This window comes from Falco biarmicus, chromosome 11 (assembly GCF_023638135.1).
Source record: "Falco biarmicus isolate bFalBia1 chromosome 11, bFalBia1.pri, whole genome shotgun sequence".
Lineage (NCBI taxonomy): Eukaryota > Metazoa > Chordata > Aves > Falconiformes > Falconidae > Falco > Falco biarmicus.
Window position 1 is genome coordinate 31701806 of NC_079298.1, and position 288358 is coordinate 31990163.

General features: G+C 45.4%; 2 protein-coding genes across 14 annotated transcripts; one reads left to right on the forward strand and one right to left on the reverse strand.

The window, feature by feature from the left end:
• Positions 1-32687: 32687 nt before the first annotated feature.
• Positions 32688-220604, reverse strand: RASAL2 (RAS protein activator like 2). 9 transcript variants are annotated; one of them, XM_056355864.1, is made up of 19 exons: positions 220370-220604; positions 136766-136893; positions 127596-127722; positions 88585-88691; positions 75210-75319; positions 65066-65219; positions 63397-63495; positions 62003-62557; positions 59472-59616; positions 56065-56209; positions 54929-55165; positions 54029-54230; positions 51092-51291; positions 49266-50127; positions 44861-44995; positions 43308-43510; positions 42722-42809; positions 40031-40061; positions 32688-37978 (listed from the first exon to the last, which is right to left on the reverse strand). In XM_056355864.1, exons 1-19 carry the CDS (start codon positions 220530-220532, stop codon positions 37836-37838), a joined length of 3834 nt encoding a protein of 1277 aa, XP_056211839.1. In that variant the 5' UTR covers positions 220533-220604; the 3' UTR covers positions 32688-37835. The 9 variants fall into 9 exon arrangements, with proteins under 9 accessions (XP_056211839.1, XP_056211843.1, XP_056211838.1 ...); XM_056355868.1 differs by lacking the exon at positions 220370-220604 and adding an exon at positions 182134-182306; XM_056355863.1 differs by lacking the exon at positions 220370-220604 and adding an exon at positions 160757-161671 and having other exon boundaries at positions 49299-50127.
• A 27223-nt stretch (positions 220605-247827) lies between these two features.
• SEC16B (SEC16 homolog B, endoplasmic reticulum export factor) lies at positions 247828-268558 on the forward strand. Of its 5 annotated transcripts, none has more exons than XM_056356515.1 (27): positions 247828-247885; positions 248580-248776; positions 248864-249194; positions 250256-250362; positions 250911-251016; positions 251136-251250; positions 251977-252121; positions 252440-252597; positions 253207-253268; positions 254541-254676; positions 255231-255461; positions 256060-256157; positions 256847-256928; positions 257044-257161; positions 257769-257880; positions 258143-258248; positions 258829-258969; positions 261964-262077; positions 262796-262868; positions 265087-265320; positions 266002-266072; positions 266422-266568; positions 266719-266826; positions 267693-267774; positions 267881-267963; positions 268077-268145; positions 268432-268558. In XM_056356515.1, exons 3-27 carry the CDS (start codon positions 248938-248940, stop codon positions 268495-268497), a joined length of 3021 nt encoding a protein of 1006 aa, XP_056212490.1. In that variant the 5' UTR covers positions 247828-247885; positions 248580-248776; positions 248864-248937; the 3' UTR covers positions 268498-268558. The 5 variants fall into 5 exon arrangements, with proteins under 5 accessions (XP_056212490.1, XP_056212494.1, XP_056212495.1 ...); XM_056356519.1 differs by having other exon boundaries at positions 251980-252121; XM_056356517.1 differs by having other exon boundaries at positions 247840-247885; positions 248678-248776.
• Positions 268559-288358: the final 19800 nt, after the last annotated feature.

The window sequence follows — 288358 nt, forward strand, 5'->3', positions numbered from 1 at the left end:
TTTTTAGTCTCCGCTCTTTTGGCTGCTTTACTACGCTTCTGCTTTCCCCTGCAATTATAATTCCTACTGCTTGCAAATATCAGAAAAAAATTTTTGCACTGTTTGTAAAACACTGTGAAGTATTTTCAGAAATAATGCAGAACAAAGCAAATCTATCATGTCTTTTTTATTCACAGTTAACAATCCTTGTCCGAAAATCTAAGCATGTAATGTTACTAGTATAAATAGGCGCAGCTCCACTGAAGGCCTTGCTATCCATTACTGAAGAGCTTTGCCATGAAGTAGGTTGATAGAGAGTTCAGCTTTAGATTTAATAAATACCATTGCTTAAATTGCTAAAATAGATAAAATACACTGTTTTATAGCCAGTATTTTCAGAATTATTTATATAAATCTCTTGGGAATACTTTTGGGATAAGCAGAGCAGCAAGCCATCATCTGTTGTAGTCTATGTGTCTTGCTAAGTCTTTATCTGCTGGTAATCTCTTTGGTATCATGCTCCTGCATGTAAAGTGGCTTGTCAGGAGCTGGAGTTAGACTGAGTAAGTACTCTGATGTTATGCTCTACACCTGCTCAAAGGAAAATTAAGAAGCCAAATTATAATACAGTTGTTGTAACTCATTTTCAAATAAACAAATGTCTCAGGTACTCCACGTTTTCCAGGTACTACATTTTTTCCTGTTTATCTCAAACATTATCAGTATGATCAAGTTCAGTTACAGAGACAGGACACGTAGAAAATGCTGATGTTAGGACTTAGCAAACACTCTTCAAGATCATTTACATTGAAAGAAAAAAGACAAAACAACATTTAGAACAACATCTACATCAGGTTTCAGTATCCTTTACTAGAACTGAAAAACCCATGTGTGAAATTAATTCAGCTTTCTAGATCCAAATTATCTTTTGAGCTGTGAAACACTTTTCATACCAATATAAATATTATGGGGAATGTAGAGACTTCCAAAAATTTCATTTTAAACAGAAAAGGTAATAATGACATTTTCACAGCCTCATAATATCCATGCTGGAAAATCACTTTAGCTTTCATCAGAATAGTTTCTTGAAAAAAGAAAAAAACACAACCAGTAACTATATTTTTTAAAGTAAATAAGAAGTCATTCTGTATGGAGGCAAGGCTTGTTTCTTGAGAAAAATCATCTGACGTGGAGCACTTGGACTGGAAGGTCTAGTGTTTACAAATGTGTCTCAGCTGGAGACGGCTGCTGAACTTCTGAAATTTTGAAGAGATTTTTCCTGTATACTCTGGAAGGGCCTCAAAGTACCCTCAGCAAGCAAATTCCAAAAATACAATGGGTGTATTCTAGCTAGTGTTCACCTAAACTTTTACTGCACCCTGATTGATTCTGTGGCTAAAACTGACATCTGTAAGCTAATTTTCATTTGCGTATCATCCTTTCCCACTGATATTCTTGGGAATTTGTCATTTGAAGATTGAAACCTGAGTCTTACAAATCTAAACCAGATGCATGCTAAATACATGAAAGGATGAATTCTCCGTTTCCACAGTTTTCTTTTAATTTTAAAAAGGGGACCATATATCATGAGGACAAGGAACTCAATCCATGGAATTATTTTATAAAGAGAGCTTCTGACTGTTAGGTTTAATTTTGTGGTTAATACTTTCTATAAATACACAGTGGTAAATTCTAAAGAGGTAAAAACATTAGAAGTAGTCATTCAACACTGCTAAAATGTATGTTGCTTTACAGTGTCCTCTCCACCTATTGCTATATACCACGATACCTGAAAAAAACACACCTGTGACTCAGAGGAGTATTACAACCTGAATAATTACTTATCCATTATAAGTTATCCTTTGAGAGCTGCATGAAAAAACACTTTGCCACCTATAATTCTAACAATGTAGAATTGGAGTATTTTAGTCTATGCTACAGCTCATGATATCATTTTTGCCAACACACTGTAACAGCAACAAAAATTGGACAGATTTGTTGTCTTGTTCTCTCCCTGGAAGAGAAGTGTAAATAAGCTACGTTGTTTTGCTACACTTTGTGTCTTAGATATACCTACACTTCACTTTTACTTTTCACTAGAGAAGATAAAATTGAAGAGGTACATACTGAGCTTGAGTCAGAAATTACAGAATTTCCCAATGGTCCTTAATTCTTACAGGGGTCCTTTCTAAGGTCTCACCCTGGCCGTCTCTGTCTCCTGCATAAATAAAATGTACCTATATAGCAGAAAGTTCCTTTGTGTCTAATAAGCATGGTACATTTTGCTTCCAGGACTCAGGTTTTCCTATAGAAATACTGATCTTGGATCGCAGAGTGACCTCACCTAAGGACTAACACTTTGAACATGATGTAATACTCTGCAGAAAGGCAATGCAGAGAAAGTTTGATGTGCTCCTTATTGCTTACTTTGTCCATGACACGTTTTCTTTTTTTTTAATAGTTGGCATTTAAGAGCCACTAGCTTACAACATTACCTGTCATAATTAACAGTCCCCGTTCTCTCAGCCTGATAATTTCTTCCTTTCATGAAGGCTGCCAGAACTGAATGCATGTTATACTTGGGATTCCCAAAAAGTTACACATGTATGATAATTTGTGAACCCTGGATAGCATTCGGATACCAATTAGCCAATGGGGCTAGATACAGTAAAGGGATGAGGTTTGGGACTGTCCATGCAGGTCAAGGCACGATGCTGAGAACAAAAAGAGGTGTCAGAAAACAGCGCAAAAGCCAAGACAGGGATAGTGCTTCAGTAAGTGTGTTTGTATAACAATGGGGGGATAAAGATGAAGGAACAGGAGGTGCCTTTGCCCACATGGAAACTAGTACAGCTGCTCAGAGCAGCCCAATCGTGACTTCTGCATACAATCCAAGCAAACTGAATTTGGGAACCCCTGTCAAGCAATCTTCTCAATTATGGGCATACTCCAATAAAAATGGAATAGGATACTAGCACTGTACAACTAAACAAAACATATGGAAAACACAGAAAAGATGATAGCATTTTCAGCAATAGATGCTTTGCTTAAAATACTAATCTTAAAATCTAAAATATTTTTTATTTTTTAAATATTTATTTAAAAGTAAAATTTTAAATATTTATTAATAAATTTAAAAATTGCATTTTCGCTTCTAGCTTAAAGAAAATATAAAAAATTAATGAGGATTAGGAAGAACCACAGAATGGTTAGGGTTGGAAAGGACCTCTGAAGATGATCTAGTCCAAAACCCTGCTAAAGCAGGTTTATTTAGAGCAGGTTGCCTAAAAGAACCACAAGAGAAAACTGTAAACCAAGAGAAACTAAAAATAGTGTGTTTAAGTGCTTTGATCTACAGACTAGAATTACAGACAAACTTCTTATCTGCATTATCATCATCATCCAGTGAAACCAGCAGGCCAATGCACTTGTAGGTACATAGATTCATAGAGCATGACAGTTTCTACACCAAAGATGAAAAGAGCACACAGGACTACTGATCTCCTGTAGCAGCGTGGTGGGCTTGCTGAGGGAAGAGGGGGCACCAAGGCCTTCAGGCAGCACTTGCTCCCCAGCCTGGCACACCATCACAATTCCCTCAGTCAGGGCCGTGTTCTCCCAGCTCTGCTCTCCACAGGTGAGCGAAATACAGCTCCCAGCACAACTGCTGCTGCTGTGGCAGCTTCCCAGCTTGACTGAGGCTGAAGTGAAGATCTGTCCCACCTCTTGGGAAGGGAGGGCTGGCAGCAGAGCCCTGGAGGAAACTTCTTGACATCTTTACACAGCAGGGAGGCTTAGGTGAAGCTGGGAAGCAAATGAAACACATCTAACACCCTGTCACATGCTATGAGAAAGAGAAAACACCTTGTCAAATGAAGAGACAACAGGAGCTGGCATTAACTCTCTTTAGATGCATATTAATGCAGTGTACTGCTTCAGCTCTGGAACTCTATGCTAGAGAACAGGTAGTTTAGCAAATGAAACAAAAGATTTTTTTAAGGAGCAGACACATACATGTACAATAGCAACATGCTGACAGGGAGAACAACTGCAAGCATTAGTGTCAGTGATGCTTCACAGGATAAATTGATCACTGACTGGAGAAATTTCTTTCTCTTACCTATTTTGCATACAGTTCAGGTACATTATGCCTTCTGCTGTAGCATTTAATATAGGCTACTGTTGGACACAGAGAAGATCCTCAAGACTGACAGTCCTTGGTTCTAGTCTTTGGGGGGCTTATTACCAGTTATTTATAATATTATGAATAAGTCAGACTGTATCAATTTTGTTTTGAAGCAGAGGGTGTAAGCATGTGCATATATGAAATTTATGTTACTGTGTATTTGGTAAAAGAACATTAAGAAAGGATCTTAAGAAAAACTTCTTCTGTTTCTCCCTTGTAACCTCTAATCCCATTTGAGTTAAGTGCTTATGGTTTAGATTCATACAGGTAGCAGACAACTTTCAAGACTTTTCCATCTCAATTTTATTAATCAATTTTATTTCTGTTGGTTTATTTCTATTAAGGAACTGGAGACAGGTATTTAAACCTATTGCTGCACAATGAGCCATGAGAAAAGGGAGCAGGTTGGATGGATACTTATAAAGCAGGAGGTTTGAAGCGTACTGACAAGATATTACCCCATTTACAGCTCTTATCTGTCAAAAGCAGCCAGAACAGAATGAGGGCAATTAGTCTTACTAGCTGGTCTACTGACCTGTAAGAATAAAAGGAATAAAAATGCCAGTGTGTGATAAAGCAGGCAACACTTGCAAACCAGTAACAGAATATGCATAATAGCTCAAGAAACATCCTTAGGGGAAAAAAATAAAATTAACTTTATACTTCTGTTTTCATTATGAAAAACGTAAAGGGAGAGAACCACCAGCAGCTGTGTGGAATAGAGCTTGGCTTTTCAGGAAAATACACAGGGCCAGATCTTGCCTCCTAGTTCTTCACATGTTTTCTGCTCTTCAGGCCCATGGAAACAGGCCAGGAAAAATTAATCGGCGGAGAACCGTATTATCTCTTCTGCATAGTTCCCATGTAGTGTCTCAGAGAAAGACCATGCAGCTAGGGAGCTGGCTGGAAGAGCTGTCTGCCTGGGGAAAACTGTCCTTGACTCCCACAGATCCCAGAGGACATGCTAGATTTCAGTAGGACATCTCTTTTTTGTTGATCTGAGACGATCTGAGGAATTCCGTTGCTGAGATTTCCTTCCGTAGATGCAAAGCAGGGGCTGATTTGGGTGTCAGGGTTTTTACATACCGTCGAAGTTCTGGGCAGAAAGATGAACACCAATATAATGACAGCTTTCCTAAACCGAGAAGTACTGGCGGGTCACTGATCGAATGCTAGGTCATTGAGTCTGCAGCTGCCTCAGAAATATTGTAGAAGAGGATTTGATCTTGGAAACGGGGACAGTATAAAGTCCTGGCTTGCTCCCACACAACCCACTCCCTCCCCTATCTTTCACTGTAGGAGTTTCCAGGTGCCCAGGGAGGAGGAATAATGTCTTTAAAAGTAGGTGATCCCCTGCTTTAATATATTATGAATATAAAGCTATGATCCAGCCTGCTGATTTACATAAGACATATCAACCGACCAAACTTCATTTCAGTTTCCCATTAAGCCATACACGTCCTTCTGCTTCCTTTCCAGTGGAAAAATCCCATGAAGTAGGAGAAAAACATTCTGGAATTCGCATTGATAAATTACTTAAAGTGTCTCTCCAGTTGGGGTCTGGGAGGCATGTGAAAGGGTCATCGCCTTCCTGTCCTCAGCCCCTTGGGGAACTCTGCATGGCTTCCATGAAGTATCACTGGGGCCTCTCCCCTCCTGCATCATTTCCTGCTCCCTCTGCCAGGGCTCACCGAGACACTGCGCTGCCCTTAGCTCCCCCCCATTTGGCTACACACGAATCCCCCCTCCCACAACATTCATGCAAAGCGGAGAGGAACTATGGATGCGGTAGAAATGCTTCACTGAGCAGCACTGTCTGCTATCAAGATTACGTCTGGCAATTAAAGGGTGCAAAAGAATCATGCTAAACAGTGTGGCTGTTTTCCTCTCCACTCTGCAACATCTGCAGAGCTCCCAAGTGCATGAATTTGCAAAGAAAGATATTTTTTCTGGGGGGGGGGGGGGGGTAGTCTTAGTATTGGGAGACAGCTTGCAAATTACCCCTTTCCTCTCCACTTACAATAAGAAGGTGTTTTCCACAGGATTTTTAATTATTCTTTTTGCTTCCTTGTTTATTCTGTTTGGTCAAAAGAAAAATCCACCCTGGAACTTACAGAAGAGCAGGGGAGTTAGGGGAAAAAATATAATTGAAATTGAATGAGATTTAGGAGACTTAACTTTTTGAAAAAGCTCTGCTTCTATTTGTATTGAAGTTTTTGTTGTTGTTGTTGTTTGCATCCTAAGAAAGAACGTCAGGAATCTGTCAGGTGCTTGCCATAGCGAGCTGCCAGCTCACTGCCTAGCAACTCACACTGCGCAGGGATATCCTGGCATTACATACGCTGTCACCTCTCATCGTCTAATACTTGCCTTGATGCCGTCTCACTGGCTGACAGCATGTTGTTACATCAGGTTCCTCACTTGGGAAATACTGAGCTGCCCTTCTGTGTCATCTGGCCCAGTGAGGGCACCTAATGACACCAATATGAAAAGCAATATAATGGTTTATCTAGGTAGCAGATTTGCTATACTACAGAAGTCACAACGTATTTACACAGAATTTTATGTTAAGTAGAAAAGTCACCATCAGCGTAAAACAAACATCAGGCTCCCTGAAATGTCAATAGGTATTTTAAAACTTATTTCTCAAAACTAGTTAGTGATTACCTGTGAAAGAAAGCTATAAAGTAGAAAAAGACCCCAAGCGTATAAATAAAACCCTTTTGCTTTACTCACACAACAGCAGCTTGGTAGTGTGATTTGGTGATTAAATGGGGTAGGAAATCTGAGGTTCCAGCCTCATCAGTGACAGCAAGTCACATAGGGGATCTGGGGCCTCAAACGGCTGTCAGATGCTATTGATTGTCATCTTGCAGGTCATGGCTTCCCCCTCCCAGGGCATTCTGTTTCTCTGTTGTGATACAGTGGAACAGGAGGAACAAAACCGAGGCTCAGAATCCTATATTATTTAAATCCTTTAAGAGCACATAAAAACCCCCTTGACTTGAACTCAGTAAATAACAACCAGATCTCAGAGGGCACAAGAAAGTCAGTTTTGAGGTGAAGGTCTTTGAAAAACCCACTGTGGTGTTTTCAACACAGCTGTGTTAGGGCCTTTTACTCCCAGAATACAAGCATCTCAGTAAGACTTGTAACTGTGACAAACAGCTAATGCTTTTTTACTTAGGTCAAGAGTTTCGAAACACAGCCTTTAATGTAACACTGAAGAGATGACTTAAGTAAAAAGCATGCTAAATGAAACAGAGGCCTTCTTCCAGCTGCCTCTTTTACCAAACAAAAATCAAGAAATATACTCTAAGCTTGTGAATTTTATGTACATATACAGCTTGGAATTGTTTCGGTGCACGTACATTTTTAATTGTCTACACATTTCTAGACAACTGTATGGGAAACGGGCAAGAATACAGAACCTTTCAAAAATGCAAGTCTTAACGCAGACTGTACCCAGGGGTGGTACTGTGTGCAAAAAATGGAGAACAAAATCTCCAGTTAACTAAGTTTGACGAAAAAAAAGCATCACAGAGTTAAAAATGATAAATGATTACAGAGATTGAGCAGCCCTGACACAGAGGAGGTGAGTTCGTTCAGAGTCAAAGAGCCTAGCAGTCCCTGAAACCTCTCTGCTGTTCAGCTCAGTCACAGGCACAGTGGTTTTGCTGTTACGGCACAACTGGCTCCACACACACGCCAGACAAAAGAGGCAAACTGATTTAGTTAATGCCTGCGGAGTTCTATACAGGACCGTCAGACCTGATCAATAACTTTTAATCGATGAAAACCCTAAAACTCCTCCCAAAGAACACATGAAATCACTCTCAATGATTTTTTTGCTAGTTTGTGCATTGGGAACGGTATCAGTAGTGGTGAGGACCAAGAAACAAGTCTTGCACATCAGAGCAGAAGACCGTCTGAAATAAGTTCCTCCATTCTTGCTAACATACTGTATGCTCCAATGGGGCATGGAAAGCTAGGTAATTTTTAGGAAGCCAAAATCTATAGAATCCTAATTAGAAGGAATCGTCCTCCCCACTAATTATTTTGGAATTACTCATATATGTGCATAAATTATTTCTCAATAAGATGTCTTTAATACTGTTATTCTGATGAATGTCATGTGCACAAATAGATTTTCCATGGAAAAATTACATTAAAGTCATAACTTCTGTATTAATTAATACAGTAACACAAATTTGTCAGTGATTGTGGTTTAATCTGATCCATTTTATTTAAGTTTGTAACCAGGCAAGTGCATGCACTTGGCTAGTTATCATGTCTTAGCTGAGGCTATGGTAAAAGTTTAAAGAAAATACTAACAGGACCCTTGTGAGTATAACTCTGGAAATCAATACCCTAGTTCTGTTAGAAAATGTACCTAAATACCCTCTAATCAAAAAATAAAGCCAGATAATAAAAGAATTTTCATTTTTAAACAAAGCAGAAACATGCTGTGATGCTATTTTTATCAGCATGTTCCTTCATTTGCTTCAGGAAGGTTTCAATGAGAACCCAAACCCTGTCAGAAATGCATACTGTACAGCATTTGATGTGCTTGGCACATCAGCAGCTCTGTAAACTCTGCATCACTTTCCTGAAGCCTACTTACCCCAGAGTACGCTAAAAGCATTTGAAGGGGTGCAGGAAATCATTATAGGAAGCGCAATTCTTATGCTTAACTACATACAAATGTGGTAGTTCATGTTTCATAGTCTTTGGAGTGTGCTGCATTTAATACCTCAGGTACTTACCTGTTTTTTTATTGCAGTACTTCTAGTTCTAGACAGAAACTGATGTTAATCAGTGCGTCTTTCAGTATGTTGTAAGTACATTCATAGAGATGGCCGTTGTATGGTATATATTGTGGCATTTCTGGGAGACACATGTGGACATACACATCACCATTTGCAGTTCAGTTTGTAACCCATCACCAACATATTATTTTTTTATCAGCCTTGTTTTCAACCAGGGACTTGGTGGTACAAATAAGGGAGGCAGACATACTTGAAACACATAAAGGCTGTAAGAATTATCCATGTAAATGTATAACATTTGCCAGAAAATAAATGCAGACGGTACTTGGACTCCAAATGACAAATGTGTCTCAGGGATTGTTCATCATTGTGCTGACTCAATTAACCTTCCAGTTCCATAGAAGTTGGTTGGTTTTGAGGTTGTTAGTTAGAGAGGCCATCAGAGTTGGTACATCTCAAACCTGACCCAGCCACTGCATTTCAGCAGGCAGCCCACCATACCACCTTTCAGTCTCCCTCTCCTCTCCGCTCACAGGAGCGGGCTGGGCATTGAAGAAGAATTTTCCGCCTCAGAACCCTTTGGCATCACAGTGCCTTGCTGATGAGCTAAATCAGAGCACAGTGAAGTCCAGCGGCGGCTTGGCACTTGTCTAGACCCCCCAGGCTCCTCACCCAGACCCTGCCACGCCGCCCGGTCTATCCCCACAGAGAACAGATAGGCCTCTCCACGATTACTTGATTCCTTGTGTCCCAGACAGCAGATGGGACCCAAGGAACAAATTAAAGTTGTTTTAGCTGCAGCGGCCCCAGGGGATCTGCAGAATGCAGCAGCGCTCCAGCCATGCCCTTTTCACTGCCTGCCCTTTCCTGGGTCAGAGAGACGAGGGTAATTCCCAGCTGTCTGCTCAGGCTGTACGCTTTCCAGGGCTCTCCTGACACCTGGGAAACCTGCCTACAGCCAAACGGCTTTAGAACCGCTTGGCTTTGTCCCGTAATACAGAGGGTCTCGGGGCAGGATTACCCCTGCCGAGCTCTGCTTCCCACATGGCGTCTTCGCCTGTGGCTAGCTGCTAGCCTGGCTGAAGGGGGAAAACGTCTACACACGCCGACAAAGAATCGAGGCTGGGATGTCTGCTGTGCTCTGGACAGCAGGGTGACTCTGCTTATGACTGGCAGAGGAGTGACAGCCCAGGCCGGCACTAAAATGCTGTGCTAGTGCATTAATAGATCAGCCACAGCCGAGCGCAGGCTGAGGTGTAAGTGCCAAGCTTCGGAGGCGAGTCAGCGCCTAAACGCAGGCTCAGACCTGCGCTTGGCAGAGCCTAAACCCGGCTACGTGGCTTCAGCAGGGACAGAACGTGGCCATTAAGTCTACCAAAAAATCCTGTAAAAATACCTGGCAACCTCTTGCTTCTTAGTTTAGTGTTAACCAGAAGAGAAAGAGGTAGTACATGTCTCTGTTGGCTTTTGCAGCTTTTGTTTTGTGCAGCTATAAAATTTTCCAACACTTCCACAAAATGGTATGAGGAGAGAGGAATACAAATATTCTTAAGCCATGCAACAGTAAGGACGCTCGTATGTTTATGTAGCTTTATGTATGACTCCTTGCAGTTTTACCGAGTAAGCTCAGTTGAAGTCCAGTGCCCTTGGCTACTCCAATTGCTAACAGAGCTAACAGTTCGAATTCGGAAGCAATTTCCTACTGATTTTATCTTCCAAACTCTAAGTCCTCACATAGGTTACTGTGCTTCACCTAGCTCAGGTTTCAGAGATAAGATTTCCCAGGGTCCTTTCAGTTCTTGAAGAATCCACACAATTGGGACTACACCATGTTTAACTTGGAACAGTACAGAGCAGATTTTATACTATGTGGGTCACTCCTGTGATTTTTCCAGTTTGGGTTAACCCAGTTTTCAATGATTGCTTGCTTATTATAGAGAAAAATGCCGTATCATGAATAACAGTAACAAAAAGTTCCTTTATGTAATTTCTACTGCACTTTTAAATACAACTAAAAGCTTCACAAAGTTCAGGTTCAAATAGCTAGTATCTGTAAAAACAGAAAAACGGGTTTTTTTTCTGTTGATCTTTTTTTCAAGCTGATCCAGAAGTGGTCATCCCTGGCATTTCGTCCATGACTGCTTGGCTCAGAATCATGACAGGTGGTGGATCTGATGGCTTCTGACAGTGGATAATCTCTAACTCTTAGAAGCACAAGGATTTCTTAATTGCATAAATCCTTTTTTGAAAAATAAACTATAAATATTTTAAACAAAAGTTAAATGAAACAAAGCAACAAATAAGGAAATACAGAATAATAACACAGTAAGATTAGGCCTTCAGATGATCTTAAAGCTGTATGGTAATACAAGGGCTTTAACTGAGCTGTATCATATTAGCCCCCTTTTAACTCTGCTATGCAATTGCAATTACAAATAGTCTTAGAAGATGCGCAGATGCTCCAGGAACAAACTGGATTTTTGACTTGCAAAAAAGGATATTTCTTTGGCTAGTTCTGTATTTGCCATGCACTCTAATCTGGACCCGTAGCTGACAGCAGATAAAAATAATTTCAAATGAAAACTGCATAGCTCAAAAAAGTCTTTTTCTGTATAGAGGAATCATCAGTTCGCTAACGTGAAGTGAAATTAACAATTTGTCTTAATTATTTGATAGGGTTTTTACACTGTAAAACACATGACCAGAGCATGCTTGTTTATCCAACCTGAGGTAATGCCAGCAGGCATCTCCTCAATAGAAGAGGTCTACACCGCTGGCTGCACGCCCTTTATGTGACAGGGAGAAGGCTGACATCTGAAAAATATCACTGGAGAGATCAAAGAGGAATTTGGTAAGATACGTTATCTAGAACTAATGAGACTCCAAGACAGATAATACCTCAGTCCAGTATTCTCGCTTGTAGAAGTTATTGAGCAATTTTAAAAGCATACATTCATGTTCCTTATACATCACAGCCATTCACTTTTTCACCTTTCTTAATAAAAAGGGTTAAAGTTGCCAGGGATGTTTAAAGTACCACGTACAATGCCACATTTCCTGTTGATTCAGATCCTGCCTCAGACAGGCATAAGGACAAACTGGACACAGCTAAGAACAGAGCACATTAGGTGGCTGCAGCAATTCCATAAAAAGTATTTAACAAGAACCAAGAGAACAACAGTGTTTCTCGTTAAAAACACATAAGTGTGTGAAGGCAGAACCCAAGTGTAGCTAAACAGAGGGGAGAAGTTTTATTTTGCAATGCAAGTGAAAAAAAAACCAAACCAACAAAAAACCACCACACATGGAAAGGGATGATTACAAGAGGTTCAGTGCCACGCCTGCAAAAAGCAAGCAATTTGCAGTGATGCATTGCACTCACTACAAATTAGAAAAGAATTTAAAACCAAAACAAATGCATGAACATAGCATTTTCATAGTCAGAAAATGCTCTGTTTACGGTAGGTAGTATTTCTTCTTGGGTATCCTAAAATGTTTACAAAGTAGAAGAGGGGAAAAAAAAGCTTTAGAACCATGTAAGTAAATGAATGGGAATGAACTGAAATACAGCTACTCTCATGAAATGCAGAGTAATTATATTAAGGGTATAAAAATATTACCAGGGGCCCTACTTTAAAACTAAAGAAGCTCTAATACCCTTTCAAATGTGAGCATGTGGCGAGCCACACTCCCAAGAGCAGATGTACCTCCACAGGATTTGTAACGGCAGAACAAAAAGTCCCACATGTGCTGAGGTTAAAAAGCACTCCCCAGATAAAAATGATCAAATTGGTATACAAACCTGCCTACAGAAGAGGATGCAGAAGATAATCCTAAGGAATTTGATTATGTGCTTAAGAGCCTGTAATGCATTCAGGAAGTAATACACTACATTATTACAGGTACCAGTGTATTTATGTATTACGCAAACCCTCTTGGCACTGAAAGTTAACTTAAGGAGTGAGGTTGACCAAATGCTAAAATGAGGCTTTATTGAAACAGTATTGATATTGACCAGATAAATTAACTGTTTGGTTCCTGTAATAAAACGTATAAAAAAAATGTTCATAGTTCCACTACAATAAAACCAGCTGGCACCGAGTATTTCTTCACAGGGCCAACTGAGAATACTGGTATTTTAAAGAGTCATTCTGGTGTAGCCTTTTTGACAGAGAAGCTATGAAAGTTGCGCTCACAACTCACTTTCTCAGAACCTAGAAAAAAAGCATCTCAATTATATATTGCATACAGTGGTACTAAAATAACAGTATGGTTTAAAAAATAAAAACATCCCTAAGATCTCTATCAATCAACACACATATGTTTGGGGAACCATCCAGCAGGATTCCTGCCCACCAGCATCTGTATAAAACTGAGGTTTCTATAAAGTAGAGGAATACTTCCTGCTGTTGAGAAGAACCAAGGCTGTAAAAGCACATATCAGCTGTGAAATACAGGAGCTTCTAATGGCTTACACTTCCCCATAGCAAAATCCAAAAGCTGCAGGAAAAGATTTTTTTTTTTTTAGAAATATGACTCAATACTATTATATCTTTCCTGAACACAAAGTGGTATGATAAACTCAAACACGAAATATAAAATGACTCAAGCTTATCAAAGCCTGGGAAAATAACTCCTGATGCAGTTACAGATTGCACTGGTTTAGGTGATGGGGTAGAGGGAAAAACTCTCCGTGATGTGCTCTTTTACCGCAGGAAAAATGCCCCCTCCCCTATAAGGGAAAGATGATAGGAGTTGGCCTACCTACTTAACTTGGTCTGTCTCCACACACCATTTGCATTTTAGATCTCTAGTTACAGTCATTGTGCCATCCTCTTTTTATTTAAAGAATCAAAACCTCACTACACTAGTACCGCTCCCAGCACCAGCCTTTGTCTGGCTGAATACCCACCCTGCACGCACTTGAATACATACAAACTTCACATTGCTGGGATGCTTTGGGATTAAAAAAATATGTGACTCGTCAACACCTAATGTCCACAGAAACAAATCCAACTGATCAGAAGATGAGTCTATTGTGTCCTGTAAGGTGCTTCCAACTCCTTTTCCAGAGATGGACATGCTGCTTTTGTTGTAGAGGTGAACGCAGAGTGAGGAAGGCATGTGGCTTCTATTTCGGTAATAAGTGGTTTGATAATATGAGGTTTGACAGCTTATTTTTCAGACTACAACAGCCCCACCGACCATGAAGCTCGAAGGGAGCAGTTGCAAAGGTCCTCGAGCTATCCAAGAAAAAATGTATCACATAAGGCAGGGCAATTAATTGGCTGCTATATACGTGTTTTACTGCTATATACTAAAAGTTATCAAGCATTTTTATTTAAGAGCATAGGTGTTTACTTTTAAAAGCAGTCTTTCCTTGGCTAGAATTGTAATGATATTTTTGCAAATGCCAAACATACACACCCTATGTCACAACTGTTCTTTCCAACTTGGCTTCCGATTCTAAAGAGTATTTTTAAATATAAACAATAATAGTGCTCTCTTGAAAGTGATTTTAAAGACCCATGAACCACACTGTCAGCCTGAAGGGAGATGAGGGAAGTAAAACTGAAAGAAATATTCCAGTAATAAAAGTTACAGTAGAATAGACAGCACAGAGTGCAGCACCCCAACTCCTTTTAGAGCTTTATCTGTCACAGCCTATTCAACTGTGTATCAGCACAAACCTCCTGTAGTGCTAACATACCCTTGTTGTCTCACAGGGTATGAGTATGTGCGTGTGTGTATCAAATACTTTCTTTTTCTTCAATACTAAAAGCAGAGAGAAATAAACTTTGAGAAACAGTGTTTTAGGATGCTGGCTCTCGAAAATTACTACCAGAAACTAAACAAATTGATGCCAGAACACAGCCCTGTGGAATTATAATCTCTCTCAGCCAAAAGGGTAAGATAAAGATGACCCTTCAAATCACCACAGAGAGACTGCTAGCACAGGTGCTCACCCACCAACTGACCCTCCTGCCGAGTGTTTGTGGGAAGCATCAGTGATTTGTCAAGCCTAGAATGATCACGTGTCATAAAGCTCATCTGTTATGGGTACCTACTCGTGTTGCACTGCTAGGCAGAGAAAGCATTTTCTTCTTGCTAAAAATACTTCCTTATCCTCTATAAAATGACAAAAGTATAACTTTGCCTGACCTATTTTTCATCCTTACTCATTCTGTGGAAAACTTGCAAAATTGACACCTAATTTCCAGGTGCTGTTGCTTAGCTTCCTAAATTATTAACAAGTCTAATTATTATCCCTTTTCATCATCACGTGGGACAGGGAATAGATGCAAAGGTTACAATCGCATCACCCCTCTCATATCTGAGCGTGTTTGATATCAGATGATCCCTCTACCAGTTTCAATCAATAAGCAGTATTAAACATGCTTTTTTTGTCACAGTCTAATGGCAGAGTATGCTGGTCTACTCTAATTGTATCAGCAGTGGCCCAGGGCAGAGCATAAAAAGTACAGAGGAAACATGGACCAAAATCAGGGATGTCTGACCTGTTTACTGTGTTCCGGGGTGGTGTCAGGTGGTGCCAGAAGTGGTTGGGGTGCTCTGTGTGTGCTGATGCTGACACAGTTTTACAAAAAAAGAGAAGAAATGAGAGGAGCAGAGACGAGTTGAGACTGGTAGCAAGGTGTGTCAGGGAACCACTGATTAACAGGAAGAACTCTGACATCTTGAAAATACTCAGAATTACTTCAAAAGTGAAAACAAGGGATATTTGCATGCCACGATATCTTCACAGCTGGACCTGGACCTGCAGAGCTGTGTCAGCAGGGCTTCCTATTAGCAACGTGGCCAACAGGAAGAGCTTTTCTGCCAAATTAGCCGCCCCATCTCCCAAGGCACGACAGACATCCTCATCTAGCCCTTCTGGCTGAGTTGACTGAAGATGTTCTGCTTCACAGCTGCTCATCAGCACCTGCCAGCTGGGAGTTACCACCCCACAGACGGGCCCACAAAAGAAATTCTGTGAGTGTTCTCTCACCCTTTGGACAAGGCTGGAGGAGTTAGCGCTAACCACTTTCATCAGTGCTTTAAATCACTCGATGGACCTTGCCTCAAGTGGGCTGGGGCACAATCTCTTCTGCATGCACATAAAGGGGGCTACATCCTCCAGGAGAAGAGCAAGCCAGAAGAGGAGAATAAGGCCTTCCGTGGTCACAGCTGTTGGCAATGTGGATGTCTTTTCATGGCCTGAACGACGTAAACCCAGGTAACAAAAGCACATGCTGGTCAACAGTTGTACATCTACACCTATTCCTGGCACAGCTATCTTAGCAGACCTTCATGGTGCTAGAGCCTGAAGCCGCAGCCCCTGGTGGATCCAGCTGTACCCGCTGAAGATGTTTTTGCTCTCAGAGCTGTGGGACATACAGACGTTCAGTCATCATAGCTAAATCCAGCAGGGATCATTCAACAGAGCTCTTCACCACCAGGATTCCCATCTCAGGAAGCTCGGCTCACGAGTGTTACGAGCTGCTGGATTAGGGGGTGATCTGTGGCGTGTACAGAACAGAGGAGACAGCCCACTGTTCTGCCTTCTCTCTGCATCGGCCACTCTCCAGCACAGGGGCGACGAGGACAGGCGGGGGCAGAAGGCTCTTAAGTTGCCATCACAGAAATGGCTGGACTTCAAGAGACTAGGCTCTGGTCTGAGCCAGCTGCAGGAAACCAGGGCAGTTCGCAAAACACCAGAAAAAGAAAACAGAATGAGATAAGGGGAGTCTGGTTGCAGGTGGAAAACAGGGAACTGGAGCCCAACTAAACGAGACGGGACAAAGGACAAGTTCGGAGCACCGAGTGAGCTGGATAACCACGTTTGCCCTCCTGCTGCCGTGCCCATCTGCTTAGAATTAGCTGTCAAAACAAGCCCTATTTTCCTTACGTCTGTCCCGATCCAAGCTCCCCTCTCGTCCTATATTGATCCGGTGCTGTCACTCAAAATCATTTAGAGCAGAAAAGCCGAAGTGAGAAACAAAGCAAACTTACTCTTCAACGTACACATTCATCACCCTGATAAGTTTCTTTCTGCTGTATTTTGCCTTCACTTTTATAGGTCAGAGCCTTCTGGCTGGTTTATTACAGGCATCTAATGGCTAAAAAATGATTTTATATGACTGTCTGACTGCGTTACAAATTCATCACAAGTCCTGGCTGTGTCTGACATTTAGGTCCAAACAGCTGCATACCGTTGGAGAACCCCCATCCCCCATGAAATACATTCACTGACCTCCCCTTCCAGCAGAATGAGGCCATCAGCATAATGAGCTCTCCGAATCGATCCGTAAACAGCCCGATTCACAATTTTTCTCGATGAAAGGGAAGCTACGAAAGGAGCGGTTTGAACAGAAAGGCCTTCAGCTCCACCCAGTGGTACGGAGAAATTCCCAAACCATTCCTCTGCCATCCTGCCAGGGCCGAGTACACGATTTTTTTAAGCTGAGGGACTGGAGAACCTCTGCTTGGACACTGACGTGTTAGGGCTTGAGCTGTTACAGATCTGAACAGGATTGTTTCCTTAAGAGCCCTCAAGAGCTGGGGATTAAAAGTTACTTGAGATTATATGCATCAGCCATCACCATCCTCTTTGGTATTGGCAAATTTTGAACTTTTCTCTTCACTGCACTAAACATCTTCCAACGAACCAGCTGGCTGGGCGTAGCACCATGGCCACTCTCCCTGCGGTGATTTTAGGAGTGATTAAGATTTAAAACTCATCTTTTCTAACTCCTATGCCTGCCTTTAACCATTTTTTTTTTAATTATTTCTCTGATAAGACACCACTTTCCGATGTTAAGTCTTGAAACTACTTTTAGAATTGGGGATGCTTTTAAGGAATGTTTTTCTTGTCTAAGTTTTCTAGAGCAGAATGGCTCTCTAAATGAACTTTACAGTTTGAATGAAAAGGACCTTGAGAAATTCAAAGCCAGCTCCAGCTCTGTTGTTTGGCCAATAATTAAATAGTTCACATCTGACCTAATTAATGCTCAGTTACACATCAGCAACTCTTAGGCTCTTACAGCATAAATTTGTGACAAATGAGGCTCAGGCAGATACCATCACCTCGCCCACCCCCAAATCCGCCTCATCCCCACCACCAGCTGGATGTGCTATGCTTTTTGGGAGGCACCGACTCTCTGGGAAACAGGTTCTGGGTTAGATGGACTCAGGTCCTGTAACTGTAAAACATTAGAAACCTTTATTCTATTTCTCATCACTGTTCCTGTCCTTCCTAACTGCCCTGGGTCTGTTTCCTAATTTTTTGGAATTATTTTGCCTGTCTCATTTTTACCTCTTTATTACCCCCATGTCGGTATCATTATTGGGTTTATATTTACATTTCAAAGTGTTGAGCCTGTAGCATTTGTCCATGAGTTTTGAGATTATAATTAGATGCAGTGCCTCATTTTCAGCTAAATGATCCAAAACATATACAAAATCTGAAATATGTTTTAAACCAATGTGGGCTGCATGTAAGCAAAACTGTTTTGGTTTTTTTTTTCCTGTCTGAAAAAATTCCAAACCTGTTCACTTCAAGCATTCCCTTGTGTGCTTTCTCTCTCACCTACGTATAGAAGCCCATATTTATTTTCATTTTAATAACATTTTCACGGCAAAACTGGTATGATATGTTTAGCTATCAAACGATATCACATTCATCAATTAAGGCTTGAAAATTAAACAAGAACAACACGAAAAAAAATTAGCCAGCCTTTCTTGTCCCACGCAAAATCTAACTTGTAGAACCAGTATTTCACATTTTATGGCAGCTATTTAATTGTTCAGCTCATCAGTGACAAAACCAGATAAAGCTAGTTTTACGTGCAGTAACAATTTGTACAACACATTGAGTAAAGCACCATTATGGTTTTACTTACAGGAGGAAGGGAAGTGGCGCATCCGTGCAGGCTGGAGCACACGTGCGTGAATTAACGTCAGTCTGCGAAGTGGCAGGAAGGTGGAGAAAAGGTGGCTTGTGCAGGACGGGCGAAATGAGGCTTCCCGAGGGAACCTGGAAGAGAAGGCTGCGCCCTGGCTGCAGCCATGTCCCCCATCCCCGTGCAGCTTCTGCTGCCAGCATCACCACCGGGAAGAGGCAGAACTGCCTCAGCTTGAATTCAGTGGGCATTTTATCATCAAAATAACTCCATTGCTAGCACAAATCTGTAATGCCAAGGGAGTCTGGACACCCTGCGCTTTGAAATAACACTCAGCTATCAAAGAAATCCATTTTCCTTGCACAGGCAGCCTGACTGCTCCAGCTCGACGCTGGGGCTCCGAGGCCTTGCTGTGGGACACCGCGCGGTGCCTGCCACCCTGGCACAGAGAGGGCACATTGCTAGACAAGCTGCCTTCATTTCTAACAGCTGCATTCACACGTGCAGTACCGCCAGGTGAGTTAGCTTAGGGGTACCCGTCCCGGGCTATTCCCTATGTCTTCTTTTGAACCTCTGCCCTGGCTGGATCTGGTAACCAGCTGCGTGGGTGAGACTCCCAGCACCAAACCGGCAGCGAGGCAAGCAGCTGCTGGAGTATTGCCTGGGGGAACCGAATGTGTGCCTTCCCGCTGATCTCTCCCTTCTTCTGCATCTTTTAGAGAGGCAGGATCCCTACCCCTAACCTTTCTCTGCAGATACAACCAGCTGCCCATCAATTCGGGGACAAAGAAAAACCAGGATCACTTTCTGCATGTTAACCAGATGCCTTGGGGGTATGGTGAGCAAAGCCAGCAGCTTCGCTGATGAAACGTAACCCTTTCTCCCTCAATCCGTACCCATCTCCCTACCCTCTGATTAGTGCCGTTGGTGGTTTAGGAGATTCTTGTCAATTTAGAGTATTTTTATAATGCAGGAATTTTATTTTTATGGAAGGGTGTGTCCCCTCCTGTTGTATAGGGAAAACAAAACATGTAAGATACGGCAGGCAAATTTCTAAGAAAAAGGATTCTCTTTGCAGCCAAAACAGTTATTATTTCAGTCTTACCTTTTCTATGTCATATAGCAAAGCCAGAAGATAAATATTTTGGTTTTTACCCTTCTGTCACTAGAACAAACACCTTGTTTCTGATCTTTGATGAAATCTTTGGCAAAATACAGCCTGATGACAGCTCCAAATATTCCTTTAACACCCAGGAGAATTTTCAGGAAGAAAAAGACATTCAAAGCCCCCGACCTTCCAAAGACGACCAAAACCATAGTTCATATTCCACTTAAGTTCTACCAGGTAGATAAAACCCTGCATAGAAACAAGCATCAAGCTGCCAAGCAGATTACTATTAGACCACAACTAACAAGAAAAAAAAAAACTCCAGCTTTTTTACCAAGTAGAAGTGAAGTAAAGCTGAGGGGCAGAAATGCTTTCATATTTCCATGAAACATTAACCTTCAAACATAATTACTACAGGCACTGAGATTGCACCTGAAGGCTGCACTGTTGGGGAGAATTGCTGTATAACTGGCCTGCAGGGCAAGAACGTGGCAGGTAAACAAAAGTAATGTCTGTGCAGAAATAATGGGATACAGGGCAGTGCATAAAAAGCGCAGCTCTAGGGGATGGAAGTGCTGTTAATGACAGGAGATTTTTGCCACCTTCCACACCGCAGCAAAGGTGATGGTGACTTGTTTGACATTGCACGGTCATCTTTGAAAACAGACACTGCTGAAGCATAATAAGCTGGATGGGGGAGCACGAAACCAATGCTGTCCCTGCTTTTAACTTGTAATGTTGCAACTATTTTAATATCTGAAAAAATAATTAAGCTAGATTTACTCTGAACACTTAACATCTACGTTCCACCTTGAGATCTGAGATTGAAGGAGCAGATGCCTCAGTCTCTGCAAGATTTGCAGCCCTATTGTGCAGATCCACGGGTTGAGAAACAGACAAAAAGATAAGCATCCAAAAATCTTGTGTGGTTACATGGTCCCTACCTCCTTCCTGTATTATCTGATATCTGCAAAACACAGTGACTGAGATTGTGTGCAGTTTCTTCTGATAATATGGCATGGGGAGGACAAGGCAGAACAATGGAAGCTAAAAAATCAGCTTTGGGTGGCTCTGATTTCTGGACATTGCATTATTCAGTGTGATGCCCTTCACAAGGCTGGTACACTTATATGCGTATCAGGTCAGTATCTAGCCCAAAATAATTTCTCCTTCTTCAAGTGTCCAGGGTAGAGACACCTATCTAAATTCCCTGCACTTCACTACTCAGCCTGACCTTTAATATTACTCTATCAGCTCAAAAATGTCCAGAAGGTGTATGCAAATACAAAAGATGTGATTGTTAAAGCTCACATTTCAGGGAATGCAAATAAGAGAGAGAGGTGGAAGGGGGCCAGGTCTGTTTGGGGTGTGATTTGCAGAAGCAACTGAACTGGAAGATCCCTGTGCTGGCAGGCACAGGAGGAACGGTACAACACAAGTTGTGAACTGCAGCAATTTCCACCAGAGCTCTTCTTGGCCTTCCAACCTTTCCCCTCCTGGGATAAGTTTTGGGGTATGTGTCAGGGATTAAGGGCTCTGGCCCATACCACGTCAAAGCACAATCTATTTGAAAACTCAGTTCCTAAATCTTCTTAGTGAAAAATTACAACTTACAGTGCGTCATCTCTTCCCCAGCTTCTCCTATTATTTGAATCGGTTTTTAAATACAGGAAGAGAAGCAGTAATTTAACCAGTGCTGATGATTTCTAATCTGCTACAAGGAAAGACACAGCACGGGCTGAGCCTTCCCTCCCAGCCAGCAGCAGTCCCACTATCCCAGCTGGAATTTGCTGCTCTCCACATCATTTTTACTGTTCCGAAAGGGAAACGCTTGTGGAGGGCCAGGCTGTAAGGTTGGGGCGCTCTGTACTGAGCGAGGATAGCTGGAAGACACCAGAGCACTACCTCTGAAAATAAACCTTGGGCCAGGTCACTGGGTCTGACACAGAGGGACGTGAGCCTGTAGCCGGGATGTCCAAGGACACGGGTGCAGCACTGGACAAATAAAAGCATCAGGAAATACTGACTTGCTGTGCAATCCTGAGCAGGTCACACTGCCTCCTTGACTCCCTTTTCTGCCACTGTGAAACAGAAGCACTGTGGCTGCCAAAGCTCCTTCCCAGAATACCTGGTGAATACATTGCTCTGGAAACAGGAAGATTATATGAGCGCATGGAAGTGCTTTTAGTGTTTTAGAGGTAACATTACAAAAACAAGCTTTCTCTAATACTCCATTGAACAGAAAGGATTTCTGCTCATGACAGACCGAAGCTGCGTGTTCAAGGCTGCAGGGATAGTGCAGTATCGCTTTGGATTTGCTTACGTCATCTCAGAAATCTGCATGCTCTGATGACTAGGATAAATTTGTGCTCTAAAACTGCTAATGCATCAGTCAGAGCTGAGCTCAGGGGGTTTATAGTGCTATTCTTGTCTGCCATTAACTCTGCAGGGGACTGTTCTGGCTCCAGAGACCCATGCTTGATGAGAGAGAGAGGTGCCGGCAGGAAAGGCTGTGACTCAGGAAGGTGTGTGTCGTACCTAATTTCTTACCTCCACAATCTGCAGCGTACAATCACGAACAAGAGTTTTGCTTCCGTGTTGATGTTCTGTTCCTGGCAAACTGGGTGCCTCGGGAGGGAGTGAATATACCAAATTCCCAAGAGGATGTCATTGTATTGTAGCTTAACAGAAGGTAAAGGTAAACCCCACAAAGCCTCTGCTGAGAACATACCACTAAAATCCTCAGATGCAGCTAAACTTCCTTCAGTCACGTTTGGATTTGTCCTGCTTGCCTGGCACGCATTTTAGGCTGAGCTGCGAAGGCCAGTCTTCAGAGGATCCTGCCCTCTTCGAATAACACACTGAAACGTGCGGTTGAAGTTCCCAACACAACTGGCACCCTCCAAAATGTTGCCCGAGGTGGCACAGAAGCTAGAAAGTGTCTTTTTAGCCCTGTCTCCAGTGAACAAATAATCCAGCCTATGTGACTGCGTAGTTCATTCTCCTCAGCATTTCTGTTGACTTAGAGCACATGGGAGGAATTAAAATACCCAATATGGGTAACAAATCTCCATCCCTGCAAAGAAGATGCAAATTGCATAGTGTTCCCATGGCTCCAGTACGGTTTGCATGGCTGCATGCAGAGCAGCCTTGCTATGCCTACTGTTTGGCTGGCTGATAGGCCAGGTGGGATTCCATCACCCATTGCTACACACTGGATCATTAATTATTGCATCCAAACCCAATCACAGTATTCTTACTGTATGTACTTTGCAACAGTTTTCTTCCTCCCCTCCCCCCCGCCCCAACTGAACCCCTGTTCTTTTTATCCCAGCCTATTCAGTTAATTTTGCAAGATATTCTGCTCCTCCCGTGTTTGAAGGCTCCCAAATTTGCAACCTAAGCAGTCTTGGTAGCACATCTGTGCTCTTCATCCCGAGGTCAAAATAAACTCTAAACAAGATGTCAGAACTGCAGGTTGTGACAATTTACTACCCTCCTTGTCAGACAGATTGTTACTCGCCTTCCAGTCTGGTAGGAATCTTCTCATCTCCGTTTTAAGCAACAGCTTTCCGTGTCTTATCCAGGATTTGTCCAAAGCTCGATCTGCTGCACAACCCTTATGAGAAAACCCCTGGCTTCCAAGCGAGAGATATTACTGCCCCTCGTGCACAGAAACACAGAGTTCTTTACTCACAGTCTCAACGCTTGATCTTAACTTGTTTGTTGGGTTGAAAATTTGTCACGGGAATGTAGGTTACGTGGTGAAGAACCTTCAGAAACATGGTGTGTGAAGGCTACAGACACAAACATTATCACTTCTTCCACCTCTCAATTCTTGAAAATTTTTCCTGAGTTCCAGGGTGATGGCCTTAAGGGCCCAGTAGATGAGGCAGGTTTTCACAAAGCAAGCGGGGACGAATTTGGATTCATCACTGGTCTATCAGTGTGGATCCTTCACGTTGTTATCTTGGTTGCTGAGATCTGCAGTCTTGGTTTAGTCAAAGCAAGAGAAGTCAAAGTAGGCCAAGACTTAATTTAAAAAAACCCACCCAAACCCAGAAACAAATGTATAGCCCAGTATCTAGAAGGCACGGTAGAAACGCAATGCTACTCGTGTGCATGGAAGAGCAAAGCCTAATGGTTTTCGCTACATCTGTGTGAGGGTGTGAGGGGTGAAGCGGAGAGGGTCAGGTGAAACAGCCACCTCCACGGCACTAAACAGGCCTCTCTGTGGAAGCAGCAGCAGCCGATTTACCAAACCTGCGGGATTACAGCGGGATCTAGGCATACACCTCGCCAGGACAGCACGACTTCTGCGGAATCAGCAAGAAAGGAAGTATACAAAGCAGCCAAGCCAAAGATAGAGCAAAACCAAAAAAGAGCAAAACAAAGGTGAACGTGCTGTGTCCCTGGGACAAATGCTGTTACGCTTGCAGGTCAGCTCTCCAGCTCAGCAAGCGTGCCTGGCAGGTGCTGTGTCATCCAGGAGAACATTGAAGCAGAAATTATCAAGCCCACTTAAAAGCCCTGCCCAGTGATATGAAACAGAGATTAAAGATTGCTGCTGCTTTCCCTGTGGCCTGCAGCAGTACGGCGTGCTATTGCACCTGGATCCTGGACTTTGGGATTGGGAAGATCTTCTGCAAGCATCACCTTCCCTCATCTCCCAGCAGCAAGAAAATCTTTCTTCCTAATGTACCCACTCCGTGCAGTTTTTCTAGGAGATCTGGTAAAAAGATTTGTTCTCTGCACAGATGTGCCACTGGGAAGCTCCATTTCTTTGGATCTTTTTCCCTAACAGTTTCATACAGCTCCTCTTCAGGTTTTTCCATTTCTCCTTCCTAGGATATCTCCTCAAACACCCCTAAATAGCTGGGGGTAGGAGTCAAGCGTGAGGAAAGGAGCGGGAAAAGGGAGGTCAGTTGGAATACTGGATGCCTATTGACTCCTGGAGAGCCCAAGTTCAGAGTGACTGGAACCCACAGTATTATGTGGTCGCTGTCAGACAGCCCAGGCGCAATCCTTCACCACAGATCCCACTAGATGGTCTTCCCCTACGCAAAGGCTGCTGCTGCTAGGGGCTGTTTTGCTCTTTGTAGGAACAAGGATTACAATGTCCTTTAATCCTCAGCATGGTTTGTCCCACTCCTCCACGCTGATACGAGGCCAGCCTATTATTATTGCTGTGCGTGCACTCCTCATCTTGAGCTATTTATGTACAACATCAGTGCATTACTGCACGGCTATTAATCATTAGCTAATTTTTCCTAATATATATCACTTCTGTAACAGAGAAATATTTCAGGCCAGTCTGTGGGTGGGAAGGAAAGATCTGTTATTTAGCTAGTCAGCGGCTGCTCTGTCCTCCTTTTTACCTTCCCGGTCCTTCAGTAGGGCATAAATTAGAGGGCAGCACGGGTGGGAAGTCTACATGGACTTTGTCACAGTGACAGATCTGGATGTGGTCTCAGAGAAGACAGGCAGTTAGCAGGGATGGCCTAAGGCTTTTGGGAAAGATGAGCATTTTACTGACTGCAATTCAAAGTGTATTGAATTGCAAATGCTGTCCCTGAGCCAGTTTGCTGATAATGCTTGTAGCTCTGGTAGCATCTGCACAGGTGGTTTTGCCCGAGATACTCGGCATACTTGTTTTTCATGCTGATAAGGGAGCAGTGGTTAAAGAAACACTTGTAGCAATGAGTGTGTTCGTTCCTGTCATGCGTGCGTAGGACTCATTTATCAGTTTCATTCCAGCCTCATGCTAGTAGAGGCCTGTCCGATAGCTGTGGCACTTACAAGCCAAAAAAATGCAGTGGAAACCTAGAGGAATGAGAAACGAGTGGCCACACAGCCTGGTACCAGCGTGGTACGTACTCAGCCAGCCACTTACACATCTATTAAAGAGACTACAATGAAATTTTGAAACTTACAAGTTACATATGGAGTCTTGACAATGAAAGTGCCACTCCTCACATGGAGTAACCACAGTCAGGTTGAAATAGTAACTCCGAAACTCCTGACTCACCAGATTTTCTCCCTTCAGCTGCTGGGGTGACCTTTCCCATGGGGAAGGCAGCCAGCTTGCCACAAACTGGGCTGGGGCCAGCTGTAAGTTAAGCAGATTCCACATTGTTGGACTTCTCCGTGTTCATCAGCAGCTGATGCAAGGCCTCTGGGCTGGCATTCTGACAAGTCCACCGGAATGGGTTCTTTAGGATGGTGCACATCCCGTCGTTGACCAGAGTCAACTGCAAATGTTGTACCGAAAGGTACAAAACCTTAGTTGTCAAGATACATTTTCAAACTACTTAATTGCATCCTGCTTTGCGCTTGTGGGGTCGGCACCCAAAGATCTGCTGATGCCCCTGGGACTGTGGGGCGATAAAAGCCCTTTTACCTTACACCAGATAGCACAATGAACAGATCCGGAGCAAAAGCTGCTTTGTTGTTTAGGATCAGGAAGAGGCTAAGTTAGCGTTTTACTCCCCTAACCTGGAAGGGAAGGTTGTTGAGAAGCATGAGCATGAGCTGTATCACAGAATCATAGAATGGTTTGGGTCGGAAGGGACCTTAAAGATCCCCTAGTTCCAGCCCCCTGCCGTGGGCAGGGACACCTCCCACCAGACCGGGTTGCTCCAAGCCCCGTCCAGCCTGGCCTTGAGCACTTCTCACCACCCTCAAAGTAAAGAATTTCTTCCTAACATCTAAATCTATCCTCTTTTAATTTTAAACCATTACCCCTTGTCCTACTGTTACAGGCCCTATTAGAAAGTATATATACCACAGACCAATCCCCGTTAGAGAGAATAAATCTACACCATCATAGTCCCACACCTGGGAAAACTGCAGAGAAATGTGTGAATACAGGAAAGCTGCACAGAGCAAAATCACCAAGGAAACACCCGCCCAAGCCTTAGTCTCCAGAACAGCAAGACTGAAACCAGCCAAATACTCACACCCTAAAGATACTTAAATACATCCGAAACCAGATGCCTGAGTATTTTTGAAGCAAGGCCTAGCCAAGCTCCTTACCGAGGGGACAAACCTCAGGGCACAGTCTCATTTCTGATCTTTTGTCTTTGAACACAGGAGCTGCAACCTGGGACAGACAGACACCCTCGGTGCAAGGGGGCTGCCCATCCGCTGGTGCAGGTGGCCTGAGGGTCTCCAAATGATGGGGCACACACGTTCCTGTCAGCTCATTCCTGTTCTGGGCAGCCACAAACAGCTCTTCCTTCTGCACCCAGCTCCTTTACCCCTCCTCTCAGCATCTCTGTGACTGACGGTGGCTTCTTGCTGAAGAGCATGGCATCTGGGCAGGAGGCAGCTGACTTCCACCCAGCTCTGCCAGTGCAGCCCATTCCTGACCCACAGCACTGCAGCCACTCCGGCCCGGGGCTGAGCCGGCAGGGACCAGCCCCTGCAGCTGGCTGACATGGCACAAACATCTGTGTAAGGTCTGGGACTGCCGCCCAGCTTCTTTTAGGAACTGCTGTAATCAGCACGCAGCTCCCAGAGGTTAGTGGCTAACAAGATAATTTTAGTAGTTTTGAATGGCACTTGAAAAGCCACTACCAGCAGTAAACCCGTAAATGGCTCTTTTTACCCAGGATTTCTGATCTCTGAGATAACTGATGCCTGCTCTTCACAGAATCCTCTGCTGCCCATAGATTTTAGCAGCTGACACAGGCTTCTGTCCCCAACCAGAACAGGAAATGCTTTGCATACAGGTGGGAGCATTAACGCCTGCACTAACTCTCGGGAGGACAGTCATTACAGTAAAAAACCCAATCTAGCCCTTCAGGAACATTTCCTAGCAGCTGTGAGACCACCAACGCGTTGGCAGAAGTCTCATAAAACCACGTCAGCCGTGACTGAACAGAGCATGGCTGCGCACGCGGGACGGAGCAGGCTGCCTCCGAGGTCTCCCCGCCTTTCCTTTTCAGGCACTCGGCTTCCTCCAGCATCCCAGTTGTCAAGTCAGCAGTCAGGGCAGATGGACCTTCCGTTTTAAGCTCCCTATTTTGCCAAAGCCACAATCTGGAATCTGCCCGCAGGAAATTTATTTCTTTCAAGACAAAAACCAGCAACCAACCAACCAACAAGCCACCACAAAAAAAAAAAAAAAAAAAAGTTACTGCAGGAGAAGCAACCTCTCTGCCCTTCAGTCACCGCCCGAGGAGATGTATGTATTTTATCAGCTTTTCTAGCCTTACGGGTTGCTGTAGCAATAACTTTCCAACTGCATCCCAGCAGAGCACAGATCCTGGCATAGCAGGGAGCGACCTTGCACAGTTTCCTAGTGACGGAGAAAAATCTGAAAGGTAGTGCTCCACGCAGTCCCAGTTATTAAAGTCTTAATCGGGCCTAACTTCTTCAGCGACTCCTGATCCTAAAAAACATCCTGCAACACAAAAGAACAATTTGCGGTGGTTTCTGGTACTGACAGAGAGAGGGAAGTTGGTCCTCCTCTTTCATTGCCTTCCCACCAGGGGCGTCCCGAGTCCTGAAAAGTCCTTTAAAAGTGCTGGAGGAAGAACTGGTGCACACAGAGGTACTACTGGAGAGCAAAGCTTTGAGTGGTGAAACACAGCCTATGTAGCCACACCTGAGGTTAAGGGGAAAAGGGACACACATCCCGGGTACGAGCTGGAGGGCAAAGCCCTGTGTCCAAGGGGATGTACACTCCCCTGTATTTCAGCTAATTTGGAGGCTGAAATAAATTCTCTGGCTGTGATGAGAACCGAAATGCACCCAGCACCTTTTCAAGGCTTTTAGAAAGTAGGATTTTACCGGACAGTCCTAGTTAGTGTCCCCGGTAAGGACAACTCCTCCTTCCAGAGACAATGCTGGCTCTGCAAATCCGTTTTCTGCACAGAGTCAGCTGCTGAATGCGCACAGGGTGCCACGGTCAGGCTACCTGCCAGAGCAGCTCCCTCGGAGAAGGCTTGCCCTCTAGGGAAGAAAGGGAAAACCAGCAGCCAGCACCTTGCTCTGCCCTCCCTCCCAGCTGCCAGGTCCCGGATCAGGAGAGGCTGACCCAAATGCCCAGACCTTTCCATGGAGACAGAACCAGCCCCTCCGGACGGGAACTGTGGCTGCTGCTCCTCGGGGCGAGCTGCCGGTTGTTCTCCCTTATCCTGCCAAGGGCTCAGAGCAGCGTCTTAACTTTGAACGAGCTCGTGCCACCCTGTTACCCACACCGTGCTTTTGTGTAGCGGGTCTTGTTCAACCTCCTCTCTTCTACATCTCCGGAAGAGAGGAACCTTTCCTTCTGCCTCGACCAGCACAAACAAGGGCTGTAACATCAGAAGCAGCGCCGGTGCTGAGCCTCCAGCCAGCAGTCTGCAGCCGTGGTAGGCTGTTCCAAGGCAACTGTCTCCCAGGCAGGTACCTACTGCAGCTTTGCTGTGTTCAGCTCCCTTCCCCGACAGGTTTCGCTTGCACCTCTGAATGCAAAGCCATTTTGCATGACGGCTGCCTCTGGGAGCCTTCTAACAAGTTACACACTGGCATTGCACATACTCCCAGGAAGGACGGTCCCTGCAAGATACCACATGCTGTGTGTGGTACTTTGCATTTGTTTGATTACATTCATTAGTATTCAGATTTGCTTGTAAATATACTGGGCCCATAGTTCTGAAAATGGGTCTTCTCTCATGTGACTCTGAAGATCAGGAGATATAAAACAATAGGTAGTGATGTATAGAATCATAGAATCATTTAGGTTGGAAAAGACCTTTAAGATTATCATCAAGTCCAGCTGCTAACCCAGGACTGACAAGTCCACTGCTAAACCACGTCCCTAAGCACCACATCTACGTGTGTTTTAAGTGCTTCCAGCGACGGTGATTCCACCACCTCCCTGGGCAGCCTGTTCCAGTGCCTGACCACCCTTTCAGTGCAGACATTTTTCCTAATACCCCATCTAAACCTGCTCTGGCACAGCTTGAGGCTGTTTTCTGTTGTCCTGGTACTCGTTAAATGGGAGAAGAGACCGACCCCCACCTGGCTACACCCTCCTGTCAGGCAGCTGTAGGGAGCGATAGGGTCCCCCCTGGGCGGGGGATATACGCCATCGATACAGCTCCCATCAACAGAACAGCCGCTCCTACAGTAATAATCCATAAATCGGCAGTTTCAGGCAGGGTCCGTCACAGCACCTGCATGTTGTCCGACTTACGTGAGCTAAGTGAAGGGAGAGAAGCAACAAAGGGTAGGGGTGGATAAACACGGCCTGCAACTTGGCTGACACTCTTCCTCCTTCGCTGCATGCAGGACTTCCTCCTTGCCAAGGAAAATAGGAACTGCTTCCAGCATCTGTATCCTGCTGCAAAGAGAAGCCTGGAGAGTGGAGAAAAGGGGGTGAGGAGCATCATTCGCCTCTGCGCAGATCACATTTCATCCCGTCACCACTGTATCATCCTTCACTCCTGGTGTCAACCCTAGGTATCCGTCCCTCATGATCCCCCTCTCCCCAACAGTAACACAACAGCCCTTAGGGTCGTATTTTAGCATAAAAGCTGGAAGAACCCAGAGGATGCAGGGAACACCTACCCCAGGTGCCCTGCTCCCAGCAGCTACCTCAGGTCTGCAATATCGGCAATAATTTCCTCTCTTTCAGCCAAGGCTGCTCTGCTGCCGGGCTGGGCTAAGCAAGGTGCTGGAAAGGGGGTTCGGGTCCACGGAACTCGTGTTTCCAGTCGCATCAGCAGGACCGCACGTTCCCATGGAGCTAAGGACAAGGTACCCATACTCGCTGCAGGAAGAACTGATGGGTAGCCAGGTTTCGTGGCTACAACCAAGACATTTGATCTACCTCTCACAGCAAAAAGCAGGAATTTAATACATCTTCTGGAGACACGAGGATATTTAATCTGTGGGACCAGAACAAAGGTGAAGGACAGCAATGTGAGATGGGTTCCAGTCCGAGCAGAGACTCTCTTCTCATGAGACTTGTATCTCAGCGTAAGCAAATTGGTATTCCATCTGCTAATGGATTTAAGCATCAGCTGCTGCTTACTTAAAGCAGCAACACATGTTCTTGTGCATAGGAAATGATTAAAGGTTTTACACTTCCATCCTTTGGGCAGGAGGACTCTTGGAGGGGAGACTCCCCAGAGGAATTTCCCAGCTGGAGCAGGTGAACTGCAAGAGCAACAAGGACAGGCGCCAGAGCCCTGTGCGTTTTGTCCAAAACGGCCAGAAATGGGGAAAGAATTTGCAGAAACGGAGAAAGAATTCGCATATTCACGTACAGGAGTTTTACTCGGTGGCACGAAGGAGCACACTCAAGGTAAAGGGGAATTCAGCATCCCCAGCAGGACAGAACACTTGACCATCAGTTGCTTTGGGACAGTCACCAAAAAGCCCAGAATTTCCACAGCTTTAATTGTATTATCTCAGTGTCGCCCTAACTGGCATTTGTGCAATGCTCTGGCTCTGCCTCGCGTCACTCAGCACGCCCTCCGGCCGTCTCCTTCCCCCAGCCCTGCCTTCCCTCGCCCGTCCCTCTGCCCCTTAGACCCCCCCACCCCATCCCTCCCCAAAACCACGACAGCAAACACAACACTGATGTCACTCTGCCTGCTAGGGTCTGCATCCCACCCTACCCCTCCCCTCCCCGGCTCCTGCCTCGCCTGTTCACACCCAGGCAGCTCCCTGGGCAGCGCTTGGCATCGCCCCGAGGAGCGGGCGACTGCTGGGCGAGGAGCGGGCGACTGCTGGGCGAGTGCCGAGAGAGGACGAGCCATGGGTGTGGGAATTTGCAGACCCACCTCCTTCAGGGACGCTGCCAGCGCTGCCCTCGTGCCCAGAAGCATCAGGCACCCGCTGTTTCGGGTTCCGTACGGACATGCAGGGAGGCAGCTCTCGGCATGGAAAACTCACAGCCTAAGCAAGAACAAGGCAGAACATGCAGGGGGACTTGAACACAACAAAGCGTGGGGCCAGGGTGGAGGCACACGGTAACAACTCGAGGTTCGCTGTGTGTATTTTGCAGGCTTCAAAGCGATGGGAAAAAAAAGCATCATGTGAAATGAAAATACAAAGACTTTTAGCAAAACATCCCCTCGAGTACAGGTTTCACGCTATGACAGAGGTCTTCTCACTCGTTAAGATACAAGATTTCATACACGTATGAAGAATAAATATGTATGGCTTAGAATCCAGCATTTTCTGTGAACTCCTCCTGTGTGCCCACGCCTCAAGCACCGCAGCGCTGGGCTGGTGCATGAGAACTGCAAACCAGGAGCTCCCCGAACACGGAATTTGCTGGTTTGGCATGAGAGGCATAAACACATCACTTAATACGAGGTAATTCTCTCTCTGCCTTCTTAGGATGTTATTATCCGAGGAATCCCATGCCTAGAAGCGGCAGAGAGCAATTCTCCGCGTCTCCACAGCTTGTCGCTCTCTCACTCCACAACGCCAGCGATTTTCCAGGACAGCTTCGGAAAAGGCAGGCGGTGACCGGGGAGGCAGAGCTGCACACAGCTGGACACCCCAGCAAACCCACCCAGCTGCAGGAACACCAGAACGGCATTAATCCTGCTGCTCGGCTCAGCCCTGCACCCCCGGGGGTCACTCTGGGAGCTCCAGGCGCCGAACGGGAGCTACTCCATCCCAAACGTAAGTTACACTGAATCTCCCACCACCCTCTGGAGTTACACAAAACCCAAGCACAACCCGAGGGCAGAAAGAGCAGAATTCTCAATCAGCATAGGTTTACTGAGTCCAAATTGTTTAAAGTTAAAGTTTATTTGTATTCTTTGTAGGAATATCAATAAAAGACCTCAAATGTATCTATATCTGTACATATTACAAGAACCTTCAAAAATTATTCACAGAACAAAAATAAATCTTCTTTAGAACAAACCCAGGCAATGAAATGCAGAAATGGATCTCAGAGACCAAACAGTCCAGTGCTACTAGCATAAAAATACGGCTTGAAAAACAAGTTTATTACTTTTTAAGATGTACTTTGTTGAAATAAAAAATAAATTATTTAGAGCTATCATTGTAAAACAGTTCTGTGTAGTAACACTCTTATTAAGGCCCTTGAGACAGAAAATCTATTTTTACAGGTAGGATTCCTGGCAGGCATGATCTGTAACGACATGCTTGCTCTCACGGGAGTTAACTTACTGTGCAGAAGGAAATACCTAAAAGCATCAGCCTAAATGTAACTCTTTTTGCTTTGTCAGACTCAGCCGGATACCTGTGCCTGACCAGGCTCCTCACGGACGGCAATACAGCTAACGGTTCAACCCGGACAGGGATTATTTGCCAGGAACGACACAGACATTTTTGCAGAACAGACAGAACTCATACAGACACGGTGACCTTCGCAGATAATTACTGCTGACACATTGCACGGGCACTGCTGTAAAACCGATGGACTTCAATCATCGAGTGTTCAGATGAAGTTAAAAGCTGGTGGGTTTAAGCAAGCATTAAATCATTAAATCAATATATCATATTAGAAAAAAAAAAAAAAAAAAAAAGCCTAAGCCAACCCAAAGCAATTTCAAGAACATAAAATAAGACCCATTTTTTGGATGACTTATTAAATGGATACAGAATTTATTACTGGATACACCTCAGATTCTCTAACTAGAAAATACCCACATCCCTTCCCGCGCGCCTCGGGATCGCCTGCCTGCGTTACGCCACCGGAGAGGAATGTCGCAAACCGTGCAGCCGTACAAATCTGTGCTTTTACGTGTAGCTGCCCACTTTTAGTGCACCAGAGGAGTAACTGTTGGTACTTCCTGGATGTGAAATCTATTTCCCTTAAAAAAAAGGTCCGAATTCCCGGAGCTGCAAAGAATGGGCAGTGACGGGATGCTGCTGCTCCCTCGCCGTGCTCCCTCACTTCTCCGCCAGTGCCCAGCCCACGCCGTCCGGGCCACCCCTGCTGCACACATGCTGCAGATGCCACACGCAACGTGGCAGGTGGCCACGGCGCCACAGAAGGCCCCTCCATCTCCCACCCTGCCATGCTGGCTCTGAGCTTCTAGCGACAACTCGGGAGCCCAGCTGGCTTTGGGGGCTGGGAAAAACCATCCCAGTAATAGACTAACGTGGCCAGCAAGGACCGAGACGCCAAGATGGGCAACTTTTCTGTTTCAGCCTTAGGAATACACGAGAATTACTGCTACAGGCTATGAATTTTTTCCTGCACTACTTCAGCTGTTTCCAAATGAGAGCAGCAGCTCCTTACAACAGCATCAGACACAGCCCAATGCACGTGCTGGAAGTATGAACCAAACCCTAACGTCTCTGATGCGCATCGTCAGACGTCCTGCTAGTTGCTACTGCTCTCACTGCTGCAGGGACCACGGGCTACTAGTCTGAAACCAAATGCTCTCAGGCCCCGTAGGGCCCTTGCTCCTAAACAGACAGGCCTTTTGGCTGCCACGTGGTTTAGTGCCACTTGGATTTTGTCAGACTGGATGAAACAGGAACTGGCATTTTCACATATTGTCGGCTTGAGGCAGCTTAAAATTTCTCTAGAAAACTGCTTGGTAACAAACCAGGAAAGACAGCTGCCAGCAGAACTCAGGAGCACAACATCTTGTGCTGCAGCTAATCAGTTTTGGTCTTGCAGCACTGCGAGCCTGCAACCTTCACCCCCTCTCGGGTTGACAGGCAGCTTCTCCTCTACAGCGGGAGTTGAGAGGAGCACACGTTGTACTTTAGAGTAGGAACTGAAATAGGAAAGAAATAACCAGCCTAGCAACAAGCTATGAGGACAACACCGATGGTTCAGGCTGTTTTAGACTAGCAGCTTTTCCCTACAAGCATTCTACAAGCTTAAGAAATACAGAGGAGAAGGTGTATTTTAGAAAGACACGTTACTGAAGACCTCGCCAAAACATACCGATCTTGGAGCAGGTATTATTTCCCCTCTAAAATTCAGGGCTGAAATGTTGCCCCTGCTGCGTTTCTCTGCAGAAACCAAAATGGATGCTTTGGAGTCTTCAGCATCAAACCGCACAGCTCAGGCAGTGACCTCTGATGGATTACCAGACAGCTGGGGAGCGCCGGTGAAATGCACTTCCCCGATTAATGTTAGACCAACGCCACCAGAATGATGTATCTGCTTCTGCTGCGTCCTAGTCGACGCACTCCTACAGCCGCTTGCTCTTAGGTCCCCGTCACAGAACACCCGTCCTCTTTGCACCGCGTATGAAGTGAGCAATGCACCTACCCATCTGAAAAGGCTACTGCTGGGGAACAGATTTCGCACAATGAAGCTGTCTAATTAATGTACACAGCGATGGGGAGATGCAGATCACACCAAAGTAGTCAACAAAAAGGGTTTGCAAAGGTTTCTTGTAAAAGAGAGCTACTCACAAGACAGATCAATACAAACTCGATAGACTGCCGACAGCTGTGATGCGTGAAGGGAGAAGGAAAGGAGGAGGAACTCAAAGACACAGTTTGAGGAAGAACGTATCGGATGCCAGCAATGACCCAGAGCTGGAAGACGGTTTGGGGAGTATGGAAAAGTGATCACTACTCGGGACATGCAGAGCACAGCCCCAGGTGCGCCAGGCAGCGCTGCCGCGGCTGCGACACACCGGGAACAAGCCAGGGATGCTCCTGGCCCGCGGTACCAAGGCGCATTCGAGCGGCCGGAGCAGCTCTCACCTGACAGGCTAAGCAAAAACCGCAAACCCCAGCTTGCTGCAGCCAAGTCTTCTCCAGAAAGCCTTCCTGGGAGAGACGCATCCACGTTTCTCTTGTACATCCTACAGTGCAGGAGACGCAGTTTCTGTACTGACGCACCGTTAGTGACGTAACACACCCCTGTGATGGTGTTTAACTGGAGTATCGTGACACAAGAGTCGGGCTGAACAGTGACATACCGCGACAGTTTCATGGAGGCGAGAGAAATGCATCGCCGCAGACCAAACCAACCTGACCACAGATGCTGAGCTGGGTCCTGGGCACTGCCGATCCTTCCTGGTCAAGGCAACACGGGTCACTTTCAGGAGGTCAAGAAATTGGTTTAGGAACGGTCACCTTTGTAATGTAGGGCAATTTTAGAGATTCAGAAGCCAAGGCCAGCACGGCTGACCAGCTCCCCCACTGACCTTCCCGTACCGCAGGCTGTAGGGGTTCAGCCAGGTGCCCCCCAGCCACCTCATTAACTCGCGGCCTGACTGTGCCAAACACCCCCCGTGCCCAGGCACCTGCGCAAGGTCTTGTCTCGCTCTGCAGCCAACTCTTCCAAGCTCTCATTTCCATAACATGTTTGAATGGCTCATCACGCTCGCTATTATATTTCTATAACTCTGAAGTTCAAGTGCTGTCGCAGTAATTTCATTCACTTTGTGAGTTTGGGGGCTAGAAACGTACACCAAAAGGTGAAAGTGAAGATTCACACACTACTACTTGCTTCCAGAATCTAGGGCTTTAAAAAAACCAAACAAACTAAATATTGTAGCATTTGATGAAATCATGAGAATGGACGATACTGTGCCATTTACTGTTAATCTTTTACAGTTTGAGAACGTCATTATCTTCCACAAGAAGGTCACTTTGTCATTATATATGCATTCACATACAGCCTGTAAGTATGCTTCTATGAAATGCAACTGGAAGTAATTGGAGATGAAAGCTTAGTCAAAACTCCTTAAGAAAAAACTGGTGTGTACAGAACTTCAAAATAACTCCTTTAAAGTATCCAGAAAAAGGAAAAAAAAATCAGTGGAAATGAAAGATCTTTTAACACAAACGTGCAAAAAGCATCTTTCATTGGAAGTAGACTGGCTAAGCTAGCAGCTGAAACAATGAAATTAAACAAGAGTTAAAAGATAGAAATCTGCTCGGAAAAAAAGGAGATTTTGCATACTTTGCTGGGCGTGGGCGCCTTGGGCCAGCCCCTTCCTCAGAGCATTAACCTGGCTGTTCCCGACGGAGCACAGGGAACGAATTCAAGGCGCCACCGAAGAGGGGCATAGAGTGGGGGCTGGATAGAAATTTTTTAAAAAAAGTATTTACAGGTCTGTAAATTCTCAAAACAGAAAATATAAAACTGCATTAGAACTGGGGTAAAAAAGAAAGAATCCTACCTCGAAAAACTGCAGATTCCCTCTGTCTGTTTGATGGGAAGCCTGACTGTGTGCAAATGCAAGGAAACACGCTTGCTGCTCCAAGTTTTCACCTTGTTCAAAGAGACTGGCAATTTTTTGCCAGAGCCCTACTGAAAGTAGGTACAGGATCCAGCAAGAGCCCATTTTCTTGCTAAAAATGTTTGCTATCGAGTTTGCATTCAGGTAAAGAACAGCTAGAGAAGAGTGGAATAAAACCAGCAGATGAGTTTTGTTACAGAATTCATTTCACCGCTATTTCACTCCACTCGTGTACGTGTATCAGCCAGCCTGACACATACAGCCGCTGCCTAATGTAACCCACTGCTGCTCGCTCGCTCTCGCACCCACAACACACATGCACTCACACCCCCCTCTTCCTCCTCCAAGGACTGCAGTGCTTTCAACAAGAGAAAAAAAAATAATAATAATAAAAATAGCAATAATTAAAAAAATCTACAGTATTCACTTCCTTTTGGTATATTACATCGGCATTTTCTGTACATGACCCAAGAGCTCCCTCTATTTACACAGTGATATGGAAGGACTTGCGGTCGGGAGCCCAGTTCTCCTGGCCTGGAGTGGGGAATCAAAGCCCACCTTTCAGAGTTCTTCTTGCTCTTTTTTTTTTTTTTTTTTTTTTTTTTTTAATTTTGTTAGCAGCATTATGTAAACCTGTAAGGGGAAGGGGGGGCTACGTTGAAGGTTTCTTGAGTCTGCGCCCTCTTGCCCTTCTGGGGAGATGGCCGGCAGCATCTGCCCAGTTAGCAGCTGCTGTTTTTGAATTCACCATTCTCCGTGATGGAAAGCTTGGTGGGATTGGTGGGGGAGATGCCATTGCGGACTTGCATGCTGTAGCGCTCCTTCACCTGCGTCAGGGCACTCATCAGCCGCGTGTTGGCAGAGTCCAGGGACACGATCCGCTTCTCCTGCAACAAACACCCCACAAAGTCAGAGCTCCCTCGCCAGCGAAACGCCTTTGCCCCACCAGCCTGCTCCACGGGGAACTTCCAGGGCCCGGGGCTGTGACAGTGTCTTCAGGTGATTTCTAGGCAGAGGCAGCTTGGCTAACATTCTCCACTAAGATGGGATGTCTGCCTCTTTCTGTTTTCTTGGGGTAACGCGGCCCCCGCATGCCACGGGCTTTCCCCAGGCTGGCCTGGCCCTCCTGGCCTTTTGGCGTGACGGGAGGTGACGGCGAGTCACAGTTACATCGCTGAATCGATCCGGTCACAGTGGCTTTGTCCAGGCAGCCTCCAGCCGAGGCAGATGGACATGCGCTATTCAGCCAGCAGAGGGGAGGGGAAGGGCGTTGGTGTTAATAACAACGATAGCCAATTTAATTGGTTTTTAATCTATGTTAGAAAAACAGAAACAGGCAGCAGAAAACAAAAGTGGTGGAGGTTTCATCTGGCAGAGAAAAGTGCAAGTGGTATCTAACGGCCATTGTCTCTGTACTTTGGATGGAGTGTGCTCAGAATAAACTCATGGTATGCTTGAAATAAATAAATAATAATAAAAAAAAGCAGATAATGGCAGCCTGCAGTCACCAGCAGGAGTGAGGGTGCAACAGCAACATAGAGAAGAAGCAGCCAAAAGCTAAAACTAAGGGGTTATTTGAGGTGAAGGGGAAGAGGGCGGTGTGGGTGGAGGGGAGATGCCATCGACAGAACACAAGAACAAACACTGAACACACTGCTCCTAGACCCATTCCAGCTCAGAGGGCTCCCGGGCTCCGCCGAATCCAGGGCTCCCACACGCCCGTTTTGATTCTTCTCGCTCACGAAGTGCTAGCCTCTACTTTTAGCTGAAAGCTCAAGGAGGTGTACTAAATTTATAAAAAATAAAAAAAGCCATCAACAAAACCCAGCCTGCTAACAGCTGGATTATCTGCAGTGGGGTAAAGCACTAGGGGGTGGGTCAAGCCCAAGAGTTGGTGACACGATCAGAAATGACAATTTTCATCTTCCCTCAAAAAAAAAAAAAAAGAATAGATGCAGCCAAACAAAGAAGCAATAGAGATGGCAAAGGGTAAATATGCTCTCCATGCTACCGGCTGATTGGCTTTTTTTCTTTCAGAAGGAAAAATGTCTAATTTCTTTGAATGAAAAAAAGCTGCGTGCAGGAATTTTATTCCCAGTCCAGCCCACTGAGAAACAAAATGGAAGGAAAAACGATGCACAGGAGGCACAGACATTAAGGGATAGTTCGGACATACTGCTCAGGAGACCTAAGTGCTGCAACAGCCCCTTGAGATTTTGATCCCAGCGTATCAGCTGCCTGGTAGATCAGTAATCGAGTCATGTTTGCTTTTCTCAGCGGGCTTCCCCCCGGGGGTAAGCGTCAGGGTGCAAAAACAAAGCAGAATTTAAGTACTGCTTGTATTACAGCCCTGAAGAGACCCAGCTCTGTAGAGCAGAGCAAATGGGGGAGGAGGCACTAGAAACCAACAGCCAGGCAGGCTACAGCCTGCCCCAGCACGTGCCCTGATCCAGCCGATGCGAGCAAAGAGAACAGACCACGGAGCAGGAAAAGGCCGTAGCATTCCCTCCCACGCAGAGATAAATCCTGCAAAACACAGCTCCCTGAGCAGAACCGTGCTCTTCAGCAACTTAAAGCTCCTCCTCGTCGGACTACATTTCAGTGGAATATAAAATTTCAAATTCAAATTTATTTCCAAAGAATATAGCTTTCCAAAGAGTTAAAAATTAAAGGCTGGTTATTTTCTGGCACTGATACGTGCTCACTGTGCCAGTGTACAAAACAGCTGGAAACCTACACTTGGAAAAATCAATCTTAAAAGCGTGAGCTTGGTGAGTAGAGGCACCGTCTGGCTCAAAGGAAAATACAACCTAGCGGAGATGTCTGTAACGCACAGGAATTGGGCACACGGAGCGGGAGGAGCTGGAATGGGTAGGAGGTCAGTGCGCTGGGCCAGGACTGGGTACTGCTCAGCTAGAGAACTGATTGGGTTTACTTGCCTGTTGGAATTATCTCATCCCCATTTATGACCTGTAATTTAACACAGCGGAGATGTCACTTGCAATAGCAACTGGGCTAGTAACTCTTTGCAGCTCCGCTGCTCCAAGGAGAGCGTAGGCAGACCTAGCCCCTGCCCCCAGCGCCAGCCTAGGGGTGCCCAGCACGCACCAGGCGCTGCACGCAGACGGAGAACAAGGCTGGCCTCCTGTGTCGGCGCGGTAGCGGGTGCTGCACCCGACCACGACACGAGAGCAAATCCCGAAAAGCATCTTGTGTCCATCGATGTGACTGAGCACAAGAAGCCTGGGCTACCGCTGCTTCCTAGCAGCCACTGAACTCTTCGGGCAGGTGTGATAAGCCAGGTTCCAACTCCACTCCTGAAGCCTGACGTACAAACGGCCCTCTCTTTTCTAGCTGCTGCCATATCCCCCTGCCAAACAAATCACAGACTAAGGAAAACCTTCCGAGCAAACATAGGTTGCTACAGACCCCAGCAGACGCTTGGGCTCCTCTGGTGTGTCTGCTCTGAATCCTTCAGCATTTTCCCCTTCCGCTCAGGTGCCCATGGAAGGGCAATGGCAGCTAAGCTTCCCCCATGAACTGCTTGACCTTGAAGCAGTTGAGGTTTGCCGATAACCTTACCTGCCCTAGCGGCTAACAGCACGTTGGAAGAAAAAATGTCAGATTAAAGGAGGAATTGTTAAACGCCACTGTTTTTTCAACAGTTTCCACTGCAGGGGATAAAGGATGCACCATTTGATCAAGTGTGATCAAGGAGCACACCCTCCTGGCCCTGAGGGTCTGACAAGCCAGCAGCAGTCTCCTCTGCCAGCTGGTGACACGGGGGGATCAAGCTGGTCCCTAACCTCACACCGAGCCTGAGCGCCTGCTGGCACAGCCAGCTAAAGGAAGGGCAAGGTGCTTACTGACACTCTCTCAAATCCTTCCTTCCAAAACTCACCTTTTGTGAGTTTGCTCAGTGCCCCTTTCACCTTCTTGAGGCAGCTGCAAAAGGCATCACCCACCTTCAAACACCAGGCTGCTGTCTGGATGAGCTGCCATTCCATCAGCAAGGTGCCCTGACTCTGCCCACCTCCAAAAAAACCAGCCCAGCACGTCCAAGTTCTACTTCTACAGCTTACACTTGCCATGCTCCTTGATCACCTTGGAGGCTGCTGTACTGTTCCCCTCCACCAAGAAAAGTAAAAAAATATAGTACCTGGCTACGTTCCTGTTGACCCCCCAGCACTGGGCTCTCCCACTCGGCATTCCGAGCGCAAGCCCTCACAGCCAGGATTTCACCTTGAGCTGCACCTCAGAAGGTTGGCTACACTGGAGCCTCCATGCAGAGCATCTCGCACAAGAACTAGGAACTACACGTGGTGTAATTCCAGTAGGCTTTCCTTTTTATCCTGCGAGGCTAGGTAACAGAAGTGCCACGTAATTGTACACAAGTGATTTATTCAGATTAGATGGCACGGATCCAAAAATCCAGCTTTCATGAACAGTCTTTCTAAAGAACTGTGGGAAAATGGGCAGAGGCAGCAGGAAAACCAGAACTTTTCAAATTATCAAAAAAGGAATCTGCTATAAATATCCTCCTGGTGTTACCAGGCTTTTTAAAACACAGCTTTTTTCTGTATTTTTTATTTTTCCCTACAGTTCCGTGTGAGCTCAAATGTTTCTATTATTGCTGGCCATTCAACAGGAAAAAATAAGAGTGGCTGAAGGATGCCCTTTTGTGCCCACTGACACCTCTACTCCAATCCACCATCCTTAACAGTGTTCAGCTGAGGCTCCCCATCCTGCCACGCTGTGGAGGGAGACAACTTTCTGAAATAACTTGGGTTATTCCTGAAACAGGTCACCTTCTTAAGATGATCCTTCAAGGAAAGTTTACAGTTGGAACTACTGAAAAGCCCAGAAGCAGGGAAGACGTCCTCCAAACGCAAATATCACAAACATAACATGGCAGGCAGATATCAAACCAGCCTCGGGTTCTCTCGAACAAGCTTTGCTCTCTGGGATCAGCACAGACACAGAAGAAAAGCTGGAATGATCCCACACAATACACCCGCATGCATTGCCCGCTGGGTCCCGCTTTCCACAGCTAACTGGTGTCGGCTGCGGCAAGCACTGCAGGGTTGTGGCAGCGCAGGCATTTCTCCGGGCCTGAGGGGGACGGTCAGATGGGGTGAAATGCCACACAGGACATTATACAGGGCAATGCTCCATTGCAAGCATTCTCTTTTCTTGACTCGAACGTTCAAAGCCATGCTCTTAGCTTGCACAGCTGAGATGCATGCACATGGCAATTTATGCTGGGACGAGGCAGAGCTTTTCCAGAGTTCCCAGCCCCACGCTTGGAACAATGGCTACACAATGCACCGCTCTTCCTTCACCCCCTCGGGATCTCACAAAACAGAAAAGGTTTTAGAGAAGCCATCAGTCCTGTGATTTGTTGTCAGGCTGTCTCAAAACCCAGTGTCAGACAGTGCAGCCTTTATGAATTCAAAAACCCAATTCTCTCCTCGGAGGCAGTAAGTCACATGTGCAACACCATGGGCCAACACCGGCTTGGGAGTTAGATACGACGTTGGGGGCGGGGGGGGGGGTGGGGGGGAGGACAGGGGAGAAGAATGGGGTCCACGCACAGAACACTTGGTTCTTGGAGATCCTGAGCTCCTTACCTGCGCATCAATAATTTTCTGCTTTGCATCGATGACAGCTTGCATCTCTGCATGATCCTTCTTCAGCTCCTCTTCAACTGCCATGAGTCTGGTAAGCAAAGAGGTACAAATTAGGACGGCTGAACACCGTTCCAGAGTGTTTCAGGTACTCTGGCCTGTTGGTTTGACCTCTCTGCTTGTCCTGGCTCTGCAAGAGAAGAATTCTGCCGCACTCAGAAAAGCTTCTCTATCCATCCGACACTCCCAATTGCCTAACTTTGTCATTCTCAAAACAGACACTGCCAAAAATGCAACCGCTCTGAAAAACTATTGCCCCGAGTACAGATCGCAAACAAAGTAAGTAAAAAGACCCGTTATAAGTCCAACAGAGACCAGGGTTAAAAATTCCTAAATCTTTTTCTTTGCTCTCCTGGCAATCTAAGGCAAGTTTCCACACCTGCATCCCCATGTCTTCACCTCTAAGGCAGGACGGTATCAGTCCAGAGAGGTCAGGAAGGTCACGCAACTACCTTCCTCAGCATCAAGGCAAACGCGCGACAAGGGGAGCTGCTCATGCTGCGCAGTCCCGAACTTCCCAAAGCCTCACCTGCTGATGATGCTTTTCATCTGGCTGTCCTTCTCCTCCTGTTGCCTGCGCAGTCTCTCCTCGCTGTCTTCCAACCGAGACTTGTACTCCATCAGCAGCTTCTGCATTTGCTGCTCTTGCACCAGGAGCCGCCGCTCGTACTCCTCCAGCCGGCGGCTCGACACCTTCAGGCGCTCCTTCAGCTTCGCGATCTCTTGTTCATACTGCAGGTGGAAGGGGAAGAATCAGATGCAAAGGAAAGAGTCCGGATCCTTATCATCTGCTGCTGCTGTTCAGAGGAGGACACTGGTTTTTTTAATGAAAAATAAATTGATGGAAGTAAAGGGAATGCCAAGCAAACAACCATGGGCAGCCATGGACACGGAGCACGCAGCTCCCACGGACGTTGCGGTTTTCCCACCGTGCAGGGGGCCGCTCTGTAGCACAGGTAAAGCAGCCAGAGGGCTCCCACACTGCTCCTCAGCCCTGACCAGTAACATCCCCAGTTAGTCCAGACTCAAGCAGCTCCCAGACAGAAGCTGCCAATGCTGCTCAACTGTAAATATGTCCTGGGCAACCAGACTTCCAAAATGGACCAGTATGGCACCCAAACAACTCACTCTTCAGTACCCAATGAAGGTGAAACCACGTGTGAAACCAGAGCAAATCATTCGCTGCAGAACAGAGCCTGGAAGTTTACTTGGCTGAGGCTTTGTTCTACTTATGGTCTCTGTGGACAGTCACTTCTGCAGCAGTGCAATGAATCTCAACATATTCCACTTTGGTTTGGGTTCATTTGCTTTTCCTAACAATGCTGCGTTCCTGCTGCTTGTCCGCCAGATGTGCTCCTCACTCTCTGCCTTCTCAAAATACCAAACCTCTTACTAAACTTCGTCACCATAGTGGCATATAGATGTAACCGTGTTCGGAAAAATGGTATCTACTCCTGAAAGAAAATACGCTTTAAAAAGAGGGATCATGGACGTTTCTGTGTAGCCCAGAAATACCGTCCTACCTCGATGACAGGGCTTTGCTGCAGGGGAAGCCCAAGACAAAACCTGAATGCAGCTACTGACAAAGACTGGATTGCATTTACAAAGCCTTGTACAATCACTGAGCGTATCCTAAGCTAGACTCAGTTAGGTTAACAATTGTGTGTGTTGGGTTGTTTTTTTTTTAAATGGACTTTAATGATCATAAAATGTTTTGCAAACATAGGAGAAAGGCAGTATGCTGTAGCTATAGTATTGTCATAAAAAAATAATGATCTGAGCAGGATCTAATACACTTAGGCAGTGTGACTCACGATGCACCTAAGTGCCAAATACCAGCCTGTCATGTACAAACTCTCAGCTGTGTCACTCTGCACCCATTTGACAGGTTACAGCCTGTACGTGGGTTAATCTACAGTATGGGATGCTGTACTACAGGTATGTGTGTCAGCAGGTACAGCAGGAAGTTACGCCAGTACAACCCGTGTTGGAAAGCACGGCTGTTGCAGCAGCTGTTCTGAACTCAGCTGTAGCGTGGACAGGACCAGCCCTCGAGATGGCTGCATACAGAATAAAATCTACCTTCTCAGCATGCTTGACTTCATCTGGATTCTGCTCTGCGTCCTCCTCTACTTCTTCGTACTGTCCATTATTGAGAACCCACGCAGCTGTCCTTTCCACCGGTGACATGGTGGCAGAGTCCACAGGTGACTGAACCTGCAGCAGAGATACCCGTAAGCTTTTTTCACAGAAACTACACATAAATCAGCTCTAAGATCCAGTATATTTGGAAGAGAAAAACGACTGTTAATCCGTCCATCTCAAAGGATCCCCCAACCCTCTCCTGCAGAGGTGCTTCATCCCTCCTTCGACTTGGGACCTGCAGCCCCTCTAAAACCCACACACTGGAGAAATGTTTCTTCCTTTCTAAATGAACTTCTCTTTGGATAACTCCTTGTTTCCAAACCCTGTTCACATCCACCTTTCCCCTTTGCCAGACTTTACGTAAGGCTTTCTCAACCTGTGATTTCTCTCCCAAAGCAATCAGAGCGGCCGAGCTTTGCTCGGCGCCCGTTCAGGTACAACAGATGGGCTTCTCCGGAGCGCTGCGGAGCTCAGCGTGGGAGCAGCCGCCCCAGCCAGGCTGCAGGCAGGCTTTGCAACGCAGTGGGGGGCTGCAAGGCTTGCACGTGAGGCAGCACGGCAGTGCTTAAAAGAGGCAAAGAGGTGTAACATCAGCATCGGAGCACCGGTGAGTTTTTTACGTTTTTATATTTAGCTGGTCTATTGTAGCACACACCCCCAGGCAAGGCTGTGAAAGGCAGCCAGGGCCAGCAGTGCTTCCTAGGAGATCCATAAAGCATCACCGGAGGCTATCTATCCTCTAAGGGAATCCAAAAGGCCAAGGACGGAGACAAGAAACCCTCCGCCTGGCTGGGGAAAATATGGCTTGCTACAAATTCCAAGCGATTTTCATGGACAAAGACAAGTTTATAAGCACAGGAATTAGCATAATTACCGCTGAAAGAGCGACACTGTCTGAACTTTTTGAGAAACGCGAAAGATCAGCTTCCCCCTCAGTCCCAGCTGTGGCTTTTTTTTGTGCTGGAGCAGCTCTCCAGCTCCCTGCCTCGCTCCAGTACTGTACCAAGTGACACGGGCTCCCTGGGCAGGGCAGTTCTGAAGTCTCAGTTTCGGCGAGGAGCTCCTTATGGGGCAGTACCAGCTTCGTTTACACCAGTCAGGCGAGGGATGGCATCGGCCTCCGCACCTGCCCGCAACGGCTCGGCTGCCCCGCGCAGGGGTGCGGACTCCAGCACGGGAATAGGCCTCAGCAAGGACGGGTGTAAAGGCAAAGGTGTAGGAATTAGGCAAAAATCCCTGGATTTCGGCAGATGCCTTTTTACTAGAAGGAAGTCTTCACAGCAGAAAGGCTAACAGCCCCTCTCCAGTGCAGCGTGACAGCCCGACAAAGTTCCTTCCTTAGGTTGTTTGGGGTTTTTTTGATGTTGTTTGCTGTCAGGCAGCCACAGCAAGGGAAACTACGGAGGGTGCGTGGCTCTGCCACCAGCAGGCTCTTCTCGGAGGTAACTGCTTTGGCTCTAGGAAATGCCAACAGCTATGGATGAACGGTGTCACCGCTCATTGGAGTTACGGAGGGCTAAGCAGAAGGGTGACTAGAAATTCCATGGCCGGCCTTGTAATAGACTGCTGATCAGCAGCAAACCTTGCCAAGCCATCTTGCAGGCTGTAGGACGGGATACTTTCAGCAGCCAAGCTCGGAAAGCCCACAAAGACCAAGCGGACGGCAAGCACTTCACATGCTAATGGGTTATGAGTTATACTCTAATAAAGGGGGGAAAAAAGAAAAAGCCTGCTAGGAACATGTATTAATTCCTCTCTTTGCCTCTCTTCCAAAGGAACACACTGACATTTCTGTTCCCACCTACCTACTAAATGGAAATGGAAGGCAGAAAGTGACCTCTCCCAGCAAACAAAGGGCCTAGCTCTATATTCAGAAACAAATGGGACTTGTAGAGAACAGAGTCCAATAATTATAACGCCCACAAAGCACGCCTAGAAAGAACATGCCCAGAAAGAACATGCCCAACTTCTCTTTTCTCCTTTTCTTTTTAAAATCAGAACAGAATTCCACAACATAATTTGCAATTAAAAGGACGCAATGGAATTTGCCTCCAAAAAATTCTGGCCATTCGATTTGGCACACTTCAAGACATTTCTCAAGGGTGTGGGGAAGGAAAGAACAAATTGATTTCTCTGAATAAAGTAGGAGCAAGTACTCTAATGAATCCAGTGGAAACAATTAGTATGGAAAGTAGAGTGGAAAAATAAGTGGAAGCACATTGCCTACAAGGGGCGGGGGGGGGGGGGCGCGGATGGAGACTGCCCTGAAGCCAGTCACAGTCGCAGGCATCTATGAAGCTGAATGTAAAGAGCAACTGGAGAAGAGGGAAGTCTGAGGCAGCCACTTTGATGCTAAACGAGCAAAGGTAACCGATTTTCTTGGGGGCAGTTGGATAATCAGCAATTTCAGACAAGAAGAGCCGGGGGTTTGCAAAGAGCAACCCAACGTTTCTTGTAAACACACGCAGGGCAGCAGCCACCCGCAGAAGGTGCACACACAGAGACTGGAAACACACCACCTGGGCTTTCTCTTCCTTATCCTCACGCCTTCAAAGCGAAGCCTTCTTTGCCTGTTTGTGTAGACACTTCCCCTAACAAGCCCTGAGGAAAGACACCAGCTGCCCAGGGATGCTGCACAGAACCACAGAAGAAGACTCAGCAGATCATACAACACAAGTTCACACTGGACGCCTGAGAACTGCAAAGGGAGTTTATCCTTCAAATTTATCTTTGTTACTGGCCTAAAAATTTCCTAGCACCTCCACACTAGGCTTAGTTGTATTCAATACACTTCATTTATCAACCCTTCTACACCCAGGTGTAAAACACACACTCCAAAGGAGGACACAAACATATACACTTCAAATAAGATGCAACTACTTTTTTTTTTGGTATTACTAAGTTGGCATATTAAGCTTTGCTTTGCGATTCAGTGTTTCTGGTCTCCTTGTACTTTAATGAACCTGAGGTATCAAAGTAGTTTTGAAGCCCCAATTGCTCCTGGGTTCCCAGGCATCATCCAGATTTTCCTCCTTTCGACTGTAACGTTCAGGAGTTTGCCAAGAAGGCTACACCAGCAGGGGTACGGGCAAAACCTTTGGCACAGCAGGAGCTCATGCTGGCAGCCAGGTTCTGCCAGCTTCACCTTCCAAGCCAAAAGCTTTTCCCCTTGCACAACCATGTCTTCACCGGCGCTTTTGCCAACAGGGCTACGTCAGCAAGGAGCATCACAACCTCCTGCTCCTTGCGGAGGAGTCTCAACCTCAGGGGCTACAGCCTTCTGGAGCGAAAGCCTGCGTGCAGAGCGGCATCCTTCCTAGAAGATCTTGTGGAAAGCCAGAGCTTAAAAAATTTCCTTCTATACTAGGTAAGGTAAATCAAACGTGACCACCTTTACCCTCACAGTAACCACAGAAGAACACACTTAAGCAGCAAGAAACAGCATCTGTGTCGCCTTCAAGAGCCTCACCCTGCCCAGCCGATACGTCTGTACGCACTTATATGACACTTCTAAAAACAACCCTCCGACCTGCAGATCGAGACATTTTCTATGTCTGCTGTAGTGCCAAGCGTTTAAATACTAATTTTCTCTTTAACATCAAACTGATATAGAAAAATGTTTAGAAAAATATTTTCACACGCAGCAAATCACGGCAGGATTTAGTTTTAAGGTAAAGGGATGTTGGCTTTTTGACAAGAAAATCTTGATTTACAGTCACCTATGAACAACTGCTAAAGTGCATTAGGAGTTGGTACATATAAGCATTCCTTTCCAGAAAGTGTTTGCATTATTCATAGTTTGGGATGAGTAATGAAAAAGCAGTACTTACCTGGGGACCAGCAACGGACTGTTGCTTCATGGTGAAATATAGATTTCTCCACACTTAAGATGACTGTACCACTTCATTATTTCTGCAGCAGTTTATTCTATGATATTTTATCTTTATTTCTGGTTTTAGGTAGCTGTACTTATAAATTAGCACCACAGGGCAAACGCAGTCTCACTTGGCAATCTTAACTATGATTTGGAACAAAGCTGCTTCTGGTTGGTTTTTTTTTATTCAGGGAATTTGTAAACTTTTGTTTCTTTCAGCAGGCTTGCTGCTGTGTTAGTAAAGAGGAAAAAAAAATTGTTTTGGACGTAATACAGAAGCATCCAAAGAATAGGTAAGCTAGGTTTGCCAAGCTTGTAAGGATAATGGACATGACTATCTCTTACACTTGCTACTGGCCACTTAGTGCCAGTACTCGATTCAAGTCCAAGGTCAAAAAGCTTTGCAGGTCACTGCAGCTATCAGCTAAACACCAAAGCAGAACGCGCCTGGAAAAAGGCTTCCCTTACCTGCTGCGTCTGCTGCCTCTGAATTGCCCTCACCTTCGGGACAGGGCTTTCCCTGGAGGACGAGGACTGCTGCCGGGACCGGCTCCCGTTCTGCATGGGTTCGGTCACCACGGCCCCCGACACGGCCGACACGCTGCCCGTGCTGCGCAAAGAAGCGCTGTGCGGCAAGGACTGCGGCGCTTTGGCCCTGGCGCCCAGCCCGGCCTGGTCCATTTTGCGGATCTGCGCCTGGCTGCTGCTGTTCTGGCGGGGCAGCGCGATGGGGACGTGCTTGTCCGGCACCGCGTGGCGCCGGGAGAAGTCCTCGCTCTGCGTGCTGCGTTTGGTGAAGTCCTCCATGCTGCTGTTGCTCGGCCCGCTAAGTTTGAAGTCTTCGCTGTTGCTTCGGCTCCGGGAGCTGGCAGTGCTCAGGTTCTCCAGGCTGGAGTCCACAGAGGCCTTGGGCAGCGGTGGGGTCGGGTTGTTGAGATGATAAACCGGGTTCTGGAAGGACAGAGGTTGGAGGCTGCCCTGTTGGTTCAAAGCGGGGTGCAGGGGTCTTCTCACCTGGGGAGCGCTCTGGGGTGTGCTCTGAGTTTCCCACAGCTGTTTGATGTTTGCCACCTGTGTGACAGAGAGCTGGCTGCCAGCCAGGCGCAAAGGCACGTCGTGCATGATAGAAGCGTGGTCACTGTGAGCCGTGTGAGGGTCCTGGAGGTCCATGAGCGAGATGCTACGTCCATTGGGCAAGATGCTTTCCCTTTCATCCTTATCTGAGTAGGTCATGCTCTGGGTGGATGCCTGCTGAACCAACAGTAAGGTCTTGCCCCTAAAATATCCATCTACGTTTTCCTGGGTTGGAGACTTCAGCTTATGCAAGTCACTGTGGAGTGGAAAGGAATCTGGTTAATTTTTAAGCAGCCAAGATCCTGAGAGATCTGTCCCAGAGAAGTCTTCCTCCCTCATTTAACCTCCCCCCCAGCTGAAAGCTTCAAGGAACCAGATTTCCTTTTATGAGCTCTTTGTGTTCGAGTCAAAACACACTCTTCCTTAATTACCGCTTCTCTTTGAGAACTGCATTTCGTTCAAGGAGCGCTTCATCTTTATTTTTTTCACAGCTGAAATGCAAACCATTCCCACCGAATCCTCCCCCCTCCCTTCTGTCTCCCAGCAAGACTTCAGAGCGGTTTGGATCCCATTTAACCCTTCACCAGCACTACGTATTGTGGGGGCCTAAACCTTCAACAGGAGTTGTGTGAAGGCTCCTGCAGATCTAGATGTGAGCTCAGAGGGCGGACACTTCCACATGTCCTGGCCCTCACGCCTGACGGCACAGGAACAACCGGGAGAGCCCAGTATCCAAGCTCTTTGCCAGTTCTGCCATGTCACAGCTTTTTGCTTCTGATTAACAGCTGTTACAGGCTGAGAAATGCTGCGCTGAACCGAGGAGGGACTGGTTTTGCTGGTCTGTTAGTAACAAGTTCCTCCTGAAGTCCAGTTTTTTCATGAGCAGTAATTAAGCAGCCCGATCACCAGGAGGAAGCACGAGGGCTGACTGCGCATCCAGGCGCTCAGACTGGCAGTAAATCGCAAAACTGTTTTTTCACAGCTGAAGACCCCGGCTCCCAGGGACATCTCTGAGTCCTGGGTAAGCCACAAGCTTCAGGTCTCCAGTGCCACCTTGTGCATGTCTTACTGGGACCCGTGACAACAGTCCAAGCTTCCCGCTCCTACTGGGAGCTCCTACTGGTCTGGGCAGGCAGCTCAGGTGATGGAGCACTCCACTCCTCACAGGCTTAACCACCCCCTGATCCCACATCACCCCTCGAGCTCTGGCTGTTACATACCCATCAGTGGGGTCCTCAAATATCTTCTGAAGCCCTGAGGAGAGACTGCCACTGACGTTTGGACTAGAGCTGTGCTCAGTGAAACGCCTCAGCTGCTGCTGTATCGGCGTAGGGTTGGTCATTGATTTGGTGATATCGGCAAGAATACGAGGAAGAGGTCCCAGTTTTGCCACGGTCGCCTGTAGGAAGGAATTTTCACCCTAATTGGACAACAAGCACCGCGACATCCGCCAGTTTTTTGATAACGATGCACAGAGGCGGAGGGGTGGAGGTGGAAGGAAGGAGGGTGGGTGGTTGTGTGCGGGTGTGCCAGGACCGTAATGCAGTGTTACGGAGCAGCGTAACCACGGCGACGAGATGGATGGAGGAGACGAAACGGGGTGCAGCAGACATTGAGGAAAGAAAAGGAAATAGAAAAGAAATTAGGATTGACCCCCAAAATTAAAAATCATGCTCAATAAAACAAAACTATTGCCATTCCAATGCAAAACTATCATGCAAAGCAAACTAAGTCCAGGGTGGGTGAGGTCAAAGTGAAAACTACAGTATCTACTCATTAAAGGGCATTCAAAGACTACAGGTTCAGCTAGTGGGGGAACTTTCCAGGCAAAGGGTGTCATGTGGTGAAGGAAATGCATGCCAACAGACAAGGGGATGCGGCATTCAGGGGGATCATGAGAGAAATCGCAAGGGTTGAGGGTGATGGGGAAAGGGAAGGTTTTCATTTCATAAGCCTTTTGCTTTTGGCATCCTACACTGATGCCGCCTTCCGCAGCACCCTGTAATCAACAATTACAGCTTTCTTCCCTACCTAAAAGTGAAAAATAACTGCATGAAAACATCAATGAGCCTCATCCCAACATTATCACATCAGCATGGGATTAAATGGGTAGCTTCTTCTTGGATTACATGTTAGCTCAGTGCTGGCCAGGCCTAGGATATGAGCAGCTGACCTTCCAGCAAGGAAGGCTGCTCATTCAGGCTCTTTATCTTTCTCCCCCCCGTGGCTCACTGCTGGTTATATCACCTACAGGGCACCTTTTCAGGCTCTTGGGACAGCAGGAAGAAGGTGAAAGCGCTGGAGGTTTAAAAAAAAAAAAGTGAAAACTCTGCTACAAAGACAACGTTCTTTTTAAAGATACCCTCCTTTTTCCTGCAAGCAGGTATTCAGTCAGCTTGGCTCCCGAGCAAGGTCTTTTTACAGACATTTTCATACAGCTCTTCCGCTGTGGCTATCAAAATCTCCGAGGTGACTTCTCCTAACGTTTTCCCGTCGTTACCCACAGTAAAGCAGTCTGGCACCTAACTTTACCCCTTGATTTTCATTTTTGGAAACCACTACACCAGCTCCCAAGGGCCTGTTAGGACAGGGCCACGCGTCTAACCTACAGAAAGGGCAAGGCAGATCTGCTCGGATGGTTCATCCAGGTCCGGCTCCTTCCTTTCCTCGCTGTCCCAAGACCTTTACAACCTTTGGAGAGCATTTGGAGAGCAGCTCACGGTAACTAACACCAAATCCAAAGATCCATTTGCAGTTCTAAAGACCGGAGCTGGGCTTCTCTTGACCTGCGCCTGACCGGCCTGGAGGGAGACTGCCACGTTCCCTGCCCTGCTGGGTTTACCCCAATTTGCAGAAATGGAGGATCCGGGTTTTTTGAGTGCTCGCTTTGCCTGTTCTGAGGCTGCTGACCCACCTCTGTAGCTGACTTTGTTGCTGCCTGTGACATTTTGAGTGTACACATATGAGGGAAACGGAAAAAACAGGATCGTAAATTGTTATCAAACTAAGATTAACTAACATGAATATATATTGCCTTTCTGAGTCAAGGACATGTCACTTTGATGCAACTGGCTCCGTTTTTCTTTTTTTATTTCAAATAATGTACTGTGAGAAAACAGATACACAACAAATAACTATTTTGGCAAACCGTAATGCAATAAAAATATTAGGAGCGCGTTGCAATTCACCTCACTTCTCCAGTTTCAAAAGAAAGAATAATATAAATGGAATGTGGACAACATAATGCACCTCTAAAAGTTGAAATATGGAAGAGTTCCAAGCACTTACAATAAAAAAAAATAAAAAAAAAAAAAAAAAAAAAAAAAAAAAAGACAGACTTGCAGCTCTGCTTTTCTGGGTCTTACCAACTATCTTTGCTATCAAGGTTCTAATGATTTTGGATCCTGCGAAGGCACATAGCTAAGGAAATGCAAACTAGGGCCTTTTCTCATTCTGTAGCCAAATGGAAGCCATACTTGTTGTTGGCAATGTCTATCGCTGCAGAACAGAACCTGGACAACGCGTGTGACCCCAGCACAACGCACGGCAGCAAGCACTTGGCTTGTGTTACAGGATAAAATGGAGTGGATCCAAGTTTTTACATGGCATCCTCTATGTATACTAAAAACTAACGCAAAGATTGCGGACAGGAGAACACCTCAGCAGGCTTTGGATCAGGTCTTTAGTGAGAACAGTTCTGCTGGGCCAAGACATGACCCCCCCGAGCCGGACAGGGCAGGGCCTGGTGGCACCTCCATCAGCGCCCAAGAGGGCACCGCAACGCTTGCGCATTTTCTGCACAAACACCCTCCCTTTTTTCCAGCTCACTTACAAGCAAGGAACGGCTGCTCAGGGCATTCCAGGTCTACTCCTAAGCGCTGCCCTCTCCACCATTGAACACCCAGCCTTACTTAAGGCTCCGCCAAGTGTTTGCACGGCTGCTGAAGCTCAACCACTTCACATGCCCTGCTTCGGGCCTCGGTCCGAAATCAGGGGAAAAGCAATTGTGCAATACCATGATCAAACATTCCTCTCCAAAGCTGTTGAATAAGCTCTCCCCAAAGCAGGCTTCAGCTGCTCCCTTGATGTTTCCCAGTGTTTACTGTTGCTACGGGACAATCGCCGGATTCGCCCCCCGGGCCTCCAGACTGCTTTACCTTATCGAGTTGGGACACAACCTCCCACAGGAGGGAATGCAACACCGAGAGCTCTCTGCCCAGGTCGATGTAGCCCTCAAATCCAGGCATGTTTGAGATGGTATCTGGATTAGAGATCTCCAGGAGAAAACGCTTCATTCCTCCCCACTCGTGTTCCAAGAAGTCATTCATGAAGGCCATATATTCCTCCTTATTACCAAACCTGCAAGAAACAGGGGGGGGGGACGACGGACGGTGCCAGGACCCCGTCAATAACCTCCATCCAAAATACAGAGCCCAAGTGCTTACAGACAATTACTTAAGTGCTTAACTTTAGAACTGCCTTTCTGAGGTCTGGGAGAAAAAAACCTGGATAATTTAAGAGGTTCAGTGCTTTCTTGGAATTATTTAAATACTAGTAATTTACTGTTCATACTATGATCAAGGGAACAACACATCTTCCCCCACCCGCCCCCGCCAGACACCCTTTTCTCTCCTTCTCTGCATCTCCTCCCCTGTAAAGGACATGCTGTGCCGTCTGTATCATTCAGCTGGAAATTTTGGGGGAAGAAAGGAGGAAAATCATGATCCTTGGTGGGAACGGGCTTCTTTTCTTTTGAAATCGCATACACACTGACATGCTAATGCACGACTCCTTGATTTTATACTGTGTTCCCTCTACCGGATTCAACACAGCTCAAATCTGCATGTGAAAAGGAGAAGGTACCTAGTTCAGCACTGAGGTGTCTCAAGGGGAACAGAGTTCACATATAAGTGAGAAGCTTCCTACTTTCCCAGAGCTGACTTCAGCTTGCCAGAGGATCAGCTGCCTCCCAAAGCAGGGCTCGCCTTGCTCTATAGCAGCCCGCAGCGACCTGCACCCCTAAAAGCACAGACTTCAATTTGATTGCCACCACCTACTTAGCAAAATTGGCGAGATTCTGAATGACTTTCGCGATAAGCGTGAGCGTGCGAGATGTCTGGTCGTCAGGATACTCCTGCATGAGGCTGAAGAGGCTGGGGGACATGATAGCGGGGCAGAGGAAGCGGAGGAAGAGGGAGGCACTGATCAGGCGCTCGCTGATGTCCTGTTTGCCCCTGCTCAGGCACTGCTGCTTCCAAGATGCAAACACTTCCTTCAGCTCACGAGGGAACACGCTGAAAAATAATAAAGCAGGAAATAAAATTTGTACGGGCAATGAGATGCAACAAGTTGAACTGGTGATCGATCACTCAGAAATAATTACTGGAGGGGAACATCAGCTTCTTCTCCCATCCCACCCCCCCTTCTCCCCCTTTTCCCTCTCTAGGCTAGGAAATGTCATTAGGTGTCTATTCTTAGATCCCCATTTAATCTGGTGATACTTAAGCAGTCTTTGAAGCATCCCTTGTTCATATATGTTAAGTGAAGCCGTTTTCAGACACACTGATTTGCAAGCTAAGAACTGCTTATCCATTGCTACCCTGGAGCAAACAGCGGGTTAGAATATTAAAAACAAACTGAACCAAACCCATCTCCATAATTGAAATTTTTATTTCGCTTGTTAAGCTCTCTCAGTGCTTCATTCTGAAGCAGAAAGGCCCTCCTTTAGTACTGCTCTGAAACAAAGATGAATAGAAATCTCTCTGCCAACGTTTCCTCCCTGTGATCTCCTGCTCAATTCTACAGATGTAAAGGGTCTGAAAGTTTTCTATACACATCAAAACTTCCAGCTTTTCATCCCAAGTTCAAGCTAAGCTGTTATCTTCTCACTTTATTCCCTCCTTATTTAGTCACAGCTCAGTCTGTGTTCCCTTGGCAGAGTATTTCAGCAGAAGCTCCTGGCAGGTACGGTGTGTGGGACTGGAACCCCTCAATTCGCGCACAAGTGCCACCTGCAATATGCTGTCACACGTAGGAAGAAGGTAGCGAGGAAAGGAAATCAAGGCAGTCTCACAAGATAGATGGGTCTATGCTATTTCCCTAGACAACTGCTGTGTTCTCATCCTCTGAGAAGAAATGGGCACCCTCTAAGCCTATGACTTAATGGAGGAGGAGGGGAGGGAAGACGCCTCACCAGTAAGAATTGATAATCTTGCAGAAGGCCAGCTCACAACACATTTTCAGGTTGCTCTGATGATCTGCTAATTCACTGGATGAACATTTGCTGGGATCCACTTCACAGTTTTCATCTGACTCATACAAAGCCTTGATAAACTCCCCTGGACAAAGGGAAGAGGGTGACAAAACCAGGGTAGTTAGATGAAAAGCCTCCTTGATACACCTTTAAATCCTGCTTATATCTTTCCTTATGCCCTTTCCTCAGCAACAGCGTCTTCTGTTCCCTGTGTCTGCCATACAGCCTCCAGACACCAGATGTTGGGGACACGGCTTCCCAGGTCTTTCAGAACAGAGCACTCGCCGTACCAGATCAGACAGCCGGTGTTCTGACGCTTCAGCCTCCCGTGCCCTCGCTGCCCCCACACACAGGTGCAGTAACAGGATGGCTTTGCTTACAAACCCTGCAGACACCTCACTTACAGCCTAAAGAATAGGATTTGACTTTTTATTCAAATTGCATTATCCACTATAAAATTATCCACAGTCTTAGAAATGAAGCTGTGCTCTTTTGTCTTCATAATTTCCCCAGGAAATGCACTTGATGATGCTATTTGCTTTTATTATTTCTAAATTTACCTTTTTTTAAAATTTTAAAAAGCGTCACCTTGCTCTTGAATACGAGTAATACCTGAGTGCTAGCTAGATACTGCTGATTTTCTCAACCTCTTTTTATCAACCTCTTACAACACTTTTAGAGCTTGCGTGTCTCAAAATCCTTTGCATTTCTTTCATCCTCCTCTTGCAGCATCCCAACAGCAATGGGACACATACAAAACCAGACAAAGTTTCCTTTGCTTGACACACTGGAATGAACTACTTACTAGGTTTCCTTCTACATATGCTAGCACACCAAGTGATTTCTCAACTGCCCTTCACTAGGAAAAACTCTTTATTCATTCATTTAATGATGCGAAGTCTTTTAAGTTCATCTCCTCAAATGATCTTGCTGGCTTCGAGCTAACGCCACAAGGTTTGTTTGCAAAAAAGGGTTTTGGTTTTTTGTCTGCCTTTTCATAAAAACCCTTAAACACCTCCCACCCCCTCTCCCCAAACCTTAAGTCAGCAGTGTTCTTGCAAGCAAAGCAGGCAGCACATTTTCTTAAGCTTTGTTTTTTATTGGGGTCCAAGAAATTTCTGCTGAGGGCATCTAGATCGCTTATTTGCAAAACTCTCAGCATCAGTTCTGTTGATCCAATTCTGTTTTAACTGTTGTTTACCGGATAATTTTTTTCCCCTTAAATACATTTGAACCTTACTCTTTGTGGTCCACAAGACCCTGCCTTAATCATATATTAAGATGCTCTGGCAGATGTATTAAATAGCTAACACCAAGCGGAATGTCGTTAATCCTTTCAAAGAACAGGGCATCAGAGGAAAATGACATTTAAAACTTGACAAAGAATTAGGCGGGTGTATTGTCACGAGCAACCTTGCCCTGAGCTACAGACAAGCTGGATGACCTTAGCGGGATCTTCCATCTCTCACACCTGTGATTTACAATCTTATCACTCAGCTTTAAATGATGTATTAGAAGTCATTATTTTTATGTAATTACTGCACATTAAGAGACTTGCAGTCAAATGTAATATACTGGTCCCACAGCTGATCGTTCAGTCTGCTGAAAAGCACAGCTCCGAGTAACACGCTGCTCATTTCTCCACACCAAGCAAGAGCCTAGGACTGTGACTTCTGCTCCGTGGTTCCACCCATGAGGATAAAACTACCAGAACAGGCTCATGACACTTAAGAAGTGGACAAAATGCACATAATCACAGACCTGACTGTACTGACCCTTGGAGCACTAATTTAGCCAACTACCTCCTTGATGGCTTGCCAGCATCTGGGATTGCTGAGGACAAGCGAGACTGCTGGGAAAGCAAGCTGCTTGCATTTGTGTGTGTGTGTGTGTGTGTGTGAAAGGATGTGGTGTGGGACGTGGCTTTGGCCTGGTCTTGTTTCTCTTGTATCAATTTCCAAAGCTTTCTTCATCCAAGAAACAGGGGGGTGGGTGGCTCATTGTGCAATCGTGGGTGACAAGGATTGTGTGGAGCTGGTAAAAGCTAACTGTAGCCAGGCTGCGAGTTTCTTCGCAGTGTGCCTGTTTTTGGTCCTCTTCATTGCACTATTAGTTGCACGGACAGTAATTTCCAAAGCAGTGGCTTATGACTAGAGCAGAACCTTTTGGTGGAGAGGGGACAACAATATGATTATCAGAATCCACCCTGGCACGTAACCGCGAACATGAACACCCTGCGGGGGGAACGGAGGAGGACAGCACAGGCTGGCCAGACAGTTTTAATGAGGTGGTGAATAAAGAGCACTTTGGATAAACACAGGCAGGAGGCTCCCCAGACAGTCTGCATCTTGATCTCCTGCCCTGTACTGCTCAGGAGCCCTGCAGCCTCGCTCCCTCTGGCTGTGTGCGTCCAAGCACTTTTATTGGGGCAAGGTGTCAGTTTGAAAGGTTAACACAAATGTTAATGAATTAATTGCTCCGTGGCAAAGGTAAGGGCTGAGCAAGTCCAAGGGTCACTCTGGAATGTGCCAGCATTACCAACAGTTGTAGCTGAAGCATCTGGAAATTGGTTTTCTTGTACTACCTGTGTTCAACCCAAGCGCTAGGGTGGGCATCTCACACTTGACACGTGTCAACACCACAGCTAACATTTGCTGTTAGCTACGACAAGTGAAAGAGCCTGACCAGAGATGCTTTAGTTGTCAACCAGATACCCCTGAGTATATCTAACCCCCTAGGTGGTGGCACTTCAGCCTAAAGTGAGCGCAGGAGCGTCTCTAGCAGAGATGATCAGTGAAATACACGCTTCACATTCATAACCCTTTCTGAAATCTCTACCTAATTGTATTGCGCATCACACCAGATTCACTTCTGACACCACGACACAAAGCACTGGTCTCTATCCCCACTGGTGAACCGTATGTCAAAATCCCTTTGTTTTTTAAGCCTGTTCATATACCAGATGGAACAGTCACCGTTGCCCACACATCAATTGCAGTATTATACCTCTTTATCGCAACTAGACACACAAAAGAAAGTTACCCGGAAAAACATAACGTGGTGATAGAAACTTTAAGAGGGACTCAGCTGTATCAAATTAAGTTTGCCCTGCCTCCTTGGGCGCTACTCCTGCAGGCACCCAAGGGCATCTCCCTCTGCGTGGAGGAAGGGCTTCAAGAGTAAGCCAGCATGTATTTTGCTATCTGGATACCAGGCACCTGGGCTGAGTGCTGAGGCAGCTCCTTCCCATCCCACATACCTAGACACACGAAGCACCAGTCATGTGGCAGACAGTTCGGGATTAGCCCCTGCAATGCAAACAGGTGACAAGACAGGCACTTTCTTACCTAGCGCATCGTGAAGATACTTCTGCCCTACCAACTTCAGGTATTCCTCTATAGCTTTGGTAGCAAGCGTGTTCTCCCTGAAGATCAAGACATCATGTTCCCCACAACGATCTACCTCGGACATCACCAAATCCGTCAAGAAGTCCTGAAGAAAAAAGGTCAAATGGCAAGAAGTTATTTTAACCAGACTCAGTCATGCCAGGCTAACAGCATGAAGCCAAGAAGAAAGGATAAACACGGGAGCGAAAGGATTACTGAAATAGTTGCTCAGCTTGGGACAATGGGTGTTGATGCTGCATATAGTATGGGCCAAGCAAACAGCCAGGGCTCCTCTTGGATTTATTATACTTGTAAAATGATACAGATCACAAATTATAAAGGGAGAAGCAAAAGTCTCTAAAACCTTTACAGCCAAGCTTGTGTTTCAGTTTAGATCCTGAACAGAACCCCTCCCCAGTTTGTCAGTGGCTTTGTATGCTTAAAGAAGCTGTGATATTATATTTATCTTTTAATGCTGAATATTCCATACAAACTTGGATTTCAACACCCAAAATGGAAGTTACGCAGAAGTTCTTATAGCTTGGTGAAGTTTAAATAAGAAGAATGGCCTATATAAATTAAATTCACAAGCCAAAAGTGGTTCAAGATTTGGGAAAAAAGTTAACATACTTGCTGTGGATCTACATGGCTTCACTTGAACTACATTCAAATGCCTGGGCAGCAGCTATCAGCAAGTCTTGGCTACAGCGAATAACCTCTTGATACAGGGTCTAATTCTACAGTAATACTTATTTCCTGAGTGATAACTTCATGTGAATCAAGGACACTCAGCATTTCACAAGAAATACTTGGTTGTCTGCAAGATCCAATTTCAGCCACTATAAAGTTCTCCAAGACAGGAAGCATATTTCTCCTTTTTTTTTTTTTTTTTTTTTTTAACTGCTACAAAACAATAAAAAGGAACCTCCAAAAGCCAAAACCAAACCACCACCCTGAATTAGGGCTGAGTGATAAATGTGACTTGCTGGTATGCTGCAAACAGCAGCACCCTCCAAACAGCTCGAAGAGTGCTGTAGCAGGGTTTCATAACCCCATTAACTGCAGAAGCCATAATGCACTGCCTGCACACGACTGTAAAATACGTGGAACAAATTATATATGATAAATATAGATCAAAAATGCATCTAGTACTCTTGGTTTTTTCAATCCACTATTGCTGTTTCTTTTCAGCAAAATCTGAGAGAGTAATTTTTCACCTGGTAGAAACTGGGGACATCCAGCTGCATCTCCACCGATACAGGGAGAACTGGAAACATACTGTCTTTGCAGCTCTGGGTTATGTCAGCCTAGACTGCTCAACACCTCCAGTAAACAGAGGTCCAAATGTTCAGGCAACAGAAAAACGAAGCTGTAACGCTAAGTTATCTACCTGTTGCAGCTAGCACTGCGGGAGTCCAGAACCTGTTTTCCAGCAGGATTTCAACACAGCCCTACAGAAGCTGTCTCAGCTACCAGCTTCTCTCAATCGACAAGTGACTTGGTAAGGAACGAGGTCCTATCACACACACTGTCACAGAGCACGAGCCCTCCCGAGACGTACGGCAAGGGGAGAACAGCAGAGAGTGGATACGACTATGCAAACATGAAAGGATCTTTTTGGAACAGTTAAATTAGGCTGACCCTTGGATGTTGCTTATGGCCATCCTTCTGCATCTCTTACTCTCTAACTTGTGCTTGGTTGTGCTTAACTTGCTCTAGCTGGCCTTACTGGAAGAAGCTGACTCCAGCTCGGTACTACTCACACACCCACTTGACAGGCAGCATCCTGATAAATCAATGCTTATTAATGCTTCTCAGAATTTCCCAAGACCTACAGGATTATTCTCCCACGATCTATTATAAGAAACTGAGGATCGCTCCAACTGCTGCCTCACAGAGACCCATCGGTGTGCACCAATTCCTACTAACATCCTTGGGGCAGGTGGGACCATCATTAACCGAGTATAGATTCTCCAAATGGCTGTTCAAATGCTGACCGAATCAATGTCAGCATTGACTAGCTGACTTAGCACCCTGCTACTCATTGTAGCAGAGATTTGTTTATAGAAGTAATTCTCCAGTTTACCAATCTCTTGCTTACTTATCTCTTATCCTGTATCATGATTTTAGAAATACAGCAAAGGTTCCTGAGTGAACCTCTCTGAAGTACCACACTGCAGTGCAGGTCTCATTTTTAGAATAACACGAAGACAGGATAATAATATATAGTCCTCCTACTTGCACTATGTACACAGCACCTTTAATCTTTGTCTTCTCTCTCATTCATTGTTGGTGCTGTGCCTGTCTACATGCCTTCCCAGTAGATGCAATTGCCCAAGTCTCTTCAAAGACTTCTGAGACCTTTTTCTTAGCCTTACCCCATCAGGCACCTTCTGCTGCTGCTTACGGTCGTGGGCTTCCTAGTTTCTAGCTGAAAAGGTATCACCTGCCAGCAGTGAGAGGGAGTCGTTTTGACAGGAGGTTTTTCTTACCTTAGCTCTCCCAGTGCTCTGCAGGATGTGCACCAAAGCACAAGCCATCTCCTCCTTGTTCCTGACGCTGATCACAGGTTCCAGCACAGAGCACAACATGGTGTAGTTGCTAGTAACAAACTCTGCAAATTCTTTGTACTGCTCCATGGGCAAGATGGTGATGGTCTGGTAACGGGATTTTATTCGAATGGAAGGTCCCCCCGATTTCCCTTTGTTGGGTGTAGGTGTGCTGACTGGGTACCATTTTTCCACGAACTGGCGCCCGGTTACACTAGCCATGGGAATGTTGACCAGGCCTACGTAATTGTTCTTGTCCTTTTTCTTCTTCTTCTCCACGTCCTTGTAGATGTGAACTGTGATGCTGTGAAGAGGAGGAAGCCCGCAGAACTCAAAGTGCTCTCCCCAGAAAATGTTATCTGCTTTTGTTTTGCTGGTGGTGCGGGCAAAGAGAGTGTCATCAAGGCACAGCTCACAGAAGTATTTCTTCTTGGGGGCCAGGTCCTTTGCCTCAATGATCCAGAGGCGGAGCACATTTTCAGCTCGACGGCAGTTGTCCTGTGCAGAAGAAAGAGCTCAGCTTTCATTCAAAAATCCCTAAAAATTGACTGATTTGTCCTCTAAAGGAGCAACAAAGGGCTGCCTTTTGTGCCCAAGGCAGGGACAGAGTCAGAATTCAGAATCAGATTCTTTGATTTTCAGAGATTCAGAATCTCTAGAAAACCAGACATTTTCTAAAATAGAGGCAAAGGGCTGTATTCTGTATGTCAAAGGTGGGGACGAGAACATTTTGCTTCTCAAAACACTGTATTTGAAACGCATTAGAAAACAAACACTCTGCACAGGAGCCCCTCCAAAGCTGCCAGCCTGGTGTGACACACGAAATTGTTGACTCTTGTGAATTAGCTCCCAGAGCACTCGCTGTTGGCCTCTCCCTCGAAGGTTACTAGTATGCCAGCTACGGAGGTGACCTATCAAATATTTCTAGCTGATCAATAGCTTGACCTCCCTTCTCACTCCGCCTCAAACTCCTTTTGGTTCCACTCCCACCCCCCACCCCCCCCCGCCCAAAACTGTGCCCCCACAGTAAACCATGAAACCTAGGAAGCCACGTCCCATCCTTCTGAGACACACGGTATCAGAAACCCAGCCTGAAACACCAGTAGGCACCGGGGCAGGAATCAGGAAGCACGCCGACAAGTAGTTATTCATTAAAGGTTTGACCTACTGCACTCACTAAAATAGTACACAGCAGCTTTTGAGACACTGACGAGTGGACATCTCCCCAGACTACATTAATTGAGGATGCATCTGTGGGAAGCCCTGGTAGGCTGGACTTAAATCCAATCATGCCACCTCCATCCCCCCAGTAATCTGATTGCTGCAGTTTCTATTACCTTATTCGGCTGCACCGTCCTGCGTAGGTTTTCCATCCACTTGTCCCTCTCTGCTGCGGAGGAACAACTGAAGCATTTACTGCCGCTAGAGTAGGTCACCTGGAACATATAAACAACAGGCTGAGTTCAGGCAAGCCTAGGAGACACTTAAGAGGCTGCAAAAGACAGGAAGGCAGATACACACAGCTTGAGCAGCAAAGTAAATATGAAAGAGGCAAGAAAAACAATATGGGAGCCTAGAAGGCAGAGAGGTTAAAAGGCCCACAAAATGCAGAGAGAAAAAAAGTCAGTTCAAATTAATATAAAAACATATGAGAAGCACCAGAGGCTCCTCTTAAAGACTTTTAAACCAGGCTTTAATCAACCAGTTAGTTTATTTTTTTTAAAACACTTGTTAATTGATCCATAGCTATTAAATGCTTGCAGTTTTCCCTGTTAAGTCCCAGAGGCAGATGGTTTGGTTACTAACAGTGTAAAGAGAGACAGAACTAACAATGTATTAATATAAGGCAAAACACACTGGCAATGGTGTCTAATGGTGTCTTCAGTAAATACAAAATATTTCCAAGGGTCCATACATACAGCAACAGTCTAAAACAAACCGAAGGAGTTGTGCTCTGCTCTGGCCCTGACACTCGATGCCATACACAACGCTGCTTTCAGGCAGGGGGGAACCACCTGGGTTTCTTTCACTTCTATGTGGCCTGACAAGCTTGGTTTACTCTTTCCATTCATTTGTGCACACAATTAAAAAGCAGTTTGAAGCAACAGCCTCAGAGCTAAGTCACTGCCAGTTTTCTCACTCAACTCTCCAGACCTAGGCAAGCTGGAAAGCGCTTCCAACCAGAAGAACGAGACTGAAGCGAACAGGAACAGCTCCTGGATACATCCCGGGGGAGAAGAGCCTGATACGGTGGTTTTCTGCCAGAGCAGTTTTCCAGGTTGTAAAACAGATCTTTGTTCCAGAAGTTTAGATGCATCTGACTAATCCTGCTGAAGACAGACTGGCACCCACCCCTGCCACGATAGATTACGACGGCCTTAGATGCATCCAAATAGCACACACGAACACGCTGCTGGTCCTGCAAGGTCAGGACTGTGCTCAGCCAGCCTGTTTCTGAAACAAAACCAGGAGCCGTGTAGTGCTGAGCCGCAGTCTGGGCTGAAACAAGAGGATCTTTGCATCCACAGTGCAACGGATGCATCTGCAGTTACTGGAGCTTTTCCTTTCGCAACTGGAAAGCAGGCTGAGCTAATGGAAGGGGGCTCTGACTGGAAATCCCATTTCTCAGTTACGGTATATTTTCTAAATTTGATTTTAGGTGAATTTGGAGAGGATGAATACACACACAGCTTATCAGCAATAGTATGTTTCAACCATATATTTGCATGCAAACTACAAATGCTTAGATATTTATCAAATTAAAGAGATTTTTTACAATTAGAAGATGCGGTAATTGAGAAAGATTTCTCTCCATGGAGAGGCTGATGCCATTAGCCTCAAGGACTTGGAAATGGCACGCTGGTTAGACAGCCCCCACCCAAACCTCGGGATAGCAGCGGCTGCCGATCTGTTCTCCAATTACAAAGTCCCAGAACAGCGAACCCGCAAGGACTGAGACCGACTGACAGCATCTAATCGGCAGCGTGTTTGGAGAGCCTTCTTTACCTCAAAGCAGAAGTCTTGTCCAAGGATACTGCTGTGAAGTGGTTTGACAAAGACTTTTTCTTCTGACCCAAGATCCAGGGCCTCCACGGCGCTGCCTGGGCTCAGTAAAGACTCGTGGGAACGGGACTCTTTCAGCTTCGGCAATCCTCGTGACCTGCAGGAGCGCGAGGGGGAAAGGAAACATCATTTTTTTTCCTCAAAATTACCACAAGAGCTGGCAAGATCCCAGAGAAAGCTGCAACTTGGTGGTGTTGCTTCGGAGCAACTTCTACAATTAGTCCGTCAGCCTTATGAAAATAACATCAGGCTGGTAATCCCAGACTCCTAAGGAAATATCCAGCTACACCAGCCTAGGAAGTCCATTCCCACCGACCTAGAAATTGGAGCTGCCGAGCCATCAGTGAAAGAACAGCAGCACACCAAAAAGTGCAGAACTTAACTGCTGAAATTTAAAGAAAAGCCATAGATACGTTTGGATATGTTACTGAAAAGATTTACTGCTGTCTAGATTACCAAATAAACGTTGCGTATTAACAGCAAAAATCACACCAATCTCTAAGCCAATGCAAAATGATAGCTACTCTCATTAGAGATGACACTCCGTCCCACAATACACTTGATTTTTCTTAAAATTCAAAGCCTTTACACTAAAGTCAAATACTCGAATAATTTCCCACTTCACAATGCTCAAGTCGGTTACCTTATACACAAAATTTAAATTTTGCATTTTCTTCTTCAGTTGCTTCTTCCAGTTTTAAGTTTCCAATTTTTTTTTTTTGTTGACACCTCCATTCTCTCTTAACGTCCCCTCACTAACACGTACCGCTTCTTCTCAGCCCTCTGCCCTGTAAATCCCTGAGCTTCACCTGAGCTGGCACCTCCCAAGTTCACAGCACCTTTTCACCAAGGCAGTCTTCTCTTTGCCCCCACCGGTTTTCGAGTACTTCTCCAAGACATTCCCCTGCCTCCGCTATGCCGTCGCTTTTTTCGACCAACAGCCACGGCATAAAACGCACTCCAACACGTTCTGTACGCTCCCAATTCGATTCAATCCAGCATTTGTGCATGGCAGGGAGCTCTGCTGTCAGACAGCATTCTAAAACGTGCTCCGTGCATAGGTGACAGTGGTTTCACCTGTGCTCCTTTACCTCCAAAGTGACACCTCGACTACACGCTTCTGCAATCAAGTCCTGTGACACTCTAGGCACAACCAGCACTTCTATACTTCCGAAAGTAAACACGACGCGCACACGCATCTTGTTCTTCCTCCAGCTGGAACTTGGTCAAGGCCTTCACAGATGACCAACAAGGAGGAAGAGCACAGAGTCCCGGCTTAGCAGAGAAGGAGCTGTTTCTTTAGGTTTTGTTAAGATACCGAGGCTCGTGCTGGTCCCTACGCCTGTTCTGTGTTCCATGAAAGCGTGTCCATAAATACGGCTGTACACCCAGCAAGGAAGGCTGAGCACGAGGAACAGATGTGAAAGTAGAAAGGCATCAGTTGTCTACACATTACGCAGAGAGAAGTGAAGCTCTGAAACGATGCTCTCTCTCCTGTGTTTGTTTTCACAGTGTATCTTCTACTATTCAACTCCCAGTATCAAACAGAAAATGTTTAAAAATAATATATTTATGGAGGAGTAAAAACCACAGCTACCTCCAAGAGCTTCCTTAATTTTGAAAAATAAGTATTTTTGTATACTTCCTTCACATATCTTATACAAAAAAAAATCCTCGCGTTTTCTATTCTTGGCAAAATCAAATCCCTCCTATCCTTGCGCAATTCTGTGGGGTAACAGAGAGGAAAAAAAAAATAACCCCAACAAATATTTGGAAAAGGCATCTTCAGTACTACTAAGGCTGCTTAACAAAAACCTGGGTATCACGAAGGATACATGTAAAGCAACAAGCAGAGCTCATTTGACTGCTCTTTTGTACAAAACAAAACGCCGAAGGTATCCTAGTAGATTCACATACGATAAGATTTATTAAACAGTAAGGGAGAACTTTGTTCCCATTTAATATATTGGATGACCTAAGTGCAGGCAGCAGAAACCTTTCATAAAAGGAATATTACAAAGACATTGATTTCAAATGCAAAACAGCAGCCCCGGTACAAACGCGTTGGCTGCACTGTGCATGCTTTGTTATAACAGGTTACAGCAGCAGCTGCTCCAACGCAAACCTAAAACCTCAGCCCTGTATAATTGAACACTCGCTGCAGTGAAGGTAGGGCAAGTCTAAAATAAACACACCACAATACACCGCTTTAATATCATCTCTGCAAATCCTCTCTAATTTCTCCTCTCAAGAAAGCACTGCTGAGGTCACTTGGCTTCTGTCCCTTGCCCAAACTCTCAGCAATTCCAGTCCTAACAAAGTACTTTGGTGCACAGCGGAGGGGAGCTGGCTGGGAGCCTGCAGCCAACTCCCGCCTTAGCTCCTTGTCAGGGAAGGAAAGCATGGAGTGGTCACAAAGAGGGGGAAAATAAGGGGAAGAAAAATAATTACCAGGTAAAGGAGAAAGAAAAAAAGAGATTTTACAAATCCCAGTTAAGCGGCGGCTGCGCTCGGAGTAAGGCAAATCAAGCAGACCTACATGAAACAATCGTACAGCCACTTAGCAGCGCAGCCCCAAATCATAGCGGTGCCACATGTCACAGCCCTCCCTTGCCAGCTCCGTTCTCTGGGCTACATCTCAGACAGTAAATCCTGCCGGGAGAGGAAGAAAGGCACAGATATCCAGGAGGAGTTCTTCCTCAAGCCTTAGGTTACACATTTCAGGTGAGCATCATGCCAGGCAGATACGCTGGGACAAGAAGAAGAGTCACAGCTGCGCGGCGATGGAAATCTCTCTCCTCATCGGCTGTGCTCCCACCCGGCCCCACGGGTGACACCACCAGGCTCCCGGCTGCGTGTCACCATGGTGCAGCCTCCCGTAAGGAGATTAGGGGGGCCAGCAGACGCGGCAAAGGTGACCTTTCCAGAAAGAAAGAAGTCCCTCCTCTTCTTTCCCTATCAAGACCCAGACAGTTAAAGAGAGCGAGAGCAAGGGAGGCATCTCCCCAGCATGCCTGCGCACAGCTCTGGGGACAGGGTGTGGGCACAGGCAGGCAGGCACAGCCATCGTACCCCGTGCCTCTGCAACCCGTCTCGCAGGCTACATCTTTCAGTAGCATCTAGTCTGCTTCACTGCTCTTCTAACGAGTTAGCTTTGCACGTCTTGTTGGGCTGCAGATCAGCTGGAGCACGGCTAGTTTCCTTGACTCACAGTCCTGGGGCAGAGGAAGGTCTATCTGTTTGAGCGATCCCTCGAAGTTACCGTATTTAAAACAGCACAATGAAACCATTAAGTGGCTTAGAATTGGCACTTTATCTTCCATAAACACCACGGCAGTGTCATAAAGTTGTTGGTTAGATGCAACCGCATGCATTTCCAAACGCAAGTACATGCACTTGTAAGCACCGTGGTATATATTTGATCTATTGATAGATCTGCAAAGCAAATCATTGACTTGTGCCTAAATCAGCAGCGTCCCAATCAATACAGGCAATAATTATCCAGAAATAATAGTCTTCTGCTGCTTTAAAACCTCATCTGATATTCTGAAGCTTTAAGTAACAAAGAAAGAAAATTGCTTGCTGGCTTTCCTTCTGCATAGATGCCACTAACTTTCCAACGTCCAGCAAAGGGGCTAGATTAACAGAATCTTTCCTGTATTAGGTACGAAGCTACTGATAAAACGCATATTGCTTGGAGTCTCTGTTAAGAGAGAGGTAATCCCAGAGAAGCAGATTACTGTAAACAGGAAGATCACACATGCAAAAGGTGGGGGAAGGGTTGTTTGTACAAATCTGTTTCTGTTAAACAGCTCCATTAACAACACCAATCCTGTTTTAAATTACAATTAACCACCGATGATCAATTTTTTTTCCTGCTGCTTTTTCTTTCTACTACTGCAGGCAAGAAAAAAGATTGTAAAGGAACAACATACAATACAAGCTCTGAGCAAATAGCTACCAGCAGCACCAAACAATTCTTAGACAGGTATTCTCCATAATTTCTTTCCCATAGGAAAAGCAGGTGGAGGAACTTCTCACCTCTTTTCACATGTTTTGGAGCACTGATCTTCAGAGCTGCATAATTTCCTTCTAAATCAGAGCCCAGGCAAAGCCCCAAACCACTGGCCTGGCAGCATCACACCACTGCTACTGAAAAAGATCTCATCCACACCACCATCTTGCTGGCCCAGCCACAAGCTGAGCCTCTCTCCTTGCCCACCATAATTCAGTAATTTTCCACTACGGGAAGATTTCGGTTGTAAGCCGGGAACTAGCAACCTCTGTCTTTCAGTGGCTGCAGCTGCCTATTAGCCGACTTCTGTTATGTTCTACTATCTATAAGGCATGTAGGATAAAGGGTTAAAATCCTAATTGCTCTGGTTATGAAGCTCTCCTGCAGATTTTGACCTATTTAAAAGCCAACCTACAAAGCACAAAAGACTTTCAATTACTGTGCTTACCAGGGAGAGCACTATATTGCTTGGAAAACAAGCCTGTGGACATCAACAATCAAAAACATTAAAAAAAAAAAGTCTAGAAATGAACAACCAAGGAACAGAATCCCATAATCTGTTTCTTTTAGCGAACTGGTATGAAGGCAAAGAACTCTGAAAAGCATTTTTTGTTCAGCCCAAGCACCCGGCTAAAGCCATGCCTTCACTGGTCTTACGCGAAACTGTACATCTGCATGCTTCAAATAATTCCAGCACAATACGCGTGTGTTGAGAGACACACCCCGAGATCAGAAAGCTGAATTCAATACTTAGCCACTCGCAAAGTCACAGGAGAGAGCTTGGACTGTAACGCAGTGAACTTTCTGCTCAGCGCTGGCCGACCTGGACCCTAACGTCGGCAACATCATCTGCAATACAGGTGCGCTCGAACCAGTGCTGCAGCATCAGGTTTCCCCATGCAAGTGTTCATTTTGCAGGCACCACACCCCACTTCATTTTCCAACTGCCAATTAGCAGAACATCCTATTACTTGGTCAACAATTCTACAAGTTTAACCAGTTTCATTATTAATTTTTCTTTCAAATCATAAACTTAGGGTAGCTTATTTAGATGCAAGTTCTACTCCGCTGCAATTAAACGCTGGCTTTTTCCGAGCATATTGCTTTAGCCTTCCGTTGAGATTCTGGTCCTTTCTTGCCAGGCCCTACCCAAAGCCTCATTGTCTGAATCCCGGTTTTGCAAAGCCCTTCCCTGCCTGCCTCCTCTCCCTACAGATCACAGCTTGTCTAACAGGCACCTCATACGGCGCAGCCAAACAGGCTGCTGAATTTCACAGTGGTAGCATTCCCCTCACCCTACTGTAACCATGGTCTCTGCTATTAATGTTTCAAATTCTTTTGTTTTGCTGGACCAGAGATGCTTAACTGATTCTGTTTCATTTCACTGCTAAGCAATGTATAGGTGAACACAATGTGGAAGAGCCCGGGATTTGCAGAAAAGCATCAGCCATGAAGAAGCGTGTTCTTATAAAGGGGTCAAGTGAGCGTGCAGGTGGGACAGAGGCATCTAACACCAAAGGTGAAAGTTTGTGACAACAGGCTTAACACTGAGAATCAGTTTTCAGTGAAAAACAAGCAACTGAATGAGGGTTGAAAAAAACCAGCTGAAAGAAATATGTTCACCAAAATAGGAGTGAGACGTCTCTCCGGAAACAAACCACTCCTCCCCTCTCCCCACACTCCAGTATGCAGATAGAAACAGATACGCTGAATGAATACAAGCTCCGAGTGAGTCAAGCCTTAATAACGCGTTGTGTAACAAAGATTTTTATCCTTACGTCTAAATCAAGATGAAAATCACCACCCTTTTTTTGAAAACCGGCGTTAAGTTAAAATGAATGAATATGAAACACACAGCGAGATTTGCTTCTATTATTTATACGGTCTGTGCTATTTTCATACTACAAAGAAATCAGAAGGAAGGAGCGAGAACTTACCGAAAGTAGAAAAAGCTGTCGTTGGAACAGCGATAGCGTTTCACCATGAACCCCAGAGCCATGGCTACCCGCTTCCCTGCAACCTGCCGGAACCCATTCTGAGCGAGCACACAGCGGATCCTGTGCTCGTCTACGACTATCTGATAATGCCATAAAATGACTTTTAGTAAAGCAGGAGGATTCCCACGTGGCACTAAATCCCAACAGGGCAAAACCCTCCCAGCTGTCTGCAGAGCTTTATTGCAGTCGCTGAGACCATATGCAGCCCGTCTCGACCATCTTCGCTCCCTCACCGTAAACAAAACTGAGGCGAGAACTGTTGGTCCACTTGGAAATACTCTCAAATTCCTGGCTGCAAACTGAAAAATATTGATTTGGTCCCTCCTTTCAAACGCAATTTTCCTTAAGTCTTTTCTCACGCTTTTTTCACATGTTTTATATATTACTGACACCGAGAAGATGTGAGAGACAAATATGTGGGTTGAAGAGCTCAAAGAATGCAGTGGGAAACAGGCTGGAAAAGCTGTAAAAGATGATGCGCTAACACGGTGCCAGATAGCCTCATGGTGAGAGCCGGGGATAACCTGGTGCGGTGCCGGACTGGCCACGTGTCTGAAAAGCTTCATTCACATCTGGCACCGGCCACAACGGAGCAGAGTCTAAATCTTCTCACGTTAGTGCCTTGTAAAGACAAACGTGGGTTTTCCAGTACAACAGACTACCCAGCAAACAAGCTGAGCCTGGAGTGACAGAAGCGACGGGAATTACGGATGAGAGGGTTTGGATTTCTACAGGATGCCTGGCTGCTGACCCACAGCAGGCTCATTTCTGGAGGGGCACCGCAGGTGTCTCCTCTCCCCATCCACTAACCTAGTCACACTGAAACAAAGCGAAGAGCCAAAAAAAGTAGGTTGGCCAACTTCTTTCTGCTGAAACAGAAAATCTGATTATGAAAAAAACCTGCAACTTATCTCCATCACTCCTTCCTACAACATTCCTGAATCCTTTCTATTTTAAACCAACTCCAAACAGACAGCTCCCACCCTCTGTCACCATCCAGCATGGCACGCAGTGTTACAGTATCCCAAATCTTGATGTGCACCGGGGTAACTAATCTTCCTTATTCCAGAATTTTTTAGGTATTTATCTATAAACATCTCCTGTTTCTTAACAGGATCCAAACACCTCAGAAGCATGAGAAAGCAACATGACAGCAGCCTCTATTTCCTTCTAATCCTTACAGGGTTTTGGTTTATAAAGCTGTATAATACTTTCTTTGAAGGCAGGGCTCTTGTATTTGTCAGAGCAAGAAAAAGTAGATGCTATCAGTTAACCTGGCCCTGAAAACCTGTATAACACCATGACATCACCTAGCATCACCTGCTTAAAATGGGAAAGGGCTGACTCACCAGCACAGGACAGGAAAGTTTCTACTGCAACCAATTAAGACTCATGCAGAAAGCAGGGAGAGCAGAAGGTGAGAGAACGGCAATTCCCTCTCATGAATTAAGAGTCAGCTGCTACGTGTTATCTTCTTTCAGGCAGAAACAGTTGTCACTGATTTGTCCCATTGGAAAAAATTCCAAACAACAGCAGAATTCTGAACACTAATCAATCTTTTTAGCCTCCTATTTCTTCCAGCCCATCTCCTCCCAGTACACTAATCTGTTCCTCATCTTCAGCGCTTCATTCCCACATGGTTTCCGAGTTGTTTTTCCTGCTGTTCTACCCACCAATTGCAATTTCAGGCACCCTTAGATACAGAGTGAAACATATGGGAGGAAAGGGAGAAATTATTGGCAAGTTTCCCTTTACAGTGGAACTGAACTTCCTTTATGGTTTTATTTATAAAATACCATTAGAAAAGTAGTAGCTTTAACCCTCAACTTTCAAAGTTGGTATATTCAATTGGTGTGCTGTCTGATTAGACCACAAATGCAAAGAGAACTCCATTAAACCGTCAATCTTGCCAACAAAAGTTAACTACAAGCTGGAGTGGTGCTGTTCTGCTTTCTTTCCAAAAATAACTTTGCAGCAATTTGTGATGCTCACCCGCAGCACAAGGCTGCAAACAGAGCTTGAGGTGAGGCTCATGTTTTTGAGCATCAACACTCATTTGTACAAAGATTTATCTCCAAATAAACTTAATCTCCGCTTGCTTTCCACATAGCTTGGCTACTCCCAAATGGTCCCCCCTGCCTCAAAACTGTGCCCTCTGTTTACTTCAGCAAATGTACCTCTGAAAGGAGGAAGATCACATGGGCTGGTATCAAAGATGCTTTGTTCCATTAGTAGCAAGTGATGGCATCAGGCCAAAAAAAAACCCGCAACAGTGTCCCATCTCATGCCCTGATGATGCAAGATGCACTGCTATAAGGCTGGCAGTGTAGAAGGCCTAAGGAGGAGGGTGACCAGATGGAAAGTAAAGAGCAACCGCAGGTTTGTCCCTGTCTAACATCCTGCACGTCGCTGCCTTCCCAGGGCTCTGTCCCCCAACCCTCTGCATGAACTCTGCCACCGGGACTTCTCAGCTCATTTGCATCTGGATCCTCCTTTTTAAATCCATGCCAAGCAGACTTAAGAGGACTGACAGAACAGACCAGCTACGCCTAATGCCATCACCACATGCAATGGATTTCATGCTTTGCAAGTCATCAGAGAAAATCCACGTTTCATTCAAGTCTAGTTGACAGTTTGTGCCCACACTGGCAGGGAGCAGAGGGGGACCTGGTTTTAAAGAGAAGGTGGCTTTGCTGTGTATAATATCATGTCTTAAACCAAAGCTGCAGGGCTTAATTGTAGCTAAATTTACTGGCTTTCCCAGAATGACAGCATTTCCCTTGCACTGCAAAGGATGTATCATCAGTCCACATCCAGCATGAGTACCAAGGTAGGGAAAGACAAATACATTATTTACAGCAAAGAGATTTTTTGCATGACAAAACTTCAGGCAAAGCTGGTTACAAACAAGGGTAAAAACAACAGGTACTTTATCACATGCTGGCATTATTTAACACGCCTAGGCTCACTGAGTTGCTTTCCATAGCCACGTTGCAACTCCCCGAATATAGGGTTTTATAACAAAACTTAACTCAAAATAGACCGGGTGGACATTACTATGACTACAGGAGCAACATTATCCACATGGTTAGTCACGTTTGGTAGGCAGCAGTCTTTTCTGTAACTCGTGAGCTTAACAAGACCTCTAACATCCGAAGCCTTGCTATCTCCATGATTTCATGGTGCTGCCTTTCAGATGGGGAAGATAGTACAACTGATTGAAATAGCACAGCATGACAGATACAAATAATGAATTCAACTCAGCCAAAGGAGAAGGGAAAATGCACTAAACAATGCAAAAATCACAGAAGCCTGCCGTGGCCTTAAGTACGGGCAACCTATTTTTCACTCAGTCTAGTTCTCCTGCTGAGCTAGGTACATGCTCTGTGGCATGTAACAGAGTAATGTTTAATAAAAACAATTAAGAGACTTCACAAATAGTTAGGAAAAACTGCGTGTGAGAGCTTTTGCTTGCCTCATATACAATCCATTCCCAGCCTGAATCGCCAGCCAAAAACTAAACAAGCAAGAATATACCAAATGGAGCACTAAGATGGTCTGAAGTTACCGTGATTTCCAGTTTCCTGAAGAACAGACCATCTGTTCATTGTAGTAACACTGCAGTAACTACACAATTGACTGACAACAGCAAGGATTCTTAACGAGTCTGAACTGCACTGCAGATCTCTGGGCTTCGCCAGTGCTAGCTGAACTGATCTGCTCACACCAGCACAATTCCTCCTATTCGGCCACTGCACTGATCTGCAGATTAAGTACTGCATATATCAAGGCAAGTTTCTCTAAAGCTGATCAATCCAACGGTTTTGTATCATGAAATTTAAAGTCTGCGGCTTATTTGAAACAGATGCAGAAAAAGGTATTGGATTCCATACGCTTAACCTGAACTTTTCATCAGGTGTTAAGAGCAGTAAAAGTTTCCAGTCCTGTGTCAGCAGTAGACTCTAAATAACTTCTAGTATAATAAAGTCGGCCCAGAAAACTACCCATGTGCTTGTAGATTTGCCAAGTAGCTCTGGATGAAGAGAGATTGTTTGGGAGATGCATTGAACCTTACCTGTCATCCGCACTGCGGAGAGATGGGAGACGAAAACTTGTGTTCCTGTCCAACTTTGACTGACTCTTTGTCCTCTTGATGGACCCTTTCAGACGTTTACTGAAGAAGCCCTAAAATGAGAAGTTGCAGAAGTGAAACAGGGAAACTGATGCCAGTAATAAATCAATCAATGCACTGTCATCAAGCCCAAACTCAGCAGCGATTCCTGCCGACAACAATTACAGAACGTGCTGTACTGGGATTCCCCTGAGCAGGAAGAAAGGCAGGGCTAGATTGTCAATGACAGTTCCAGTATGTGATAAATTCAGATCGCAATAATTAGCACTACTGACATTACAAGTGCACTTCAATGAATTCCAGCTATTATACAAGACACCCAAACCCCCGCAATTATCATTTAAGAATTAGATGTCAGCATTTGTTCCCACTTCCCCTTTACAGGCCATGTTTTTAATTCTTGGTCATATTAAGGGTACAAGATGTCTTTTATTATGAGCATCTATTGCAACCACAGTTGCACCCAGATTTCCCTTTTTGATTTAGATATAGCTTGCTAAGTCTTACAATAATTGTAATTTCAATAGCCTCACTACCCAAAACTGAAAATTTTAAAAGATTTCACATGCTAGTGACTTCACATACCTGTTCTGGTCTTGCTTTGAAGCAAAGCTTAACTCAAAAAGCTACTTATGATCTAAAAATACTGAATCTTCAAGTCATCTGCCCTCTGAACTACAATTGTTCATCAAACAATCGCAGACCAAAGCCACGTTAGTCGGAGGGGGCCTCTGGGGATTACCTAGCCAGCCTCCTGCTTGATGTGGGCATCTGCCAACAGCTGGTCAGCCTAACTCTGACTTCGTCTAGTTCAGTCTCAAAAAACCTCTGGTGCCGGAGATTTTGCCACCTCTCTGGGTAACTCAGTCCAGTGCTGCACAACCTTTCCAGTGAGGTGGGGGAAAAAAAAATAAAAAAAAAAAAAGAAGTCCTTGTGTTCAATAAAAACTTCCCAAGCAGCAATCTTCAGCTGCTGCCTCATTACAGCATCTGCCACTGTGGGAAAAAGTTTGGCTCTGTCACCTTCGTAATTCCCCTCTCCGTTGCAGCAGGCTGCCTTATATCATCCCTTAGCAGCTTCTTTCCCCGATAAACAAGTCCTCAACCTCTCCTGATAGTTCTCTCTTTGTCGATAGCAAGAGCTACTGCTGCGTTACCAGTAGTGAAACACAAATACACCTGACCACTGAGATACAAGGGCTGTGTGCATCTGTACATGTGGGGGAACACGGAAATATTTCAGCACCTGCACATTTTGATTTCCTTCTATAGCCCTTTAAGTTACTTTGAGCATAATACACATTTTAAACAAACCAGACATACATGCACATACATTCTTTAGCATAATCAAACACAGAGGTTCTTAATCCAACAGGGATTAAGCAACATTTTACTGGCTGAATGAGTTCTGCTCCTTCACGCAGAAGAGCTGCACCGGAGCCACCGCACACTGTGGGCTGCTGCCGGGAGACTCAGCAAACGCACCTGAGTGAAACCATGTTTGTTAAGAATATTACACACTGGTTATAGATTGGTAGAATCTGCTTAAAACGAATGCTCTTTTGGTGTGGGTTGAACCAGCAGGTTGCTTTAGTAAGGGTCTAGTAACAGCTATATCCAGCTGGGGCCAGCCCTCTCCCCCATCACCCGTGTTTTGCTAGGATAGCAGTCAAGTACAGCTGATTTCCAACACATCTGCAAGGCAAACCTCCACAAACTGCATTTGGGACAGGTGACAGATGCTGCCCACAGCTGCCTCCTGTAATACAGACATCAGCAAATTGGAGACATACAAGGTCTCCTGTTCTTTCCTGTGCAGGACACTGACAAAACAAGAGTGTTTTATTGGCTCCAGGTGACTCAGCCAGGCTGAAGTGTGTGACACTGTTCATCTCAGACTCCTAAGAATTAGGCCACCACAACAAAAGATGACTTCATCTGTAATCTTTTAGTCTGAAAAATCTCACATCTCTTTCACCTCTTCAGGAAGAAAATGTGGTTGATGGACGATTGGACAGGGTGCTACGTGATTCCTCTAGGCTTCATTTCCCCCAGAAGGCTGGACCAGGCGACCTTTTGAGGTCCCTTCCAACCCCGGCTGCTCTATGATTCTCCAGTACTCAAAGGAAAGGGCTATCACCCTCTTCTCATCAGTGCATGATGCCAGGTTAATTGCTGGAAAAGAAGTTGTTTCCAAACAGCAAAGCCTGCATTTGGTCAGGTTCAAGACACATACAGTGCAAGCATCCCTAACCAATTTTCCAGTCCCATATGTGCCTTTATCTCCCCATACTTTCAGTGTTCCTTTTGCAACAAAATGTATTCTCTTCCCTTTAAACAAGCACACCCTTCAACCCCCCCCTCTGCCTTTACTCATTCTGTTATTCTTCATCCCTTTACATTCAGTTTGTCCCTCCTTTCCTATACAATTCAATCCTGTATCCTAATCCTTCTTGAAACTGCACAGTTCCCCTCTCTGTACACACTGGTAGGTGGGTTCTCTCCCTCCTCACGCTTGTTCTCACTCTGGTTCTTTCCACAAATGACCAAGCGAGTCCTGCTCAGCTGTCACTTGTTAAAATCCCACCAAACCCACAGTTCCTCAGCCCCCCGCCACGTGACACCTTCAGCAAATGCAGCATGATGGCCCGGCTCCTCTCTTGCACGGAGATCTGGATGGTGATGCACTACTGAAAGCCTACCCATATCCAATACTGACTGTAGGATCCTTCCAGCACATGCAGATCATCCTCTCCCAAGTACCTATGTAGGAAACAACGTGCTCACACACACCAGAGCCTGCCACGTGCCTGTCCGGGCAGCACAGAAATTGGGATGCCCTGCGGGATGGTGCTGCAGGGGACAAAGGAAGAGGGAATCTGTTTGCTGCATCTGAAGGCAGTGCTGCATTTAAGGCTGCCCTTCAATTCCTGAGGCTTGCAGCCAGCTGGCTCCTCAGGGGTGAAAGCTGCTATGTTCTTCTGAAATAGGAAACAGAAGCGGAAAAGGTATCTTTTTCTAGATATCTAGATACTGCAAAAAAAGCCCACAAATCTACATAGCGTGCTGGGTGAAAAGGTACTGTCAAAAGGGAAGACGTGTTTTTAGCTGTGTGCGCCACTCAAACTGTACTGGTATTCCTGCACTTTTCTTGGTCTTGGTATTGAAAAAGTGCCTTTGAAAGAACCCTGTAATCAATAGATGCTCTTGGGCTTCTCTTGGGGCCATTGCTGGAATTCAAGCAGAGAATGTATAGCACTTTCAAAGGCACTTTCATATATTCTGACCTCTCAGCATAAAAAGTAACAAACCCAACTACAGGGATTCAGATCTGGTGGACCCTGGCTTCGTTCCAGTACCTCTCAGGCTACTCAAATTGCAAACACGAAATAACATGGTTTTCTCCCCTTAAGGGCAAATAAGACAAAGGTGACCCAATTCAGCAAGGGTCCAAAAGTATTTATATTGAGTCATTCCAAATCCCACTCAGAGAGGGACCGTGAATATTCATTTCTGTGTGCATGCACAATTTTAAATTGGCATTGCTTTAACATTAGTGAAACACGTTCTTGGTTTAAATGAATATAATCTACTCCCTTATGAAATAAATATACTATCTGGGGTTGAATACGGCTATCCAGAGTCAACTATACCAAAAAAACCTGAAAAATTAAGGAAAAAAATATACCTAAGGATAAAAATTATTCCAAGAGAGTACTTATTGGTCATCCTCAGAAGACTTGAAAATGTTTGCAATATTTGCTCTCTCCACCTTGCTGGCAGTTCATGCGGGGCCAGTGCTTACAGATGGACAACCTGGGAGCAGCATGAAAAATTCATGTGTGCCAGAACTGAGCAGTTTTTCGACTTCCATTTGCCAAAGGAAATGCTTTTAAATACTGAATGCAGATATAAAAAAGATGTAGTGATGAAAAATGGGCAACAAAACCATGTAACTGGAAGTTTTATTTCCTTTTCTTCTACAGAGAAGAAATCCCTGCCAATGCCGTTCAAAGGACAAAAGCACCCTTACTTCTTTTCCTGTTGTCTAGGTATTTCTCTTAAGGACCTATTTCAACACAAAATACACTGCTGTTTGATTCCAACACCTAAATGAAATGAAGTGCCTGAGCTTTACGAATCATCACGGAATATTTTCAAGAACAGTGTGCTTTTTACTGCTTAAGCAAACACCCTCAGACAGAAAGATATAAACTTATTACCCAAACTGGCAGAAGACGACTAAGTTCTTAATAAAAAAGTACAACATATTTGGGTAGGATAAATTATTTAGCTAGGATGAAACCTGAAAAGATCAGTACAGTGTAAAAGCAGTATTTTAAGAGGAGTCCAGCGAGAGAATAACTGTAAAAAAAATGTGCCTTAATCCTTCAAGAGACAGACTCGATGGTCCACACCTAATGGGTTAAAGCTCAGTATAAATTCCCCTCAGAACCACAGGTTGAGGTGAACAGGGATGGAGAGAAAGCCAGGGAAGAGAGCAAGCGAGAGCGCAGAAGCGTGTACTCAGCCGGGCGTGTGGAGTAGGTTCAGAGCAGGTTCATCATCTCAGCCAAAAGCATCAAACACTGGGGTAAGAAATCCCAAGGATACAACATCTAAAAATAATTCGATCCCACTGAGAATTCTACTCATCTCATTTGTAAGTTAAGCAACTCAAACTCTCTCCCTCTGCCAAGAAGAAATCGCCACAGGAGACGCGATAAATTCGGCAGGCGTCTGTAACCCCCCTCCACAGCTGCGCGGGGAAGGTACAGAAACGCCAACCCCCAGGTATTTTAAACTCAGGGATGGCCCTTGTTCAGGGCAGCCTCGGCTTTAGGGAATGCTGACTCCTTGCCAAAGATTACAACTGTGTGACTGTCCTCAACCTCAGCAAAGCGGCACATGAACCTCCCGACAAATGCAAAGACAGCCCAAACATCAACTGCTCGACTCTTCAGCTATCGCTCCCCTACAGATGCACCGATTCTTCACTCTGGAGAGAACAGCCCATGCATAATAAATAATGATTGTCTTTGCTGTTTTGAAAGCGAAAGGTTAATTCAGCCATGAACTAATAAAACTATATATAACCGTAACACAAATTATCCATCGACAGAATGCAACGATATTAGTGGCAGTTTCAAACCAGGGGAAAAGGGGTGACAGTGAAAGGTCCATCTTACATACAGGGCTGTGGTTTGCAGCACTGCTACCTACATTATGTATTTCTGGGGAAAAACACATTGCCTTTTGGAGGCTTGCAACGCATCTTGAACAGCTATAATTCCAGATGAGGAGCACTAATGTATTATTAATAACAGCAGGTGGGTAACTTCATTTACAGAGTGGTGAGACTTGTTCTCTCCGAGGGGAAGGACTGGGTGGGTACAAAGATAATGCTCAAGTGGCCACGGACGACCGCAGAACTGCCTCCCAACTACTGCGCGTTGTTGGTACACGAAGCATTTTATTTCTTAAGTTGCTCACAGGCAGCTATCAAGAAAAAAAAATAAAATAATATCATAGCCAAGTGGAAATGCTCTTCTGTGCCAGTAACGTTGTAAAGCTACGGGAAGCAAAGAAGCAGGGGAAGATAGCCAGGTCATAAAATTGAAAGATAGAACTAGCAGGATATTCCACGGATTAGGAGCAAACATGGTGAAGTTTACTATCCCCTGCAGAACAACAACAAAATTCCAGTGTAACTAGCAAAGAGGTGGAGAAGTTTGCTGATGAGCCCAGTAACGGTCATTATTAAAGTATTAGCAGTGACTACCTTTGAAAAGGCTCTCAGCCACTCACGCAGTAGAAAAGCAGATGAAAACAACCTTACGTACACCTTGGTGGCAATGTAAAGAACAAGGCAGTGACTTACAACAGTCAAATTCCACCATCAACTCATCCAAATAGCGTGGCACTATGTCACTGAAGAGGTGGTTTATGCACCGGCAGAGCACAATAAAAAACATGTTTGAAAGTATAAACAAAGGATAAAGCACAATAAAAGTCAAGTGGTATTATGTAAGTCTGCCACAGCTTTCACACTAATGCACCACACTCTACTGATCTTTTCATCTCAGCAAGAAAACTAGAACAAAACTAAAACTCCAGAAGTATAAACTGATTAAAAGCAGACAAGAGGGGGGATTTACAAATGATATGCTTTAAAGACCGACTATTTATTTTAGAAACAAAAGCAAGAAGGGATTATAGATGAATAAAACAAATAGCATGGAAATTAACTAAGCTCCTCATGCACCCTGTTACATAAGAAACCCAAGGGGCAATTTAACATGAGAGGCAGCACATTTCCCTGATTGTCAGGAGACCTTTTCTAACGCTATCTATAAATCAGTCCCTAGAATTCTCCACCGCAAGATATTATACAGACAAATTTTTTCAGCAAGATTAAAAAAGGATTATGTGTTTATATAAGGAAGAATAACATATGTAGCTGCATTAGTCAGGTTTAAAAATAACAAGCGTGAGCAATAATCATGCTTCAGGATACAAGCTGATCAACAGCAAGGATCAGGAAGATATTTTTCTCCTGATGGGACAGCACTGCAGATTTGGCCAGATAACAATTTCAACTTTCCAATGAAAAATTGTCTACAGCCACAGGAGGGAAGCAGGAGAGGATGAACAAGTTGAAGAACAGTAATAAGAAAACCAAGGAAATGGAAAGGACACCAGAACAGGAATACACTGATGATACATCTATTAATAAAATGGATCATAAGATTGCACGTACTCTGCATGATATGTAGTCAAAAGCACTAAAGGAATCAAATTTCCAAGTCACTGGGAATCATACTAAAATATTCATGAAGAAACAAGAGCTACCCGATAGCTGGGGAGAGCTACCTCAGCTTTTCAGTTCACAATCCAGCAAGGTGTCCAGCACGGATGCGACTGGGAGCACTGAGGCCACCCGCCTCCACAGGGGCTGTCCAGGCACCAGCACAGGAAAAGAGCATCCTGAAAAGCCCCTATCCAGGAATTAAGGAAGAAAGGTCAGAAGCCTGTCTAGAGAAGAACAAAACAAGGGTGGCAAACAATATTCTGAGACATGGGCCACCTGAGTCTATCAGAGTGTTCAAGCAAGCCACAGTTACCGGCTGAAGTCCGTGGAGAAGCGATGGCCTCCAGCCTACCTCACCCCAACTCCAGCGGCTGCATTTTTGCCTTTCCCTCACGTCAGGAAAGAGGCAGTTAATTTTCATGACCCTGGCTCTTTAGTGCCCTGGCACGCAGCCAGTAAGCAGCTCAACACTTCAGAGTACCTTTTGATAATACACCACATGCACTAATTAGAAAAATTAATGGAAACAAGCTTTGCCAAAGCTAGTAACACAAACCTGAGAACCAGCTGCAGGAATATCTAAAAAGAGTAATTACAACAAGTGATAAGGTATCAAGGCAGAAGAAAAGGTCCAATGGGATGCGGTAGGGATAGTGGCATGACTGCTTCTGTTTAACATCTTTGTTAATGATCTGGAAGAAAAGTTAAACAGCACATTAATTACACTGAGCTATATTAAATTAGGAGGTGAAGTGAGGGCCAGGGAGGACAGAGAAATAACACAAAGGGTTGTGAGCAATTAGAAACTGATATCACACATTCCTGTGAACTTTAGTACCAGAACTCGGCGAATCAATTGAAGGGAATTAAAAACAGAAGAGCAAGAGAAGTGATAAAGGGGCCAGAAGGACTGATTTGCAGAGGATGCATTAATTAAACCCCTGCATAACTTGAGTAAGCCATGATTTGGAGGTGAAGAGTAGAGTGAGTTGGTACAAATTTAAATACTATTAAACCAAGGACAACTGGAATGTGACCACTTATTTTTGTTCAAAGCTATATGCATTCATAGTTCCCCTACATTAATCGCAGGGGAATTACATACTAAGTCAAGTTCACAGCAAACACGAGAAAAACGTTCCTGCTGTTGAGGTCCACCGGACGGTGTCACAGACTGGATATACCCATTGTCTGACTCAGTGCTGTAGTTTGATGTCATGACCAAATCCTCTTTGGCAGAAAGGTAGTGTGAAGTTTATAGAGCCTATGAGCTGTATTACTCCAGGAGAAAGATGCGGATGGGAACTTGGTGAGCATCCCGGAGATAGCCAAGCACCCATTTATGCCTTTGACACAAAACCTGCAGCATAAGAGCCAGCATACCTAAGTGAACACATCACAGGCAAATAATAAAAAAAAAATAAAGCAGATTCAAACAAACACGTTATGGTAAGAAAAGAGTGGAAAGCGGAAGGAAAAACATTAGTCTTACAATAGGGAGGCGAGATCTGAGCACAGCCAGTTTTTCATGAAGGATGCCGCGCTGCCTCACGCTAACGTAAATCAACAATTCCATCTCTGCATTGGCGCTGAAGCAGAATTAAAAATATGTACTTGTGTGCCGTCAGGTCACATGGCCAGGAAAGATCAGACTTGTCCTAACCTGGCAGCGCGATGGTAGCGGAGCAGTGCTCTGGAGAAGCAACAATCTTGCTGACTGCATAAAAGATGAGGCTGGGCAGCCGCGAGATCTCATCAAGCTTTGACCTTCACTTAGGCTGGCTGCATTGTCTTCTGTTCCATTTAGCAGTACTCTCAAAGAGCAAAGAGGCAGACAGTATTTCTATAGATCCAATTATACTCTTGACTAGAAACAAACCATGGAAGGCAATCTGTAAGTATCAGCCTTCCCATCAGGTGCACACAGGGCTCCTATAAAAATCATTTTATTTACTGCAAAGATTGTGTTCTGGCTTTCCTATCTCATTTGCACTTGTTTCTTTGCCACTTTCTCATCCTTTTTTTTTTTTTTTTTTTTTTTTCCCCCCTAATAGCCAGCAGACATAGATGAATCATTTATTATTTGTAATAACAACTCAGTAACTACCCTACCCCAAAGATGCAAAAATCAGAGAGCACAATCCAAGTCTGAAGACTGGTTTAGCAATTCCTCTCTACCCTGCCACTGCAGGAGGTTTGAAGATTTTGATCTTCTCATATTTACCCTCATCCCTCAATTCCAATGGTGGAGCAACAACAGAATACGGCAGGGTGCAACAGTGCAACCGTAGGGAACGGGATGCGCTGAGACTGAGATGCTCTGCCAGGACAGAGTGTGTGTGGGAAGGGAAAAGCTGGTTCCTCGCCCACCTATGCGTCATGATGCCTACTTCTAGCCAGTTCCGTCTGCCTTCCTATTTGTTCAGTCAAATGCTCATTATTAAAAATATGACTTTTCCTATCTATGCGTATCTATAAACATCACACATCTGTCTGTATGTGAGAAGACACACTTAGACACTTCCTCATTTCAGTTTTCCTAATTTTCATGCCCTTCCACGCTCTCCCTCTATATTCCAGATACACCTGGAAATTGTCAAACGGCAATTAATGCAACTAAACCTAGGTGGAGGCTAACGTTTAACTGCAGACAAGAATATTTGGGGAAATGGGGAAGAAAAAGAAAGGACAAGCACCAAGAGCTCTTTGTACGCATGCCTTCTGCTATGCCATGTCAGCATTAGCAGAATCCACTTTATTCCCCTTGGTGGGAGATAACCAGAACACACACATTGTACATGCTGGTCCATGCGGTGGTTAGTCCTGAGAAAAGAGTATGTTTATAACCACTGAGATACTACTTTTCACACAATAGTAAGTTTAAACATTTGTCTTTTCCTCCAGTGCACATGCAGGAGGTAGGAAGGCAAATTTCCTGAATTTTACGCCTCAGCCCCTCAAAATAAATCCTTCACTGACCACTGCCACTGAAGAGGCTACTTAAAAATGTCTCGTCAAGGAAATGTTCGCTTAAGGGCCATTAGGCTGTTATGAATCAAAATTCCAGATGCTAAACAAATGCCAATTAGCAGTATTAAAAAAGCAGATGCCTTGTTCTGAGTAAGTACCACTGCCTGGTGTTTGAAAGGAAAAAAACCTGCACGGAACATGCTGGAAGCCACCGTCCTATTGAGAAGACAGCTTTTAAATAGCATTTCTGAGAGGCAAACTTAAAAAGCTGTAAAAGCAACTTATTATGAAAGTCTCAGCATAATTTTCCATCGGTATGGAAGAAGGTTAAGCCGTCCCCTGCCTTAAGCTGCTTTCTGTTAGAAATCCAAGCAGTGAGGAGGAGAGGTATGGCACAGAGTCAGGGCCACGGCAAGAATAACTGCGACAGCACGACACTGCAGCTGCCTAGAGCCCTCCAGCCTGCACCGTACGTGTCAGTGTCAGGAAAAATAAAAACACAGGTTGTCTTATTATTAGTCTCTTTTCTGTGTATGGATATGTGTGATACATATATATGTGTATGTATCATACATCCCTGTCAAATAAAGATGACCAAACACACATGTGTAAACCATTATAGGCACCTCTTACAACCTTCACCCAAAGCCCTTCTCAGACCACTGATCCCAGACCTCCTCCATGAGGTGCCCAAGTCACCCCACCTGCTTCTCAGAGCTGGGAAATTCTCAATTTAAATCAAAGGAAGAAACACCATTCCTCCCCACCTTATCACCCACCTCTTAGATGTACGCCCATCCACAAAGTTAACAGCGTATTTTATTTCGGTAGTTTTGGCTTGAGCTCATCTGTATTCTTAAGCGATCCGATTGCAGTTTGCTCTTTTAAACAGAGCAGAAGTTGGGACGTTTGAAAACGGGGTGATCTCAAACCCCCACCTGCACTGCAACCTGCTAAGGAGTAACAGCATACAAATGGCTTCTTCAGAGCAAAACCCCCAAAGCCTGGTGCCTGCGAGGAAGGCAGGAGGGTGCATTATGCTCCTGGGTATACAGGTGGCCAGGCGGACAAAGAAGTGCAATACCAGCCACGCGTGGCACAGATAGCTTCTAGGTTTTTTTGCTGGTTTATGCCCAAGAAGGGCAGCCGTATACTGCTTCCTCAGCCTATTTGCCAGAGTCCTCAAAGTCCTGAAATACACTGCCAGGGGAAACGAGAAACATTTTGCGAGGTTCTTGCTTTGAAAGGGAGCAGGAGCTAAGAAGTATTAAGAGGACTGTTAGAGAAGAACTAGAGAAACATCAAAACGTTACTTAAAAGATAGGATCAACATTAAAAAAAACTGTACAAAAATGAGGAACAGAGAAAAAAGGAGGCATATGAAATAAACAATACAGACAGTAATCAAACACTTCTGATCTGTCGCTTGCAGTTGTTAGACAAAGACTATGACAATGTATAAGAGGCTAGGGCAATTACTTACAGATGAAGACAAAGAAGACAGAGAATTTCTTACAAAGGAAGAGTCCTTAGCTAGGACTTTTGAAGGCTCTCAGAGTTCAGAAAGCTTCCTGGAACTGTGTGGACCATGGGCTCAGCATAAAAAGCTCAGAACTTGACATAACAGAATATTCTTGTGACAACTTCATGTGCAACTAGACCAAGACCCTTTCCCCCCACCAATTACCACCCAGAAAACAGGTCACTGAAGCAGCAGAGGATAGATAGTTCACAGAATCGCGAAATAGCAGAGGTGGGAAGGCACCTCTGGAGATTGTCTAGTCAGACCCCCTGCTCAAAGCAGGGTAAGGGTAAACGAGAGCATGACGCTTAGGACACTGTGTCCAGTCTGCTTTGGAATGTATCTCCAAGGATGGAGACTCCACAACCTCTCCAGGCAACCCATCCTGTGTTTGATCACCCTCACAGTGAAAAAAGGGTTTTCTTCTGTTTGAACAGAATTTCAGGTATTTCAGATTGTGCTCACTGCCTCTCGTCCAGAGAGCCTGGCTCCGTCATCTTTATTCTCTTCCATCAGGTATTTATACACATTGCTAAGATTTCCCTTGGAGCTTTCTCTTCTCAAGGCTAAGCAATATATTCTGCTTTAACTGCTACTTCAGGTATTTTTTTGAACTAGAGGAAAATGTGATTCGTGGTATTTCAATAGACATTAGAAGTTCAAGTTTTATTCTGACAAGGAAGTCTTTACAGAAGAAAAATTCTTCACAATGAGGATAGTCAAACGTCAGAACAGGTTGTCTAGCAAAGCTGTGCAATCTGCATCCTTGGAGGTTTTCAACACCTGACTGGAGAACACCCTGAGCAATCTGATATAAATCGGTCCAGCTTTGAAGACAGGGTTACATCAGAGACTTTCAGAGCTCCCTTCCAATCTATATTATTCTATGACTTTGAAAAGTGACCAAGTGTGGAGACCCTGCACATCTAATTGCTTCCTCAGTCCCTTTTTCAATTCCAATAAATCACAAGTTTACTGGTTGCTTTAAACACCATATATTCTATACACTCTGACCAACCTCAATCCTTGTGTAATTTAAGTGGCTGTCATTAAACTCTTGGCGTTTTTTTATTTTATTTCTAAAATGACGCAATGTAGTATTTAATCAAATCCAAGTTTCACACACATTTGGATCTCAAGTGAGCTAGGAAGTGTACTTAACAGGGACAAGTGCTATCTAAAGCAAAGCAAGAACTTACACACTAAAGTACAGAAATGTACTCATGTCCATAGAAAATATACAAAAAACTCCAACGTTCACTAGACAATTCTTCTCCCGTTTTTCCTCAGGTTTTAAACTAGGCAGATGACTTGCCAAAAATAAAGAGGGGTATGAAAATACTTGTAATATTCAAGTTAGATATTTTAAACCACAAATATTGTTAAAAAATTACCGAGCACCTCATTTTAACTTGAAGCATTTGCCCTCAGTCTAATAATAGAAAGGCCTTTGTGCTCCTGGATACACTGACCGAAGAGTGACACAAGCAAGAAAATCCAGACCCCAGCTGAAATTGCCTCATGCAGACCCAAAGCCAACCAAATTAATGACAAAAGCTGAAGAGCTAAAGAGCAATTACACACCTGCACAAATTTCATCAGCTTCTGAATAAACTATAAAGCCATTTCAGTTTTCTATGTATTTCAATGGCACGAGGGAAAAAACCCCAACCAAGCTAAAGGAACTTTTTTCCCTAGTCAAAATTGAGTATGTAATGCAATCCTTGGCAGCAACTTCAAAAGTATTTATATAGGTCGCTGCCCACATTAACACTGGTGTTTCACTATTTGCAACTTTAAATCACGGCAATGAAAATAAGCAAGTTACGGATTTACCAGAAATCTCATTGATAATACATGACAGTTGATAACAATACCTCTTGGTCAACTGGAAATATTAACTAAATACCCTTCCAACCCCCCCAACCCCGCCGAGCTTAGTTGTACACTGTGATATTTTAATCTCCTCCTATTCAATTCAAAAAATTCCTCTTTTGCAGGAAAGGCACACTTACTGGCACTTTGAAAGGAGAAGTATTCGAAGCATCCATGGAGTTGGTTTTCTCAGAAGTGCTGGTCCCAGAGATGCTCCGTCTGCGAGGAGATCTCTCGGCTGGGACCTCTAAGGAAGAGAAGAAAAAGAAGGTGAATGGGTGCCGGGGGGTGGGGAATAATCAGGTTTTATGCTCTATAGGACAGACGCTGCAAAGTTTCAAGTGCATTACTAAACTGCTGAATGACACACACCTATTTTTCTGTCTTATTTACTTCCTAAATCACAATGGCATTTCCACTGACATTCAAGGTTGTGAATCTGACTTGACTCTAGGCAACAGGCAATTAAAATCAAAAAATGCTGGTAAAGATCAATACCCAAACATATTCAGTATTCTATTGCTGTTTATGAAAGAGCATTTAGAGAACTTTTTTTTTTTCTTTTTTTTTTACATAAGCAATGCAGTAATTAACAGGTAACTAAAATCAAGACCCAGGGAAGCTAATTTTAGTCACAGCTGAATACAATTTGACAAAGGTCAAAGTTCAGTCTTATATGATCACACTGCTTGCTCAAACCACACTACCAGCAGAAGACATAACTGCCCGGGTAATATGACATATATCTCTCTGCAGATCAAAAAAAAAAAAAAAAATAGGTCAACTTCTCATTCTGGCAATATGACCTTACTAAGATACGACTTTGGCATCTTAAATCCATGCAGGCTGATGTGACTAGCACAAATATTCATCAAAGATGCACTTACATCTTTTTCTAGTGCAAACACTAGCATAATAGCATAATAAAGTATACACACTATTAAAAACCTCTACACATACACACATATGCTGCACATCCATGCATTTTTGTATCTAGCTAGAAACACATAGATATACATACAGATACCTTTATCGCAACTGCTGCCCATCTCCAGCTCAATAGCCAGACTTAAAGGAATCCAGCTTCACAAAACATCCCCCAACGCGGGGAGGGATAAAAAAAATCACTTCCTAGCAGAAAGTCCATTGTTATCTTTGGAATCTTAGAGAAAAGGAGTAAGCCGTGACTCCAGACAGTGACATTTTGACTCCTGCCGTTTTCCTTTCAAAAGACAGATGCAGCTTAAACTTCCATTTCTGGCCGCCTGGCCCTGGGGATCCGTGCTACTTCCACTTAAGAGAAAGCTGGGTCTCTGCGTTCCCCCTCCCTTCCCACAGCTTGCAGAGAGCGAGCGAGCGAGCGAGCAAAAAAGAAACACACAGGACTGCAGCTATTCAATCAATCGCTCCGACTGCACATCCTCATTAGTTACTTTCAGGCTATTAACAGACGCCCAACTGCCGGCTTCCCTCTGCTACAGAAAAATTTCACCGTATATCCTGATTCACAGCAGCAAAAAAGGTTTCCAGAGAAAGACAGCCAGCTGGTGCCACGAGAGTAGTGTTTTCCTCAAAATAACCGAAGAAAAAACGAGAAAAGCCTTCTTCGGGGATAACATTACTTGTGATGTCTTTGCATACCGGCTTTTGATTTCACCAGAGTTATAGTACGTGTCTCCCACGGATGCGTGAGGCACGACAAAATGGAGCATACTGAGCGAGAGGCTAAGAAATCTGGACCCTGCAGTATTAGTGTCTCACTCTGGAGATATTTATCTTTTAACAAACCAAGCCGCTAACGTTCAGCCTCTTCATCTGCTTGTAACCAGCCATAGCGAAAGAACCGCTAAGAGGGAAACAGCCTCCCAAACTGGGCAAACCAAGTCTAACGCACAATGTAGTTGCCACTGGGAAATGGGCAGGGCAGAGCGGCTCGCTGCCGACCCTGAGGGCGATGCACCAGTAAATCCCGGGCTGTCAGAGCTCGCCCTAACTGCCAGAGAGCAATACCACTTTGGGGGAGACTTCTCCTTCGGGCTGACGAGCAGCATCAGGCACTTTTACAGCTAAGGAGGCAGCGCCTGTTCCGGTGCCGGAGGGTAAGTCCCCGTCAGGGCACCTTTAGAGAACAAAGCGCTGGAGCGGGGCCAGTGCTAGACCAAGGTTTTTGAGTAACGGTCAGTCCCGCCATCTCAGGAGCCTTTGCAGAGGCCGCTGGTCTTATCTGAGGATGCTTTCTTTTATACCACCAGCCTCCTCCCCCTGCCTCTACAAAGGGAAACTTACTTTCTGCAGCACCTGTAAGTACTGCTCTCCCAGAGAGCTGTATTATGTTGGATTTAAGTGATCGCTTCTGCTGTTCTCACTGTAAATGCCATGAAAGCAAACAGCAGTGATATATTCACTTGGAACTGGGGATAAAAGCGAGCATCTTTTATTTTACATCGAATAGTAATGCGTAACGTAATAGGTTTGGCTTTCTCCACTCCTCGCACACAGGAAATCACATCAAAGCTGCTTCAGTCATTTAACACAGTCCGTTAACTTTGCTGAGTCATAAATGAAAACAGGAGCCTGAATTCCCCACTATTTCCAACAATAGGTTCTGCAGAAGGGGCAGTTTCGGAAAAAGTTTATGTTTAAACCACATGGAGTTGAAAAGCTACAACAAGGAACACGCCTGGCTCTCCTTGCCTTCCCTCTTCCCCCCACATCCACCCAGCAGCAATTCAGGTTCTCTGCAAACAAAACACTGCCATTCCGTCGATAAAAGGGATTTCTTCCATTCCCACACCATCACAGACATGTACCAAATGGGGACGGGAAAATGAAATATTCACAAGGTGCCTCCGATAAACTAAAAATAAAACCACCTTTCCCTCTCTTCTCCTTCCAAAAAGCATGAGAAAATAAACAACATGCTCAGTCCCCAGGAAAACAAAAAAGACCTAGATAGAGCAAAATTGTCGAGACATGTTAACTGGAAATGAAAAACTAAAGCAGCCTGCTTATGATGCCTGTAGAACAGCATTTTTGCTGAGTCGTGCAAAAAAATCTATACTGTCACCACCAGGCAAAAAAATTAGACAGTTCCCTCCCCTGCTCCACAAGTAATGCTAGAGGCTACTCTTGCATAATCTTCACCTGCTCTAAAAATCGATGCACCTCTCATCGGCTTAGTATTAAATTACAACTGCTTCCTCCATTGCTCACTCTCAGGGACCAAGACTACAGATAAATCACATTGTTTCGATGGATAAACAATCTGAAAACCTTTTCACCCACTCTCAGTTTTGGGGAAGAAAAGGAAAAAAACCCAAAGCACAAACCCAGAAGGCAGGCAGACCTTCCCCTCTTCAACCCTAAACAAATAATCCATCAAACAAATTCCTAAACATCCCCATGGGACGCTTTCTATTCATCACCTCATATATTGGTGATAGGCAGTAATACTTAAGTAAGTAAATATTTATGCAAATAAATATTTACACACTACATAGTAATAGTTACAAATTAGCTGAGCCAATTACTCAGCAATGGCAGGTGCCTCTGACGAGGGAACTGCCCAAGGATATAATGAAGGTAGGTCTCTCTTCACATCATATTGCATCACTCTACCCTCTGCAACACCAAAGCCTGTTTTGCTGGCCAGAAGGCAGGTTTATGTGAGACAGGTGCCACTTACTACTCTGAGTAGTGGTGATCTGCCACAGCGGCATAGCCTCAACAACCTCCAGTCAGTATGTGGTTCTTGGACTTGATCTGAATTTCCTACTGCTGGGTGCTCTGCCCATTGGAAGTCCAAAACTTTGCTGTTGTCAGAATTTGCACGCTGCTGTGAAGAGCTTTTCCTCAGGGTGGGAGAAGCAGAGATGAACCACACCTCTCAGCTTTGCAGTGGACAGTGCTTGCTACTCTATCTCCTTTTCTCTGAATTAGAAATGGATTGGAAAAGCGCAGGAAAAACAATCAGGAGCAAAGAAACGTCCTCAGGGGTTAGTGTGAAAAGAATTAAGTTACTGAACTTGCAAATAAGGTCACAGAAACAAAGACTGCAAAATCACGGACATCCCTGTAAAGGGCAATGCAATGAAACTACTGCACAGTCTCAGCGGGACTCGCACGAAGGCTGTGGCATCTTCCAGAGCAGGCTCGTGCCCTCCCAGGACCGGCAAGAACATCTCCAGATCCAAGTTTCTGGACTTCATTAAGCAGGATTCTAAAGCAGTCCCAAAGACCTACCTGGAGATGCAAAGAAGGGGTAAGCACACGGGCACACAGAATTTGTCTGTCCTTACTCATAAGGGGCTGGGGCTGGTCTCCGTCACAGTGACCAACAGGATCAGACCACCTACTCCAGGCTGGCAGGTCCTATGTTTCTGTGATCAAGTTCTCGGCCCGGTCATGTTCTGCACGCCACCCTTTTTATCAACTGTAACTTTCAGTACTTTATAGCAATCAATGAAAAGTCACAATCAATAATCAAAGTCATCATTTTATCAGTTGTGACTTTTAACAGTTTATAATAATGCACAGCTTCGCGCTGCCCCATTACCTGCTACAACATCCTTTGCTCTGATGCGCAAGAAAGATTCAGATTTCTGAAAGGCTACATTTACCATCCACTGGGGAAAAAAAAAAAAAAAAATCATACTACTGACAAAAAAATTAGTATTTTTTGCCAAGACATAGCTTCTGTTGAGAAAAAAAATAAAAATAATCCATCCTCAAAATAATTCTCCAAATACCTTCCTTTGGTATCTTTGTGTTATCTTTACTAGGAAGGGGACAGACCGCTGCTGTGTATTATCTGCTGGTTAGGAAAATAAAAGAAAGATATAATCACATCTCAGGGATTAGGAGTTCCTTGTGTTTTGTCTCCACGCATCCCAATATGATGGGCCTGTGACTAGAGGGGATAAAGAATATGAATCATAAAAAGAATTAACTCACTCTGCCTCTCAAGTCTACCTTAATTACAGACATTGGCAAAATACGGAACCAGTTCAACACTACCAGCTACCCAGCCAGAGCCAAGCATCCCCCAGGACTGCCTCTCAGGTGTACTTGCATTGAAATTTCGCCAGCTGAAACCGAACAACCCCCACCCAAATATTTTCACCCCCTGTATAGAGCTAACTGGGTACTCCCCAGGAGAAAATGGTAATTGCTGCTGGTCAGAGCACTGGCCAAACCATCAAGCAACGCCGCCACTAACCTCTTGCCCGAAGGAAGGCTCAATAAAATACACATACTATACGCCTTTTTTTTTTTTTTTTTAAATACTGTTTTAAATGTGGTAGCACTTAGGCAGCAATAGTTAGCACAGCAGACAAAAGATCTAAATATTTACCTTTTAGCTCTGCCATTTTAGAACGTCATCTGCCTAGCTGGGTAATTATACATTTCAGATAGGGTGATGCCACCAGGATGCAGCATGCCAGACTAAGCAGTGAGAGCAGTGAGTGGGTACCACGTCTGCCCAAAGGGTTCCCAGTCTGAACTTGGAACAACCAGGCACAGCCAGTGCGACAAAGCCTGCGCGGGCTGCAGGAGGGCTGGAGGATGTTAAGAATAAGACCTGCAAATTAAGTGAAGTTACCCTTTACAGGTCTCTGGGGTATTATTTTTTAAATACTTAACCCCAGATTAATAACTGAATCCTAGGGGGTGAAAGTAAGAGAGTATCTTGAAGGAGTATTTGGAAAAAAATAAAATAATCTTAGATATTGAAGATTCGTAAGAACAGGAAAGATGAGTGTTTCTCCCGACGGTGACAGAGGAGACACACTGCTGGGAACGTGACAACGGACTGGAGAGGACTGAAGGATTTCCAGGCCTCCTTCAGCATTATTTACTACTCTGTCAAAAGGCCAATTAGTCTCACAGATTAACTACAAAAGAAACACAACAGAAACCTGCAGCACTTGACTTTTTGTGACTTAGTATTTCCTTTACAAACAGGCTTACAGAGTTAATGGGCTCGAATCTAAGCTTGGAAGAAGAGCTGGGAGCGCTGATGGGTTTGCCGGTACAGTTTTTGAAGTTTTTGAAGAAGATATTCATAGATGTAACCACCAGTCGAGTGGTTTACTAGAGAGACAAACAGAGATTCAATAGTTGTTTCAAGGGACAACAGAACTACAGAGCTTGTTTCTTATTTTACAAAGACAGTACATGGAAACTTTTATAGCTTGTAGGGCAAGAAAACAAGCCACAACAAAGATACTGCCTTTCTGCTCTGCTCCATTTTTATTAACTGTTTTTATTAACTGCATTGTGAGTTGCTGATCACCTACCACAGCACATAGTGAAAGTTGTGTACGTGACCCTGATGGTTTGGTCTCATCCTATATGCAAATATTAAAAAACCCCTAACGTACATACATAAGTAATTAAAAAATATAGTTTTATATGCATGAATGAATGTTCATCAAGTGAGAATATTCAGTGGGCTGCAAATTCAAGTACTTTCATTCCAAATAAAGCTACTGCATTGAGCCTGTTAGAAAGGGAGTATCTAATTCCCTTTTAAGCCTTTTAAAAATAAGTGGAAAAATAAATAAGCATTTCAACAAGTACAAAAATTCAACATTCTCCAAGGCGGTTTATGATACGTCAATACAGCATATACATGCAGTAACATTATGGTAGTCACAGCTTCCTTACACAGAAGAGACTATTTTTGTCTCATTGTCTCTTTAGGGTTGTTTCAGAGCGCTCATGTGACAGCACTAACGAGAAAGAGACCTCGTTGGGTGCCGTCAGTATTTACTGTTTACTTCTACCCTGGTAAAAATACATACCAGCTGACAAAATTAGAGACGGTAATGAAAAGCAGACAGATAGAAAGCATTAGGAATAATTATTATTATTATTATTATTATATTAAGAAATGTCTGAACAGCATCTTTCAGATGAGTACCACTCAATGAAATAGGAAGCCTCATATAAAAATAAACAAAACCATTAATATTTTATCTGGAGTAAGCATTTTGCTCACTTAGGGAGAATTCAGACTTGGGCCCAATTTACAGACTGTCATAAAAATGTAATTAAATGCCGGTGTAAGACGATTAGGGCAAAAGCAAACTCCCCGCCCCCCCCCCCCCCCCACCCCGAGTCTATTTTAAGTCCTGAAGTCCACGTTGATGTTCTGACTAGAATACATTATGCAAATTCTGCAAGGTATAACTTAAAGGAGAAAACTGAAATTTGAAGTGACAGGTCTTTCCCATTTATTAAGACAACTAAGATGGGGAAAAAAAGCCACAAGAAGATACATCAGAAAGAACGCAACCAAGTCACAGTATACTGAAGTCCACAAAAGCTACCAAGCCCAGAAAGGGAAATACAAAGGAAACTCTGCAAAGCTCGCTGGCTATAGAACTCCATCATCAAACAACTGTCAGATACCAATTACGATCAAAACCTCTCCCAGTCCATTAGCAGGGATTTTAAAAGAAGATACAGTGCTTTACTAGGGCTTGAGTTGATCAGACAAGTCTTGCGAGATGATCCAAGTAAATATCAAAGATTTTTAATTTACAGACAAGTAATTCTGTTGGTGTTAGACACTTGCATTGTGCTGGCATATAAAAAAAAAGTGTAATCGAATTAGTGGCCAGCTCAGAAGATGCATAGCAAGCAACCTAAATGACGGTTTAAGTCACTTAAAAGACATTTAAGTCATTGATTCCTAAAGGACTTCACAGTCTGAAAGACAAGACAACATGCAAAACAAATGAATACACAGAGAAGGCTGGAAGAAAGGGCATGAATGCCATAGGAGATGATAATTTTTGGCCTTCAAGTATTGACTCTCACAATTTCTTTTTGCAGAATGTTCTGAGGAAACTGTACGTGGCATTTAGTGAGTACAGCATCAGCTGTTATTACACTGATGCATTCGCTTTGAGGTGGGGGAACGAATCCTCCAGCTCTGCAAACGTGAGTCAGAAACAAAACAGATGCACGTCCCTAAAGTATCTTCTGCACGATGAGTGTGGCCATACAAAATTTGGAATAGTTGCCCCTTTTTAACCTCATCAACCTCTGAAGCCTCCTTTAATGTTTGACTCTACCCACAGCAATACGAATTGCCTGGACAACTGCACCAACACAAAAGCAGACACCAGGAGCTACTGCACGTGACCTGGAGACACTGATGTCCTCGTTAGTTCCTAATGATCTTGGACTGCCTCTGCTAATTCAAATTACCTTGTGTTTGCTGCAGAGAGATTGCACACAGACAATTAACACAGATCAGCTGATGCATGGTAACTTGTTCCTGCAACATAATTTGTTTAGAGGCTTACGACTTAGACACACATGAGTATGATATCAATATTTATTGTTCTCATTATTAAACAACAGCCTTGAGCCATGGCTTTTAAACCAATCTTTTTACCCTCTGCTTAAGGGCTGTGAGTCAAGGCATTCTCTAAAAAGCGATCCTTTGCTCTGGTTATCGGGATATTTTCACAAGTGACTGGCTCCTGGATGCGTCAAAGCTCAACAGCTCTTCCCCATTCCTCTAAGGCTGCTCTAAGCTTCAGCACCTCTTGTTCACTGTGGCAGGATTTTGCCCTTCAGCAATAGGAATTTTTGTTACAAACACACAAGAAGAAAGTCCCAAGGTACTGTAGGCATCTGAGGGATGTCACTGAACAGGAAATATGGCCCCAGAGTTACACCACCATTGGGGAATAGATTTCTCTTTAAGATAAAAGAAAGAAAGAAAAAAAAAGATAACTTAAGTACTTGGAGGCAAAAACTGCTACCTTAAATAGCTCAGCTTTATGACACCCGTCATACTCCGGTCTGAATAAATACTTCCTCCTGGTGTTGCTGGGATGAGATTTAGGACACATCTTGAGGATCTCTTGGTTTGGAACAAAATGTGAATGCAGGCATAAGCGTAACGAGAATAAAGTCAGTCTCTTGCAGAGCAGCACCAGTGCCCAGCCCATGCATACTCTCGTCCCAGTTCACATCTGGTACGGTATTCCCAAAGACAGCCACAGCACATCGCGATGTGGTGTTAGCAAATCCAAACAGACTCCGAGGGAGTCCCTCACCTTCCGCATCCTGTACTGTTCTGGACCTGTTAAGTAAGAGAACTACTTACTGTAGAGAGACTAGCGTAACCTCCGCCTACTGAGAAGAGCACAGCCACACCAGGTACCTGCCTGTGGTCTGGATGGAGGAGAACACGGGGGAAAAAATGGCATCTGGATTGGCCGTCACCTACTTGACTTACATAGCCCATAATGCTGACTACTGTATCGGGGGGGAGGGGGGACAAAGACGACACATGAGATGAACATATTACAGCAGGTATTATACCAAACATCATTTTAAATAGCCCATAGAAAGGAAAAGGGGCATACACATCAAGCAGCCCAGCGGAGCAACTCAGTACCTAAAAATTATCAAAACAGAACGAAAACAGGCTGCATCCTGAGAACAACAGAGACCGTTAATGAGAGAGACGGAATGATTTGTGAAGATGGGAGTAAAAGAACAAAAACAAACAACAACAGCTTGACATAGCGACAGCTCGAAGGAAAAGATGAAACAATAATCAGCTTCTATGTGTGAATTCTGCTTAAAACATTTTCAACCTCTTAGTGGTATTTAGGCTGGACTATAAGTAAAAGAATAGTTTTATTTTCTACCTGAATGCCATTAAACTAGTGTGTCAATATGCAGAAACAGAGCACGAGATTGTCTGATAGTGCTTCCTAGATTTAATTTCTAGGCTACAGAAGTACTTGATCCCTTGGCTGAAACTTTTATTCTAAACGCATCTAAATATTTCTCTTCAGAGGAAAAACTTCCAGCAGTCTCCTCTGCTTTATCTTAGTACCATCACACAGTTGAGAAGTTGTAGGCAAGCCGACAGAAATGAGTGGAAGTAGCCTGAACACAGGGATTGGCTCATCAAATGGCACAGAGAAGAAAAACAGACCGGTAAGTAACATAGTTCAGTCCAGAAACGATTTTTCTGCATGGCACATGCTCATTTATAACTCGACCTTTAGCCCCGTATGTTTGAAACTATTTCAGACAGGTTGTACCCAAGTTTAATTAACAATTGCATACCACTCAAAAAGCTTTTAAAAAGAGTAAGGTCAGGTAACTGAAGGACTGAAGAAATCAAGCACCAGTGAAAGCAGTAAAGGCTTCCCAGTAAAGTGTTAAAAAATAATAAGAATAATACAGTTAGTACCCTACCGTACCAAGAAACGAGAGAAGGCTTTTCTCATCTTCTGTGCTGCTATCCAGCCATTCGGCCACATCACCAGGAGAAAGAAGACTCATTCTCCAGCCAGAAAACTTTTCCATACAGAAAACAGTAAGTGAGCGAAGCAGGGTAGGAAGGGTGGGGAGGAGCTGATGGTCTTGGGATTCCAGTACTCCAGTTATTGTCTACACTGACAATGTGGGAGCGTGATCCTGCCCAGTTCCCTCAACCCAACACCTGACAGCCCATACTGACCAAGCAGGCATGGGTGGGAGCAGTAAGTGGGATCTGCACTTGTTGTCCCTTTGTGTCAGGTTTCAGTCCAAGCAGGAACAGAAAGAAGGCAAAAAAGGGGAGCAGGGGAAACAGAGGCTTTAAAATCCAAACGAGGTAGCAGGTTATGATAGAATCAGGTTAAGTAAAAAGAAGAAATAGGTGTCAGTGCTGAAGAAGCTCAAATAAGTCAGCACAATAGCTCATCAGCTAAGTGTAATATATCCCTATCGTTCCTTGTAGTGTTGGCTTTGTTTGAAGGCTCAGGTATTATGCTTTATGCCAAAAGAAAAAACAGCCAGCTTAGAGACAATTTAAATACCCTCCCATGACTGAAGAGCCTGCATTCCCCTGTTTACAAGCCCTTTCCTGCTCCAGCTATTACAACAGTATCCCAGCCTTTCTTACAATGAATTTGTTCATGCAATGGCAGGTTGATCAATCTGCGACTAGGAAGCTCCCACCCCTCCCTCTCCCCTCCCTCCTGCATGGCGGCGGCATTGATCGGCAATAATGGAATCTGCCGCTGCCTGCCAACAGCAGCATTAGAGCGGAGGGAACTGCTCCTCTTCATCAGCGCCAAGCAGCCTCCGCTGCGACAGGGCAAACCAGAGAGGCAAGGGCAGAGCAGCGCTCTTGGGGGCTCCGAGAAGTCACCAGCGCTAACAGCCGGTTATTTATTTAACAAATACAAAACGCAAAAAGATAAATGGGAAAGAATTCTGCTCTGTCTAGACAGCGAGCTTGCTCCGCACAGCTTTGCAACGAAGACTTGTCATTGTGACTAGGAAGGGTCACATTTAATTGTACAGGATTTATAGCATATGATTTATTCTACACAAAAGAGCGTTTTACAGGTTTACACATGCACGAACAGAGACGAATCCCGGTAAGTGAGGGACTCCTGGGCCCCACAAATCAAAATTGCCTTTGTCCTCAGGGGATGGAGCTGATGCTTTGATCAAACTGCCCTCTTTAAAGAGACAGCTGCCTTTTGTTCACCATTTTCTGAACCTGTCTTTATTGTAAATAATTTATACAGTTGCCAATCCCTATTACAAACAAGGACACTTGCTGACCGCTGGCTAAAACCCAAGCCAAAATGGCAAAACCAAAAAGCCATTAGATCTGCAAAGCAAAGAATTAGATAACAACCAAAAAATGAAGAAAAAAAAAAAAAAAAAGAGCCATCAAGTCCCAGCAGGGAAGAAAATTCCAATTACTAAGACAAACTGTAGCAAGTATTGTTTGTGCAGGACAGATATTTTCATAAAACACCTGCCAAGAAGGGCAGATGCTCTACAGAATTCACAATTAACGAGGAACAGGAGAGAGAGTTCAGGAGAGAGGTACCACAGCAGCATGGAAGACTTCACTGAGCAGTCCTCCTGTTCACACTGAAAAGGTACACGCCTCCACCCTCAACATGAACAGAGGGATGAAAAACCAGAAACATTTCCTACATCATATAAAACGCCACGACAGAAAGACATCACTGATATTTCCCATCTCTGCAAAAAATAGCTGGTTTTTTTTGACAAAATGAGCTTTTCCAACAAATTTTACTGTGCGTGTGTGGGAGGATCACATTTTATCCAACTTCTACAAGTAGAATCTTTTTCTTTGAGTTAATACTGTGCAAATCAATGACATAAATCTACTTGCAATAAGAACGGAATTAAAGAACTTTTAGAGAAAGGATTAGACAGCTATTTTATTCTGCCTGGATGGTAGAAGAAACAAAAATTTCACCTCCTTCTAGTTTTCCTTGAAACAAATACTGTGCCCACAACCACCTGACTATCCTTCCTTTAAAAACCAGTGTAATTTGCAATGTTAACTATCAACTCCATAAATAATAGGTTCTAGAGAAAACAAAGTTATGAGTATTGATTTCCCATGAATGCTTACCAATTTTGCATCATTTGTAAGAGTACAGATTGTGTACAGATCCTGTTTTCCTTCCTAGCTGCCTCATCTTATATCGTAATTTAGCTTTATTCATCCTTTTCAATGTTTTCTAATGTACATGATAAACAGGGGGAAGTATATTAAATATCTAGTATGAAAATGGCTTACGTGAGTATTTTAAAATAGGGGGAACATTAAAAACTTTGTGAAAATATGGAGGTAGAACTGGCAAAGACTTTAGTCAGGAGGACATAATGAGGAACGGAAAGGGCACTGAAGGTCTTCATCTGAAGACTCCTCCTGTGCATTAGAATTCCTGGGGCAACACACAGAGGGGAAAAAAGCTGCATAAATACTTCCCTACTATTTATCTCCTTTTTGTGTGGTTTAACAGGTCAAAGTATCATGTAGGAAGCCTGTCTGCAGTGGACTGTCAGAAGGTGGAGACGGGCATCAGAACCAAAGCATGAACTGAAAAGTCCTTGTAAGAAAGTCGGTCATGAACACACCCCCGTCACAAATCCAGGAAATTTAAAGCAAAAGATAGATGCAGAAGAACCAGCAACATTTAGAAACAACAAATCCATCACCTTTAAAAGCCGAAATAATGATTACAATAATCTAACTTGACTTGAAACACCTTTAGAACATCACCCAGTGACTCATCCATTCACTGCATTATTTCTAGTTGAACACAGACACATCTTCCAGGAAAAAAAAAAAAGAAAAAAGAAAAAAAAGAAAGAGCGACACATCCGATTGTAAACAGACACAGCAAAGACATAAAGAGCCAGTCTGTCCTCTTGGTAAGCTGTTCCAATGGTTAACTCCACTCATCCTTAGCAATTTGCCCTTAGTTCCAAGGATTAATTTATCAAGCCTCATCTCCCAACCACTGGGCACTAGCTGACATTTGTACGCGTTGATATTCTCTGTTATCAAACTCTGGTATCCAAAATGTCCTCCCCATTTACATCCTTCGAATACCTAGTTTCAAACAATCACTTCAAAAATATCTTGAAACTCCTCTGTAGTGTTGATTTTATTTTTTAAACCTTTTGCTGTGCAAGAAAAGCAGAGACTGGACTTGCTCCACAACTGCAGGAGGGATGCAGGGCTGGTCTCCCACTGAAGCTTGCCACAGGCAGAAGAAACACTGGAAATAGTTCTTAAATTTGTCTTTCTCCATCCTAAAGCAGGTCTTCTCCTCTAGAGCTTACCAAAAGCTTTCAGTCTTGTCTGAATTTTGGAGGGCAGCCAGGTTTTGAGATAAGCTGTAAGTAAGTATGAAAGGAATATTCAAAACCTAACTTACTTCCATGCCGTGAGACCCACCTACACGGAAAAAAAAAAGTTTGTTGAACCAATGCAAATACAGATTCAAATTGCTCAGCCAGAGTGGAAGCATGCAAAACGTGAAAATATAGAAAGGTGGGGAGATCAGTAAAGCAGTAATAACAAACAAAACAAAACAAAAGCGAGGAGTAAGCAGCAGTTAATCTCTGCCCTGAGAGACTGCTGCTTTCCAAAATTAGCACCAGTAGCCATACAGGACATCAGGCGAAAACATGAGAAAACTCCTTCAAAGTGTTTGAGTTCACCTCCCTCATCCCCGAGTTCCAAACACAGATGAGTCCACAAAGCTGAAAATTAATCCAAGCCCTTATGTTTTCGAACCTCTTACATAAATGAATTATTTAAAACTTGTATACGTCCCCAACTGGTAATTCTTTGCAATACCATCAGTGAATGAGCTTCTGCTCCTTTCTGCAGTTGCCAGAAATGTCACCCTCCTACAGTTATGATTTTGAAACCTATGAAGCTAAGCAGCTTTGCCATCCTGTGGATTTAAAAATTAGCATTCTTGATAAGTGAAACTACACAGAAGCATGAGCGCTCAGAGTCTTCTACAGAAATTTTAGTAAATGGTAATTCATAATATATGCAAATAATAAAGCACAGATGCCTTCTGATGCAGATGCTTTGTAAGCACAAAGTCGCAGCAGTATTATAAATCATAATGTATTAATGTTCTCTGCATGAGGCACTTAGAAGAAGAGGAAAAATGGATCTTCCTTGCACTAGGGACAGACTGACGGACTGATTGATGGATATTGCTATAGTCAGTAGATGATGTCTTCGCAGCAATATACATTAGACATTGTACACCCAAGTCATTCTTATTAAAATGTTTTACACTTAATTGAGGAGTGGATAAAGACAGGATATTTGTGCACTTGAAAAAGGAAATGCTTTCTTCAGAACAGGGGCAGAGGAGGTAGGGAGAGGGCAAATGTTTTTCATAGGAAACAGGCAGGCACAGTACATATCAAATAGCGTGCTGAGGCTGCAGCGCTAGTTAATCCACAAGAAACAATGAACATCCACTTCTCCAACTCCTGGATCAACGTCATATGCACCAAAGCTGTTCTCCTCTATACCTGTCCGTTCGGAAAAGTTATCCGAGTCACTTTGCCCCAGAAAAACGCAAAGCAGTAGTAATGCTCCAATCCTATTCAACGGCACAGCACGGAACAAGCAAGCTAGCCTGAAAATAAGTTTCCCAGACATCTAAAAATGTCAATTCTATATGCAAAAGGCTCTGTTTCCTGCATTAAATGATTTTAAATGCCTTTCTGTAATGAAAATCATTTTGCTCTGAGAAGTGGTATTACAATATAAGAGCCTTCCAACCACACTATAATCTAGTTCCAGTGCATCCAGATGGACAACGCCAAGTAACTCATCTTGTGTTATAGAATCATGGTGGAAGGATTCGCAATTATTCTGTGACATAGATAACTTTTTGGCTTAAGCTATGTAAGCAAATCCAGTGTGTAATACTGTGACACAAACCTATGAACAAGCGATGAATAGCAGAACAGAATCATTCTGTTGCAATGTAAATCAATCGCAGATTTACGTCAGACACAAGAAGATGTGGATAGTCCTGTTGCAGCATGGCAAAGTACACGCACAGCTCTTTTCATCAGAAAAAAAAAATAATATTGATGGACACTCAGGCGTCTCTAAGTAGTCCATTGTGTTGTGGAAAGTGAAACCGTGCTGATGAAGTACCAGCCCACACATACACATTATCGTCTAGTACTTTATCCTTTCAGATTGCTTAATGAAGTGAGTTTAGCACAGTCAGTGATCTTTAGCACTCCCTCTCAACAGCTCTCATCTAGCTGAAGATGACAACCTCTACATGCCACAGCACTGATGCAATGTTATCTTTTACCAGGGTGATAGCTCTCCTTACTTTCCAGCGTGAACACCACTAGCCTTCCCAACCCAACTGAGATCAGAGATGTTAATCTAGTGGTTACTCAGGAGGGAGGCAGAGCAAAGAATGTCCTAAATAACAACTGCTGGAGCAGCGAGGAACCCGGGGCAGGGGAAGCTGGGCCTGCTGACAGCCTGTAAAGATAAAACAGGGACAGAAAGGTTTAAAATGAAGGTGAGAAAAACAAACCTTGATGTTTTCTAGCATGTAACAATACAGGCAAGAGCTCCCATAGACAAGTGACATCAAATAATGTCAGGAAGCTATTTCCACATTTAGTTTTGACAGGACATTGGAGACAAACAGGTTAGCAATCGAAATGAAAATTTAAACTAAACCCAAAGAGGCTAGCCTTTATAAAGCTCTTCCAAGTCCATGGTGCCTCCCTAGCAAAATCACCTGGCCTCTTGGCTGGCTAGTCATCTTTCATCTTTACGGAAAGCAAGCACCAATTCCCTACCACCAACTCTTCAAAAAAGGCTAAATACATAAGTCTAGTCACGGGCCTCTCAGACAAAATTCACTTACACTCACACAGCACAAAAGCTGGCTTATACTTCCCTTGCAATACAAAGATACACCTAGCTGCCTACATCAATGCTTCAAAATCTTTTCCATAATAGCAACCTATGTCTTAAGGGGTCTCTCATTACATTGTGTGTCCTTGGTGCATATAAACTATTTTGAGCGTACCTTAGAATTACAGACACGCTTTTCAGGTTAAAGAAAAAAAGCTGTCAGAAACCTATGAAGCTACTCGCTAAGGAGGTGAATTTTAAACTACTTTGAAAACAGGTCTTCAGTTTTTACGTAACATTTTCCTCCTGAACATTCTAACACAACATAAACAAGGTGGCTTTTTTTAGAAGGATGCGTGCCCCTGTTCCCTCTCTAGATCCCAGTACCGTGTTTTCCTGGTGAAACTGATGCAAGGCTGTAATGCTGTAGGGGCTGGAGATGAATCCCTCATGCTGCTGACTGTACCTGCCCACAAAATCAAGTTTTGCTGAGTCTTAAGAATATACACCCCTATACTTTCTTCCTTCAGGTTGTATTAATAAGGAGATACTTGAGGAGAGCAGGAAGACAGGGAATCAAACCACTAGCTGAAGATCAGAGTGAGCGAGACATGTACCTGCACCCACATCCCAGAGAATGTCCAGCACATTACAAGGGAAGAAACTTGGCTTTATCTAGTGGCCGAGGAGGCAAGCACAGAAGAACCCAAGCACACAAAGAACCATCATGCCGCTCATGTACAGCAAGAAAAATGCAGTCCTAAAAGATTTTAAAAATACTACTGTAATTGAAGAATAAGCAAATTACTGTGATTTTGGTTCTTGGGCATGGTCACCCTAAGCAAGCCAGTTCCAAGAATCAGAAGAACCATCAACAGGGAAGTTTTACTACTGTAGGTCAAACCATCCTGTTACTGTTGTCCACTTTCACATGGAAAAACACTTTGCCAGCGTTACAGAGCAGTGACCCAACCAGGGGTGCTAAGAGCTCTGACACAAGTGTTTCTGCTGGGGAAGACTGTTGCATTTTCAAAACTTCACTGATGAAGCAACCATGCTTAAAAACATATTTTTGTAGTCAATCCAGCTTCAGGTATCCTCAGCATCGCCAAGAGATTCGGCCAAGTTATGCTGCTAGCAGGATGGTAGTTTGTAAGTACCTATTAATGACTACTCTAAAAACATTAAGCTAGTTTAATTCCTAATTAGGGACAAGACATTATTTACAGTCATCCAGCCTGAAGTGCCTTTCCAAACTGTGAACCCTATGCCTCATACGAGCAGAAATCCTGTATTAAAGTATGAATACATCCAGCTATATATTTAACGAGTAGTATGTAAAGACTACTTAATTTCTGATGCTGGTATTCACACGATGACTTTTTCCCCCCAAGAATGTGTTCATGAAGAATACCTTCTACATTTTTTCCCTCCAACCAAAACCATTGGGTGTTCAGAACAAAGAGCAGACTGAAAATGTCCTGAAAACACAGAGCTGTGGGAACAAAACAAACCCCACACTTTCCCAGGTTTTCCAAGCACAACGACTGATATGGAAGCCCTTGCTCAGTAACTGTAGAACTGACAGCTTGAAATGAATTGAGTCTCAAGCACTTCAATTTAAAAAAGGATTTCTGAGCTAGCATCTTTGCTAGAAGTGTTATGTTAGTTCTAAAGCTATTTAGCATTAGAAATGTTACTTTAATGCTAAGACTGAAAGAAAAATAAAGAAGCCCCGAGGGGTGCCAAACCTTCAAGAATGGATGAAGAACATTAAAACGTTAACATTCAGGATCTGATCCCCTGCCCGCTGAGCCCAGTTATATCATCTGCTCCACACGTCTGAAGATCCAACCCAGAAATTCAAGAGCTCTTCTGTCTGTTATCTTAGCATGAAAGAGGAATGGGGAATGATTTTTAATTATTTTTTTCAAGTTTGATACTGTGAGGACTAAAACGGCCAGGGTCTCAAGGGATGTTGTCATCACTCTGGTTTTCTGAATAAGAATTTCCAGGAAATGCAAACTTCAACTATAAGTACAGCTTAAACATGACCAAAACAACAGTCAACAAGAAGGAACACTATTTTTTTAGAGCTGCTGGAAGGAAAATAGCAAAACATCAAATACAAACATTTGCTGACAAAAAAAGCTTCCTTCTATTTCCCAGACCTGCATCACTTAGCAGTAAGCCTAGAAAAATCAACCTTTCAAGGAAGGAAGCTTTGCTGGCTGTACTTCCAAGTCTCCCAGGTATTAAGAAGAAGAAAAAAAATTAACAAACTGCCCAGAAACCACACAGTAGGCAGGCAGCAAGCTGATGTACCCGCTCCCCCTGCCCTGTCTCTAAAGGCACAAGTCTTGATTTAGCAGTTCAGGTACAGCACCACTGCTATTTCACTGACAATCTTAAGGAGCCTTCAGATTTTATCTGTTATAAATCATTGTAAAGGGGCTTTATTAGAAAGACAGACAAGGAGAAGCACTTAACATATGATGGGTTTATTGGAAATTATATTGGAACACCATGGAACAAGTATCTTATATTACAAGCACTGGCAAGAATTATTTAACTGACAGGGAGAGGCACAATACAAAGGGTCAGGAACGTGACAGGTTGTTACTATCCTTGAGGACTCAACTGCTTGATCCTCTGCACTTCAAGACGCTGACGTGCTATGAATTGTCAGAAAGAGAAAACAAGCAGGCAGGTTTTTGTGGCAAGGGGACACCTTGCACTAAGCTACCCTTCAAGTTCCTACTAGGACAGCAAAGCACTTCCCCATGAATGCTGCGGTCAGGCATGGAAAAGGAAAACAACTTTCCTTGCTCACCCTGCAGTCCCCATAGTTTGCACAAATCACATCTGCCGATTTTTGCCCGAATTCAGAAAAAGGTGCCAGTGAAAATTGATTAAAGGCAGTTTTGTTGGAACACTACCACCACTCATGGCGGTCTCTATTATTACTTTCTGACCTACTGTTTCTCCTTGGGCATATACTCTTAAGCAAAGCAGGGGAACAGCCAGGAATGATTTTTCTTATTTAGACTGAGTTATTTGGATGACACCTCCAACAAGCAAACAAACAAAAGAACCAATTTAGTGAGGGCTGGGGTTTGGGTGGCGGTTGGCCTGGGTTTTTTTGCCTTCTACGACTGGACACGATCACAGAGATAACAGAGAACTTGAATTTTGAGAAAAACAGTTTCAGATGAGAGAGAGAACTAAATGTCTTATCATCCAGTCAGCAACATTCTGGTGCCATCAGAACGTGTAAGACCCACACAGATGGCTTCAAAGGATTTTGGGAAGTGATTCAACATGATCAGTATATGATGTTCTACTGACCATACGACTTCTTAAGCTTCTGGTCAGATCACGTAGGAATTGCCACACCACTCCATCAACTTAAGCATTAGTTACCCTCTTCCTACAAGGTTTAGTACAAGGTAACAACTTTATTAGCACTCCCACAACGAGTTCAGCTTGCTTGTTTTCAGCACAAACTAAACACCAGCGAGTCTTGCAGAGCAGGGTTGAGGGTGCTGTGCCAACAGGGAGCTTTACTCCACCCTGAGGTCACTGCTTGCTCCCTTTAGATGTCAAGAAACCGCAGCTTTGCCGACATCATCAGGTGGGAGTTAACTCTCCTCGATTGGCACAGACACAAAAAAAAAAAAAAAAAAAAAAAAAAGGAAAGTAAAAAAGACTAATTCACAATAACCTGCGCTTCTAACACCAGATAATGAGACAGAAAACTAGTCTAGTAGCCCACAAGCATGCAGCTTGCACTTACCAGGTACGCAGCAGCAAAGCAGGAGCATTCTGGAGAAGGAGTGATTACAACCAGCAATATGATTTCCTACCCCTGCCTATGGATCATGTGGTCTCCCTCCCTCTTACTACTCACTTCCACCTGTGTTTATAGGAATACGACGTTAATCTCTATGTAAGCATCAAAATAAGGCAACTGCCAAAGCCCAAGGCCTTTGCAAACACTAGAGATCAGTACAAGAAGGGCAGTACATGAGGGTTTGGTTTTTTTTTTAAACTGTTCCCAAATTAGGGACCAAATTGAATGGTGCAACAAGGAAACACAGCAATGTAAGACACTGTATAGTCTGGGGAATTTTTACAAGGACATACCAAGTCCTCCATCTTGTGGACATGGGCTTAATTTCTGACTGACACAATATCTTAAAGATTCTTCTTGGACACTCTGGTGAGAGTTGCCCTGCAGAATATAGCTGACATTTCAGAGTGACCTTAGGACATACCAGGACAAGGCTTTCACATGCTGTGAAAGCTGGCATTAGAACCACGCTGCATTTTGTACCTTTGGCATTTTTTCTGTAGCCATTATGCTGGATTCAAACAGATGTGGAGACCATTACAGCCTCTATTCCAAAAAAATGACCTGGCCTTCACAGTTTGAGCGTGACTGAACTTGCAAATCGGACTGAAGTCTACTCTGAAAAGGATAAAACCAAGGAGGAAAAAAAGTTAATATTTCCACCTCCTCTTTTCTAAGCCAGACTTGCATTTTTGAATGCTGGTGGTTGATGGCACTTTTGAAGGTTGCCCGAAGCCTACTGTAAGCAAAGGCAGCAGTGGAGCTGCTTCACTTCGCTTGGCAGGCATCCCAGCACAGCAGTGCCCTCCCAAAGTCCCTGCTGAGCATGCTGCAGGTGCAGGAGAGGAAAAACGCAAGACTGTGTGTCATCCCAGCAGACCCACTGCCTGACTAAGGATTCAGCTATGGAAGGAAACCCTGCACAGACTCACCATAGCTATTTGTGGCTGCCATCACCTGCTCAGACAACCAGCTACTGCACAACTCTGCAACCCAAGTTTTGCAGTTACGTACCACAATTTCGGCACCGTTTCCATTAAATCCGTAACATATACAGTCAAAGTCTGACGACCATTTAACAGTGGGGACGATACTGTCAAAACCGTAAAGCGCTGACTGCAGTTGCATCATTTGCTTGCTGACTTCTTATGCAGATTTCCCTCTCCCTTACTAGAAGCAGTCACCCGTATATGCAGAATATTAAATGGAAAGGGATCATTAGGTCTCCCTTCTGCCATTGGCCCAGTTTCAAATCCCACCATTATTAGCTCTCCTAAAAAACATTTGTGCTGTCTGATGCCAATTAGCCAAGAAATCTAGATAAAAGGAAGTATTCCCTTTGTGGAGAACTAACGCTTTGAAAAGGTACATACCTCTACAGGCTGGAAAATTAATCTGTCTCTTGATGCCCACAAGCCATTTACAAATGCTGTCCATAGCCTGGCTGCATCACAGAATTCTCTGACTTCCAGTATTTCATAGCTGGTGCAATGCTTACTCCCAGAAAACGGCAAGGAGCAGGTCAAGCCTCAGTATACCAGAACGCCCCTTCCTCCTGCTAATGTATAAATGAAGCTGATTTGTTCCCATGAGTTTTAAGGGCCTGTGACAGATCTTTCTGACAGAAGTCACCTCAAGTATCCATTACAATTACACCGTTTTCCCCTCCCCACAGATTTTAGAGAGAGAAGGAACAAGAGCACCCATGGAGCATTGGATAAAGCTAGGCACAACATGAAGAATTTGCAGAAATGTAAGTTGCTACTCACGTTTGCCATCGAGAAGTCCCCAGCATTGTACTTTTAATTCACTACCCCATTAACATGTTAATTGTATGCAAGAGCCCCCCAAAGAGACGGGAAATTCTAAAGGGTACCTCCTGGTAACCACCCCAAAATCACCTCAATGAAACTTGGAAGGGACCGGGATTGTGTGGCCTTGAGCTTTTCTGATCAGTTTGCCAAAAGTTTTCTTGTTTTTGAAAGAAACACGTTTGTCCAAAAAAAGCTAAGGCAGAAGGTTTTCATTTTCTGATCATGTAATTCAAAAGCAGCTGCGGAACAGCCTCATTGGTTCAGGCTAACAAAAACACTCTCTCCAAGTTAGCAAATTAGTATTCTCCCTGGTCTACAGATGAGGAGGAAAATGACAAAGAAGGACTTCATAATTGGTACCTATTAAAGAATGTTTCCAAGGTAGAAAACAAATTTCAGTCGGGAGATTCCATTCCCGGTTTTCTTAGACAAAATTTATTGATTTTGTAGCTACTAAAAGTGTTTCTATCAAAAGGCATGAAATTTAAACGCTTCCCAGCTTTCTATCACTTAACAATGCATTTTAAGACAAAGGCTGCTAGAAAAGCAAGCAGCATTACTAAGGCAGTGCCCTTTAGATTGAAAAAGAAAAGAAAAGAAATCCTCTTGGTTTTGTGAGCAACCTGTAGGATTCCCTGAGCTGCTACGATTTATCATCACTTGCTGGAGGACAGGAAGCAAGGTTGGCAATATCATATGCTGAAAACACCACGCAATGCCAGCCACAAGTAAACACTGAAAAATATTCCCGCAGTGTGCCCTTGAAGAATGATGTCTGGCCTTATCCAGAAATCCAATGTCATACAAAAATGTACTAACTTATGTTAGGTAAGTGAAGGCTTTTAGGGAGAGGAAGAAAAATAAACTTAATGATTTAAGCAGCAATAAACTAAATCTTTAACTTCGACAGCCATTACAAAAATTTGTTTCTCATCTTTGCATCTACATGAGGTTTGAATACTAGTATCTGATTGCTGTACCAGTGAGCAGAAAAGCACAATAATCCACTTTTCCACTGATAAGATTAAATTCATGTAAGTATCTCTTTAAAAACCTGGGTATAAAACTGAAATAACGAAGAGTTGATAAACACATGCAACACAGAAAAAAAACCCTTAAAATGTCGAAGTTGCTTTAAGTCTCGTCACTTTACATTGCCAGCAAAATACCTACGTGCCTCCTACCCAGTCCTGCCTCACTGGAAATCCTGCAGCAATACAGTCCCCTATTTGCATGGACAGTGCCAGGAGGGATCTCTCTCACCTGGGAACTGCATTCTGCGGTAATCCTAATACCTCTACCATGGTCCTGCCACCATGCCAACCAGAAAGCCTCTTGCACGCTTCACTCCCGCGCTCCGTGTTCTCTGCCTCAGCCGGTTTGGAATGCAGAAAAGCCAGAGCCGAAGCCCGTCAAAGGCAAGACTCTGTTCAGCTCCTTGGCTCAAGTTGAACAATAGCCGCCCTTCGGTCGCTCGCCTTCCCTCGCAGCGCCTGGGACGCACGTCCTCCCCGCGACCAGCGACATGATCGAGCCGGGATGGGCAGCCACTTCATTTTTTCCTGTCCCAAGGGAGGCGGGGGGGGGGGGGGGGGGGAGCCGAGAGGCAGCGCAAGCACTCAGGGTGGGGTGGAAGGGGGTGTGGGCAGGAGGAGACTCCTGTTAAGCAAAAATATGTCCGATGCCGAGAAAATCCAGCGATTTCAAGCAGCTGACTTCAAGTCTAAAAATCAGTTACAGGGAAACTTAGGAGGCTGGTAAAACTGCATACACTGTCCGGACTACATACAGCCAAGTCAAGATGAAAACACAGTTTTGCCAGCTGAACAAGGAACTACGTCTGAACGTGCCTGATAAAACTGCACTTTATTTGAAGACCTTTTCCCACTGCAAATGTTTCTACAGTTTAGGAAATATGCAGTACCAAAACAAGCCCTGGAGAGTCACTTCAACAATGAACTTCCCCCCCCCCCCCCCCCCCCCCCCCCCCCGCTTTGTTTCCTGCACTGCCTTCCTCCCCCCCCCCTTAAATTCAATTTAAGATCCATGGCTTTGAAAGTGAAATGGTGAAGTCTGATACCACGAGTCTTTTCCTGAGCTCTGTTCATTTTTATTTTAGCAGTGCTGAGAGCTGAACTTCCAGGTATAGCTCTGGTCTAAAATAAAAAGACAAAAGCTGCTCTGTAAGGCTCCAAAGCAAAAACATACAGAGTTTGGTTACTGCTGCCGTTGTAACGTCCCTTATCCATTGTAATGCTCCTGCTGAGAATAGCGTGTCAAGTTGGATCAGTTTAAAAGTCCACGGCTTTGATTCCCAGCAGATCCCACCTGCCAGTCGGGGACCAGAGCAGACAGGCACGCACACAGGAGGAATGCAAAGTTGTTCAGCCTGTTGCTGAACAGGCTAAAATTGCTCGCGAAGAGCCGAGGCTGCACGCTCCCTCCCACCTCCTGCAGTTCGTGAGCGTGCATGCGCCTGTGGGGCTGAACACACCTATCTTACTCTAATTTTGCCACTTGTTTGCAATAAGGTATTCTCCTCTGATTTAGTCCTTTTGTTCCGCTAATGCTACCCATCTCCTTTTTTTCTTGCTGGATTACTTACGATGAGCTTCTGCACATTCTCTTAGGGAACAACCTCCCACTCCCTCACAGCGTTTCCCCGGAAGAAACAGCAGCTTCGGTCACCCTAGCCCCTACCAAGGCTCACGTGAGAAATCTGCCTGAAAAGCACAGCGTAACCCTTGGGAAAGAAACTTGTTGAATGCATGCTCAAACAATACCGACTGCAAAATAAATAATAGAAAATTATACTTGCTCCCTTGCCCTCTAAAGCTGATCACTGAACTATACGGAGGGATCTTGCACCAAGATTAGCGCTAGAACAGAACAGCAGCTCAAAAATACCACCACCACCACCCCCCTGCAAAAAACCCAACCCTGTCTAACAGCAGTGTAAAAAAATAAACAGACAGACAAATTGGTTTGACCTGCTGCTTAGAAATGGCCAATTACCGGAAACGGTAGGGCAAAACGGTCTCATGATCTCAGTTGAGCCAGATTCTGCAAAAAAGCAGTTACAGCTTATAAGAGATTGCAATCTCCTCTCTCTTACCACCCTTGCTCCGCAAAAAAACCAAATACTATGGTAATTATATAGAACACCTCATTCCAGAGCGCTGTACCACCTACATTCGCAGCACCACAGAAAAGCATCTTTCTGGAGGGTGGAGCAACATCAGACAGTTTATGTATACCACAGAGCATGATAGAAAAGATGGAAAAATTAAGGACTGGGCCATTCAAATTAGTCTGTACATCTCTTCAAAGAGTTCTGATTCTTTTATAGGCAAACCCTGGCTTTTTTCTTTTTTTTTTTTTTTTTTTTTCCTTTGTCTCATTACATTTCTGGGTTTTGTTTCCATGTTTTGCTTTTTCATTTCACATCATTTATAATCCTTCATTTTTTAATCAGGTTCAAACAGAAGGGTTAAAACTTTGGATCCATCTCTGAAATAAGGCCATAATGTGCCTATTTCTTCCAAAGAAGCCATTTTTAGTGATGTGGGAAGATTAAGTCCTGGTATCTATTTTTGTAAACGCTAAAGCTTGCTGTATTGACCTCAAAAAAAGATTTCTGAAATGCCAAAGGAGCCATCCGGCTCAAGCAAATACACCTGCTGAAGACTTAGGAATAGACTGCGAATTTGGAAGATACTAAAAAAAAATAAATAAATAAATCAGGGTGTGGGGTGTATGGCGTGGGGAACACAAACCATACAAGTACTCTAGAAACCTACCCAGCCTCAGGAATTTGAAATGCAATTTGCGAAGCCTAGGAATAAAAGTTATTTCCAAAAGACCATGACACTGAACAAGGATTATAAAATGAAACCCCTGATATTACCATGTGACTTTTGTTCAAATAACCAATCTTCTGACAAATGTTAAGATTCCACTTCTCATAAAAAAAAGGCCTGTTAAATTGGAAGAACAGGAGGTTGCCTCGAGTATCTCAAGAAAAATGTCAGTGCAATGAATTAACTAGTTCCCGGCCAGCTCCACCGCCTCTGTTCAAACCAGGCATGGTCACAGCTTGTGACTCCGGAGGCGGCTGCAGAAGAAACCTATTAGCAGAGCAGAAGCACTAGTGCAGAACAGATAAAAAGAAAACAACTGAGGTGTGGACCTTTTTTTTTTTAAAATAAAATCTAAATTTTACATGTAAATCCATTTCTTTTAGTATAAATCATTTACAATTAAAGGCAAGATGTTGACTTAAGGTCTGTCTTCCTATGATCTAGCTGAACTGCTTAAAATTAGAAATACGTATGGGAACACTCAGCTTGCAGAAAATTTTAGAAACAGCAAATTAGGCCGGGAGAGAAGCTACTAGAAAAATGTTTTAATAAACATTCCCTTCATATATCCAGCATATTCCAGATTATCTAAAAAACAGCTGTCTGTATTCAGCAAAGTTTACATTACTTTGATGCAAAGGACTCAGAAATTAATTTAAAAACTAAAACACATCATTAGGCTTTCTAACATCTTAGAGGACTATATTTAAATTTTATATTTAAATTTATAAATAAATTTATATTGTTGTAATACATGCCGAGTATAGTGTCTTTATCAGGAAAAAGCACTGAATTCAGCTTGTATGCCTGTATTGATCACATTACCACCAAGAGCATGAGGGAGAAGTGATGCGGCATGAGGATGGTATTTCAGTGTGGATCCTCTTTTTTCCACAAATATTGGGACTGCTGGCAGCACAGAGAAAAGCGGTGCTTTCTCTACATGCCCACGTATCCAGAAATGCCACACTGAGCCCCAGCTGCCTCCAAGGTACCCATGCAGGGTGCTGGCAGCAACTGGACGCTCTCTGGGAGGAGAGACTGGGGCTGCCCCAGCTCGGTAATGAAGGTGTGAAGGTGTAAAAAGGGGCAGGGGAAGGTGGTGGTTCAGGTTTTGCTCCTCCAAACTTGTTGTAATTGGCAATAAATGAAATTAATTTTCCCCAAGTCAAGCCTGGTTTGCCTGTGACCATGACTGGTAAGTGGTTTCCGTGTTGTTCTCTTGACCCGTGAGCTTATCGATCTTATCTTCTCCCTGTCCTGTTGAGGAGGGGGGTGAGAGCGGACAGCCAGCAGCCGGCCCAGGTCAACCCACCACCAGATGCTTTGCCAGGAGCAGGAATAAAACATCTCTTCCAAAATTCACGTTCTCAGAAATCCACCAAAAAAACCATTCCTTAAATCCTTCCTGTTTGCTCGTGGGTGGAACGGTTAACACCTCACCCTCACTGTCAAAGCAAGACCAGAGCACTAATCCAACACCGACCAAAAGTGACCGCCTGCTAGAGGCTCTGTGAGTTTCCCAGCCTTTAGACCAGCAATCCCCACCACCACCTGCAGCCAAGGGGTGAAGTAGTCGACTGTAAGAGCAAGCCCTAGTTATCTGCACCACATCGGCATCTTTGGGTCAGCAAGGTTGGTGACCGCTGCTCTAGACCTTCCTGCTATCGTTTCAGCCCATACATGCTACAGAGCAGTGGGAAAAGACCATCGGTGAGGAATAAGTGAGATGACCGGCGTTTTCAACGGTCAGATTCTCACCTAAATGACATCTAACTTGCTGGGAAAAAAAAGGTTGCTAGGTCAAGAAAATATTTGCAGTTCCATCTGAGATTTTTTCAGAAAAAAAAAGGGGACGAAAATTCAATTCTTCACTGGGTAATGCACAAGATAAAGCAGTCTCAAATATGCATCAAGAATTATTAGCTTGTAGCCAAAAGCACTTTACTGGACACCGAGTTGAATCTTAATGGACACTAATCACTGCTAGAACGTACGGTCCTCTCCATCTCCAAGGCAGCTTTTGGGAATTGGGGATTTGCTTGCGACACAGAGGTGCCTGTTAGAAGAGTTTCTGATGAACTCCAGCAGAGTTCAATAGCCCACTTTTCCTCTGTGGCTTTATTATTTTTCTTTTAAGTAAATTATCTCTCTGCTGTGCTGCCAAAACATTTTTGTCTGTTTTGCAGATAAAAATCACGGTTATAATTCTTTCCTCCCCTTGCGCTACGGAAGAGTGATCACTTACTAAAGGGGGAGCAGGTTAGCAAAATATACAGTTCATGCTTGGGTAAGTCGAATTTAATACCTAAGCCACCTCATATATTATGAGCCTTTCTATTTATGCATCAATAAAATGTAGTTCACCCACAGGTGTGTCACCGCCCAATAACGTGTAAATATCAAAAGATGGTACAGGAAATACTGAAAACTCTGCTTCTTTTATTTATTATTTCTTTAAAAAACTCTGCTTCCCAGAGGTGTCATGGAGATTAATTAGCTCACGTTCATAGACTATTTTGAAGATGTAAAAATATTACTGCCTGATGGAAAACAAATCTCCTGAGGTCTTGCATGGAAAAACCCAATATATAATTGACAATGGATTTCTTACCCCACTACAGCAAGTTCTACCATCCTCAACCAGAATTCATTAAGAAAGAAAATCCCCCCAAATTTCTGGTCTTAAGGCAGCAACGACAGAAAGTTCTGCAGTACTTCTAATGCAGATGCACAAACCCCTTTCACTGCATACCTTCAGAGACATTTCAGCACGGGCAGCTCAGATGGAAACCTGCCAAAGGCCACAACAATCCATAATGCCAAAACAAAAATACACGGATTCACAGCGTTTCAGCACTCCAGAGATAAGATACAGGGCAGCTCACTGGTTATTATAAGTTCAGTACCTGCCAGCCCTGCTTGTCATAAGAATATCCAACATATCGTGACATGGAGAAAAGGGAGAGATATGAGAGGAGAAAAGACCTGTTCAAACCTCCTAGGAACAACACAAAACCAAGGGGTGGGGGGAAATACGAAAAAGCAGAAGTGACAGTCCCAAACTTCATTAAAATAAAAACATGTTGTGGTTTTACTACTCAGCATAGTGCGCTTATTTAAAACAAATCTATTTCTTTACAGTTCCTGGAAGTGTGACTTGAATGGTCCTCCAGACGGTCTCTGTGTTTTCCCCACTGTTTGTACAGGCTTGTCCATCAAATATTGTGCATGTATTTTTCTTGAAGTTTGGACTATAAAAAGATTACAGAAACACATGAATGCTACAGAAGTGGATGAACTCGTAACACAAAGTATGCATTGCCAGCATGAGATACGGAACTTTAGGCTGTGCCTAGGACAGAAGAATGTGCAACCCTAATGAAATAGTATTCAAAAGCGAGGCACGAGCCCTAACTGCAGTGCACAAAGACATACCAGAAGTAGTTCAAGTAACAGGAGCTTTAAGAATGTGAGAGCACAAACTTCAGCTGTGGCAGAAGTGGGTAGTAACCCAAGCTCTTCTGAAAACCTCACACAGCCCTTGTTCAAACCTCTGCTGCCCTGGCTCCACTCTTACCGTAAGTGCACTGGCTAGATCAAAGCTAACAGAGCAGCTTCAGATTACACCCAAGTTACACTCCGGGCTGCTACTAGGGGTGAGCCCAGAAGGGGAAACCATTTGGCTCTCCTACTGTCCCCTTAAGCAACACGCTCCCACCACCTCCTTTGCGTTGGAGCCACCACACAGCTGCAGGGTTATTTGGAACACCTACCAGGTCAGATTCAAAACTAACCCTTCAACACTTACTGGGACGTGAACATGATTTTGCTGCGCTAAGTCGAACCGATTCACCTGGCAAGCACACAATGGAACCGGCACCAAGAAGGGTGGCAAAGCAGGGACACAACAGCGTGTACACCCCGGCGCGGTGGAGACAACTTAGTATATTTAATTTCATAGAAACTTCAAACTAGATGCACTTAATCCAATTTCACAAATATTTACATTGTCAAGCATCAGATTATGCTAAAACAATAAACTGATCAGCAACTAATTCCATAACCAATACCGAAGTCTGAACCAGATTTATTTACATCAACATTTTAAAATTTAATTCAACAGTTCAAATTAACTCCAGACAACCCTTAAGATAAGGAAAATCGGGCTGTAGGAAGGAAGGTTAATTCTCCATTAAGTGTTAAGTCGGTTGTTACTGAAGGAAGAAAGGCAAGTATACATGGTTGGGTGAAGTGTAATTACTTTTTACCACAAGATCAAACAATTATAAAAGAGAAGCTACACAATTTAACAACCCGCAGTAAAGTTCATGCATGATTTGAGGTAGATTTCTCTAAAGAATTTCATAAATAAATTTTTATTATTGTTTTGAGAAACCAAGGAAAAGGATAGCTTCCTTCATAATAAACCAAAGTTTGGTTAGAACACAGTCAACAAATCTGCCCTAGATGGTCCAAAAGCTTCCCGTTCTCAGCAATTAAGCCATTGCGCAGCATACTCTACTTATAAAGTGTTTCTATGCTCACATAACAACATTTTAAAACCTCTAAAGCGATTTTTTTGTGTGCTGGAAGTAGTAGGCAGGGATGTAATAATACATTTCCAAGAGGAAAAAAAAGAAAACCCTAACGGATTACATGTCAATACTAGAAAGTTACGATTATGTGTTCATACCCCTGTTAATCCCTGCTCTAAAAAGGTTTAAGATCTAAACAGATAAAATTTGCTTCATGATGAAACTTGGCTTTCAGTACAGATGATCTCTGTGCAAGGGAATAAAGTTTCAGCAGTGTTCAGAACAAAACAAAATTCTTTGGCTTCACTTGTGTTATAGAAGAAGAAAAAGATAGCAGCTTGGCAATTTTCTGTAGACAAATAACTTCAATTGCCCAGGGGGAATGTCACTGAGATCCAGGCATCCTGTTTTGTTACATCTAGCCTCCCTGGAGTCAGTTTTAATTTCAAGCAGAGTTGTCTAAATTCTTCATCCTTCCAAGGCAGGCAAATTGCACTGTACATTGTCCAAATTTCAGATTACTTCAGGGCTTTCCCCAAAGTTTCTAACCTCTTTTTTGGATGAAAAAGATAGCAGGACACTTTTCACACAGTAAATTTTTCCCTGTGTAGACTTTTGTTCTTTAACAATGCCCAAAAGCAGCTGTATTTCACAAGAGATTTTTAAAAATGCAATTCACAGTTTGCATTTATTTGCATTTTGGGATAGAACACGATGGGTAAATAATGTCAGCTAAAGACAGTTAAAGTTTTGGAATTTCAATTGATCTTGGCATAGCTACAATCCCTACTAATCATACCCAACAGTCGCAGCACTAAGAGATGGTAACCCAACGCACTAGCACAGAGGAGCAGGCAAAGGATAAAGTCTTTAGCAAACCCTGGTCTGCGCTGTGATGTGAGCCAAAGGCTTCAGACCTCAGCTCACAAAAGGCTCCCACGCATGGGTTCTGGCAAGTGTCAGGGCAGGGCTGAAGAGCCGCAGGGCTAAATGCATGCAGTGCCCACCTCAGCCTACAGAAACACAGCCAGCGCTTCGGCCACCGCCAAGCAGGGTCAAACCACACAAGTGCAGAACGGTGCTTTCCGTACTGATCTCATTAGAGCATGGTACAAAGCACTTACAGGTCAAAAAAAAAAAAAATAATCCTTAAACCGCTCATCAGGGGTTGCTAAATTAAACAATAAAGGCAACGGACAGTAACGCGCCTGATCCTTCAGACGCCCGGCTCTGCAGAGAGGAGGACGTGAGGCTCTCACACGTGTGTATTGTGTACGTATATACAAACATGCTCGTGCAAGCCCGAATCGGGCAAACCCAAAGACTTGCAAACAAGTCAGCACATCTAAATCCATCTTCCTGCCAGAGATACTGCTATACAACACACCCCTCAATTAGAGGGCTAAACCCAGAGCTCTATTTTGCATCCCTGCCATGCGTAACAGTTGACAGGAGACGGCTATTTTGCACATAGTGACACAGTGAAAAAGCAGACAGTGCTATTGGGAAAATTATTTCATCAAGACACATCATAAATCCCTACGGCTGAGATACAGGGAGCTGTAAACTGCATTTGTCATCCTCACTTTCTAACAAATATTCTTTGTAGGGAAAGTTCAGTGGTGGAAGGTGAAAGGACAGCCCTGTTTTGAGCCCACAGTTTTGTTAGGAGTTACAGGAAGACCATTATTTCAAATTCCTGCACTTCCCTCAATAGATCTTTACCAAATATGTAAAGATTGGTGCATTGCAGATTCTTTCATCAACCAGGTCACAAACAACCTCTCTTCTTCCAGAACAGACTATCCATCCCCACCCCTATCCTCCTCCCCTCCAAAAAAGTAGTTGCCCTTTTCAGGTATTCATCCTAAAACGTTAGTAGCACAGGGATTGTAATTATGTGGTGAGCACACAGTAAATCTATTTGTTCTTTCATCACTAAGTGCTCATTCCAAATGGAATGCACAGAAAGCAAGGCTCAGCTTCCATTGTTTTAGTTGCAAACAACCTTGTCTCAGAAGCAGCAGTTACTGAAGTAACTTAGAAATCTTTTTAGCTAATGTTTGTTCTCTCCTGCCAAGTTTTTACCTGAAGGAAGAGCAAGGGCTGTGTATCTTCTTGGTGCAATCCCCACGTAGGAGGGCTCGGCAGCAGCTTGCAGGAACTCTTAAGAGGTACATGCCAGACAGCAATGAAACCAGATGTCACTTCACTAATCTTCTGTCGCTCACTCCATTTTCAAGCCTCTGGAGGCAACCTTTTAAAACAGTACAGAGGCAGGACTCCTGCACAGCTAACGGGTCACCTGATAGCAATGCAGTATGGATCTGGCACCAAAACAGACTGATGCTTCATTTTTATCACTTCTTCCCTTGTTTGTGTGATCAGAGCATCTTCTCTATTCAGTGGAATACTTACTGAAAAAATGAGCTTGAGGGAATGCAAAGGGGGTGATCACTAAAATGAAAATCTATCAAGTGTGCAATGAAGCCAGAGGATCAGGAAGTTAAAAAGTCATGTCTGAAGATCAAAATTCCATCTTCACCAAAGTTCAAAACTGTACATGTAGTTCACCACAGTACGGAAGGTATATTTTGTTTATTGGCTCTAAAGTATACTCCTGAAGATGCTTAGAGATCTAAAATTAATTTTAGCAGCCTCGGTCTTTCTGAAAAAGGTAGTGATAGCTGAATTTTCACAATAGACTGAAACTCAGTACTCTCACTTAGGTGCTTAACTTGAAGAAATTCAGGTTTGAAAAAAAATCCGACTTGGGTGATTTACCACCGAGCTAGAATTCCCAATTAAGTGCCCCCTCTAACAGTTGTGTGATCAGGAAAGTCAGGGTGGCCAGTTTCCTATCTATTTGCATTTTAGTGCTGATCTCCCAAGCAGAGGACATGTTGCAATACTGTTTTCACCAGAAGTTGTGCAGTCTCCTTCCCGTACAACCACTAGACCATGCGTTTTTATGAAAGTTGTAGCAACTCAGTACCTCAGAGATCTTTATCTCTCTGAAATTCAGTATTTCTTGGCTGGGAGAGACTAACTATTGGAGAAAGGGGGACACACAGATACAGCATCAGTTTTATTTCATTCAAATAACAGGCTGTAAGCAATCAGAGAAGCTTCTGCACAAGACAAGCTACAGTTGCTTTATGACGATCGGCAGGTAACACACATGCTGGGAAGAGAAAGTCAAAAAGTGATAGAAAGCAAAACTGAGAACCAGTGAAACGCTGGCTGTAAGGAACTCCCGGTGGTTATCTCATCCTGTTTTCCACCCAGAGTGGGGCAGCACCTGATGAGGTCAGCTGTGGCTTCGTCCAGCTGAGCCATGAAAGCCTTGAAGGATGGTTTCTACAACCTTGCTTTAGTGCTAAATTATCCTCCTGGTGCCAAACTTTCCCTGAATCTCCCAAACTTGTGGCCATTCCCCCCTTGTTTTATCATCTACCACTACTGGGAAGGGTTTGGCTGCATTATCGCTACCTCTTTCAAGTAGCCATAGACTATCACATCACTCCCTTAGCCTCTTTTTTTGCCAGCCTGAACAAGTTGAGCTCTGTCAGCCTCTTTTCATGGGTCCCCTACTCCTGAACAGAATGACCCTGGCAGATCTCTGCTGGACCGTCTCCAACCTTCTTCAAGTGGTGGGCCCAACACTGGACCCAGTATTCTCGGTACGAGGCAGCAGCATGACCACTCTGCCATCGCCACGTTGCTGGTTGCAAAGGCGATCTCCACAGAGACATCCTGAGAATGACAGCTCACCAGGGCACGCGAGATCCGTTCCAAGGAGGAGAACAGATGATAACAGCAGGTTGCATGGATCAAACTGTACCAAAGGATGGCGAGAAGAGCTGCAATGTGAGTCAGCAGCTGAGTAACAGCTATTAATGCCCTGCAGAAAGGCCAGTTGGTTCTCTGATGTGAAATATGAAGATGACTCCAGCACAAAAGTTTGGAAGACGAGCTAGAGATCTGTGCAAGGGTGAATAGACATTGACATGCAGTAGACGCTGTATACGCAGAGCTGACTGCGTAGAAGCTCCTGACAGGTGTAAGACTTGCTTAGCCAGATTGTCCTCAATCTTGGTGGCTGTTCTCTCTCCAGCCAAGAAAGGGGAGTATATTTTCAGGGGGGCAGGGAAGGAAAGAAAAAAAAAAAAAAAAAAAAAGAGGAAAAGAAAAAGAAGTGGCTGCTTTAATTATGTGCTTCCCGACACTTTTGTCAGCAACGAAGTAGTTTAAGGAGTCCCTACCTTCTCTCCTCTCACCTTCGGCTGCTTGTTTCTATTGCAGAACCATTCCAGCAGAGCTCCTCATCTTCATGCCCCATTAATACTGTTTAGGACAATTAGACCAGCGAGGGCAATAGTCAGCAAGCACACTAGTATTGAGTGTGGGTAGAGGGTACAAATAATGTTTTCCCATTGATTAGACCAAGTAACCGGACACAACCCAAAATTTCTCAATGTTAAGTGACTCAAGGTGAGGACAAAACGAATATTTGCAAAGAGCATCCTCACCTCTGACCTGCTTTCAGCAATCTTTTCTCAAGAGCCTTCATAAGCAACAGTCACAGATGCGACTGAGAAAAAACAGGGTTAACTAGTTTCAACAAGTGAAATGGTCTTTATTTTCTTCTCAGGTGACTTCATCTCCAGATGTAAAAAGAAAAATCCATTTGCATCAACACTAGCCTTTCTAAGCGTCAGAGAATCTCAAAGAAGTCTCTCCCTGATGACGCTCTTTCCTAATCATTTAACAATAAATTAAAAAAACAAAAAACAAACCCCAAACTATTTCCCCACTTTCAAACTCTCCTGATAATTTCACATGTGCAGGTGAAAAATCCCTTATTGATGCCACAAAGATGCACTCAGATACCAGAATCAAAAATTTCACTACACATTCTCCTTAACAGGTCTTATTTAGTGTGAGCAGGTGGCGAGAAGGAAGCAGAGTAAGAGAGAAGAGGATTATTTTGGGAAAGGAAGCAGTAACTGTTACTAGTCTGTCAACTAGTATGAATGGTGGAAATCTGAATCATGCTTTTACTGCATGAATGGTTAATTCTGATATGCTCTTAAAAATGTGATCCTTTACAAAGGATGTAATCTTCCTGACACAAAAAAAAACCAGAAGAGCAGCAGGATCCGAAGCAGAAATGACAGCAATAGAGTGATGGACAAGCTTCAGTTTTCTTTATCTTAACCCCTCCCTACAACATTTTAGGTGCTGGTCTCCAGGGCCTGGATCACACTTGGTAACAGAATTAGCCCATTGAAGGAAATGCCTGAAAGAAGGAAGGAGGCTGTCAGCCTGGAGTTAGGGAGAAATTACAGCTGCGTTTCTAGCTTCCCTGAATGGAAGCACCTCTGAATAAGCACTGCCAAGATGAAATCCTAGCAAGTAAATGACATATCTAGAGCGTGCCTATTCACTCACAGAGAGGTATTAATACAATGGTACAGATTACACACCATGGAAATTTCATGGCATATCTTCAACGTACAGCTTGCTGACACAACTTGTGCCTTCCAGACAGGAATTAAGAATTTCAACGTCAGAAACAACCTCTCCACTGTGCAAGCCGAGGGCAAGTTCCTAAGCTAGCAGTAAATGGTGAGTATCCTCTGGAGTTACAGTTTTTAAATGATCTTTTCACTGTTTAAACAAGTCACTTTCTATCTTGTGTTGTATCTCTGTGTCCACCCCTCCGGCTCTCATTCAGGGGTGACCACAGTGGTTTCTGCCTGCATGGAAGGGATGGCTCAGCTGCTCTTGCAGCAGCTGCTGAACCATTGCAAATTACAGTTTACTGTACTGAAGTATATGGAAATTGGTGTCTATCTTAGTACGTGGACTGTAAACCATGGTGGTTCAGCAGCTGCCTCACGAACAGCTGAGCCAACCCGGCAGCAAGGGTAAAAATGAAAGAGACAGCAAGAATGACTACAACAGCCCTTGGGTAAAGCACACTTGACTTAATGTTGACCTTTGGTGAGTTACACATTTCTTGCTTCGACTTCTCAGCTGTAGCGTGGGTAGTTTCTCTCCCACACACTTCCTAGGAATGGTGCTGCAAAGATGTGTGCACAATGCTATTAAAAATGCCACAAAAAAGAACGCAAAATGGATGCTACTGCTGATTATACAAAGCCCCTGAAGAACACACACCATTCCAGTTCCTCCATTAACAAAAAGACTGACCTTGTACAATACTCTATATGTTTTGTACAAGGTATAACTATAGCACTACAGATGCAAACGAGTTCCATCACCTGATTTCCCCCCCCCCCTTTTTTTTTTTTTAAAAAAAATCAATATATCACAGTAAGGTTGCCATACCTCCCTTTAAGGAAAAAAGCAAATGCCATTGCTACGCCTTAACCTCTGCACTACAGCCAGCCCTAAGAAGTTCTTCTGCAAGTAGTAATTTCAGATATCATCATAAGATGCAAGGCCTGCTGTTGCCATGTTATGCACATGCTTCCCTAGGACAAGCTAGATATTCTTATCAGCTCTGCATAGCAATTTCTCAACTAGATATTTCAGCTGCCTCTGCTGCACTTTTCAGCTTTTGGTGTCCATTCCAAAGCTATTTTAGTCCAGTTGTTATCTGTACTGCTGGTGATATGTCCCGGCTGCCACCATCTGTTTCTTTCTTTATAAAAAGATGTTCAATGGCTTCCTTCACTGGTTTGTCCCCTGGCTCAGCATCTTGACACAAAGCTATTCCCCCTGCAACCTACTTTTTTCCATTAGCAGAAATTCTGTAATCATGCAAGAAACATTTCTAACCAGGATGTGAAAACAAGGGAACTACCTAGGGTGCTGCAATCAGAGATTATATATAACCTTCCCTCCTGTTTACCCTCATCCTTCCTCACAGTACAGGCATTGCTCAGTTTTAATCCAGCTCTTGTCTGTCTTCCCCTCCCGCTGCATGCCCACTTCCTTTAGCTACACACTTTGTGACATCTATATTCATTGAAGTTGCAGCTCTCATATGGAGAGGCCCACGCGGATACAAGTTTTCCTTGTACTTTTAATATATTCTTGTCAGGCATACATGAAGTAGCACACTAAAAGATGCCACATGCCCCTTAAACTCTACCAAATACACACAGCAAGGCATATACCCAAATAGCACAGTCATCCATTCTGTATGGAAATTCAAGAAAAATGAAGAAGGTTACATTTAAAAACGTAACAATGGGATTTCCAGCTATTCAGATGCTCAGGAAAATCTAGTAATTCTTGTACAAATTTTTTTTCACATGGTACAGAAAAAGAAGGCATTTAAAACCTGGATTTTGCAGGTCTTTCTACCTTGCAAATAATATTAATTGCCTAGTACAGACTGGTTACAATATGATTCTTTATTCATCTCACTAGCTACATACCTGAGTAAGTACTTTGCCTGTAATTCCATGTAAACATGTTTAATACTGGTTTTAGTTCCAAACGAGAATAAGTATTTGTTATATGGCAAAAGAAGATGATAATTTAGATAATTTAGAGCTGTATTTGAAACGCCACACACAAATCCAATAGGAGTTCTGTTCACAGCACTCATCCGCAAATATTTAGCGGTTTTCCCTCCTAAATCCCCAACCTGCCCTGTTTCTTTTCAGACTTCTAACCCAGGAATCAAATAAATCCAAAAAACCCCCAAAACCAACCAAGAATGCTGCCTGCCTTCCTCAAATAAGGAAGAGTTAAGTAGTGTTATTGGCAAGTATAAATAAGCAAGTACTACAGTTTCAATGTGTTAATTAGTTATCTAGAAGAGCAGGACTTTAATTACTTGTGTGCAATATACTCACAGAATAAAATTCTTTGGCATAAAAAACAGCTGAGCCTGTGAAATGAAAAATACTATACCTGCTCTTCACCTTTGTTGATAATGTTATCAAGGCTGCTTTACTATCTAGAGACATGCTGCTTTTTTCCTTATAGCTCACTCTCTCCCAGGACTGGTATTCTTTTACAGCTGAACTGAGAAAGAATTGCTCCTACATTCAATCAGGCTACGTCAAGAAAACCTTCTTGCATAGATTGGGAATAGAAAGAGGAATTCGCTTGTGTGTGGTTGCTGCCTCCATTCACTTTTTGCTTCTTCTGGAAAGAGCTGGAATAATGCTCTTCACGCACCCACAGGTGGGGTGGAATAAAGAGGGGGAACTGGGCCAAATCTGGACTTAGGAAACTACTGTAACAGAACTTTTCTTTGTCATTTTTAATACCTGCCCTTTCTTTTGCTTTCCCTAGATTTCAACATGTATAATTACAGCCAACAGCAGCAGGCAGTTGGTCGGTTCTTTTAGGAACTGTGCCCTGAACACACATGAGGTAAGTTACAGAAAAACCTGTTACCCAGTACTTGTTAGGAAAATGTGAAGCAAAGGACATTCCAGAGAGACTCAAAAGCGAGGCAAAACATAACCAACCTAATAGTTCTAAAAAACCCCAGCGGGAACCACCGATGTCTGTCTGCAAAGCTGCATTCCTATTGACCTGCGTTCAGGAGCTCTCCGTTGTAAACCCCAGGGCTGCCAGGTATACCAACACAGCTACAAACCTTCCCGCCTGCAGGTACCTGCAGAACAACCTCACTGATGGCTGGATAAATCCTGGTGTTTGGAAATTAATTTTGCCGGAGGCATTTACAAACAGCACCACCGTCACAGGACCTCCATCACCACCACCTAGCTGCCACGCCACCCACCTCTGCAGGCTCCTTTGCAAGGAGGCTGCCTGGCAAGCAGTGTCTGCTGATAGAGCCGGCGGCTATCAATTAAAATTAATTTATTGCTGCCGAGGTTTGGACTTACCGAGTTTGGCGGCCCCCTCTGGTGGGTACTCGGGGAACTGGCCCTCGGAGGGGACACTCACTGTCCGGCGCAGGCAACGGCCTTTCGTGGCATCTGCCTGCGGTTCCTGGACCCCATCCACAGGCACCTGCACAAAAAGGTTGACGACAGCTGTTAATTTGCTTATTTTTCATCATACTGATAAAAAACGGCTGGTTTTCGACTCATCCAGTAATAACTTCCAGATGCAGTTCGGCCTTCCCACAGCATCGCTGAGGCTCACCAGGAAAGCACCGGAGCGGTGGGAAGCGGTGGGCTGGTGCAGGTGTGCAGCAACCCGCGCCCCAGCAGCACCAAGTCAACGCAGCCGACCCATCTGACTAACAAGGCAATCCCTGCCTTTCCAAACTGCTTCTCCAACGCCAGACCCACTGCTATCCAGCCTTGCCCACTTCCACGCTGGGAAGTCAGGCGAGAGGCTGCTGGTCAGATAGCTACATGTGAAACTTGGAGATTACAAAATCGTTTTTACAGTCTTGGCACACATTCAGCAATCAGCTACAGCATGTCAGAGGAAAACGGGCATTCTGCTGGTCATACTGGACACATGGAGAAGGGGGCTATCTTCTATGATTAAGTCAAACTCATCCTGAAAGTGGGACCTCGGAAAGCTCTAACAAGGGCTTGGGGTCCTCGCTATTCCACAGTAACAAAATTCTGTACGCTAATTCTCTTTAAAAGCACTGAATGTATAAAGATCTTGTTTCTCTTCCGAAATTCTGGCAGAACTTAAGCCCGCAGGGTTTGCTCCCTGCCTGACTTTGCCTTTAAACACCTGCCTGGACAACTGCGTTTTGCTAGAGAGGTGCTTATGCTGCAAAAAAAAAAAAAAAAAAAAAAAAAAAAAAGTGGTAAATTACGCTACCTATCACTAAGGCTGCAGGGCATTCAGACAACAGCTAAGAGCAATAAAAGAGCCTAAGCGATACAGTCTCTTTGTCCAACAGCACATATGTCTGGGAACAAGAAACGAGCCTGCTGCACTCCTAATCCAATCCCAAAAAACTTACAAAGGGACGTGTAGGATAAGGAAGAGAATCCAATTATTTTTATGAATTTATATGGCCACCTTTGTGTATCCTGATTTTGTTTCTATGATCAGCATGAGCTAAATCAAGCATCGATTAACTTGCATACAGAAAAACAGACAACTTCAGAGAGCTACCTGCTCGCCAGAGGTGCGACTCCGATTGCCCCAGCATGCAGACCACTGCCTTCCCCTGGTGGGCAATATTGCTGCCCAGCAGGAGGAACACTTCTGCTTTACCATTCTGAAGAAGTTTCCAAGTCAAGACAGCGAAGGTCTTTCAAACTGGTGAAAGGCTGGTAACCAAAGACTGGAGACTGCATCTCTGGAACTGTCTGGAACACCAGGTTCTCAGTCCCTGGCAACAACTGTTTCTGCAGCTGGGTGGCTCACAACGGGCAGGCAGCTGGGGGCAGTACTGTCTTATACAGTGTTTCTGGGCCCCACGCAGCCCAAACTGGCATGGGGAGGGGGGCAGCAGTGGGATATGATGGTTGATTAACAAGTCCAGATGGCATTTCCATCTCTCAACACGAGGACACCCCAACCGGGGAACTGGGAATTCCCCGAGCCTGCTGGCTGGTCTGCGTGGCGAGGAAGCCATACCCTGCTTCTTGCTGGCCTGCCTGATAACCATGGCTGTGACCATGGCTTTGCAGGTCTTTACATGTTTAGGTATTAAGTTTAGCTCAGTAGTAGTGAATTACTCCGCTGTCATTTTGACCGGGATAATTGTGCTACTGAGTTAACTGCATTTCTTGTTTTAACAACCCAAATAATCATACACCTGATGTGTATTTGTTACCCCAACATTATTTCGAGCTAAATTGTTTATCCCTGAAGCTGTTAGTCTGGTCTCTGTTACTGTATCTGGAACCTGTAACTTGGCGGGGCTGCCTTAAGCCTTCATATTCAACAGCTGGAAAAACCCCAAGGATGAAGGAGAGATGGAGCATCCAGGGGCTGGAAGCAAGCACAACCCCTCAGCGCCCAAATCATTGCAGCGCACTTTCGACGAGGACACTGGCTTCAACAGTACAACTGCAATGCATGCAATTCGGCTATTTATTTTCATATAGGTACGTAAAAGACAGCTTGCAGCTAAAGCAATAGAAGCCCCTGTCATATTTCCTGTGCTGCTTATCCTTTCATATCTTCAATCAGCTCGGAAGACCAAGTATTAATAGCAAACAAAAAGTTATTATTCATTTTTACTGAAGGTTGAAAAAGATGTACAAGATACCGTACTATTTTAGAAACAGGCCACACTACAATGGCTCTCACAAACTAGTTTCGGCATTTCCTGACTTTTAAGCACTTAACATTCTCTTAAGGTCATTTTTTAATGCTATTTATTACCAGGCTGGTCTATTTGTCTCCTTCAAGCAGTGCTCATTTTTCAAAACAAGTTTCCCAAATCCCTAGTGGTTATTCTGTTAGGGCTATTTTCTTTGCTGGTAGATTTTTACAGCAGCTCCTTTGCCGAATGATCTCTGTGCAAAAGCACATTAGGAAGTTAAGCAGAGACTGATTTTGTTAGTTTGTGCCACATTCATTCCATCAGGTTCACATAGTAGATTTTCAGTTATCATCTGGAGGCTCCATTTAGTCTTACTCCCTTTTAAATGCTCTTCCACTCCATCACGTCTTCTGCCTCTGCTGATTTCCTTCAGAGCAGTTTTTTGGTGGGATGCTGCGAGCTGTGTTTCCAGAACAGCTATTACCAGTCACACCACATGCTTCAGCATACCTTAAAAGCATCGAGCTACCACCCTGCGATCCTCCTTTCGCAGTGAACTTGTTGTATCTACACCCAGCTGCTAGCTCTACACCAATACAGCTCCTGCAGGGTAAATTTCTCCACTGTTAGATATTTTTTTTTTTTAGCTGAGAAATTAATAATAGTCCCTTTTCTTTCAAGTATACCTCTTCAGTATCTGTGTGTGCTGTCAGGCAGGTGATGACACATTCTTTTAATCCATCAACATAAAAAAAGCACTACTACCACCCTGATAACAGAGTATGTAAGAACAGCGACAACAGCCAAGGGGATGCTATGGATGTACCGACTTGCTGCTGAGGGCGAGGAAGAGAACGGTGAGTGAGGCCACGCTGTCCTTTGTGCCCTTGGGGAAAGCAAACAGGCTGCAGCACACCAGCGTTGGTGTCAAAAACAAATCTACTTCTGCATACCAGAGATAGGATTTATCTTCGAAGAGGAACTGAGCCATTAACAGGAAGACTGACTGAGAGCTCAGGTCCTAATTCTGGGTCACTTGGCCTTTTGTACTTAACATTTTGCCCAGACTAGGAAAACACCGTTAGGTGTTTACACACCAAAAAAGGTTCACGGGTGTAGCTATGTTCACCTAGCACACGACACTCCACTCCAGCAAAAGATCTGCTTTTGTTTGTGTATTTACAGTGGCTTGAGAAAAACCTGATACTGTTTTATTTCACTCAATAATTCTATAAAATGTACAAGGAGCAACATTTTAATGCTACACAGCTTGACCTACACCAGAGAATATGCAAACATCCCACAAGTTTATTGACAAGGTTAAAGTAGCCAAATAGCTAAAAAAGATCTCCCTGAAGCCTGCCTTAAGAGTGCCGTGTTATTTTAAGTAACACTCCTCCAAAACCATAGTCTCAGTCTATATTGATAAAAAAGAACTAACTCCAAGACTGCAGGACCGGTATTTATTATGTAGCATAAGATAAGCCTGCTCTTAGAAATACCGCTTCATGAAGATGGAAGATGAGCTGGGCCAGCAGCTCTGCACTCTGTGGGGCTGGACCCAGTTTTAAACAGGTGTATAAAGTGCTCCAGGAGAGGCCAAACTGATTCACAGCTGGGGTGGCACCAGAACACACGGAAGTGCACAACTAAATACTGTGTAAACACCAAGTCAGACATCCGCAATCTTTCCGACCCTCCTCCAGCCCCTGCCATTCCAGCAAGCACTTCAGCAAAGGATCAAAGAGAATACGAAGTCTTGCAGAGTCAGGACTCTAACAGCAATTCAGGCTTTCAGCTCTTTTTTTATCCCCTCCATCCACGTTTGTTACCTTGTTCTTTGCCCTGCTGAGGCTTCACCACTTGGGATTCATCTGACCCTGAGCCAATGCGCCAAAGATGCTGATTCAGGGCTGGACTCCAAGCAGCGTCACTCTGGGACAAGAAGGTACGCAGGGACAGTCCAGCTGCCGATAATTTTGGCAATCCTGACAATTTTATCACAGGCCACATTTCACTGGCCATTTTCACAATTTAATGAGCACAGGTTCAGAGCTCAAACTCTAAATTCTTGAACACCATCACAGCTCACCTGCCACTTTGAACACGCTTTGTAAGTATAAAATGCCTTTTTTATAATATCATTATTTATTTTATATATATATATAAAAAACAAAATAAACATATAATAATAAAATTCTGGTAGATGATGAAGAGATTTCAGAAGAAATAGGAATAATAGCTTTACAAGCATGTAGTGCTTCTTAAAGGCAAACAGAGCTAGGCTTTTTTAAAAAAAGAAAAAAAAATTCTTCATTGCAGATAGATTTTTCAAGATGGGAAAGACTATTCAAGACAAAAACTTGAGAACTGGCAACCTCTTCTGATCTAATAGTCAGGAACTTTGGAATCTTGTCAACAAAACAGTTAAATAATTCATTTAATTTTTACCTTCCTCCAGAAAGTTGTAAGCTGGCTAAAATTTTGACATAGAAATCCCCTTTAAAAACATTGCCAATGAGCATTTAATTTGGCCTTTTGGAAAATAAATAATTAAATTCATTTGGGAATTGAAGCAAATATTTTCTTACAACTGGGTTAAGCTTTGACAAACTCCTAGTTACAGGTAAAACATACCTGCTCTAAGACACCAATGTGACGAGCCTTTTGAGAACGGTAGTGGGCATTTCTGAAGACGCTCCCCTGGGGCCCCATGCATCAGTGTTTGCTCTTGCTGTTTTCTCTTGGGATCACCGCTGCCACTCCACTTCTGGTGTCAGTCACGGGAGATGGAAGAGCAGGAAACTGCATCAGAGATTACCTGCTGCTAGCCACTGTCACAGCACCAGTAGATCTTGTCACAGCAAACGTAGGTCTTGACTATCCTTTGCCCTCGATAAAAACCACCTCTAAATCCCAAGAAAGATGAGGGTTTGGGTACAGGGAGAAAAAAGGAGTCTAACACTGTGAGAAGTGTTGCTCATCTTCATTTCCAACTGAACATAAAATTAAATGATTCTGCAAGATGTGAGCCAAGCTAAAGACAACTAAAAAGCAGCCCAAAACCAGATGCAGCTATTTGTCACATCCCTCGTGAAAGTGCTGTGCAATGGATTATCCAAAACTATTCTTCATAAACACTGACTCATTCCCTCTCCCTGTTTACATGGCACTGATATTACAGACACTTCTACTGTGCCCTCACAGCTCTTACCCTATGGAACAGATTTCACAAATGATGAAAACATCTAAGTCTTCCTGACAGCAGGAAACTGTCTTCCTCGTAAAAAAAAAAAACAACACACCTGATTTGCAAATGAATCAATCTAGACCTGTTCTCCTAGTCTTGGAAGATGGTGCTAGGTATTACCACACGATGATGTGTTGTAGTAATTGCACATCTCCTGTCGCTCATGATACCATATTTGTAAAATCGTCTCTCATGTCCTTACAGAGATTCATTTTCTTTCTACTTACTTTTTGGGCATCACTCCCTTCCCTTCATTCATTATCTCCATTATTCAGTCTCACCTATTTTCATCTTATAAAGTTGACAAAGTGTCAAGTAATTAATATTTTTCTACACTGCACAAAGTGCCACTGTCAGACTACTGTTGTCTAAGTAATTACAGATATTTCTGAATCAAGTTGTACGCCAGAATTTCCCTGATTTCCAGCCTACTCTTGTGCTTGCACAGCACAAAAATCTCTCTTGTGCATACTCCATCTGAACTGCCTTGACAATAAATCCATAGTGGTGGGATGTTATAAGAAAAGAGTTTTCTTACTGCTCCATTTATTTCCTTCCGTATTGTTCCCTCAGTCTTAAAATCCATGCAATTCATAACGCTGTATTTTAACAGCATGAACTGAAAAAAACCAAACTTGGCATTATACCTGAAACAATCAAGAAATCCTTCATGTACCTGTTTGCATTTTGTAAATGTTTTCCTACTTTTTGGCTTTGACATACATACTTGCATAATGATTTTTAAAAGTATTATTAACATTAAACATTTCTGTTCCCTTGCAATTTCACACAGGCTAAGCTTCTTGGATTTTTAGTCCATGAAGTAACAAAGCAGATGCACAGAGAATAAAATGAGATGCTTCAGACTTGAAGTTTTCAAGTTACACCAGCCTTGTGATGATGCAAGTGCTCTCCTTCAGCTGCAAGAGCATTCTGCTGTTAACATCTCTTCCTTCTTCCCCCACACCCACCACCCTATTGATGGGTATCATTCTGTCCCTCACATCGTTTCTCAGATTTCTCAGATCCTCTTCAGCCGTCCAAAGATATTCTGAACTATCCACTCTATCAGCAATTTCCACGTTCAGAGCAGGAACCTCTCCATCTTCAACTTCTGCTGCCTACCACCTTGCTTTGGGTTAACAAAAAACCTCCTCCGGCATTACCTTTCCAATAATTTTACTCTAAACATCATCTCCAGTTTTCTCCTTTAAGGAACCTTCCCCTTCCTCATTCACCTGGTCTTTTGCTTAGGCTCCCTGTACCTGTGGTCCCACCCACGTACTTTTTGTGATCCCCTTCCTACATACTTTTCAATCATTATGTTCTTCCCAAGCGTCTCTCCCCATTGCTGCCTTAGGCCTTTGTTGATTCTTACTTCTAGATCACATTTCACAGAGCCTCTTCCAACTCTGAATGACTCGCCAAGTAAAATTTAACCAGGTTGCCTCCTCTTCCCTTTCTCAGGAAAGCTACCAGGGAAACTTCTGTTTCAGAAAAATTAGAAGGAGGTGCAAATCCAAAGGATCAGCTCTGTGCCTCTCTCAGCTTGCAGTTCTACTCCTATAGGGTTTGTGTTTCTAGAAGGGATTGTATGTACACTGCCATGTGCACAGGCTCAAGGTAGGACGGCCTTTTATTTTCCTACAAAGTACTCATGACTCTGCAAGGAGTTACTGTTAACTGAAAGGAAAAAAGTAGTGACAAATTACTTGGAAAATCAGAATGGCAAGTCTGACTCCAGCTACTAGCTTCTGAAACAGATCACACTGTCAGCAAGCGGAGTCACACCTGCACCAAAGGCATGTCTGCTTGGCCCATCTGCATGCAGCATTTCCCCAAACAAGTGGTTCCTCATTGTGATAGTGCGGGCAGGCTCCTTTGAAAGCACGCTGCAAAGGTTTACTCTACTGCTTGATTTTTTGGGGCTACTCTGTACTTAAAACCCAGGCGCTGTATAGCCTGATACTGAATTTCTCCAGCTTCTGACAAAAAACCAGAAGTGTATTTAAAAATAGTATATAATGACTTAATACACCAGTGATATATCAGACTTCCCATATTTTCTCCTCAGGGTCTAAGCAAAAGACTCATCTTACTCCCAGCAAAATGCTTTCAGCTGTACGTAGCAGGAAAAATTAAAAACCCCGAAGAGCCTGATTATCACCTTCAGTTAATTATTTGTGATATAAGCCAGTGTTGTTTTCAATTGCATTTCTTTAATGAGATGCATTCTTTTAGCCCAGCTGCGCTGGTACAGTACAGTTTTAGGAATAATTCTCACATGTCCTTAAGTTTCTTGAGTATATATTTTAATTCATTAGGTGACAGGCCTGTCAGACTAGGAGAAGAATTACATAGTAAACAAACATCATGATCCGGGCCTTCCATTTTCCCTGTGTTTGATCACCATATCTCCTACATATTAGCATTGATGTTGTTCCCTTCTAATAACTCAAGTCCTTCTCTAAAATCATTTCCTCCTACTCTCCCTGTACCAGGAAATATTTCAGCCTTTGTAAATAAATCTGATCACTGATGAAGATGAATATTTAGTGTTACACCAGAAACAGGTCTCATATTCTCAAGCCTGCACAACGCCACAAACAGAGGCTTCAAAAGAATCAAGAAAAAACAGAAACCCTCAGGTTATCTCCAAGTGTAGGGAGCCATGGTATTAGACCCAAATTCACGGGCATTTACATGTAATAAAATCTACTTCAGTAATCTGAAAAGAATCCTATTTTATAGCACCTCCTGAAATATTTAAACAGGGTAAATCTACAGCAGAATAATTAAACAAACAAACAAATCTAGGAGCATTATCAAATGTTTCTAAAGCTCATGTATTCGTGGCAGTCTGTAGACATCAAATATCACAAGAAAAAACATGACAGCGTAGTCCAAGAGAAGGGGATTATCAGCATTTGTTTGTTCAGCATTGCAATTAACTAAAACATTCCTATTCTTTAACCACATTGACACTACCTTCATGGCTAGGCACAATGCCAAGTACTACATGCTACAAACACACATTAATTTTATAATTAAAGCAAAGATGGTTGCAATAGCTTTGAGTATCCACGTCAGGAGGCACCCAATCTTCCTTGCTGCATTTAGCAAGGGAGGGCAAAGCTCTGCCTCAAACAATTTACCCTGTGACAGCAGCAAGGTGAAGGTAGGACACACCTTCTCTGCCCAGCAGTCCAACAGAAACACAGACAGACCCCTTTTTCCCTACCTTTATGTCTGCACCGCTGCAAGGAGGTAGGTTTACATAGTTGTGGTAACTTTAACTACTGTTAAAAGCAGCAATAACACAGGAAGATGTAGCGACAGACTTAAACACGGGCTGTAAAACTCCAGGAGGGAGTTCTGGATGCACACAGTTTGCCGTCACCTCTTCCATGCAACCAGCATCTGGACCAGCTGGATTATAACCGTGCACGCCCTGCCATCCATACACGGAACAGGTTAGCTCCCCTTTCCCCTCCTTTCACATCATCCGCTAGACTCACAAGCAAAATAAAAGGGAGATGAAAAAAGCTGCCTTTTCATTTTACTGATAAAGGCCGAAAAGTAAATTCTGAGTAGCCAACGTGAACTTCTCTCACCTCTTTCTCCCTGTTGAGCAGTACCAGCTGGCTGTCCGTCAGGATGCAGTATTTCCTCTCCCATGTTGTCGTTTCAGTGTAGGGGGACTGGCCGCAGGACAGTCGGTGTGTAGGTGGTCCTTTCACATCTGTGAACAGAAAACCGTGATGCCAGAAGCGTTAGCATATGTCATGAACCTCCTCCTTTGCTTTTGCTGTTCTGCAGCTAGATGCGAAGCAAAACTGCAATCCGTACTTCACAGCGCCTGTTTCAGCACATTAAAAGACAAAATGCTAATCCTGGGAGGCACCCATGTGGAATGCTATGTGAGGTACACTATGAATACTTATCTATAGCATGGCTTACAAAAATGGCAGTACTCAAGATGAATATAAATGTCTTTGTCAAAGACTGAAATACAACCAAAAGACAGGACGAAGAGCTCTCGTGAAAACTTAATCTTCCCTCCGCTCCCTTCTCAAAACCTAAAAGGGGTAAGGGCTTTCAATGTGCTTTAAATCTTAACAAACTAGGTTATTTGAGACTAAGTATAGAGAGACATAGGAAAGCAGATGGGGGTCAAGGAAGGCAGACTTGAAAGGGGGGGGGGGGGGGCAGAAATTAAAGGGATGAAAGTTTAATTGAGAAGTGCTTACTAGCATCTTTTGGTAGGGAATCTCTTTGACTGAATTGTGACAGATAGGAGCCTTCCAGCATTTTCATTTAGCCACAGCCACTATAGTGAAAAAACCTCGAAGAAACCAACCAACTAACCTAAAACAAACAAAAAAACCCACCACCCCCAAAAAAACCAAAAAAAGCCCCCAAAAAACCACAAAAACCCCCCACCATAACCCAAACCAAAATCCAACTTGTTTGGCTCTCAGCGCTGATCTTTTAAAAATTATTTTTAAAATCAATTTCCCTTAAGTCTCTCAGTCTTGAGCTACCTATCACATCGCACCTCTCGCTACCAAGAAGTTTCCTCCAAGACTGGGAGGGAGAAGCACATGAACAAGCGCAGCAGACAGACCGCACTGCCCAGCAGCCAAACCCAAAAGCAGAGAACGCCATGGAGCAGCGAGGTACTGTCACTGCGATGAGAGGACTGGGTGCAAAGGCGGCCACCCTGGGAATTCAGGGTGCCAACTTATAAAAATCTCTTTACAGCAGATAGCAATGCTATATGAATAATAGACAAAAGGTGGTATGCAACAGAGCCATGGGTGGCACCATTTATATACATTTAGAGAACAGCTGCAAGTCATCTCTTTCTGTTTGAGATTAAGTTCTGGTTGCTTTCTAACATTAAGTTTCGGTTTTATCTTGCATTTTAGTTTTATACAACTTTACTTGCATCAATCTAAAAAGCAACCGTTCTCAATGTACATGCTGTAGACTCCGCAAGTCCCCGGACTACCTCTAAGGGGTCTAAAACAGACGCTACAAAAATCCCGGGAATTGCTGCAGAGGCACCTGGGCCCTTCTTCACGTATTTCAGGAGCCCGTTAGGCAAAATGGATGTTGAAAACCATTTTAAAACCACGTTAGCTTCCGTTTAGTACGCAGACTAACCCAGTGCTCGCACAGAGCCAAGCACAGCTGCTTCTCGTACCTTCTACCCAGCTTCACCGCTAGAGGCCAGCGAATCCTCAAACACCCAGCACCTCCCCGGCTGCAGGGAAGAAGCGGTACGTCCTAAGTCCAAACGCAAGCATTAAGCTTTGAGTAACCAGCCCCTCCAACCGACCGCCCTCCTTGCAGACCTGGTGTATGCCAAATCCCACTTCACTGCTAAAAAAGCTGCAACATCTTCATGCTCTTTTGGCCACAGCAGCTTTTCCTCTGCATGTAAAGGAACACATCGACTTCTAACGCTGGAGAATTAACTCAAAATATGGCTTTCAGTACCTGTTTCAGCCTGGTATTGCATTAGGATTTTTGTGATCATTCAGAAGAACGCTTGAAGCAAGCAATCTAGTACTTTTAAGCAAGAAAAAGAAGAGGACTGCATGGCTAACACTGCTCTGAATAACAAATGCACCTTTGCTCCCTTCATTTCACGTGAGATCGTTCAGGGAAAAAGCTGCAAATCAGAATCAGGCTCCACACTGCTACCCCTCCTAACAAAGCTTGTGTTCCGATAGTGACAAGCAACACCATGTGCCCTGAAATTGCCCGAAACTCTGTTTAGGTGTAACCACGATTAAGGGAAACCACCACAATCTCTGTGAAGCAAAAGTGGATTTGTGTAAAATGCTGGAACACAACTTTCTCACAAGTTACGTTATTTGTCCATCTTACGGACATTAACCCTCCAGGTAGATTTCTGGCACAACTGCCACTCCTATTTATCATGGCATCCAACCAAAACCCTGACAAGACACAAAACAAAACCACTATTGTTCCTGCATAGACCTTGGTTTCCCAAACAGCAGCTCACAAACCCTACCCATGCCTAAGCAAGACAAACCTACGAGCAACGGGGCTGACAGAGGGAAGACGAGCGAGCAGGATGAAGCCACGAGCTCCCAGCACAAGTGCGCAACAGAAATGGGAATGCCAGAGCTCTAGGGATTCAGTCTTTTGGGTAATGAAAGCACATGATAAATCACCAAGGGAATAAAAGGATGAAGGCATGCCCTGTCCTGCTTATGTGGGTGGGCTAGCAGCAAGAGAGTGCCTCCAGCTGCTATACTGAGCGACAACCACGTAAACTATATTTTGAACTGCTGGTAGACTTTCTCATGGCAAAAACCCAAACCTTCTGGACCATTAGCTCCAACGCAGAATCTACAGTCACGACTCACCCAGCCCCAAAAGACTTTAACATTATAATTTCTACTAACTACAGGCCTTGGCAGGATACCATCCAACTGATCTACGGGCTGCACAAAGGAATTAAAGAACAGAACGACTTCTTCCACTGCAATAACAACTCCAGGACTTAAACTGAGTCATCAGGCGCTGCAGGCCAGCCACGACTCTGCTGCCAAGTGGGTTGGCTACGTTGGAACAGCTTTCCACAGGCTGCTGGCAGAGTAACATGCCATCTCTGTCTGGAGCTGTCTATCACCACCAGAGAACACACAGCGTTAATATTTTGTGTTTGTATTGGTATCCTTTTGAACACATGTTGGGACACAGCCCCACCACCCCTGCAGGCTGACCAAGTACTCTCTTCAAGAAAGAGAAGCAATTGCAAGCTGGTTTTCTGATGTAGCAGATCCCAGGACTTCAGTCCTCTCCCCAAGGCTGACGGTGCAAGCCCATCTTGAAAACTAGATGGATGTTGAATACACATTACAAGAAAACTCACTGCAACAAAAATTGCAGGATAACTTGGGTGCATTTGTCCCACCTATTTAAACTATTTCTCGCCTAGCCCTCCTGCGTGGTTGACCTCTTCAGAGCCTCTCGCAACAGCTGTAACTTCAAAACTTACTCTGAAGTATGTTACCAGTTTAGACTGAAGACTCTTTGGGACTTTACACAGTATCACATATACACTTGGTCACTTCACAAACCCTGTTCTGCTTTCCGGTACTCTTCATCTTCAGTTTTCATTTTACATTCTTGGCTCCAACTTTTCACATGAATGCAATAAAACCCACCAACTTCTTCCACTAATGCCCCATAAAACTAATTTACCACCACTGTTTGAATTGCTGCGGAAGCGAATGGCAAAAGTCCATGTTTAACTGGGACCCCTTACGCTTTTGGGAAAGGCCAAAAGTCAGGGCTGTCCTTTCCCACCTGGGGGCTCATACAGGAAGGCTTGTGCTTTGGAGGGTAACTCACTGATGAATGCAATTTTGGGCAGGAGCTGGAGGAGAGATCAGGGAGGTGCATCTGAAAGCTCCGAGTGTGCAGATGTTACACGTGGGACAGGCTCATGCAGCCACACACCTAAATATGCAAGTTCTGGTGACAGAAGATTTCTTTCTCTGGTCTGATGCAATCTTTTCCATTCTGCATCACTACAATGAGGCATTCAAGCAAGCAGATCAGTTAGTCTACACACAGGATTAAAGGTCATGCCTTATGTGCCTTCAAATGCTAATATCAGTTAAGTAACAGCTTGGAAAAAATCCCCTTTTCAGTACATCCTCCCCTGCTTGAACTGAGAAGCGCATCGCTGCCCGCCTGCCACATAGCTAGTTTGGAAACTGCATTGTTTTTCCTCAGGGGTCTGAAATACTATTAAGCATGTTATAAATATTCACAAAGCTCCATTTCTCTCAGCCAAATGACAACTCGTACCTTATTATTCTTTAACTACAGAGCTTATTTTTAAAAAAAAAAAGGGGGGGGGGGGGGAACAGTTATGCCATAACCACCTAACAACAATAAAAAAGTGTTGACTGGTGCAGGGCAAGGGAACAAGGGAAGAAGCAGCCAGCCAGTTCCAAGCTGATCCCAACAGAAAGACTAAAACATTTTACAAAAACTGACAGCAGTTCAGCAGCGTTTAGGGAGTAGTACTACTGCTATCAGATGGGAACATCTCTGAATCTTCCATTGCAAGTATGCAACAATTATTTTTATAAAAATTCCAAATCCATTTGCCAGTGGAGAGTATTTTCCAAAAAGCAGGCAATGGGCAGAAGCGGAAAATTTCCAAAAGATGATGGGCATTTCAGTATCTTTTAGTCCCCATTTAGCTGTCGCTCTTCTACAACCAGAAGAGCAGCATCTCCTCTCCTCTTCAGAGCTAGTGAGAAGTACAGAATTAGCCGAAATCAGGCCAACAAAACTACATTAAAGGTAAATTCATGCCTTCGGTCTCTTTGCCAAAAAGCGCTCTCTACCTACCCATCAATAAAAACACAAATAAACCTCTATCCCAGTGATGACAAGCTCAACCCCTGGCACATGTCAAAGCTCCTTTTTTGAACCACACTCCTCCTACGGTGAAATCAAGGGCTGACTGAAGTACTTGCCAAATTTTCATCAACTTTATTAGGGTCCGTATTATGTTCCTAGTATTTCCAAAGAGGAGCTGCCAAGCAGCTGAGTAACCAATGCAGCGGCCAAGTCTGTATGCAGGGAGGTTTTTTCCCCCCCGAAGAGAGATTAGTAGGAGCCCTAACACCTTTTGACAACAGGTCTACTTGCCCAATGTCTGTGTTTCCATGGTGTTTTATGTACTTACCATAGAGACAGGACTCAGAGAACTTTAGGTAAGTGCTGTTGTCTGAGAGCTTGTCAGTACCCCAACCTACCCAGCTGTGTGTGACCATGCAGTCCAGCTCAAATAATCAGTCTGAACCTTCATCAAGCACTTGAACAGAAGCTGAAACAAGCCTTACTATTGACACGAAGCTTCAAAGACTAACAGCAATTAGAAGTCTTCCCCTAAACTTAGGTCTCTAAAAGCTGACTAAACTCATGACTCAAAGGAAAGATAGGGCAGAAAGGGAAATATACCACATCTCAACATGGTTCATTCCCTTAAATCTGCATCTTGTAATAAGGCAGGATTTCCGCAGAAGGAGTCACTAATGTGTGTGAAAATAAACAGCAAGAGCACAGTTACATGACATACAGCTGTGTGTGTATATGCAGCTATTTCAGACAGCTGCATGACACTCGGATGATCTGCAGGATCTGGATTTAGAACAGAATACAAGCGCCACTGCCCTCAGAGCAGAGGCAGGCGGTGGAGCCACCCTGGCTCAGCTAAGAGAGGGACAATCTCTCCACATTTACACAGAGCAGATGACGACAGAGGTCAGTTACTGAGGGTCTGCTAGGAAAACCACAATCAAGACAACTTCCACTTTTCTCTCATGCTGATATATATAGCTTTTGTTTACATTTCTTACTACTCAAACAACTCCCAGCGATATGCAATGGTTTCTGATCCAAGCAGGACTACAGACGAGACGCTATCAGAAACAACTGTTTAAAGAAAACCTATCATGATGCACAAATTCACTTGGGAGAAGGAGGGGACACTCACTCATCCTCCAAGTTTGTACAGACAAGCATCACAATTTCCCAACACAGAACATAGAACAGTCATGAATAATTGTACAATACGATAAGGAAATTTCAGCACATACTCTGTGTGGTAACGCAGAGACTCACATGCTACAGAGAAAACAGGCCGCTCTTAGGGTTGATTAATTCTCCTCCGAAGCAAAACACACTTAAGAGACTTGACTAGTACACATTATAGAAATAAAACCAGGAATCCTGCCATTTTATTTCAAATCACAACATGGGCACAACAAAACACAACAACTGTAGGTGTTCTAGGAAGCTTCTTGTGGCTACTGTGAGATACAGCATTGCTCACTTGCCCCTCTAAATCACTGTGTGGCACGGCTCCATTTCATTTAAGAGGTACCTACATTTTCGTGGTCAGCAACAGATCTCTCGGCTGAAGTAGGTGTTATTTTAAGTGTAGAAAGCATGAGCAGATCCTTTGGGATGAGAGGCACGCTATTTATGTAGGATGTTATTACAGCGGTAAGTATCTAGTGTGAATTCTTTCTGTTATATTTAATAGCTGCACTCAACAAACTTCATTACACATGCAACGACTAGCCCTCAATCCAGCTGAACCCAGTTGCTCTCCTCTGGCAGCTGCATCCAGCGATAACCATATTCTTGCGTGGAAACCTAATCTTGCATGCGGGTAGGAGGTAACGAAAGCTTAGTCAAACCATCAGATTTCAGAGATCTCAAAAGCTCTCACGCCGACTGGCTACAGCCAAAACGCTACCTGGAAAATCTGTTTTGCACAGATTAAAGCCATAAAAGGCTTAAGTAGGTGAAAATGGTATTTTAGAAGCTGGCAGAAGCCATGACCGGCACCATGACTTTCTCAGATCCCAACGTATTTGGCACCACAACACGAATTCTTCACAAGATCTTTACTTCTTCTAGTATAGGCCAATGTTGCCAATCTAACCTATTAACTTTCCGCTGCTCTCTTTATTGACTGGCAGTGATCAGGCACAGCCTAAAAACTGGTTTTCCATTATCCCAGTAGAGAACCTCATAAGGCACAGACAGATTCACACAAAAAACCTGCTCAGTCAGGTGCAGTTGTCCGGCCCTGTACCCTCACGGAAATACCACTGTGACAATTGTTCTGCTTCTTCTGTGTGTTTCCATTTCCTACATGCCAACCCTGGGTGAAGGAACCTCTTTTAAATTCAGAAGTGAGAAGTCTGAAGCTTTCTGCTGCTCACTGCTGGGTAAGGTTTTGAGGGTTTTTTCCCCTCCTCTGAATGAGGACTGTATGTCTCTTCTCCAAACAGGTAAGGGCACAGCTTTTTTCCACCAGCTGCTGGAAAGCTTTGATGAAATCTGTGGTGGGATGGGAGAAGGGTCGCATTTCTGCTCTTAATTTCTCAACACAGAGAAAACAAGATTAACCTTTAAAGCTCAAGGAGTGAGCATCAATGTTTTGCCTACTATCAAAGATACCAGCCAGATTCTTAAATTTCCTACAGATTTTCAGCATTAAAAATAAAAAAAAAACCACTGTCAGGAGCAATTTTTATGTGGGAAGGGCTAAGCCATCAGAGTAGTGAATATCTAATAGCCAGCCGAGGGCTGTCTACTTTGCAACTTGCAGGCGGCAAAATACAGAATGCTACTGTACAACGAGGCTGGCATCTCCCAGAAGGATGAGCTCTTGCTGCCTCTCCTCTCTGTTGCTGACATCATTCCCACTCCTTCGTTCCTTCACTAGGAGAGATCCGACTTGTTTGTACAAGAGACGGCCAGCAGTGAGCAAGGTACAGCAGGCTTACTCCCCCAGCTGAGCTCCCAGACAGCTCTGCCAATTTAACTTGGTCCCGACTCAGTACATCTGCCCCATACTTGCAACGTCACCACTCTGCTCAGTAGTTTTCACACCACGGCTGAGACTATGGTAAAGATCAGCCAAGATCTCCCCTCTCATTTCCCTCTAACACATGCAATTCAAAAACTAAACCTTTCCCAAGACCTGTGCTAACACATTTACCACCCTCAGCCCCTAATATTTGCTAAAAGGGCTCAGTGTTCCCCGGTACCCAAGCGCTCTGCAGAAGCTCAAGAGCACAAATTCAGTTAGGCCACAACCATGCAAGCAGTTTCACCACGACTTGCTTTTCAAAAGGGAAAATCATGGAGTTGTTCCAAAAAAGAAACCACAAGTCTTAAAATCTTACGAGTAGTTTAGCGAGCAGATGCTGAGTGTGCCAACAGTCTCGAGCTTTCTTGCAAAGGTCCTAAAAAATGAAAGCTAAGGAGCTAGCAACAGCAGCAAAAATTAGGCATAAAGCTAAAATTGGCCTGACAGGGTAATTCTGATTAGAAAGCAGAAAGCCGCACCAGTGCACTGTCACCGTGCAGCTTCTTTGAGCAAAAGGTGTGGGAGCTCTTAATAGCAGTTTAACGCTGCCAATTAGCTTGAACACTGCTGAGCTCCTCTAAGCTTCTTACATGCCACATAGCCGATTGCTAAACTTACAAAGGGTAATTGATCCTCACTTCCCTCAGCTGCACCTCTGTCCCTGTTCTCATGGTCTGTACCCAGCCAGGTTTGTGAGAGACGGCGTGAAAAGATGTGTCTATCAGAAGACATCAGCACCTTCTTGAATGGATCAGTGCCAGCGGCCTCAAATCATGCAGTCACCCACGCACTTCGTAGTTCGACAAGTGGAACCAGAAAACACGAGCCAGTCAAGGTGGGGACCTTACAAAACATGCAGGTGTGCTTCATGCTCAGCCCAGCCCTCCCATGCGCGCCTGCAAACAAGCAGCTCATTGTGCAGCCTTGTAAATTGCATGACATCACCAGAACAGAAGCTGCTATCTGTGTAAAAACACAATTTGGTTCCCAGGATACCTAAGATTTCAAATAATCCACAGTTGCTCAAAGCCATCACTGTGACCCTTCCTACCATACTAAGCAGGTTTTCCTTCCTTCTTATTCAGTTCTCGTTCCCTGCCCTGCTCAGGACCACTCATCTTTGCTCCTGAATATTAAGTACATTTTTCTCTCACAGTTAAATTCCCACTTGGCCTACAAAACACTTTGGAATCTCCAAACAGAAATGGTTATTACAAACCTGCAGAGAGGATTATAAAAGATTACATGTCCCTATTACATAGCTGCCAAGTTCTGAGAAGATTCTCAAGTGACTCTTCTCCCCAAAGCAAGGAGAGGCTTTCGTGAGAGGTTCAGGAAGCAGAAAATAGAGAATAGCAAAAAAGTTAATTATTCGTGGGAGAAAATAAATCTGCAGTCTTTCCTCTTAATTTATGCATGGTCCTTTTCTTACCCAGCACTATACCCTTTCCCCTATTCTTTTCTCCATAGTGCTCGCTCTCACCATCCCCTAATCTCCATCTTACAGCCTCTTCAGCACCAGGCACCCAGACTAGGCTGTTCCCTCTTCATCCTTTGCAGCAGTGCAGGAAGAAGACAAGAGGGAAAGCATCCTGAACTTAAAAAGGACCTTGGCCCAAGGCAGCTGTGACAAAACCAAAACAATTTAAGACCAAACACTGCTTAGTCCCTGCACATTTTTTGGGTGCGCAAAAAAAATGTACTAGTGTACTTGCAGTCAAAGCTAAACACGTGTACCACAAGCAGCACACAGAGCTGCTTGGCAAAAGCACCACTACCGAAAGTTCACAGACAGCTTTACCCCCCTCCCTTGCCAACAAGGCATCAACCAGCTGACATTCATCTGTCACAGACCAGTTTCAAGTGAGCAAGACCCTTTTGCCTTCGTCTGCCAAGGAGGGAGGTATGGGAAGAGCAAAGGCAGAGAAGCATTTCTGCTGAGACAAGAAGCCGCCACAGGAACAGCCAAGGTGATGAGATAGTGACCACAACAAGTTCAAGATGAACAACTGAAAAACAAAACCACCATCTTTCAGGCTTTCACGTGCAGTTTGGATTACATCATGCAGGCTATTTCTTTCAGACATTGTTATCTTTGGTTTTCCTTCAAGAAAACCAATATATTCATTGTTACCGATCTGAACAATCTCAGCCCATAAACTTGAATTTCTCAGAGCAAGGGCAGGATTGCTGAATCCCTCCTCCCTACTTCTACAGAAACACCGTCTCTGTGGTTTCAAAAAACGAACCCTCTCGGTGTGTGGTGGTTTTCATGACGAGAGAGAAGAATAAAGGAAAAATAAAGAACAAAAAAATAACAAAGCTCTCGGGTGATACTCTCCCCTACCTAGGGGTTTTAAATGCTTGGTCACCCTGCCATCGCTGCACAGCCTGTTGCTGCCGTACTCTGTCAGCTCTTTTCAGCTTGAACATTTCTCGAAGCCTGAGTGTGCACACAAGCTATTAAGTGCTTCTTTTGGCTTTTCTTTTGTTTTGCTTCAACAAACTTTTGGGGAAAGAGAATACAGGACTTGTGACCACTGCTGTTGTCTTAGACAAGTTTATTTCCCTTGTTGAAGAGTTCACAGGCCACTAAAATCTACTAAATCTACTGCAACGATGTGCTTTTTGGTTTTTGCATATTATCCAGGCCATCCAGGCATATAGACTAAACTTAGCTTTCTTATTTTAACCACTTAAAACAAATGACTTAGTAAGCGACCACCTCAAGGGATTCAAATATAATGTAAAAGAAGCCCTCCAGTACTCCCCATGCTATTGAAAAAGACCCACGCTCCTTCCTTCTGGCATTTTTAAAACGTTTTCAGAAGAACCTGGAACCAGCTATTACACACCATTTCGTTGATTAGACCTACTTAAAAACAAAACCCCATACAAAAGCACCAGAACACTCCTCATTCCATTTTTCTCCCTAATGTCTGAAAAGTCTTCATACATCTCAGTAATGCAATGCTAATATACAAGGGACTGGATATTTTTTCATCCTTTAAAGGTAGTTCAGACACAAAACTTTAGAGGAAGGAGACCAGAGCTTACATAATTGCAGTGGGGATTCTTAGCCATATTTAGATTTATGCAAAGAGGTGTCTTATTGCAAATAATCTGAATTCTACATTTAATCCAGTACAGCAAGGTAATGACCTGTAATACCTCTTATATCAGCTCTACTCTTTAACCTTTAGCTAAAGGTTATATGAGGTTAGCTTCCCTTTGTAATTTAACCCAGCTATTGTACCTGGTCTTAGGGAGGGAAAGCTGGCTTTAGGAGAAAAATCCACTTTGGGTAAGTGTAAGGAGGTCACCACCAATGTGGTCAAGGCAGGACACCGAGTCGCTGGCTCACAGCAAGGTTCAGGAGCCTTCCAGCTCACAGCTCTTTGCTCTCCTTATTGCTACATGATGTCAGTATTTGCAAATTGAAGTTCAATTTTGTTCTGAAATCTCTGAATACAGCAGGTGATTTCTTTCTTCTTGCTTACTCTCTATATGGTGTTGAGGGAAACTGTGAAAGAAAGAGGCAACGTGGGAAGAAATAACAGTGCCAGAGCAGAGAAATTGCAAGTGCTAAGCTAACACTGTGTCAGGGGAAATACATTCTCGTAGGCCAGCTCGGTTTGGACACCTTAGCCATGCCGCGATCAAGGCTCCCGAGATACCACCAAAACAGGCGGAACAGGTTTACTATGCTTTTGGCAAACCCAGGTAAGCATGATTAATGTATCCTTTGATGATGGGCTAGCTAATTAAAAGGATCGGTAGCTAGGGTGCAATATTTCAAGTATTCTTCAACTGGGTTTTCCCTCTACTTAATATGTTTCCTTCTCTCTGCAGTCGGCTCAGCTATGAAGAATAAAGGCAACCTCACATCCTCAGCCCAAACACCCAAAAGCCCCCACCTACTTAGTACTCCCTCCTTACTCCTGCTGTGTTAACCGAGACCTGCAAAATACAAAGCTTGTGAGGACAAACCCTTTTGTTATACACTATGCTGTTTTTTATCTGACTTATCTGATGCTCAGTGGTAATGCCACAAATCCCCGAAGCGCAAACATACACTTGTTCCCAATGTCTTCCCTGCCATGTGTTTTGCAAACTCACACCATGAAGCCCCCCCAGCAAATCCAAACCCCCTTCTATCAATCAGAAGGGTAAAGCCACAAGTGCTCATCTCCAAAATCCTAGAAGGAGAACAAACGAACCCAATAAGGATAAATAACCAGTGGGGAGAAAACGTCTTTCCTACAGCAATGCTAAACAGAAATGTATAGGTCACAACCTTGCACAAACAGGACTGATAACATCTAATTAGCAGTCCTGCTGCGCAACTGCATTTTGTAACAATAAATCCAACCAGGTCTGGAGGAGAGGGAGAAAGGAATCTTTATATAAATATAGTAATTTTCATCCAGTTTGAAGAGATTTGCTTTATGTTACTGTTCCATGGGGTTCCCCCCCAGTAGGAATAATCAACCCACACAAGTGATTCTATGAGTTATTACTGAAATTAATTTCGCTCCCATTGGGAAACAATTTACAAGGGGAGCACAGATTTTTATTAATTAATTTACTTTTAAATCGAAATACTAAGAATTCTGTTTGCTGCCAGAAGATGGGTGGAGAAGGTAAGGAAAGTTCACATACCCAAGAGACTTATTAACTAGAACCAACTTGGACAATACATTTGAGAAGCATTTCCTTCCAGCTACTGTAGATAGCTGTCCTTAACATGCCTTTACTTAAGCAGCCAATTTTCCACCACTGAGTACAATGAGATTTCAAAACACACACGAAACCAGAGTATAAACAGACACAAACAACCACTTGGTGATATAACAAAAGAAAATACAGGGCGAAAAAATCGAGCTTCTCTATTTTCTGCCCATTACAAAGTATCTTGGCATTGGAAACATATTCCACTCCACACACATGCACCTTTTTTTTTTTTTTTTTTTTTAAGTGACAGCATTGTCACAAAATACCCTGCTTAGCTGTCTTTGCAATGGTGTTCTTGAACAAAAATTAATTCTGGGGGTTGAGGGATAAATTCCACCCAATATTATCGTACAGGGAATCGCATTTCAGATAAAACAAGCAGCAGTTGATAAAGCATGAATGAGGCTCAGCAGCAAAGACAGCAGGAGGGAGTGGTGAATCAGGCAGAGCTAGTCCACACTAGCAGTACAAAGCAAGAACATCTAAAATTCGTATGAAGACCTTGTCACAGACAGCAGGAATGACAAACAGATGAGAGGCAGCACCAAAGAGTGAAAGATTAAGGAACAACACCCTTTCTCCAGAGTTTTAGCTTGGTAAAAGACAGGCGGTGCTGCTTCCACATCGTTAAGAGCTGGATGGTACCCTACCCCCAAACCCCTGACGGATGTCAAACTTATTTTGGTACATCTCTGGCAATAAAAGCCACGCATGGCATCTTGTTCATTTCCTCCTTACCACTTAGTCTGCCAAAACTTTAAGCTCTGCCTTCCTTGCCACTTCTACAAGCCAGTACTATTTATTCTGCTCTCAGTGACTAATGATGATCATGCACATCCCTTGCCTTTGTAAAAGCCTCTTTTAACAATGGTACAAGAACTGAAAATGGTTATCTTGGTACCTGGAACTAGTTTTGCTAGCCCTGAAGCAATCAGACACGATGATGAAAAGAAAAGGAGGGGGGGGGGGGGTGTTATAAATTTTTCTTTTCCAAACTGTCATGTGATTAAAATCCATTAAAATGCAAACAGGCTTGAATTTTATTTTATCCATCAGTGGCCACACTTCACTGTCCCTGGGCTACGACTGTCTCTTTGTGAATTCTCTGCACATAGAGGAGTCAAGCTCTAGGTTTCGGAGCGATCAATCTAGTAAACCTTGCTAAATATATATGTGTGTGTAAATTTTATAATGACCTCCATTTTTCATGTTGATTTACATTGATCATTGAAAAGTACATTCAGGTTCATGTTTGCTCATCTCCGAATAAACAAAGTGAAGGCTGTTGGGTATCCAAAGACAAATTTGAGACATTACAGATGTAGACAAAACCCATCATCACCCTGAAAGCATTTCTCTTTGAAATTATGTAGCCATGCAAAGTTATTCAGAGCAGAGATTGCTATAAGTGTTTTCAATTCAGCCTGGGCCTGCTGGGGGCAGGGAAGGAGTCTGATGAGGCTCTATGCTGTCACTTTTTTCCCTTCCATGTACTCAACAATTCAGAAATATATGACTCAGTACGGATGTTTTTCTTCCCCTTGCATTCTACGGTTTCCATTTCTCAGGACACTTCTCCTTAAGTCCATATGTCTAAGTTCATATATAGCACATCTACCCAGAGTTTTCCCATTAAAATAAATACATCTACATCCATTTGAACATGCGATTCCCCATCAAGCACAACCACGTAAATGAAATACAGTCAGTGCACCAGCTGGGTTCATCCTGCACAGGAATATTTCTTTTCTCATCTGCAGACTCTGTCCCCTTTTTCCTCAGCAGAAAAACAAGCCCGTTTCAGGGACATACAAGTCTGGAGTTATAAATTATAGTTTCCACAGTAACAGTAGGAAGGTGTCAGAAGTCTGGGCACATATGCTGCACAGCACGGCTAGGCTGTTGTAGAGCTAGCATCCACCAAATTGAAGATGCTACATACGCACACAATAAATTGTTTTGGTTGCTGCACAAACACAAATTTCTCAATTAGTACGTTTGGGCCATTCATGTCTTATGTTAAAGCAACTCAAAACTCCAGCTCTACACATATGACTCCCCTCAGACAAACCCAGTGGCATTTTATAATTACATTTAAGGGCCCACGCTTCTTTTTATAGACATGTAGCATTCACAGAAAGCTCAGAAGAAACTCCACAATGAAGAAGGAAAAACATATTTCCTGGAAAGAAGTTCTCCCCTTTTGCAGCTATTAGAGTATATCTAAGCAGGAGCTAACGATCCATCATTGGGCAGGTTTTGTGGCAAAGTGCATTGAGCTCGCTGCCGCTGGGGATAAGCCATCTAAGAACTACCTTGTTAGCACAGCTAAAACAGTGGCTGCTGCACCCACATCTCTGTATGTGGAAGGGAAGGGAAAAAAGAAGGAAAAAAAAAATCACCAGCAGTGCAGTGTCAGATATGGGTGAGCCTAAGAGCTAGGCCAGCCTGGGAACAGCACAGGGAGCGCCTGGTTATCATCAGTGCGGGGCTGCCCAACCCTGCCGTGTGCTCACCAGCATCCAACGCACGTGCCCGAGGGCACCAGCCTGATTTTGGACACATAGAGGATTTGCGTCTGCAGGACCAAGACAAGGAAAACTTTGTACCATCCCTTACTGACATACGTCAGCTTGCTCTTTCCCTATTGTTCATTACGTACACTGCTACTCCACTGACTTTTCTGAAGTACCAGCGTGACTAGCTGAGCTGTTTCCTTGAGATTATGTATTAACAGCAAAAGATATATAAACCTCTTAATGCCTAACCCCACAAAGTCACAAGGGCCTCACCTCCCACCTGATAAAGTATTCAACTTTCCTAGGTGCCCCGTGCTTTCTACAAGTCTGGATTAAAAGGCTTTTACCGACATAGGTCATCACCAACATTGAGACATCATAAATAAGAGTCAGATCTTCATGACAGTTACACATGCGAGTGGGGGTGGAAGTCACAGTCAGGAATCATGAAATCCAACCTCAAGACATGATTCAGCTCTGCTGCAGCAGACTCTGAATGATTATCCCTTCCTCTCCCATTCCTTTTCAAAACATCATCCTATTTTCAGTAAGAAGTCTCGGTATCATTTAGTACCACCTCATTAAAGGAAAGGACTTTCATTTCAAGGCATCGGTAGCTTGAACTATACTCGTTTTATCAAGCTACAGGAGGGCTGACAGGAAACCTACCGCCAACCACACTGCAGCCAGACGCCTGCCCTTGCTCAGCACCACACACTCAGCAGCCCCAGCCTGAAAATGCTAGCGTCTTAGCATACTAAGCATGCAAGCCTTCATTGCTTTATAAAGCTCGCAGAGGAACTGGTTACTAAGGCAGGCTATTTATACAGGACACAGCCTATATACTTGATCAGTAACATAAAAAAAAAAAAGCGTTGCTTGAGTGAAGATGACTGTAGGCAACTGGGACCTATTCAGACCTGGGTATTCACCTTCTTCCCCTCACATGCAGCTCATGCAGTGGCACTACCTGGAGCAGTGTTGTTGACAAAGCCTCTTCTCATGTACAAGTGTAGCCAGAGCTAACAGCAGTGCTGAGGTAGATGGAGACACACCGCAAGAATTTGAAGTTTGGCAGATTTTTTGGTAGCAATTTATCAAAACTGCTTGCCAAGGCATCTGTGTTACTAAATGACTGTTGGAGCAAAATTGCTCTTCAGAGTGACATTAAAAGGGCTTTTATTTTTCTATGAAAACGCATTGTAAACTCGTAAGACATAAGTAGAAGAAGATCTACAGTGACACATCTTAGGATGAGTGAGATGCAGCTAGAAGTCTGACCATCCCATCATCACAGAAGTACACAATAATCTCAGAAGATTTAAAGGTTTTACTCGGGAGTAGTCAAGAGTATGGGATGCAAGAAACTACTTCAGCTCCTACAAAACATGCAAAAGCAGCTAAAGTCAGACATAAAATGAACAAGCAGGTCTGCTTACAACTTGCCATTGGACTTGGCAGTGTACTTTTTTGTATTTCGCTTTTTAGAAGCAGAGATTTGTCTGTGGCGAAGGGAGAGGGAGGTTGGGGAGAATCAAAGAGCTTTGCAACATAAACAAATCCCAAAAACTAGAATTCGAAAACCATATAAAGACAAGAAACTATTAAACCAACACATGACTGATCCCCTAGGTCTCAAACCTATAGACAGCTTCAATAGCGATGTGTGGTGATAGCTGACAGAAATGCACGCATTTGAGCTGGAGAAGTGTGTTTGCTCACTCCCTGTTCTCACATACCACCGTCAATAACCTGGCTCCTCTCTGCATCAGTTTTTCAGCAATCTGTTTTTGAGAAGGACGCTCCTATACCAAATGCATACATCAAAATGATAAGCACGTTCCCTGCAAGGAATAAGGACAGTGAATGCATGCTCTATAAAACATGAGCTTCTTTGAGAAACTAGCTATTTCAGTAATTTTTTTCTCTACCTTCTCTGTACAAAATATTTTCTAACTTCGCTTGAAAAAGCGGTCCCGTAACTCATAAAAAACGCTTTCGCCCACAGAAGACCAGATGTCTAGCTTCAGTTTTCCTCATAGTAAGAGCAAAACCACTCAGAGGACAGTTGGTTTCAATGCTAACATGTCAAGAGTTTTGTGCTTTAGCCTGTTGTTTACATAAACAGCTTCCTTTAAACAAGTGATGTTTTAAAGGATTATGAAGTATTTATTTCAGAAAAGTCTAAAGAGTCTCTTGAATAACTACCACAGAGAAAGTATCACCACAGAAAGCACAAGGCTAAACAATAATACAAATTAATTAGTTAAAGCAAGCCATCAAGTGACTCTGTAGTAGAGCAATGGTATAAATAAGGACACAGACATAACCTTGTGTGTTTGTTTACTTCTAAAATGCCATTGCTTTGAGTCCTAGATCGCATACTGTTAGCATTACAAATCTATACCATTCATTATTGGGTGAGTGGGGGGTGGGGGGGAAGACCTAAAACCCAAATAATTTGGGCTTGTTATTTCAAGGAAAAAAGCGTCATCGTGCCTAGGAAGTGCTCGATGCATGCAGGCAATTTTCATCTCGGGCCAAGTTCCATTACGGGCAGCATTTGTGGAAATGCAAAACCAGGAAGCTTTGCCTGAAGAAAATTTTACCACGGCAGAACTTACCCTCTCACTGCAGTCTACAAATCCATGAATCTCAAGAATTCAGGTGCCCATTTCCAGTATCGAATAAGCTTAGCAGGGACTGAGCCTTCCAGCACAGCTGAAGCCCTGGGTACAGTTTCCCTTTCTGCACACTGACAGCTGTGTTTTAGGCCTATCTTTAAGAAGAACACAGAATTTTGGGAAAAGTCTAACACAGTTTCTTTCATACTTTCTAAGCCTGGGCTCGCTTACCCCTCAAGGGAAGCAGCAGCGAGCAGCTGCCCTCCGGGGCTGGGGGCTGGGTGCCGACGTGCCACAGCCAGCCCCTAGCCCAGCGATATCTCCCACTGCCCCCCCAGGATCCTGCCCTGCTGGGTCTCACAGTGAAGTTTCTCTTCCCAGAGATCCAACAGTCGAAACGTGAAGCTTTGCCAAAGACTCCAGATCCAACTGCTCCAGACATAGCTCCTCCTCTGAAAAGCAACAACTGTTTTTTCCTCCTCCAGCCATTTCCTTCTGACCCTGTCTGGCCTGTTATCAAAGGAAAAGCTTCTCCCACCAAAACCCCAGATCTTTACTTCACCAGGAGCCCTTTCTCCTAATCTCCACACTTTCATTCTTTGGCTGCCTCTAAGAAAACTGCATCTCTTCAAACCCCTATCACCCTGCAAAGAAAATACAGGAGACAAGTCATCTCTAGGACACAATTAAACCCTTTTCAGATTCATTCCCACGCAATAATTTCTCATGATCAAGGTAAATCGCAGGTCATATTCTCGCATGTACCAGCTGTCAGCCTCCTCTGCACAAGCAGCATGAAGTCCAACATCCCAACCGTCCCACGGATACGGACCACAAAAACAACACAAAGCAACCTGGAATGCAAGACACTGCCATTCACTTGTATGATTTCACGAGTCAGAAAATAGCTCTTACAAATATAAATGTCCTCATTCATCCCATTGAATGTTAATTTTTGGATTCAGAATGGTCTGTGGATTAAAGACACGAAAATCAACAGGCAAGACTAAAATGAGCACAACTACCTGCTTAGACACACCATTCATTACGTGTAATTAAAACCAGATAAGCATAATTTTATTAGCTTCAGATATTACGGCTAATTATTTTAAGTTGTGTTCAGAAACATTCAGCTGAGCAGTATTAACCTATTGCTCACATTAAATGTTACAGTGCTTGGGATGAACCAGGCATGGCTCCCCAGCAAGGGAAATCCTCTGGGGTGCAGGGTGGTGGTGGGGCGTTCAAGTGCTACTCAAAGCTGCCAAATGCCAGAAACGCTCCCCTGGCCATTCCCACCCCCCTGTAACTGTCAATATACCACCTAACACAGTATTTACTCCCACAAAGCCACACTACAGATTAAAAAAAACAAACCAAAAACAACAGACCGATACTGGACCGCAACATGTTATTTTCATAGTTATGACTCTGTAACAACAACAGTCATTTTAATGCATTGTAGGGATTAGGTATAAGCAGCTATCTTGTATCTGTTCTCACAATTAAAAGTGAATGAGTTTTAACATTAAGACTACATCTTGCAACAAAACACAGGGGATTGTAGCAGGAGGCAAATAAATTGACATTTGCACAGCACTTCAGCAAACACATGAATTACAGAGTAATGTAATTACTCGACTGTGTAAAAGTCCCCTAATAAAAACCCCACCAAAAATCAACGACTGAAGAGCAAAAGAGATTTGGGAGTGTAGGAACATGAGTCAGTAGAAGGGCTTCTAAAATGAGAAATTGGTTTTTAAAATATGAAAAGAGAAAAGCTGCTCCAATGAGTAATAAATACTAAATTCCCAACTCAGACAGGAAGAAACAGTTTTGTATTTTGGGAATCACTGAAAGAAACTGAATGTGGTACTGCCTTGGCTTTAGTTAGAGTTATAGATGTGAAAAAACAAACCTCTAAGTAAGTTTATATGGAAAGACATAAGAAATAGAATGTAATTAATCTATACTGTAAAGATAATAAAAAGAGTATATAGTTTAAATACTTCAGTCAATTATTAAAAAAACAAAATTAATTCCAGAAAAGCAAGGATATAAAATATTCTCTCTGACTCTAGGCACAAAAATAAAATGAATTAAAGCATTAAATCAAACTTAAAAGACTGAAGAGACATATCTTTACCCAGGTGAAGAAAGAAAAGGAAAGAATTCTAAAGAAATGTCTTTTATGATAAAAGTTGTAAAAGAGAAAGACCGTGAAAGCTAAAAGTACACTCAAGTGAAAGAGGTGAGTGTTTACCCTCTCCCCACCCCAAACCAAAAGAGAGATACCCAGGGAAGATATAGGTAATTGATTCTACTGAATTATTTTGTCATCAATCTACAATTAAACACTGCCCTGAGACCCAGATAAGAAGGAACAGTGAAATAAACGTTACCTGAGAACTCTCTCACAAATCCATTCTCAACAGTGGTTAAAGGGTCACTGGAAATAGTCAGAAATAATCCAAAAGGCGCAGCAGCTCACCTGCAACCTTGGATCCAAGGCTTTGTCTGTACAGCCCCTTCCTTACCTTGTTTCTACCAAAATCATAGTATGTTCACAATCAACATGTTTATCAGAATAACACTTCTCCTTCCTCCAGCCAATACATTTACTAGAAATTGAAATGTTCTCAGATTTCTTAACTTACAAATAATAACTTCATACTGAGTATATATCTTTTTACTTTCAGGCTTTGCATGTGCTAATGCAAATTCTGGTTCAAAATGCCAGGCTCTAGAAGCTGTCAGAAGTCAGCACATAAGCCCCAAAAGCTCTTCATTCCCACCCGGACCAGCCCAGGCTTCTCCGGTGGAGACCCATGGAAAGAGCTCTGCTCTTCCCACTGACTGCCCACTCCATGTCCTCTTTCTCCTAAAACCTGGGCTGTAGCATGTCGCAGAAAGCATGCCACATGCTCCAGGGAGCCTCTGCATCTTGCCAAAGCTCTGGGCAGAGCCAAAGGAGGCAGCTCGCCCAAGGTTCAGCATCCTTTCATCGCCAAAGAGGATGCCTGAGTCCATGCAGCAGGGCTTTCTACAGCCAAGAGCCGATGAAGCAGTGTCTGAACATGCTTCCTAGACTGTGAGACCAAGTGGAAAATATTTATCCTGATATTTTTCCCCCCCCCTTTTCTTTTTAAATCCCACTTCCCTTTTCTCAGGTTGCCAAAAAAACCCCAACTGATCCTCTTCGGGGAGGGTACAGCTCCTTGAAGACAGGAACTGCCCTTTCGCTAGGCTTACAAAGATCAGTAGCAACCTCCACCGATCGCGACACAAACCCCTGCAGACAACTCAGCCTCTGTAATTCTGATGCAGAGATGAAGCCAGAGGCCAGGCAAGTGTTGGAAGGAAGATAATCTTTTAAAAAGCTGATAATATGCAAGTATTTCAGAGGAAAATGGAAATACTTTCAATGAAGTGAGCTTGTGGAAGTAAAGGGCTTGGCCCCTTGCACAGAAGGGAGACAGAGAGCATGCCTCTAGGTTCTCCTGGATAAACTCCAAAGCACGCCTCTCCCACTGGGTATTTAACAACATGGAAAAGGTCCTCTGGGGTTTGGGTTGTAGTGACAAGAACTTCTGTCCAAATAAATGTTTCCTGAGAGACCTCTGATCAAGCTCTTCCAAGCCAAACAGTTTGCATGCTTTGGAGAAACCCCATGCCTCACACCATCTCCTGGCTAGTAAAGTGCCTGAGCACTTCTACCACAGACTTCAGTTGCCTGAGGATTCCCAAACTCTGCCTCTCTTGGAGAGGAAAACAGAATCCATTTTCCTGGGTTTTTCCCTGAACAGTGGACAGGACTGTAGGCACGGGAAGATACCTTCTGCCTGCCCAAGCACCAAAACTGGTGGTGGAGAGTTAGTGACCCCCCTCCCTAGAACTAAACTTGTGTGGTTGTGGAAGGAGAAAAGATCTGATCGCTTCTGAGCATCTAGACTGTGGTTGAAGAACATGATAGACTAAGCATAGTTCTCTCACTCCTTTTGCCTCCAAGCTATCTCCCTCAGACCTGAGATCTTACCCCTAGGAGCTCACAGGCGGTGCCACTGTTTTATCAGGTCTCAGCCTATAGCACTGTGTGGGGCAGGAGATGCTACACAGCAGCTCCAGCTAATTCTGGCAACAGCAGCTCTTCTTTAAGGAAAAATAAAACCAGCGGTAAGCAATTAGTTGTCCTATGGCTACATACCCCACATAGCAACACGTCTTACAAGGTGAACTAGTTCTCTTAAACCTAAGCTGTTGTCTGCTTGAAGATCAGAGGCTCAGCCATTGAGAAGGCAAAGGCTGAAAAGAAATTCCACAGAGGTGTCCAACCCACCAAAAGCTCTGTGGTCCTTGACAGCAGCCCAAGCAGGACCTGGCCGTTTCAGGTGATTTTGTGGGTGACTGCATCAACCTTGTTTCCCCAAACACCTTCCCAGCTACGACTTCCTCCCTTGGGAGAGTTCTGACTTTTAATCTAGTCTTTCTGTTCTTCTCTCAGTTCCTGAACTGCGACTCTCTCTGCAAAACCAGTTTTGGCAGGCTCAGGCAGAGGTTCGTCTGACCCCAAAGAGCCAAAAAGCTCTGACACTGTCCCAGAACCAACATGAAGTATTTACCAAGTGGTAATAATACAATACAAATACAAATAAAACAATACAAATAACCCTTTTCCTCTGCTTTACTTTTCACGCTACTAAAAGCAAAGCATCCCAGTAATCTAGTCGACTGACAATACTTTGGAATTATGAGAGAATCTTTTGGTATCAAAGCATATCAGAACTGGGGGAGAAGGGAAGCACAGCATGCTCTGCCCTTCACATGATGTGACATTTTGATCCAAAACGCTTATGTCACATAGAATACCCTCCCAATACTGCTTGCTGACGTATATTGGCGGGCAGAAGAGAGCAAACAGAACGTCCCAGTCTGCCATAGCAATTCGGCCTCCCAGGAAGTCTCAACACCAGTGGAAGCCTGCAGCAGAAATTCTTGTCTCCCCTCTAGTCATTCATGTTAGAAATAAAAACCCAAACCAAACAACCCCTTAACAAGAAGCCACCAACAGAAAAAGAAAAGGAAAAAAAAAAAAAAAAAGTAGTTCTATGAGCTCTTTTTCCCCCTATGTATTCCACGCAATTTAACAAGCATCATCAAGCCGAATTCCAACTGCGAAAGCTCTCGGAGAAAACACGAATCAGTGACTGTAGGTACTTAGATTTGAACAGATACCTGAAGCAACGTGACTGCTTCCAGCACCAAACATAAGCTTGTCAGGGACATTCCACTGTGACTGAAAGACTGAAACCCCTGCAGACAGACCATATTATTCTTTCACTACTACTACTAAACTGAGGGTTTTTGAATAGTGATGACTTGTCCAGCAGTTTCAACTGGATCCAGATGTTACTGAGTTTTTAATACAATTATCTGGAGGACTCTGGAAACTTCTGAGGTTGTGGGAAAAATAAAGGTTTATTTTTTGGTTTTATTACAAATTTAAACTTTGTGGGGTTTTTCAGAGCATCATCAGTTACCCTGTTCAGGCTGGATAGCCCATTAGAAAGTTCCAGGAAAGACCAAGAGAACAGAATGCAAATTTCTCTCCTTTTCCCCCTATTTTTTTTCTGCTTTATGAGTGTTGTTATCAACAAGGTACATTTATGAAATCTCAGACTAGCATCTTGCTGACCTCAGTCCCAGCTGGCTAAACCTTTGCAACACCGCTGTCCTTGGCATCTACAGAGACCAGCCTCTGGTAGTTGGTTTTTATTTTTCCTTAAAGAAAAGCTGCTCTTGCCAGAATTTAACTGGTTGATTACAAAATGGTGAATCTAAATATGAGGAACTAGATCCATTTCGCTGTCTTGAACACTGTTTAACAGTCAGCTTGATTTCTCTCTCTTCCTGGTACTTCATTTACAGTAGCAGGCTGCATATCCCAGTCAGGGCACTGTAATCCCACGGAGGCTACCATGCCTGCAGGACTGCACCCCCCACACAGGGTGCATCGGAGAGAGAAATGCCACTGCTTCCACCAGACCATGCTTGCTTTAAAGGCAAGTCCGAGTTTTTAATCACACACCCCAAAACATCTCACACCACTTCCTTATCAGGAAAGGCCCTTTTTCAGTCGCTTTTTAAAAAGTCAGATACAATATCAGAGCACTGCCAACGCCATGTTAATAAAACCAAGTTAAAAACCAGTTTAAATAACTATCATATGTCTCCTGTTACACAAACAGAAGTAGAACGAAACAAAAATGAGTTCATTACCTGTACTCAAATCAGTGTCATTATCGTCTGTCTTCCCTTCATTGACTGACTCATTGCCAGGCTCCCCTTTTCGACTCATTATCTTTGAGAAGCCACTTGAGAGAGAGGAGAAAATGCCACGGATGAAGTAGCCCTGCTGTTCAGAGTCCACTGAGCGCACGGCTTGCAGAAATGGCTTTGCATGCCTGTTTCCAACATGTGGCATGGGTTCAGACAGAGAGCGGTTGAAGGGAACACGAAATGGTCTAGTCCTTGCCTGGAAAAGCATCTCTGTTGGGTCTTTGTGGAGATCATCAGTGCTGGTAGCATCCACGCTTGCAGAACTTTTGGCAAGACTTGGATCACTGCATTCCCCTTTCAGCCTGCAGGAGCTCTCTCTTTTGCTTATCTTCCAGGGAAGCCGAGGATGCATCTGCCACCTGTATGCTCCGAGAGGTTTCTCTGGGTCAGAACTCAGTTGTTTATTCATCTTCTTGCTTTTCATTTGGTGGTACCAATGATAGCCCTTCAAGGCAGCAGTGCCAGCATCTTGTTCCGACAATGATCTTCTGAAGGTCCTGGGAGAGAGGCTGTGGTGCTTTTTGAAAGAATTCATTTTCCACCCCTTGAATTTCAGCTCTTAACTTACATTCCTTGTTGCTTAATAATCATATAGCCGTAGTCCCTCACCATTTTAAAGCCCCAGTCACTCTGCTCACCACTGTGAACCACAAGCAGAGGTTCTTCCTGAAGATCTTGACCATCAGTCCCAAAACCAGGTCTTTCTACATCTCAGCAAGAAGAATGTGCCCTCACCTACAGCAAGCTGACTTCTAACAGTACATGAAGCCTTGCTAAGCTTGCTGATGCTTCCTGCACTGCCACATTTCTGCACCAAGCTTTCAGGAAATGACTAAAAGAGCCCAGCCATGAAAACCCACAGTGGTGTTCTGCACCAATCACACTTCGCTTTTTTCAGTCTACATTAAAGATTTGGTTAAAAAAAAAAAAAGAATACGAAAGTACTTCTCTCTAGAGTCACAGCAAAGTCAAAAAAGCGTTAAAAAAATTACAGTACTCAACTGAGAGTCATGCATGTTATGTTTTTCAGTTAAATAGTAAAGTACATAACAACACATATAGTTAAGTATAAAGTAACAAACAACATAAAGATGATTCCTAGAGTTTATATTTACCACAGGTACGTCGTATCACTTAAGAATACCTCAGAGTTGCCTTTTAGAGAGAGGTAAAATGGGCAGAATCATCAGAAACGAATGCTGGAAGCCCCAGAGAGAAAGGCAAACGGGAGGAATGGAGTAAGGAGAAGAAACACTGCAACTTATGTAGGAAGAGTGTAAATACACTGAAGGGAAATAAGTAAAGGGGAGGAGAAAAGGGACAGAGAGGGGTGGGTGGGACATCACCAAACACAGACCAAAGCAAAGGGAGGGTTTTGAGGCACGATCCTCTGGTAAACACAACAGGACAGCACGCAGATTTTCATTTTTCTCCTCCCCCCCCCCCCTTTTTTTTTTTCCTTAAGAACAACATAATGGGGCTTTATTTTTATGAACCTAGTTGGAATAAATGAGATGGAAAAAATAGTCCTATCTGTTTAACCAAGAGGGGAAAAAATAATTCTTGCCTTCTCCACAATTTAAGAAACAGCTGACTATTTTAAAATCTCATAAAGAAAATATCCGCTGGTGAACTCTGATCATGTTTGCCAAGTTTTAGACCAGAACACTTAAATCTCAAGTCTACTCAAATCCCTGAAAATAGGGGGTTTATAATGGAAATGCTGACAGACCTTTGGCAATCAAGTGACAATGAAAGCTACTTCTCTGCTTAAGGAAAACAATAATCTGGCCTGGCAGACCAATAAAGCTTAACTGACCTACTGTGGGATCTGCCTTTAAGCTAGGCTGCATTTGTCAGCCAGAGTACATTCCTGACAAATGCAGATGCAAAAACTTCCTTACCTACGTGTATGCATGGAATAGGGTGTCACTGCTCCCCAGAACAGGCATGAAGTTACCCAAAGACTTCCATCACATCAAGAAGTAATTTCTCTATTCAGCAGCAAGTTACATTTTACAATTAGAAGCAAAAGAAGTGACTATCTAAAATCACCATGTTCAAGAAGTCACAAAAAATAACCTCAGAAGCAAAAACAGCTCAGACATCGCAATACAAATTCTGTATCAAAAATAATGATGCTGACTTTTGTGCTTTGTAGAAAGTCATGCTGCTCAGAGCACGAGTCTTAAATGACAAAATACACTTAAACAAGAACACTGCTACAATTCCCATCCAGAGCAACGATCTCAAGGAAGCACAAGGAGCAGTGAATACATACAGAGATACAAGTACTCCCATCGCAAAAATGAGACAGAGAATTCACCAGGAAAAAGTTAGCTGGCTCTTCTGTTTCTTGATCCCAGGGGACTTGCATGGGTTGAGTTCTTGTAAGTAATTACTGACTTGCCTCTCATACGCTGCTGGCAGCTTTTCTCCTTCTCGATCCTTTTCACAAAGCAGAGGCCTGGGAGTCCTAGTTTCTGAAGGCTGAAGCAAACACAGCATCGAGGACACCAACTTTAACTGGGTCTACCGCTACTAGGTCACCCACCCCTTTCAGCAGTGGGTCCTCGTTTTCCATGTTAAGCCTTTTACTACTAATGTGGCAGCAGTGCTTTGAACAAATGCTTTGAATTAGCCAGTCTGGTGAAGCAGGCTTTGTGGAACTTCAGAAGTAAGTATGAGTAAATACAACAGATGACAATGTGGTTCACTCTAATGGCACAAGCCATAATCAAGCAGAGAAAACTGAGAATGTGAGGCAGGTTTCTGGTCAGCTCTCTAAGCCTTGCTTGTACAAATTTCCACTAGCACATCTACATCTACTTTTGATTTAGGAGCACAGAAGGGCAGGAGAGGACAGAAAATGGACAGACAGCCTGTTCAGCTCAGCAAAAGTCCTCCTGGGATTTGCTTGTTATAGGCTTCTAGCACACTTTCGAACTCCTGTTGAAATGTAACAACCAAGCTGAGCACCCATACAAACCATGTTCTGAAACAGCGTTTTGAAAGCACTTATCTGCTGTATCAGCAGACTCAGTATGATCAACAGGAATAGCTCAACTCTGATAATATGACACCAGCTGCGTCAACATTATTCTGAATCCGGGATTTATTTAGCACAACCGCACTTTGGACAGAACAAAACTTCAGGTGAGACGCTGTCTTTGCATGAGCACAGAGGTGAGCACCAGGCCTGCTACTATCCTTGTTCTTTTTCACTGCCATCCTGTGGACACCTGGCTGTATGGAAAGATCATTTCATCTCCTTCCCAATACAGCCTGCATGACACCAATTACTGACTTACACAGACCACCCATTTCAGCAAGGGAACGCACAGAAAGATTAACCATGTCTCAAGTTACAGCATGAAGCGAGGTGCAAAACCAGTTACGGGTTAACTTCTACTCAAAAATATTTTTATTGGTGTGGCCAGGGATTGGACCACAGTTCTGTGCAGACCTAACAGCACTGAACATGAAGCCCAGGAACATCAAAGTCACAGTTTAGTTTAAGTTTGAATAATGTTAAGAAGGGTCTTACTTTTGACTTCTGATTTCACTTTTGATTTCACGTTACCGCTGCTCAGGCGCAAGATTTTTGTGATCAAAGAAAACTGTTATCCAGCTGCCTCCACTTAGCTGAGGTTTCACAGTGCACTCTCTACAGAGGGCAAAACGGTCTTTCTCAAAGTGCTTCCAAAAAGGCATATAAGGCTTACATGTTTGTTGACATCAAATCACTGATACACAAGTTTGCTTAGTCTACCAGAAAGACAATTTTTTTAATTTCTACCTCAAAAATTTTAGACTGGGCTTTGAGTCAAACTGGACTGACTCTTCCTTATATACACAGCAGCAGCAGCAAAGATACTGCCCAAACAAAACCCCTTGCTCTATAGTAATTCTGTGCTGCTGAGTTAAATTGGTCTCACTTGGCTCCAGCATTTCTTGTACAGATAACACGCAAGAGACTAATTCACATAGCAGAACTTTCTCCTTGACCCACAGTTCAGCTACTTACGCAAAAGCTCAAGCCCTTTCAGAGCAGCAGTTTAGCTTGGGAAGCATTTATACAGTCTCACTTTCACAAAGAAATCAGCTTACAGCAGTGACTAACATATTGGTTATGCGAGATCTCTAACCATACAGAGCCACCCATTCAACTGTCAGCAGGTAGAATAATTTCAATGGAAGAAAAGAGCTTGTCAATTAACTTGAGAAAGTCTGGAGTATCTTCCACTTACACCTCCTGTTTTTAATACCTACTGCATAAAAATGTGATCCTCTGCTAGGAAATTTCCTTCAGAAGAAGTTATTTTTTTGGTAATGTTTGCAGTTATTTGTGCCAAATCATTCATTTAGCTTTTTCAGAAAATTACTATTTTCTTCCTAACAATCTAGTCATTCAGTTACCCACTTTGACATGTTTAATAGCATATATTTCACTACTCCTAGATATTTAAGTAATTTATGCACAAAATGCAGATTTGCTATGTTGGAATATAATTGTATTTCAGCTTTAAGATAATATTGGAAAACAATCTTTCTTAACTTTATAACAATATTTCACAGAAAACGTACACAAGCAGCATTACATTTTCACCGAGCATATGAAGATAATTCTTTGGCAACAGCCCCCTGCGTGGGCAGTCTGCTTTCCACCATTCGGCTTTCAAAAAAACCTACCCATCTCTGCTGCATGAAGCTTCAGAAATTCCTCACAGTATCTCTTGTTTAATAAATACTATCAGCCAATTAACAAAAAAAAAAAAAAAAGCAGCAGCACAACCACAAAACCCCCAAATGCTTCATTGCCAACCAGCTGGAGGGAGAACTTGTCTCTGATGATAAAAATTAATGTTTAATGTTCTCTCTCTCTCTCTCTGAAAGCTGTCTAGTGCTTGAGTAAAGGCACTACAACATGTAAAATTTTAGTGCATCTTTAGCACAGCTTATATTGAGAAAAAGAGTAATTGAAACCTCCCGTGACTAAACTACTCCATTTCAAATTAGTTTTGGACCAAACACAAATGTAGCAGCTTCTCATTTTTTAAAACATTTGCCAAGACATGAATGGGGAAGGGGCAAAGAGAAACATGTTTAAAAAAAAAAAGGAGCAAAAACCCAACCCAACCCCCACACAACCACCAAGACCCACAACCCTGAACATTTGTGCAGCACACTTGGGTTTTCAACTGTCTTCTCCTCTAAATCATAAAGATAGCAGGTTAAGAAACACTGCTTCTGCGAAGATCCCAGACTAAGTCACCAATTACCAGCCATCAAGTAAGTTCTTTAACATGCAGAGAAGTAAAACAAATTGCACCCTGCACCCTCCCCAGAGAAATCAGAAGGGATGCAGTCATGCAGGGATCCTCAGTTTTGCAGTCTAGCTACCCTTGGCTCTTTTCCCCTTCAAAACTAGCCCAATGCTCGCTGCACTGGAACAGGTCACGAAGGAGTAATCAATATATAAAGCAGAAACCATCACAAAAGTCTTCCAATTGACCCAACTTGACATGGAGCTAAAGGGCACAGAAGATGAAAGATTTTTCCTTCCCTTTACAATAGGGACTTTTCAAAATATTAAGTTTTGTTTATGCAAGGCTAAGTAATTAATGACCTAACATCCCCTTCCCATCTCCTATCACTGAGATTCATCTGTTTCCCCCTGCAACATTTCCTGCAGGTGGATATCACTTTTCCTCAGCTCGGTACAGACCAGTGCACCTGACTTACTCGACCGCTTAGCATGTAGTGCACAAAGTTATGCCGAGGACAAATGAAATAGCACCTTATCAACTGTTGCATTTGGGATTAGAGTGGCTGGAAAAGCAAGGAGTTTGCTGGAGTTTGGAATTGGCATGGCTGGAACACAGATAATTTAACTGAGCCAAATTAGAGTTTCTCTGAGCAAAGCTGCCCCGTTTATCTCACAAGCTTTGAGCTGGCAATGCGTATCAATGACCACACAGAAAGCTCACCTGCCCCAGATAAATCAAGGAGGTATGCCGTCCTCACTATCACTATGCTGAGAGCGAAATGCATCTATGAACAAGCTAAATAGCGAGACCAAAGCACTTAAATACCAGAGAGTACCGCAATTTCCTGATCCGAAATTGCTGTGCCAAGACACGTTGTGCTGTCATTGCCCTGTGTTTCCAAGCCTTTTACCTTTCCCTATAGCCAAAGCCGCAGTGATGCCAACTGACTCGGCTCTGCATTTGTGGTGCTCTAGTTTCTGAAGGCAGGTACTGAAAAACTCTTCAAGATTTCTGCCCCCTCATTCCATAGCAAAACTTCTACAATTTCTCTGCTGATAAAAATTCCCCGCTTGAAAATCTTCTGGCTTCATTTTTCCATGCCATTCCCATGATCTGCATGAGAAGCTGCTACAGCCCTGACAACTGAGCAAAGCAGTGAAAGATAATATAAATTTATGAGATGCTGGGTTTTGGAAGGATGCCAGGAAAAGTTAGCAAGAAAATCCCATTTCAATACATTGCCAATAAACCTGTAGAACAGCGATGCCAGATTTTAATTTCACTAGCAATCTTTTGTCGTTGTTGTTGACGACAAAACGCAGCTCATGCCAAGTTTGAAGGGCCATAAAAACATACATTTAAGAGCTAGCCAAGCGCATACAGCGGCTGAGCGAGCCCACACACAGCTGCGAGCAACGCCACCCTGAGCCAGCCAAGTATTTAGCAACATGCACTGGTGCAAATAAACAAACTTCTAACCTGAAGGTAAACACTCTGGCAACTACTTCATAGCACAGAAAATCGTAACAGTAAAAAGACCCGTCTGCAGCGAGTGGCGACACTTGCCTCAGAAATTTGTAGACACTTGCAGGTTTTCCGTCAGGCAGGCAAGCTGTTGGCCCCGACCTGCGACACTGCTGCTCGCACAGGTCTGGCTCCTCCGTGGGCTTACCACCATGCCCAGCTGTGAAGCCACCGACACATACAGGAAGCTCAAGCTGAAAGAAACCCTCTGGAGCCACGGCTGTAGCTCCTAAAGACAGACAAGTGCACTGACCTACTTCGCTGCCAACTTTTGCAAGACTGTCCTTCAACTATATAAGTAAAAAAGTGCTTATCCCCACTCCAACATCCATTTCTTGATGATCAGATGTTGATCTTGGCACCATGTGAAATACACGCAAGCTACTGATTTAAGTTTTTAATGCTGTTTTTCAGCCGGTAAAATTACTTTTCCATCACCTCATTCCTTTTCCAATTGAAGTTTTCTGGACTTTTTTTTTTTTTTTTTTTTTGGGGGGGGGGGGGGGAGGCAGCCAGGGGGGAAGCATTATTCCCAACATCTTAAAGCAGGGGGTTACCAACAGAACACAGTTTTATTGCTAGATGTGATCCCTGCAGGCATCAAACCAACTGCAGCTTAAGTATTACCAAGAGGAAAAATAATCATAGTATATACGCATGTTAATGGATAAACACCTCAAAAATGGTCTTGGTAATTATGCCCAAGTAGCAGGTGCATATATTCAAACTTTCCAGGCATTATTTTTATGTAACTGTAAAAGAAGCACATCCTCAGTGCAGACTGTTGCAATAATAACACCTACCAACTCTACTCTCCACCAAGGATATTAGGCGTTGGGTTTATAATTTCATTCTGTACGTTTTTTAAAAAAATTAATTGTTCTAACTCTGTTGGCCTTGTTTTGTCGTGCTCTTCCCTACAAGAGTGAATCAACTACTTTTATTTTAGCAATTCCTTCATGCGACACTCGCTTTGTAAGTGTATTTTAAAATGTAGTTTCTCAAACACTAGAAATCCCACTGCAAAGCCAACTAGCTGCAAAAGATAACCCCCAATTAATTGACAATACTTTCCAAAAATCATTGTGTATCAATGTACTCCTATGGTATAAATAAGGAACAAACTTCAGCAAAATCCATAATTATAATTCTGGCATTTACCATATAAACACCACAAGTAGTAGAAATAGCCTTGTCCTCTGCCATGACTCTTACCCTTACCCTGCACTGGTGTTAAGCAGCAAGACTTTGTGATAGCTGGGGTGGAAAGATGGGTAGCAACAGGACAACAGGACAGAGGTTTTTCCAATGCCCTGTGCCAAGCACTTACTGTTCTGGAGTCTGGTTTACTGTTAGAAAATGCCAACAGGCAGACCCGGGGGTTTCCATGGCCAAACTAGCAAGACTTAAGTCTAGCCTGTGACAAGAAAGTGAACTGTTAGTTCACACACACAGAAATACAGTACATTTCTGAAGTATCTAAAACCCAAGGTGTTTGACACGTATGGAATCCGTGTGTGAACGGAAGGAACATGACTAAACAAACTTTAATTTTTGAAATCACCAACACATACTTGAGTTGCCGAGTTGGTTTTACATCCAGTCTGCACAGGGGTTCACAACAGCGCTGATATCCAGTGGGGTTTCTGCCTGCGAGACCAGACAGTGTTAAAAGCATGAGCCATGGAGATGGGCATGGGGAGCTGGGCATACAACCAACCAAGAGCAAGAATTCACAAATCGATAATTATTTTAGGCTCTGAATTTAGGCTGAGGAATACCTTAAGCTGTATGAGAACTAGCCTAACACCCACCCCACAGCCCGTCCAGAAGACTGTATTAATATTAGCAAACTGAAGCGCAACAATTGACAAGAAACCAGCGGTGTGCAGGAGTTTAAATCAAACCTTCATCTAAAAGGAGAAATGGATCACAGGGAAAAAAAAATAAAACATGCCAGTATCTCAAAATGCCAAAAGTTTGCAATGAAAACATTTAGTACCAGCTTGGAAAGACAGTCTGTGTAAAATTCCAGTTGCTGTAGCACTAACTACTACACACCGCATGGAGAAAGTTGTAAAAAACCCAACCAAAACAGAAGGAAGAAATAAAAGGGTGGGGGCGCGATTATTACATGTACGTCACCTTCTAACCAGAAGAGTTCTTTCTCCACAGGTTGTCTGTCAGGAACAGTCTTGAATCAGTGCAAAAGCCAGAAGTCTGGGACAGTGATGAAGCACTAAGATGAAGATGTACCTTCTGCCAGCCCCAGCCAACCGTGAGACCAGCGCGCCAGGGCTGGAAGAGGTTTCACAACAGGCAAAAGCGTGCAGAGCCAAAAGATGAAGCAAGGTGACCTGCAGGCACCAAAACCAGCACGAGACTGGGAAAAAGGAGCACACCCTCTTTGACTAAATCTATACCTGTGTTTGTAGTTTAAAGAATGATTAAGGATGTCCAGTATAGGACATTCCTTGTGATAGCACCACATGATCTCCGAGTGATTGATCTGTCTGTCCTACTACTGAGCCCGAACTAAGAACTGAAATGAAATCCCTCAAAAGTTAATAATAAAATGTGTCTGATGGCAACATGTACAAAAGAGGCTTTCCCCAAAAAAGAAAGATACCAAATAATTTCGAGCTTTGAAGGGAGAGGAAGGGAGGGAGAGAGGGAAGGAAGACAATTTCTCTCTCAGAGACTATGTAGGGAACAAATCTATGACACATGCACACACCTCCTCACTGCAGGACAAAACAAAAACCAACCAACCAACCCAAAAAACCCAAAACAAACCAGAAAACAACCTGAACATTGTGAAAAACGCATTTGCACAAAGCAAGAGTTATTGCATCTCAGGCAGAGTTCCCACCGTTAAAGGAAGGAGGGCTGCTCTCTGTGTCAGCTGGGCAGGGAGGCGGAAGCTCAATCTTCCAACTGCACACAACAGCGAGCCATGCCCACAACACAAGCACTTCATTTATTTTGTGTCTTCTCTTTTGTTATTACTGTACCAGAGACTACTTCTCTTTCAAGTTCCAAAATTACTTTGGTTTTGTTTCATGAGGTGTGAATGCTGGCTTACCGGATGACAGAAGTGCCTATTTCTGAGGTCAATCCTTTATAAACTGAGCATGCAAAGTCCCATTTGTAAATTTGCACAAACAGCACTTGCAGTAGACAACTACTGTTCAGCAATCTCTTAAAAAATAAATAGTCTCAGTTATTTCCAGCGCAAAAAATGGAAACTTTAAGCAAAAGGTTTAAGTGGACCAGGGAAAAACCAAAACCAAACCAACAAAAGACTCCCAAACTGCATGCTCTTGCTTAGAGCAAAACCCTCTCCAGTGGGCATCTCTTAAATGCTTTTTATTTAAACCCACAGACAGTTCTGTACAAGCCACTTTAGGGTGCTACTATCACAGCCATCACACCTACAAAGCAACCAGCTTTCAGAAAGAAGCCACTAAATGTCCACAAAAAAATTACTGCCAGTCCTACGAAATGACCTGCCAACAGCCAGCTGCACCAAGGTCATGGGAAGCAGCAGCTTCAGTTAAGTTTTCTCCCACCCTCTCAATGCACAACTACTATCAAAAAAGTTACTTGATCAAAACATTCCTCCTCAAACTACTGCTTGAGTGTATTTCAAGACCTTCAGGTTTACTCACTTCATCAGCAAAAGGGAAAATGAGCTGCTATTTGTAGTTTTACCTTGACCACGCTAGCATTGCTAGTAAACCACGCTCCATCCTCATTGAGCGGTGCACAAGTGCTGCGGACAAAGTCCGATCCTGAAACTGCATCGTAAAGTTTCAAAGCAACCGGCCAACAAGTCCAGAAGTATTTGCTCTAAATATAAAACACAAAGCCACTTTGGGATTTATAAATATGTAAGCAACGACCAAGGCTAGACTAAACTAATGAACATGTGTATTCCAATTCCAACAGACAGGACAGCGCTCGTATGGCTTCACTTAGTTATTTCTTACAATCTATGCCTTATAAAAAGGTTTTTACACATATGAAACACTCATATACCAGTGAGACATAAAATCAGGATGTAATCAAATCTCTACAGTTTTATGTACAAATCCTTCAGGACTTCAAGCTGCAAAACTTGAATGTGAATAATTGCATCTATTTTCTAATAAAGACCATGTGCCTCAGGAGTCAAGTACGCAAGTTTAAGAGCGCTGCATAGTATTTTTGGAGGTATTTCTATTTCAAATAAGCAATCCAGTTAAGCAGAGATAAACAGGCACACACATCAGGGACCTTGTTTAAACAATGCACCAGTTATTGTGATAAATCTAGCTGCCAAATCTAAATATAGACTTTTAGGAAAAAACAATGGAGTTTGAGTAGGAGACAGACTTCTCATATTTACTGTTTACCTAATTATCGAAATGAATGTGCAATTTGGCCTCTCTCCCCTTTTCAGACTGCATGACCACTCTCCCACTCAGAGCCAAGAGAGCTCTGGCTGTTACTGGAAACGCAGCGTGATCCGGCACATTTGATGCTACGAGTGCACTTGGTGCAATTTCAAAGCTTGCATCACGGTTTGGGTATGTGCGTACTCCGCTTCCCCCAGACAGCCCCATGCCTGACACAAGGCAGATAGGCACCGCAGGACTGAGTCACAGCTACAGAAACAGGCATTTTTAATTTTTTTAATATATCTTTTATTTTATTTTTATTAAATGAAGGCATGGGGGGAAAGAAAAACCCCATTCCAAACCCACTCGAATTTTCCAACTTTGGGTGTCCAAACAGGAAATGAGAGGAGGAGGGGGAACAAGGAGGAGAAAGTTCTTTTATTCAGGGTTGTATTTTTAAACTATTACTAGGTTTGTTTTGTCATTCTGCTACAGAAACTAGACCTGTGTGAATTAATGTAGCCTTATTCTTTCTAATTTTTGCTAAGTCCATGCTGCAGTATTAACCTAATCTCCTTACATGGGACATGGCTGAGCATTTGCTCCCCCAGCCCTGCTGGAGCTGGTGTTTTTCCACCACAGATATTTCTAACTGCAGCATACATCCACCCATACATTCCCTCTTCCCTCAAACCATGTAGGAACAAGTAGAATTCACTCCTTCTGTGTTAGGAAACAAAATCTACATACCGTGGACACTGAACCCAAAATCTTGAGTTGTTCTGAAGCATACTACTGTAATGTGATTTATAACCATAACGTATAGAAAGGAGCACTGCTGAAATGCTTTTTCTCCTTGCTAAAAATACTCCTGACTTACACTGCCTTTGCCCTTCTTGATCTATTGATATTTATGAAAGCAAAGCTCAGTTTTGCTGGGCAGGCTGAGGCTAGAGGAGAAAAATCTGTGCCTGCTATTGCCCGCTCTTATTTTAGTTCGTAACAGTTATGTAGCACATTTATTCTCATTGTTTCTAAACAAGTTAAAACTAACTTGTATTTTTTTTAACAAGTTTCTCTCCCCAGCTGTCATTGCTAGGGTTATTGTCAAACTATTTTTTTATTTCCTTTCTCCATGCTTGCACAGCACAGGCCAAACCCATTCGCAACTTCCCTCCCTAGATGCAAGTTGCCATGCTTAGATCAATTATACAGAAATACAATGACTTACAGTAATCATTGGGGAAAAAACAAACATATGGAGCTCAACTTATTTATAAATATCTTCAAAAAGGAGCCTGGAAACATTCCACCCTGGGCTGGTGATGCGTGAGGCAGAAGTGGTGGGGAGTGGCAAGGGAAGAGGCAGAAGAACAAGGATTTTTTTTTTGTGTGTGTGTGTGTGTCTTAGTTTTGTTTTCTTCTTTCCAAAAAAACAAGAAAGGCCAGGAAATCCTCCCAATTCGGTATTCCCTACACCCCCATGTTAGATGAACACAAGACCTTTGCTTCCTGTTCCTTCCTTACTTCACAGCAAGCCGATGTCAGATCTCCCTGGAATGCTACAAACAGAGAAAAAGCCCCGTAGGTCAAACCCTGCGTAAGGGTTATACTATTTGTTTGGGTAACGTGCAACTTCTTTTCCCATACTAGTGCATCCATTGTTTTAACTATGAAAACCCAGGTCAGGTCTTAAGGTCTGTAAAGCTCCTCCTACACGTTTCATCTTTAAAACAAAGATTAACCGGCCAAATCACCTGCAAAAGCCACAAGGCTCTCCTCTTACCACCGCCAGCCGGAAGAATTTTGGGGTAGAAATGGTTAAAAGGGAAGGAATGATGGAAGGAAAAGACTCCAGAGCTCAGCACAACTTTCTCCCTACTTGCAAGCCCACTGTACGGGAGGTCAGACGGACAGGGGACCCAGTTAGATCTGCTCTTGCTCACACCCGATATGGAAAAGTAAGAAAGGTGGCAGAACACGCTTCGAAGCCTCCTTGCCAACCCACACCCTGGGGTCCCGCTTCAAAGCGGCTGTGCCCTCTGGTACCCAAAGGCACAGTGACGCACAAACAGCTTCAGGCTAAAAGGTGCTGGTGGCACAGGATTAACACACCGTTTTGAGACTTGGGGAGAAGTTGTGTGGTTTTACCATCATGTAGTTGGCATGATTTCCAGCAACAGAGGCCAAAAATCACCTCCCTGTATAAATACACGTGTAGGGACGCGAGGACAACTACAACCAAAACAAAATCAAGTTTTTCCCCTCTGAAAAGCTGTCAAGCATATCAGGTCCTTCTTTTATCTTCTTGGCCGTCTAAAAAAATTGACAGAAGAAAACTGATCCTTACTCTGGAATAAACTGGAATAGAGGGGGGGAAAAAAGGTGTACGTCAGAGCTTATCTTCTTAAAATACAAACCCCTCAAGGAATATAATTTGCTGCAATTAAATATAAAAAGACAACCCTCAAGATAAGCCTTAACAAATCACCTTAAGAGTTTAATAAGTTGGGTTTGGTTTGGGGGATTTTTCAACTGACCTGTCAAACCCACTTTTGAACTTCTCCCGACTGATGAACACAGGAGCCTGAATAGAAAGTGTGCAAGACAGTTCCAGGTGCACTGAGATAACTTCTTCAATAAATAGGTTTAGAATATTTAATTCTTAAACTAGCACAGGTCTCAGCTTGTATCATGCATAACTACTCTAAACTTCTGCAGAGCGTGATATACTCATCTACCAGACACACTGACATCCACGGCAAGTTGAGTATCCTGCCATCCAACTTACTGACTCAGGCTCTCACAGATGAAATTCTTAATGCCAAACGGCTTGAAAAGAGCTGATAATACTATAGATATTTACTGTCCTACAGTAAATACACCATTGCTTTAAGACTGGTTTAATCACTGAGATTTAAAATAACCCTTACGCACTTTCATAAAAAAAAAAATAAGAAGCTCTCTTGAGTTTCTCTTTCTTTTTTGAGTGACTAAAAATTTAGATACAGGATCTCCTTCCCATGCACAGAAGAGAAGCTCTTTTTTCCTGTATTTTCTTACTGGCTTTGTTCCATACACAGAAAGATGTTCTCTCCAATGACCTGAGAAGTGGTATGTTCTGTTGCCAGAGTAGATACCAGGATTCATTGTGTACCCAGAAGACAGGTTGTAAACTCTCCCATGCTTTCCCCCCAAATCCCATTTTGCATTTCAGTGTGCCTAAATTAAAGCGGAGGGTTCTTGTCAAGTGAACAAACACTCGCATTTCCTGCCAAACCACTAAACCGTGTTCAAATCTTAGAACGTACACCCAATTTAGCATGTCTTAGTGGTTTGGGGGGAAATTCAGGTACGCAGAGGCTGTTTGCAAAGCTGAAAGGGTCTGCTTGACAGAAGGAGGATCATTAAGACTGTCAAGTGCATGAGAGAATCAACGTGATATTTACTACTGCATCCTGGATTGCAGAAGTACAAGCAAACACAAGCAAATCCAAAGCTCATCGCTCACGCCAGGCTGCTGTTGTACCCTGCAGAAGCTCTGGCTATGAGGTGACCTTGTGAAGCATTTTGCTGTTCTGAGCTGTTTAAAGCCTTTCTCTTTGGCGATTGTGGGTTTGTAACTCCACAGTTTAAGGTGCCACATCCAAGGAACCTGTAAGCAAAGATGGGAGAACACAGGCAAATACCGCTTAAGCTGAATTTGTTACTGAAATCAGTCTACAGTAGAATTTCAAGTCCACAAAAAGTTTTCCAGAAATAGTGCAACAGAGATGATTGCACATCAATTCCTTATTCAGAATCTTTCTGCCACATTCACTGGAAAAACAAGTTAGTTTTATTCCTATTTTCCTACTCTACTAAGTCTTTTCAGTTAATTTTTCCACTCATTCTCCTCTTTGCTCTTTCCATGTGACAACCAAACACAACCAAGAGATGGATTAAATCACACAAGCTTTCTTGTTATACTCCCTGGTTTTTTCATAGCTGAATAATCCATAATCGATTCCATTCCCATTTAAAGGGATTTTAGGAGTTAACTTCAGTGATAAGTAATCAGGAGAGTTCCCCCACCTGCAACTCTTCTTTCAGTCCATTTTCAAAAGTCCTTCTTATAATCACAACTCTATAGACTATCAAATTAATTAGTTCAGATTTAACAATGCAAAAAGTATCTATTCCAACACTAATATAAATTTTCTCTTTTTAACACTTCTAAAAGCTGGCAATGAGAGGAATATTGAACTGAGACCTTCAGCTCCTTTACCATTAAGATCTCTAAATTTTGTATGAGACAGTTAAGGGAATTTCTGAATGAACAAGAAAGTGGCAATTTCTGGGTAATCCTAACTAAAGCCAGGGTGGGGAAACCACTGCTCTCACATTCTTTTTCTATTATTAAATGCAATATAATTAAATGCAAGGTTTCCTAGTAAAATAACTGAAGCCAATCACCACAAACTACACTACTGGGAAAATTAAGCAGAATGAAAAACCAATGCAGCAATACAAAAGAGGTTAGAGACACACAGTTTCTCACTAAAGAAAAAGGACTAATAAATGTGTCTTTAAAACTCAGAAATTTAGAGCCTGGAATAATGGGGGGGGGGGGGGGGCCCATAACATAGAGAGGAAGGGGAAGGGAAGGAAGAAACACGAATTATCTCAAGATCTTCACTTCAGAGATATCAGAAGTAGTGAAGAAGCACCAAATAAATTCCACTGCAGGTTCTTCTGACACAAACAGGTCTAACGCTGCCCTTACCTGGCCATATGAATTTGACGACTGATGTAAAGCTCTTGAAATCTGACAGCTAGAAAGCTGTAATTCAGCAAGGGAAGTTATTTTTGAGCACTTACTCAGGAAAAAGCTGAATTTAGCTCAGAGAAGAACTAGCCGTTGCCTGTGATTGCCCCAGAAAGTAACTGGCAATGTCAAAAGATGCCGTTGCCTGTGATTGCCCCAGAAAGTAACTGGCGATGTCAAAAGATGCATACAGGGATTTTTAACATTTTAAAATTTACAGACACAAGCAGGTAATTAATGTTTGCACTTTTTCTGACTAGCCTAATTATTACTTTCAGCCCCAAAGCAACTTTCAGTATTAACAGTACTCCAAGTTTAAATTCACTCTTCCTTCTACTTAAACTATCATCTAATTTGTTCTCTCTTCTCAGGCCCAACTAAGGCTGGCAATCTAATTTTAAAAACTAATTCTCCCCTTCACTGCTATCTGATAACAACCCTTAGGATTGCAAATTTAATCATGATAATAGCAGAATATACTGACAAGAGAACCCAAATGCTTCCAGTGTTTACACCAGCAGCAATAATTGGTGTTTATTCACACAGTGGTAGTAGTGGAGAGCTGGTTAGGGGAAGGCAAAATAGCTTCATGCCACAGCTGATACTACAAACTTTAGGTGGATTAACATGGCAATATTAAAAATAAAACCACCTGATTATATTTGGCAATTAAGTTAATTTAACATGGATAATGAAACATTTAAAAAAACTTCCCTGTTCAGAATTACAGTGGCTTTCCTCTGGTACAGCTTAATTCAGTTCAGAATTAATTCTTTGGAAAACATCAATCAATCATTAAAAAAGCCTGTCCCAAAACAGCTGGGATATCTACAACCTGTGATGGAGGGGAATGCACCAACCTCCCAAACTCAAAAATACCCTTGGCAGAGTGCTCTGTCTACTGAACTCTTGAAGCAAAAATACAGGGAGGATACTAAAGAGTATTATTAGTCCAGTTTTTGAAGCTGGAAATAATACTACAGTGTGGAACTCTTAACTATCCTGTGGAGAATCTAAGCCCGAGTCTCCTACAGAGCTAAAAAGGAAAGCATGGTCTGCAGATTTGTCAGAGAATACAACATGCGCTCTGAGAACAAAGAAATACCCTATTTTGTCATGTCAGAAAGGGACTGCAAATTTAATTCCACAAAGAAAAGTGATGATGAAACAATATAAGTAGTCTTGTTGCAGTCCCTTGGTTATTTGTAGTGAAGATACAGAGATAAAAGTTTACTTTTAGTATAAGGCATCTTCAGAGTCAGTATTAAGTGATTTATTACTAATGACCACTTTGCTTTTTAGAGGCTAGAATGTTTTCATTATTTAAAAAAAATAAATATATTAAGCTCCCAGTAAACAGAAATAGGAACTTACACACACTCTTTAAGATTTTGTACTTACACTGCTTAATTTCCTCTCCCTCCTGCAATTAATCTGTCTGCAGGGGAAAGCACACACAACATTCTGTGCTTCACTGGGTTGATAAGAAGCATGAATATACAATGTAATGCCACATTATTTTTGAACAGGTTTTGGGTTTTTTTTTCCTTTAAGAATATTAAACGACTTTCTGAAGACAGGATTCTGATGGCTCCATGACTGAAGAATACAGTATTCCTAAATCCAAACCAGGCTTAGAATACTTCTGACACCTGTATGGCAAGAATTTCATTAAGCAAGATGCTTTCGTTAGTAATTATGTTCTACAGCACGCTCACTTGAACGGGCAGCGCAAGTGTCACTGCACTCAGGTGATTCAATTAATACTGAAACTCCCTTAGCCATGGTGCTCTGATATGGCAGCTTAATGGCTACTATCTTTAAAAGTGGCACTATTTTACATATGGCCATTTACTGTAAAGGTCCCCAGTGTATCATCCTCAGTAGTCTCAGATATAAAAGATATTCCTCATGCTTAAAAAAAAAAATAATCTTCTGAGGTACTGGAGATGCCTGTTAGACTACTGGTATTTACCTGTCAAAAAAAAAAAAAAAAAAAAGTAATACAAAGATGGTGCAGCCCTGAAGGCTGCTACTTTTCTGCTATTTGAGAGGTTTGATATGACAACTTTAACTTCTTCTTAACAGCTTCTTGCATAACCTTCAGGTAATACAGCATTTGTGGCGATGCAGCTGAAATAATGGGTGTCACTTCAAATGTTAACTAAAAGGAAATGCAGCATATAGTTAGAAAACAAAGGATAAAGAAGGACTTTAGCTAAGCAGTATAAGTTTTTGCAACTTTACTGTTCTTTAACGTGTTGAAATTTTATAAGGCAAAGACGTTAAAGAAAAGCCATTTTCAGTGGATATAACCATCTCTCCAGCTAGGGCATGGCTCAAGCTAATTTCAATTTATCTCAAATCCAAAAAACAATTTGCATTTTCTCCTGCAGCTGTAGACCAACAGACAGGCAAATTAAACAGTTTTTAAAAGTAACAGAGATCTCAGGAGAGGAGAGATAAACACAACCGCATTTGTTAAGCTGGCAAAATGCCATTTGCCTGCTTTGACCATGACTTTTTATAACCTTTCTGTTTTAAATAAAGATCAAAACCTTAGGAAGTTCTGTTTCACCACCACTTCACAAAGTGTTCACAAGTTCTTTACTATAACCAACCTTAAACATATCTATATAGAGGGACCATTAAAAAGCCCCACCGTCTCCAAGTAAGCGGAACGTAACTCCTGCTGCAATAGCCTCTTGACTATGTCTGCTCTTACAGAGAAGTCGCCACTTAGAAGTCCCTTCTAAAAACTGATGTTCCTTCCTTTAGTTAGTTCATCTCAAAACCTCTGAAAGCTGCTGTGAGTTCTTGGTGGTAAAGCAAATACATAAATTTGAAACATACAGACCCAAGATCACTTTCAACTACCCTGCAAGTAAATCTCTCACTAGGAAGTAAGACTGAAAGAAGATTATTTTTTTCGATGGTATGAGAAGAGTGGTAATCAGACACAGACCCTACACAGTAAAGGCAAAATGCTTATCAGCCTCTTCTCCTGCAGACTTTTTTCTTCTGCCAAAATTACATGCGATAACACAGAATAAAGTCTAGTTCTATACCCTTGCTGCTCCTCATAATTTACACACCGGAAGATAAATACTGGAAGTGTCCTTTACACTGCTCTATGTTTTCTTCCTGTGCCATTTCTTTTCCCATCTGACCACTCATTGCAGTGTTCCTTTTATCCATGCACCAGTATGAAGATCTGGCAGCAGGCTGGGATTATGGAACTGAGGTCTCAGCATCCAGCCTTCCCCAAATGAAGAAACCAAACTAGCTTCAAGCACACAGTTTCCATGGGGCAGAAGGTGTGTTTGTATTTCTACACCCTGCCCAAATAGTTTTTCAATGGGTATGCCTCCTCTGAGGTCACCCTCCCATCAGTTGTGTTTCATACCATTCTCCTAGCATCCTAAATTTCCTAACATCCTGCAGGTATTTAGAAAAAAGCATTTAACACATCCACACAGTGTAAATAATTAAAGTCAAACAAACAAACAAACAAACAACCCCCCCCAAACACCCACAACTCTCTCCAGAGACTCTGAAATCATGCTAAAAGTTACCGACCCAGAACTTACTACACGTTTCCCTATGGGCTGTGTTTCCCTCATCAAGGAATTGTGCTTTCAAACACTGATGGCCTGCAACTTCTCTGAAGAAATCTATGCAAGGTAAATGCACGTTTTAGTCGTTTAACACCTGCTAGACTTCCCTACAAAACCCCTTCTACGTTAATTTGCAGATTGCCTGTTTTTCAAGTGACATTTCAGCTAGAATCATTCCAATCTGCTTATCTCCGAAGCAAGGAAATGCATTTATTTATTTTTATCCAGTTTCTTTTTGTAAAGACTGGTTAATTTACCTGAAGCCCCAAGTTATTTACAGAGAGATCTGGGAGATCTCCTCTTCAGTTTGCTGTATTTGTCATGCCACCTCTGTCACAATGGAATGAAGGCGATTACTCTGTTTCAAGTGATATCTCCATTTTTCCTAGAGGCAGAAATTCATGGTTTCTCAGAAGTCTTGGGTGAGCAAAGCGAGACTAGTAAGTTTGGGGCTAGGAGGGAACAGATTGCCGAGATTTCTTTCCTAGCAAAGGCCAAAGCAATACTTTACACATTCAGCCTGTAACTTCTACACAAGAGACGCTGCTTACATCTGCGTCTGCACTGTCCCCGCCACAAACACAGGCTCAGTTGCAGCCTTGGGACAAATTAGCAGCAGCCAATAACTCACACAAAAGTCATATTTTCCAAGAACAACATTTCATTAAAGTTTACATATTACTAAAATCGGCATTGCACAACCTTACCACATGGTTCCAGTTGTGCCCTCCTGTCCTTACCAAACCCTGGAGCAGAGAGAAGTTGCTCTGCTTGGGGAAGGGTTGTTTCGGTCTCCCGTAACTCACCAAATCAGTCCTAATTAGTCCTAGTTATCGAAGAGCCTTCTGCCCTATTACAGATTGATTCACTCAGAGATGCCACTGCCAAAATTGTTTCCTGCTGTGGCAGTTTATGATGTTTGCTTTGCAGTACAGCAGCATGAAGAAAGGATGCTTGCACCAGAAAGACACAAGGCTAATAAAATAAATTCCTGAAATGTAAGCCAGCCTCTTAAAAACACTCACCGGGTACGCATATAATCACACTCTATAATTACTCTAATTTGCACAATTAAGAGCTGGATAAACACCATAAATTTAAATGAAAAAACCTCAGGCACAGGCTGGTGCTGCTACTGGAATATTTTAAAATCCAAAATATACAACACTGCTGACGACGATTTCTGTAACCACTGCAACATGAGAGCACCTTGCTGAAATCCAGTTAGGTACTTGCCACCACTTCAAAAGAATAAAAATAAAGCAATAAAATTGTTTCTCCTACAGCTTACTTATGAACATTGTTTTCGTCTCAATCCCATCTTTTGGTACAGTCACAACTGACGCAACACTTTACACGATGCTGGTCTCCCGCAAGCTCCCCACTCCTCCCCGAACCTCCCAAGTTAAAAGCCATCCTACTTACACGGATTGCTGCTATTATTTAGCCCAGCTAAGACAGAAATCCTGGGGCTGGCTAAGGAGCAGACTAAAAGTGACCGTGCCCCATAACTAGCACATTCCTCTGGAGAACCACCTTCTCCACAGACAAAGGTTTTGGCATTTCCAGGTAGCCATCTCACACTGGAAATGGAAGAGGAAAAACAACAATACCCAACAGCTCTCTGCCTGCTACCACGTTCCTCCTCCTAGGCACCTAAACCAACGCTTTCTGATCAGTTATCTTTCCCATCAGGCAAGATGTTTCTCATACTCACCACTCAACGGCTTTGTCTGCACTAGCACCTTCCTCACCAGGCTTGCCATACTGGAATTTTTACCCGCGTTGTCTAAACCTGCTCAGGACCAAACTGGGTGGAAGAGTTAAAAAAACCCGTCTGCATCTAGTCCTTGCGTCTCCACTGGCCCCTTGGCTTTTTCTACTGAGGCTGCACAGCGTCTGGATGAACAAGGCTGAAACACACACACACACACACGTGTGCACGCACACGCACAGGAAGCCTGGAACCGAATCAGTATTAAACTCAGTGACTTCCTTCTTCATGCTCCAGTATCTCTGCTGTAAACAAGCACTGCATATTAGCTGAGTGAAGCCGAAGAGTCCAGCGGAGAAGGACAAAAGAAGGGAGAGGCTCCAGCAAGGAATAACTATTTTAAATACACAAACGTCTTCCCATCAGATTAAAACTAGCTTTCAAATTAGGCAAATTCTGAAGCCATTGTTATGACAGAATAAGTCAAGACAAACAGGAGACGCTGCTTCCTCCTCTGGAGAGGTCTCCTGGATTTCCAGTACGAAGCGTCCTGTAAACTTTCCAAGTGCCTGAATGAAGGACTTCAGAAGCATTTGTATCGCTTCAGGGACAGAACACAAAACGAGGGGGAGACAGATGCAGAAACGAGCCCCAGAAGAGGCACCACCAGCTCTAACTGCTGCACCTTGCAATGTAGGTGCCATGAACGAGGGGGGGGGGGGGAAACTTGGCTCATGTCTGTGTCAGACCACATGGCCAGGACTACCAGCGCTGCCCCACAAGGCAGCCACCAGCTCTCAGGAGCAAGGTCAGCCTGGCAGGAGTGCGTGTGTGTACAGGGACTAGACCGGAGTGAACTACATCCTCTCCGATGGTGTTTCATGAACAGCCTGCTTCTGTTTTGAGACACCTTCGCCTCACCCCACAAAGCTTCAGGCTCCCTTAGTCTTCAGTAGGCTTTCCTCCACCATTTTGAGGCATTTAATTCATGGCAGCTCTACCTCAGAGCAAACTGGAGAACAGATCCACCAGTGACCATCAGACATGCCATCAAACCCTTCTGCACAGTCCCAGAGGGCACTAACATTTATTTGCCTCACTGCTGGCCACAAACGCTCTCTTGAGAGATAAAGACAGCAGGCAGGTCAAGTTCTCCAGATGCAGAATGCTCCAAAAACAGACAACAATGGCTCTGACTGCTCTGCTGGATCTCCAGCAGGCTCATGCACTTGGCAGGGAGGATGAACAAGGGCAAGCAGAGCCCAGGAGACAGATGGCAGCAGCCACTTCTGCCTACTGCTGCGCTCACATGTCCTGCTGCAGACTGTGCCAAGCTGGGTGGCTCTGGAAAGCATCCTACCTGGTCTGTGGAAGGAGCGAGCCAGACACAGACCACTGCCCATCCTCCCCAGCTGCAACAGGCTGCAGCAGCAACCCTCCAAACCTGCAAGCCTGCTGCCGTCAAGGAGGCTGGCTGCATCCAAGCATCCTTGGAAAAAGAGAAAAAGGAAGATGGACTGGGCAGCTTTGGTCCATCACCAAGTGTCAGCCAAACAGTGACCATCCTCACCCTTGGCCAGGACACAGCCATAGTGGCCTTTCTGCTTGCAGCAGCCCAGCTGCTGGAAAATGCAAGCCTGTTGGACTTCTTCCTAGGGCAGGAAAGGCCGAGTTGCATGTGGCTTCACAGCACGAGAATTTTTCCCTTGTCTCTGACAGTATACCGAAGTTATAGTAGTTCTTGGTCTGGGATCTTCAGCAGCCAGTAGCTTTATTGGTAACACTAATGAAATAGTGTCTGACCACTGCGGGCTTTCTCAAACTAAGTCACACAGTGGCCAGCACAAAAGGCTGAGTGAAAAGAAAGCTGACAGCTTGGCAATACTTGGGGCTAGGATGCTAAATGCCTGTCTGAAAAACCTGCCATCTTATGCCTTTTCAGACAGACACGTTATTTATCTTTCTGACAAAGACCACTCATCTCACAGAAGAGCTTTATTACATCTAAGCTGAAACACTGAAAGATCTGCAACTTCAACAAACATCCTTTTTATTACCATCTTGCAAAGTTGGCTACTAAAAGATCCCCCATTTTTTCTTAATATGGCAACAGCAGATTCCACAGTCTACCTCTTCTCTTCTTTCCACCCTTTCTTTCAAGGCAACCCGAATTCTCATATAAATAAGCTAAAATTAAATTCCTGATATCCTTTAAGGCATGTGACTGCAAGATCCAGGGGTTGGGGTCAAAAAAAATGAGAGCTGCTCTTAAAATCAGACTTCACATGAATCTTCCCAGGGTACGTGGGACAAGTTTCACAACAACCCTCCACATAAGAGAGAGAAGTCCGATTACAGAGAAGCAGGGGAGCACAGGGCAAGCAGTGTGCAAGCTCGTCAGGCCCCTGCTAAAGGGTGGCTTCTCCTTCTTCCACTGTCCAAGCTGAAAAAGCAACGCATTTTTATGGAGGAACTGCACACGGTTTCAAACCTTAATTTCCATTTAACCAGGAACAACGTGCTAGCATGTAGGAGTCTGACAGAGAAAGCCTCCCTCTGTGCTTGCTCCCCTTGGCCAGTGGCAGCCACCCCGCGTGCCACAGCTGGCCCGTGCCCTGCCAGAATTCTTATCCCAGACGTTGGCTCACCTCTCACTCTTCTCTCCTGACAGCTTCCGAGATACAGGCAGGGAACTGGCCATGCAAGTTGTTATTCTGGCAAACTTCTTAGCTAATCTTTCAAGCGGGCCCTGTGATCAACCTCTATCTATAACACGATGAGTCAAAAGAGGAAAAAAACCCACCCAAACCCAGAACGTTAACTGTCTCCAACAACAAAATGTGAGTCCACATCAACTGGACTTAAGACTGCCCAGCCATGCAGACATATACCATGCCATAGGACTGTGCCTGGATACATACGTGCACATCCAGGGACAGCACAGGACCATCCCCAAACTCTTGGGTAGTCCTTGAGAGGTCAGGAAGCTCACAGCTCACCTTGTGACCGGCACCAGCGCCAATACCATGCAAGTCTCATTTGGGAAACTCATCTGTACACAAGATAACGCGAGGTTCGTGTAGTCCAACATGCCAGCTAACTGCCTCAACACAAGTGTTTATGTGCACATCTACCCAAAGACATCCAGAATTTCATTGTTCAATTGTAATGAAATCACCGCTACAGTGCAAAACACAAATCATTTCTTTAATAGGCGTCAGCAGAAGAAGGCTTCACATTAACGCCCTCATCTCTGCCAAGTACTGAAACAATTACTGCATGAATATTAACAGGGGTTCCTTGGCAGGATGATGCAATTATTACAGAGAATCTCAGGAGACACTGCAAGACTCTGCACGATGCCTCAAATTTGTATCAATTTAAAGAGCGATTACTTCAGGCAGCAGAGGCTCCTCAGCCTGGTTACAGAGGGGGTTCCACGTAATAAAAATAACAAGCTCCAGGATGAGATGGCTTGGGAGCAAGGGAAAGAAAACACCGTCACTTCCACCAACTGCACTCTGAGGAGACACAGCTCTTCATGTTTTCAGAAAGGGCAAAATACCGTAGCAGCTATGCTGCTTCTCACAGCCCATAAGGAGAGGAAAAATGATTTTGAACGTGGTATTTATTTAAGGTCACATAAAAAGAAGAGTCTGGCCAGTTAACCCCTTGAAGGGGTTTTTCTGGGATAAACCAACACTGTAACATACAGAGATGGGAACGGAGAGAACAAACAGCAGCTCGCTGACTTCAGAGCAACAAAACTGTGCTTAAACCCTTCCGCTGACTTTCACTCAGCCCCGCTTCCCTGGCATTAGGGGCTTTCACCTGTTACACACCAACCTGACCAGTATGTTGTACACTCCTGTGCTAAAAGCCGATTACAGCTTCTCACCTCATTCCAGAAACACAAGGAGTTTCCGCAGCTGAGCCTGCCCACCTTCATGGCTCTCTTTCTTGGCACCTAGGATTTTCAAACAATCTTCAAAGATTTAATACTTTAGTTTAAAGCTTCACAAGCAGCACGTTAAACCTGGGCATCACCCCTTCATCTGCCATATGATTATTGAAAGTTGCAGTAAAAGCTTGTTCCTAACAAAACATACGGTCAATCATATTTTTAATATTACATACAAAAACTGAAATTAGAATTTTTGCTTCAATTACAAATATACTCAAAAGCAGAAGTTATCACCTTGGGTAGCTTGGATTGCAGGATATATTTTAAGCTTGGGATCTCATATTTAAGATACGTGATTCTGGATCAAAACAAAGAGGGCGTTAAGATTCCAGGTCACATTTGTACTAAGTATCCACTAGCACCTCCAATTTTACAGGCCTTACCAGAAAGGAAGGACATCCTCTCCCCACCCTTGAATACTGCTCCTTCTACAGACTCTTAAAAAAGAAGAAAAAAAAAAAACAAAAAAGAAAAGCTGACACCCAGTACAGTGACCTGATGTTTTCCATGCATTTGCCCTCTGATAAGCACAAAAATGCCTTCTGCTGGGCGTTTTCCCTGTTAACCTTCCTGACCAAAAACATTAATGCTCAGAAGAAAACAGAACCTAATGCAGTAGGTAATGATACTAAATATAAGCAATGAGTCAAATTACTTTGTTTCTCAGGCATTCAACTTAACAAGTTGTTTCAGAAGTTCAAAAACACAGTCCCTGCACAGACCTAGAACAGCTGACCATTTCCCATTTTTACCTTTTTCTTTTTTTTTTTTTTTTTAGTTAAATTTATTCTTAAAAACAGAATCATTACAGAACTCTGTGAAACAGATGCGGTTCAGGCCATTTTTTATAGCAGTTGTTACTATGAAAAAATCCTCATCACCAGCGACCATCTAACAAAACATTATTACAACTGGCTTAAGTAAAGAGAAAGGAGGTACAGAAAAAAGGAGGACAGGGAGCATCCAGGAGACCGCTGTGAGTCCTTTCAGAGAGCTCCAGCCACGGGTTTGGCAACGAAGCCATGGGATCATCGCGTGCACTGCTGAGGCAAGACAGGTTAATTTGGTTCAGATGGCCGTGGCCGGGCACAAAGCTGAGTATGCAATGGGGGAGTCTGCTCCCTGACTCCACCAGCTCCAGCAGAAGGACAGGAAAAGTCCAAGGAGTTCAACCACCCTGGAAAGCAAAGTCTGAGGCTGGCAAAGTGACAAAGCCAGCAGGAGATGCTTCCCGCTATGCGAAGGACAGTGGGAGGCTGCTTTTAAAACCGAAAAACACACACATTTTAAAAAGGAGAGATTAAATACCTAACAGACAAGTCAAAGGAGGAAATCAATGATGCATTAATAGTATCAATCATTCTCAAAGTATTTACACAGTCTGTATTCAAACACTTTCTTTTAATAAACAAAACAACAAAAAAACCCAACAGATAAAAGAGACCTGCTGGATTACTTAAAAAAAAAAAAAAAAATCACATTCACATGTCCTTTTTTTTCCCTCTGAAGTTTCTCTCTAGAGATATTGACCAGTTCCCCAGCTCCCAGCCCTGCAAATTGTGTCCAACATGGAAAAATCATCTAACTGAAAAATTCAGCTTTTTAAGCTTCTTCAGTACCATGTGTCTCTGCACATTAACTAGGAATCAAGACAGCCAAGGAAAAGAGCACTGAGACTACATAGACTGAAGATCACTAGAAATTTGTCTCCAGAGATGGTCTTTACTGGGGAGCAGAAGTATATTTATTTTTATGTCTAAATGCCAATAGCAGCTCTGTGTCTCTGGTTTGCTTTAGCAAAATTTGAAACACAGGAAAATTATCAATAACTGCAGGCACTACTAATGCTGCCATGACTGATATAACAATAACGCTTTACAAGACATCTATAGCAAGAGGCGGTGCGTGTGGGGATAACCACAGACGCTTCCAGAAACGTGCTGACAAAATGACATTGTTTTCTTGAATCCAAGATGTCAAAACCAAATGTCTCTAATAACCCTTGATAGGAAAAAAAAACCCCAAAAAAACCCTGTAGAGAAAGTTGCAAACATGGAGTCACCCTCTTCTACATGCAGCATGAATTCTCTCCAACAGAGCCCATCATTTTACCTACACCTTACTGTCTGCACAATTGAACTTTACCAGCAGCTCAGCAAGTTCTCAGTACAGGGCTGAGGTTCATCCTCCCCCCAACAATCATGGCTTCACCATGGCTGTGGAGGCCTGAATGTGTGTGGTACAGTTCTCGCTGACGTTTCCAAGAGCTGTTTTGCCTCAATTTTTTCAAACTTCAGGCTCATTCCCTAAACAGATCTCCCCGACAACCCAGCTCCTCTGGAAGAAGTCGCCTTCTCCCTGCAGCTTCTCTCACCCATGCTTTGCACACTTCATAGTAGGAAAAAACGAAGAGGCCAGGAAGATGAGGCCAGGTCCTCTGACAGCGGGTTGTGGAGGTCAAGTACAGTGAATCTAGAAGAGGGGATCTCATGTCTGTCCTTCGAGAAGTTGTTGGGATCTGCAGGGCAATCTCTGCAGCGACAGGTGGCTGCAGAACGGAATAGGCAGTCTGCTACTGCATGCAATTGCCTGTTCTGCCCACACACAGAACCTGCAAGGATAAGGCAAGAAGTTCTCCCCCAAAATATACGCTACACTGTGACAAGCATTTCTCACCTCTAGCACATCATCCCTGATGAACAAATCAGGTTTACCAGAGTTAAACCTTGAGTGAATGACCCAGAATCCAGACAATTTATTGGAATTTTAAAATTAACAGAAATTTACTGGAAACTGAACAACAAACAGCCAGTGGTTCATTCTGCAGGTTAAGGTGCTTTTAAGTGAAATGAACAATGAAGAGATTACACCTTCCTAATCAAGCCACACATTAGAAAAATGCAAGGGAGGAAAGAAGGGAAGGGGAAAGTCAGGGAGGCTGAGGATAGGAAGCTAAAAAAAGATCAGGTATCTGCAATAGATTAAGTGGGGAGAACACAGAAGAAATGTGCACTTCAGTTTTGTCTTTACATACTCTCCTGGTCCTCACACAGGACTTTGCAGTCCTTAGCCCAGTGTAAACAGATGTACATAAGCTGAAAATGGACATAGCATCTCTCTAGAAAAGCAATTTGGGGTGCGTTTGAGACAAGTGTATTTCTATCACCCTGTGTTCAGCACAGGGAGGAAATGCTGTTTGCACCTGCAGAACATCCATCTCAATTCCGATTGCTGTTACCACAGGACGGTTCACGGTTCTTGCCACCAGCTCTGCTGGGAGGCGAGATTAGCAATTTGTTCTCAGCCCCAGTGCAGAGAGAAACACGTCAGACCTTGCTTTACCCTGCACTCCTTTCAGAGGAGGATCTCCAGCCACAGGATTCTAGAAAGACAAAGGAACAAACCTTACTTCTTGGTGCTCCACATACAGAGCACACAATTCACTAGTATGCTAATAAATTACCGATTTTATTACAGAATATTGCCAAGTTAAAATAACAAAACAGCACTATTACTGTGTTAGTAAACTACCTTAACTTTCGTAACTGTGTGTTTTGTTATTTATAAAGTAACTGAATGTAACTGGAGCTTTGTCTACTCTGTGAGGTAGAAGAGACTCAAAGATATCTACCTCCCCCATTCTCAGTCACCCCCCCAGTGATATCAGACTTAATCATTTGCAGCTTTATTGGTAACTCCTGAAGCCTGGAATAGGATATCGACATCTGCAATAAACCTCAGAGGAGGAGGCAGATGTTAATTAACATAAGGATTTTCTTTACTAAGACAGCCAGCCAACCCAAAATAAAAATGCCATTTGTTAAAAACCTTTCTCAACACCTAACAATTTGTCTCCCTCTCACCTGCTTAAAATAATTCTCATGGCTCTTAAAATATTAAAATACTCCCCTAAGCCTTAAGGTTAAGTTTTAAACATGCAAGAGGTACAAGCCCTTTTGTCTCCACAGCTCCCACGCTTGTCACCTTTCCAGGCAACTGCATCCCTGAGACAGCTCATGGCCACCAAAAGTGGGGGGAGGAAGAAAAAACAAAACAAAACGAAACAAAAAAAAATCCAAGTCCTACAATCCGTGCACCCCACCAGCAGTTGCAGGTCACTCCTCAGTACTGGAGCATCCCTCTATCCTCCATCTCCAAACCTTCATTAAAAGGGACTACTGAGCTATGGAGCCAGTATAAAAGGGGAAAAAATTCTGGTGGCAGGGAGCTGTGAGGCTCTTTAGTTATTATGAAACTGCTCCAGCACATAATAACCACCAGAACCACACTCAGGATGTGGTCCCCAAAAAGGGGCTGTGGGCTTACGGCAGAGGACGGTGTAAATCCACCCTCCACCTAGAGTGATCCTCCCAGCAAAAATTTGGCAGTGAGAGAGAAGCCAGGGTGTTTGGGTCCTCCAGGACAGGAGAAGAAACTGGCCAGTCTCTGCCTTTCTCCTCTTGGGATCTCCCTCCTCCCCCACCACAAACCAGACATTTTTAATCGCTGCGACTACATATGAGATTGCACGCCTTCGCAGTTGGCAGACAGCTGCCAGAAACCCATTCTCAAACCCTAAACTTAAGCACACTCATAAGGAAAACAGAAGAGTTCAGAACCGCATGAGAATCTTGTAATTTGCTCTCTGAAATAACCCTAAAAGCCCGTGGCAATCCACGTGCAAAGGAACGTATTTTTCCTCATAAAACCTCAAATGAGCATTTCGATCTCATGTCATCATGGGAATCAAAACTGCCATTTCTGAAAAATCATGGATTTATATACATTGGCTGTGTGAAAGTCCAAACGTGTAGTTAATGAAGCAATTGCTTTTCCTTTAGTAGAACAGAAAGGCAGTCATTTTCAATTGTTTTGCACAACTCTTCCTCAACTGCTTTCCTGAAGAGATCTTTACATGAGCACACGCACACTCTGCCACAGGGCAGGCACTTGTCTTTTAGAGCAGGCAAGAGAAAAAAAAGCTAGAAGATATTGTAGCCCAAAAAGTAAATTACATCTTCACACCAGACTCTAGCTGTGTTACCAAATGAAAATTAGCGAATTTTCCCCTCCTCTATGCTTGTCATCCTGGGCTTTTGTTTGAACTACAATTCAGGAAAACCCACTGACCTTCCTCACTGGCCTCCTCTTCAAAAGTTTGTCTGGAGAGGGTGAAAGCATGAAGCAGGAGCAGTATTTATGAGATAGACGCTCATTTTACTGAAGAAATTAGGAATATCTTTATGCATGAGCAACAGTTGACTCGACCACAGTCATTGCTTTCTTGTGAGTCTAACTATGAGTCAACAGTCGGCTGAAAAACTTCAAGGTGCAGCTGAGTGTTATGCTGAAGTCGCTCAAGTTTTTCTAAGAGGGGCTATGTCAGACATTTGACAGGCTGTGGGACTGCAACCAGTGGAAGCGGCACACAGCTCAAAATTTACTTACCGAGAGAGAAGCCTTCCCCACAACTGTAAAACACCTCTGGGATACCATTTTCATGAAAGGCAAAAGGCACTCCGGACCCTCAGAGCATGGTTTCAAATGCTAATTCACCACTGACATGTCAATAACCAGCTAGAATAATTTGTGCAAAATAGTTTTATGCAAAATGGTTGTTTTAAAAGATTGGGGTAGGGTGAGTGAAACCCACAAATCCTCTCATGCATTTATTCTCCTGAGTAACGTACAAACTTGAAAGTTGGGCAAGGGGACCAGAGAGATTGTCCCTTTGTCACAGAGAGAAGAGAAGGCTTGGCCTCTTGGTGGCAGCTGCTGAAAATCTTTCCAATTCTCCATGGACTGAAAAAGAGCACAGGTGAAGACATCACCGTCAAAAAAATATGAGTTTTGAAATAAAATTCAGCAAGAAGGCACATTGCTCCATGTTAGGCAGCGGTAAGGAAGGGAAGCACACAGACAAAAGAGACAAGATAGACCATGGACTATAGAAGGAAATGAGAGAGGAGGAAGAAGAGCAAGAATAAAGCCAGACTGGTTGTTTTGCGGATGGGAGAAGATATGAAATATAGGAAGTATAATAAGCAAAGTGTATATAACTGTTTCTTTCCTATAAAACCGTATGGGACAAGATCATACAGGTATTTTTCACCACAGCTAACAAGCACTTATCCGCAGGCTAGTAAGCATCAGGTATATTTCTCCAAGGAATTAAGGAAATACTTGTATTAAAATTAAAAATAAAAGAGAATGCTCACTTAATCTGCTATGTGATCTGAATCCCCATTTATAAATGGCAGGGACTGGAGACAATGAGAAATTGCTAGATTACACAGTCCTCTGCAATGCAGTTAGCAACAGCTGAGGGGTAAAGTTGGAAAAACACCAACGGACTTAAGAATGCCAAATTAAGTTTGCTTGCACAGTTGCTGCTAATAAAAACCACAAAGCCTTTGTCTCTGCACTGCCTCATTCATTCCACAACATAATACTGAAACAGAACTAAAATCATGGAAAAAGCCTAAGAAAAAAAATCCTGTCTCAAACATCACCAGTCTTCACTTGACTGCAGGGAATGGAGCCGCTGCAAAGCCAGGTACAGCTTCACATATGATCCTTCACCAAGGATTTTCGGTGAAGCCCGTTCCCAACACAGGCAGCAGTTCACTTGTTACTCCAAGTGCCAAAGACAGAAACACACACATCCCAGCAGGAGAGAGGCACTTCAGCTTACAGCACTACGTGTCATTTCAAGCCAATGAAGTCATGACACAGAATCAGACAGGAAAATATTTTCCTACTATCTCACAGATAAATGGAACTTGCTAAAAATTTATTAGAAGGTCTGCTGGGAGCTACAAAAGTTTCTTCGTTTTCTAGAGCCACAAACTCCTCACCAAGCACGAAGGTGAGGTGAATGAATCTGCGATTCACAGAGAGCGAATGTAAAGAGATAATGCGCACTGAGCTACAGAAGCCACCCTGTCGGAGCTCGGTAATTACATGAACGAACTGATCTATTAACAGCGAGTCTAAATACAGCCCCCCAAGGGGCTACAACTCAATCAATGGTATTTTGAAAGGAAACGTTGCTCTTGCAAGGGAACTGCAATGGCAGAAGGGAAGACTAGCCATGTGGTTATCAGCCACAAGACACTACCTACTCATGGAATAATAAATCGTGCTATTTAAAAAAAAATAAATACAAATTACACTACAAAGAATTTTATTTCAAACAGGCCACATTTAGAAGTACATCAGTGAACTCAAATTTGCCTTTCCACAGCAGATTACAGATAGAAATTCTCAGCTTGCATCTAAATCAGAGGGTTTCCTAACTGCATTAGCAAAGTAAAAATTACAGAGCTGTACTTAACAGTTTTATTGTTGTGAAAATGATTCTGACTTCAGAAGGCAGCTTCTCCTGAAGTAAGAAAGATGCGTCAGTGAATTACTCATACCAACAGCCCTTCGACAGTTAACCCTACCTCTGGCACGGGGAGAGTTACTACAGCAGCACAATGAATTTTGTAGAGCAAACTAATCCCAGGAGCCCCCTAATAAAATTCCGATGTAGCCTAAGGAATCATCCTTCAAAGAAACACATTTCTGACTGTTTTCTTGTGGAAATGGCACTGTAAAACAGATATTTACCTTCTCAGGTCAGGCTTACTGCAATTAGTCAAATATCTGCATGTTTCTACAACTTCAGATTAATTCAGTTTTATCTTAGTCATACACTTAAAGACCATGGTTCTGGAGAATAGAAAATATTCGGGGAAATATTTCATTTTTCTAAATATCACAATTTCTTCTTTTTATAAGTACCCAGTATGTAGATATCATCAAGTCTGCACATGGCTATCATCCCTTTTCAAACACTCCATGGCACAACATACTGATCTTTCACAAATAGCACTTCTATTTGCATCCTGGCCATGCTATGTATTGCTCTTTTTCTAACAGCGGTTAGAGGAAAAGAAAAGCTTCTCCATTACTCCCCTTTACAATGGGGAGAAAGAAAAAAAAGCACCTATTAGGAGCTGCTGTATCTATGTTACATGCAATTCAACACACAGGAAAAGCCCTTTGAAAAGGAGGAGGATTATTTGCATGTAGCAGAGGCCAAGCTGTCAAAGAGCAAAGCTAAGGAAGGCTGCACAGAGATGTGATGCTGCATTCGTTGGAAGTGCTATCACTTTATTACCCCTCTCTTCAAGGAATTTGGCAAACGTGCAGGACTTAGCGAATCCGAACGAAAGGGAAAAGGGATAAAGAAATGAAGGTGTGGCAAACAATAGTCAAAACCAAGATTATTTGCAAAGGAACTCTCATAAATAAACATGCTTTGTTGCCTGCTTTTTATTTTGCATCTTTCAGATACCTCTTTGCTTATATTGGTGCATATGTTTGTTTTTTCTTTATAAAAAAAGCCTGAAAACTGCACACAGCTTGGACTGTCTCTATGACAGTGTAATGCTGTATGAGCAGTGAACAGCCACAGGCCAACAGTCAGCAACTTTAAACACAGCTGGCATTAGGGATTCCACAGACTGTGGCCTTTTTGTTACCAGAGCTGAAGGATATGAAATATTTTATCTCATTTGACTAACACATGTTGCTCTAGCATACTCACATCTTACGCAGTCTAAGCTTTCAGTCTGAAACAGAAGTTTTAAAAATTTGTATTTTTATATATCCAAAGCAAACTGAAGCATTAAACATTAGTCCACTGGGGTAAACAGCCTGGAATGATTGCTCTGATGATACTTTTAGGAAGCTAACATCTCATCAGGTTTGTGGTGAAGCAGGATACTTGAATTATAAATTGGGGTTGTTTTTCAATCAACTGTTTTTATCAGATCTGCTCCAAAAGAAAACACAGGCAAGACAGAAAAGCACCCAAAGAATCTATCTGAAAGATCAGGTAGGAAAGGAGTAACAACAGGTGTTAAAGAGAAACCTTTTAATTTCCCACATTGAGCAATGCTGGTTGTAAATAAAAACAGAAGTTTAAAAAAGAAAAACATTGCTCTAAACTGTCAAGCGTTGCTTTATTCAAACTGACATCAGTAAGAGAATTGCTGAAATGCCCAAGTCAGGGCTGTGCCAATATGCCAATGCACCATAGCAGTAGGTGCCTGCATAGGAAGGAGCTCCACTCCATGTTGCCAGTGGAAAAACCACCCTAACACCACCTCCTCCAAAACACACTCAGTCTCTTTTTTGAGTAAATAAACTCAAAAAGTAAAAAAACACCTCAGTTTAGTTTTTTGAGTAAATAAAATTACAAACACAGCACCCACACCTTATGTTATTGAGGATGACCATCTCCACATACAGTTATTTGGCACATGGAAGCCACAATCATAAATTATGCTTTTACTAGACCTGGTTTTCCTTTTATCTTTAGTTACACTGCACCGCCATCCAGGGCTCTCTGGGAGGCTCAGGCTCCAAGATCCAAGGGACTGCCTTACAGTCTGTAAGGCTTTTCTCCTGCATAACACAAATCCTCGAGCTTTCAGCCAGTCATCCTTGTGCCATAGCCAGCTATTTTATTCATCCCTCTAAGATGAGCATCAGTAATACGCTTACACCAGATACACTTTAGACCCCATACACGGGTAAAAATCACAAAGCAGGACATGGATATGCATAAGCACCTAGCCTACAAACCTTCTGGGACTAGTGCCAGTTAAGAAATGATAGTAAGAACGGTTTTATTCAGCAAGGAAACTTAAATCAGGTATACAGGAAGCCTTCTTGCCTGGTTTGCTATTTAGGCACTAAGTCTAGACTGGGTATTAAGGCGTAAGACTGAATTCTGCATGGCATCATGTTCATAAAGTGCATAAGGAAAATCCCAGTTTGAAAACTAACAATCAAATTCAAGATAGTTGTAAGCATGACTGTAAAACAATAATGCCAAGGAAGAGAAAGGGATACAAACATTTCTCTGAGGCTAAATATCGAGAAAACTGTCAAGGGAGTCTCTCCTTCAGTGAAATCCCTCCTTAGTGCAGAGGACCACTTCAAAGCCAAGCTACCGCTCGCTGAAATTCTTCAATTAAATTGGCGTAGATACTTCGAAATATGCTTCGAATAACAGAAACTGGCCCTGAAGGCTCCCTGTAGAATTACTTTATTCAGATAACCAACAAAATAAAGATAGGTGAAAAACTACCAAGAGCAGCACAAATATCCTAACTTTAAAAAAAAAAACCAAACCCAACACTTCAGCCTTCAGAAGTCATCTTTCTGCCTGCTCCGAAACAATAGGACACTGTTCTCTTTGTACTCCTGACATGTTTTATTTCAACAACCACACCCAGTTCTGGGAAGGGCACTACGATAGCGCTGATTTGTTTGCAAGATGCTGCAAGGTGAAGTCAAAGTTAATGATCCCATATCCTGTTTAATTTCTTTCTGTTTTTCCCCACACACACACAGATTTCACACTAGTAAACACAAAACCAAAAATTCACTCCCATATGTGCTAAAAGGAAAAGGGTGAAAGGGGTAAAAAAAAAAAAGCTATCCTATACTAGCCACTGATTAAAAACCAAAAGTAACACTGAAAAGGAGTGTAGCAGAGCTCATGAATAGCAACGAGCAGCTGCAGGCAAAAGAGACTCAGCAGAGTCTCTTGGGATCCATGTACTCTCCAAGTTAACAGGGCACAGGCTACGGCAGCCCAGGGAAATACCGCAGCAGAGTTTCCACCACGCCGTCTCACCAGTGCATCTCAGCCTTAATTGTCACAAGCTTCAAAGCAAGGAAAAATTCTGTCCTCCATACATTTGAGACTCAACCTTTGCAAAATCTACAACCGTCACGTAACTCTTGTTCAGTAGGGAGCAAGTCAAAAAATCAGGTTTGCTTTACATACTTCTGATGGTTTTTGGGTATAATACCCTGAGCTTATTTTCACTGATGACCTAGACAGACAAATTAGACTGACACAAATCCAGACTACATCAAAATAAACCAGTGCACACATTAGGGAGGGGTTGGGGGTAGTGGTGTACAATATTTAAATATTTAAGTTACACATTACAATGTACATCAGGTCCTCCACCTAAACTGAGGACTTGAAGAGGACAAGCAGGTAACTTTTTTAAAAAATCTGTTTTGTGTTATGATCACCAAGCTGGCTACTCGGCTAGAACAATAAAAGGATTTCAGCCAAATGAGCATTACTTCCTCCAGCCCGTCTTTTAAAAATTAAACTCTGTGAAGATAACGACAGTCATGCTCAGTGCTAATTATAGCAGAACCGTTATAGTGGCTAAAAAGGCTAAAAAGAGGTGGTGGGAAAGGAAGGAAGGTAGCTTAGAGGAAAAAAATACAAACCAGGGAATGGCAAACCTGTCACGTGTCTGTCATGCTTCACCTTCATGCAATGCTCACAGTGAGATGGAAGGTAGGAAGCGCATAAGCTTCCTTGGGACAATGGAAGTCCCAAACCCTGAGGAGCAGTCAAAGGCTGAGTGAAGCCCCACAAACGCTGTGAGATGCAAAAAACCAGCAGAAGTCTGAGTAATGTACAAATTAAGTGGAAAAAATTAAGGAAAGCTTCTTACCCTGCTTTTTATCCCAGCTGAGCGTACAAGGGGAGAACTATCCTGCTCCCACACTTGAGCCCAACTTCTCAAAGGCCAGCCTGGACAGAGGACAAGTACGAGGCTGTTTTATTTTAGGGTAAAGGAGACTGTTGCCCTCAGCAGTGATTTTAGCAATAGAAGCAAGTAAACGATAAACCTAAAGAAATCCCAAAGCCAGCGAGCCCTGTGAGGACAGGAGAGCATGCTGCCAGGCTCCTGAAGCTGCCGAGGAAGAACCTCATTTTCACATGTAATGTGTACTTGCGTTTTCTTGTTTTATGATTTTCTTTCTAACCCTGTAATCAAATGTTTAGCAGCTACTTTGACAGTACACATACTACTTTTTCCTTCTATTCCTAAACTTTGGCTAGTAAACAGGTGATCCAACAAGGAGAGAGTACTCATTTCTTTGGGAGTGGCAAACTGATGAACGGAGTAAAATTCACAGCAGCCTTTGCCCAGCACTAAAAGCAATGTTACTACCTTTCCTCCCAGCATGACTGGCTGTGCCTCAGGCTGTATCTTGAAACCACCTCGTCCCAAGACCAGCAAGTGACAGAAGTGATGTGGGTGTAGTCCCTGGCTCAGAAAGCATCCCTTCACAGCAACTACCTATGGCATGCACATGTGGTACAGCTCTGTCTCAAAGTCCAGAGGACAAGATGAGAAGCCTCTAATTAAGCTTTCCAACACAGCAGAGCATGTGCAGAAACTCCAACTTAAAACAGTCACTTACAATCTTCTCAAACCGACCAGAGGACCCAATGCAGGCTGTGTTGTTCAGGATGACAGTGCTGCCCGGTACCTGGAGGATGCAGAGGAATCCAGCAGTGTGAAATGAACATGACTGACACGCACCCACCTCAAAAAAAAAAAAAAAAAAAAAAAAGGCGCAAGCTATTTTTTCCCTGCACATACAAGTGGCTGGGAATTAATAACTTCTCAAACCTACCCACACACTAAAAACTGTCCTTGTTTAAAAGATTCCTCACAGTTGCTACAAGGCAGCAACAAAGCGGATATAAAAGTATTGCAAAAATCACTGTAAGAAGAAAAACTGTCAGCAGAAAAGATACTGGAAAGCTACAGAAAAGGTTTCAGTCTTATTCATACTAGTTACACAGTAAGAGATTTCCCCCCTAATATTTGTAAAATTGGAAAACAGAAGTTTCACCCATCAGTGAAATCAGCACAAATACTAAGGACTCTAATCTTTCCCAAGCTAAAAGAAGTTTAGCTCCATGCCAGCTAGGTTAAAAAAAAAGGCAGGTTTGGTTCAAGGATGCCCAATCAAACCGTACAGCATTCAAACAAGTATGTGTCTCCAAGCTGAATCACATTATTATTTCTTATTCCCTACCGGGGATGGGGAATAATGCTCAAGAACAGAGGGGAAAAGGAGTTGGGATAAACATTTGATCCCAAAATTAAAACTCAAAATTCAAACAGACACCTCAATTTAAGAAAACAATAATTTATAAACACGTCCTTTTGAGAGAGAGCGCAATGCTAGCTCTCCTCTGAGCCTGTAAGTCAACTTGCTCATTTGTTCCCTGCACTTTGCCTCAAACAGCAGGTGCAGCCAGGTGGACTACTGGTATGAGTCCACAACAAAACGCCATTTATCTTTGCAAAACCTAATATTCACCAATCCACCTGCAGAGGAAGCAATAAATGTTTGCTTCCACAAACAGAGGGAATGTTATTTAAATCATGATACTATTCAAGTAAATCCAAGACAGATGGGCCAGGATTCAGGGACAACTGAAGTTGCTGTGTTTATGATAAGGGAATTAGAGTGACAGAAAGCCTCTTCCTGGGAAATGTGGGATCTGGTATATTTGCATTTGCTTCATAAAGGCAGCAAATGCTCTACAAATACACCATTCAGGGTCAGTGAGCCAGAACAGTTTGGAGGTAGTGGCTCAATCCTAAAAGAGGGCACCCAGATATCCAGGTAATTGTTCTACAAAGCAATATCCACCAGAGTCTGGCAGGTCACCGCAAGCCAACCTGAAGGAAGTTTTTGACATACCTTGTCTACCTCTCGGTTTCTAGAAGAAGTGAGAGTTTGGGGAGGAGACAAGTGGGGAAGAAAATACCCCAATCTCCCAGACCACAAGCATAAGAGAGGAAATACAAGTATTTTTTCCTTTAGCATGTTAATAGCGATACAGCGTGTGTGTGACCCATCTACACCAAGCAGACACAGAGCAATTAAAATGTTACCATCTCATACAATCAAAATATTGTTCAATGAAGACAGGATTAAAGCATGTTGCATCTGTCTCTAACTTGGCTACAGGTAGATGACTTCGTCAGGGATTTTTAGCCAGCAGAGTCAAAAGTGTTAACAGAAAAGTGGACCTGGTATCCTGCGACCAAGGAAGCAAAATTTATCCACTTCAGCAAATGTTGACAGAGCCATTACTCAAGCAAGGCTTCAGATAAGTCACTACTAAAATCTTGAGCCCGAACAGTGAACTGCGGGGGTCCCTGCTCTTGGTTCATCTACCACAGCTGATAATACACCGGGGGTAGGGGTGGGGGGTGGGCGCATGTGTGAAGGCAAGCTTGTATACACTATGACTACAGAAAGTAGATACACACAGGCTATATTAAGAGGACATCAGAAAATTGGCATTTTTCTAATAAGGCTGCTTTTTTAATGATGCTCTATGAAAGGGCCATCAGATCAACAAGGCTGCAGGGCAAAAATGAAGACACCAAGACACCAATCCCATCTACAGTAACTTAAGGCAGCTGCCAAAACTTACTTAAGATGTTTAACTGGACAAGTAAAACTATGGTAAAATTTAACCCAGTTCACTGAACAGGTCTGTACGATTTCAGGCATAGCAGCAGACACTGTGCATCTCTTCTGTCATGCTGTCAGTCTGCTCTCTCACTATGTATCTTCAAACCCAGACATTGGTGATTGGGTGCTTACTGAACTTCTAACAGGGCATTTTATTTTCCCACTTGAGAAAAAGCTTTGAGCACAAAACCAAAGCAATTGATTCCTTTACACTCTGCCTGTTTCTTGCTTCTCACTTAGGCATCACCCTTTGAACTTCAGCCTGGTGATAACAGTAGCATCAGCATTACTAAAGGCTTAGAGTTTGCAAAGAGAAAGACAAACCTTTTTTTTTTTCTGGTTTTCTTTTTCATATGTGGATGTATTCAGAGTAAATGAGGAAGAAGCTGAGATATTGCAAGTTGAAACTGAGGACAGAATAAGCACGGAATGAATATCTGTTGCATAGCTTAAAATAAACAAAAAATGTAGCTGCCTGATGGACAATTTTCAAAACCAAGCAGATTTTGTCTTCACTAGCCACTGATTTCTCTCCATATTAGGTTAAAAAAACAAACAAACAAAACCCCAACATTCATTTCTATAGGAAATGAGGGTCAAAACCAATAAAATCAACAACTTTATATTTGAGCATAAACATACTATTATTAGTACTCCAAAAAGCAACTTTTAAAAGCACGTTCCTCAATTCCACATGACAGCTACAAGGCACATAACACCATCCAGAGGGGCAGGGTCAACAGGCAGCGGCTGCTTCCTACACCAATCGCTAGGAAACAGGGCACGTTTAAAATGCTGTAATACTTGTACCTATTTGTATGCCTCCACTGTTTTTACATGACAAAATTACAGCTAAAGTAAAAAAGCAATGACAGCTCAAGTTTAGCATAACAATCTTCTAAACCTGCTTTCATCACATCTCCTGACTTAATGGTTGGCGTGACATGCCAGAACTAAAGGAGCTGCTTTGTCTAATTATCACGTCTCCTACTGCGTTTTCTTTGTCTTCCTCAAACACTTCCAAAAAACCTAACATTGCTTAAAATTCCAGTGCAAGAAGCATTTCACCTTCGCAGCAAAATCTGTTTCTTCTGGTCTTATCAGTATTGTCATTAAAGGTGCTTTTAGCTCCTATCTTCCATCTTCACTGCTTGTATCCATGTTGATGTTGAAACACTTTTGAAGTGTGTACCAGGTCACAGGCTTACGCATCGCTAAAGTTTCTTAGAACTTAGAAACAATTTCTTCCTGCAGCAACGAATGTGTTCCTCTTTGCATCAGACTGGAATTCCAGAGCCTTTTTGTTTACTTCCTGATTTGCACACTATCCTCCACCCCCCATTTTTAAAATAGTACAGTTCTGGGAATACATAATTTCTTAACAAGGTGCCATTGAAAAACCTCAAATATAGCAGCATTACTGTCACTTACCAAGAACCAAGAAGGAGCTTCAAAAAAAAAAAGAAGAAAAAAAAATCAAAGCATATCTAGATTTTGCTGTCTATCCTCAGTACTAATGGATGTAATCACCGCAAAAAAAAAAAAAAAAAAACCAAAAAAACAATCACACATTTTATCCATGCCTTATTTCTGTTACAGAGGGTTTGATAGGCGATTTTAACAATTACTAAATTATTCTTCTGCGGTTTTCTTAGGTCAGTAAATTTAGCTACTGCACTTAATGCATCTTGTTTTCAAAAAAGGCATGTACATGTGTGTGTCTCAAAGCATAACAGCAGGGCCAGACAAAGGATGGGGGGGGAGGCAGGCAGGAACTAAGGGTGGAAGAGAGACAGGTTAGAAAAAAAGAATAATCAGGTTTTACATAACTAGCATTCACGATTAAGCTAACATTTTGCTGGGAAATTTTAATTTGGTTTCAAATGCTCATCTAGCCTTCCCATCGAGAGCTTTCAAGACCTCTAACTGGAATGCCACACCTTGCTACCTGCCGACAACTAGCTTGGTAGAGAGCAGGGGACAAAAAAGACACTTGAGGCAAAAGGAGAAATATTCAAAGCTGCTGATGGGGAAGAACACTCAGGAAGCAGGAGTGTTGAAAGAGATGGGGTAATTGTGGACAACATGCTGAACATGAGATTGTTATGGAAAACCGAGCCAGTAACTTTGACAGGTTTTGGATGCAAATAAAGGATCCCAGCAGATGTATGTTACGATCCATGCCTAGATCAGTACAGTATAGTTTTTGGACATTTCTAGAGAGTTGCTCACGAACTGAGTGAAGAAAAGCAATAGCAGAATACTAAGCTGCAAGACTAAATGTAAGTGGTGCAAAAACCCTGAAACTTTACCAGCTTCTAGGAAGCTGGAATTAGTTTTGGGTTCTGCACAAATCCCTACCAATTTCTGCAGTGTAACAGTGTCCTACTCCTACTTTCTAGATTCCCCCAGCCTTTCAGTTACAGCAGTCAGCAAAACACGAGGCTTTTATTATTACTGTAAGCAAATAACAAACATACCAAACAAAATGCTACAGTGCAAGCCTTGTTTTTCGAGGTGTTAGATGCTAGCTACAAGCAAGTTATTTTCCGGACACTTGAAAGATTTACATAGAATAAATACAACGCGACTTTTTTGCATTTACCTATCAAATAAAATTAGAAATACAAAAGTCTCAATATTCCCCCAAGTATTTTCCCAAAACAGCTTAAATGTTAGCATAAATGCACTGAGAGAAACTGCCAAAGCAGCATAACCTGAAACATTAAACTAAACTGGAAATACCTATAAGCATTCTTGTAAACAGATCGTGCATGGATGATGGGGATAAAGGCTGCAATGAATGAAACTTACTGAAATATTCAGCTGCTAAGGATATGAGGGAAGGAAAGGATAACATTAAAATGTTTATTATGGTAATACATAGAAATTAATTTGAAAAAAAATCAGCTCCTACTGTACAAGCCTTATAATGAGCTTATAGCCTAAACACTGATGCTTTGTCAGATTAAGCATACTTTCTTCTTTTGTATTTTATGATGTGATGTAGCTACATGCTTTTTTTTCTTTTTTTTTTTTTTTTTCCTTTAAAAGACATCTCCTTCAATATTCTATTACCAGAGAAATACGGCCAGGAGACAGAAATGTCAGCCTCTGAAAGGCAACAGGATTTAAAAATGAACTGAGGGGGAAAAATATCCAGTTATCTGTTAATACATGACTTCCCCCCCCTCCCCAAAAGTTAATGTCATTTTACAGTTCAGAACTTGCTAGCGTTGGGTTACAGAGATAACAGGATTTACATGATCATGACAATTTTTAAAATACCCCATCACTATTACTAAATTTTACTTGTCCTGCAGACAAGTCAAAGCAATTTTCTACTTGTCAAAGATGATAAATCAGTTGTCTGGTGACACTGACAGGTGGATTTGTCAAATCCCCATTGAAGTACTTTGGTTTCTGCTTTCAGGCTGCCTGTGAACTCCTGAGAGTGCAGTAACACAAGAGAAAAAAGGAGCGATTAGGAAGAGTTTAGGTTTTTAGGGCTGCTGCTCATTTCCCCATCTTTCTTGGTATTTTCTTACTGCTTTTCCTTTAAAGTGAGTGTACAGAACGCAGGTGCTAGGTTTTATTCTAGCACTTCACCCACAGAATGCCAGTTAAAATCAGAACAGTCAAAAAAACCACAACCACACACTGCATTTGAAAATGTGTTATTTTGCTTATAAATACCACCTTCTCTCTTCTTTAAGGCAGAGGCACACCTTGGGAAAGATTTAATTAAACCCCACTTCTTCTATCCACTCTGCCACTACAAACTACTCGAAAGAAACAACTGGTATTTGAAGTAAGAGAAAAAAAGCAATGGCAAAGATGTGTGAATGGAAGTGCATACCTTGTGTCTACCAGCCACAAAAACATCCACCTACTAATGACCAAGGTGGAAATGTTCTAGTGAAATATTTTAAGTGCTGATGTTAAATAAGGTTGACAAGACATCCAACATAAATTCCTCCCTTTTTAGCCCTTCCTTCACAAATTAAATTATAACAGTGTTAATATGCTACTTGGGCTGCACTTCTAAAACCAAAGAAATTGTGCTTAGGACCCCATGGCAGGTGTACCACAGGCACAGACTCATTTTGAAAAATCATTAGCTATATATTAAATACATAAGAAATCAGAAAAACTTGAAGAGAAAATGGCTTTTCCTACTACCCTCAGAAGTAACACCACTTGGGCACAGTGCTTCTCCAGCGGCGATTCCCCAGTGCTCTGCAGCGAGCTTCCACCAACCAGATCCAAAGACCAGACAAATGAAAACAGCAGCTCACATTTAACCAGCAGATATGAAAAGATGAGAAGCCTCAAAGTGAAGCCCAGAGGCAGTGTTTCAAATTGAATCCTCCTCCTGAGCAAGCAAGCCTGTTGACAAGGCCTCTCTCCAGGCACCACCTCCTCCTGCAGGCTTTCCATATCAACTCTGGAGTAGCAAGGTAGATCCTGGAGTTGAGTTTGATGTCCAAGGCTTGCTCTGTTTCATCTCCAGGACACTGCAGGTATGGCTTCCCTGGGGTTGTACACAATCTACTGCACCTGGTACATACTCCAATTTCTATAAAAAAAATTAGGAGAAGCAGCAAGAAATAGTTTTTCATCTTGCCATACAAAACGTGAGCTGCTTCACAACAAAAAAAGGTAACTCCCTACTCACTAGACTGTTCTTCACTGGAAAACCTGAAAAGTTAAGATTTTGCATTTTATTTTCTCTTTCTCAGCAAGGAATTCCAAAGAGCTTGCACATTTGAGACGGACAATTGGAATTGGTTTTGCTATGTCCTAAGGTAACATTTGTATTGTTCCTCTAAATTTCCACATTAAATCCTCAACATAGAAACGCAGCATAAGGACATTTTAACATCATTTTGACAGAAAGGTAGCTCATCCTTATTCCCGAGCTGTTTGAAAGCATGTCCTTCCTCCTGCATATTGTGCTCAACATATAATAAGTGGGGAATAAGACATGTCTGGCTGCTGACAAAGCTAAACAAATCACCCAGTGGCAGCATGCAATTCACTGTATCCCCATTTATCCAGGGGGCTGAGTTGGAGCCGTCTTTCCCCACTGTAAGCCGGCAGCGTGGAAATGATGACTATCTGTTTTAGAGGCTACAAGATGAACCAAGACATTTGGTATTAGTGTAACGCAGACACAATTCTAATTCTAATAAAGTAATTTATTGGAGCTGCTAAGTGCAGCTGTTCTTCCCACACTGTACTGTGAGCAGCAAGAATGAAACTGAGGGGTGAGGCAACGAAACCAAGTGGGAAAATGAAATAAATCATTTGGAAAACAGATGGATGGTAAAAATGGTCAGCCCTTAGGCTGGAGAGCTACTCTAGATCCTGCTGTTTTACATTACCATTAACTTGAATCTAATTGCCATCTGGGTAAGCAAGCTACATTTTAAAAGACACATGTAAATTAAACTGCAGTTATTTCCAAAGATAAGCTGTCACTGGAATAGTACACTTGCCAGAGAATCCAGAGCAGAGTTGCTCAAAGTCTTTAGAGGCAAAATGTCCCGTCCGTCCCCCCGAAGTGCCATCATTTCTTCTTAAGAAAATGTTATTGAGGATTTCTTCCTGGCATGAATAATTTATGTGCCTTGATATTCTTAATATTAGAAAGACACAATTATGAACAGAACAGAAAATAACTCTTCAATTTTCAAAGTTGCTCCTCATTCAGGCTGCATTTGTACTACTGGGGGGGGGGGGAGGCGCGGGGCAGGCAAGGAGAAGAATCATGCTATCCACTCTCCACTGCTCTGCTGTCAAAGGCAAATTGAGCAAAGCATAGAGCCCACCAGCATCTCTTTCAATCCTAAACCAGGAGCATTCAGATTGCAATATGGGTTTCACGAATACAAAAGGGGGAAAAAAATGCAATGGAATAATACCCACGATGGCTCATCAGAATATTAAGGAGGCTGCAGACTGTCAGAGCTCTGGAATCAGATGCTGATAATTTATCAAAGCTCCTGCTCAGCTTCCAAGCAACAAAATGCATCTGCACATGTTGGAGAATAATTTGCATTGTCTCCTATCTGCTGATGAAAGACAGTATTTTAAAAAATAAAGTATAAAAATCAGTAGCTTTCAGTCTTTTCACCTGCCTTACTGGATATTTCAACCAGAGGAAAAGAACATCCTAAAAAAACGGCAAACCACTGTAAACTTTAACATCTCACGCCTCTGGACTAGTGTGGCCTCTGTACCGAGCTTGCTTCCAAGAAAAATAGCACCACCCCCCTTTCACCCAATAGCCTGCTGGCAAGAAACATGGAGAAATAGCTGGTCTACCCAGCAATCTACTGGGTAACACAGGTTGCCACCAGACTGCAGCTTGCATTCACAACATTTGCTGAATTCTTCATTTTCTCACCAACCACGTGCAGTTCCCTTCACCTCAGAGCCCTGGTAACGCTCAGTCCGATGCCCTAGGCTTGCCTTTTGAGGCAAGAGACTCAAACGCAGCTACTTTTAGCTAAATTTTTAGCCCCTTCAACTCCTCTAGCACTCCCTTGAGAAGCATACCTCTACCTCACGTTCCTACCAGCCCACATGCCCATGTCCAGTTAAACATGACAAAGGCAACAAGGAAAGGCACAACGTGTATTACTTACAACAGTGGGTGACAAGAAGATCTTTCTCCTCACGTGCCTTCTTACCTGCACCACCAGTGAACATCTCTTGCTAGTTTAAGGTCTTCATTCATCTTCTACTAAAGGTTTTCTTACGAGGGTTCGGGGCACTGCACACTGAGCACCAGTGCAGTGAAGACAAGTTCATCCCCAGATCCTAATGGGATCTGGACATCACCTTTGTTCAAATTCCTTTGACATTTACACACACACAAACTATTTCCCTCGTGGTTTTCTTTGCTGTTCCAGGCAAAAACTGTGCACTTACAATTAACAGCATACTCATTTTATAACAGAAGCACACACACAAAAGATCTGGCTACTCTTTGCTGGCAACCAAAAAGCCATCAAGGTTCCAGGAAAAAGACTGGTGTGGATTTTTTCTTTAGCATAACCAGTGTTTATACCAACATGACACTCGAGTGCAATGGAGCAGGAGGCAAAGCAGCAAGTCTTATGAGATTATGATTACAAATGCTAACCTACGACCACTTAGTGAAATTACAGAAGTGAATTATTTTTTTTCCGATGATACATAATACCTTGAGGTATCAATCCCTCCACAAGACTTAGCTAAATGCCATGTATCTGCTTAAAACTGCACATCTGCATCATATTAACCAGTTCTTTAAGTGTCCCCACAAATAAGTAAGCACATACCTCATGCCCCATATAAAAAGCAAAAGCACCACTAATTGAAGAGAGATACAGCTGAGCCTTGAGCTGAATCACCACCAGTGGAAATTACAGAAAAAAACCACAAGGAGCAATGCTAAGGAAGAATACCCCTGAATGAGCAAAAGGAGTAAGAACTGGGATGTTCCTTCCTCCAGCTGTGCAAGTGCTTAAGTAATAAGCACATGACATACTGCTGACCCCTTACAAGGACAAGACGCAAATGCAGTGCCTTTGGAGTCACAGGGCTAACCAATTCAGTCATGAGTAATGAGAGCTCCAAGGAAATACAGCCATTTCCTTCCCTAATTCTCCACAAACATCCACCTCCAGGTGAGTCTCAAAATGACTAGCAACAGGGCTTAGTAAGGAAAGTACCTAAGAGTCACTCATGTCATCTACCCTTGGTTTAAGTGGAAGGCCACTCAGTCAGGTCCAAGTTTCCACCTACCAGTATTCAAAACTGGCTAGTAAGCTTTCAACATTTCTCATGGATGGCACTTCCTTTTGGAAGGGAATGAAAAAAGCAACCTTAAAGCGGTGAAAGTAGGTCACCAGAAGCCACATCAATGAAGTATGGAAACAAAACAGGGAGGGATACTGTGTCAGCTATAGAATCGAGTGGTTATTATAAATGGACATCAAAAGTACGGCTAGAACATTTCCACTGGTAAGCCATTCCATGGATGAAATAGAAGTACACAATAAGTGACACACTACAGCATTTCCTTTGTAATTCTCCTGCAAAGCTGCTCGAAGTTTTATAAACATAATTGCATGCTTTTTAGACTGAACTCATGATAACCCTTCTAAACTCCATCAACAACAATAGCAACCTTGACAGCAAAGATTTATGTTATTGGATATAACACACACTCCCAACAACCCCCCTCACCGCAGTTTTAATTTAAGATCCATCCCAAAGTTATCTTAGAGCCATCTAGGTACAGATTTATCTGTAAACAGATGTGGTGGTTATGTTCTACAAGTGGATGGATGTCAGCCAAGAGATCTCGTGGCCTGGACAGCGGGCCAGCGGATACCTCTGCTAATCCTGCAGAGCTGGCTGTCCAAGGTCGTAAGCCCAAACGCACAGAAAACTAGGGTCCATCAGCCCACTCTCAACTTTTTTCCCCAAAATGTTAGTGAAACATCCCAGCTAATGTAACCTGCAATCATAGCAAGTAGTTTTTCAGCAAGGAAGAAGTAGGTCAATTTAATTCTTGGCAGCTATTTATAGGAACACCGACCTACTCACACGGGAAGCTACCTTAACTCCCATTAGAGTACTCTCTGTGTCCAGGCTTCAAACTCATTCAAAGCAGAGAGATGGACCACTGCAATGAAAACAGTTACTGTCTCTTGACAGTAACAACTTCTGCACTTCAAATTCATTGTATAGACAGGGCTTAAAATATATTTTAAAATAAATGTTTAAGTCACAATATAGAACTAAGGAGATAACCTCTTTCTAGTTGCTTATGGATAATTCGCAGTTGCTTTCTGGCTCGTATAGGCAAAAATTACGCATGACTGGATGCCTCCTCCTTCAGAGCATTAAGTTAAAGATGGCAGGAGAGCTATTAAACCCAAATTAGGAAAACATACAATTTGAGATAACTGGCCTAACACCCTATGAAGTCAGGATCTACATAAATTTGAGACACAAGGCTTCAGGTGAATGTTGCTCTTGCACTAAACATTTATCCTTGATAGTTGTACTACATTTTCAGACAGTTTTCTATTTTCAACCTTTTCTATTTTTTAACACAGAAAAAGTCATGTGTTCTGACAAAGAAACAGCAGAAAGGAAGTTGTGCCGGTATAGGGAAGATTAATGCATGCTCATACCACTTAGGCATTAAACTATTGTTACTGCATTCCTCTCAAAAAAATTTTTTCCATTAAAGTTTCAGATGTATTTTCATATTTACAGCATGCAAACTTCTCCTTTCCATCACTGGGCTGGAATCAAAAATATTCATTTCCCTCTTATCATCCTTCCTTTCTCCTACACATTCATCATTTCAGCGAACAGAGGCTGTTTACTTCACATTCCTGACTTCCCTATTAGCAAGTCCAAAAAAAAGAAAAGAAATTAGAGCGGAAAATGCTTAACTTCCGTCTATAAAGCTTGTCTAGGCTGACAAAAAAAAAAAAAAAAAAAAAAAAGAGGCTTTCTTCCTTAATTTGATTTAATGGTTATAATGACTTAATGGTTATAAATTGAGAAACTAGCAGCAACTGGAATCAGAATGAGAAGAGTTTGGTTTGAAACAGCCTCAGTTCACACTGCTTCGACACTACTTACAGATCTTGACGTGAACAACCACAGGGGCTTCTTTAAGCAGGAGTCACCAGCCAAGGGCATGTGAAAGAAAACTGACATAAATATTTATGGCGAGACCATAAAATTTTTTTGCTACCTTACTATATGGGATATAAAACTCATTACCTCCAAGGAGTTTAGGCCATTTGAAAACTTCAGTGAGCAAGGCCTTAGCTAATGGAAGGAGTTAAGGAAGAAGCCCATGAAATCCATTCAACGGGGTAATCAATCACCCCACATCTCACCAGCATCCTACACAAGTGCTGCCAGACAGCAAGAGCGAAAGAGGGTCCATAAGCTTATGCCACCTAGAAGATAAATCTTCTCAAGACCGATTCAAAAGGATGCTGGGTTTTTTAAGTACTACTATTTTCTTTAAACACCACAGCCTTTTGCCATAGCTCTCTATTTCTGTTTTGGTGATACCATTCCATTTTTCCTGATTTCTTATTTTCCAAGAGACTTATCAACTACCTACCATGCTTAACAAAAAGATAGAAAATAGTTACAGAAAACTACCTCAAAATAGCAAATGCTTGGTATTATTTGATGAGGAAGTCTGATGATTTCTTAGCAAGCGTGAGCACATTGTACTTTTAGCACGTGATGTACGTGTTCCAGTATACCCAAGCAAGCTAGGAAAGACAGCAAAGGCAGCAGCTTGTCTGTACAGCCTGAGGTATAACCTCATAATGTAAATAAACATCTTTTCAGGAAGCTTTTTGTCTCCTCTTCTTTCATAGTGCCTGTACCGCACTGTACTCTTGCATATCAAGATAAAATACCGAACTAACATGGAAAACTACTATGGATCAGTCAACCGTTGGCAAAGCCAACACAGTGGCACAGGGTCTCACATGCCATGGAAAGGATGTTAGAGCTTCAGGTGATTTAATCCTTGCTCTATGGTTTTCCAGTCTCGATCCACAATATATTTTCCTCCCCCAGTCAACAGTGAAGTTACCTACTTGGAAATAATGATTCAATCAAACACCTTGCCCTGTCCACAAATTAAGGTAATCAATGCCAGCTATCCAAACTCCTACATACCAGCAGTCCAGCCTGCTATCACTGTAATGAGATAAATTTATTACATTTTGAAGGTCAACAGAACTTCACCATTGGGGTTTTTGGTTGGGGTTTTTTTGGTGGTCTTTTTTTTTTTGGGGGGGGGGGGGGGGGGGGTGGGACGACGGGACGGGACAGGGTGGGCAGGGAGTAGAGCAGACAATCACCTGAATGAAAACTTCCTCTCTGAGAGCATCTTGCCCCACTGACCTACAGATCTGGCAGCTAATAGGGTATTTGAGAGGATTATTAATAGTCACAAGAGGATCCAAGTACAGTAGCAGGCTTAAAGGTATCCCAAACATGAAGCAGTGCAACTCAAGTATGCAAGCAAAGCACTGTAGATGTCTCGGGAGATCTGACCTCTGTTGCCAAGTTTCTCCTAAGTCCTTGGGCAAGTTATCTGACGTACTTGTGCCTCGTTTCTTCACCTTCCCCGCTCACAGCAGCCCTCTCAAATAAAACCATTAATGCTTTGGATGCACCGACATGGCAAGGCAATGAATGGTGAAAGTGGAACTGATCCTTCCTTCTTTTACCCCAATGGGCAGCAAAGAAATTGCTAATAGAGCAGTCACCATTTGCTGTGACAAAATGGTACCCAAAACTGAAGCAAAGTGATCATTTCATTCCCTAAAGAATTCAAGAACTGGATTCAGCCCTCCCAGCCACTGCTATTTTCCACACATTTTCCTCAAAGCCTCATAGGATAGGCTGCGCTGACTAGCACAGCATCTGTAGCCTATCTTGTTGAAACAGGTATCAGTGTACTAAAGAGTCAGCTAAATGAGGGTGTGAATTACCTCTGCTTATCTCAAGCCAATCCACTGACTCAAGTAATGAGAAACTGGAGAAAGCAAGCAGGTTTTTAACTCTACCTGCCATACAAGTACCAACTATGGAAAAGAAATCCCTCTAGAAGTACCAGTCCCATTTATATTTCCTCCAAACCCTCACTGGCAAAAGGAGATGTGTTTCCTAAGAGGAAAAATGCAGCTACACTGTTATATTCCATGTAGTCACTTCAAGTTCTTCTGTGAAGGATATCCCAAAAAACGGATATGGCATAAATTTCTAGGCTTTCCAACTTATTCAGCCTAAACAAAAACACTGCTATTCTAGAGCTGGGGGGCATCAGTCCTCTTGCAGGAGAGCTTGAAGCCGTTAAGGGTGCAAGCTGGCTCACTGCCATCCAGCGACAGCTCAGTCCCACCAACCCCTACCAAGAGTATTTCCTCCCGTTCCTTCTCACCTCCACACCAATAAATACTTTGTCCCTGATAAAATGACAAAGCTAAAGGTGCTGCATGCAGGCAATACAACCACTTCTCATCTGGCAAGGTAACACTCCCTCTGGTGCTGGCCAACCCAAAAGTGCTCCGCTGGCTACCAGGCCTACAAAAAACCATTGCCAGCAGGAGAGACAGGGCAGCACAGCTCCAGACCAGCATTCCTGGAGCATTAAGCTTTGTCTAGAATACTGCTAAATTGTCTTTCATTCCTTCATGCCAAAAACCCCACCAACCCAAACCCTAAAAACAGCCCTGACACAAAACCTCTTCTCCCAAAGCCATGGATCGGGGTGGTGGGCATCCAGTATCTGTCACACCTATGCAAAATGTCACTTCCTAATTAGTTTCTCTCTCCTTATCAGAAACTTCCAAGTCAAAAATCCAAGTTCTCATCTTTTACAATACCCTGCCTCCCCGCACCTGGCTAAAATTCCCTGCTACTCAGAGCATGGAAAGCTCTCTCAGGTAATGCTACAGTATCTATTGTCTACCTGAAAGAATTTTCTATGCTTTTTTTGTACCATCCAGATTGGGAACGGGACCGAGGTGCAGAGGTTCTGCTCAATCTTTTGGACTGTTACATGAAATCCCAACATTGGGAAGGATTAAGTCCAAGAGATGGGTGATCATTTTTAGTCACAGGTTCCCAAACACTTCTCATTCTCTCAACCACAGTACTGATTCCATTCCCAGACCTCCTTGGAAGCAAGGACTCAATAGACACAATCCCCTCCCACCTCCTGATACTCTGCCACATAATCCTCCATCCACTTCCAAACACACTTGCCATTTTTCATCTCTGCCGGTTCCTTTCTTCTATGGTCCAGGCTACAAATTCCAGAAGGCAAGCAAAGCAGCCTCTGTCTGTAAAACGCCAAGCGCATCTACCGTGCAGTACTGCGTAAATAAAACTAATTATCTTAACACAGAAGAAAATGGGGCTTTTTCAATTAAACCGCTAATGTCCAAGAATGCAGACACAGCACCACAGGAAGGGAAAAGGTGCCTGCAAGTTTTAATCAAGCCAGAAACTAACAGAGAAGCATATGCATTCTTATGCAAATCTACACCAGACGCATTGCACATCTGCTGAAATGGGTGTCGTTTTCCCACAGTTTGCAGAATTAATGTGTTTAACTAAGTGCCTGCCAGTTCTTGCAGTGTAAGAGCTAATTTTTAATAGGGTATTCCCAGCTGTAAAAAAAAAAAAAAAGTAGTCTCTTTAGATAATAAGGGATCTAAATCCAGGACTTGGTTTTACATTTACTTAAGTGCAAAGACCCCCTTCACCTCCAAGAGCTCATTACTTGCACTACTCCAACTTGCTTTATAATTAAAAATAATCCTGAAACTTGGAGAAGAGCCTTTCTACAGTTTCGTGACCTTTTGAAACACCATTAAAGAGAATTAACAAATGTCATTCCCTCCTGATCACTTTTATAAAGGCCTTCTGAGATAGGGGGGGTGTCAAAACACACAAGAGGACTTTGTGAGAAGTTTACAAACCAAAACACAGTATTTTTTTTTTTCACTTGGTTACTTTCCTTGCAGATACAAATCTTATTTCCATGACTACTACGTGCTTTTACAGAGGATTTTGAAAGAATTCAGATGAGAGCTTAACTCTGTGACCTTGGGGCTAAAAAGGCGTACATGCCAGAAAATGCTGAAATCTCAGCTATTTTTTAAAAAAACTATAAATATCGGTTGAAAGGAACCCATGATCTCATAATAAGTCAATGGGTCACAGTTATGCTCCTCTTATCTTCCCTTTTTTTCCTCTATTGTTTAAAAATAGGAAACAGCACCACATGAAAATGTTCAGCCAGAGATAAATAGTGTGACTGAAATACAGGAGTCAGGAAACTACTGTTTTAAAATAATGCCATCCTCATTTTCCCCAACACACTCTAATATTGTTGATGACTTCAAATATTTAAGTGACTTAATAAATTAGTAACCCAGGCAACATTTGCAACAACACAGGCAGCTGAAAGAGCCCAGCTAAAAACTCCTAAAAAAAAAAATTGTAAAAAATCCATTCATGCATAAATTAACATCCATGTTCCTTAAAAAAGGATGGGCAAACAGACTGAACGTCAAAGGGCTAATTCTGCAATAAAGTTTGGGAGTAAAGCAACAAAGAAGAAAACAGGCCATATCCAGCCCCCAGCTGCACTCCAAATCACCACTGCAAATACACAAGAAAGTAAGCAGACACGCCATAGCTGTGGTAGCAGAGGACGCCTAATTCACCCCCTATGCACTTGCAAGAGTTCCCTGCAGTCAAAACCAGCTAGGCGAGCAGCTGTCATACAGCAGGTATGAGCAGATCACCTGTAAGAGCACTTCAGTCGCATCTTTTGACATTCCCTGCTGCTGGCTGGCAAGGAAAAGCAGTATCTCTGTCCACACCTGCCTGTTGTTTAATCTGTAGCAAATGCAGTCAATTAAAACTTGTTTTTGATTAAACTCTACCTTTTACAATGGGGCACCAACCAGAAATCATTGTTGTTTATCATCTCAACAAAATGAAAAAAAGCTTTATGCTTCTGTTATTTAGCATTTGCACTGCAGCGGTACCTGAAGGTGTATCACTGTAGCAGCACTGTCCAAACACATGGGAAATGACATTTCCTGGCCCAACAAGGTTTATCCTCTAAGCCTGCTTCTGCACCAGCTTTCTAGGAGAGTTAAAAACAAGCCTATTGATCTGAAGGGAAAGAAATGCTCATGAACGCTTCCCAGTACAAGGCCGCCTGCCAGACACGCTGTGCAGCTCTTCAGCTTCCTTCCAGCTTTCCAAGGGTCTCATCTGCACCTTCAGCTTATCTCCCACTAAGGTCTTCAGAACAGCAAACGACCTCCTGCAAGGAATTATGAGCACACACTCATAAATGCAGCGGCAGACAGTAGCCCAGCTCCGCTACCTGCACGCATCTCAAGAAGAAAACCTTCTACAGCTGTAACAGCCACCCCTCAATTATATCAGATTGCCTTGCCGCTTCAATTTGTTATGAGTGTTTTTTTGGTTTTTACATTAAATACACCCTTCTTACCTACCCCTTGTTGTACAGCCTCCAGATTACTTTTTAATTGAGCTTCTGGAGATGAGTGATAAGGTTCTGAAGTGGAGGACGCTATCCCCCAGCCTGCTTCAGGCAGCCTCGGGCACCCGCAGCAGCTCCTGCACCACCGCAATGAAGATGCCGCCACCTGGTGGGATCTCCACCGGCTCGGGTGGACCCTGGGGAGGGTCAAGGCTCTCACTCACCATCCTCCCATGAGCACCTCGGAAAAAGCTGGCCAACAGCACGAGCAGCGCTAGGAGGAGGTGATGTGCTGACAATGACATGCTATTCATTATCAAAGCCTGTTGCTGCTCATCCCAAGTGAGATGGTTTGGAAATGGATAATCTTTGCATTTTTAGGTACAACTGCAAGCAGTGGAAGAGCAGCAAAAAAAAAAAAAAAAAAAAAAGGTAGGGATCAAGCTACCTACAGAGCCGCAGAGAGGCAAGCTGTACAGAACCAGAAAACTCTGAGAACAGAGTTGGAGTCATTGATGCAAGAGCTGAGCAAAGCAGACGATAGATTGCTGGAATGGATAACTGACAGAAATTGGGCTTTCGAACTGAATTTCACATGATTAGGAGATGCTTCTCTTCAGTGCTCGAGCCACAGCTATTTTTTAATCTCCACATGACACTGTGCGTTGCTGTGGCTTCAGTCTTGAGCATGAGTCTAATATTTTCTGAGGGCCAATACTTAAAAGCCTGGAACTCAGGTCTGAGGCAGCCAAGAGACGTTTCTGTCTGGTTGCACTGGGTCTAGGGCTTTTTCTGCAGTCAGAGCCAGCAAAGCTCTGCCTGTAGATCAATACCCATGAAAAAACATGGAGCCCTTCAAGCCTGTGTTTGAAGAGCCTTCTCTTTCTGCCAGGAAAGAAGGGATGAGGAGGCTCATTCTGGCAGCGAGGAATGTCTCCAAACTGCTCAGAGGATTAGAGGACAAGGTGATGAAAATGTCCATGTCCGACCTGTGCTCACGTTCATACAACTGCTATCATCTTTTAGCACCACTGCTAAAAGAGAAAGACATTTCCTAGTCCAGATAAGGCCCAGAGCAACAACGTCTATTTGCAGGATGAACATTCAAGAACACTCTTCCCCATGCTATTTTCTACATATTTGAGCAATTCCCATTCTGAAATTTTAGCACAAGCGTTTGCCCTGAGCTTAGAGCATGCACATTAGAGACTAAATTGACAACTTCTGTTACAGAAGTTTACAACCTGTTTAGACACAGACTCTAAGTCAGGCAAAATCCAATTCTGTCCCCATCACATGCAACACTTCACAACAATGCTGCGATTCTGGCTTTATAATTCATTGCTACAAAATCCATGAATGTTCAGTCAACCACACCAAGCAATATAATTGCTCTGTTTTCACAGATAGCACTGAGAATGCTGTAAATGCAGTTATTCCCCTGCCTCCTCCTCCTCCCAAAGTCTGTTTCAAAGAGCAGAGAAAAAGACCTTGAAACACTGGTGGATGCTTTCAACAGTCAGTTATCCCTTGTACACAGAAAAAAAAAAAAATCACAGTATTAATCCAGGCAAGCCACCTCTTCCCTCCTACCCATTACACACACGCCATCAATCTGAAAGAAAGCCATCATCCAGAACACATGTTGATACGGTATTTTACAGAAACATTAGATGTGTGTCAAAACTAGTTCTTGGAAACATCATCTAACAACAGTCACATGATTCATGTTTCAGAAGCAATTAAACCTATCACTCTGACAAGCAAATTTACTGTTCCCCTTCACTATTCAAACATCAGGTTAGAGGAAACTGCTTATGTTACAAACTCTGTCCTTCAGTAAGGAAACTGTATTTCCACGGTTTGATAATGTCCTTGCTAATTCCCTTAACTAGAAGCTGCTGAACCTCCAAAACGCAGAATGAAAAAGCTAGACTTCAACTACTGCAGCTAACGCAGGAAATGCAAAAATAGCCAGACTATGATTTAGATCTCGTAGTGAAGTCAGACAAGACCTCAGTGTCACACTGAAATCACATCCCAGACATTGTAAAGTCCTACTGTATTCACATCACTGTCATACTGCTGGCAAGCCACAGAGACCAGTAATGATGGTACTTTACTACTAAATTCTTTTCTCTGTGCTTACAAAGTTTTACTGGCTCCGCAACCGGACCAGCACCCCTCATGCCAATAATTAACTCCTTAGATAAAGACAGAGTGGATGGCGCACCACCGTGTAAGAGAGATGCACAGAAAAACAGCCGTCTTTAAGCGACTGCTGAACTCCTTTCTTTAAAATGAGCGATTCCACTCCCTGAGCCACTTTTCAGACAGTCACCTTTCATTTAGAACAACTCTGCAACGCAGCAAGGCACATGGAAAAGAAACAACATGACATCAAAAGCTGCATTTCTTGCCACGCTAGAAAAATGCTTTGCCACTTTTCATATGCTAGATATTCCTTCCCTCCCCCAGCCATTCATGGTGAAATAATTAGTGTTAGTGTTCTCATTGTTTATCAGACAATACAGACAATAAGGCTAAGCTTTCTGCTCCCGTTTTCTTTCCCTGTGCTGCTGTGGTTCCTCAAACAACTGTGCAAGGCTTTACTTTTAATCCTATAAATAACACTTGTCACTCATCGGTTTGTAACCCATATTTAGTTGTGCACAAACATGGCACAGTTTCAGCTTGATTCATTGTCCACAAACTTCTCCAGATGTGTTCATGCAAGAAAAAAAGGCTAATAAGCAGGAGGAAATAAACAAATACTAGCTAATCCGATTGCTATTTCATAGGGAAGAAGAAAAGACACTAACATATCAGATTCTTTATGAGGGAGAGAGATAATGAGTTGTTTTTAAACACAGACTAGGAATAATTAGTTATTGTCCTTGGGCTACGAGATGTATTTTTACATGCTTAAAGTCTATGCTGATTTTTATAGCCTGTGAGCTAGCTGCCCTGTCACAGGGAATTTTTTTCCATTTATCTACATGTTAGCATCAGGCTACAAACACAGCACAACATGTGACTTTATCAACAAGCAATGTTTTTTGCTGTGGCTAATTTTGAAACCGCATTCCTGCTTCCACTCATACAAGATATAACCTTGGGTAACAATCAGATAGGCTGGTGCCAGACGTCCTCTTCTTAAGTACAGTCTCATTTTACCTTTGGTAAGTATTCTAAACAAACAAACAATTTGAAGGCAATCTGCTCTCTTAGGAGCTTCCCCTGACAACAGAGAGAATTTTTTTTTTTTTTTTTTAGAAAGCTGCATTTTAGAGTCTCAGCGTTAGGCCGAGATTAACAAAAGCAAGCCACAAAGAAGCAGCAAGGTAGACACGGTGGAAACTACTAAAAATCCCAAACTTCTATTACAATTAATTGCGCTAAGTATAACTTTGCTCACTGATGCACCAGACAGAAAGCAGACAGACAACCTCGTCCCACTGCACCAGCTTTTCAAGCTTCCAAAATAAACACAAAGGTCTTTGCACAGACTGTGCTCTCCAGAAAACCTGCAGCTTGATCTTCCTCATCTGATACATGCAAAGGCTAATGCTGGTGGTACTCACAATAATTAACTGCCATCAGCCGAGAAACCCGGCAGAGTTGGTGTAGATAACTTATTTATATCATCTGTGTTTCAGGAACAATGCAACCAGTAACAGATCAATGATAGGGGTAACTGAGAGCATTTGCTTCTAGTTGTACAGGCCAGGGAAAACCTGGAGAACCTCCCTGGGGTTCAGGGCAGGGGAGGAAGACGACAGGGACAACCAGCAGCACGACAGGATCTGATGTAAAAAAGTACCGATAAAAGAAAGTGTTTTTACAGGTTCTCTCTCCATCGTATTAGGCAATGGTAACATGAGTAACTGCCCCTGCAAACACAACTGCTGCCTTTTCAAGGATGGACCGTCAAATTTGTTACAGGAGGGAAAACAAGACACTGTCTGCAGCGATCTTCACTCTGAAACGTGGGAGTAATTATCGTTAGATTACCAAGACAAACAAGAGGGAAAGACAAGGAAAAGATAAAACAGAATTTCCACTATTTAGGTGCTGATGGAGAGATTAAGCCTGACTGCATTTCAGCTGGGAGCCTCAACAAACCAGAGGCCCGGTCACATAAATCAAGCTAGTTTTAAGAGGTTACATACCAGGGAGAGTTTGGGAAAGAAGGGGAAACAGCACTGGGTCCTGTACGCCGGCCAGACTGCCGAAGACAGTCTTTTTCATAAATAATAAAGGTGCCAATTTAACTCCCACCAGCAAGTCTGGGGCGACGGGACCCACCGTATCAGTGCCTCCCAGGCCTTCAGTCCCTCATTAATACTAATCAGAGCCGGCGCTGGCAGGCGGCGAGCGCTCAGCCCGGCGTGCACCCGCATCCTGTACTTGACTCCCGGCGACACAAAAGGTTCGGGTGCGGATGCCCGGCTGCTCCCGCCGCCCCCCGCGGGTGCCGGCTCCGGCGGCGGCTCAGCGGGGCGGGCTGCCTGGCCGGGGCACCGGCGGGAACGGGTCCGCCGCGGGCACGGCGCGGGCTGCGGCGGAGCCCCGGGATCCGGCACCGCGAGAGGGGCGGGGAAGGAGCCGGGAGCTTCGGCAGTGGGGAAGAAAAAAAAAAAAAAAAAAAAAAGAGAAAGAAGTTAGGGCCAGGAAGTTTTCCGCCGCTCCCCACTTCCAACCTGCCACCGCAGCCGGCAACGGGCCGCGGGCCGCACCCCCCCCCCGGCCCGGCCCTGCCCTGCCCGGGGGCCCGGGCCCGCCCCCCCCCGGCGCCCCCTTACCGTAGACGCGGACCCAGCCCTGCTGCTGGCAGACCGACTCCAGCAGGACGCGGTCCAGCGCGCCGCCCGCCGCCTCCAGCTCCTCCGAGCCCAGCTCCGGCTCGGCGAACGCCTCGGCCGCCCAGGCCGCCGGCTCGGCCGCCGCTGCGGGGGGCGCCTCCATGCTGAGGGGGGGCACCCGGCGCCGCCGCCGCCCGCGCTGCGCCCCGGCCGCGCCGCGCCTCGCTTCACCTCAGTGCGCGCCGCGGCGCGCCTCCATCCCTCCCGCCCCTCCCCGCCCTTCCCCGCCTCCCGGCCCCCCGCCCCCTGCGTCAGCGCGGGAGGAGGCGGCGGCCGCTGCCCACCCGCTCCAGCGCCCGGCGGCGGCGGCGGCGGCTCCACCGCGCCCTCAGCGCCGGCGGCATCCCGGGCGAGCAGGCGCGAGCAGTGGCGGGCCGAGCGCCCGCGCGGACGGGGCAGCGGTGGACGGCGGGGCTCGGCCAGGCCAGAGTAATCGCCCGCCGAGGCAGCGAGCCGGGACACACACCCCCACCGCCCCTGCCCTGAGGGAGAGGGGGCGGCGGAGGATGGCGGGCAGCGGCGGCTCGGCTGCAGCCCTGCGGCGCCCGCCTCCTGCCCAGAACCGCTTCGCTACGGCCGGGCTTCCCGCGGCGCGCCCCGAGGGGGTTCAAAACGGCCCTCGGCGGGGGGGTCCCCTCAGGCCCGGCCCCACCGGCGCTGCAGCAGCCGCCGCCCGGCTTCCCCTGCCCGGCGGGCCCGGGGGGGCGGGAGAAGGCTGGCGGGAGCGAGCCGGCCGTGCCCGCAGGCGGGGGGAGCCAGCGGGGGCCGAGCCGCGGGCGCCGCAGGGCTGCGGCCCTTCGACCTGCCGGCCGCCTCGCAGGGCTTGGGGGGGGGCGGCTGTACCCCGGAAAGCAGCGTGAGGTGGGGGGTTCCCCCGCTTCAGCCCTTCTGTCAGCGTTTGCACCTCGGAGCATGCCTGGTGCGGGCTGGTAAATCTTTCATGCGCTTACACAGTCCGTCTCTTTCAGGGACACGGGAAGGCTATGTGCCGGAGAGAAAGGACGGCGGGCTGGATTAAATCCATTTCATTTAGGCGACTTGCAGGTTGCTTTTTTCTGAATGTCCATTTACTGATCTCCCCGAGTACACCAGCTTTTAATTTTCTGGGGTTTTTGGTTGTTTGGGTTTTGTTGGGTTTTTTTGGTGAAGCTCCCAGTGCTTTAAGGTACACGTTCTTTAAAAATCCAGAATAAAATACCTGTGAATATAGTGTGCATCCCACAACGCTTTTTAAATCGCAGTATTGTAACTTGAATTTTCAGGGAGGGTGGTCAAAGGGTTCAGCTTAATCTGGGTTCTTCCCTGTAATCTTTTGGTCTGAGTTTGTGCCTGTCCGTGATCAACACGATCTGGGTAGATTCATCCCAGTGTGCAGATTCAGTGATTATCTTCCTTAGCAGGGGCTGTGTCCAAGGGACTCATCTCCGTACACAACTTCTGCATCAGTACAAAGGGGCTAACAATTTGTCTTTATTGCAATAGCTGTTGCATTAGCGTGGAGCTATAGCAGTTACGCTGCCATAAAGCTGCTTTAAACTAGGTACGGCTCCTCCACTTTCTAACCGTGCCCTGTCACCTTGTTTTATTTTGTGCTACAACAGAAAAAGAGGGTCCACGCAGCGAGTTACTGCAGCTCTGTTGAAGAGCAGTAACTTTCCTCTGAAAAGTCTTAACTCTAAGCCCTGCAGCTCTGCCGAAAACTGAAGGTTTGTCTTGGGAATTCCCAAAAGTTCCTCTTGGGAGCTGAGGACTTGCAAAGTAGCAGTGAACAGAGCCCTCCTGATCCAACCAGGTTGGAGTACTCTCACACTGGTACAGTCGCATCTGTGATGGAAGATGTATTAACCATTTCAACAGAGAAAAAAAAAGTCCTGCCAGCCCTATGATTAATTGATGAAACCTCATTTCCTGTGGGTTTCTCTCTCATGCTTGACCTGAATCTTGCCCTACAACTGGGTCATTCTCTACCCAGTTGGGAGCCCTGTTTTCTGAAACAGGATGAGTTTGTGTTGCAGTTTTTTCATTGTATGGTGGGACTATGCACCCTGCTGTGATTTCCAAGCTGAGTGCAAAAACAAAGAAACCTCCTTCTTCAAAATGTTCAGTTGTTTTGTGATTGGCGGAGCTGGTGTAGCCCAGTTTCCTACAGATCCATACCTCAGCCTGGCCTGGACTGCCTGGTGTCTAGCAGAGGGCGGGGACCCTCAGTGGTGAGGCTTGTGGGATCTCTCTGCGTTACCTTGATGCCAGTTTTCATTCTTCTTGCAAGGACTTAGTTTGCTCTTGGGCCTTTATCCCTCTGTTTGTTTTGTTGGAAACACACCAGCAAGTTCCGTGCTTCCTTAGGTTGCAGGAGGTGGGACACAGGATCAGGGCAAAACAGAGATTCTGTGAGCTTGATGGTGTCAGCCTCAGTTCTTTGGGAAATAAGGATTTTAAAATTACCCCTATAACCAAGAAGAGTTAAACCAGGCTGAAATCTGGTAAGGATTTGTCCCTCCACCACTGTGACCGGCACGGGGTGATTCTACACAGTTCTGCATGGAAGCAGCACAGCTGGGGCACCCAGTAACCTCTCCTGACTCCTTCACACCCCAAAACATGCTCTGCATCGTGGTTTCCAAAGGACTGCGAGCTAAGGGTATGTGGGCTACTCCTTCCAGAGCAGACTTCCGCATAAATTGCCATAATAATACTGCAAAGCAGTAGGAAACCCAATTTTTCCCTCCTACACTCTCTCTGCTGCTCGTTCCCACTGGTGCTGATAATACAACATACGTATTCTCCAAGTTTATCATTTAGTGGCCACAATCCAATAAACTCTTCAAAGTTTTCCCCTCCTACTCTCCCCGCAGCCTCCCAGAGACTTCTCCATCCCTCACCCAAGTCTGGGATCTTCACCTGCTGCAGCTGCAGGGAGCTTGCACAAGCAGCTGCAGGGGGAAAGGGGGATGGAGCTGCTTTGAGGAGAAGCGGAGCTGGCATGTTGCGAGGGAAGGATGTGGCTGCTAAGCTACTGCCAAAAGGGGAAGAGTGGAGTTTTAAAAAGCTGCCACACAATCCTGGGATGACAATTACTCAGGAGCGGCGCAAGAGACCAGCAACTGGTTCCCATCAAGCGAGGACCGGTTGTATCTGCAAGTATGATCAAGCCATCCTAACAGCAAGGTCTGGAATGACTGGATAGTGAGGTTTCTGAAATACACATGGTAGCAGAGAACAAAATCCATTCTTCTGCCTTTATTTGTGGGGTTTGGTGAATATAAACAATAATAAAGAGCAGAGATGACTAAAATAGGAAGGCTGGTTTTGCAGGCATGACAGTAGCAAAAATAGACAGATTTTATAAATAAAGATGTCCTGGAAATCAGAGACTTCTGAGTTTCAGGCTGCTCATCAGCTCAGCTGTTCTGGCTGGGGTCTTCTCCGCCAGTAGGGCACAGGAGATTTGTGCAGGTGTAAATAAGCAGTAATGTAAGCCCATGCATGAAATTCCATTCGTGTAAAACAGCCCCATTCGTTGATCTGCTCGTGGCTATCACGTTAACCCACGTGGTTAAATTAGGGCTGGAGGTTTGCTCAGAAGAGGTTAAATCAAAGTGTTTGAAGACAAGTGTATTTCCACTAAGCCGAAGACTGCATGTGTTGTAGAACAAATGGAACCATGTCAGTCTGACTTGAGAAAATAAAGCTTTTGAGCTGACCTTCTTCCAGGAGAATGAATTTGCATCTTCCGGAGTGAGTAAGTCTCACTTCAGTGATCTTATCTCAACAAAAGGCAATAATAAAATGAGAGGACATGGAGGAGGGTGGTGAAGGCAGTGAAGTGATGGTATAGATACCGTATGAGGAGGAAAGACTAGAAAAATGAAGAGACTCCAGTCTGGAAGAAGAAAACCTCGGAGCAAGCGAAGACTGAGAAGTCTGAAGAGGTCCAAGAGGTCTGGTGGGGACCCTGTTCCTCACAACGCCGGAGCAAAGGAGCACGGAGAGAAACGTTCAGGAGCCGGGTCTAAAGCAAGCAAAAGGAAATACTTTTTCACACAACACATAATTACATTGTGGAACTTATTGCCACAGGATGTCATGGAGGCCAAAAGTATAAATGAATTCAAAAAAAAAAGGATTACACAAATTCATGCAACCTCCGGCTCAGGAAGTCTCTCAACTGCTGATTACTGGGAGCCGGGAGGGTATGCTGGAGGAAGGATCACTTTATCCTCTCCCTCTTCCGATATCCCTTCCTAAGCATCTGCAGCTGGCCACGGCCAGGCACTGGTTATTGCCCAAGGTGAACGTTTATTCTGAGCCAGCCCGGCAATGCTTACATCCTCCTGGTGACTCCCTATGGATGGAACCTCAGGGACCAGAGGCACCTCCTGGCCGCATACACGACTGACCCCTAATTTTGTTACCTCCAGCCTGCTGCGGTCCCATTGAAGTCCACCGTGGCCACTCTTTGCTGATTTAGGCTGGTGTAATTGAGGCCAGATTGAGCCCTGAAACCTTCAGAGAGACTCTTCCACTTTCCGTGCCCCTGGGATTAAGCGCTGAAATCTCCGTGCTAAAACCTTCTTTGAACAGGGATGGCAGATAATGCGCAAACTGATTAAAAAAACCCAGCACTGGGGAAAGTTAAATATTAAAGAGCCAAGGCCCAGTTATAACTGCTGCTGCCGTCCCTCCTTCATCTCCTGCCAACTGCCTCCAGGATACATATGCTGACACTGAATTTCTACCTCACAAAAGCGGCCGCAGCATGGGCTTTAAACTCGGGCCATTAATGCCGAGATAGGAAGCAGAAAAATAGAACAAAGGCAGCGAGGGGCTCTTCCAGCTCGCACCCACCCCAACCGTGCTCGATCCATCCCTGCAGCATCGCAGGGTGGCTGCCCTGGAACCCCCTGCCCCAGCGAGGCATTTTCCTTCTCCGGTGTTTCCTTTGACTTCCCAACATTAGTAGGTCTAAAATATTTTGCTGCCTGCTTAGCCCTGTTGTAACTAAACTATAATTTTCACTAGCGGGGAAGAGGGATTTCAGAGAAACATCTGGTCTCGTTTCATCAGGATAACAGCTCTGTCTCTATTTATACACAGCCAGGATCGTTGTAGCTCTCAGCTGTTCTTCACTCGACAGCCCCTTTCAAGCTGCCGTGTCCCGCTCGGTTGGGGCGGGCGGGGGGCTGAGGCCAGCCTGCTGCCACGTGAAACAGGAACCCGGCCTAAAAATGGGGACTTGTGAGAACTTGTCCTCTCAACACGTGGCGCTCGCTGTCTGCCGGGCTGGTGACAATGTGCCTTGATGGTTGGGGCTGCTCCTGTCCTTCCATCCTGGTGGAGAGAAAATGAGGAAAACCCAGCTGATCGGGAAAATAGTAGCAGTTTGCTCAGTAATCCCGGAGATTTTGCTGGGTGAGGATCAGGCCTGCGATCAGCTAACCTCATCGGTCTGAATAAGCCGGCCTTGATAGCCTGAATTTTCCTCTGAAATCCACATTGTGATTTCAGAGGAAAATCCAGACCATTGAGAAGCAACCAACTGGCCCTACCTTTTCTCTACACGTTGTTAACAAACAAACTGTGACCCTGCAGAGACATGGGAGAGTCAGAGACTCCGCTTGGGAGGACAGCATGTCCTACTTAATTCACCACGGTGGGAAGAATCCGCTCTGCTGCCTCCACTCCAGTGCTCACAAGACATCACATCTCATTCAGCATGTTTAAAAACCCCTCAAGTCAAATGGTTGAGTACCTGGAAAATTACCAGACCGCACGTTCAGCAGCGCAAGTCGCTGTATAAAATGAACGCTCATCTCCTGAATAACGATGGCATGTAGGTCGGCATTAATCATCTCGAGAAAGTCTACCCACTGCCCTGCTTTTCCCTCAAATGGGCTGTTCCTCTCCTCCCATCCCAATCTACTTCTAGCCCTGCGTGCCCCCAAAACACAGCTACTTTAGCATCACTCCCTCTCCTCATTTCAGGAGATCTGGACTGGTTATTAATGATTTTCTGATACACAGCTACGAAAGGAGGAGCCCCTTGGACACAAAGATTTTTGTAACCCAAATGAGACCAGCGTTTTCCAGATGCGACTATTGATCGTACTGAGGTTGCAAACTCCCTGGAGCAGGATTGAATTTCACCCTGCATTTGTACTGTCTGATGGGAACCCGCCCCTTCAATATACCACTTCAAAATACTGTTCTCGGCAGTGACCTGAGGTTGGGTACATCAATATTTGTTTACTCAGCTCGGGTCTAATTTTCATATGCGCTAGGTAATCCATCTGAATGCAGCAGAAAGGGCCACTCCTGCCTGAACCATCAACCAGGCAGAAATGTGCACCCTTCCCAAAACACCATCCTTGAGGAACAACTCTTGAGGAAGGAAATTTGGCACAGTCTTGGGAGAACATGGTCCAAATATAAACCCTGGTGATTCTGTGGACACTTTGGGGTGGAAGCTTGACCATGTGAGCTCTTCCCTTCCATGACTTTTCTGCTTGGGAAACATTTTATTTTTTTTCTTATTTAAGACAGTTCCTTTGCAGCACATTGAGTACTTTTGCAAACTGTGTCAGAAGCACGCTAAACTGGCCAATTTCTGTCTAATTGCTGAGAAATGTTCTCTCACCCCGAGCAAAACTATGCAAAGGAGACTAGCAGCATCTTATCCTCCAACAGGATGCTCTTACAGCGAAATCTGCCTCTGTCCCATTCCCTTTATAAAAAGCAAATGTGAAAGCATGTGCAGCACTGACCTTTTCTTCCCCTCCCCCAAGATCTGGGGAGGAGGGGAGTGGGGAAAGGCTGGTGCTGCAATATGAAGTTCTGATTTGGGATATCTTTGCTTTGGGCCCTGGGGTGTGAGGTTTGGACACAAAACCTGAGGAATGGCTGGATGTGGCCTTGCCAGGGTACCTGAAGTCTGATCAAAGGCACTCACAAGTCGGTGCAGAGCCCCTGGAGAGAAGGTAGAGGTTCCTCTCTGTCTGCTGGAGATGCTCAGATCTTCTGCTCTGGCAACATGTCCCCTCGCCTTGCAGGTCAGGAATATCCAGACGCAAAAAAAAAAAAAAAAAAAAAAAAAAATCCTTCAGCTTGTCAAAAGCAGTCAGCTGGCTGTAAAGCCCAAATGACACACATTTTATTTTTATTTTAATTTCTCTTTTTAAGAGCGGCTGCCTGTCTGCTGCTGCCCCTACTTTAAAACAAAATAATCAGCCTCCAGCAACCTTCAGAACAGATCTGTAAAACTCTCCAACTGACTCTAACAAGCAAAGGCAAGACTGTGACAAACCTGCCGGCTTTTCTCTTCTTGAATTGGATCATCTACAGGGAGCACAGACTGGCATTTAAGAACATAGCCTTTGAACTGGTCCTTTTTTTGTGCTAAAGCTGGTCCCCGGGACATTGGGGAGGTGACGACAGCAGATGCTGTGATGAGTCAGTGCAGAGGAGGCTGTGGGATGGCCATGGGGTCAGTGAAAGGGTACATTTGCTGGACTGTACTCAGCCAAAAAGGTCTCGGTTTTATCTTTGGGCAAGAAGCGAGGCCAACAAGGAAAGAATGATTTATTTGTCCCTATTTTTCTTGTCAGACTGCAGGTTACATGACTTGGCATGAACTTTGAGAAAATAATCGCTAGTTTTATCTACATCTTTATGAACACAGGCTTCTTTTTCAGGGCTGCCTATATTATTAATTTATCCAGCTTCTTTATACTATGTTATATATTATATATAACCCACCAAACAGATGGGTTCCTTTCCTTTGCTCTTGTGAGTGGAGACAGATGCAAATGAATAGGCACTTATGCTCTGTTGTGTGGTTACCTAGAGAGGCTGTTGTTTGCAAACAAAGGCTGTACCAGGACACAAATAGCTTCGTTTGGTGTAGCCTGGAGATGTACTTCATTAAAAATACTGCTGTGGTGTCCCCCATGCTGCCCTGCAGTGTTTATCATCGAAGCCGAGCACGGCGGTGGTGGCAGCATCCACCAAAGCAGAACTGATCAAGAGCACTTGAAGATGCTGACATTTCAGAAGAAAGGAGGAGCAAAACGTATCAGCTCCCCTCCTTTCCTCTCCCAATTCTCTAAGCTATTGTTTCTTTAGATGTCTGAATAAGTAAAGGAAAAAACACTGCTCCAGAGCACAAGGCAGCCGTTTTATAACAGCTCACATACAGATACACCGTCCAGCTTTCTCCCCTGTGAGCAGACCCAGACAGTTGATGCACGTTACCTTGCACCACAAACGGTAGCGGCTCGTGGTTTCACAGGGGCTGGATGCCAGTTTGGGGAATTTCCTCGTAGACCACATGGAAGTAGTAACTGTAGCTGCCAGCTCTCAAAGCTAAGTCCAGCCCTGTCTCCTGCAGGGATGGCACCTGCAAAAGATGCTGGGATGGGGATGCATCCCTGCCTGTCACCTGTGAACCTCCTGGGAGCAGAGCCTGCCCCATAGGGTTGATGGCCATGGTGGGTCCTGGTCCACAACTAGGCATCATGGTGACATGAATAAGATATCAGCGTAGTTGTGGTAGACTGTCCCTGTTAAAAATGCAGAGATCACTAAAGCTACGTGCCCATGATTGTCCAGGTTCAAGCTGCATTTAACGTAAAATGTAGGAATCTCAGAGTTGGGTAATAAAAAAATCTGAGTCTCAGAGCAAGAATTGCCTTGTGATGGAAAATGGCTGTGTGGTGAGGGTCACAGCAGCCCTTCAGCCCAGAGTGCAACCAGGATTTAGGGTCGCAAGGAGAAGATTCAGGACATTGAAGTGGTACAGAGGCAGACTGAAAACCATAAAAACATCTTGGGCACTTGAGAAGAAACACCCAAACAGACCTGCCTCCACTGAACACAAGTTTATAACCACATGACAATGGCAACAGCCACAGTCAGAGCAATGATGTAGCTTTGTGCTACATTGTGCTTTGATGTGCTGTGTTCTCTCCTGAGAAGGTCCAGGCTCAGTCCCTCTGCCTTTGTTTTGCCTGCCAGGCTCTGCAAGGATTTTGGTGTTCTCTTCTGCTGGGTGTCAGTACTTGGCTATTTATTCCATAGAGAGGCACAGCAACATCCCTCCAGCAGCCGTACCTGCTGCTGTGCCTGTGTGGCATTTGGGGCATCAGATGTACTACCTCAGTCAATTAAAAGTGTCCCAGGAAAAAAAAATACTGCCATTTCATTTCCACTTTTCCAGGAATAAAGCATGCATTTGGAGTGCAGATGACAGCGGTGCCATCCATACAGGGGGGAGAGATCCTTGAAGGTGCTGAGCAGCCAGGAGCAATGCTCAGCAGCTGCAACACAGGGAGGAGGCAAGCAGCGTGGAATGATACCATTTTTACAATCCCTATTCTGCCCTTAATTACAAGCTTAAGTGATGGCTAATAAAGATGATCCAAAACAAATAAATTGAGCTGCTGCTCTAATTAAGCGGCTTTTGCTGCATGCAACGAGCCAGACCCATCTGTGTTGTAGTTCAGCAGAAGCCAGGAGGGTTCCACGAGGGATTCATCTGAATTGCATCTAAACTGCGTCAAGGAGGAAAAGGCAGCGCTGACCATTACGTTTCCTACAGTGCTAAACCAAGAAACACTGGTCTGTCCCCCAGACAGTCATCCTGGGCAGGGGCACAGCCATCCACATACATTTCATTTGATTGCATCTGCCTTTATAGCAAGTACATTAACATGAAACCTTCCGTTGTTTACGGGAGGGATGCAGCGACTGTTTCTCTGCCCAGGTAATACTGTAACAGTAACACTTCATGGCTGTGCCCATTTTTTAACCAGCCCCATACGGCAGAGACAAGAAGCGATTACGAATGGACGTATGCTTATTTGATGGATGAAATGAGCTGACAGATTCCCTTTGGCAAATTGCAGCAAAAGGCTTTTCAGGTTGTCCATTTAATCTCACAGGTAAGGGCTGATACCCAGGAAGAGCAGATGCAAAGGACAAGGCATAGAAGCACCCACGCTGTGACTGCCCTGCAGATATACAGCTCTAATTTCAGGAGCCTGAGCTCCCAAACCACGGCTAACGCTCCCGCAAGCCTCCGCTCTCCAGATGTGCAATGCCCAGTCACCTCTGTGGGTACAGTTCAAAATGTTTAGGGCTCCCTGAGCTCAAGTGCAAATTTTTGCCTGAGAAACACTGAGTATCTGGGAGACACGTAGGATATTATTCCTCCATCCTCTGTACTGTCCATGGAAGGGTGTAGCCTCAGCGCCATATCTTCTATGACCACAGCTGATATTTTAAAATCCATTTACCCCAGAGAAAAGCCAGTGCGCGATCCTTTCATAGGACTCCTATCCAGGCTGTATATGATGTCTTGTAACAACGTGCCCCAGCGTTTCTGAAAATGGTACCAGCGTTCAGCCTGAGCTTGCTTTCTTCTTCACGTCACCACAACACACCAGGGCTAGTGGTCATGACCCCATGAAAAGCTTACGAAAAGCACTGTCTTCCTAAACTATTAAACACCAGTTATTGGAGCTAATCCTAGAAGGAAAAAGGGGATAGTGAAAATCTCATGCCCATTCAGATGGAGGGCACTCTGTGTTGTGCAGCATCAGCTGGACCTCTGAGACGGTGCCCTGCACAGATCCCATCCATCATCAGTCCTGTCATGCTTTGGTCTTAAGAGCTCTTGCAGGATTTTATTAGAAGAAACCCCCTCTGTTCCTCATCCCAAATGCCCAGAAAAAAATGGGTGGTCACATGCAAACATGCTGCTTCACTTTAAGGTAAAGACAAGGACACGCAGGTGGTGTGATCGCCGGTGCCAAGCAGGAACTGCCTCTGGTATGATTAGCCAGCAAAGTTTACCCCGTGCCATGGCATGGGCTGGACAGCCACATGGTGCGTGTGGCACAGCACAACCCTCTGCCTTCGCAAGGTAACTGCTGTGTGGACCAGTGACTGCTAGACACACTGCGGTCTTCCTCTTTGCGCCACAACTGTAACAAATAGCCACACTGATTTCTCCAGACCCAAATTTATCATCTCACAACTCCCTCCCTCACATGCATTCCCATCCGCCTTCCGGACAGGGAGTTATTACAAGATATTTCAGCCCAAGCAGCACACTATTTTCTCTGAAAATCATGTACAAATGGCAGAGCAGCTCCAAAGCAGGAGATTACCCAGGGGAAAAGGATGAGCTTGTGGTTAAACCATGGGATGGAGAGTCAGCAGATCAGGGTTTCCCATCCCCTGGCTCTTGTGAGCTTTGACTCAACTCGTGGCCCATGCATGTTTGGTTTCCCCATCTGGAAAACCTGTGAGATGACACGCTGCGATGGCAACACACAGCTGTTTATAGCTGCTGGGAACCACCATGTGCTCCTGCAAAGGCACACTCTCTCACTGCAAAAAATCAAGCCTTCAGGGATGCAAGATGCTCCTCTGCAACATTTTCCACCAGTGTGGCTCACCAGAGCTGCAAAGATCTACTTAGATATTTCAATATTGACCCAATATTGAAAGCATCAGTGGGCACTCAGTGCCCAGTCCCTGGGGGACGCGCAGCCACAGGCACATAGGTGGCTGTACCCGGGGAGCCGCGCTGTGGGGCCACCCTGCTGCCTCCCCAGGTGAGATGGGGCATGGGGAGGGGGCTGGCAGGTCCTGAGCCACCTTTTCTTTTTTCCCCCATCCATTCCTCTCTCCCCTTCAGCACCCACTGCCTCCTGAGGGGCAGCTCAGCCCCAGGGCAGGGCTTCCTTCGCTTCCTCACAAGCCCAGCACTGGAGATCTTCGTTCCCACACCACCTTGCTGGAGCATCCCTGAAATCCTCCTTGGCTTTCGGTGGGAGGGCTGTATGCTATTAAGTCATACCTGGTGAGAAGATGGGACAGTTTTGCCTCCTGCAGGCTCTTGCGTTTCAGGATGGGTATCCAGGAACAAACCTGGAGAAGAGGTGCTCAGGGCTACCAAGCCACACTGTGCACCAAGCTGACAAAGCCCCTGGTCAAGCAGGATGTTCCATCCCCTCCTCTGCAGCCCCACCAGGTACAGTGCCTGCTGGAAAGGCTTGTGGCATTTGATGAATCCCCGAAAATAATCTAATACCCCTGTATTGGAGAAGTCAAGTCACGTTCCTCAGGGGAGCTTGTACCTGCCCTGCTCTCAGCTCCAGGATCTGTTGTTCCTCTGCTTCCTTCATCATCTGCTTCAGCACCCTCTTCTCTTTGGATCTTTCCTGCTGTCCTTGTCCCCTCTGCAATCACTACTGCCAGCGCAGAGGCCACCAGCTTCATGCACTGGAGAAAGCCCAGCTCTGGGAATTGGACAGTACCTCCAGCCCCCTCTGCCCTGAAACTCTTCACAGCACAAGGGGCTGCCCCTTTTTTGTATTCGGGCAACACCTTACAGCAGCATAAACCCTGCTTTCAAATCAGCCTCTTAACGCTGCATTAGCAAGAACAATAGTGTCCCCTCTCCTGGCTCTTTACAAGGAGGGTCTTTGCCTCCCATTTACAAGTGTGGACCCTGAATGTACACAAGTGACGTGTCCAACATCTCCAGACAGAGAATCAGCAGCAGAGCTGGAAGATCTCCAGTGAAGCGGGCTAAGGACAGGACATACAAACAGACAAAGGTTATATGCAGGTTGCAAAAGGTATAGAAGGAAAGGGGAAAGTTAAACCCAGGCTGCAAGGCAGGGTGGTGTTCAGATCTGACCTCCACTGTCTGCCAGCCCACCCCAGCATACAGCCCCACCATGGTGGTAGGGTGTTCAGTACATATTTGCCACGTCCTTGAAAGAGAAAGTTTGAAAAATTGTTGGGCTCCCCCCCCCCCCCCCAGTTATTTGTGCTGGGGAAAAGGGATGACACACTTAAAACCCACAGGGCCTCATGTACGTGCACCAAGGAGATAAAAAAATCCACTGATGTCTCCTGTAATAATCAACATAGACAGAAAGAATGAACATCCTCAACTGAAGCATAGCACACAACGGTCGCAGCACAATAGCTGCTCCTCAATACATGCTGTCCATTTTCCATCAGGTCCCGTGGGACAACATCTCAGGGGGGAATCCACACAGCCAGCACAAAACCAGTCACTGTCCCCAGTTTCACCTGCTTGAGACTGTAACTTATGGAGAGCATCGGTGCCTCTGAGAGATGGGACAGGTCAGCGTGGCAGCTGGAGAAACCAGGATTTGGTTATTCAGCCTTTGCTGCAAACTCAGAGCAGCGCCTCTAAAACGCTTCTGCTGCTATGGGATGGGAGTTAACGTTTGCCCCCTTCTCTTTTGCAGCTCCCTGTGGGTGTCCATTACTGGGGGCTAAATTAACAGCTATCTTGGCCTGCCAGGGACTGCATCAGGAAAACCATGTTCTTCCTTTCACTCCTGGTGAGAAGGTGACTGATCTGTGCAGAAAGTGTAGAGTAACTAAAACTGAAGTATGAAGTTCTCGCTGGGTTAAGAGCTGGGAAGGAAAGGTCACTGCAGGTGAAGCAGGGGTGCACTTACAGCACCTTCTTAGAGCCAACGAGACCACCACATTTTAACATCCTCCCTGAAGATACTCAGTGTAAAACATTTTGCATTTTCAAGGTAGCCTGCAAAGAGCACTCATGCTAGTCTGAGGAGAGCTGCAGTAAATATTAAACTTGCCTGAAAGCTGAGAAAACCAGAGCATAGGAAGATTTGGGCAGGGCTGGGTTCTTCTGTCCTAAGTGCAGAGCTGCTCAGTGCTGCAATAACTTGCATAAGCACGAGGCACCCTGGCACCGTGGGCAGGGGTGCCAGCCTGTCCCTGGGCACACATGCCACCCTGGCAGCAGACACAGGGGCTGTTCCCCTGCTCAAGGCATGTCCTTGCCCCTTGCAAAAAAACCCGCTGGCCCCCAAGCCCCTGCATCTTTCGGTGCATGGGTGATGCTTCATGCACTAAGACTAAAAATTTTCCAGTCCAGGAGCGCTGTGTCCTGTGCCTTGATCACAACCCTGAAGTCCAAAGGCGTGAAAATATCTCCTTTCCTCTGCAAAAACATACTGGTATTATCAATTAAAATAAACCCACACCTAATTGAGCGGGCGGTTGCTGTCTGCTGGGCTGATGCTGCCATCTTCTGCCCACCCAGTGCTTTGCTGCCGAGAGCTTCCCCAGGCCAGGGACCTGCCCATGTGCAGGCAAGGGAGAGAGGGAGTAAAAAAAAAATGCAGGAATGTAAGAATTTAGGAACAGCCTCATGGTCCCTCACATCCGCTGTGGATGGAGATCCAGAGGTGCGCCATGGAGGTTGTCCTCTGCACTGGGGCTGTGGCTGGGAGTCCGGGGTGCTGAGCCCTGCCAGGTGGAGAGAGCAAAAGCTCTGCGTGAGAAATCACGTCCAAAAGATGAAGGGGGTAAATACATGCAGTTAATGCAGTTGCTAAGTGGACTGTTATTAGACACAGCTTGAGCTGTTCACGGTTCTTCCAGAAAATGCAGGAAAATCAAATATTTAATTCGGAGAGAGCAGCAGGACCATACAATTTCTCTCCTGACGCACATCCAAAAAGGGTTGGGTGGTTGTTTTTTTTAGCAGGGATACAGATTAATTGGTGTGACTGGCACTAAAGCTATGGTGGCAGAGTGTGTCATTGATCAGAAGTTAAGGATACAGAGCATTTGTTTTCCAAAATCGCAAAAGATTTTTTGTCTCTTTGTTCAGGGCTTTAGTTCTGCCAGAGCTGCTGCCTCACAACCCTCCGATTACTTTTCCCCCTTCCTCTGGCACCGCTGGCAGAGTGGGATGCTTGAGGCGAGTTTTCCCAAACAGTGGGCTGTTAAAAGATGCAAAAACTGTTAAAGCAGATATTTTCACATACCAAGCCCCCACAATGCCTCGCCACGGGTACAGTTCGGCAGAGCTTCAGCCCCATCCTTCCTTGGGATTAGTCTTTTTGTGGGTCTTTGTAGGCAGATGTGGTGGCAGATCCCTGAGGATGCGGTGGCATTGCCACCTATGGCACAGCCTCGCTGGCTCTTGATCATAGGGCACGGCTTCGGCTGGGGTAAGTGACAGCAGCTCAGAGGCAGCATGTGAAGCATAACCCCAAACCTGGGCATTTCAGCTGTCAAAACGTTGTGGCATCTTGTCTCTTCTGCACACCTCTGTATAAGCTGGGGCAGGTCATTTCAGGTTTGTGCCTTGATTTTCCCTCACTCTAAGCAGGGGAGAAGCGTGCAGATCCCATGGAGGTGAGGATTGCACAGCATCCAGGTGGGATGTAGCCAGCGGGAGAAATGTTCAGCAGCCCCAACCTGTTGAATTTCAACAGCATTAAATTGCCAGGGGTTGCAGGAAAAGCAACTCAAACTAACCCCCCCCCAGATACAGCACAAGCTTTAAAATTGTTCAACATGAACTTTCTTCAAAGAATTTGACATTCCTGGTGAACCTGTTCATTGCTGAGAGACTTTATACACCACAGGCCACATGCAGTGGTGAATTAATTCCCCGTTCCCCAGCTGGGAAGTGTCCCGAGCAGGTGACATGGCATAGCTGTCTCACCGAAGACCAGCCTGCTGTCCAAGTGCGTGTCTCCTGATGCGGCTCTAGGGCAGCAGCTCCAGTTTGGAGGAACTGGCTGAAATGCAGAGTTCCTGCTCCTCAAGTATAGAAGTATCACTAGACAAAACCATAGAGGTTAAGCAACTTCCTGATGTCCACACAGAGAGACAACAGCAGAGGTGGGGGCAGCCTGCAGAAATCACGTCTACACCTCGATTCATGCAATCCTCCTCCCCCCGCCCCACAGCAGAGGCAATTACACGGTCTGTCTGAAGAGTACAGCAGTGACATTTTCTCTACAGCCTGGAGTTAATGTACTTCTGCTTGTAAAGTCAGCCAGCAAATGCAGATGCTTGCTTAGCAGATGATTTCACTTTGCTACATCAGAGCTTTGGGCTGGGGCAGAGCCAGCCTCCTGGGTTCACCTGAGGTGGGGAGGGGACCTTTTTTCCAGAGAGGTACCCCTCAGATAGCTGTGGTACCCAGCACATCCTTGATGGCGGGAGGGATTCTTGTGGCCTGGAAACATATCGTCCCTTTCAGAAATCAACAACTTGTTTTTCTGCTGTGCCATGTACATATACACATTTTAAACACATACGGAGGAAGAGCTGGGTCACCGGCTCCAGCTTCCCATTTGCTATAAATAAAAAAAGAATCATACCTCCAGCCCAAGATGCTCTGTGCTTCCCTGAGAAGAGCAGCTTTTACATGAGGTGGTGGGTTTTCCTTTGGTCTCAGGTGGTAGCAGCAGCTGGAAGTGACCCCAAGTATGAGCTGGCCCTGAAAAGCAGCACAAGCCATGGCAGAACCACAGCTGGAGCAGACAGAGGAGGTGAAGATGCTTACAGGCAGCAGAGCAGTGACGTGGCTGTTGAGGCCATCAGCAGGGACATCTTCAAGCCAGCTCTGCAAAGTTGCACTGAAATGAAAGCCCTGCCTTATGCCAAACCCCTGTGAACGCAGGTGATGCTGTTGACCTGTTTGAAGGTTTTGCTGCCCCATGGGGGAAGGTTAAGTGAACCTGTTGGGCGCTGTGTGCAGAGCTGCAGCACAGGGAAGGCTGTTCTAGGGTCCAGATGCAACATCTGTGCTTAAGCTCCCTGTGCACACAGAGGGGGTGTGGGTGGGATAGGGCTTTGCCTTGTTACTTTTTTTTGTTTAGGTTTTTAAGTATGCTCTTTGACAACTGATGCCAAAGTACAACACTCCAGACCAGAGCTTTTCATACCTGAAAGCTCAGCATCCGCAGCAGTTCAGCCCTCCTCAGGGTGCAAGTACTGCCTCAAGACCAGGTGCAAGAGCCAGACTAGAGGTGGCTTTCCTCCCTCTCCCTGCAGGTTGGTGTGGGAGGGCAGGATTTTACCAGAGGAAAAATCCCCTCAGTTCCCAGGAATCTGCTGCTTCTAAAGAACACATCTGCCACGAGAGCATACTGAGTCCATACCAGGAAGATGATTTCCCCATTTTTTCCTCTATCTCCTCCATTTGTCAGTGTTGCCAGGAGGGAAATATCCACCCCCCCACCCCCCACCACCGTTGGAGCAATCTTCAAACTAGAAGAGGTAAGCATGAAGCAGATTCCTCAGGATTATTTTAGCAAAGCTCTTCTTCTGTAGGTAGAAACAGGTTTTTGTGTGCAGTTAGACTCTGGCACAGAAGCCTCCAGAGTCCTGCTTCTCTAAGACACAAAAATATTAAATCAAGAAATCCCATTTTCCCCTCACCCTTTTTAATCTTCTTTCACTGGGTTTGAGCCAGGGAGGCGTGAACTCCCGGTTCAGTACTGCAAGGCCAGAATTGCGATGTGCTCAATAGCAAAGTCATGTAAAAACTGCTCACTCCCATACCAAAGAGTTTGTGTTCTTAAAGAATAACGTGCTGGATAATATTTTAGAAGTGGATTAGCGGATCCTGGTGTGCCTTCATTTGCATTTCCCCCCGAGCACCTCTGAAGGTGTTCAAAACATTTTTCTCATTTGATGGTATTTTAATCCTTAAGCAATGGCTCAGCTCCTCAGAAATATTTACATAGCCACCATCCAGCACATTCAGGGACGTAAGGCAGAAGAATACCCAGAAGTATGAGTTATTGCAGTCCCAGCTGTGGATCCCAGGGATGGAAAGCCCAGACCCAGATGCAGATTTCTCCCACACATCCTCATTCTGCACCTTCCTGCCCTCATGGCCGTCACCATAAATGCTCGTGGCTTTGGATTTGCAGGTCGATGAAGCCTTCAACCAAGTGCTCCAGCACAGGGTGACAGAAAATATCATCACCTCCCAGAAGTAAATGTACAGTTTCCCCAGGACTCAGCCTCCTGCTCTTCCCATGCCCTGAAGAGGATATTCTCCAGGATCAAGGCAAGTGGGCCAGGGACGTAAGCCACCATAACCATCTTAACAAGTCGCTGCACATCAGTCGAACAGGGGTAGCCATTGGTGGCTGTGTGCTTGTAGCCTGGCTCCTTGCTAGGCTTAACCACCAGCTGGAAAGGCTCCTGCCAAGGCTCAGAGCTCTGCAGCCCAAGTCAGAGGGGGAAGCTTTTGCAGCTCCGCTTAGCTGCATGGCTGATGCTTTGCTTCACACCTTCGCACAGCTCAGGGCATCCCATAGTGGTCAGGGGTTTCTTGCACCACCGTGCATGCATGTACCATACAGTAAACCTGAGGATCCCTCAGCATCAAGCTTACCTTGTGAATGCCCTCTGTCACCACAGCTGCAGGGCCAGTAATTTTGTCCAGGTTGCGTAGACTCCCAAAACCTTAAATACATTTACACAGCGCTCAGAACCTGACCCAACAATGTTTCTTGGTGGCGGAGGGTCACAGATACAGTCCAGATGTAAGCTGACTACTCGCACAACTTGTCCAACCCCACCAGTAAGCTATGGGCCACTTTTCCCTTTTTGACAACAACCTACCATTTGGTGTTGGCTGTGGTCATTGGTTATGGGAGCAGAGGATAGCAGCTCACTTCCAGCTTCTTTTTTACAGTTGGAGCTGTGCAAGGAACAACCGAGGCTAATCAGGGTCCCACTGATGCCCGTTTAGGAGCCGCTGCTGTAGGACATCAGAGCAGGGCCCCACCGGGCAGCTGGGTAGCAGCTTGACAGAAAGGTTTGATCTGAAGTGAGGACCAAAATGAGAAAGACATGGGTGGAGGGATAAAGGTCTGCACGTATGCCTTCAACAGGGAATGAAGTCGCTTGCCCATCCTGCCTCCAGCAGTGACCAGCAAGGAAGGGAGACTGCTCTCCCCTCTTCCCTCCACCTCACCCACCACATTCCCAGGCACTTCTACCTGGGGCAGAGCGTGCTCTTGACCATCTTGGCTCATCAGTCCAGCTTGGTCACAGGAGGGGCCATTACAGATGCCATTCCCTTCATAAGCGTTACTGCGAACTGAACGCCACTGGAACCTGAAACTCTGGTAACAAGCTGGTTCTACTCTTCGAAGCCTATCGAGAGAGGCTCGAACTACAACAGGCTGTGGAGACACAACAGTCCAATGGTTTCATCTGACAAAACTTAAATCTGTTTGTGCTGTGCCCTGCAGTTCCACCATTGCATAGGTTCCAGCTGCACAAGCTGCTTCAGCATTGCCTCCGATTACAAAGTGCTTCCTCTGCTGCAGTAACCCTCCCGGCTTTCTTAGCGTGCCTTCATTGTGGCAGCGACTCCAGTCCTGCTTTGCAGTGCCTTAGACCCTGGAGGAAGTTATTTAACTCTCATCCATCCTTTAAAAAGCTTTGCAGATTCATCATATTATGCACAGCTTCTCATTGCAAAAGAAAAGTAGTGTTTTTTTAGATTATTTCACTGGTAATAGCAGAAAATGGCCTATTGCAGCAAAGAATTTGTCCAAATCAGCTGTAAGCTATAGCTGTCCTGTAGATAACATCCAGCTCATTTTAGTGTCCTGGAAGCACTCTACCAGCATCCACTATTGAGGCATCATTGCGCTTTAAGTAAATGTGCTGCTTAAAGATAACACTGAGCATAGACCACTGAACAGGGGGCTCATTTTAGGTGTTCAAGCCATCCCCTGGGTTATGGACAACACCTAAAGTTAGCAGCCTGATAGTAGCAAAGTAGTTAGCATGATGGTGGAAAAGCAAAAACCTTACTCTTTTGTACCCACTGAGTTTCCAGCAGCATTTAAGGACTTCAATACATTACAGCTAGGTTACTGCATTTAATAGTCTTCAATCATCATCCTGCCATCAGTTTGCTTTGTTGAAATAGCATCGTTGGTGCCTTCAGGTCACGCTGCAGGAGACCCACATTTTAGTTATACACTCTGCATACAGAGACCTAAACAAACTGATTTTAAGTCTACCTGACAGATTTTTTTTTAATAAATTATTACAGTTACAAGTCCCTTATGACTGAGTGCTCCTTACCTTTGTCACATCTTCTCTTGATCTTTCTTTGCCTAAGTAGAAGAGTCTTTGGGCCTTCAGAGACCGCTGTATCCGACAGCCTCATCTCTTCAAGGACAGGGAAGCCGTTCAAAGGCTTCTGTTCTCTTCTAACAAACACTTCAGATAAAATAATAAACATCTTCATTATCTCAGAGCTTTGGATAATTTTTCAGATTTTAACCTCTACTTTCAGACATAATATACTACTTCAAAAAAACAATTTCACTATAGCATCTTCTTCTTCAACAACTCACCCAACAGCATGAGACCCACCCTACCCTGCCCCATCCCCCCACAAGCCCTCCCACTGTCTCTGAGTGCCTTAATAAGCTTTAGTGTCCTGAGTGGCCTCACCTGAGCATCCCCACCCATGGGTCTGGGGCCCTATATAAGCTCAGCCTGAGGGCTTTACTTTTATCTTGAGCTGTATCACGGAGATACTTTTTTCTTAGTGTAACCAGTCTGGCCTTAGACCTTGCTGTTCCGGATAAAGCTAAGTGTGTTTGAACTGGGTCACTGTCTCCAGACCTGATTCTGATTTGCCAGGTGGACTTCAGACCTACCTTGTTCTTACAGAAACAGCTGGACCTAGAGTTTTTCAACATTCTTCCCTCTAAGAGGAGGTAAAACCTCCTGAGTTATTCATCTTTATAGTTTAGCGTTAGTAATTGAGTGATTGTTCTTCTTCCTGAAGATCTTCCACCATCCCGGTGCTTCCCGTATAACATCCTTCCTATACCAGAAGCTGTTTGTTTGTCCTGGTGCCTTCCCTTCACAGCAGGAGCTGTGGCAGTGCTGGGATTTCCCTTGCAATGGCTCTGTGGGGCCCGCTGCCCTTCTGCACCCCCATTTGGGTGGGGGGAAGCATTCTTAGGACTTATTTCCTGGGTCATCTCCTGCAGCCTAGTCCTGGTGCCCTGCGAAGAAGCCCCCAGGTACTGCGAGAAGGTTGTGCATCCCACCTAGACTTCAGCCCGCTGAGCTCCTTGACAGTGGGGGTGTCAATAAGCCGGTGAGGTGCAACAGTGGGTATCTGCTACTGCTTGCTGAATAACTTGTTGTTGCCTTCTCCTGGATAGATGCTAGCCAGCTTCACGCTGGGGTAGCTGAGCAACTGTGGGAAGGAGTGTGCTGTTGACCAGGTTCTATCACATTCCTGCTAGGTAGAGTTAAGTAAGGGGGGAAAAAATTGTGACTACCCACAGGGTGTTGCCTTCCTTGGGAACCGTGAAGGATTTCTTTAGCTCTTCAAAATGTCTGCAGTTTTAGTACTTACAATCAGCAAAAAATTGGAGTGGAATATCAACAGAGCACAGCTTTCAAAAACTCATTTTCTTTTTCCTTTCAAGCTGACAATAGGATTTTAAGAAAAACCTTGAATAATGGATATACTTTTGAATAATGGATGTTTCACAGCCAAAGTCCCTTGACTTTTCTCTCTGTGCCTGAATGAGAAGCCTTTTAATTGCACAACACGTGGAGAGGAGGTACAAAATGATGTGTGTCTTGTGCTGCTGATTAACTGATGCATATGCTCCCATTAAACATTCAGAGATGGGTAAGTGTATCCCAGCCTGAAGCTGTATGTTATGCACGTTGGGTTTTTATCAGCTACGGATCTGGTTTGAGATGTTTTGCATTTTGCCTTGTCTCTGTTATGGCTGCCCCTAATTTTCTTTTTTTTTTGTGGACTGGATCTGTCCTGCTGCTAGGGAGACCTTTTTCCACATGAAGAGCTTGCACCTTATGCTCTGGGCTCATGCGATGTGGTGTGAGGTCACCTTGTGAAGAAGCCTCCTGAGGTTAGACCATGGAACAAATTTTTGAATAGGGATTTCCAAAAAAGCAGCGCTTAGGACGAGGGTTTTGCTGAGAGGGGATTGTACCTGGTGAAAGGGTTGTCCTGGTGTCTGTGCCAGGCTGGGTGCTGTGCCCCGGTACGATGGTGAATCCGCAATGTGTGGGGCAGTTGCAACCCCCTGCAAATTAGCTGTGGGGGATGCAGGGAGGGGAATTAGCACGAACAGCAGTGGTACGGGTCTTGGCTGCTCTTATTCCAGCATGCTGCTGTCTGTCCCTGGAGCTGGCTCTTCTCCAAGTTAATTCAGCTGTCATAAAAGTTTAACTCTGCTGCAGAAGGGAAAAGACAAGTCACTGTGCCCCTGAAAAATGTAAAGGGTGGCTTTGGGGTCAATGAGGGGTTTTTTTTGTGTTCTTTGTCCTCAGTTTCCCCAATTCTTGGTGCAGTGCCCAGCACTTTGGGTGAGCCCAGATAGGCTCAGCTGAGTGAAACCTTGCTGTGCTAGTACTTCGCTAACTTTTGTCTGCACAAAACCCACTTAAAACAAGAAACTATGATCCCATCAGCTCTTCGGTTTTCTTCCCAAGCATGAATCCAGCCAAGAGACCAAGCCTCGATGAACCAACTCTGCTGGAGCCTGGCTCTGTCCTGCTCCCAGCCCTCTGCATCCCGGCTGCGGGGGACCGGAGCCTCAGCTTACACAGAGAAATCCTGCCAGTTTGGACTGTTTTAACTCCGGACATTAGATCACGGAAGACCTACGGAGACAGCTTGTTGGGGTGGCGCAGAGGGTCCCCTGGGCTCCCTGGTATTAGGTTGTTCCCTTCACTTAGAGCTTTTTGGTGATCCTTGCCCCTGTGCACACGGGAGGCTGCCAGCCAGGTTTCTGGCTTTAAACAGGGCTTGTTCTCTCTCAATTTTGCAGCTTCTTGCCTTAGAGGACAGCTGCAATTTAGTTTTATTTCGCAAAATTTGACGTGACTCGAGACTGTGATTTACTGGCCTTGAAGGATATGGTTTATGTAACCGTGGAGGGCATAAGTGGCTTTTCACGGTAGAGGAGTCATAAATTGAGATGAAAAAAAATGAGGGAAATGTTACTGTCCAACTTTACAAGGTAGCACTAAGAACAGGACGCAGTGAAGCCATCTATAATTGTCAAGGGTCTTTATTGTCCCTGATTGCGTGTAATAAAGCTCCTGAACGAGACCCATGGCCTCAAATATGAAGGCAACCAACATTCAAGTGTCTGAAAAGACACAAGATGGCAATCTTTTCAAAAGGACACCCTGGAATACCTTGGGGTTGAAGATTTCCAAGCTATCAGCTTTCCTTGCTCTGGCAATTGCTGGAGACCCTGGGAAAGGGTCTGGCTCCAGCTTGCTCCCTCCGTGGCCATCAGTAAAGGAGCCCGAAGGTGTGAGGTGGAAACCTCCGAGGGCATCCAAACAAGCAGGGCTGGTAGTCCTGGCTGCATGTTCTGATCCAAACAAGAACTTGGGATCCCTCCCCTGCTCATTCACGGCACGTACGCTGTGAGGTGCAGCGGTCGTAGTCGCTGTTGGTTTCTTCTGGGGCTTCTTTTGACATCTGCTTTCCCCTCTTTGCCTTCTGTCCCCTCTGTATCTTCCAACAGACACCGATGCAGAGGGACATCTCATATAGCGAGGAGATTTTAGATAAGGCAGAATAACCTCCTCTTGTTTTTTTACTTAATGGCACAAGAATAGCTTCAGAATTCGCCTCACTTAAAAATTAATTTCCCCCGGTTGAGCAGGGGGTGGTGTGGGGCGGGTGGAAGAATTACCTCTGCTTGGTTTTCAGTGTTTGCCTGACAAATATTTCCAGACTTCTTGGTTTTATATGTTAATTTTCAGCTTAAAGGTTGTAACGCATTGCAATGTGGCAAGGCAACAGGGGCGGTGTGATAGTTTCCAGGCTGCTCGTCCTCGTTTTATCTGCAAATGGTTGAATTTGCAATGTGTAATGATCTCTGTAAGGCAGTTAGCAGCGAGATAAACATCAATTTTATGGCTGGGAAAACATAAGGGGTGTTGCACAGAAAAACGAGAGGACCTGAATACTGAAAGCTCTCTGACCTCAGCACAGTTGGGTTTAGCTCTTGCAGCTTGGGTTGGCCCTCGTGCAACCCAGCCCTCGGCAGGCTGAGCCAGGGGAGATGCCCTGGCAGAGCCCACCACAATGGGATGCTGCAGCAGCAGCACAGCCTTTCCTCTAGGGATGGGGGATGCAAGGACTTATTATTCACGGCCAAAAGTTAAGAGGTTTTGCTGGAGTGGGAATGAAGACAGAGATTTCAAATTTCTGGGGGGCTTGCTTTGCAATAGGAGCTCACGCGGAAGGCTGGAGTTACCTTTGCACGGAGCCAGGCCGGGGATGTGTACAAGACTCCACGGACGGGCTTTGATTTCCACACGTAACAGCTTTTTACAGCGCTGTTTCTTCATTGGACACCATGCGGGGTGTAAAATGCTTTTTCTTAATTTGCTGTATGCTGAATGCCTCTGGAACGCAATTAATATTCTTGTCTGTCTCAAAAAATTAATAGGCGTGTCTGGAAGTTGCTAAGTGTACCTGTGTATGTGCAGGGTGGTGGTGGGAGGGGTGGCTCAGTCCCTTGAAGTTGAAGACAACCTAAGGTGGGGAAGAAAGGTGCAAAACCATGGGTGAGACCTTGCTGCGGAGCGGTGCCATGCTGGCTGGGCCAAGTCCACACGATGGTGCTAATGCAGCGGCTGCAGGTGGGAGCAGACACGATCCCAGAGCTCCAGGAGCCACCACCTTCCTCCCACGGAGATGTCCCTGGCCTGGAAAGGCCCCAGCTGCCACCCCCAGATGGAGCAAGGGCTCTTACCACTCCTTCCTTGTAAGCCTGGGAGGAGTGATCAAGCTAATTAGTTAATTAGCTGCCATTGAGACTGAGGAGGAGGGCTCTCCCCATGCTGCTGCAGGTGCTCAGCCTGCCTGGGAACCTGAGCTCCTGGGTGGTTTTAGTTTCCTTGGTCTATGTGAGACATGGAATACGCTGTCAAACGTCCCCAATGCTGGCAGCATGTTCAGGGCTGGTGTTCTCACTGTATAGAATATTTACGAAGAGTTTTTGTGGTTTATGTAGCTGATTTACTACTTGCATTTCTGCCTTGCAGATGTGATGAGAGATGGTTTCAATTTTTTAATCTTGACTGTAGCCAGCCCTTTCGATCTCCCCTGCACTGTGACATGATGCTTAAGACATCTCAAAAAAAAAAAGTGCGCATTTATATATTGCTTATATATCTAGGGGGCTAAAGCTCAGAGATGAGCTAAGCTTCCTATCTGTGCCATTTAAAAAAAATAATAATCTCATCTCAGAACCAATTAGAAACAACATAAATCACCTAAAAATAGCTTCAGGTACCGAAGCCACCTGGCTTTCTCCTCCTAGGTTATGAGGATTTCTGATGAGGCTTGGCTAATTATTCTCACCCGTTGGGTTGCGGGGGGCACTGGCCGGGGTGTCTGGGGCTGGCTGTGAGCGGAGCCCCAACGTGCTGTGCAAACACCTGGAGGGCATGAAGAAAAATGTTTTCCACCTAATCTTGTTACTGTGACAACAGCAGTGAAACCTTTTAAAGCAGAAAAATACGCTTTTTTAAAAGCAATAGTGGTGTCCCTTCAGCTCTGTCTGACAAATGCTATCTGTGGCGTGTGCTGCCTGCTTAGCAATAGTCCTGTAAGCCGGATGGCAGTCCTATGGCACAGAGCTTGAATTTCCAGGAAAGCTATGAATCCTTTTAAAATAGAAAATTCTTGGCTAGAAGCAATGTAGTTAAAGGGTTACCTTATTCTTTCCCTTTTTCTAGCCCATCTGGTCCTTTTATCTCTGTTTTTTCTTCCTTCACTTTTCATTTCCCAGCTCCTTCCCCTGGCTCTCTCCCTTTCCAACACACTTTTCTGCTTTTTTTTTTCCTTTAAATTGGTGTTCCCCAGCTGTCCATTTTAAGCCACTTTTGCTACAAGCTTGACGTTGCCGGTAATGTTTCTTGCATCTCCTTCCCTAGCATGGACCGGTCCAGAGTTTCCACTCATCTCAACCACAAGCATCACAAGATGCAGCTGCTTTTATGCAGGTCAAGCTCCTGAGTCTTCCTCGCAACCCACATCCCCCAGGTTTGGGTGGCGACAGCAGCCTGAGGAAGTGGGGCTGCTCTCAGCCTCTGCGTGAGATGCTGGTTGAACCCTTGCAGGTTCCCAGTATAGATTGATGTAGGTGCTAGAAAACGGGTTGGAAATGTCCAGCAGTCACCCTTTGGCTAGAAAGCTAAAACGATCAGCCAGCGGCCAAGCAGAAGCCTGATACCTTTATATATTAAGTGGGATCCTCATGGTCTCCAGAGATCCTTTCTAGCTTTCCCAGGAGACCTGACCCATCCATAACAGAGCTTTTACTGTCTTCAAAGCCTCCCAAAGTTTTGAAGAGCAGCTGTGAAACGGGTGGGAGATGCTCGGTGTCGTTTTGCCGAAGCAGGTTGGCAGCACAAAGACGGCATTTCCCCGGTTCCTCTTTCTCCCAGTCTACATGGCTGGGCGTGAGGGATATTTTTTTCTTTGAAACCTTGAATTCTGCAGAGACCGAGCACTTATTTCTTAGGATCACCAGGGAAAATTTCTTACTCTCCCAGTAGGGTGGAAATTTCAAGGTCTGAAGCTATAATATATGTAGTCTTCTGACATCATTAAGATAGGCTTTCTCTGACAGTGCCACCGCGATGCAAAGCACGCCATCCTGCCCGTGAATCCCGAATCAATTGGTGTTGCCATGTCACGGTGGAGGTGCTCACACAAGGCCAGGCAAAGCTGGGACTGTGAAGGCGTGAAAAAAGGGGAGGAAAGAAAAAAAAAAAAAAAACAAAGCTCTTTTTCTGCTGGCATCCCATATTCACCCGTGCTGCCTTTGGGATGAAATCTGGCTACTGACGCTGGGCAAATGTGGGGGGCTGGGGGTTGGGAACTGTGTGCACTTTGCCGGGGAAAGAGGGAGGAGGTGGCATGTCACTGGGCTGCTGGGGGGAGGACACTCGGCTCCCTGTATCTAGCTTTTACTGCGGCTTGCTATGATGGTTTGCCTTGATTTACTCCATTTTTTGTTCAGGGTGCCTGGGGGAGTTTGGGAAAGGATTTCCAGGCAGGATTTGCTTATGGAGTGAGGCCATTGCACTGCAAGGACGTTGGTGAGGCAGTGCTGGGGGGGACCCCACCACCATCCTGGCTACCTTCTGCCTGGTGGGACAGATGCTATGTGCTTGACCTGTGGCTGGATCCCACTTAAACCAACAGCTCAGCCAGCAGGTTTTATTTATTATTTAGGGAGTGTGAGGATGTAGAGAGGAGGATACTTATGGCATTTTATTTTTTTTTTAAAAAAACCCACAGCCTGCAGGAGAAATATCTGGCTTTTTTTGCACTTGGAGTGCTGGGTGCTCCATGCCTTGGGTGTGAGGAGACAAGTGATGGGGAAGGTGACCCTCAGGGTGCAAGGAGCGGTGCACGAGCTACTGGGAGCGGTGGCTGAGTGTGGCGGGGGGAGCGGGGGCTGCCCTTTGCCCCCGGGCGGCCGGCGGCCCATGTGGCAGTGGACTTTGGCAGTAGCACCCAGGCGGCGGAGGACGGGCCTGGCGGGCTCCGAGCAGGTGTGTGGGGAGCAGGCAGTGGTGGGAACCCCTGGATGAACATTAGGGGGGCCCTCGGAGGGACTGGAATGACGGGTGCCTGGATGCTTGTGCCTGGGGGCTATTTAGGGCAAGGATTTAACCCTGGTTTTGCTTGGAAAAGCCACAAACTGAGCCGCCCCTGTTCAGTGTCTTCCCCCAGCTCTGAAATTACCCCAAAGCACCTTAAACTTTGAGTGTGGGAGGGGTGACCTCCACGATGGGGAGGTTTGTGAGCCATTACGGTGGCGGCATGTCGGGTACTGATGCTGCAAGAAAAGATATGGGGGGCTTAAGGGTGGCCCCCCCCGGCAGCTGGGGCTTCATCTGTGTGTTGCCTTGGGCTGTCCTTGGGCTTTCCTCTTCTGTGTGGGGCTGTTGTAGATCTGATGTCTGCTTCAGCTACTGTGTTCTTGAAAATCCCTGTTCCAGGGGATTCCTGGACAGAAGAAAATCCCTGTTGCCCCCATCTTATAGCTCATGCGAGCAAAGCTCCATTTCTCCCTGCCTCTGTCCCTACTTATTTCTTCGAGAATAACTCCTTGTCCTGCTTGTAGCTTTGCCAGCATCCCTCCCCCCACCACGTGTGGGGTTTCCTTCCTCCCTTTACCTTGTCACAGAGGTAAAGCTGATTTCTCACCTGCCTGGGGAGGCTGTGAGCAGTGGTGCTTTGCAGGGCTGGCTGGGGGTGCAGCAGGCTGCTGCCCCTTGCTCCAGGGAGAGCTGGATGCCCGTTGCTTTCAAAACTGGACCATTTCATCCCGGTGTTTTAAGGGGAGCTTCAAGTGCAGGCAGATGTGGAGATGGCTTTTGCTTGCCTCTGGGCATTTTGGAAAGGATGTTGGGCTTCCAGAAGGCTCCCAAAAGCAAAGAGTAGGTGGCAACAGGTTTCACGGGGGGCTTTGAGGGGGACAAAAAGCTGCCGATCAAACACACTGTGACTTATCTCGTTGCTTGCAGGCCGCTAGAGCCATTCGGGACTTAACCTCCCCTCCCACCCCAAAACCAGAGAGGACCCCGCTGGCAAGCTTGCCATGAACCCCTGGCCCCCTGCCTGGCCACCCCAGCCCCGGGGGAGGCAGGCAGCCTGGGGGGCATGGGGGGAGGCTCACCAGGGCCCCAGGTGGCAGCTTCTCCGCGCAGGACCCCCGCATCGACCCGGCTCTTGGGATGGGGGCCAGCTCCCCGGCCACCCCTGGGACGAGGGCCACCCCCCCTGGAGGGACACCCACAGACCAGCGTCCCAGGCTGAGCACGGTGACAGCAGCTGCCCCAGGAGGCCGTACTCCAGGTGAGAGCTGCCCAGCCTTGCGAGGCTGGCGCTGAGCCTCCTCCGTGTAAACCTTCTTAAAATAAGATCTGACCATTTCACTGCTCCCGTGCACTTGCGGCGTGGGTTCTGCCCTTGTCACCGCGCAGGGGAAACTGGAGCAGCCTCACGGAGACAGTGCGTGATGAATTGATGTCCAGCTACCAAAGCAGCCGGTGACACATATATTCAAGGCTGCACAGGAGTTGCAGCTCTGATTTCTTACAGCTGTGGCTTTCTGCAGTTGCTGTTTTATGGGCTTTGTCTCGGTCCGAGGTGCATTTTTCTTGAAGGTTTGATTAAATGCAGTTCTTTTTTACTAAGTGCAAGGTGAACAATAAAAATACAAATGGTAATATAGGAGCAAAAGGGAGCTTGCAAGCTCAGCTGGTGAAACAGCGGAGGGTGGGAGGATAAAATGTGGATGCTCTCGGTGCTGAGAGCGCTTTGGGGGCTCCAGCAAATTTTGGTCGATTTGCCTGAGTTATTGCCCCCGGTGAGTTACGGGGTGGGCGCACAGGGCTTTGTGCTGAGGTGTGATGCTCATGCTGGGAAGGGGGGTGTTGCAGGGGCTGGCCGCATCGCTGTGTAAATCCTGAAGGGTGAAGGTATGTGAGTGCTGGGTGGGTGGCTTGGGCTGGGCTCTGGCGCAGGGGGGGAACTGCTGAGCTGTGCGGTGGATGTGGCAGCTCAGAGCTTGGCAGAGAAGGTGGTTTTGGGGGATCTCTTCTAAAATGTGGGCGAAGGTTGATCCCCATGACAAGTCTTTACCATTGAGCTGAAAGTGGGCATTGCCTGAAACTGCAGTGCACAGCTTGCTCATGGATGGGGGTGGGAAAGTATCCAGCCTCCTGCTGCTCCTTCCCGGCGTGATGCTGGACCAGCTTCTGGCCCTGACACTGAGCAGGGGACCTGGCTTTATTTCCATCATCTTTTTGCCTCCAAAGGTCCCATCTGGGGCGTGAGACTAACCCTAGAGGTGGTCTAGAACGTGCAGAGGTGCCTGCTCTTTCTCAGATTAGGTATGTTGTGTGGCGTTTCAGGCAAGGATATGGAGACTCCCACCGGCAGTATCCAGCAGCCAGCTACGGGGATGACTACACCTACCAAAGCCACCAGCGGCAGCCGGTGGCCTGGCAGGATGACAGAGGTATGGGCTTATCCTTTGGGTCTGGGGATAGAGGCAACTTGCAGAAGAGACTATGCTTTCTCCAGGATGGGTGGTTCTCCCAGGGCTTGCACATCTCCAGGGCTTTCTCCTGCCCGTGCTCCTGGGCGGCTAGTGCCGTTCTCTCCGCGCAGCACTGCCCTTGGTTTGCATTTGGGAGACATGAGCAGGAACTAGGTGCACCCAAGGCAATGTTTGATCTTAACCTCCATGGATAAAAAACTGCCATTCCTGGTTCCAGGCTGAACGCAATGTTGATAGTGCTGTGTGATCAGGGTGGCTGGGGCCTCGTTTTTGCTGTTTCTGGAGTTCCTGGGCTGAAAAAAAGGGGAGGGAGGAAAGAGGAAAGGACATCAGTGCTGTGTTGGCAAATGTGTACAGGGCCTTATCATACCTCCAATGTGTTGGGCTAATTTGGAAGCAAATGGGGTGTGCATGGCAAATTGCCTGACTCATTGCTTTTTCTTTTGCAACTTCATTATGGCTTGTTGCTCTGAAGGGGAAATGCTAAGTCTTGATTCTCTCTCTAGACCTGAGACAGGGAGAGCCTTACGGCAAGAGTACCAGTTACCAGGACCAGCACTACTACAGGGGTTACCACCCCAACCTGGCCACAACCCCCCCGGGGCAGGACAGGTAAGGGTGGGGAGTCTGGGCATCACCTGATACAGCCACCTGCTGCAAAATTAGTGGGTTTGTGGCTGGTCCCCAAAATCTCTGACCTTCAGGGTGTTTCCTTTTGCTCCTGTCTGCAGGATGCAGACCTACGAATCCTACGAGGAAAGCTCAGTCTCGGCTGTCAGGAAGGAGCGGGAAGGGGGAGAAGCCCTCAACAACAGTTTGGGGGAGCCTGGTGGCCAGCCCCAAGAGGTAACATGAGGATGGGCACGGATGGAGGACAAAAGGCTTCAGGATCTCCCAGAGATATTTTTTTTTTTTAGGAGCAATCCATGTCTGTCCCCTCCAGCTGGGAAGGAGGCTGGTTGCCCTCAGTGCTTAACAGTCTCTGGGGATTATTATAATGGGTTATTAGTGTTTCTGATCTCTCCATCTGCTGGGCTGTCGATCCCCAGGCATGGGGCTGGGCACTGCTCCCGCACCGGGCCAGGAGCAGGACAGAAACCCAAGCTTGGTGGAATGCTCTTCTGCGTCCTCCCTAGGTGGTTGAAAGCTGTGTGCCACCCAGCTCTGCCCACCAAGTCCTGCCCCATCACACCGGTGTCCCGAGCACTGTGTTTTGCCAAGAGCAAATTAAAGGATCAAATCAAAGCTGCTGTGGTTGTTTTGCTCCTGCACAATGTTTTCTCAGGTTCCCAAGCCGTGCCTGCTGGCTGTGTTGAGGAGTCTGTGTTAGGGATGTGAACCAGTTGGGCTAAACTGGTGGCTGATGTAAATTATTTTAAACGCCGTTGGGTATGGCCAGGGTACGTGCCATGATGCACTTAAGATGCTGAAGGGTGTGAGCTGCTCAGCTGTGCTGTGCTTCTTCCACCGGGCACTTTCATGGAGCAGCAGAGTCTGTCCCACTGCCCTGGGAGCAGAAAGGCAGTGGTGTCCCTCGTTTCTCAGCCAGGTTTGTGTTCTCTCCCTTCCTAGCAGCCCTCGGGCCAGCCCAGCCTGCTCCTGCAGTACCGGGAGTCGGGGCTCAGCTCCAGCGGCTATGAGCTCAGCCAGTACATCCGTGACGGTGCCGACCACTACGACCCTGTGCTTTCGGGGACCTGGAGCCTGGCACAAGCAGGTGAGGTGCGATGGGGTCCTGGCCCCCTCTGACGAGGTGGGAGCATGGAAAGAAACGGCTGGCGGTAGGAGATCTGCTGTCTTGCAGCTCGGTCCTTTTCCTGGAGGAGGTTGTGCATGTACAAGGTGTGACTGGGGGGCTGTGGGGTGCATGGTCCAGTGGCTCTGCCCTGGCAGGTATAGGAGCTGCCATGCATGCCTTCTGCCTTAGGGGATGGTTCTTGCATAGGGGGGGCACTGCAGGGTTACCGAAGTTGGGGGGGCCCGTTGGAGTGAGGTCAGGGTGAGGGGACTCATGGTGGCCTCTGTGTCATTGCAGGAGGGCCCTTGGTGTCCAGCCCGGCTCCGGTGGCCCCCCGCAAGTTCTCGCTGCCGCACACGGCGGTGTGCTTCGGTGCCGGAGGCCAGCTGGTGCTGGTGTGTCCTCAGCATCCTGCCGAGGGGCAGCTAGCCCGTGTTGAGCTGCACAGCCTTGAGGTACGCCACAGCCTGGCACCGCAGACCTCTGTCCCCTTGCTGGAGTGGCTCCTTCTGCCCTGAGGGATGACAACACCATTTGCCACCCAAACAGCCTCCTCAGCCTTCCCGTCCCCTGCTGCCATCTTGTCTCCGGCCCACGTGGACCTTTGCATCTGTGTTGTGCCAGCCTTTGGGGCCCACATCCCACCCCTTTGGCTCCGTAACCCTTGTCATCTGTCACCTGCTCCCAGTGATCCCTTCCGACAGGGACAAGTGTGGCCTGTGCATCTCTGAAGGGTTATTCTGGTCACCTCTCTGAGGTGCTGCACTACAGAGTCCGTGTGCACCCCCTGAGCCTGGCACAGCATGTCAGTCTCCGGTTTTGCCTCCCAAACGAGGCAGATGCCATCTCAACAGGCCCTTCTTTGTTGAGTGAAAAAGGAATGGACCTTTTGGGGGTCCGTGTGATGGTTTAGGGTCTATGTTTTGGGGTTACCTTAAGACAGCACAGAGAAGGGGTTCACCAGCCCTGCTGAACCCTTGGCCAAGGCACCGAATTTCAGCCAGCACCACTGGGGCTGGCTCGATTGCTGGAGTCCGGCTGCTGAATTTACTCTTGTTCTGTAGGTGATGCTCCACGACACAGAAGAGCTGGAGGAGCTGAGGGCCTTCCCGGGACCCCTGGCCAGGTACGCTGCACCGGCAGGTCTGGGAGCTGTGTTGTCCTGGCTGTGCTGGCATGGCTGGCCTGCGAGCACCTCTCCTTTGGGAGGAGACGTGAGCTCAGGGCAGGCTTTGGGGTGCCCACGGGTTGGAGATCTGCAAAGGCCAAGTCTGAGCTCAGATGGGGAGCCCAGCCCCTTCGCTGCGGTGTAGGTTGGTTTGGATGGTGGGAGGTGGTTTCTTTCACTATTCACAGGCTGTGGGTTTAGTGTGGTTTGTATGCCTGACCTTATTTTGTACTCATGTCTCAGAAAACTGATTTTGGGAGATCTCTTCAGATGTCTAAACCCTGGGTCAACTTGCGGTTTAGCTTTTCCTAAGGTGGTTGTCCCCCGAGACAGCTGAGCACGGCAGGGTCAGAAGCAGCATGTGCCTTCACCCAGCGTGAGCCTGGGGCTGAATCTCGGTGGATTGCAGCAGGTTGTCTCTGCACTGTGCTGCTTACACTAGCATGTCTTCTGGTCACTCGTAACCAGAGCAGGGAGAGAAAAGGAGTGTGCAGAAAGAGGAAAACCGTTTACTGAGCAGAAGGGCTGCAGAAGCTGGGTAGAAGACATGGAAGTTACCGCTCATGCTGAAAGGGACACTGGGAATCTCTGTCGGTGTGACTGAGCCAGGAACAGCATCTCTGTCCCTCTCCCCTGGCTGATCCTGTCTCTCAGCCACCCTTTCTTTCCAGCTGTCTGACTATTTTATTGTAAGACGGCAGTTCTGCCTGGCTTGCACGTAGCTTAAATGTTTCTGCTGCTGCTTCAGACCCAAAGGGCTTACGTGGTCACAAGTGTGTCTTTCTCCCTGCACTACACCAGTTAAATAAAAGATGCTGCCTGTGCGTGCGCGTGCTCCTGCAGCCTGGGACATCCTGGCTGTAACAGCAGCAAAGCAAAACCGAGGTTCTTTTCAGATGGATGGATGAAAATATTATCAGGAGGGCAGAGAGAGGGTTTGAGATGCACTCTGCATCCCTGAAACACAGAAATCTCCAAAGAATCGTAATAATGATAGAAATTAAGCATTTTTGAGCTTGGTGTGGCCAATGTGGTATGCAGTCATTGGCACTGGGGGTCTTCTCCCCTCCATCTTTCACTTTGAATCTTTTTTTGGCATCCCCATCAGTGAACCTGGGGACACCTTGAGTCTGAATGATCTATAGAATCGTTTAGGTTGGAAAAGGTCTTTAAGATGTCCTAGATTGCTTTGCCTTGGGTTTCTGTTGACGTCTGTCTTTGCTGCTGTAGGGAAGATCTGCACAAGGTGGATGTGATCACCTTTTGCCAGCAGAAGATAGCCACAAGCTGTGATCTCTCAACACAGAGAGGCAGAGATTCATCTCTTCTCTGGAAGCTCCTGGTCCTCCTCTGCCGGCAGAATGGGGTAGGTGTCCTGTGGAAGGGGCTGACCCTTTTGATCTCAGAAGTGAGACAAGTTATATGCTCCTCAGGTGTCTCTTGATCCAGTTGGTATTTCCAGGTGGGGTGTACCTTAAAAGCTTCCTGTTCCCATAGTATTATCAATTAGCTTGATACTGCCTGGATATTTGGAGCAAACCCTTCTCCACGATTGCTTTTCATCCTTGTGAAATACCGACAACCCAATGCCATAGCAGCCGTGAAAGGGGCTGGTGCCACCTTCGTGGGGGAGCCAGCACTTATGTTTAAAAGAGGATTATTCCCTTAATCCAATGAAATCCACCTAATCTAATCTTATGGCTGCTTGTTGGAAGCAGCTGGATACGATCTTCAGAGCAAGTGCTGTGAAGGTCTTGCTAGTTGTGCTGACTCCTTTGCCCTCCGAAACCGTGTGCTGGTGGCCGAGGCTGGTCTTGCTGGGGAGATGTGCTAGGGTGAGGGTACATGTGTGAGGGGGTCAGACTGAAAGTGCCATCAGCCTTTGCTCATGGGCCTCGCTCCTCCCCTTCCCTTTCACAGTCCATGGTGGGCTCAGACACCGCTGAGCTGCTGATGCAAGACTGTAGGCACCGGGAGAAGTACAAGAGGCAAGACCCCATGGCAAACCTCCTAGGCCTGACGGATGATGAGTGGATGTCACGTCAGTCAGGGGCGCTGGACCTCATCACGGGGGAGGTCACTCCTGTTGTGGAGACGCAGGCACAGATAGTGGAGAAGTTCACCAAGCTCCTCTACTATGGCAGGAAGAAAGTAAGTGGTGAGTGGGATCCAGAAAACAGGGCTAATGCTTTTTCTTGGCCACTTTGACTTCTTCAGGCAGGTGTTAAAGGGAAGAGTGGTCAAGAGGTGCCTTGTGGTTGTGGGATCAACACTTCAAGTGGTGGTTGTACAACAGGGCTTATGGCAGTGATTTCCCACCATTGGGAGTGAGGATGGGGCACCCGGTGAAGACAAGATGCAGAGGCTTTTACCAGCGTTGTGGGTTTAGTTGCAGCTGTGTGACCTCAAGGGATCCCAAAGGCACAGAGAGAGCGGAGGGTTGGATGCAGAGAAGCTTGTGTGCCCAGGCTGGGGTCCCACAGAGATGCTATCAGGAGCCAACAGGCGGCACAGACCTGGAAACCCGGGGAAGGCAGTATTGCTGTGAAGGTTCCAGTTCTTGTCATCATGCAAGGCAGAAAGGTGGTCTTTGTGAACATGGAAGAGTTTTTTGGAGGGTATTAGTTAAAACCAGAGCAGTTATCTGGGCTCTCCTCTGAGCTGGGTGAGCAGAGGGTCCCTTGGAAGTGGAGGAGGGCTGGGAAGCAGAGTTGGTGCAAACCCTTTTTGTTCTCCACCTTGGCTGCAGGATGCACTGGTCTGGGCCATGAGAAACCAGCTGTGGGGCCATGCCCTCTTCCTCTCCAGCAAGATGGACCCTCGGACCTACAGCTGGGTGCTCACCGGGTAAGCTGGAGAAGCTAAAGCAAAGTATGATGCTCTGTGACTGGCTTTGCCAAGCCTGTTATCCTTTTGGATGCCCTCAGCCCCAGTGCACTGAAAAAAGAGCATTGATTTCAGCTGGACCCTTTCAGAGGGGGCAGAGAGAGGAGAGGAGCCATCCATCTGGGTGGGCCAGAGTTCTCCAGGCTTCCCGATGGACAGGAGAAACCAAGCGGGGTCTGGAAAGCAGAAGGAAAGCCATTCCCTGGAGATGTGGGGTGAATTTATCCTGAGGCTTTGGCTTTGCCCTTGCTGCTCTAGCAAAGGTAGCCGCTGGGGCAGGGGGAGCTGAGCCATCTTCACTGTGAGCCAGCCTGGTCTGAGCTGTTCTCCCCACTTGTATGGCTGTTTTCTGGTGGAATTAATGCACTTAGTCTGGATTGGGTTGATCCCTTCAGGGAGAGTTAAGCAGAAATTTTCTGTCTTGTGCAACCTGAATCATTTAAAGGAGTTTTTATCTGCCGTTGTCCTGGAGACTTAGTGCTCCTGGAGATAAAGCAGATCATCAGCCTGGTGAGCTGATGATCCTTTCTGCCTTCTCCAGGAAGCCCCTCGGGACACCGCTTTCCTGGGGCATTTGGGACATGCACTTGGAGGCGAATGAGGGTTGGGGGTCCTGGCACAGCAGCCCTATCTCTGCCGTCTCCTCACAGGTTCACCAGCACGCTGGCCACCAATGACCCCCTGCAGACCCTCTTCCAGCTCATGTCGGGAAGGATCCCTCAGGCAGCTCTGGTCTGTGAGCAAGAGCCTGGCCCCAGCATGTGTATCCCTGTGCTGTCACCTGCTGGTGACACCACCTTGTGTCACCATCCCTGCTCACCTTTGCTCTCCTCTTCTCTCCCTTTAGTGCTGTGGGGATGCTACGTGGGGAGACTGGAGGCCTCACCTGGCCGTGATGCTGTCCAACAAAGTTGGAGACACGGAGCTGAGCCATCGAGCCATTGTCACATTGGGAGACACTTTGGGTGAGCCGAGGCCATTATGAGCAGTTGCGTTCCTGCTGTTGTGTAAGGGTGGACACCTGCGCTGCCACCGTGCATGTCCACGCTGGCATGGATGTACGTTGGTGCCGTGGTGGGGTGTGCATGCCTGTCCCCCTGGAGCTGCAGTGCCCGTGCGGTGGCAGGGCTGAGGCGCTGATGGATCCTGCTGCCCTTTGCGCTGGCAGATGAGTCGGGCTCAGGCACTTCCATTAGCTGCCCCTTTGGAGTGGAGACCCCTGGAGTGGCTGGACCCTGGGCAGGGCATATGTAACTGCAGGGACTGAGACTTGCTCCCAGCGATGGGGTTTTTGGGGGGGTTCATGCCTGTAATGGCACTCTGCAGAGCTGGAGCTGCACCCTGCCCAGCTTCCCCTGGTCCTACCACTGAACTGAAACCTGCTCCTAGGTACAGAGAGCAGCAACTGGGGAAAACAGAGAAAAAGCGGGGAGAAGGGAGGGATCGGGGTCTGCATGGACGGGGGAGAAAAGTGGGGCAGTTGGGTTTGGGTTTTCCTGTGAGCTTGGGAGCCTCCAAAGCAATGGTGACCTCCCTTAGGACTAAGTGTTTGTCTTTTTTCCTCCCATCCAGCTGGCAGGGGAGCCGTGGAAGCAGCTCATTTTTGCTACCTGATGGCAGATATTCCTTTCGGTTACTTTGGGGCGAAGGCAGACCGCATGGCTCTGCTGGGCAGCAGCCACCGGTAAGCCAGCCCAGGGGGTGCTGGAGGTGGCGCTTTTGCCAGTGATGTGTCCGTCCCACCTTCTCCCCATCCCTGGGATCTCACTTTTATGCAAAAGAAATTCTGGTTTGTGGGGATTTACTGCTCCTAATGTGAGCTTTGCTCTGGGCCTCTCCAGCTGCAGGCTGGCACGGCAGTGGAGCTGTGGGTCTGCGGGGGCCGGGGGGCTGTCTGGGGAGAGCGCCCTGCTCTTGCTTGCTGAACCTACCCCTCTCCTCTGCAGGCAGGTATTCACCCAGTTTGCCAGGACGGAGGCCATCCAGCGGACGGAAATCTTGGAGTACTGCCAGCGGCTACGGCAGCCCAAATCCTTCCTGCTCCCCTTCCAGGTAGCAGAGATGCACAAGCACATCTGGTGCAGCAGCTCAGACCTGTCCCCAAACATGCATCCATCCCCCTGAAGCCAGGGATTCAGGCTGCTCTCCAAGGCTTGTTCCCTCACCGGGCTTTGGGAGTGAAGGGGAGGCTGCCCCAGGTGGGGGGTCCTCCGGGGCAGGCCTTGGGCAGATCTTGGGGCCATGGCGTGTTTGATCAGTGCTTGCTCAGATCTGGTTGCCTTCCTTCTGCTGGGGTAATGGGTAGGCTTTTCATATCGCCAACAAGCACCAGGCTGCTGCTGCCTCAGGCGTTGCACAAAGGGGCTGGATGAATGGAGGTAGTTCCTTGGCAGGCTCCCCCCATCGCCCGTCGGCTGCCTCTGGGCTGGCCTCGTGACAGCGTGTGGCTGGGGACCGAGGCAGGATGGCCCCGTGGGGATGGGGGGGGCTGCCCCCAACTTGCAGGTGACCTCTGGGTGATGAGACCCAGGGTGCTGTGAGTCACGTTGGGGTGATGTGCCGTGGCAGAGGGGACCCGCAGGCAGAAGCGTCTCCTTGCTCATCCGTGTCTGCCCTGCTTCCCTTTCCCCAGGTATACAAGCTCCTCTATGCCTCTCGCTTGGCCGACTACGGGCTGCCAGCCCAGGCCCTGCAGTACTGCGAGCAGATTGCCACCGCGCTGCTGGGCCAGGGTCTGGCCAGCCACCCCCTCCTGGCTCAGAAAGTGATGCAGGTGAGTCTTGCATCCCGCCCCACCCACCCCCCACCCCCCGCCTTGGCAGGGTGCGATGCCCGGTCAGGACCCGGTGCAGTAGGGAAGCATCCTCAGGGTTTCCTGGGGCTGCTTGGCAGCTCCATGTAGCCTCCCAGGATTTGCTGCCTGGTATATGCAGAGTACAGCAAAACCAACACCTTCATGGAGTCTCTAATACCCAAGGATTTAGGGTAGAAAACAAAGGAATTGTGCTGACTGCCAAGTAGGAGCAGAGCTATTTGGAAGCAAAGGATGTTTTTCATTCTGGAGAGGCTTTTTGAACTTATAAATGGCACAGACTTAAGAAGCTGAAGTGTGAGTGCTTGACATTTCCCCTCCAGCACATCATCCCATGATTCCATTTACCTGCCGGAGGCTCTTTTGGGGTGACAGTGAATAGGAGCATGTCCCAGCTCGCAGCACAGAGCCCAGCTCCTTCACTTCATGACCAGGGTGCTGTGCCAGGGAGGGGTGAAGCAAAGTGTCCCAGGTCCCCTGGGCAGGCTGGGTTGGCAGGACAGTGGGTCTGCCCACCACCAGGGCAGCGCAGAGGCTGCTCGAAGCCTTCCTCCACCAGGAAGGGGCCAAAAGCTGCAGTGCTTTGAGATGAGGGGCAGCAAGGATGCCCTTCTAAAGGAGGTGCTGCAGAAATTGCCCAAAACTTGGCTCGTGCAGCCCCCGCACCCGATTGTCGAAACCTATTTACTGCCTAACAGCTTCTCAGATCTGCTGTTCTGCTGGGAATAATGCTTCTCCTGGGAGGAAAACACTTTCATCTGAAAAACTAGTGCATTCGTAGATGCTCTTGTCTTTGATGTTTTAGACTGTGTTACAAATTATGATACACATTAGTGTTTGATTAAGACTTCCCCTCTTTTGAAGCTGGGGACAATATACAACCAGGTGCTGGTTCATTAATATTGGATCAAAGTGCACATTAGCTTTTGGATTAAACATTCCCCCCGTTTAGGAGTAATCATGCTTATAATTTCCTTTTTCCTGCCATTGATTTAGGATGAACAAAAGTGCATTTGCAAAGAGACGGGACGGTGGGTCTGTAGGTAGTGCAAGCTCCTGGCTGGGAGCTGGGTTACTGCCGTCCCTGTCCCAGGCTGGGCTCTGGCTGCGCAGGTCCTGTCTTACTTTAATCCCCTGGAGCTGGGAAGAAGGTTTTGTGCTCGTTTGGACTTTGTTGTTAAAAACTTCGGAAATAGGAAGAAACAGACAACGGGAACTGCTGCAGAAGGGATAGCTGAGAGCTGTGGGGCTGCGGAGGGTGGCTGAGCTGCAAAGTCACCTCTGGATGGCTTCTGGTGGCCCTTGATGCAGCAGCCTTGTAGCAAAGTGTAGAAGATAAATGAGTGTGAAAAGCTGGGAGGGAGCTTGATAAATCCCCAAGAAGTGGGTCGATAGCAGTGAGAGAAAATTCAGTAAAGACCGGATGAAGAGCAGTGCTTTGAGTGTCATCTCCCCCCATCCAGCTGCCTTAAAACTGGACCCTTGCCTAAGCAATTTCTCCAGACTGGGATTTAGCTCTGCAGGGAGCCCTCCATTTCATCCTGGGCTGGTGGGATGGGTCAGCCCAGAAGAGCCTCTTGCTCCGTTGACAGTAGCTGGAGCCCCATGTTGTTGAGAAGGCTGCAGCCAGGGCAGCAGAGACCCTGTTCTTGCAGGAGAAATTAAACATGCGGCAGCAATACTGCAGAGAGGGACCTGGGGGAGATAGTGAAGCATGGAAAAAATACCAAGCAGCAACATTACAGGATGCTGTTGCAAAAAAGTTTAAAAAAAAAAAAAAAGCCAATGTTAATAATGTTATTCTGGGCTGTGAGAGCAAGAACGGCATGTGTGCAACAAGGAGGTGATAATCCGCCTCTGTTCAGGTCTTGGGGGTCTTGGCTGGGGCACTGTGCCCTGTTTGGGATGCTGCACTCGGAGACAGGGCTGAACTGGAGCAAATGTAGAAGGGAAGAGCTGGGGTGATAAGAGACTGAGGGGAAAATGACCCTGGAAGAAGGCCTTGGGGTTATTTTTTCCAAGCAAGATATGCTGGGGGAGGGAGGGGTACGGGGGATGTGATAACAGCCCTCCGGCGTGCAAGAGGCTGGTTTTCAGGGGATGGTGCCTGACTGTCCCCGCAGCTGCCATGGGAGGAGGAATAGAGGCTTAATTTGCAGCAGGGAAGATTTCACTTAGATATGAAGAAAAAACTCTTTAGCTCTAAGGACATTAAGCTTCAGGACAGGCCTGGGAGGCTGTGAAATCTTCTCCTTGGAGATTTGTAAGTGCAAATCAGACAAACATGGGCTGGTATGGGCACGCAGGATTTTCCTGAGCGTTGGTAGATGGATCAGGTAACTTCAGAAAGTCCCTCCCAGCCCTGCATTTGTGGTGTTTTCTGTGTGGTTATCAGTGATGGTGATGCTTATTGCAAAGCCTGGGGAGGAAACAGCCAGGTGAGCCCTTAGCTCCCACCCTGCCAGCTCCCATCCATCCTCATCGGGTAGGTAAGGGATTGATGTGCAGCTCTGGGAGCTGGGCTGTTTCCAGAGCTCCTTGTGGGTGTCCTGCAAACCTGTCGGTGCCCCAGGCTGGCTGTCAAGTGGAATTAAAGGTGCTCATTTTCCTCAGAGGAGGAAAGGATGGTAATAGTTACCTGCCTCTCTGATGTGAAGAGCATCTTTGACATGGGTACTTTGACACCTCTGCGGAGGTGGCTGAGATAGCCCTGCTGGGAGGCTCTCTGTGGGGCACGGGATGGGCCAGCACTTCTCCGCGGCAATGCAGGAGGGGGAATAAAACTTGCAGAAGAGGCTGGTGTTACTTTTACCCCTGTATTATGAACAAGTGCAGCTCTGCTGCTCTTTTCCCCTGGGTCTGTGTGCCCTGCCATGTGCAGCTGCTCTAAGTGTTGGTCTCTTCCCTGTGGAGCTGAAATGTGTGACGAGCCCTGTTGCCCTCCTGGCTCTACAGCTAGCCGAGCGGCTGAAGCTCTCCGACCCTCTGCTCCTGGAGATGCCGGAGCAGGACCAGCCCTTGGAGCCTGACTGGCTGGTAGAGCTCCGAGCCCGCTGCCGGGAGCAGGAGGTAAGGAGGAGCGGGGATGCTGGGGGGCAGCCAGTCTGGGTTGTGGTTTGTCTGCAGGAGCATCCTTCTCTGCTCTGAATCCAAGGGCATGGGCATGGAGGTCCGAAGGGTGGTGTTACCCAGCTGCCTTTCCCCTTGGCTCTGAGCTCAGAGACGTGGTCTGTGCTGTGGGACCTGCAGCTTCAGTGGGAGCGGGGGGGGTTGCGATGCCCGAGGGTGTGAGCAGTGAGGGCTGCAGGGCTTTGCATGGGGCAAAACACTCCTCGCCTTGGCTCATGGAGGGCACTCAGGGGCTGGTGGGTGAATGATGATCTCCTCTTGCAGTGAGGGTGTTGCAGAGGACACTGCTGGGGCATCACCTTGCAGATGTCTGCTCTCAGGTCCCTTAACTCTATGGTCTGGTCCTTGGATTAATGCTCTCCGTTGAGGTTTCACATCTGCTTTTGGTTCTGTGCCCTTTTCTGTCACTGGTTTCACCTCCTACCTGCTCTCAGCAGGGCAGTGGTGCTGCAGCTCCTCTCACTTGCTGGCAAAGAGCTGTGACTGTGCTGGTACAGGTCTCACCTGTAACCTGGGCTCTGGCAGCCCGGGGTGGGTTGTGAGCCTCACACCCATGAGCACCATGCTTTTCCTTACATTGCCTTCCTGGTTTCCTTAGTCTTTGCCCTGTGCCGTCCCCTTTTCCATCTGTTTTATCACATTTTCTAACTCCTTGCAGGTGGAAGATGACCTCCCTCCGGAGGTGGCACCCGCCCAGCCTGAGCTCTCCTGGACTGCTGCATCGATGGCAGGTAAAGAAAACAAAGCAGTAGGTGGCAATGGCTGCCGAGGGCTTTTCTGCACGTGGAGTTGTGCTGCCATGGGCTGGGAGGCAGCTCCCTGCTCCCTGGAGCATTTCTCGTCAGCTACTTCTTGCTCCTTGCGTCTGCCCCAGGGCTCCAAGTTTTGCTCCTGCTGGGATGCATCCCTCTGGTGTGGGGCTGCAAACTGGGTGGCTGATGCTCGTGCCCTCCATATGAAGGCTGAGTAATTGGGCTTAATTACCACAGCTTCAGGAGTTCCCTGTGGGTGCCGTGGGAGGAGAAGGGGGTCGGAGGTGGGCAGCTGGATGAAGCATGTGTCTCCCAGCTGAGCCTTGGGGGAGACAGCCCAGTTCCCAGGCAGTCCTCCGAGGTGCAAACTGGAGCTGAACTAAGAGGATTTCACACTTTCGGAGCAAAAGATCGGGGCAGGAGCGCATCCCTCTGGGCACCGGGCTGCAGCATGCCTGTCGGTGGAGTCCCAGCGTTCCCCCTTCCCCACTGCCTCTGTCATCCCTCTGCTGCACCTCGCAGTGACCCTCAGCGTCCCCTCCAGCCACAGTCCACCCAGCGGGTCAAGAGTCATCGATGTGAGGGACAGGAGCCACCCCTGGGTGACTCTCTAAGGAAGGGCTGGAGAGTTTTCCTTTCCTAGCTGGATGTCCCATCAAGGAGAAGTCGGGGCTGGTGAGCCACGGGTGTCGCTTCACAGCCGCCTCCATCAGCAGGATGCCCCGGCACAGTCTGCTGCTCCTTGCTGCTGCTGGGATCTAGCTTTCTGCTGGGAATGCTGGCACCAAAGGGTGGAGAATAAAGGCTGATGCAGACAGGATAAAACATGACAAATTCCTCCAAGCCATTTCTTCCTATCAGCTTTCCCTGCTGCTGCCAAATTCCTCTTCAAAGAGCTCTCCTAGGCAGTAAAAGGATCATCAATCCTGATTGCCTTCTGCTGCTGTGAGGGCTGAAGCTATGATCATCCTTTCCTGGAAAAAAGTTGCAGGTATGATGGGATGGCTTCTCTGAGTGGCAAGGTTTGCTCCGTGGGGTCTCTGCGGCTCATTTCCCAGATGCTCGGCCCTTTTGTTTGCTGAGGCCGTTCAGAGTCAGCATCCGAGGGACCTGCCTGCAGAAAAAGCTGGCTTGGTGCTGAATTCATCCATCTCGGAAAGACGGAGCCTGAATCAAGGTGCCAAACTGGGATCCACGTGATCACAGCAGCCTCCCTCTCCATCCTTACAGCCTGGGCTATCCTCCCTGACTTTTCCCAGTTGAACCTGCCAGGCGGAGTGGAGTCAAGCATCCACCCTCCTCCCTGTGGACTTTGAGCATTTCCAGGCTGTGTGGGAGCTGCTCCTGGGTGTGGCGCCAACCCTGAGCGGGCTGGAGGTGATGCTGGCAAACAAAGCAAAGGATTTTGTAGCACCACACACAAGAGGTGCCATAGCCTGTCCCCAGGCTCAGACCCATGGGGTCTGGGTCCTGCCTGGCTGTGTTTCACGGTGGTGGGAGAGAAACTTCCCGGTGCCTGGCATGTTTCTGGCTGAAGGCTGCAGAGCTGGAACAAGCAGGACACGCTCCTGGGACCAGCAGCAGTGTGCTGCCTGCACAGTGTCTAACATCAGACAGAGCAACGTGTGTGCGTATTAAAAAAAACAAACCCCACTTGTTCAACCTGCCTTTCAATTAAAAAAAACCCCACAGCCCTGAGTAAATCTGCCAAAAGCAAGGAACTCATCCATGGGCACTCCTGTGGAGCGGGGAATGAAGGCTGTGGCTTCCTGGTGAATTTTCTTTCCTGCTCAGGGTGTGCAGCAGGAGTGGAAGAAAAGGCTGGAGGCCCTGGGCTCCTTTGAACTGCCGGCATGTGCTGCTCGTGCTTGGTCCCTTTGCTTCCACAGCATTCCCCTTCTGAGTTGGTTTGCAACCTGAGGCATGTTTGCAGGAGATTTCCCCCCTCCCCGGTCTCTCACAGCCCACCTTCCTTGCAGCCTCTAACAGGTCCCCACTGCTGTGCCGTGCCCTACCTTCCCCGCCTGCGCGTGGTCCCCGGGGTCCCTCCTCGCCCCCCGGCTCCTGCTGATGTATAATGGAAGAGGAGGATTCTGCGCAACAGCCTGATGAGACTGTAAACACTGGAGTAAACTCCTGAGGTGTGGGTTTTGTGGATAATTTGGGGGTTGTTTGGTGGTTTGTTTTTTTTTTTCAGATGAAAAGCCTGGCCCCAAGCTTTCCCAGAGCAAAGGCTACCAGTATGACTACCAGCCTGTGGCACCCCAGGGACCCAGCTCCCACGAGGATGCGTCCCACTGGCTCCCAGCACCTGCTCAAGTCACAGCATCACCACTGCTCAGCGCTGGGCAGGAGCTGCAGCCCCCCATGCTCGGCCCAGGAGCAGGAGGGGTTTCTGAGGACCCCCCCCCGCAGGCAGTGCTGCCGGCAGGTAAGCGCTCCAGCCTCGTTTCTCTACAAAAATCCCCATCCCCAGTGAGTTGCAGTGGGATGGGACATCCCTTGGGGAAGTGTGATCGCCTACGGTGTGCGTCCCTTCAAACGCTGCTCCCTGCTAGCGCCGCCTTCACGCAGCGTCTCGTTTCCCTCCGACCTTGCCCCAGACATGGAGCCGTGCTGGCCCCAGTGCCCCCGCACATGCAAGGTCCACCACTACCAGCCACCCTCGGCAGGTGGGTCTTCATTTTCACAAGACCTTGCCCAAAGCAGCAAGGGAGGGCAGCCACGGGGAAAGGCAGCTTCACATCCCGCAGCATGAGCTGGGTTTTTGGGATGCACCGGTGCAGCCCTGCAGCTCCCTCCCTGGGTCTGGCATTGGCTGGGACAGGGACCAGAATGGCCTTTTGCATCTCTTGGAGGGGACATCTTGGCCACACAGCCTTGCTGTGGGATAGGGTGATATCTCTTTCTCTGGAGACCCTCAAAATCAGCCTGGACCCGATGCTGTGCAATCTGCTCTGGGTGACCCTGCCTTAGCAGGGGGTTGGACTGGATGATCTCCAGAGATCCCTTCCAACCCCGACCGTTCTGTGATGGAAGCACTGAAAATACCTCTGACAGAGATGGCAGGAGCTCCTTGGGCCAAGCCCTGACTGTGTCCTTTGCTCCCCAGGAGAACCTGGGGAGCCCTGGGGTGCCCCACTGTCCCCCAAGGAGGTGCAGCCATCCCCCCCAGCAGAGCAGGTGAGTCAGAGGGGTCAAGGAGACCATCCCAGCGGGGACCATGGTATGATTTGGGACTCGCTGGCTCAACCTTCCATGCACTTAACTCACATGGAAAAATCCCATCGTGGTGCCAGCTGTCCCCTCGGGGGACCCTGCTGGTTAGGGTAGCCCCCTCCTGCCTCTGGAGTGCCCAGCTGCCTGCTGCGCCCTGCTGAGGGGGCTGCTCCTCCCCACCTGCTGTGCAAGGGACAGGGGGCCCTGGGGATGCTGTCGGTTAAGCCTGGCATGGAGGAGTCCCGGGGCCACTCTGATGCTTGGGGTGGCTGCTCTGGGAATGCCATGTGGCAGCTCCGATCTCCGATGCCAGGAGGGGTTAACAGCGAGGACTCGGACTGTCTCTGAGAGCTCCACCGTCTCCTTGGAAGATGACAGTCAGCCTTCCTCGGAGAGCACGGCTGAGGACACTGCTGAAGAGCTGGCACCAGCAGAGGCGGCGAAACTGGATGAGGACAAGGTGAGCATGCTGATGTGAAGCCTCGTGCTCTCAGCTTGCCTGTCCCTGATGCCTGTCATGCCTGCCCTGCTCCCGGCGGGCATCTGGGTGGCCGTGGCATCATCCCCTTCTCATCCGTTTCCACTCTTTGTGACAACCTTCATTTCCCAGAGCTCTGGATTCAGGTGGTTTGGCTGGTTTCGGACAAAGCCCACCAGGGAAACTTCTTCCAAAGCCACATGTGAGACTGCCCCAGACTCCCCCCCACCACGACCACAGGTAGGGGATGAAAGGCTCTCCCGTCCCTGGGTGACACCCAGGGTACAGCAGTGAGGATGGGTGACACCTCCCCCATCACCCGCTGTTCCTCCCTCCATCCTCGCGCAGGCAGCTGGGCTGTGCCATTGCACAGCTCGTCATGGCCGTAGTCTGTGTGGGGACACAGCGGGACCGGGAGCCCTTTGGGCCGGGAAGTGAATCCTTGATGAATAATAATTGTCAATGTATAAAACCTCTTTGATCCGGGAGGTCCTCCGAGCACTTGGTAAAGTCTGCGGGGACCGCTTGCCCTCCGCCGGGGTGGAAAGCAGCAGCAGCTGCGGGTGGCACTGCTCGGGAAGGGTTTAGGAGCTGAAGGGAGGGAAAACCCCTGGAAATGGAAGAGCAGCAGAGAGGGGGAAGCAGCCGTGCATGGTTATCCCCGTCCTGGCAGAGTCCTCAGGGTGTCGCATCCCCGACTGCAGGCTGAGGGTGGGCTTGGGGGCAGATGTTGGAGTGAGATCCTCCCCTGGAAGTCTCCTGTTTGAGAATGACCTACAACCCCAGAGCAGGAAATTTTGGGATAGTCTTCCAAAACTAGCAGGAGATGAGGAACAGAGGGGGAGACCCATGGACCCTGGTGGCCCCTTACACTGTACACAGGCTTGGTGTCCAGCCTCCTGCCCAATTCTGAGCTCTCCGGGTGGTTTAGCTTTGTGACAGGGGTTGCTTGTCCTGACTCTGGAGACCCCCTCCTTAGCTCAGTTGCCTGCAGCTCTTGGGGTACCTCTCCAGCAGGATGGGTGCACAGCAGTACCCCAAAAGTGCGGTGCAGAGATGCCACCGTGCAAGGAGCTTCTGCTCTAAATGGGTGGATGTGGTTGCAGGACCAGATGTCTCCATCCCCATCTGATGCCCCTCTTGCAGCTGGGACAAGCCCTTCAGCTCAGTCTCCCTCCAGAACCCCTGGTAAACGCCGTGCGGGTCCCCTTGCCCTTCTCACCTTCAGCCTTTTAGAAGCTGCCCATCTAAATTTTAATCTTTTGGGGTATTTTTTTCTGGTTGCATGCCCCAGGAGGAACGCACAGTGTTACTCCGGTGTCCGTTGGGATGAAAGGTTCATGGGAGATGGATGGTGGGGAGTCAGTGGGAGAGCAGGTGAGGAGAGAGGTGTATTCGTGCATGATGGGGGGGCATCCATGGCACCCCTCGGGGGGTGGCACTGCAGTGGGGGGGTGGATGTTATGTTTCTCTCCCTTCACCTCTTCTAGACTGGCTGCCATGAGTCTTCCCCACCGGTCAGGACCATCCCGCTCTTCAACCCTGCCCAGGTCTCTCAGGTGAGTGCATCCTCCAGGTGTGGAGAGGGAAAGGGGGGTGGCGGGGTCCTGGCTTTGGGGGTGATGCCAGGTTAGGGGGGATACAGGGGGTGCCAGCCCTGGGGTGTGTGAGGAAATAAATTGGGGGAGGACAGTGATGGGGGGGGGGGGGAATGGGTGATGGAGGAGGGGAATGGGGGAGGGGGGGGGGGGGGGGGGGGGATGCTTGTGGCTGCATCCTGAGGGTAAACAAATCCACATTTTTGCGGTACAGCTCTCCCTTACACGGTCTTTCTCTGCTTCCCAGCTCGCCGCTGCCTCTCGACCCAACCAACCCAGGCTGCTTTCGCGCCGTTACCCCAACCCCCTGTGAACTGGGGGGGGTGGGGTGGGTACTGGAGAAATCAACAGTGCTGACTGGATTTAAACCAAAATGATGTTTGTGATTATTTTGAAGGGGGGGGCAGGGCCGCAGGCCGCAGGCCCAACCTCTGCCCCCCGGTTTTGTGGGGTGTTAAAGGTATAAAATGATTTAAGGGGGGGGTATAAATGGTATAAAATGATGATTGGGAGTGATGGAAAAGTCGTGTCCGAGGGGAGAGTAGTCTGAGTTAGGTTGTATAAAATGATTTAAGGGGGGTATAAAGGGTATAAAATGATTAAGGGGGGGGGTATAAAATGATGATTGGGGGTGATGGAAAAGTTGTGTCCGGGGGAGAGTAGTCTGAATTAGGTTGTAGGGCCCGTGCCCCACCTCACCCATTGGACTCAGCGATCGCCGGCCGTGAGTCTGTCTCAAAGCACCGCGGGGGCCACGAGCATCCGCCGGGGGTTGGGAGGGGGAGGGGCCCCCATTGACCCACGCAGCTTCTCCTGCCCAGGACCGGCCCGTAACGCGACGCCCCCCCTTGCTGGTGGCTCACCCGCCCGTCGCGGGCGGGGCTCTGCGGGAGCCGTGGGCGGCCCTTCCCTCAGACCTTCCCCGAGGCGGGGCGGTGGGGTGACGCGCACCCAGTGGGTGGCCTCGGCGGTGAGCTTCCCCCGGACGCTGCGACAACGGGCCGGTCAAAGCCTTATATAGAGCTTCGCTTCTCCCTTCGCTTCTAGGTCAGGGTAAGCCGCCGGCGCTACCCAGCGTGCACAGCGCTGCATGCTAATTTAGACCCGCCCCTTCATCGCAGGCGGGACTGGAGGGGGTGTGCATGCCCTCGCGGCCGCCCCGAGTGGAAGGTAAAGCCCGGCACCGCGGGGCCCACGCGTGACAGCATACGGGGACCAAGGGCTCTCGGTGACAGGCTGTGGGGCTGGGGGTCCTGCTGTGACAGGCTGGGGGCCCACTCGTGAGGAGTTGTAACCTGTCTGTGACAGGCTGTGGGGCAGGGAGCCCACTCATGAGGAGGTGTAGCTTGTCTGTGACGGGCTGGGGGCCGCCTTGTTACAGGCTGTGGGGCAGGGGCCCACTCGTGAGGAGCTGTAGTTTGTGACAGGCTGTGGGGCTGTGGGTCCCGCTGTGACAGGCTGGGGGGCCACTTGTGAGGAGCTGTAACCTGTCTGTGACCGGCTGTGGGGCTGGGGGCCCACTCGTGAGGAGACGTAACCTGTCTGTAACCTCCTGTGGGGCTGGGGGCCTGGGAACACACACACTTGTGATGGGCTGCAGGGCTGAAACCCACCTACACACAGGGGCTGGAGCCCACCCGTGACAGGCTGGGCCGGGGCGAGGCCTGTTTGCAGCAAACGCTGGGGCCAGGGCCGCCTCGTGGGCTGCGGGGCCAAGACCTGCTCGTGACAGCCTGTGGGCCGGGTCCTGGCTGCCTTCAGCAGGCCCGGGGAGGTGCTGTGAGGGCTGGGGGCAGTGGGCGAGCGTGTGGGTGACTGGCTTGAAAATGCTTCCCGAAGCGCTCTGTGGCGCTGGAGCTGTTTGCTTTTCTTCTTAAAGTTGGCTAGTGAGAGCGATGCCAGCTCGGGGCACCTGGCTGGGGGGGTGCTGCAAACAGGCGCCCTGAGCACTGCTCACCAGGCTTTCCCTCCTTGCAGGGCCACTTGCCTCCGGGTTTGGCTGGCATGGCTGCGCAGGTGGAAGCAACTGAGCGAGCCTGGGATGCTGTGCCGGGCTGAGTCTGCCTGATTGCAGTACACAATTCCAGTGGGTTTCCTGGGCTTGGGGCTCCTAGTCCTGGGATGCTTCTGACTCTCTGGTTGTGGGGAGAGGGACCCCCAGGCTGCGCTGGGGCTGTGGCCCTGCTGGGTCTCCTCAGAGTGCTGTGTGCTGCACCCCTGTGCCCGTACACCTTTGTGTCCCTTAGTCCCAGCAGTGGGACGCTTTGGGCAGCAGTGCTTGTGGGGCAACCCTTTGCGGGGATCAATATGATGCCTTTTTGCCTTTGTAAGGGCTTTTTGCTGTTCTCCAGTCCTTTGAGCTGGTTTAAAGGGTCTGAGCCGCCTGCAAAGTCCTCACCTTGGGCCTGAAACATCCTGCTTTTCTGAGACTAAACATGGTCTGTCCTGTTCCTCAGTCAGTCTGGGTTTTTTTTGCAGGAAAATGAGAAATGCATGAGACTTCTTGCTTGTATAAGCCTGCAGATCTGGCAAATACTTTTAGAAATAAATCTTGTGCTATTGGGATCACTCCTCAGGTCTTTGCTTTCGACTCTTCTCTTGATCTCCCTGGGGTTATAAAGAGTCAGGTAGCAAAGTTTTTCTGAAGTAGAGTGCGCTGCAAATCCCTATAGGAGAGGCAGCTCAGTGTGTAGCCATGCATGTGGGGGTACAGGCGTTTTCTTGCTTGCATGTGATGTGGCCTGTTGCACTCTTTGAGCCTTGGTACTACAGGGTACGTAGATCAAAAGTTGTAACAGAATTAAGAGGCTGAATCGACCTTGCCTGGTGCACACCCAGTGTGTGTGAGTTGCAGCATCGGGCTTCAGTGAAGGAGCTAAAAAAAGGAGAAGCTGTGGGTGATGTTGGTGGCTTCTTGCAGCAGGTAGGGGGTCTCTTCCTCAGTGAAATGGGATCTTCCGTTAGCTTCTTTCCGTGGAAATGTAGAGGTAGGGCAGTTAGCTATCTGCTGGAACTAAAGGGCTGGATGAGCTTATTTTTCCTGTGTGGCTTTGATTGTGAGTATCCTGGGGAATCTGGGTGCCTTGGAAGTTTGCCTGTGAGTTGCTTTCTTGTGGCCTCCCAGTGAACTCTCCTGAGAGCGCTGGAAATGCATTAACCTGATGCTAATTGTTACTCTGACTGATAGCAGCAATTAAGGTTTGTAATCTGACATAGTCTCTGCTATATGGAGTGTTGTAACTGTTGCCTGGGGGAGCTCTCTGCTAAAATACTCTGAGCTGGGATGCTTCGGGAAAGCCCTGGGCTGCTCCTGAAGGCTACCAGCTTGTAGAGGGAGGTGTGTTCTCACTGAACTGGGCTAACTGTGCCAAAACCATTGTGATTTACTTCAGAATTACACACCTGATCTGCTGGTGAGGTGTTGCTTCCCTGCTTCCCCGCTGCCCAGCAGCATCCTGCTGCCCAGCCTCTCCCGGGCAGGGCTGCTGAGAGGAGGCATTGCCGTTACCCGGCTTTGCAGTTTAGGCATCTGCTTCCCAGATGCTTTCAGTAATATGTGGGTCCCGTTGGGCTTGGCAAGGGCCACGCTCATTTAGAACTGTTACTTATTACAAGAAGTGCAGGGTGATGACCCTGTCTCTGTCCCTTCAGCTCCCGTTGACATCTGTGATGCAGCTGGTCTTAAAAGGTCACTCATTTCCCCTTGCTTAATGATCTACTGTATAAAGAGAGCTTTCGTTGCTTGCTTTGAGTGTCAATGGGACATGAATATTAATGAAACCTCGGTGGTCCTGTGGTGCTGTCATGACCATGGAGGGCTCATTTGGAGCTGCCAGGCAGTGCGGGGAACTCTGTGATGGAACGATAATAAAGTGTTCGTGAACTCTGCTCTGAGGCTCAGGGCTTTGAACTTGCAGGCTCCTGGCATGGCAGTGTTGAGAACTGGCTTGGTGTTTTCTAAAGCAGGCTCTTGCCCAGCAGTGTGAGCGTTAGCAGGGGAGGGACTCGTGGGGGTGAGTGCTGCAGGTATGGCAGAGTTCATTGGTTGCATCTTCAGGTGGCAAATGGTTTAGTTAATGGCACCTAACATCCTCCAAGGCTCTGAGCTGGGGTCGGGGCAAGGGCAGATGCGATGTAAGATCTCTTAAAATGGCCTCTTTGGGCTGCTGGTACCAGGTGGGGAATCACCGTAAGGAATGGGATCGGGGCTCTTGCCTATATAAAAGAGCATAATTTTGAGTCTGTGGCAAGTGAGCTTTTGCTGCGTTAATCCAGGCAAGTCCCTCCCAGCCTCTGCTACCTGGTGTGGTAAAGTCGGGGTAACAACTGAGGTCTGGTAAATAAAACAGCTGGGTTTGGAGAAATGAGTTTTTTTGCATACTAATCTGCAATATTTTACACAGTGCATTGTGCTTTTAAACAGGGTATATTTAATATCTGTGCTTGAATGGGAGCAAAATTGCTCCCCAAAAGATTAACTTGGAGAAAGAACACCAGATTTTGCTCTGATCCCTTATGTGGCTTCTGAAATGACCCCGGTCAAGCTCTGTGGGGTAGACGGCTGGTGACTGTCATTTTCCTATCTGTGGAGAAGAATCTGCTTCACTCCTGGAGTAAAGAAGACCTGGCTTGCTCTTGCTTTTGCTTACAACAGTGTTGTCTTCCCCTCCCAGCTTGGGTGTTCCCTGGCTGTAGAGGTCATGGGGGGAGCCCTCTGTAGGGATTTCAGCTGGATCAGGGCCATAGGACTTCAGCAGTGTCTAGCTGTAGTAACAGACATTAAAATATACACATCCTCCCTCAAAACCTACCTGCCAGAACTGCTCCTTTCTGACCAGGTTTTTGCACCATGCTCTATTGCTGTGCAGGCCCTTGCTACACAGAGGGATAGTTCCAAACTCCTGATCAAAAGGAGCATTGCCTTTCCTGCAGATCCTGCCAGGTGTGGCACAGCTGAGCTTGTTTAGGTTTAAAAAAAGGTGAGTGTTGGCTTGTGTCACCTCCAAGCTTATGGCTGCTGGGGCTTAGCCATGTCAAAAGCCTTCAGCGTCCAAAGTCTGCCTGCATTCTGTGGAGTTGCTCTCCTCCTTCACTTAACATCCCGGGATGAAATGCAAAGGTGGGAGCTGATGGCTGTGTGTTAGTTGTTACAGTGTCTGGCAATCTCTGTCAAACTGGTTTTGTTTTACAATAAGTGAGGTATGAACAGAGTAGAAGGCCGGTCATCCCCAAAAACTCACAGGAGAGCTTGGCTGGTGTAGAGGCGTTGTGTGCCCAGGGAGATGGCTATCAGTTCGGCCACCTGGTTAGCCGCATGGCCTGGGAGGGTTGTGGCAGAAGAGGAAAAGGGGCATTTGCCATGGTAGGAAGACCAATGGGCTGCCTTTAGGAAGGGTGCAGGATGGTTTCATACTTCCTTATCTTTGCTCAGGCATGCTGGAGATCCCTAGTCCCCTAACGATGGTAGGAAAGACTGACCTACAAAATCCTGTCTGAGCCTGTGCCCACGCACCAGTGTTTCTGCAGTACAATCCATGTGAGTAAGAAGCAGGAGGGGCTGCTGCACCTGAGGGACCTATGCCACTGCTTTTGGAGATTTAAAGTTCTGAGTATTACCTTAAGCATGTGGATTATATTCATGGAGGGGAAAAAAAAAGTTAGAATTCTTTGTCAGTGTAGGGTAAAAGCGTCACCTTTCTTGACATGTTTGTCTTAGGTGGAGATTGTATCCAGTGGTAGGATGAGGAGAAGTTGCATACTGTCTGGTGTTAATTACAAAGGGAAAACCACATGAAAATCAAGTGAAATTGCATCCTACTGCATTTGATATTCCCCGAGTTGAAGGCCTCAGTACATCTCATTAGTTTAAAAACCCTGATGGAGAGAGCTCAGCTTCGAACAGGAAATTGATATGACATTGAGACCTGGGAGAGGATTAGCTGCCTGCCTCTGAACTTGGCCAGAGGAGTTGAACATGTAAATGTTCCCATAGAGCAGCTCCCTGTGAGAAGGCATGCTGGTTAATTAAGGCCCCCGAGACCACACAGTTGCAGTGAGGGAGGGGTGAGGTCTATGTGCGTGGAAGGCCCTGCTGCCGTTTTCTCTCTGTGGTGGAAATGCTGCACGGGCTATATAGACAAGCCAAAAGCTTTGGGTGTGCGGGCTCTGCTTGGATGCTGGTAAAAGAGAAGCTTTGTTATACTTTGCAGGTGCTGAGTTGGGATTGCACTAAACAGAATATAGTCTTCTGGGACTAATGTGGTGGCCCATCTGGCAGAGGTGTCTACAGAGAGTTTGTGGCTGGGAAGTGAACCTGGGTTTGGCCCACAAGTGACTTGAAGGCTGACTTTTGTGGCAAAGAGCTTGGTTCCATTTTGGGACGCTGCAGAGATGCTGGGGGCCTAGCGCTCAATGCCAAAGCACATCTGGTTGCTGTGACCCGGCATCTTTGCTCTAATGGTAGGAAAATTGCAACGCCAAGGAAGTGTCTTCAATGTGTATAGAAAGCTGCAACTGCTTTTTTTAGTGCTTGAGCTGACAGGAGATACTTGCCAGGGAATGAAGGCAATCAGATACGCCGTGCCTGTCAATTTGTACTTGTGAGCCTATCTGCTTTGGGCCCTGCTGGGTTTACCCGTCTGATGAAGCGTTTTGTAACAGCCGTATGGTGAGAGAGGATATATCCCATTTTCTCTCACAAACACCAGCCGTGCTGTGTGCACTCTTAAGGCGAGGTGCTAATGATGAAGAATCCGTGGCTCGGCAGCACACTGGGGCTTTCAGCAGTACTTTGCTCCTTTTGAAAACAAAATGTGTTCGTGGACTGACTGTGATCTGTGGCAGGTGGAGTTTGCAGACCATACCACCGTCATTGTGCTTCTCATGTGTTTGGAGGGCAGTTTCTAGCTGGGACATTGCAGTCCCTGAGCAGGATTGCTGGGAGGAAGGCTGGTGGGACCCTTTGCTTCCAGTGGGGTGATGGAGGCTATGGAAGCCTGCGGGGATCTGGCCGTCAGCATGATGCCTCTGCTTTGGACAGAAACCCCTGCCCAAGTAGCCAGGAGGTGACAATCTGCGCATCCCTGTGCTATAGACCTCCTCTGGGGAAAATCTTGTCTCTTGTTGATGCACTGGTCTGTGGCAGGCTGTGTGGTCATGTAGGGTCAGAGATCCTCACCCATCCTCTGCCTGTGTGTGTCTCAAGCCCTGCTTAAAATAAAGACCTTCAGGTTCTCCAGCAGAAGAACAGCGCCAGTGAGGAGCCCCAGAGGAGAACCCTTGTCCCAGCACGCTGCATCGCTCACACTGATGTTGCTACTGGAGATGATGTTGGCTGGAGCAGGGAGCTGTGCTTTATATTAACTTGATGGTGTTGCAGCTTCCATGTGAGGATAGTCTAGATCAGGGCTCACCAGCCTGGAGAAGACATGAACGAGGAGGACTTCAGAAATCACTTATAAAATTACCCAAAAAGGTGATTAGGAGGTAATTTTTTGTTGTTTTCTGCGGAGCAAGAAGCTGGGACTCCCTCCTGCAGATAGTAGGCTGCAGGTTTAGACCAAACAGCATTATATGCTATGTGTGGCTGGGAGCTAACTCAGCCCTGGAAACTTGTTGACCTGGGATGCTGTGGAGGCCCAAAGTTATCACGAATCTTTAAAGAGGAATTTAGCAATTTTATGGCAGATAACTCTTGATGATGGGCCTAAACACAGCCCTGGAGCAGTTTACAGCTTAGGAGTTTGCAAATGCTGGCCTGCTAGGAGCTGGAGAAATGTTCTGGGAAAATACCTCCATGTTTCACCTTCTGTTCATCTCTTTCCATTAGCATCAAGCTCAGTTGCTGTTGGAGACAGGAAGGTGTATTAGAGGGACCTGTGGTCTCTTGGCTGACAGCTGTTACGAGTGGACAAAAGTGGATAAATGACCCTACCACGCATAGTCTGAAGTAAGACCCTCCTTTCTGGGAGACTGTGATCAACAGAGTCATTTCAGGTCTAATGCTGGCGGTGCATGTTTCTTGGTGCAGGCAGATGCTTGAGTGACGCCTCCAATGCCCACGCCTGCCTGTGCAAAAGTTGAGGCAGTGCTTAGGGGGTTGCTTGGTGACAGTTCTTCCGGGCAGGTTTGAAGAATTAAGCAGTAAGGAGGATTAATAAAATCGTATCAAAATATGTAAACATATATATCACATCTCTTTGATAATGAAAGAGCAGTTAATAAGTATTTGCAATCAACATTGCTACCTGGAAGCTTCTCTGAAAGCATTTCTGAGGCTGCTTAAACAACCCATTCATTTCCATCATTTTAACAACCTGTTTTCTCAAGGCAATTGAAATCACTTGCTTGAAGAGCTGTCTCCCTTCCTCCCCACCTACGACATGCTCCATTTTACTAAGCCTTTGCTCGGTCTCTGGTTCCTGGCGGTGTCCTGCATGGCTGGGGAAGATCCTAGACCTAGTGCTGGCTGGGTTCCTGCTCTGCTGGAGATGTTGGTAGGGCAGGTGGGCAGCCTTGGGTGACATTGACTAGCTGGGTTATAATCACTCACGTGGAGATCCCTATCCAAAAGCCAGCACAGATGGGGAGTCAGGAGCTGCCTTGATGCACAGCCTGGGTATATGTGTGTCATTTGGAAACACTTGTAGCGGTTGGAGGAGCGCTTGGTTTGGCAGCTTTGGGAGCAGGGCACTTTTTTTGCTATCCTGCTGAAGCAACACTTCCCACTGATGTGTCCTGAGGGCTTGTAGGACACTTTTGCTTAGCCACCCAGCCGCTGTGCCTGGGGCTTTCAGTGCCTTGATGAACTGTTGTATACATCGTGGTTCTTCTCTGGCATAGAGAGATGCAGGTCCTGTGTGGGCATCACGTAGGTATGGATGACTTCTTTCTTCAGGCTGTCAGAGCAGTATTTCTTCCTCTTTATAGACAGCAGTGTGTGGGTGGGTGTCTGGTTCCCAGAGCAATGATGTGCCACCTTGATGACTGCATGATTAGTTGGGGTGATGTGGGAATAGTCTAGATCTCCACGATACCGGTCCAGCAAAGGCACAGAGTTTTCTTGGTTCTAGCATAAATGAGTGTTGGGCCTGTGCTGCTTCCTGAAAGAACTCTGGGTTAAAATGTTGCTGTCCCACCTCCCAGCCTGGGCACGTCCCAGAACAGTGCTTGAAAGGTCAGCGCAAAAGGTGGGGATGATCCCTGCCCATTAACAGTGGCGACTTATTTTCGTTAAGGAAAGATGACAGATTATGAGTGAAAGCTTCAGCTTCCAGGGCTCTTCCCCACGTGCTTCTTGTGAGGATTTCAGTGCTCAGGCTGTGCTGCTGCTTTGCATTTCCCTGAGGCCTGGGGAGCTGGGAGCCATGTGGCTTGTGGTGTTCCACTGTTCTCTGGGGTTATTCCCTGTCCCCCTCTCTGAGGACATGTTTGGGCTTTGCTTTGTGGGATAACTAATAGGGCTGTCAGACCCCTTGTCCCGACAACCTGAGAAGATAAATAGTCCAACATGTGCAGTTACCTTCACAGGTCCTGAGGCCCCAGCAGGAACCAGCACCATGACAGATGGGCTGACAAGCAAGGCTGACACAACTGGGTCAGCGCAAATGTCGAAGGGGTGGATGCTGTGTCTCTGTCTCCCCTCCGCTTGGCACCCCAGTGCCTCTGGGCCAGACAGTGGCCACTTATCACCACCTCCTTTAGTGACTGCTGTAAGCTGGCAGCATGAAAGCCTCATCTAGAAGACACTAGTCATGGTTCTAATGCTGCTCTGTGGAGCTGCCATCTGTCCTCTCCTTGGATGTCGCTGCCAGGGCAGCCTGGGAACGTAACCCGGTGCTGATGCTCTGTCAGATAAGCATCTGGTTAGACTGTGCTCTGTGCCTCTACCTTCCCAGCACACTGTGGTGCTGCCTCCCCTCCAAAAAGGTGAGCTTCCTGTACCTGCATGTATAGATGTGTGTATATATACTATTTTTAGATAGCTCCAGCTTTGTTCTTTGTGGCTTGAGGCCTTGTCCTTTTCCTGGCCTCCACAGCCTCAGCACCTCTCCTCTCTCACCCGGGGCCAGCTTGTGTGCTGTGGGAAGGGTTAGTTGTTTGGAGAGGACTGTGCAAATAATAGCATGAGTTTCTGCTTTTGTGGATGGGTGAGGAAAATTTGGCAAGACGGCTGTGAATGAGTCTTGTGAGTGTCCTGGAGCGGTGAGCTGAGAGCCCTGCACCAGTCTTACTGTGCAAAATCCATTAGCCATGAGCAGAGCTGCTTCTGGGCTCAGCATTCAGTACCTGTTACGGGCTGAATTAGTCCTTAATTTCTGTCCCTTACCGTTAAAATGACTCAGACATTTATTTTTGAGATGGGGTATTGCTTTTGACTAAGTACCCTACAGCCATGGCTCTACTGACTATTAAATTGTTCTTAGGAATGCAGTGATCGTCTTGTCTCGGGGTCAGTGTAGGCTGGTGCTGTCAACTGCGTGTTGCTGTGAGGCTAGAAGAGGTGCTTTGCTTTGCTGTAGGAAAGCAAATGCTGAGACACATCTGAGGACTCAATGGCTGCAGGTTTAATAAGATCAATACCACCTCTGCAAAAGATTACATGGTATACTAGGCAGCAAATAGACCACTTCTGCTGGATTTGGAAACCATTTATAGCGTCTATTAGGGATGATAAGGTAGAAGGAATGTATCCGGAGTGAATTGCACAGATGCAGTAGTCGAGACTCCCACGTTAAGGGTTTTGCAGTCTATTAAAGAATGAAATTAAAAGCAAAATAAATGAAAGTTTTGTTGAAGGAGCTTTACCTGCAGCCACATCATCAGCTGACATGGCAGAGCTGGGCTGTGGCACCTTTCTGGCTGCTTCTGCTGCCTGTGGAAGGGCTGAACCTTCTAAAGCCAAGGTGGTGGCTTGACTGTGCCTGAAGGCTGAAGCCTCACCCTTGCAGAAAGAACAGAGGAGAACAGAGCTGCCTGAAAGATCAATGCTTGCTCCCATATATGTTGGTCAGTGTTGCCTCCCTGAAGCCTTGAAAGGTGTTGGGAGGGGGTGTCTTATCAGGCTTCTGCCATGACAGAGAAGAGCCATCAAGAGGCAAGCTTAAAGGTCCTCTCTGCTCCCACCCAGCAGGTTGTTGGGTCTTCCACCTCCCAGTTGGCAGGTCAAAAGGCATCTTGTGCTGTGGAACATCCCTATTTCCTCTGCTCCATCCCTTGTGCCATGCCACATGCTCTGCAGCCAGTGTTAATGGTGCCACTATACATGGCCCACAGTGGGCTGGCTTGAGTTGAGCAGCTTTTGGGAACAGCCTCTCTGGGCCCAGGCCACTCTGTTGGCCTTGTCTGAGCTGCCCTGGTGCTGCCATCACCTCATGTGGTGTCCCTTCAGAATAATTAACTCTAATAACACATGAGCAATAGCCTGCTTGGTCACCTTGCCTGCTCGTGGGGAGCGAGGCAGGGTGCTTGGCTCCTGTCGTTTCTCTGGTGTTCTGTTCAGTCTCATTTGAAATCCCTTCCAGGATGAATTACAGTGCTCTAAGGGAATCTGCAAAATAGGATCACAGGCCAATTGAATCCATCTGCAAAGTGCAGGAGGATGATGTATCACTGTACGGATGGATTCCAGCCCCCCCCCCCCTTCATTTTAAAACTCTTTAACCTAGTAAGAACAACAGATACTTAAGGAATAAGCTCAGTGGTGTAACGAGGAGCTGGATCAGGCTGTGATGACTGAAAGTGAGTGATGCAGAAGGGGGAAGTTGATGCTGAGAATGTACATGCCAGCAATGGGTAGGGATTTACATGGCAAATGCTGCTGCCTGGCCTGGTCCCTTTGAAATGTTATCTGAGTCTCTGGAAGCAAGCCATGGAGTAAAGTGTGTAGAAAATGTTTACCACCTGTGGGAGGCTTTAGAGACAAATAAGAACTTGCCTAAGTCAGTTGAAGCAGTTTCGGTAGAAGTCATGCACGTGCTGTGACCAACAATGGAGATCTTGGGTACCCTGGACAATCTCAGGCAGATCTGTGAGCTGACATGAGGGCAGCTGAACGCAGCCCTTGGGCTCTGAATGAGCGATTTCTGGCTGCCTGGCCTGGCTGTGCTCCCCAGGGAGCAGCAGCTCAGGTCGCTCACCTCTGCTCTTGGCTCTGGTGTGGTTGGACTGCTGAGGAAGGACTTGACTCCTGTGCAGTTGGGGTGGATTGAGTTTGGCCTGGTGTTAGCTACCAAGCCTCCCTTCTCTAGCTGCGATGCTCCAGCCATTGCCCAAGGGGGAAGGGAAATGAGTTAAACCCATCTTCAGACACGTTTGTATTGATTCTGTCACTTTCTTGCTGCTTGCTGACAGGTGATGGATGGCTCATAATGCAACCGGCACAGTACATTACGTTTCCCATCCAGGGACTCCTAAATCATTTCAAATTTTCAAATTCCCTAATCAATATTTTATCAGTAGCAGAAGAAAGCGGAACGAACCCATTTCTCACGAGGTAGAAGAGTGAGTGTGTGAATGCGTGCCTGCACATATATAGGCATGTGAGTTTGTATATTTATAATCGCAACTAAAGCACTGTTAGTACAACAATTATAATACCTGCAACCATAAAAATAAATACAGAAGTAGGACCAGGAGTAATGCTAACATTTAAATGACTTCAAGTTAAAGTAAATTAGAGCTTTGGGTTTCTGATTTGAACGTGTAGGATTAATGCTTAATGGGGTTTGAACTGGTCTCTCAGCCACTCACTCCATCCCTGCAGAGGGGCCAAGGCAGATGGAAACATGCCTAGTTTTTGGGGGAAGGAAACTGGATTTGCAACCATCTGTAATGCAGTGGGGCTCAGATCTGTCACCTGCTGCTGAAGCAGTAACGGGGGAATGTCCCTAGCAAGCTTGTCTGGCATTAGATTATGTGTCCCAGGTGGTTGTTTGTGTGAAATTTTAATCGAGCACAGCGTTGCTTTCTTGGGACTGAAGTGCAGTGGCCGTGGTGTGCTAGCTCCTCGTGGATGCTGTGGCACTGGAAGACTGAGTGGGAACGTGCTTGCAATCGCGTGTGCTTGAGCTGGTCCTGGGCAAACACCATGTGTCTTTCTGCTTCTCTGCTGGCATTTGCTGTTGCAGTAGGCTGTGGTCCAGGGCCAGGTGTGGTGGGACCCGGTGTGGGGGGGTGAGTGAGGCTAGAGAAAGAAGTACTGCTGTTTTTCAGAGGAGATGGAGGTGGGCTCTTTGATGTTAGGCTGAAGCTGCTGGTTTCAGACTGAGACCCAGGTTCAGTGACTTCGCATGTTCTCCACACTGGGGTACCTTCACCAGTAGCCCCCAGTTCCTTCCTGTCATCTGGCTTTCTGCCAGGCTTTGGGATGGAAGAGCTCAGGGAAGAACGGAGCAAATTCCTGTTGCTGTAGGAGGGGAGGTGGCACAGGGCTTCACTCCTGCCCCTGCAAGATGATCCTGCTGAGGTAGCTCAGCCAAAGGGAGCAGGAACGTGCTTGTCTGCCCCCAAGGTGGCTGCTTTCCCCAAATCCTCCCTGTGCTGGTGGTCCTGCATGTGTGCTCCCTGCATCCTCTGACCTCTTTTGTGCAACGGTCTTTCTCATTTGAATTGCCTGTTCTTTTAGACTGGTTTTTATTTATTTATTTTTATTCCCAGGCTGGATGTTTTCCAAGTAAAAGGTTTATTCTTAAGATGTTCCCCCGCCCTGAAGAGAGCCTCCAAACAGCACAGATGTGAGGCCAAACATAACCCTCCTTGTTACTGTCACCTCTCCTCAGTGTTTGCCTGGGTGATCTGGTGTTGTCTTTGTTTCTGAGTGTTGTTTCACAGCTCAGTTGTAGCTTGCAGCTGCCGTATGCAACATGGTGTAGCTTGCAAAGAAGAGAGCAGGTTTACTGGTCTTGGGATTGTGCAGCTGAAGCTCAAAGGAGGCACTTGCAAAACCTGTGCTGGCTTTGTGGCCCTGTCTCAGGCTGCGTGGGGACCCTTAGCCCTTTTGGGTGGCACAGACAGTGTAACAGGAGAGTCAGACTCTGCTGGCAGAGGTAGCTTAAGCTGTTGTGTATAGGAAAAACTTCCTGCTTTTCCATCCCAACCCCTACACAGCCTTTCTTAGGGGGAGAAACACATGCTCTTTCCTCAATGCAATAGCTGTCTTACTACCAGCAGGGAGGTATTGTACTACTACATTTCTTGTACCAATATTTTTCTGTATATTCAAAGTTTTCTGTGGGCTCAGTCTCGGAGACTGGGTCCCAGCTGTGTGCTGCTGGGTGCCCGTATGTAGGGGCAGTATTCTCTCCCCATCATTACATGCTCTGTCCTGTCTGGCAGGGATGGGGAAGGCCTTTGGTTTTGCTGTCCGGACTGCTGCCTTCCCCAGAGGCACTATGCATAGCAGGAACCAGCCCTTGGCTCTCTGGTTTCTCCGCAGAAAGATGCATGGAAATAACTAATTTCCTTTCTCTAAAAGCTTGGGCCTGAATCTGCTAGAGCAGGAATCCTTCTGAAGGGTTCCTGCATGCTTCATGCCCATCTGTATACCAGAGGCAGGTTGTAAAAGACTTTTTTTTTTTTTTTTTTCTTTCCCTTGGTTAAAGAAGAAAGACTGATTGAACCAGGAACAGCTTACTGTTTGCTATGTCATTTAACGGTCTTGTGGCTGTTTGGACTTGGATCTGAAAGGCCTGCAGTGAAGTGGAGCTCTTTCAGCCACACTGTGCTGGGCAGTCTGTGGCTGTGATTCCTGGAGCAGAGCAGGAGAGAGGAAAGAAGTTACTGAGGTGCCTCCCAGAGAGACAAGGTGTTTGTCATGTAGCTGTCACCAGCTGCTCTTAAAGGCAAACTTTAAGGTTTTCCAGGGTTTTTTTAAAGGTCCCCAGACTACCTACTGCCTTGTCTCTTTAATATGCTATAGCATGGATTCAGTTTCCCCCTGCTGCTTTAGTGTTAACTTCTTATTTTGATGCTTTTTGAGGCTACGTCACGTGTTTCACTGTGAGCGGACAAGAGTCAGACCCAGACGTTGGCGCTTCACAGTTGCCACCTTTGCCACACATGTACGAGTCCCTGTCAGTAGCTGATCTAGACAACTGCTGCACTCAGCTGATAAACTCAGTCCTTCAGCAGAAGAGGTAAAGCCCATTGTTTGGGCACAGATGGCCTTAAATACTGTCTCCCAGTCTGAGATGTTCTGAAAAACTGTGTACCTGAGAGAAAAATGAGCCCTTAGCATCTGAAAGTTTGCTGTGGAATTGTTTGTTGCAGTTCTCTTCTTCATGATTACTGTGCCTGGGAAAGAGGTGAGAAGCTGGGAGACTCTCTGCAAGCAGCATAGCTCAAACAGGAGGGGATGGGATGAACTGGCTCCCCAAAGGGCAGTGCCTTACACCCATTTGTCCTTAGGATAAGGAGCGTGTTCAACCCTGAAACCCCAGGACACAGCTCCATCCTATCTCTTGCATGGTTTAAAACATACTTGGGAGTCCTGGAGGGATCTCGGGTTAGGAATGGGATTTATGTCCCTCAGGATAGAACCCTGTGGCAAAAAGGAGGTCTCAGCTTGGCTCACCATCTCCCTCGGCTGGCAGGGCCAGCTTATCTTGTCCCTTGTGCAGTGGGACAGAGCTGCTTGTGATGGTACAGCTGTGGTAAGGACAGAGGCCTCTCTTTTTCTGAGTTAGCCCCGTCCTTTGTTGTGCTTGGGTAAGGAGGATATGGGCTGAAGATACCCAGAGAGTTTGTGACAGAGCTGGCAGTTGTCAGCCTGACCAGGATATTTGGCAAGGGAGTGAATATTGCGTAGCTCAGAAACGCAACACAATGGCTCTGAGTGGCTTTCAAATGAGCTGTGGTGGCACCAAGGGGGAATGCCCAGCTGGTTTTAATAGCTGGCTTACAGAAAGTCCCTTGGTTCATTTAGTCTTTTTTTTTTTTTTTTTTTTTAAGGGGTTTGATGGGGGTGAAATTCTCCTGCCTGATCTGGATCTAAGCTGGGTGCTGATACACAGAGCTGTTTTTCCCTGCCAGCCACTTCTGCCAAGCCAGAAATAGCATGCTGGAATAAGCTCACCATAGCGGCATTTCTCATTCAAGAGTTAATAAGCTTTGAAATTGGATTTTAATCAACGAATCTTTGATCCTAGGCACTAGAGCTCGATTAGGAGGGTCTAGTAAACCAAGTTTCATCTTCTATGCTGTCTTTTTTTTTTTTTTTCCTCCTCCCCCTCCCAATCTAGTAAAGAAAGGGCTGGGAAATGTTTTAGCATTTGAGGACCTGCACGTTTTAGGGTTTGTGTTGCCTCTGCTCTTTTGATTTGATCCATCCCATGGATGATCCTCCCAATCTAGTAAAGAAAGGGCTGGGAAACGTTTTACCATTTGAGGACCTGCATGTTTTAGGGTTTGTGTTGCCTCTGCTCTTTTGATCCATCCCATGGATGAATGGAAAAACTGATCTTTGGACACTTGCTCTTCCAAGGCTGAAGCCCATAAATGTGTTTTAACAGCTCTTTTTGATGAAAGTGCTGGAGCTTTTTGAATTCAAACCTTTGTCAGAAATCGGATGAGGTGGGACAGGGGATAGAAGATCTGCTGTGGCCCTAACCATATTCCTCCTATTCCCAGCATCAAAATAGGGTACCATGAATCCTACATCCAACAGAATCATGAAATAGCTGAGGGTGGAGGGACCTCTGGAGATCATTTAGTCCAACCTGCCTGCTCAAAGCAGGGTCAGCTGAAGCAGGCTGCCCAGGACCACATCCCGTAAGCGTTTGAATACCTCCAAGGATGGATGCCTCTCTGGGCAACCTATTAAGGTGTTAGATTGCCCTTACAGAAAAATAAAAAGGTCTTGTGTTTAAATGGAATTTCTTGTATTTCAGTTTATGCCTGTTATCACTGAGAAGAACCTGGCTCTGTTGTCTTTACTCCCTCCTATGAGGAACTTATGCACATGGATAAGATCCCCCTGAGCCCTGCCTTCTCTGGACTAAACAGTCCCAGCTCTCTCAGCCTGCTCTTGCATATTGGATGCTCCAAACCCTTCATCATTATGGCAACCATCTGGTCTGTCGCCCCTTTTCCCCTGTTTGGTATCATCTGTGGACTTGCTGAGTGTGTGCTGTATTGTGTTATCTTAAGTCACTGACGAAGGTCATTAAAGGCCCTTTCCTCCTCTCTTCCTTTGGGGATTTTGCCAGGCAGCACAGGTAACTAAAGCTAGACTTCAGGATTATGCAGTTACACTTCCACTCAAGGTATGGATTCATTTCAGATCTCTCCAACTTGTTATTTGGCCTCCTCAGAAAACTGAGCAAACATTCCTGTCTTGGTTTACCCTCCGAAGACTTTTCTCTTGATCAGATGTGGTAGAGGCTGAGTTTACTTTTTAAAGCCATATTTAGATTCTGGTGCACAGGCACCCATTTCCTATAGAAATACTGAGTTAGCGAGCTCCCTGGGGACTAAACACAGTTCTTCCCTGTGCTTGTGTAATGGTCAAATCAAATGGGATATATTTCTTTGAGCAGCAGAGTAACCACACAGAGGCACGGCACTGTATGCTGTATGCACTACAGGCATGCTGTAGTCTTGTTGTCTTGAGAGCTGTCCCAGGCACTGCTGTTTTGTTCAGGGTCAGGGCTAGACTTTCTAATGAGCACCTCTTTCCCTAACATCTCGGCACCAGGCTGTGGGAGAAGTGGTACAAAGGCCTAGGATGGGTCCAAAACCAGAGATGGTTTTGGATTGTCAGTATATTGTCACTGATGTGGTGCTGGGCAAACCAGTCATGCTGTCTCAGGGCAGAGCCTCCATGTGTCTCTGCTCTCCAGTACTTCCGCTAGCTGTTACGGAGGATGTTTTATTTCCCTTGCTCTGGGCTATGAACAACTGGCTAGACATTTATCATCTTTCCTCTGAGGAAGGACAATGGAGGGAACGTAATGGTCCTTCCAAACACGCTTTACAACGTAGAATATCTCTATCCAGTATAAAACTGCCCTAATGGCCAGCTTTTACTATTTCTGATACTTTTAAGGGGAGTTAAGTCCTGCTGTGGTACTTGCCAGGAATATGAACTGTAGTATGTTAGCTTTAGGGGTCTGTCCAGCCTGTGCTAGTTGACAGGTAGCTTGAAGGGAAACTGGTCTACTGGACAGGACATAGCTGGCCCTATGGAAAACGTTGTGCTTAGGGTGAGTCAGCTTCCCCTGGAGGTGATGCTTCCAGCCAGCCAGCCACAGCCACGTGATAAATTAAAACTGACATTAATCTAGCAAACCCCAGGCCAACACAGTTAGCAGAGCTGATTGTACCAAGTTGTGAAGAGTAATGAAGTTAGCCTGGTTAACATCCTCTAAGGGCTGTGGATGTTACAGACCGGGGGGGTACTGATCCCTAAACCTCCTCAAGCTGCAAGTGGGTTTTAGAGGCCCTCAGCCGGGCTGATCCTCAGAGGGGAGTCTAGAGCAGGTTTGATGCCCCACAAAGTGGCAGGCAGGGTCCCAGAAGCCTTTCCCAGAGCACGCTCAAAATAGAGGGGTCTTGCCTTACGGAGCCCCAGCAGTGAAGAGAGGATGCCCTTGCACAAGGCAGTCTGCGGAGCCTTTCTGAGGTTTCCTCCTCATTAGTTTTCCCTTCTTACTTGCTGTTTCTAGCTAGGGCCTAGTTGTTTGCTGCTTCCCTTCAGATGAAAAGCCCCACTGACAAACCTCAGTCCTTTCATGTGTTAGCAGAGACCGAAGCGGTCTCACTCAGGTGGCATTTGGTGGTCAGTTATTTTGCAAAGCTTTTTGGAGTGAGGTTGCCAAATCCTGTAACAGCGCAGCAAGTCTACTGTGTCCAAACAGCATCTCAGGACTCAGTTGTTCCCCAGGCTCTGTGAAATGTGTGAACGGGCTGCCAACAGCCATGGTGGTGGGTGTGAAGGCCAAATCATCCCACTGTCCGCTTCAGGGTGTGTGAATGTTGCTTTGACCTTCTTAGGGCTTCCCATTGTGCCTGATTTCTGATGGGGCTCTGTGTCCCCCAGGTTGCGTCCAGCTCTCTTGCCCACTTGACCCCATCAGTGATGGCTGAGCATGGAGTCTTGTTTGGACACTGCTCCTTGTGCTGTGGCAGTCATCTACTTGGGCATAGCAGAATGGTCATAGCTCAAAATAACTAGGAGAGGGTATCTCTCCCTATCCCCTCCTACTAATCGTCTTCTCCAGATGCCCAGGATCTTTTCTTCTTGTTACTGCCAGTCACTGGAAAGACTATAATCACTGGAGATGCCCCTCACTGGATATGTGCATGTAGAAGGGACACTGGCTTTGGGGGAAGCTGTGGAATTAATCTGTCCTAGCTGGCTAAACTGTCCTCTATAACTTACTCTATAATTACTCTATAATTTACAGCCACAGTGTAAACCAGAGAGGTGGTATTTCATGTCTGCTGTCCTGACAAGTGAGGTGATACAGGAGCTTGTGGACACAAACAGCTGTTTTCTTCTGGAGAGTGACCCAAGTTAGAGCCAGCTGGTGAGCACAGCCCTGTTTTGCTACAACTTTCAAGGTTTTGAAATTTTCCAAGATGTTATTTGGATGGAAAGGCTTCATGTCCAGTGAGTTGTTTTCTCTTTTTTTAGGAAGGGGGAAAAAAAAGCTAAAAGAATTATTGTGCTGGTAGAAGTAAGATACTGATGGTCATGGAAGTTAGAGGTCACTGGCATCTGAGACATGAGTTCAGAATACAGGAGACCCAATTTTGGGTCCTTGCTCCACTTGATTTGTAGCAAACTTTAGCTTTTTCTTCCTGCATGCAGCCTAGGGAACCTCTGATTTGATCTGTGCTGTCAGTCCCCTAATCTTCTTCACCTTACATTATCAGTACATCTCCTTGAAAAAGGTTGGCAATATTGAAATAGCACTTTTAACTGTCTTTTTCATGGTTGTGTTGTATTGTGACAGGTTTGCATATGATTATGGGAACTAGTAGGAGGATGCTATAGAAATGCTATATGCTGTGATCGTGCAAGCCTCAGCGGCGGGGAGGAAGAAGGATGGAAAACTATTGTAAAACCATTGCTCCGCAGGGAGAGGAAAGCAATTGCCTGGGACTGTTCTGAAGGACTGGTGCTCAGCATGCAGACAGAAGTCAGTGTGTCGTTTGCTGCGGTTTTGAGGTGG

Excerpts from the sequence above, each read along its gene's own strand:
- RASAL2 (XM_056355860.1), bottom strand. The coding sequence starts at position 161,351 with ATGAATTCTTTCAAAAAGCACCACAGCCTCTCTCCCAGGACCTTCAGA. Across the intron at positions 59,617-62,002 it reads AGAGCACTGGGAGAGCTAAG|GACTTCTTGACGGATTTGGT; the intron begins GTAAGAAAAACC and ends TTTTTTCTTCAG. Across the intron at positions 37,979-40,030 it reads GGATGAGATAATTCCAACAG|GAGAAGCGGATCGTGTCCCT; the intron begins GCAAGTAAACCC and ends TGTTTGTTGCAG.
- SEC16B (XM_056356515.1), top strand. The coding sequence starts at position 248,938 with ATGAACCCCTGGCCCCCTGCCTGGCCACCCCAGCCCCGGGGGAGGCAG. Across the intron at positions 266,569-266,718 it reads CGAAACTGGATGAGGACAAG|AGCTCTGGATTCAGGTGGTT; the intron begins GTGAGCATGCTG and ends TTCATTTCCCAG. Across the intron at positions 267,964-268,076 it reads GGGAGTCAGTGGGAGAGCAG|ACTGGCTGCCATGAGTCTTC; the intron begins GTGAGGAGAGAG and ends CACCTCTTCTAG.